The 266032-nt window shown below is 42.6% G+C and overlaps 1 protein-coding gene across 2 annotated transcripts; it reads right to left on the reverse strand.

The window, feature by feature from the left end:
• Window positions 1-6091: 6091 nt before the first annotated feature.
• On the reverse strand, window positions 6092-215314 carry kif26ab (kinesin family member 26Ab). 2 transcript variants are annotated; one of them, XM_028821276.2, is made up of 16 exons: window positions 214433-215314; window positions 199921-200172; window positions 110736-111206; window positions 95270-95430; window positions 47296-47479; window positions 37498-37707; window positions 32264-32357; window positions 31904-32166; window positions 27634-27817; window positions 21046-21205; window positions 19832-19994; window positions 16199-19478; window positions 10939-11132; window positions 10588-10608; window positions 8414-8564; window positions 6092-6464 (listed from the first exon to the last, which is right to left on the reverse strand). In XM_028821276.2, the coding sequence occupies exons 1-16, from the start codon at window positions 214565-214567 to the stop codon at window positions 6286-6288; spliced, it is 6102 nt and encodes a 2033-aa protein (XP_028677109.2). In that variant the 5' UTR covers window positions 214568-215314; the 3' UTR covers window positions 6092-6285. The 2 variants fall into 2 exon arrangements, with proteins under 2 accessions (XP_028677109.2, XP_051775718.1); XM_051919758.1 differs by lacking the exon at window positions 214433-215314 and adding an exon at window positions 207316-207549.
• Window positions 215315-266032: the final 50718 nt, after the last annotated feature.

The raw sequence follows: 266032 nt of genomic DNA on the forward strand, positions 1-266032 counted from the left end.
CAATGTGCCGCACATATTATAGACATTATGGAAGTACAGGAATTACAAACTACGTATATATATATATATATATATATATATATATATATATATATATATATATATATATATATATATATTCGTGTCCTCTTTTTGGCTCATGAAATGGAGCACAGTAACCCTTGTGACGGGAGCGCTTTGGGTCCTTCAACTAATCAGGCAACTCATGGGCGACTAAATCTCACACTATGTACGGCGGTAGAGCGGCTCCGGCGGTTTGCCAGTTCAGGTCAGTAGACGTTCACACGAAAGGAAACTGAAAGCTTTACAATAATCAAACATCTCAACCGCACGATTAACAGACACAGAAGGGGACCGATAAGCTTTAGAATAAATGGCTCGTTTGTTAGTGCCTGAGGGGGCTGGCTATGAGGATTGTCTCGGTCCCCGTGGGTCTGGTGACTGTGGTGAAAGTGGCTCCATGTTCCTTGACTTTGTAAATCAAGGAACATGACATGATTCCTTGACTGTGAATCGCTTGATTCTGGTTCCAGCGCCCTGAGCCCATCATTGGACTCCAATATTGGTGATGCGGTGAAGGAGATCGATCACATCCTTGTGGGCAGACGCTGGAGGCTTCTACAAAACTGCAGGGTCTATAGACGTGCCCAGTTTCAAATTCTGAGCACAGACTTGTTTTTGTTACTCTGAAGCTCCAGCGTAGGTCCAGTAGGCTACCACCTACTAGGAAAATGAGGCTGGAGCTGGGCAGACCCCAAGATCAGGCTGTTTCTAACAAGTTTGCATGCAGTGGGTGTGAGGAGCTTATGGACTTGAGTGCAACTGCCGATCCAAATATGATGTGGGAGACCTTTGGTGACAAGACCCCGAAGGGTGCCGAGGGTTGTGTTGGTGTTACCAGTGTCCCCAGAAGGAGGTGTTGTATCTCTCTTCATCTGTTTCATCTCGCAGGGCTCTGTGGATATCATCGAGAGGCGTTGCAGCGCACGGCTCCATGGCAACTCCGGTCTGTACCGGGAACTGAGAAGGACGGCTGGAAGAGCTCTGAGGGCAGATTAGGAGGCGTTTGATCGAGGAGTCTGTGAGCAAGTGACCACCATCTATGGTCTGGTGATCCACGTCCTGCTTACAGAGAAATCGAAGCATATCTGAATCTGTTCCTCAGAGAGTCGCTGTCAGGGCACCGTCCTTACAGGTTGTGACCCGCTGGTCTGGCTACTTTGAGCAGCTGTTTATGGCTGATCCTCCAGCTAGGACGTTGGCCATCTCTGAGACCACGGTTCTTGAGGCTGATCCTCCAATTAGCTGTGAACCACCCAGTCTCACCAGCTGAGGGTAGTCGAAATTATACAACAAATGACTTCATAAAACTAAGAATATGAAAAGAAAAAAAATGTATATATCAGACTGTTGAAAAAGGAAATGAAGAGAGCCGAGCTGAACCCCCACCCAAATACATATTACCTGAGAAATCGTTCGAGAGCTCCGCGCCTTACAAAACTGAACTAACTGGATTGAGGTAAAAATCCACCCCCTTTTTTCCCATTCCCAGAACCCCCCCCCCCCCCCCCCCCCCCCATCAACACTAACCGCTGCGCCACCAGATCCCACTGTTTGCCTACAGCAAATAATTGGATTAAAACTAAACGGACTCTTCGTTGACAGTCTTCTGTCCCAGGTTTGCACACAGTGGCATCGTTTCACGTTGGCGGTCACGTGAGTCCTGCGCAGGACTGCTGTGCCACCTGCCCAGTGGTGCTAGGATAGCCACTGGCCCCCTGTGACCCTATTCAATGTACCCCTCCTCACAGGCGAGATTTGATGTCCGTTTCATTCTTGTCACTTGACTGCACGCTATGCCTGTGTTTAATCTCGGCCTCCATAGCTGTGGCCAGCAGTGTGTCAGCAAAATGATTACTGGGGAATAATGCAGTAATGTACAAGGAGATTCACTCGAAAGAGCCCCCCGAATATTCTGTAATAACGAAGCAATCTGAACAAAACAATGTGCTCCTCATTATATGGAGCTTCGAACAAGCTGGGATGCCCCTGCGTCAGAGCAACGAGGTAGGCGACGGACAGTCGCTTGCAACTTCTGGGTGCCTACTGCCCGTACCTCTTCATCATCATCAGGATGGTGGTGTACAGTATTGAGCAGAGCGTCTTCATGGTGCGAACCTATCGGGTCACCAATCCATTTAAGCGATGTCAGAATCAACTGGATGATCGTGAGTTAACGGAAGGTTACTTCCTGCAAGATGGAGCAACGTGTCACACATCGGCAAGGAGCATGGCAGAAACCGAGTCCATCTTCGGCAACAGGGTCATTTCAAAGGGGTTTTTGCTACCACGGTTGTCAGATCCGACACCACCAGACTTCTTCCTTTGGGGTCTGCTCAAAAGGAAAAGTCTATCGGAACAAGCCTCGCACTGTGGAAGATTTGAAGGAAAATATCCAACGTGAAATTCCTGCTATTCTCTCCGAGATGTTTGTCGATATCCTAAGGAACATGGGGCGCCGCGTCGAAATGTATCTGTCAGAAAATGGAAACCATTTCCAGCATCGTATGTAATGCAATCGATTACACACACGTCAAGGTATAGAGCGTGTGTTTGGTTCAGACGGCTTCATCCTAACGGGCGTTACAACAGAATATTCGGGGCATCTTTCGTGTTAATCTCTCCATATTTATTTATTTATATTTTTGAGCTCCTGTAGTCACGTATGCCGAGTCCAGTGAATTTTTACTTGCTTGTGCCAAACAACACACAAGACGCAGCCGCCACTCTGTGAGTGTAAATGTCTTGTAAAGCCGCGGCCCCCATGTAGCACAGAATCAGAAGAGTCCTCTGGTCTCGAGGGTCTCTGTGTTCGAATGCTGTGTACCGACACAAACGGCATGATTTTCGGTTTCAAGTCCCAGTGATATTTGGCCCCCGTGGCCTCCTCTCTCTTCAGAGGCCTTTAGCTCTCGCTGCCCTTTGCAGGTTTGTTTTGTTTTTTTGATTTTAAAGAGCTATTTGTCTCTGCAACTTTATTTTTAATCGGGAAGTCTTTAAGCCCCCTTTGATGGCTCCCACAGCTGTATTTGAAATGCAATGCGAATCCGCAGGATCCTTCAGTGCCGCTCGGCATTGTCCTTGAAATGTAATTCCTCACGTATTTCCGAGCTGTGGCATTCAGCGCGACATGTGGCTGCTTATCTGTCACTGGTCTTGTCAATGATATTGTCACTTCAGGCCTTGTCACCTCACCTTTGTTTTAGGAGAAGCACATCTCTATAGTGTGACGCCGTGACACAGCCCGGGGTCATTCGTTTCTTACGTCTTTTATCGTGCCGTTGGTGTTGGGCTCCACTGAAGCCAGTTCATGGTCATGAGTGGGTGGGGTTTGGGCCTGGAGCCTGTTCTAGGGGGATCTGGGGCACAGCAAGTGCCCACCCTGACACTACAGGGCCTTACAAAATAAGATGGTAAGAAATGAACCAAATGAGAAGAATGAGCTAAGTTTTACTAGATGTGTAAAAAAAAAAAAAAAAATCACACAGCAAGTCTCCGAAGTGGAATTCATTCTCCACCACGATACACGACCCATCGTGCGGCAGATACTGCTGATCGTTTATAGCGCCTTTCACATCAGGCACTGCCAGAGCCACTTCATTGAATTCAGGGTCATGTGTGGAATGGAGCCCATCCTGGCACTTTGTCCCTACTGCATAGGAGACTACGAGGCCCAGTTCAATGAACAATAAGAAATAACTCCAGATATGCAAAGCATTCAGTTATTCAACTTAATATTTTTTATTGAGCACATCTCTCTCGTGTAAAATTTTCCAAAATGTTTTCAGGGCCGAGATCCAACCTGCGAACGTTGCAGTCGAGCTCCAGCCTCACTAGGTCACATGTTTTGGGCCTGCACCAAATTAACATCATTCTGGATCAAAATCTTTAAATGCCTTTCAGAGGGCCTGGGCGTCACAATCCCTCCTAACCCATTAACAGCTGTGTTTGGTGGGCTCACAGAGGGGCTTAAAGTGGAGAAGGACAAACTTCACTACTACCACGTAGACTTATCTTGCTCTACTGGAAGAATCCTAACTCTCCCATTTTAAGTCAGTGGGTAACTGATGTTATATACTATTTGAAACTGGAAAAAAACAAATTCACACTTAGAGGATCTGAAGAAAACGTTTTGAAAACCTGGCAGGATCTAATCAATAATATTTTAGATTGAGCACTTACTGTATATTGGGGAGAACGACTCCTTTCCCTCTGTACTGCTCTCAGAAGTTTTACTCTGGCTGTTGGCCTTCCTCTCTTTCTCATGGGTGTGGGTTGTTGAATTGAATTTAGTTTTGTTAAGTTTGACTTGATTGTATGGAATGTTACACACTTTAAATAAATTCAATAGAAAAAAAAAGATAGGTAGATAAAACAATAATACACTATATAATAGATAGATAGGAAAGGCACTATATAATAAATAGATGGATAGATAGGAAAGGCACTATGTAATAGATAGATAGGAAAGGCACTATATAATAGATAGGAAAGGCACTATATAATAGATAGATAGGAAAGGCACTATATAATACATAGATAGATAGGAAAGGCACTATGTGATAGATAGATAGATAGATAGATAGATAGATGTGAAAGGCATTATATAATAGATAGATAGATAGATAGATAGATAGATAGATAGATAGATAGATAGATAGATAGATAGATAGATAGATAGATAGATAGGAAAGACCGTAGGTGTTAGATGGCCAGACAGGGCAGCAGCCCCAGCGTGGATGTCCTTAATAACATTTTCACAGGCACAGATTTAAGAAGAAACATTTTTTTTATTCATCTTATTATTCACAAGGAAAAGCTGATGCAAGCTGCCTTACTATACATTTTTACAAAGGATCTCCAAAATCCCATACAAAAGAATGATCGTAGAAAATATGATCTGATATGAAATGCAATATTACATCCATTGGTAGTGTAAAGTCATCCATTCGGCCGTCACCCCGATGAAGGCAGTGGGCCATTGGCGAGTCCGTTGTTTTAGTTAAAACAAAACTGTTTGGCAAATCGCTTGTCAGAATAATCGTTCACCACACAATATCAAAAAAAAAAGAATAAAAATAAAAACCGCAAATCAAAGAGAATCGCCAAATACCATGCAGCATCTCCAGTAGGGCCTGAGAGTGAATCGTCCAGCGTGTGGCTCTCTCGTTTGCGTTGTGCTCTCCAAATGCCTTGAGGTCACCTCACATCAGGCGGACACTCCAACGCTGACCGATGTGCTGACTGATCTTTCAGTCAGATGGGTAAAAACTGCTTGAAAATTCTTCCCTTGTTTCCAAAATGTTAAGAATAAAGTGATGAAGGCGTTGGTCACCTGCAGATTTGGTTTTGGGTCACTGCACCCCTGACATCGCCTGAAACCCCCCCACCCCACCCACCAACCCTGGCCGGGGCGGGACGTGCATAGTGCAAGGCTGAGCACCTTAGGATACTGGGCTGCCATTCACCACCCAACCCCCATTCAGGGACTCTGCACTGGCAGCAATCACAAGGCAAAAACTAAAAAGAAGGTGGACAGCTGTGCCAAAGTCATTGGAGGTGCTGTTAGGGTGCCCACCACCCCGGCCGAGAGGAAGCCCCCCCACCAGAGGGTCCAATGTCACCAGAAGGAAAAAAAAAAAAAAAGAGGAGAACTTTTAAAGGCTTTATGACCCATTGTATAACTTCTGAGGTTTGACATGAAAAGGCAAAGTCTGTGATGCAATAATCATAAACTTATTGCTTTTTTTGCTACTTTTTTGTTGTCCATACTGTATACTCATATAAATACACTATACAATCCCATATAAAATACTTCTTTAAATACGCTCTCGGTTTGCTTAGGTATGCTGGTTTTTAATACTAGCACCAATACAAAATAGCAGGTACTCAAAATCACCCAAAAATTCCAAGGCACTTGCAGGTTTCGTGTCCACCGTCTGTCTCTCGACTCGGTGCGAGTGGCTTTGTGGCACCTTTCAGTACATCTTCACTTCAGCCCTCCTTGTCCCGTCTCTGCTCCTCCGGTCCCCCGTCACATTCATGTCCCGTCACCTGCTGTTCACTCACCTCGACACTCTGTCTGTCAGTTTGTGTGTCTGTAGGTAATACTGTCTTCTCTACCCTCAAAAAAATGGCTTTGCATTACGCTTCTCAACGTCTTCTGCTCGCAGTCCTTCCTTGTGTTCCTCCATTTTTTTTTCTCATTCACTTGCATTCTGCTCTTCACACCTCAACCTCCCGTAGCCCCTCTGGGCCGTCGGAGACCATACCGATGTCAAAACAGGTTACCATCATGACGTGCGACTTGCATAGGTTGACGCAATACTCTAAGTCCTCTGTGGCCTGCTCCAGGGCCTCTAGGTACTCCTGTGACTCCTTGTCCAGACTCGGATCAACTTCGACTGTTGAGGATACGTGAGAGGGGAAGAAGAAGGAAAGAAACAATAGGAAAAGGATCATTCGAGATGAAAGGTGCAACATAACGAAAACAAAGGGAAGAAGAAACCACTGATGTTAAATCAATCTGACATTCATCAGAATAAAAGGTGCTATGTAATGCAAAGAAACCGTGAAAAACTAGGGGTGCTATATCATGCAAAGAAAGAAAAAAATAATGTTCAGTCATGTTGCTATATAAGGGAAATAAAGTAAAAAAAAAAAAACTAATATTGAATCAGTTTTGACATTCAATATTACGTTTATGTTAATTATCAATACTTCAGTTTGTGGCATGCATCATAAGGGGAAGTACTAAATATAAAGAAATAAAGAAAGAAGGCGGTAATGTTAAACCACTTTATAACATGCCATAAAATGAAAGGTACTATGTAATACAAATAAAGAAAGAAACCAATAATGTTAAGTAAACAAAAAAACACAAACACTTAAAAGAATAATAAAGAAAAAACAATCCAGTTATATTAAATCACTGTGTGGCATACAGTTAAATGAAAAAATGCTATATTATGCAAAGAAAGAAAGAAGTCAGTAATGTTATATCAATTTGTGGCAGTCATTAAAATCTCTCTCATTCATAGATAGATAGATAGATGGATAGACATGAAAGGCACTATACACTAGAGAGATAGATGGATAGGGTTGATGTATATGACATGTTAATGATAGGCAGACCCCTTATAAATGTTACAGAGACATGATAAGGTTCAACACCAAAGAGGGAGGGAGCCAAGACTCTTCCATGAAGAGCAGGTGGTCAGCCAGCTTCTAGCAGTTGTCTGGTACTCCTACACTGAGAGGGGCTGCGGACCCAAGAGGGGCCACTTCTCTACTTGTAAATAGTAGACAAGGAGTAAATGTATATTTAGTCAGATTAGTCTATGATTTTCTACAAAACATACTTTTATTTGAAATTTAGAAATAGGTTATTGTCCCAAAAGTATAAAATAGGAACACAACAGTGTGAAGCTCAGAGCTGGCTTAAGGCCTGGGACATTCCTTCTGCTCTTGCTCAAGAAGAAAGCCCCCTAGTTCCCTCAAAAGAGCAGTTATGACTGGCTGGAGTAGAAGATGTGCTGATCCACGGGTTCCCTCGGTACATTTCATTTGAGACTATGTTGAGCATTTAAAAGCAAGCTAGGCACAGGCTTTGTCTTGTGCTCCACTCTTGCCCTAAATCTTCACTGCTAGATCGGTGTATTTTCAGCATGACTAGAGTTTATTGGTCATGACCGTTACTTGACAATTTTTGGAATAGGTCTTCATGGTGGCTTGTCATGGTCACCATGATTTCCTTTTATGGCTTCACTAAGCTTCCCTGTCCAACCTAAAAGACTGGCAATCATGGACTACCATGGGTTCCTAAGGGAATGGGCACCCTTTGCTGGACACTCGCAGCATATCTTACCAGTTAATTACCATACTGGTGAAAGACACTGGCTGGCAAACCGTTAGCTATGCAGTGCATCAGCCAAAAAGCTCTCATTATGGGTTGTAAAGTGTCTTCAAATGCCTGTGTCCCATACTTTTCATAAAATGTACTTTGATTTCCCTTAAGATCTGCTTGACTATTCAGGACAAGCAACCTGCACTCCTGTTAAAGTATTCTGCAAAGACATGCAGGAGATATGCAGACGGAGAGTAGCGCCTCCGTGAAAGGTGCCAAAGTAGCTTTTGTCAACTCATTTACTCCAAAAAGCTGCATTACAGAAACACCCTCTCCTGTCTACAAACAGCAAGAGGATGTTAGGCCTCAGTAACAGAATAGGCAAACTCCAGACAACTGCGAGGCAGATATGAGGAGCTGCCATTCTGAGCATGCAACTCACATTCCCACCATCATTGGTTCACACCCCTCCCCCAACAGAGAAGGACTCAGAAAGCCGATACTCACACTCTCCTAGCCACTTGCCGGGATCCATCATCAGCCTCTGCTTTGTACCCTCCAGCTCCTCCTTCAGTATTTCATGCTTCTTCTTCAGCTCCTTAATCTGTTGTTGCCGTCGCTCTAGCAGCTTCAGTTTTGCATTGAAGTACAGCAGGCCCTGTAGAAAAGACGTGAAGTGGATATGAAATCGAGCCACAGCAGACTCTGGGAAGGATTAAGCAACTGATGAAATGGACTCAATTGATTCTTGACTTTTATCAAGGTGCACATATTGTTGTGCTCCCCTATTTCATAGCATATCCTGTATATATATCCTGCCAGGGATTGAGACCACTAGGCCAACAGTGACAAGGACAATACAGGGATTAAAATAGTAATCTATTTTTGAACCAGTGTTCTCCATTACAGGGTCAAGAGAAGTATTAAAATATGTGTTTGACTGATGTAACAACTACCACTTTAAGCCTTGTCCCGTCTGAATTCCTGCCCTTGCCATGAGGCAAACAGTTTCACCATTTGAGACTGTGGCACTGCCATCATGAAATTTAATTTCAAAAGTGTAAAAAAGGATGCTGGTTTTAAAGACGGAAAACCACCACAGCTGTGAACCTGGCTGGCTGCTATCCATGGTCCTGAACAGAGGATCAGCATAATGATGGCAAAAGTCTTTATGTGGCGTGATTCCTAAGAAGTATTTTTAGATGAACATTTTTCAGTAGCTAAGATAGATAGATAGATAGATAGATAGATAGATAGATAGATAGATAGATAGATAGATAGATAGATAGATAGATAGATAGATAGATAGATAGATAGTACCTTTCATTTCTATCTATCTATCTATGTAATAGTTTTGATGTGACTATAGAATATAGATAGATATGTTGTGCAAGTTGCTTGAGTTCATGTAGATTGTATGTTGTGTTGCACTATGCTGCATTACATTATGTTATGTTATCATAGGTTATGTTAAGTTATATTTTGCTATGTTATGTTATGTGTTGTATGTTGTGCTGCATTAGATAGATAGATAGATAGATAGATAGATAGATAGATAGATAGATAGATAGATAGATAGATAGATAGAATGCAAAATTATACACTACCAATCAACAGTCACACTCAGATATTGATACCTTTTATTAAAAATATAACATTCAATTGATTTAAGCTAAGACATTCCTTGTGTTGCTAATGGTCATTACTGCTTGAAATGACTGGTTTTTAATTTATTATTCATGTTTATTAATTTATTATTCATGTGTGACTGCAAAGCCCCATTTTCAACAGCCATTCCTTCAGTATCCTAATGGTCAACTCCCTTAGCTTATTATCGTTAGTTTGTTATGTTTAAACGGGTTATTAGAGAAATCTTTGTGATTGCATTAGCACTGCTGAAACCTGTTACTCTGTTCACTTGGGTTGCAAGGACTGGCATTCTTAAAGTTCATTGTGGGGTTCAACAATGGCCAAAATTAAACTTTATCAAGAAACAAGCAAACAAATAAATAAATAAATATTTTTTTTTCAGAATGAAGACTATTGTTCAATGTGACAGTTGCCAAGTGACTGAAGACTTCATGCAGGGGTGTCTTGAGAGAACAGGACAAACTGGATTGCAGCAGGATAGATAAAAAAGGTCCAGATGCACAACTTATATAAGATATACTGTACTCTGTTACAGTCACATGAAAAAAAATGTTTTTTTTTTCTTTTTTTTTTTTAACAAAGATAGTCAATGAAATCAGGTCCTCCCTGCATGGAGTTTGCATGTTCTCCCCGTGTCTGCGTGGGTTTCCACTGTGTGCTCCGGTTTCCTCCCACAGTCCAAAGACATGCAGGTTAGGTGCATTGGCGATCCTAAATTGTCCCTAGTGTGTGCTTGGTGTGTGTGTGTGTGTGTGTGCCCTGCGGTGGGCTGGTGCCCTGCCCTGGATTTATTCCTGCCTTGCGCCCTGTGTTGGCTGGGATTGGCTCCAGCAGACCCCCGTGACCCTGTAGTTAGGATATAGCGGGTTGGATAATGGATGGATGGATGGTCACTGAAATGAAATATAACCACACCAAAATGGTGGCAGCATGCCAAAAAAAGGCAATCATAGACTCAAGGAATCATAGACTCCAAATTACCCAAAGAATTGATACAAAACCAAGAAGTAATAAAGATTCACAACACTTACCTTTTCAACATCCTCGAATGGCTGTAAATAAAGAGAAGAGAACAGCATTAAGGGGACATTCTATATTTGACTTTTATCATTTGAATCTCATATTTGGTCCACCCCGTGCACTGGGTCAGAATTCTGTTAAGATCTCACTCCAACTATGCCAACATGAAAACCTCACATCAGCAATACAATGGCTGATCTTACTTTGCTATTTTATTTCAGATTTTTCATTCTTTTGTTCTGCATCTTTGCCAGCATAAGAAAGATATCAGCTTATTCAGCGTTAGAGGCACAAGCATTGTTTCCTGCCCTTTTGTTAACATAAGGCAGCCATACACAAGCAGTCTTGTCAGTGAAGCTCACCTCGGCACTCTCCTCCAGGCGATGTCTCTGGAGCCGCTCCACATCATCAATCTCATAGACTTTGATTTCAAAGGGCTCTTTCAGGGTCCCAGCCAGAGGTGGCAAGTCAACCCACTGGCCTGTCGTGCTTGGCTTCCTCCCCAGGGATGACGTGTCAGGCATGGGGGCAGGAATGAGGCGCCGCCGCTGGAGGCCTGAAAGAGGGTGACAAAAGTGACAACTGAATCCCTTAAAAATGCCCAAGCCATAATATCATCAAACATACACTATGTGCCTTTTTTAATGCATATTAGCTTAAGTATGCAGTGTTGCCCAGGTATTTTTGTATAAGGTGTTAAAGTAAGAAAGCAAATATTGATGTTTTTAATAAGAATACTCTACCCAAAAATGATATTTTTATATGTTACCCCATGTACTTTGTAGCGGTGGTAGAGAAAAAAATTTATTTGCATGTATTCTTGGAGAAAATTTCTAAATAAAGAGATTCTCATAAAATGGGATCCAATGGTGACCAATGCTGGACAATGGAAAATGTTGCAAAAAACATCCATGAAAGAATAAACAACAAATAGGAAACTCAAAGACTCATGGGAGGGACTTTTTGGCTTGAAGATTCACCTCTCCCCATCATTCATTGGTCAAGTGTCCTGTTTTCAGTTCCAAAGGTTTATATACCTGATGATAATTCAGGAAGTAAGCAACGTTTCAGCAAACTTTTTTGCTTTGCATGTCTTGAGCTACCAACAAGTAACGTGAGTTTTTTTTTTTGATTTTCCATGGATATTTTTCGCAGCATTTTTCATCATTGGTCAAATTTGGATCCCATTCTATAAGAATTTTCTTATGTACTTTCTCCAAGAAAACAAGAGATTAAAAAATTCTTGACCAGCACTACAAAGTACATGTTGTAAGTAACAGAAAAAATATCATTTTTGGTGGAGTATACCTTTAAATGTTGGTTCGTTTGTCATTGCTAGCTGTTCCGTCCATCATCTGCATTACCTCTCTATCAGTGTGTCTGCCCTCGTTAATCTAGAATTTTTTCCTTTTGTGTCTAATTGGATTCCATTGCTTTAGTAGCCCCTTGCTGTGTTGGCACCATAAACACTACTTCTTTGTACTTCATGGTTTCATTATTAAATATTTATTAAACGGGATGGCTTTTTGAATAACTGAACCATTGATATGGCAGGTGAGCTGAAACTCGTAAACCAGCTTAACTTTAATATGTACACAAAATGTCATGAACATCCATTTAGCTGTTTTTGGAGGTCTTTGTGGTGTTGGTTCTCCCATTACGACCCCTAATGGAATCCTTGAAACTCCATGAAGGTGATGTTTTAAATTGCATAAACAATAATATAAATACAGCATTTTGTGACAAAAACAGTCATTTTGGAGTTATGTGTGATTTTTGTGTTGATCCCCGTCACACCACATTAAGCGTCATCCTTTCTGTTGCATCACTGACATGCAATGTCACCTTCACTGTAGATAGGGCCAAACCTAAACAATATGCCAAATTCATTACCTGAGCTGATAACGCAGTTTTGGTTTTGCACCAAATAACAACCCCGTTTCTCAACTGAACTTTTAAAAGACCTTAAAGTCTTTTCAAAATGTCATGAACGTCCACTTCGCTGTTTTGCAGTGATGCATTTATCACACAACCCATTGCAACCACCCTTCCTGATTACATTTTTAAAACATCATGTAGCCTGAATTTTAAGCTGGTTTAGTTTTATTATACATGCAAAATTTCTGAGTGATCACACACTGCTGGGTCTTCTTTTTAAAACGGCTGGATCTAATAATATTGGTGTGTTTTTTTTGTTCAAAAATGACATGTATAAACTATTTTACAATGTGTGTAATCGAAAGATGCAGATCAATACTTTACAGCTCTCTTGGCTTAAAAAATGTTACGTATTTGGTAAGTTTGATGGCTTTTGATTACCGGCTATACCCTGCCTCATTATCTCCAATGTAAAATGCCAGTGCAAGCAAGATACCTTTTAAAAATTAATAAGAATCTCTGGGGGCGGCACGGTGGCGCAGTGGGTAGCGCTGCTGCCTCGCAGTTGGGAGACCTGGGGACCTGGGTTCGCTTCCCGGGTCCTCCCTGCGTGGAGTTTGCATGTTCTCCCCGTGTCTGCGTGGGTTTCCTCCGGGCGCTCCGGTTTCCTCCCACAGTCCTAAGACATGCAGGTTAGGTGGATTGGCGATTCTAAATTGGCCCTAGTGTGTGCTTGGTGTGTGGGTGTGTTTGTGTGTGTCCTGCGGTGGGTTGGCACCCTGCCCGGGATTGGTTCCTGCCTTGTGCCCTGTGTTGGCTGGGATTGGCTCCAGCAAACCCCCGTGACCCTGTGTTCGGATTCAGCGGGTTGGAAAATGGATGGATGGATGGAAGAATCTCTGGACTTTGGAACACAATTTCACTTGGCAGATGCTACTGTATATACCATATTTGTGAAGAAATAACTTTGACTTGCAAAATACTGATTTTATCCTTTAAACCCCCAATGAACCTATTATTAAATTTGGACCAATGGCAACCTACATACAAAGTTTTATGAAAGCTGGTTGACCCGAAGGTTGAAATGAGGTCCTTAGTGTAAAAAAATGGACAAATAACATCAAACTAAGTCAGAAATCTCAAAAGACAGACAGAGTGTCTTACAATTTAGTTTACAGAGATAGCTCGATTCCTGGGAGCCAAACCTCTAGTTATTTTACAAACCCGCTTCTTCTGTGTGAACAGCCATTCGTTTTGTAAACTCTGAGCAAACCCACGTGGATATGAGAAAAACATGGAAAATCCACTTAAAACAGGAGCAGGCTACCCTCTGAATCCAGGCCACTGGTGCTATGAGCCAATTGTGCCGACCCCACTCTGCCATATAGCATTCCATAATGTATTAAAACAACTGCTTTAAACTTTATTTCATGTTCGTGCAGGTGCTTAGTTGTAACTCCTTCATGTTTACATATCATGTCATATCATACTTGAGCTCATTTCAATTAGGGGTCAGGAGCCTATACCAGTAGCGCTGGGCACAGACCAGGAAACTGCCCTGGACTGGGTGCCTGTCTTATCATAATAATAATGAATTTACATAACACTGAATTTGCAAAAAAAAATAAAATAGCAAGAACCTTAAAATATATAATTCAGTTTAAATGGCTTGACTGGTAAGTTCAGATCCTGCACCTGCTCTGTCAAAGAGCCGTGTGCTGCTCTAGTTAGACACGTCACAAAGAGGAGGCCGGAGGTCTTAAATGGTAGTGTTGCACACATGCATTTTCTGTTGATTCAGCATATCTACACAACTGGGAAAGAAATTAAAGCAAAGTGTAAAAGTAGAAGCATGACGCACACCACAAAAATGCTGAGTAGAAAGTAATGAGCAGGACACTGTAACAGCAGGTAACCTAGACCAAAGCAATGGCAACACTGCATACAGGGCAAGTATAAGGAAGAGACCACCATGTCAGGATCAAGAGGGATCTGGGCTCAAGTGCAAGGGTGACATTTGCAAAGTATGTGACATGTGATTTACGTCTAATGCCGTTTTCTCAACCATAAATAGTAATCATTTTGAAATGTATGTCACTAAAATAACCTAAGGACTGGCAGCAGAAACAGGAGTGTAGGGTGATGTGCTGTCAGTGTGTTGTGGTTAACAGCGCACTTCCCAAACCAGACAAGCTGATTTTTTGACAGGTGATATCTCTGCACAATACAGTCCATAATGTGAGGTTTATACAGTTTATAAGCCGGTCACTGTATGAACAGATGGTTTTGGGAGGTTTCATGCACTGATCAGCATGGCACCCTTACAGCCCCAAGAGGACGGTTTCAATGGCCGCCAGCCTGGCAGTATGTGGTGGCTGTGAGTATTGCTTGTGAAGTGGGAGAATTCTGCAGCTGGAGTCCTTCTTTGTGAAGTTCAATCGTCATGTCATGCGTTTAGGTCATGGCCAAAGAGAACAGTATTGAACATTGATCCATTACTTTTGTCCTACAACAGTAGTCTCATGACAAGAACAGTGACAGTGGCAGCCTGTACCATGTTGGTCAAGTGTATAGTTAAGAATTTCTTTGCACTGTGTATTTGTGACAATAACTCTGACATTAACAGATGGAGACCAACTGTGCGACTACAAGTTCTGATTAGCTTAACGTTTCAAATTTGCTTAGAGAGTGGTTATTTCAACTTGTGTGTTTTTCTCTTTTACTTGTCTATACAGAATTTGTTTCTGTGTTAAGAAGAATGAGAATGCAAATTCACCAGTGCATTTAAATGGGAGATTTTGAAATTTCTAAACTTTGTACAGTGTGCTCAATTCGTGGTATATCGCAAGGAAAATTGAACCACCTCAACAAAATTCATTGAACAATAATAAAAGTCAAGTGTGCCAAATTTCAATAAAATCAATCCACTGGGATCTGCGTTGTATCATGTGTACAGACAGACATGGTGCCTATCGCATTATATGCAAACGTACCTAAAAAGGACTCCTAGGTGCACTTCTCTAATAAAGTGCAGGTGCCCTCACTAAATGAAGTTCCCCAGTGGGGAAAAAAGATAAAGCATGGTCTGTGGTCTTCCCCTGTACAAATGGGAAATCTGCGCAGATTTTGACAGAGAGAGGTTCAAACATGTAGAATGGCACACATTCATATTTACATCATAGAGACAGGAGGGCTGCTGGACCTAATGAGTGGGTCAGTCAGTGCAGAGAACTTCTACTTGAAACAGAAAGTGCAACTTCATTAGGTCATCAGGTGTTCTTGTCTGTTTAGGACTTGAGGGGGTGGCAGAGGGACACTGTAGTGGACCCACATGAAACATCTTGAGGGCAAGCTGAGTCCTGCGATACAGAGGCTTCCACAATGCCAAAAAGGTAAATAAGACATCAACTAACATGTCAGACATGTGCCATGTGCTATCATGGTGATGATGGTTCATGTAAATACATGATATTTAATGGTGGTGCAGTGCAGTGCAGTGCCTCACGTGTCTGTGTGGGTTCTTCTCTTTGTGAGGGTGTGTTTGAGATGGCTCTGTCAGCTAGTCCAGGCTTGGTTGCTGCCTTGCTTCTGTCCTCCAGTAAACCTAACCGAGATTAAGCAGGTTAGAGAATTTTCTATCGTATTTCACTGATGGCTCAGATAATCCCAGCCAGGAGAAGGAGAATGCCGATTTGGGATGATTAACGAACGATTCATTTTACAAACCTGAAGAGCCCCACTTACCATTCGATCTCTTCTTTGGCGACTTGGATGTTCTTGTACGGCCTGAGGACGACATGCCACTCTCACTCATGGAGTCGTGGGCTGATGAGGCACTGCCTGTGGCCTCACTGTCACGGATCATGCTTTCATAGCCACTGCTGCCCCCACTATGGTAGAACAGGGCAGTCCGACCCATGGCGGGGGGCAGCTCACCACTGAGAATGCTACTGTTGTCACTTCCATGGCCGCTGCTGTACCGCTGTGGCCGCCTAGGGGCAGTGATTTTGCTGTATGGAGAAGGCAATATTGGAATGGGTGACTGGTCATCTCCCAGGTTCACTCCGCTGTCATTCCCGCTGTCTGAATCTCCAGACCCTCTAAATGATCCTACTTTTCCAGAGCTTCCAGAAGCCAGTTCAGTCACTCGGCTATTGGCTGCACGGATGGCTTGCTTTGTGCCCATGATAGTTCCCCTGCCAGGCTTTCCATTAACCCCAGGAACTGATCGAGCTGGAGCTTTACCACTAGGAGGTAAGTTGGCACCTCGTGCTGTTGGTGAGGTCAGGGACTTAGTGGAAGAACTCAGAGGTTTGGAACTACTGGCTGACAAGCTACGGGCTTTGCTTCCATTACCATTGACCACCTTGGGGTTCACATTGCCTTTCACTTGACCTGCTCTGACCAGTGGTCCGGGGGCAATACAGGAAGGTGGAGAGGTAGGAGCTGGTGGCACTCCAAGTCTTGGCACAGATCGACCTGCTTTGCCATTATGCCCCAGACTGGCACCACTATTCTCTCTAGAAAGGCTAACTTTGGACCCAACGGATGTCAAGCTGTCACACCTCTCAAGTGACATCTGGCTGCCGTAACACTGGCCTGACTCGGACCTGGTAGCTCGAGCCTTCAGGCTGCCACTCATTTTTGTTGACCCGTGGTCAATCTTCAAGCTTGAGTATTTGTGGTAGCTCAGCTCGGCCTTTGACCGCACGTCTAGCTCATCTTCAGACACAGCTACTGGTCTGGGCATGGAGGACTTTCCTGCATCTGGACCCGCAGATTTTAAGGCACTGGGAGGCAGCAAAACCCGGTTCTTTTGATCCAGGCTGGATTTACGGATTGGTGGTGCCGGAGGGGAGATGCCACCGGGCTTTGGGATCAAAGTAGCTTTCTGCACAGTTGCCTTTTTTCCCAAGGAAGAGTATCTGAGATTCCCATTCGGCCCATCCTGGCATCCCTTGAAGTCAGTGGATGATGGATTGGGAATAACAGGAACGGTGCCAAGTGTGGTAGCGCCTCTCTTCAGCTGTGGCATTTTGCTTGGCACCTCAGATTTTTTATTACTTGATTTCTCACAGCCATCCACAACCCTTTGTGACGAGGAACACAGCTGCATCTTAGAAGTGGCACGTGGCACAGCACCACCACCGTTGTTGTTTACAGCCGTTTTTTTTGCAGGCAGGCTTGTTCCACTTCTGTAGAGCTTGCCAGCTGTGGCAGAGTCAAAGCTTTTGGCTTCTGGGTTCTGATCCATACGCATTAACCAGGGATCATCTTGCAGGTCATGGCAGTTCTGAGTGCTGCTGCTGTTATGAGGGGAAACTGAGGTAGATTTCATTTTCCTGGGAAGACTGGAATGAACAGCTTGATGGAGCGGGCTGGTCTGGGACAAGCCAAGGGTGGTGGCTTTGTCTAAGGAACAGGCAGAGGCTTTACCTGACCTAGCAGCCACTTTGGTAGATTCCGGAGTTGATGGGCACTTGGTGACATTCAGGGAGAGCTTGCTGGAAGTGGCACTGTCACCGTCAAGTTCGGAGAAGGAAAACCCACTGTCGTCCATGGAACATTTCACAATTTGAGGAGACAACACATCCCCGTGCAGCATGCCAAGAGCGTCCAAACAGAAGGCACCTTCCGGTTCCATGCCACCTGATTGTGTGGCCATAGTGTTGCATGACTGGGCACTGCTACCGTCCATGGAGCACACGCTCACTTCACTCAGCCAGGAGCTAATGGAAGAGCGCCTGCTGCAGGAAGAGATCAGAGCTTCTTGGGGAAACGAGGACACCATATCTACGTTGGCACCACATTTCTCCATTTGTGAGGTATAAGCATCAAACTCGTCGTTAATGCTACTGATGATGCTGACAGGCCGGGAGCCAGATGCCAGGGCCTGCAGCGAGCAGTCACTGTTGAAGCTGATTATGCTGGACGGCCGACCTCTGTTCAGCACCCCTCCAATGGACAGCTCCTCCACTACAGTGAACACCAGCTCGTCCTCACCATTCAGCTCCACAGGCTGCTGCAGGGTCACGGTAGTCGTCAAGATGTCTGGATTGAAACATTTATTCCTTAAGGTGGACCGCAGGTGGCTTATTTCCACAGGACTCCTGCTCATGGGATGCCTGCTGCTGAGGACTGGGCTGCACCGCGGTTCAGGTATTTTTCCACTCTGGTGACTCATCCCCACCGGTGGAGTCCTGGTGATGCTGACCCCATCAAACTCTAGACCATCCTTTAGCTGAGGAGGTGGTGGGGCTGGTTTGGGAAGGGGTCTCCTGCTGTAGGCCTTCTCTCTAACGACAGGCTCGCATGTGTGATCCACAGTTTTATATGCTGTGCCTTTTGGCAGACCACCACAAACGGGCAACTTCTCCCCATCAGCGTGCGTCCGTGTGTTCTGCTCGAACGACCCCCTGTCTCCTACAGATTGGGCCGCCAAGCAGCTGGAATGTTCAGGCTTGGGCTTGATAGGAGAGTTGCTGGCTGGAGAGTGGGAGAGCCTCTTCGGGGAAAGACCTTCCTGCACACTAGTCTGTAAATAGGGGTCAGCCCCTTCCTTTGACGATTTGAAAGGCACGCCATCAGTCCTAGGATAACTCGAGCTTCCCTCGGCCGTGAAGGAGGAAGGCTCCTCACTGCCATCAATGCAATCCAGCCGTTCCTGTAACTCGGCAAAAGTGTTACATTTGAAATGATCTCGGTCAAAACTCCTGGGGGCTCCAGCAGGGCTGTCCTTGACCCGCTTTCGGTTGAGTGAGGGGATGATGGGGACAAATTCTGGTGGGCCTTCATTGTCAGTGAGCTCTCGGTCAGACAGGGCTGCTCCCCCAGGCCCAACGTATATCACGGTGTCACAGGACTGCTCACTGCTCGAGGAGTAGTCAGGGTCACTTGAAATGCTCAGGACAGGCATGTCGGGATCCAGGGCAACAGTGCGGGGATGGAACGGTCGCAAATGGGATGGACGGCGAGATCGACCTTCTTCACAGGAACTCTCTCCGCCTGAGGAACTGGAGGCATACTAGAGAAAATAAAAAAATAAAAGAGGTTAGAATTGGCCAGGATACAGAGTGAAAATGAAAGACTGAGAGATGGGAAGTGAGGGGAATGCTCTGGGGCAATGGATAAACAATTATGGAGTTAGACCTAAGGGGGCAGTGGGGCTGTTGCTTGTATTTTATGTTGTGTATTTATGGTGCTCTCTCTTTGTGCATCCTTTCTCTTGTACTTTTTTAAATAATGGGACAACTTTTGATGTTTTTGGCATTCTTGCCATCAGTCTGGGTTTGGAGGGTCACTACAGTCACCCCTCCCCATTACAGTAGACTGCAAGAATGCAACCCCAAATGGCAAAGAGCTAGCTATGTCACTCACCTTAGATTTTTTCTTTCTCATTCGGTGGATTCGAGATGCAAGCTGGATGGTGGTGAGGGTCTCTGCATAGTTGACTGGTAAGTCAGAGATGTGGGCGATCATGGTCGTCCTACAGTTGATGTTCCCCAGGGATTCTCTCAGAAGCATCGTCAGCTTGCTGTCCCTAAAAGGTGTATGGTTCGAAGAACAGACCAATAAAAATTTGTCCCATTACAGAATAAATGTGACTAAAACTAATGGGAGAAAAATGTGAGCTGTGTGGAAGGAGGACTTTAAAGTGGAGATGTGTGCAACACCACCAAACTTACAAAGTCCTTTCTTAATGAGGCCTGCCACCTTGTGCTTTAATAATGAAGTTCTTGAGCACTAAATGATTCCCTTCAATGAACTCTTTACATTTTATGTGTAATTTGTATGGTTGGGCTGTAGTTTGTTGTTATGTATTTCTGTTTTGTTATATTTCATGTTGTTTTGTGCTATGATATTTGATGTTATGCTGTGTTATGACGTCATTTTAGGTCACATTGTGTTATGTTGTTATGTTACAATATGCTATTTTAAGTTATGTTACAGTATCATATGTGCTGTTATGATATATTTTGTTATGGTGTTATGTATGTGTTCTGTTATGATATTTCATGTTGTGTTGTGTGGTTATGTTGTGATGCGTTATATTTGTTATGCTATGATATTTCATGTTATGCTGTGTTATGCCACATTGTGCTGTGTTGTTGCTATGATGAATTTATATAACTTTATGTTACATTGTGTTATACTGTTATGACTTATGTTACCTTGCAATATGTTGCTATGTTGTTATGTAATGTTATGTGATGTTGCATGATATGTTACATTATGTTATAATATTTTATGTTTCATTATTATATGTTATATTGTTATGTTTTGTTATGACTTCCTGATGTATGTTACCTTCTATTATATTGTAATGTTGTGCTATACTGTTCAATGTTGTTATGTTATATTGCATTACAATATGTTACAATATGTTGCGTTAAGTTGTGATGTTGTGTAAAATTGTGCTATGTCGTTATGTTATGTTTTATTATGTCACTGAACTGCCATGAAGAAACCATTTACAAAACTAAAACTAACACAAATTCCAGGAGCAATCAATCTCCTGGCTGTCTTCTAGAACTTTTATGGAAAGGCAGTTCCACAGCCTCATGAAGCCAGTCAGGTGAATAATGACTTACTTGTATGGGACGTGCTTGGCACCGTTGGCCAGAGCAAGTACCACATTCCCAAGGGCAGTCAAGGACAGACACAGGCCTCCTCCTCCGTCTCTACTCTTGCTCAGGACTTTCTCGCAGCTTCCCAGATCAATTAGGTGCAAACGGCTCCGCCCACCCGACACTGCAGAAACACACAAAAGAGCATTTGATGAGAGCTCTGACTCTCGTGTCACAGCTGAGATGTGAAGCCAGTGATGTGCCCTGGTGTATCAGGAGTAGGATAGCAGGACAAGCTTGCTCATTATATGCAGACACCTTAGAAAATGGAGCTCAGCGCTTTCAGTAGAGAATAACATCCCAACACACTTTACAAACACCAATGTTGTAAAGACGAGTACAAGATGTCAGTACAGTGGATTAAATATATTTTTACAATGGTGTTTTAACAGGTTAAGGGTTTTCCTCAGAGTCGCTGTATAAGTGAGTGCAGGCATTGAGTTGCCAAATTCTGATTAATATATAGCCTTTCTATACCATACACTTTGGAAGTACCATACCATACTTAAACACTTTCCAAGTACAGAGCTATAATGCAATGGATTAAATGTGTTGATTTACAAACTTAGCTCAGGCAAGTACATTTTCTTAATCAGTCATACAATGAAAACGTGAGACCCCATTTTGGTTTGCCACAACGTCTTCCAATAGTTAATAGTTTCCACGTATAGTGCTAAAGTGGAAAGGACATTGTTTTAAACTTGGGAGTCAGGCAGCTTGGTGACTTATTTACAATGAATTTGAGTGGGGAATTTAACTGCCATTTTTGCTGTCTAATATAGTATCTTTCAGTAGTGAAGTGCATTCCAAGACATGCCACAAATGCAAGGTGACAGTACAATGGATTACATAACTTTTTTTTTTAGACTGTTGGACTGTAGGATGAAGCTGGAGCACCCAGAGGAAACCCACACAGACACAAGGAGAACATGCAGACTCCACACAGGGAGCACCCAGGACTTATATAACCCGGCCCCCTTGCTGTGATACCACTGTGCCACCATGCCATGTGTTATATGCTTCATAAATCGACTTCAGACAGGTTAGGTGATTTCTTCAGAGTCACACTGTGAGTTAGTCACTGAACCAGCATCTTTGGGATTTCAAATCCAGTGCCCTATTCACTGTACCACACTGTCTGCCTGTCTAATCTTGCATTGGCATGAATATGTATTTAAAAGACAAAATAATCTTTGCCTGATGCTTCTGAACTGCCACGCAAGTCCTAACCTCAGAATCTGAACATTCATTAGATAGGAAGGCAGGAGGAAGTGCACTCTCATTACAGAGAGAGGGTGTTGCCAGGGCTAATGGCACATGAAACACTATTCCTGTTCTCCCATCTGCATCCAGAAAAAAATGGAACATCTGACATCTAAACCTATTCAGAAGAGAAAGCAGGCAGAAAGCGTGAGGTTATATTCCAAAAGGGAGGTCTCGCCCTCAAATTCAGTCAAGCTGACAGACCTTCCAAGTAAGTGGGCTCCAGACTTATTAGTCATTGGCGTTTATTCAGTTGACAAATGCAGGAAGGGATGCTGTGGGAGTTTAATATTAATGCTGGGCTAAGTGTACCGATTTCTCAAATTGCGAGTGACAGCAGTGTCTTATTAATGCTTGTTGTATTAAATGGTGGGGGTGGAGGGAAGTTGCCATGAAAAATGGTTGTAATTTGGACAAATGATGAATGTCTCAAAAGAAAGACAACCATGGTGGGCAACCTATGCCAAGAAACATCGTCAGAGGAAGTAACTTCCTGAATGGTGTCTTAATAAGGGCCCTGCTTTTTTAACATTATAGCCAGACTGGGAGATGGAGGGGCTGACTATCCCCACTGAAACATGGGGAAGTATACCTGGGGACCTTCACTCTGACTCCTGCTGGATCCATTATTGTACAGTAGTCCGCTAGAAAGCTCATCTGAAAGCCACTCACATGCACAACTCAAATTTTGACAAAAATTCTAAACACAGGTCACATCTTCAAAACAAAAGCAATTATAATGTCACACTCAGGACAAAATAAAGCTGAGAAGACTTGTCATAAATGAAGCACCACATAGTATTATATAAATCAGTGAGATTTTTCTGGGTTAGGTACGTGTATGATTGTTATTAATTCATCCATTATTTTTAATAATGTAACTGGAGGCCAGACAGGTCAAGTGACTTGCTCAACATTACACAGACTGATTGTGGTTAAGACTTTGGACCTCAGACCCAGAGGTTCAAATCCCACTACTGGCACCATGTGCCCATAAGAATGTCACTTTGCCTGACAGTGCTCCAATTGGAAAAACAAAAGAAATGTAACCAATTATATTTCAAATGTTGTAAGTTACCTTGGATAAAGCCAAATAATAAATAAGTTGGGCAATAAAGCCCACAGCCTTACCCATTACGCCACACTGCCCTCCAAACAGAAAATTAAAAATTTGGTAATCAGCAAGTGGTGATGATCTAGTGTTGTGCAACCTACAACCAGTTCCCCCTGTCCGTACCCCCAGGGCACATTTGCTAAACACCACATAAAACACACAACTGATGAATACAAATGCTTTTAAGTGTTCTGGCAGGACTCCCAGACTGAGCCATCGTTAAGTCATCTAGAATGCAGCGGCCCGACTGGATTGCAACCTTCCATCACGTTCGTATGTTCCACTCCACTGCATAACAGCTGCAGCCTGCTTTTGATGTCTAAACCCTTTAATTAGTTTAGTAGGCCAGGCAGCAAATTCAACTCTTATATATCGCCTTTACAAATATATCTAGCGGTTTTCTAAACAACTCATTTTTCTACAAGGTCAGAGGGAGTCAGTGCCTACCCAAAATAACTAGCTCTTGATGGGATGTCTGTCCAAAGCAGGGCACACTCATGTGCATGCCCACCCTCACTCATCCATTTAGAGTCACAGTAAAGCTGGGATGTGAAAAGAAAAAGTATCCCAAAGAAAAGATCAGAAACATACAAGGAGAACTTGCAACCTCCACATGGATGGTAATCAGGCCGATTTTTGAATTCCGGTCCCTGGAGCTGTGGGGCAATAATGTTTTGAATGTGTTTCATTTTAAAATGTTTTCTTGTTTTTCCAACATTTAATGGAAAGTCAATATGTGTAATACAGGTTTTTGAAGGAGCAGTTATTTTTAGGTAGGAAATTATTTTGAGAGGGTTGCATTTTTTATGCAATTGTTGCTTTTCCTGCAGGCACTGTGCATTTCCTAGTCATTTGGATATACTGTACCATTACTTCTGAATTGATGTGTGCTCTGCGATTTTGATTGCCTGTTTCAATTTCAGGCACAACTACTAACTAAAACCAACATCACATTACATGATTTCTAGTTGGAAGGCATGTCAAATCTCGGCACCTGATGTTAATTTATATTACTAGTAATCACTGGGGATGTTAAATTACTAGACTGCGTAAAGACTTTCCAGCACTTTTTCACACTTCCAAAGTATCACTAGCTTGCTCCTTTTTCAGATAGCCACTAATGTGCTGTATGATGCATTCCAGATACGGTGAATTCAGGCACAGTCTCTGCCCTTTTGTCTTTTTTCCATTCTATCATGGTACATAAAACACACAACATCATATATATGAGCTTCTCTTCTGTTGGTGAGTTTCAAAAAACCTTCATTCCTTATTCCTGTTTACTGCATTATATGCATACTTCTGGTAGAGCACTCACTGGTTATCAACTCTCGTGCACTCTCTTTATGACTTATATTTGATTTTGTTCGGTCGAGCTGTGGACTGAGTCACAGAGCATGTCACTTTACAGGACCAGCTTCACGGGAGTATACTGTCAACTGTCTCTGACTCCCTCTGATTATGACTACGACTAAAAATCTCTGGAAAAGTTGTGTTACATGACAGGGGCTTAAGATGCAGCACACATTTCCACCTTGGAGAGTAGAGGTGAAATCACTAGGACACTAATGGTGCATAGTTAGTTTACTTTATCAGTAACACATATGCCTCCCACCCCCCCAAATTCCAAATTCTAAAATGATCATGCTTTTCTTGGCTTTCTTCACCACCCCCACCTCATGTCTCAGCAGTTAAGCCTATGCCCAGTTTACCTCCACACTCAATACTGGCAGAGGATAGTCTTTAAAACCGACTCCCTGTAATCCTCGGATTACTTTCAGCACCATGGAGAGATGCTGTGGCAAGAGAGATGCTCCTGCACAGCCAGTGTCATTAAGTAACAGGACTATAGATGGAAGGATAAATGGATTACAGAGACATTAAAATGGCTATTTGACTACTAAATCACAGGAGAATAAATGGATGGACAGAAGGATTGTGGGAAAAGGGACTAAAGTAAAAGATTAGGGTACAGTGGGAATTTAAATGCAACTGTGTAACTGTGGAAATGTTAATGTGGGTAACTGATTGTGGTATTGTGGGTATATATAACTGAACAGTGGATGGATGGATGGATGGATAGACTGAAGAGCTATGGGAGCACATAAGTGACTATATCACAAAGTACTGTAATAATTTTAATGTAATTATAATGGGTAAATTGAGGAGGGATGGATGCCAGAACTGGAGAAACATTAAAGTGGCTATTTGATCATAAATACAACTAAACAACAGGAGGATGGATTGATGGAGAGGACAATTGTAGGGAGAAAAGGATCAACTAAATTCCTGGGACATTATGGGAATTTAAATGCAACTGTATAACTAGAGAATTTCTGAATGGATAGATGAACTGTGAAAATGTAATTGATTAGGACAATATGGGAATATTAATGCAATATATGACTGATGAATGGATGTAAACAAGGATGGAAGAATATGGGAATGTCATGCAACTGTATAACTAGACAGGATTTTTCAAGTTCTGCTGCTGTAGATTTTTCATCTCAACTAATATTGCAGTCATTGAGCCATTTGTACCTTCAATTAATCTCATTGTTAGTTTGGCAACCTGTTTTCCTTCTCTTATGTTGTATTCAGAAAAATGTAGTAGTGTGAAATTCACCATTTGCCATAGTGTTAAATGCTTAACTTTTCTTTTTAATTTACTATTTTTCTCTGTGGAGATGGCTGTCTTAATTGTATATGAATTTTGGCAATTAATGATTAGATGCAAATAACTACAGGACAGCAGCTACTTCAGTGTTAGCCACTAGTGTACTTATGAGCAAATAAGGGCTTAAATAATGTGAACAATAACAAAGAAAATATTAAACAGCAAGATAAAAAAAAACAAATTCATCCCAGTCTAACACATAAATAGCTATTTAATCCAGTTATCATATACCACTATCAATTTAAATATAATAACTGGGAAATAACAGCCTGCTTAAAGAAATAATTTCGAATGAAAACCTGCAGCCACAAGGGGTTCCAGGACTGAACTTGAAATTCTCTGAATTACAGAATGAATGGTTGGATGGAAAGACAGAAGGACTGTAGGAAGACAGGATCTACCAAATGACTAGGGCACTGTGGAAACTATAATGCAACTGTATGGCTAGACAATGGATGGAGGAACGCACTGTGGAAATGTTCAGGTAACTATCTGCTTGGGGCATTGTTGGAATCATAAGGCAACAGGCAACTGATGGATGAATGTACAAAAAGATGGGCAGAATAACATTAATACAATATACAACTCATTGGTGAATGTACAGATAGATGGGTGGAAGAAAACTGATGCAATTTATTGCTGAAGGATGGATGTACAGATGTATCGACAGAATAATGCTAATGCAATATAAAACTGATGGATGGACAGATGTACGGATGGCCACAAAGATTTCATTGCAGTTTACCCTGCTGCATTAAAAGGAGACTCTCAGCTGGTCTGCATGTGGTTGTGCGCATTAATATGCCCTGTGGTGATCTGGCATCCTGCCTTGGGGTGGCTCCTGTATTCCATTCATAGCTCCCTTAGTCAATCACATTAGCCGAGATGCTGCGATGATTTCATTCCATAAAGTAACTTTCCAAAAGCATGGATTTCTTTTGCAGCAGGGCTCCAAAAAGCTGGGCCCAGTGCTACAGTTCTGTAATTCTGTTCAGTTGAACAACTTCCCTTTCACAGCCAATGTTGTATTCATTTACTCCTGTGTTAGGCAGTGCCACCCACCTTAAGTTAAATACACCTGTGGGTAAAGCCACAGTTGTTTTATTCAGCCTGCTATATCTCTCCACTTGCTGCCCCGCTGGCATCGCCCATAGCATTGCCACCTTATAGAACCTTCAAGTTCAATTGCAGGTTTCACTGCATTCAGAGCAGCAGCTCATTCAAACATGAAAGACATGTAAAGTTGCAGCTGCCATGGAATGTCCTGACATCTCTATTTGAGGTGGTCTTACATTGTCATCTGTGACCACAGAAAGCGAATGATAGATCTAAGCTCAGGTGCCTTTACATTAATTTACCAGTAAAGGTGGAAGTGCTGCCTTCATAATTGAAAACCACCATCACTGGAGAGCACCTGAGGTCAAAAGTGGAAGTCACTCATAGTGAGGAACCTGAAATAAACAAAACACAAACAAAAAACCCAAAGTGATGCACTCACTTCCTCCCTTTCCACTCTTCTCCATGCGATACTGGTAGATGTGCAGGGTGAAGAGCATGTGTGAATTCCTCCTGTCCTCCTCTTCACAGTCAACCCTGCTGGTGCTCCTGGCAGCGACCGCGGCATCCAGGAAGAGGGCAGCCTTCTCGGCGGTGGGGGCCCTCAGCTCGCTTTGATTCTGAAGCTAAGTGTGGATAGATAGATAGATAGAGAGAGAGAGAGAGAGAGAGAGAGAGAGAGACAGGGGAAGAGTCATTTTGCTAATTGGGCCCAGGCACACATTTCCTGCCCATTAGATTAGGTCTCCTGGGCAATCTGAGAAACAAATATGCACACAGAGGGAGAGGGATTAACAAAGGTAATGGAAAAGCGCGGGCACAGAGAGACATCTTGAGCTGTTAAAATGCAAGAGGAATATACAGCAGCTTGAAAGACTCCCACCCTCTCCATCCCGCTCACCTCTCTGCACCCTAGGACCAGTGGTGGGGGGGGGGGCCCATTGTAATGTTAGCACGCGTATAATTACTCATACTACAAAGCCAGGGATCTGCTGGAAACAAGCAAAACACTCCAACTTCTTTGTGTGCACAAGGACACACATCTTGCATCTCAATAAGGGCTTTGCACACAGTGGGGTGCAGCTCAGTGTCAAAGGGGAAGGCAGGCCGGGGGATGGGGAGATAATGGGGGGAGTGGTCGGCTGAAGGCAAAAAACAAAGCTGCTTGTCCTTGAAAATGAGAAAAAATGAGCAAAACTTAAAACACTGTCAACACCAGAAAATGGGCATCCCTGGTATAAAATTATGAGTCATTACAGGCGGCGTGATCAGGTGTGTCACACACAAGGCCAAATGGGCTAATATCACCCACTCCATTCCTGAAGTCCTGAGTCATTCCTGAAGGATTTCCATTTAGGCATTGAGGCTTAGTGGTTAGGAAACTTGACTGGGCTTGACGAGGTTGTGGGTTCAATTCCCATATGCAGCTCATGTAATCTGCCTGTGATTACACTGGGAAAAAAAACAGTGGTGTCCAACAAAAAGGTTTCTCCCACATGAAATTGTGATTCTAGTCTAGAAAATACTGAAGGGAAATGCATGTATAAAATACATAATCATCATCTCTGTTGAGCAAAACCTGCTGAAACGATTTTAATAAAAGTCAAAAGGCCTTCAAGCATTTAACAAGAATAATAACTGCCAAGTTTCATCAGGTTCGAACAATTCATTTTTGAATTGATGCATCGACGGACTCTCAAGTAGACACACAGACAGAAAGACACCAACTGAAAACTTTGAGGGATACCTAAAACAAGGCAATCCCTCAAAAGATTAAAGCTAAATTTTGACCCCTGTCACTTTATATACAGTATGTATGTATATATTGTGGCGAGCGGCTGGGGGCAGTACCCAGCCGGGACACCCGGAAGGACCAAAGGAGGGAGTATGCCTCCTCCAGACGACGTGGGGGCGACCGCCCTGGTGGCTATGGGGACCGTGGGAAAGCAGCATGGAAGTTCAACCCTATAGGCGCCCGTGATCACCACCGGAGGCGCCCAAATGCCAGGAGACCCCTGGTCCTCAGCACTTCCGCCACACCCGGAAGTGCTGGGGGGACAAAGACCAGGGACACTAGGAGTGCTTCCGGGTGTACGGCCAGCTTATTAGAGTCACTAACTTGCCTTTGATTTCTACCATTTGACTAAAGAAGGACAACATGAAGACAAAGTGACAGCACTTCCTCTTGAAGCCATGCTATTCTGGGACAATTCTTGCAGCCCTGCCTCTGAAAGTTGTTGTTCACTTGGGAACAATGTTCTTTTTGAAAAGTACCCTTAAGAGCACAACTTTAGAAGCCAACCCTATTAAAGGCAGAATGCTTTTTCCCTAGAATATTTGTTGATCAACACCCAAACTTGCTTTATACACACACACACACACACACACACACAAACACACCCTGTGATGAACTGGTGCCCTGTCCAGTGATTGTCCTGCCTTGCATTCATTGCTTGCTGGATATGCTCCAGCTTCTCTATGATCCTGCAGATTTGGAATATGGATGAACAGGAGAGTATTTATATGTTTATTAGGGGGGTCAAAACAAAAAGTGACAGATTTGAGTTCTCTACAAAGCTAGTTTTATTCTTTATGGTATTTATAACTAACACATCCATCCATCCGTTGTCCACCCCGCTGAATCTGAACACAGGGTCACGGGGGTCTGCTGGAGCCAATCCCAGCCAACACAGGGCGCAAGGCAGGAACCAATCCCGGGCAGGGCGCCAACCCACCGCAGTAACTAACACATTGTAATGAAAATAAAAAACATTTAGAAGTCACTCCACTTGGCTATTTTTATATCATCTGAACTGAGGAGCAGACATCTGTTCCACATTTGTAGGTGTGCGTCATTCACTACTATCATGTGTGCACTGATTTTGGTGGTTTCTTAAGAAACGAGTGAGACCTTTCTTTACCTTTTTCCGTAAGGATATCTATTACCAGATCCTCCTACTTCAGCTGTTCAGATTCATTTGTGAGCTTAAGATGTCAAGGAATGTCTAGTAATGGTGGCCACTGCAGGCTTTACACCAATCATTTTCTTTACATCTGCTGAGACTTTGTCATCAAAAATGGCTAAAATTGAGACTCTTACTTACTGCTAGAATGTTCTTGAAATTCTTAATACTAAAATTTCCTGTAAAGTTCCACTTATTACTAGAATGTACTGAGAACTCTACCTTAGATTCAGAATGTTGACTGTTTCATTTTTTTCATTGTTTATTAATCACTTAGCCAGTTTAGAATCCCATAGGAGATTACATGACCATACAAATAAAATGTTCAGAATGGAGCGACCTCTAAATGTGTTTCACAATCAGGCTGAAAGTTCACAGGTAAGCAAGCTATTCCTAATGGGCAAAAATAAGCCTTGTGGAGAAAACATACATCAACTCTTTGTATTGGTGTATGGATCACCATAATATATAAGCCTTTAAAAGAGTTGGCTATACACACATACACAGTACATATACACATACAGTATACGGTGAATCTGTTACTGTTCTCTTTTCTTTTCTCCAATTAGCATTAAGCACAGCCTCTGAGATGACATCATAAACCAGAAAGAACATCAACAAACTCAAAACTTCCCATTTGTAAAAAGAGAAAAGACCTTTCCTTTCTGATTCACAATCCTTTGAAGTTGGAAGAAAAAAAATCTCATTTAAGCTATGTAAGAAAACAGTTATTTTTAAATATGTTATTACAAATGTGACCTATGTGCTTCAGAGTAGTAAATTGCTGCTTGAAAAACAATTAATGTGAAACTGATCGGTTAAGGTGAATGACTGTCCAGTAACAACAACTCGATGTGCTTCTGACCACAAATACATATACTGTCCCTTCAGGGGTCTGAGTGTGGGGATTCATGAGAGAAGGAGTTCAAGGTGACACAGAAGGCTAACAGCATGCTGTTCTTATCTGCAGGAGAGGAGACATTGGCCAATCAGAATAGCCATAAAGCCTTCAAGCCCTGCCTCTCCCCATCGCAGTGATATTTAAATGGCAACCCAACAAACTACCATTGTCATTTGGACCACCCAGAAAAGCAGACGCATGTCGTTCCAGTGAACTGCCGAGAAGAAACGTCACAAGACAAAGGGTTCTTTTTCCTCCCCTTTTCTTTTCATTTTCAGAACGAATAATTGCTGCTTCTTGTAGCATCCCACGCCTTTAAGCAAATTAGTTGTCTTTTATTTTACGAGCTACCAGTAAATTATATTTAGGACTATATCATACAGACATATTTTCAATAGCAGTGGTCCATGGGGCACCATCTGAGAAAATACAGCTAGCTAATAAACAGATGTGGGTGCCTGAAGTTTAAACAGGACTGTTGTGAATTTGGGAAGCAGTGAGCCTAGATGCCACTATGGGATAGCATAATGTAGAGGATATAATGTGAGGTATGAGTTGAGACATCAGCCAGTGGTGCCGGAGATTCGACTTGGGAATTCGGAAAAAAAGGGGCTATAGCGTGGGTTGACTGACTAGTAAGTCAGCTACATTTAATACCCATAAACCAGTACTCAGGGCAGGCACACCTAATGATAACATTTCCGGTCATTTTTTCCAGTTCTTAGTTCCCATCCTGCAATTCCTTTTTCTTATAATTAAATTATTATTACCTGTGCTGGTTCATAAGAGTGAGAGAGAGAGAGAGAGAGAGAGAGAGAGAGTTTCACTTTCATTATACTTCTGCTTACCTGAGTTCCACAAATTGGGTCCTCTCGGAGGTACACCCCTGGAGACTGGCCATCCTGGAGACTCCCGCTGGCCACATCTGACAACAGGTCCTTGAGGGTCTCGTCCTTTCCACAGATCTCCACTGCTGATACCCGGATTGAGAAGCGAGTGCCTGTTTTCTCCTTGCGCTCGTTAATCAGTTTGAAAAGCCAAGAAATTGCACAAGGGATAATGCCTAGGTTCTGGGTGGAGTTGTCCTTCCCAATCATGGTGAAAGTTTTACCTGATGGAGTGAAAAAAAAATAGAATGGAGAGCAGAATTAGTGGATGAAAAGCCAAGAAGCCAAGTTAGCAAGGTGATAAAGCATCAAAAGGCTCACCAAGCCTGACGTGGCCGAAGCAGAATACGCAGCCATCAGCACCATTCACAACTGACTGGATTACTTCAGCCACCGTTCCTGAGCACACCTCAGCCTGAGAAGTGAACAGAGAGACCTTAACAATCAAAGTGACCAAAAACTGGGTGCATATTCATTTTATCTGATACATGGCAGGGTCAAAATATCGAGAATATAAAAAGTCAAATATTATGTCTTTAAATAAATGAGACACCTGGACTAAAGTCCTATATGTCATCCAAACTCTCTCAACTTGTGCTCAGTGTCGCCCTGTGTAAATAAAGGAATGGTCTTAACCATCAATATCATTGTAATAACCATCAGATTTCATTAGTGGGAGGGGCCTGCTTATGACTGCCCATCACAAGCATGTGTTGAAACTAATCACTTTATTGGATCACATAGTCAGAAAATGCTGTGTGGGTGTTAGCTGAAATCTAACAATATGAAATTTGAACAGTATGACCCTAAAGGAAGAGTGGCAACATAATGAATACTGATTAACGAATACAAGTAAGAATTTCACCACACTCTGTTGGTATGAAACGTAATATATTTCAGTTGAATGAATGATTTAACAAACTCCACAAAAAATGGGGCCTTAAATGAAATTATAAGATTTACCATTCAAATAAACACATGTAAAATAAATGCTCTTAAGAAGTACTTAGCATGAAAGGCACTATAATCACTACATTGTAACTGAATAAACGGCTTAAATTCCACAAATAATGTGGTCTTTAATGAAATGATAAGAATTATGGACTTAATAAACACATAGAGTATAAAGATAACAGGCTCCAAGCATCATTTGGAATAAAAGGCACTGTATTAAAATGGAATAAATAATTTAACAAGCTATGCAAACAATGTAGCCCTCTGGACTAGTGCATGATATAATGACCCAATAAATAAATGTTCAAATCAGTCAAGCATGTAGTAATTTCCAAAACAGACGCTATATGAAAACAAGAAAATGATTTAACACACTACACAAAACAATGCTGCCTTCAAGGAAAGGCTAAAATGAACAGTAAGTATACTAAAAGGGAATTCCACAATGCAAGGCACTAACTTAAAAACAGGCAAATGTTCATTGACTAGATTAAATGTGTTAAACTAATAAATAAAAAAGAGCTTTAAGCAGAATACCTGCTATGACAGGCAATATATAAAAGGTAAGCAAAGAACAGGAAGCAAAGTCTCCTTCATGGCCAGATTAACAGGCTACGACTAAAGTCAATGTTGTAGTGGGAGTACAAGTCAAATTTGACGACTGCAGTTGCCGACCTCTTAACCGGAGTATGTCAATTTACACAACTAGTGATCACTGTGGATATCAAATTACACAACTGTATGATGACTTTCCAGCAGTTTCATATTTTCAAAGCAATGTGAGCTTGCCCCTTTTGCTTGGTTCCTGACAAAGCTCATGACCGTACAAAGGTTTTACATGTTTACCTGCATTCTCTGCAATTTTGTTCTTTTCTCCCATTCTATTTAGGCATGTAAGACATAAAGTATTAGACATATGAGGTCCAAAACACCCACATTCCTTATTCCTACATTATACATCCTGGTGCGCACTCATTGGATGTGAGTTTTCATGCACACACAGCTTGTCTATGTGACTTAAACCAAACAGGTTTAATTTCATTGGGGTGAGTTGCAGACGGGTTGGACCGAGTCACTGCCAGTCAAGGAAGTGTGCTGCAGCTACCCAGACTCACTAGGACTATGCAAAGGAACTCAACAAATGAAAACTGCTGGTAAAAATCGTATGATGTGATATGACCATATAGTGGACATGCTGATTATGAAAGGCACTGAGAAAGTAACAAAGACAGAGGTGTTCTGAGACTGGCTCATGGAACAGGATGCTTGTTTGCGGCTCTTTTTTAAGACCAGCATTTGACTGCCTAGCTGGGCAGATAAATGGACTCTGACCACATTGAAAAAAGCCAAAGAATTACAGCCCTTTTATACTCACAGCCACAGGGTGAGGGACTGGTTCTGGTCCTATCTGTCTAGCGATCTCTGTGTTGTATAGTCACTGTTCAATTTCCTGTTAAACACTGCGACTGCCCAAGGCTTGTCTTTGGGGTCAGAAGTGTGACTTTGAGTTTTGCTCTGTCGTCCAGCCTGCACCTCTGAGCGCTGGACCTGCCAAACCCCAAGCTCCATTAATGCTATTTACAGAGTTGATTGTTGGCAATGCTTTACGTGTGTGCATGTTTGTGTATATTGCTATCTAAATGCGTGTGTGTGTGTGTGTGCATATTTATACTTCTATCATCCTTATATATAAAGCTGTTAATCCTTACCAATTTGAAGGATGTGAGGCCCAATGTATCTTCTCGGTCCCTACGGACAAGTGGAGACGCCAGCTTGGCTTTCTGTTGCTGCATACTAACATTTTTCAAATAAAGCAAAGATCCTTGGGGAAAACCAAGAATCACACGGAAGAGGCAGCTTTAACAAGTTGTTCTACCTTTTTATTTATTTATTTTGATTTTTTTTTTGTTTTTTTTTTTTTAGCAGGCAGGCGGAGTAGCATTCCAATTATCCACCGCTCCGCTAAGCATATTCATGAGCATGCCTGTGTACACACGGCCACGCGCATTTAATTAACTGCGTTTTATCCTTTTGAAACTCCAATTTAAGAAAAAAAGAGACTTTAAAGCCTTTTCTTAGGAAAAAGATTATATGGAACGTGTCTCTTTCTTATTTTTTTTTTCTAATTCTGAAAGGAAAAAATATCCATAAGAAAAAATCATATCTTCAAAATGGTATATAAAATTAAAGAAACTGAAAGAATGACAGTTATATATTTGGACATTCTTTTAGCAATACTACTGTTCCAAAAAAAAAAGTTTTTATGCAAAATATAATGCCCTTCTCTGCTGTCTGGCACTGGAAATCATAACATCATTGCACCAAACAATTGTTTAGTAAATTATTTAATACAAACTGAAATGAAAGTGTTATGGGCACTAATGACCTACACTCAGTTTAACCCCCAAATGATCGGTGACCTCCATTGATCAGATTTATATACCCAACAGCTAAACACTAAATGTGTGCAAGACACCAATCAGCCACACAGTCAGACAAAATGTCATCCCCTCAGAACTGGTCCGGGCCTGGCATCAAGACACAGACCACACATGTCAGCAAAATCAGGAGCCTGAAAACTAGATCTGAGTAAGGAACAAGCACAGCAGCAAAACAAGTGCCAGCATAAGGTGGTATCAATAGCATGTGCCATCCTGAGCTGAGATATTCACTGAAATTGCTTCTCAGAGGACAGATAGACAGATAGGTAAAACAATATATGATAGATAGATAGATAGATAGATAGATAGATAGATAGATAGATAGATAGATAGATAGATAGATAGATAGATAGATAGATAGATAGATAGATAGATAGATAGATAGATAGATAGATAGATAGATAGATAGATCATGAAAGGCACTCTATAGAATAGATACTTATCTATCTATCTACATTTATATGAAAGGGGCTATATAAAAGAGATGTGAAATGTATTATATAACAGGTAGATAGATAAGAAAGCCAATATATGTCTGTCAGTCACTCTCTGTTATATAATACATCTCTGTTATATAATACCTTTCAAATCCACATGTTATATAGTGCCCTTCCTATCTACCTATGTCATATAATGCCTTTCATATCTATATGTTATATAGTGCCTTTCCAATCTATCTGTCTAGATATGAAATACTCTATGTACCAGGTCGGAAATGCCCTAAATAACACAGATAAATAGGAAAGGCACTGTGTATCTATCTTTCTCTCCATCTGTTATATACCACTTCAAATCTGTTACGTAGTACCTTTCCTATCTATATATCTATGTTATGTGATGCCTATCCTATCTTTCTATAATTTCAAATCTGTTATGTATGGTCTTTCATATCTGTCTATATGTTATATAGTTCCTTTCCTGTCTATCTAGATATGAAAGGCATTATATAACATATATACACAGTACATTTCCCCTCTATCTATGCTATTCAGTATAGTACTTTTCAGATTATGTTATCTAGTACCTTTCATATCTGTTAGCTATGAAACGTACTATATAAGACACAAATAGATAATGGTAGACACTGAAGCAGTTTGAGCTTCTCCCGTGAAGTAGAAAGCATATGAATATTAGAGTTGTGGTCCATATGCTGCAGCTGTGCCAAGAAATGTGTACCCTATGTGCAAAACTGGACACAAAGCAGAAGCCAATCTGTCAGTGCGTTGCACCATTCATGTGCACACATCTACATTCACTTACTCACATTTAGATTTGCCATAGAATCTAGCATGCAAGTTTTTAAGACATGGTGTTCCTCAGAGAACATGCAAGTCAACATGGGGAGAAAATGTGCCAAACTCCCACAGGCAATGACAGGGTTTCACATTCAAATCTAAGTAACCAGAGCTATATGGCTGTAGCCTTAACCAATGTGCCACTGTGCAACCTATCACCAGTGTGAACAGTCTTTAATTTTGATATTAAATACAAATGGGTGAAAAAAAATCACACCATTGTTAAAAGATGGACTCATTAAAGATTTAAAATGTACAAAAATACACAATGCTACTAAGTTCAGTAAAGTTAAAAAAAGTTCATCAGATAAAAAGCAGTGACATGGTCACCTGTCTTATACTATTTCAGGTGATATCAGCACATGGATGTACAGCAGAGTGCCAGGACCCACACAGCGCACATCACACAATGATGTTGCCCCTCTGCATAATCACTTTGAAGACAAAATGAAATACCTAAGGAGCTTTGAGCTGGAAGGCAATTGACAAAGCCACTCTGGCAGCAAGGAAGGTTAACTAGAATCAGGAAGGTGAGGAAAAGTTGGCCTCTACCTGTTACTAACTGGCACACAGAGATCTTGCTCATTTTCACACACCAGTGGGTGCCTGTCATTTGGAGTCTGTTCTGTGTACCCCTGCTGTTACCGCCTCAACTCAACTAAATAGCTTCTGTCCAAAAGAAGGGGTGGAGTGTATCACAAATCAATTAGATATTCAAATTAACATGTCAGTTCCGGGTACCTTTAGCTGATTATTTAAATGAGCAATTATGCACTGGCCCACAATTCAATTCTAAAACACACCCAGCTGAAAAACACCAAAACTGATCTGAGCTGACTTCTCACCCTGGTGCACACTCACTTACCTGTGAGGCATCCTGGGTGAAAACTGCATCAAAGGCGAACATCTTTGGCACTGCGATGACTGCCCTCCTGTGTCCTGAGTTGAGGTTCCCGCTAGCCGCAGGATCGTACAAGGTTAGCTGTTTCTTGCGGGGGTCCACCTTCAGGAAGGACATGGATTCTGATGTGTGATGCCCTCCTTGAGAGGGGCAGATGCGGACCATCACCTTGACCTGTAAACCACAAATTAAGACAGATCACTGGTAAGAAATCCATAGGATGGACTGATCTGTAAAACAGTTTAAGTAAGCACCATGTCCTTGTGGCTCAAGCCGTGGACTGGAAAGCACAAGTCTGCTGGATTAATCCTTGCAGATGGCCCACCTGGGCAAGTGGCTTAACCTGCTTCCACTGTCCAGACTGTAAGGACAGAAACCAACTGACTGAATCTTGACGTGGAGTCAGATTTATAAAACTTGGTAATGCAAAAAAAGAGGCTCGAAATGTGCACACACGACTTTCCACACAAAAATCGGGATGTTTAAAACGGTACCTGATGGGAAAACTTAAGTATAATTATAACAACTCTGACTCATCCACACACATTTCAGAGAAAGTGGGAAATGATGACACCCTTGAACAAGTAGGGAAATTCAGCTAAATCAGCAAAATGATGGCTCACACATACAGTATAATAACTCTCATAACCGAGCTATTATTATAATGTGCACTGATATGGCAAACATATTAAACCTTAAAAGTGATGAATGTGACGTATACACTCTGTTGTAGTTGCTGTGTATTTGCACTGAAGAACTTTTTTGTTTCTTCATCAGTTTATATAGCCTACTTGTTGTCACTTCTCAGGATCAGAAACCAAAACACAAGCATGATTCACTTCCTGTGTACAGAAAACTCTAAACTTCATGCCCTACAGCATACCCATAGCCTGATGGTTTGGCTCAACGTAGCTTGTTTTGCATGGCTTGAAAACTACACACATGGCCATATAAGAAAAGAATGAGCTTTTAGGGACCAATAGGATTTTTTTTCTGTCCATAATGATGACTGGCACATAAGCCAATTTAGACAAACGTTGTAGCTCAGTGGCCTGGGTCAACCCATGATTTTTTTTATTTTGAGGCAAAGTAGCTTTGATCAGACGACTTGCTTATGATACTGTACATGGTGGTGGCTGGCTTGTTGGTAAGATAACTGTTTGAACCCTTAGTTTATCATATGGCCTGTACTACTATTCACTGTAACAGCAATTATGTCATTACACGTGCCTGATGATAGTTGCTCAGACACTGGTGCCTTATACCTTTACCTGACCCTGCACTTCAGTGCTGTGTGGACCACACCATAGGAAATGCAGGTCGCAGTGCGTGAATGCATCAGCTCGGAAGCTGCTCTAATAATTAATAATAATAATTCTTTAATAATAATTCTTTGCATTTATATAGCACTTTTCTCACTACACAGAGCGCTCAGCAATTGCAGGTTAAGGGCCTTGCTCAAGGGCCCAACAGAGCAGAGTCCCTATTGGCATTTACGGGATTCGAACCAGCAACCTTCCGATTGCCAGTGCAGATCCCTAGCCTCAGAGCCACTATGAATATTATGAGGTTGATCAGAAGGCTCCATATATGGTTGTTTCAGGGTGGGAACTATATATGTACATTTACAAGATGACTGTGATTAATAAAGGTAAATTGAATACAAATGTGCATATGGCAGGTTTTATTTTTGCTTTTTAGGTGTATGCATTTTCCTGCTTTTGGCATATACATACTTTCATATTTGAATTCATGCAAAGTGTTATAAATGAGGACCCTGAGCACAAAATGTGTAGAGATTGCATGTTCTCCTGTGTGAGTAGCCCTCTGGATACTCCATTTTTCCTCCCACATCTCAAAGATGTACAGATTAATTGAATGTGTGAGATAGGGAGAAAATGGGGAAATGGAGAGAAAGAGGGAGGAAGAGCAATCTCCTTGACTGCTGCAGGTTTATTCAACTTGCTGAATTCCAAAGGGGTTTTCACAGCACAGCCCGGTGTGGATTGTTCACTGAAAGATCCTTTAATACATGGTAAATATTAAATTATTATTTGTGTCATGTTGACTTGCTTTTATTGTTGTTTTTCCACCATTGTGGCTGTGAGTCGCACTTTAAATAGTCATGTGCTGTCTTAACTATGGTGCATTTCCCAACATTTATCTATTCATGGAGCTTGTGCTCCCTGCTAAACATAACCTGTAAGCAAGGCCTAGAAAGGAAGCAGTGCTGATTTTAATTTGTTTTTCTTTACATGTAACTACTTCTCTGACATCTTGTAAAGCACTTTGAGCTACATACTTTGTATGAAAACGTGCTATAGAATACATCTTCTTGTTGTTTATTTTGCATTGTGTTCACTCCATGTGATCATCCCTCCCTTTCAGCATTTTGGCTAACTTGGGTGTGATGCTAGTTCAAGGGTGGAAGCATCACAGCATGCCAGTGATGAAGCAAGGCTTTTAAACTAATAGGGACAAGCTCATTAGTGCCACCACCATCATATCAATGCATGCCCAGCACACAATGCACATGAATTCTAAGGATTTACCATATAATTGATAAGAGCTGCCTACATGGTAGACAGAAGGGATCCACTTTTAAGAGAGTAATGGAAATCTCTACATCTTCAAAGACCAAGAACAAGCGCTGGCGCTGCATAATGGTGAGCACTGGCCACATCCCAACACTGTCGATACACAGAGAAAAACATCCATTACTCCAAACAGCAAAACATAGACATGCTGGTATGTAGTACCAGTGAGTACCAGCCCACTTCAAGCACTGGATATACCAAAATGTTTAAAATAAACTAGTTCTTTCCTTTTTTTTTTGCATTTGTGGGCCTCTCGTTAGAGTGGAGACCAGGCCAGCCCCTCTGCTGGCTCCAGCACTGCAGCATGCCCTTTTGGATAGGGTGGACTTCACAGCCAGTCTACTGCAGGGCACACAGACACACACCTACATACGCATGAAAATTTAGGATCAAAATTTAATTCAAATCACTTGTGTTTGGGGCAAATGGGAGTATCCGGAAAAAAACCCATACAGGCACAGGAAGAGCCTGCCAACTCCATATAGATAATGATTAGGATGAGTATTGAACTCAGGAGCTGTGAAGCAGCAGTTGCAGCACGGCCCACTGAGCTTCTCAATTAATTAATAATGACAACTGCAATTAAATGCCACCCTGCTTGTCGTTAGCTGCTGAAGCAGATGTCACCATCCTTGAAAAGCCTAATGACCCCACGTTCAGGTAAAGGTCTATCCAAGTCCCAGGGTCATTCATTTAACTAAACTGAGTCTGCTCTCTGAAAAAAGAAATCATTTATCAGCCACCTTTTATCAATCCCCAGAAGACCAACCTCAAGTACGCCCACCTAAGCAGGCGCCACCAGACTGGATTGAGATCATTGTTCTGTGTTGATAAAAATTGCTGAGCTACGTGACTCATTTGCCATGCCAACAAGAACAAGCAGATCCTTCATGAATCCGTCACCCTGTCTGTTTTTGTTGGAGGTGAAATTCCCTGTAGAATACGAGGAGAGTGACGCCACAAGCACTTCATGGATCGTGCACAAGCTCTGCAGCCCTTGGACGAAAGCAGAATGGCACGTATGGTGAAGTAGAAATCACAGACTGGGCCCAGCGCTTTCAATCAGAATTCATTGAAAAGCATTCATTGAGGTTAATATGGCTGAACCTTCCATCAAATGAAGTCTCGGTCACCACCACAAACTTGTTCTTTCATTGTGGTTCTACTAAGCAGCCCATAGGGCATCAGCTACATCACACAGAAAGTGGCACACAGAGTAATGGATGTAGAGAGGCGGAAATTCAGTGACCACTGTGGCTTTCTAATTTACTTTTTTCATAATTTCCCCCCACACCCTAGTTACATTTTTATATTACAGTACATGCAGTAAGTAATATGATGAAAGAATTGTGGTGTCACCACTTCATCTTACTATTGTGTTATTCCCATGTATTCTTGTTTATTTAAGTATTTTTCAGATTTTTATGTTAATGTTGTTATGTATATTTATTGTTAAATATTAATGTACTGTTAAATGTGCAGCCATTTCTTGTACTTTGCAGGTGAAGCCTCAGGAGGCAGGGCCACCCTGACGTCACTGCTGCTGTATCCTCCCTCTGCCTTTATACTGAGGCTAGTGAGAAGGTCCCAGCAGAGGTTCACTGAGTTTGCTGGAGATTTAGAAAGTATTGTTTACTTTATTTTTGTTTCTGTTCCCGGATTTTGCTCCTGTATCTCATATCGGGTCTTGTTTTTGATTTTTGCCTTATTTTTGCCATGTACCCATTTCTTGTTCTTTTTATTGTATACAAAATAAAATCTTCATTTCATAAAGATTTGTTGTTTATTTTCATTCCATGTAGTCATTGAATGTTTAAAAGTATATTTTTGAACTTTTAAACCATTTCCCTTTTTTTAGGCCTGTACAGGCCAAAGCCTGACTGTGAGGGTTGATCACTGGCTGTCTTGGTTGAGGTCATACCTGGGCAGGTTGGTAAGGTCTTGGCCCACTTTGTTGAATTAGTAGCAAGCCTCACGTTCTTTCATCGTGTTTGTGTCTCACTTATACAACTCTTAAAACACAACAATAGCACCCCAACCCTTCCAGTGCAAATAACAACTAAAGTTCCGGTTTACATTTTAATAATGCAATGTAGCAAAAAAAAAAAAATCAGTGCCATCCAAAAATTTGTAAGCTATGATGGCTCCTCTCTTACACTTCTGTGTCATCACACCTATTGTGTTGATTCACAGCTCCAAGAGACTTGGTGTAAATCCTAGCACGCACAGTCTCAGTGTGGAGTCTGCATATTTTCTCCTTTATGTCTGTGAGGGTTTTCCTCAAAGACATGCAGGTTTAGTTAATGGGTGACTATAAATCAACTGTGGTGAGGTGCATGTTGTGCACTAGTACCCACTCCAGTGTGGGCTCCTGCCATGAATCTAAAACTGCCAGAACAGGTTGTCTCTGAATTGAATAAAGCAGGTACAGAACTGGTTGGATGGATAGTGAACAGTGTGTTGAGCCTCCACCTTGAGTGTTGTTGAAACAATAAAGCAAATGCTGTGTTATTATGAATGACCCAGACTGCTAACCACCTACAATTCAATTCACATTATTTTTTGTACAGAACTATTCATTAAATACTGGCTGATTTTGTTAATACAATGCATTCTAATACAATAGAACAGTGTTTTTTAAACTAAGGGTTGAGACCCATATCATGAGCATATCTGCGATGATTCACCACATTATTGTGTAGTATAAATACCCAGAGTTCATTCAAGCAGGAATTCCATTTAGCATACCATTTATTGCGGTAGTATGCAAAACAACACAATCTACACATCACAGTTAGCTTTCATGTCTGTGGCATGAAAATACAAAAAATATTCCCAAGAAACCACCTACCCTACGCTCACCCTCAAAACCATTGAAAAAAGTCAAACCAAGATGACTAACAAGCAAAGGGGCAGAGAGGCAGGAACAACAGACGAGCTTGTGAAGTGACCACAGCACTAGATTGAAATGTTGAAATGAAAATAATGCGGCACAACAATGTGGTTGATTTTCGGGGTGTTATGAAGGGTGAGTAAATTGTGTTTGGGTATACAGTACATGTTGTATACTAAAAGCAGTTTCAGTGACCATGGAGAAATAGTGCTTCATTGCATGTTTACTTTTATGGCTTAAAATGGATCTAAATCTGCAGCAGAGGTGCAAATAACATTTGGCATTAAGGTTTTTAATGTGCTTCAGCAAGGAAGGAGTCATTCTTGTAACAGTGTTTTAAAGTGGATCAATAAAGTTTAATCTACTATTAGTGTGAACGACATTTTTGTTGGACCACTGAGAACCGTAAGAATACCAGAAAATATCAAAAGGGTCAGAGAAGCAGCAGCACAATGTCAGTCAGTATCATTAAACGTTTCAAACTAGACAGCTCATCAAATTCGGCATCAACATTTATTCTATCACTGTATAAAATACAAATGGTCATCATGTCATTCTCTAACCCACTTAATCCAGACCAGGGTTGCAGGTGCGCTGGAGCCTATCCCATGTAGCATAAAGCACAAGCCAACAACAAATCATGGACCATCAATCACAGGGCAAACACACACACACACACATACAGTACTAAACACACACTGTGGCCAATTTAGCATTGCCAATTCACCAAACCTTAATGTCTTTGGACAGTGTGAGGAAGCTAGGGCACCCAGAGGAAACTCATGCAGACACAAGGAGAACATGCAAACACCACACGAGAAGGACCCAAGATATGAACTCTGGTCTCCTTACTGAGAGGCAGCAGGACTACCCCCGCGACAACAAATGTAAGTAGTGCATACATTTTTAGGAATAATGTAGCTACTTTTTTACTCAGTTTTATAGAACTGATAAACTAAATCCGTGATACGTTGAATTATCTGCACAATCATTTGTTAAAGGTGGAGCTTATTGAGAAACATTACTGTTATTTAAGACAAGGTAAAATACTGCATTGATTAATTAACTTTTTGACTACTTTATTCCTTATTCGATGCCAAAGTCTGGAGCACTCTGGTCCAGAGTACAAATGTGTAGCCCAGTTTTCTGTTCGCATTCCCCTAGTTTTATGAGGCTAGCAGTTGGCCACAAAACCACTCGTCTGATGCTTTTCCAGCTCACAGCACTTGGTCTGTTAAACTTTATTTGTGAATGAGGAATCCACATCATGAAGTCTGAGCTCATTGTGAAAACATTTCAGCCTCACGTGCAATTGAACTGGAACTGCATCTTGAGGTTTGTCACCGCAAAGAACAAAGAGAGAAAAAGAAACAGCTGCATTTTGGCTTCCACAGAAAAGATGAACTACAGTGTACTGACTGGGTAATAGGCTTTGGGAGACCAAGGAAAACGAAGATGAGGGAGCAGTCTGACATATTGGTAACAGCTGAGCGATGGCACTGTGTGCTCCAGTCTGCTAGTCTCACCCACATAGATGTTAAATCAGACTGTGAGGCTGCCCACACTAAGGTCACCTAGTGTTGAATGAGCCCAGCACATACATTTTTTGGCTGTCTTGTTTACTCCATTACTGGTTATGCCATTTCTGCCCTCATAATATGGCAGATATGTTGTTGAGGGCAGGATCAAAATGATGGAGATGAGGGGCAGCATGTGGAGCATTCCCCGCTGTCACACAAACCTATTCTGCAAAGAATCCAACTGCACATTTTGAAGTGCTGAAGGGGATTAATGAAGTGGCTGTCTTAGACCCGTAAACAATGTTGCTCCAATTTGTGTCTCACTGGCACATACAGTACTGCTAAAACCCATCTAATCCAAATCAGGGTCATGAGGAGGTGGTCAGTGCCTATCTACAATGAAAAACTGCTTTTAATGTTAAACTGTTTTCTCCAAAATCCCCCCCAATGATTCAAAAGCTGAAAAATAATGCACAAGTTCCCAAATACTGAACATGGTCTGTAAAGCCTATGTGGGAAAGCACAGCATCTACAATATCAGGGGACTGTCCCTAGCTCAGGTTGGAACTGCTTCGGTTAAGGAGTCTCTGCTCCTTGGTAAGCTGCCATTCTTTTCAGAACTGATGTATTTTTGCTTAAACAGGGTCATCGTGTTGGTGGTGTTTTGCAGTTTTTAGATGCAGGACAACAGCAAGTGGATGACCTCCTCCTGAATGAGATAATGGATCCTGAAAAGTGCTGTGGCATTTGCTCATATGAAGAGCAGACAAGCGGAGACTGAGCTATGCTGGTGCATGCATCCTGTCCAGGGATCTTATATAAACCCATTCAATCCGAAAGAGGGTCACGGGGGAGTAATTCATGAACTGTATTAAGCAGGCTAGTGAATGATACATTGATACTGTATGTATGCCATGTTATGGAGTGGCATTCTGTCCAAGGATAGTTCCAATGTTCATGGGACAAGCAGAAAGCCCTATTACCCCAAAAACAGATTACTCAAGATCAGTAATAAAGGAGTAATGACTTACTGTATATACACATATACTGATGCAAAGTGCTTTCGAGTTGGGTTTGCATTTAATGTAATCTGGCATATTTATTCTTCAAGGGAATTTGAAGTTCTGTTTTCATTGAAATACCTCAAATACAGAGCACTGTACAAAGTTTGGAAATTTCAAGATGTCCCAGTGAAAAGCATTGCTAAATTTGCAAACTTGTTTGTCCTAATAGAGAGAAAGATTCTGTGCGACTTTAGATATGAATTAGTTTACATCAGCTTGTATATTTCATCACATCAACTTGTACAGTATACAGTATTTTATATCTTTTCCTCTTTTACTAGTCAAGCTGCCATTCCTCACAATAAAATGGATACCCAATACAAGTTTAATTACAAGATTTTTCCAGAGATTTTCAGTCTCAGACTTCACTTACATAATATTAGCTATTCTAGGACTGTTGTGGCATGCTCCTGTGACCGCCAGTCATGTAATTTGACTTCCCCAAATACTCAGTACAACCAGTTTGTGACTCGCCCCGACCAGATCAAACAGATTCTGTCTTAAATTGCAGGGGCGGGTTCTGCGAGTGTGAAAGCTGACAACCAATGAGCTCAGCTGGAAGTACAATGCAGGTAAACCAGCCACACGTAAACCAGGGAAATGTGTGTTTGGAATCAGAAGTGCAGATGGAAAGCTTTTCCTTTCGGCTTGTAAAACCTCCCACTGCCTCTAATTAAAAAAAAAAACATTTTGGAATCAAAGATCAAGTGGGACGACCTTACTTCTAGAATGAAGACCCAAGGTTGATCAAATGTACACAATCTGTTTCATAAAATTGCACCTTCTTATCTGACACCTGTCAATGGTATGTCCCTTTTTTGAAACATTGTGTCTACTTTTTCACATGATTTTATGTGGGCATGGACAGATGACTGATTGTTGGGATGGATGGATGGATGGATTGACATATTAAATAAGTGTATTAATAGGCAAGAGATGGGCAAGCCAAGCAAAAGTATTCAAGTGGATGTGGTCCTTCAGAGGAGAGCATCCCGCACATCTCAGTCTGTGCCATTTTCGCCCACAAAGCTCATCCAGTCCAAACGTTTAAGGCTGACCCCCGACCCAGGGCTCACATCCCCACCAAGTCAGCATTTTCATGCAGAATGAGCTGAAGAGCTTTTTGCACATCATGCAATCAATGGCCTACGTCTAATTGGTGTCATTATACTGTGTGAATACCTGCTGTTCGCTAACAGTGCACGGATTAGTAAGTAGGTGGGCTCAATGGCCTCAGAGCAACTGAGCATAATTGGGACTATCAGGAGAATTGAAAAAAATATTTAAATAAAGAGAAAAAAAAATAGTAAGAGCAGCTTTCTTCTTTTTTTCTTGTTTTAGTCAATCAGTGCTGAAGGTCTCCTTTGAAAGCCAGGGATTTGGGGTCATCATGAGGCTGCCAAGGCTCCATAAATTAGCCTCAGCCTGACTGCATGCTAACTAAAAGAAATGGTATGTTTGATCCCGGCTTAGCCGCATGAGCAGCCACAGGTAAGCGGTTTCATATCTCGACACTGACTCCTTAACTCTCCGGCATGTCAGGTACAATTTCAATGCTACAGAGATGAAGGTGGTAAATGAAGAGATTACGAGAGCCATGATCACCCCTTACTAAACGGCCATCTTTCAGTTGCCCACCTGGGACCAAGCCCCTTCCTTCCCCCTTTCCAAAATGTTCGCAATCGTACCTTTCCAATTCCTGGGTTGTCCTTGACTTTTGACACAGCTCTCAGAAGGCATGGTGGCGCAGGGGGTGGGTACAGCTGCAGGATGGCGCTGAAGTTGGTAGGGTAGAGTGAGGACTCCTGGGGGGCAGGCAATGGTGGGTGGTGCTTCTTACGCTTAGAGGAGAGGTTCAGCTTCTGTGCTGCCCTGTACAAGGAAAAACAAAGGAAAACCATGAGGAGATGTGGAGCTGATATTGGTGCAATGCAAGGCTGCAGCAAGTGGCCGAGTCGGGACAAGGCACGCACCGATGCACGGAGGATATGTACCCACCAACACTAACTTAAAAAGGGACAACCCAGAGTAAGCAATGGCGACACTGATGAGGCTCATGGTTTGAATGAGCATTGACTTAACATCTCTGTGCAATTTCTCATTAAATTTTAACCATTGTAGATAGAAAAGGTAAATATGAGTACACCCATGTCATATGCATTAGAGGTGCCAACACCTCTCAGTACTCATCCCTAATTCCATTTACACTAAATGGGTGAGACACAAACAGAAATTGACAAACAAACAGGATGGATATATAACATAAAATGAAGACACAAAATTCAAAAAGACTGATGGTTTTATATTTTTTTTCCATATACATACATAGTGTGTGTGTGTGTGTGTTTGTGTAGCTGTAAATAGCAGCCGAGTAAATATGCAGGCTAGGTGAGCTCATTTCAAAAGCTTTCCTATTGTCCATGCATTTTCAAGCCTTCTCTTAAAACATTTTTGGTTACACATGTGTGTGCCCAGACTGGAGGCTTCCTGGGCACAAACAGACAAAAGCTATAAAAGGCATCATGCTAAAAAGAGGACTCACATTGGTAAGAAAACTGCTCTTCTGCAAGCAACAGTGGATAACAAAAGCTTTCTAGGGGTCCCACTTTCGTTACCATAAGCAGACTCAGTCCTCCCACTGACTCTCTGTCCGATCCCCGGAAAGTCACTTAACCTGCTTGTAGCTCCTATACATCTGTACTCCTAATGCCCCTTGAGAAGGAAATGTTTACAACTACTGTACATAATTAAGTCAAAACTATAGTACAACACATTATGCAAAATGAATCTTGTTTGTTTACAGGTACTATGCAATACGTCCCCTGGGAGCACTGAGAGGAGTAACCTTGATAGCTATTATGGGATCAGCCCAAAACCCTATTTTCTTCTGAATATCACAGGGCATAAGTTAAGACTCCCACTCAAGGTTTAGAAATGAAATCTAGTCAGAATAATAATCATTGCCACATAAGGATGCGTGCAATGACTCTGAAGAGGCTAACTAACACTGAAAAAAATGAAGAGGTCAACAGTGAACATGAGGGCAAGCCACCCTGCTCAGAAGCAAGTTGTGTGTCTTACAACCCGCGCTTCTCCTTCCCTGGTGCTTATATGGAAAAAAAAATTCATAATTGTATTGCATTACTCAGACTTATCCATTACTCAACTTAAATAATTCAGTTCAGAGTCACAGGGTCCTAAATCCACCCTGACAACACTAAGCATAAGGTAGGAACCAGTCCTAGGCTGGCCTCCAGTCCATTACAGAAAGCCCACACTCAGTCAGGCAGGGCTGGCCTAGAGATGCCAATTCACCTAACATTTGAGATGTTGCAGAAGAATGTGTAAACATCACATGGGCAGAGAGCAGTCTGGGATACTGCATACAGAACATATGTATATAATGATGTTATGTATATGCATGTAGGTATATACGGTACATGTATAGATAGATAGATAGATAGATAGATAGATAGATAGATAGATAGATAGATAGATAGATAGATAGATAGATAGATACTTTATTAATCCCAATGGGAAATTCACACTGTACGATATTCATTCTCAGGGGCATGATTATCCATTTATGCCCACTAAGACTAAGACAAGGGGAACACAGAAGAGAGTCCTATCAGCTTCCTTTACAGTTCCATTGCCTCTAGGGCCTTTGAGGCAACCAGGTCTCATTTCTCATGACTGAAAAGAGGAAGACTATTCAAACATCTCGTACCATGCAAAAGACAACACTGGAGGGAAACTTGCAACTATCCGTCTGACAATAAATATAGTATTGTTGTTTAGGACTGCGGCTCTTCATTTCTTGTGTTTACTTATTTATATGTACCGTGTTTATATTATGCAGGATACACATGAATTGGCTGTATATTAGGTAGTCAAATGGCACACACACACACACACACACACACATTCATTTAGAGTTGGCAATTAGCCTAACACACACATTTGGGATGTAGAGAGGTTTCAAATTTTGCTCAACTACAGTGGAATAACAGGTTTGATCAGGATAGATAGATAGATAGATAGATAGATAGATAGATAGATAGATAGATAGATAGATAGATAGATAGATAGATAGATAGATAGATAGATAGATAGATAGATAGATAGATAGATAGATAGATAGATAGATAGATAGATAGATAGATAGATAGATAGATAGATAGATAGATAATAACACATTCCTGCACATACCCATATTAATTTAGCATCTGCAGGAAGCCTCACAAACACACGCACACACATTTAGGATGTGGATAGAAACCCAACATGAACATTGGGAGAACTTGCCAGATTCATACAAACCTAAGCTGCCAACAAATCAAGCCCACATTCTCTTGAACTGCAACACCATGCTGCGTACATCTGTATATAACCATATGCATAAACAGAGGGCTAGCTACAGGTAACTGACAGAATACAGGGGAAAAAAAGCATCCTACTGAAGGCAGGCAGTGTGAAGCAGACGTGGTCATCAACATCCCATTGTGCATCAGGTTATGAATATGATTCCTGAGCAGAGTCAGGTGCTCAAAATGTTGCAGATGAGATGAGATCTCTGTGACTTTTGCAGTTAGGTAGCCCTATCTCATCAGCTTTCTGAACCCACATAATAAAATCTGGCAGCACTGTGCAAAGGTCAGAAGCCATAGACCTAGATGGGCAACTAACCTGCGTAGCTTTGAGATGTGATAGGAACATCCAGCTAAATACAAGGACAATGTTGGGTCCACACAGACAAGCTTGGATTTGAAAGTACAGTAGATCCATGAAGTGCCGCTATGCTGCCCACAGCTCCTCCCTTAAATACGTGACCTTTTACATGAATAATCCAATCCAAAATGTTCCATCTACAAATTCTGACATCTTTCTATATATTCTAAGACCCCTACCCAGTAGAACACGCATGTTTGCTTTTGTAGTTCCACTTAATATGTTTTCCCAGTCAAACTCCTTCTCTTTTTGTGGCCAAGAACTTCCCAATTATCCTTTCAGCTTTATGGGACCTGGGTCTGTCTCCCTAGGTCATAACGTCAGACTTATGAATGTGTTAGCCTTTGATGGACAACATCTGTGACAGCTATTAGTTTTGGAAGTACCTGTTATTTTTATTAAATATCTTAAAAACCAATAGAACAGCGGGTATTGCAGCTGCCAGGTGGTTGATACAAGATTAATTATTATGGCCTTTTGGTTAAAGCTTTGTGGGGTAAAGCAAAAGGTTTCAGTTTCAATCCGATTCCGGCCTGGCTAGGGTTAGGGTGATGGTTATATGTGTAGTCACTTAACCTTTGAAGGCTAACTATATAAAAACATGGAGACAGTTACACTGTAATAAGCAATACTATAGAAAGGCAAAATATAAAATCCCAGTATTACTGGTTCAATCCCCCTACTCCCAAATCATTTGTGACTCTGAGGAAATCATTAGGTCTGCGGACATTCACATCACACATACAGTAGTTACACTAAAATAAGTGTGTACAGTCCCTTTGAGTGGTATACTCTGTAGAACGGCACTGGTTTAATCACCCATTTTTACTTACAGTACCTGGGACCTTGGGAAAGTCACTAAGCCTAAGAAGACCTAAAAGGTACAACTATCATTATCATACCATAACTGTTTACAATGGAAAAGCACTGTGTAAAACCTCATGATCACAGGTTCAATGGCTTTCATTAAATTATTGTGTGATCCAGAGTGAATGATATAGGCTCCTGATGCTTGCACTGTAGAAATATCAAAACAGTTATACCATAATGGACATAAGATGTGATGCTCATGGTAGTAAAGCACTACTCCTGATGTATGTGTCACCTCATTAATGTCACTTAAGTGAGGTGGACTCAAAATTCATAAACATGGGTACATAACATGAAAGCATCCTAGAAAGTCACTATATAAAACATCACGACCATGACTCTAATGGAAGTTAAATAATCTGCCAAGGCTCGAAATGAAGGAATATTTAAAAAGTTCTACTATAACCACAAATCACTGTATAATGGTGTTCCCAGTGAACTGGCACTATATGAAACCTCAGGTTCAGTGAATCAGTCCCTCCCATTGTGAAATCCAGAGCATGTCACATAATCTACCAGTGCTTGCATTATTGAAATATGTTACAGGCTTCTATAATGGAGATAGGATCAGTGCCTTGGAGAAGTGGCCAGTGTGGAAAGGCTCCATCTATTGGCTCAGTGTGAGTTCCAGAGTGAGTCGCACAACCCTAGCACTGCTTGCATTATAGAAATATTCTATAGGCTTCTATAATGAGTATACAAGCAGTGTCTTAGAAGGGTGTTCAGAGTGGAAAGGCACTATATAAAACCACAAAATTACTGGTTTAATCGGCCCTACTGACTCATACATGACACAAATGAAGTCACTATACCTTTCTGGGTTTATAGTGTAGAAATAAGAACATATTTAGAATAAGCTGGCTCTGAATATTCATCAAAGGATGCGCTATACTATAAAGTGCCTTGTGAGAGTGCTTTTTAGCTGTCAACAAACCCATTAGGTCACTGACTCACTAAATATCACTGCCTTAATGTCTGATTTCATGTGAGTCACTCAGCCCCACTGTGCTTGAATGTAGAAATATGGAAGCAAAAATACCGCAGTGATTTGTAATTTCCTTGGGATAAAACCGAAGGCTGAAAACATGAAATTTAACAATCCACACTTACGGATCATTTTTCATTTTGGATTCAAATCCTTTATTATTATAATAAAAATAAATAAATATAAATTATAAATCATCTATAATACCCCCCAAAACCATTCACACAGTAGCATGGTGGGTCAGTGGTTAGTTGTGCTGCTTTAAATGTCCTGGATTTGAATCCCACACCCGATTATCAAGTTTGTGGAGTCTGCAAGTTCTCCCAGTGTCTGCAGGCCTTGTTTTCTGACTACTCTAGTTATCCTCCATCATCACCAGAGATGTGTTCTGTGTGTACCGAAGAGCGCGAGTGAGTCCTTTAATGAAATGGCGTCCCGTCTAGTACTGGTCTTTGCCTTGAGCCCAGGCCGGTTGTCTGGCCCCGTATTGTATGTTATCAGCATTAGACCGCCACCTACAGGTGACTCTGAATTTCAAACCTATGCGCGGACAAGAAGCCGCTAGTAACCCAAACGCTCAGCGAACAAGAGTGCCATCAGCTGGTTTGCATCCTAACAGGCATTCATTCATTCCGGGGCCGCCTCCACGTGCACACTTGCCAGCAGCTGCAGCTGCTCTCACACTCGACATCTTTTTTTCATTCACACAACAAAGCGACACGCGTATGCTAATAAAACTTAACGCTTGCGCTACAACTGCCGGCTGGCTTTGCTCCCAAGACGTCTATTGTCCTTTTCATTGTATTGAGTGTCACATCCTTCCCTCAAAAGTGTCAGCTCCGATCTCAGGGTGTGCCCATTAGACTTGACAATGTGGTTAACGGAGGGAAACATTTCAGAATTTGGGATATTCAGAAATACAGATTGAGACGGTTCTGGAGTGCCTGTTGTCTCGCGCGTCGGATCGCAGCATAAGGTAAATGTGCCTGTCTGTGTGTACAGAGGACATTTGAAAAACTCGTCTCTTTCAAATGAGAGTCCGGCGCGTTCGCTGCCACTTGGACAACACAGATCTGTTAGCAAGTCGCTCTCCACCCCTGAGAAGCCATTCGCAGCATAATCAAGGAATACATGAGAGGCTGATGAAATAATTATTACTTCCATAAAGCGTGCAGGAGGACTCTCCCAAGGGGGTGGTCTCTGAGTGTGTGTGTGTGTGTGTGTGTATGTGTGTGTGTGAGAGAGAGAGAGAGAGAGAGAGAGAGGCTGGCTCACTCGAGTGCAAAAAGCACCCCTTCGCCCACCCCCATGCGTCAGCAGCACTCACATGCCCCTCAAACACAAAGCCACACAGGCTGCACGGCGAGTCCCAGGGCCTCGATGACCGGAGTTTCTTAACGTCTCAGCCTTTTCTAGGGCCGCTGCGGGCCAATAAACTCAAGTACTGCGTGCTAACTCGAGAAATAAGGCCGCGCTGGCACACTCAGCGACTTGCTGCGAGTCTTTGAAACTGGCAAATCACGACAGACAGAGAGAGCGAGCAGGAGAACAAGGAGGCCTCCGAATGGGAAAGAGCAACACTCTGGTCTCCATGAAAGGAACATGTGTTTAAAATGCCAAGCTAGTGCCAGAAATATTTCTGAGCCATTTTACTTTAATGAGAACAGACACATTAATCGTCTTTGTATTCTCATCATTGTTAACCTTCTCCAACTAACCAACACTGACTCTTAAAGAAAGAAGACAAGCCAAAAGTTAGCCTGCTATCAACTTTGACAGCTGAAACACAGCAACGTTCACCCATTTGCAGTCCCGCAGCCACTGACGAGACTAGCTCCAAAGAACACAACAGCAAAACTCAGAATATTAAATGCAGCACTAGATAGATAGATAGATAGATAGATAGATAGATAGATAGATAGATAGATAGATAGATAGATAGATAGATAGATAGATCGATCAAAAAAGGCACTATATAGCATAGATACTAATCTAAACAGATATGAAAGGCACTATATAACATATTTAAAGACACTGTATAATGTAGATAGGTAAATAAGAAATACATTTTTATCTTTCCTTTCTCTAGATGAAACTATTTGAATTAGAAGAGGCCTTTCAGACCAACAATATCACTAATCCTATTTACCTAAATTCTCCATATTAAATACTAAAATGTATAGATCATTTTATTGATCCCTGCATGGAAATTTGCTTGGCTGTTTCTTTTGTTAATTAGACTGGAAATGTTATTAATGCAGAAAGTAGACACAGAGTAAGCTACCTGATCATGGGTCAAAAACACATTCTTGTGAGTAAGTTCGCCCATCTTTAACTTTAAACTTCCCCACTGTTGGCTACCTTGTATGGGATTGTAAGTTTACATTCATTACTTAAGATTAAATGCATCAGAAAAATCATTTAAAAAACACTGGAGGGTGAGTGGTAGATACAGTAGGTAGCAAAAAAGGCACTATATAGGGTTTTTAATAGATAGATAGATAGATAGATAGATAGATAGATAGATAGATAGATAGATAGATAGATAGATAGATAGGCAGACATTATACAGGATTGTTAAATGGAAATACATTTTTATACACACACACATACACATACTACAACATAACATTCTCAGTGTTGTGAGGGGCAAGAGCCAATCCAGATAGCATCGGGCCAAGGCAGGAAACAGCCCTGACTAGCGCACATGCAAACATGCAGAGGGCAGCAATCAAACAGGGACAATTTGAAGTTGACAATTTGAACTGTTTGGGGATGATTATGGCAAATCAGATTAGTCAAAGGAAAGGCAACTATTGATTTTAAATACCTTCTGCGGTGTATTGAATCTTTTGAATATTATGAGATATTGATTACTCAAGCACACATAAACACATCTGTCAATCAATCTTTATTTAATATAGCACCAGGCATAGACCTCAACCTCAAACGACACTTAAATAAGATGAGACATGTGAGACATGCAATATCTGTATATTTTTCATCATATGTCAGAAGTAAGGATATTGTTGCTCACTTATTAGTTATGAGAGATATGAGAAACTGATTCTAGGAAATACACGTGCTCACACATGAATATATTTCTATTCATGCACAAACATAGAGCGGGTAAAGGAATATATAAATATGTTCGTGTACACGCACATGTACCTGTCGGTGGCTCTAACTCACTCTTGGACAGTTGATAACTCCGCACACCCACACTTGCGCATATTATTTCCTAGCAGTGCCCAAGGAGTGTATGTTTATATAACTATATATCAGTATGCCTGGTTATACAGACAAAGACAGAAGCGTACAATTGACATTATTGTATACCACTCTATATGCTGCAAAGCAATATGGTTTATAAAAAAAAAAAACAGTTTAAAAATGAGGGATGGAGAACATGATGATGTTTTACAGAGCCAATTGCTTGGAATCAATAACGGGTATAAACCATAAAGAAAGAAAGGAAAGCAGGAGAAGGGGGAGTGCTAGAAAGTGTAATGTAGAGATTTACTTACAGTTCTCTCCAATCCATCATCTAGTTAGGGTTTGTAACCAGCCCATGAAACCAATAAACCTTAACTTTCCCATCCATTTGGTTGCGGCACTCCATTATCCGGCTCAGAACGGCGGCTGCGAGGGGGGAGTGGGGGGGGCGGCAAGCTGAAAGGGTGGGGGTTCCCTCTTTCCTCCGCTTGCAATCATTGAGGTTTCCACATGATTACACGGTGACTTCTGACAAACCGCTGAGCTTGACAAAGAAACACAGCCGGCATTGCGACAGTGGCTTGTGCGAGGTGTCACCAACAAGAGTCAGCGAGCGGGTGAGTGAGTGAGATAAATCGGAGCGGAAGGGGGGGCGGATACGGCGAGGTGGGGGGGGGGGGGGGGGGTATAAGGGATACACACAGGCTATGAATGAACTCTGCTAAAGTTAATCACGCGGCAGATCGAGGGTCCACATGGTGGTATTTCAAAGCCGCCGCTTGGCATATTCGTTCCCCGAGTATATGGGGAAAGTTGCCAGCCACTCTTCAACCAATTTTCTTTTTTTTTTATAGAGCAAGCTTCAGAGTCCCTCCTGCATCCAGGTAACATTTGAGGCTACAAATTCCTCTCTCCGAACTCCATCGCATATTAACAACACGCTACCATTTCCAGTCTCGTGCTATATCCTTCTAAAGCGTGCTGTCGTCTGAAAAGTGCGAAGAAACTGACTTAAGGAGTTTGCACGCTGATGCTGTTATCGCGCACAGGTTCCAGTTAAATATAAAGTCAATCAAGAAAGAGAAAATGTCCTGCTCTGTGCTGCTGAAAACGCTGCCAGCTGTCCTTGCCTCTCCCAAGCTCCCGTCCGCCCCCTCCTCTCTCTCTCTCTCTCTCTCTCTTCCTCTCTCACACACCAGCTGCTGTATCAATACACTGCAAATATGCAATCACCGCATCGCACTCTCCAGTGTCTTCTTACACGAGGAACGAGTATCACACATACTTTATACAGATTCTCACACTTCAAAGGGATGTCTGCCATGCCTTTTAGGCAACCTAACCCTTCCCCTAACAGAATATAAAGTGTAATTGGTAAATTAAGAGATGGAACCGTACACTAGACGAGGAGCAGTGACAGGGGGGTTTGTAAGACAGAAAAAATGAAAATCCCATAAATAATGAAACAAAACAAAAAATGCCTTGTTACCAGATATGAAACACGCTTGCATGCAAAGTACACTTCAAAGCAGTAATGACAATACGTATGAGAGACAGTGACTCCAGAAACAAAGTTTATAAGAAACTGTTGAGTCAAAAAATATATACAGTATGCCCAATAAAAAGGAGCGGCACTATGTCGTAATGGTCAGTACTGCTGCCTACCGAATCCACAATCATAGGCTTAACTCCAGCGCCCAATCGCTTTCAAGTCTTCCTCTGCTTATCCCATTCATTCACCAAAATTGGTAAAAACCGGCATGCCAGGTTAATAGTGGATTCTGAATTGGTGAGTAAGCCCACCAAAGGGTTGGCGCCCTGACCAGGTTTGGTTATTGCCTCAAACTCGATGCCCTGGTCGGCTCCGGTACCTCCAGATACGTGAGCGAAACCTTTTCTTTTTCTTTGTTGTGATGTACCTTTCAGCATGCAATTTTATCTTGTAACGTTTCCTTCTTTTTTCTTTTCTTTTTTATTACAAACTGAAATGTAACAGTGGACTTTGTGTTGCAAATTGTAATCTTAATAGAGAAGAGTTTAAAAAAAGGTGTGATTGCATACATTTAATAGTGGCTCTCTAGCTGAGATAGATAGATAGATAGATAGATAGATAGATAGATAGATAGATAGATAGATAGATAGATAGATAGATAGATAGATAGATAGATAGATAGATAGATAGATAGATAGATAGATAGATAGATAGATAGATAGATAGATAGATAGATAGATAGACTGACTGGCCACTTTATCAGGTACACCTGTTCAACTGCTTGTTAACACAAATATCTAATCAGCCAATTACATGGAACAGGCAACTAAGGCTACAGTTCGCACATGCTCACCAAAACTGGACAACAGAAGACTGGAAAAATGTTACCAAGTCTGATAAGTCCCCATTCCTGCTGCGACATTCAGATGGTAGGGCCAGAATTTGGCATCAACAACATGAAAGCCTGGATCCATCCTGCCTTGTATCAAATGTTCAGGCTGGTGGTGGTGATGTAATGGTGTGAGGGATATTTTTTGGCACTCTTTGGGCCCCTTAGTACCAACTGAGCATCAGTTAAATTCCGTGGAATACCTAAGTATTGTTGCTGACCATGTCCATCCCTTTAGGATCGCAGTTTATAAGGTCAATTTATAATAGATAAGGAACTATATAACATAAGATACAAAAAGCATTATATAACAGATATACTGTATGAAGGGTACAGTATAATAGATATGAAAGGTACTATATAACACGTAGTGTGATAGATAGTGCCTTGTATATCTATTCATCTAACAGATCAATATATGGATAGAAAGACAGATTATTATTTTTAAAATACTCTATTCAATCAAATAATAATAACAATAATATAACATTATATTCAATTAACAAACAGTATACATTATAAAAGGAAACTACACTTCCATCATTATTATCTTAAATTCCTTCAAAAGAATTCCATAATCCATTTCCTTAGAACACTTACCTAGCACATATATCATCCAGTACAGAATGTAAGACATCAAAAACAACTAAATGTTTGAACTGGCAATCTGCCTTTCACCCACATTCATTGGTGGCTTCAATTCAAAAGCTAAGTCCCACATGAATGTGATTCCCCCTTTAATACCCTATGCTAATTTTGCTGGAAGTGTTTTGCACATTGTAAGCATATGACTGAATAAGTGACGTGTGGACCATGCGGTATGAGTAAAATCATATTTTTTTACATTAACATTTTTGATATCATTTGCCATTGTCCAGTGTTGATCACCACAGACACCTACTCTGTCAGAAACTTTTTCTTATCTCCATTCTTCATAAAGACTTATCATTAAAATTTTTTCTTAGTTTTCACTACAGAAATACACAGGGTATGTAGCACACAAAAACATATACATGCATTTTTGGGTGAAGTATTTCTTTAAAAAACAGACTGAACATTTTAACAAATCCATTATAAATCCACTATAAAGGAACTCTTATGCAGGGTAGTTACATGGGAGACAAAGCACAGTCTAAAGGGGGGGTTTGCACTTCTTGAGGCATGTAATGCCTCAGTCTACCTAAGGTTTCATATATTGATAGATTTTCATCCTAAGACCAATTAAGGTCATATACATCTGATTAAATTAGGTCAATGATACCAATTGCCTACATTGAACATCTTCCCAGATCTAATTACCATTGGTATTTAACAAATATGTATATCTGCAAGATTGGCGTTCATGTCTGGGATGCACCTGCATAGAGTTTGCATGTTCTCCCCATGTCCATGTGGGTTCCCTTACTTTTATATAGTGCTTTTCTCACTACTCAAAGGTCTTTACTTATTGAGTGGAGAGCCACTTCAACCACCACTAATCTGTTGAATCCACCTGGATGATGCAATGGCAACCATTTTTGCGCCAGTACACCCACCACACATGAGCTGTTAGGTGGCGAAGTGGTGAGAGAGGGGATAATTAGGGGGTCAAAATGACCAAGCCATGGTGGGCGATTTATCCTGGACATCAGGATACACCCTGCTCTTTACAAAGGATGCCCAGGGATCTCTTATGACAACAGTGTCAAGACCTCAGTTTTACGTGTCATCCAAAGGACAGCGGCAATTTTAACCGCATAGTGTCCCCCATCACTGCACTGGAACATTGGGATCCAAACACAGACCACGGGATAAAAGCCCCCTGCTGGCCTCACCAGTAACCCAGTTCTTTCGCCTAAAATCAAATAAGTATGGAAAGCTAAAAAATATAGGTATTTGTCAACTAAGCAGGAAGGCTCTTGCTGCAAAAGACACACAAGTGACAAACATGTATAGTCTTTTGCAAAATCCAGGTAACCAACACTACTAGCAGTAGCACTAAATCCTCATCTTACCAGCTGTGAATTGGCATTTTTTGGATATATAGCAATAGCCATAGGCTTATCTTCATGTTGGGATTACAAACAATTGTAGAAATTTCAACATTTCAGCACTTAAAAACTAAGCTGTAAATGGGGAGAACCATTAGCAATGTCCATCTCAGAGATATTCCATGCCATCATGTTTCAGAAGCACGCTGCTTCTTTGGGACCTGATGGTCAAAGCAAAGGGTTTAAATAATTATAATATAACTGATGAAGTGAGCTTGTATAAAGTAAGCTGCTGTTTCTATTTGTTATCAATTTAGTATATTGTAGTATTTTTTTTGATGAGATGGTTTGTTGTACCTGATCACACCTGCAATGTATTCCACCTGGACAGAGCCAGGTATCCCTGTTTGTGTTTGTCTCGTATGCAAATGCACACATTTGAACCTCTCTCTACAAGATTTCGCACAGATTCCCCATTTGTACACCATGTTTCTGTTATTTAGTTGATGACCCACTCTGGATAGTGTGGGGTACCCGTACTATCCCCCCAAAAATGTCTTATGATCGTATATTACAAATTAACAGACCAACACAAATCTCACCTGACAACCTTTTGGATGAGACATAAAAACGTAGGTCCTGACTTTCTGTGGTTATAAAAGATTCCTGGGCAGATTTTGAAAAGAGTTGAGAGTTTACCAATGTCCTGGCTAAACTGCCCACCATGGCCTGGCCATTCTGGACCCCTAATCATCCCTTTGTCCCTTATTGTTCTACATTCTCTCTTAACTCTTCAACATCTAATAGCTAATGTGTGGTAAATATACTGGCACAAGAATGGCTGCTGTCACATCGTCCAAGTGGATGCTATACTGTGGTGTGGTTGAAGTGGTTCATCACTGTCACTGTAAAGCACTTTAAGTAGGTTAGAAAATCGCAATATAAATGTAATTATTATTATTATTATTATTATTATCTTTACTCACAAATGCATGGCATTATCAAGCACAGTCCAAAAAAAATCCCACTTCTCCCACCAAAAGAAACAAATGACCTGATGTGAAATTCAATTCAACTCCTATGCTTCACATGAATGAACACAAGTGTTATAAATAGCAACCAAGAAGAATGCCTGCATGGCACAAAACAGATGCAGTCAGTGTGCATTTAAAAATTTCCAACTAATATTCGTTGCACGTGGTACTCAAAGCCAGCATCTAGCAGATGTTAAAAGGAACTGATGCATCTGTCAGTGTGCAGCTCTAATTATTCAGTAACAAATGAGTGCGTTACTGGCCAACAGGTTACTTATTCAGACATGCATCACTTCAACCCTTTAGCAATTGTTATAAAATGAAACACAATTTTTTTTTTCAATTTTTAATCAAATAATTAATTGACCCACTAATTAATGAATGCAGTTAACAAATGCATTCAGGGGAATAAAGCTTTTAAAAGGCAATAACTCAGAGAAGCCCAGTGTCTTTATGGCATGTTGAAAAGGCACAACCGTCAAGCCAAATATTCTAAAGATAAAAAGACAAATGCTCAGTCGCACAATTACGCAGCGTGCTGATCTTCATACTCTGATTCCTTTCCGTAGCCTTGGGATGCTCCTACAGGTTTTGAATTTTTTTTAAACTGTGTTCTCGCCGAGCACAGCACAAAGGGAGAATGAAATGCAAAAATGAGTTCCTGAGCACGATGACATCTTCATTAAAGAAAGCCTTTATTATCTGCAGCTAGACACAATGCCCAAAATGAAAAAGAAAGATGTCTGGCTGGGGGGGGGGGTTGGCTTTGCCATTGGTTTTATGTCAATAATCTTTCAGAGGTTCTTTTCAGGGTTTGTCAAATTAGTAAGAAAAATTCCAGTGCCCAGACAGTCATTAGTGAGTGAGTCCTATTAGCGTGTTTGCGAAAATTTGTCTTGCCTTTAACAATCAAGTGAGCTGTCCTGAGGCTAATTACCATTTTGGCCCCATTTACTATCCTTGACATTCCTTTTCTCTCCGTTTTTACCACGGTGGACAAGATAACATTGGGCTAGTTAGTCAGGCAGTGCTGATTGCCAGGGTTGATAATACCTTGTACTCTAAAAATCAGCCTCAGATAAATAACCGTCACTTGCTCATTTGTCTGGAAAGAAAAGAAATCTGTATGCTAATGATGGGCGATTTGACCGCTTTGGCTGAATTAAAAATAAAAAGGAATTGCCAGGAACTGCCTGCAGATTTCATTGGGCTCCCTGGCGCAGAGGAGGGTTTAAGGGGCTTTAGAAAGCTTAAGCTCTTAACTTAAATGCTGTGGAAATATTTCAAGAGTACATTTGAAGGCCAATGGTAGGAGCTGACAGCCTGGTGTAAAAGACAAAAGGATTATAGACTGTATCTGAAGTGCCGAATGGATACAGTGGGCAGCGGTGACAGTGCCAATCAATCGTGTTCAGAGCAAGAGATGCCAAAAAGATTCAAGATTTGTTCTGAATGGTTTGAGCGCTAATAAACAGGCAGACAGCACCACCTTAAATGTACAATGAAGACTGGCACAAAATCAAATGGTAGTTGTATGGTAATATTGCAACCCGGAGGGTGCACTCATGAGCAGACCTCCCCCTAAACCCCCCCCCATAAAAACTAACAAAACCAAAAATATATACAAGAGAGGGATTTATTAACAGTGGAATACCAAATGCTGCAGTAAGGATTATTGCAAGAATCAGAAAGTCTGACCACACAACTCCAGTTCTCAAGTTATTACACTCAACATAAGAACAAAAGAAATATGACAAACAAGAGGAAACCATTCAGTCAATCAAGCTCATTTGTTTAGCTAATAGCTAAGATGTCTCAATATCTCATCCAGATACGTCCTAAAGATTATCAAGGGTTCTGATTCTACTGCATCTCTCTGTAGTTTGTTCCAGATTCCCACAACTCCTTGAGTAAATAAGTTCTTCTTGGCCACAGTCCTAAGTGTTCTTCCCTTATTTTTTCACTGGTGTCCTTGAGTACGTGATTCATTATTAAGTTAAAAAAATTCTGTTTGGTATATTTTATCAATGCGTTTGAGAATTTGGAAGATCTGGATTGGGTCCCCATGCAGTCTCCTCTGCTCAAGACTAAACAGGTTTAATTCTCTTGAATCTGTCACAGTAGGACATGCCCTTTATTCCTAGGATGTTCATGGTTGCTTTCCTCTGCACAGCTCCAAGTGCTGCTCTGTCTTTCTTATAGTATGGTGACGAGAACTGCATACAGTACACCAGATACAGACACACTGTAGTCTGAGCATAATGTCCCTCAATTTACATTTAATATTTTTTACAGCATAACCTAACATTTTACTTGTCTTTTTAATTGTTTCAGTCCATTGCTTAAATTGTAAAAATGCTGTGTCAACATAAACCTCTAAATCTTTTTCAGAGGTTGCTTTCTCTAGGGCAGTTTCCTCTCATCTTGTATTTAAAACTAGTGTTCTTTATGCCCACTCTTCTACCCTAAACTGCATTTTCCAAGTGTTTACCCAGTTCTGAAGTTTGTCCAGGTCTTTTCAGTTATTTATGCTTCCTCCTTAGTGTATGCCAGTCCTCCAATTCCAGTATCATCTGTGAATTTCTCAAGTTTAATAACTATATCGAAATCAATGTCATTAATGTAAATCAGAAAAAGTAACGGTCCAAGGTTAGACCCCTGAGGGACTCCACTGATGACCTCACTCCATTCTTCTCTTATCTGTACTCTTTGTCTTCTGTCAGTTAACCAACTTGAGATCCTGTTCTGCAGGATTCCAATTTCCAAATCCAGTTTCCAAACTAACCTAATCTGTGTGGGACTAAGTCAAGTAAAAAAAGTAAAACTGGCTCCCAGTTAGGCTTAGGACTGATTTCAAAATCCTCCTTCTTACATATAAAGCCTTAAACGGCCAAGGCCCTGCTTATCTATCTGAATACAAACCAGAGAAAACATTAAGATCTCAAGATGCCTGCCGACTAAAGATTCTAAGGATTAATGAAATAACAGTGGGAGGTCAAGCTTTTAGTGACAGGGCCCCAAAGCTGTGGAATGATCTGCCTGCTTATATAAGAGAAGCCCCTCCATTCTCAGCTTCTAAATCCAGGCTGAAGCCTCTCAACTTCAGTGTGGCAGCCCCTGATTGGAGTACTGAACCATGTTGATTTAAACAACTGAAAACTGCTGCTCATGTCACATTTATTGACTGGGTACCTGCCTCACCTCTACATCTGGTAGCCAATGGCATGCTTCCTGAAGGAGCCAGTGATGTACAAAGGATTAACAGCTTTGTTGAGTTCAGCTTCAATCTCTGCCCTTTGTTTTCTTTTTTTCTATTTTGATGTGGTACAGAAAGCACCACTCACCAGACAGATAAGCTTCACTTCTGTTTGTGAGCTCCAGAACACCTTGTGCTCCTTATTCTTTGTTGGTAAATTCTACGCAATGTCCTTCTGGTTGAGATTTCATTGGTTGTCAGCTCTGATTCACAAAGAGCCCACCTCTGAGACTAAAGACAAAAATCAGACCTGTTTGAGGGGAGAGTCGTGGACTAGTTGGAATGAATAACTGAGTATGTTAGACTATGCCACGGACAGTCATGGGCAAGCACTGCCAACTGCTTCAGGCTCACTGAGATTATGTTAATGAAGGCTGCAGCTAAAAATCCCTAGAAAAGTAATCTTGACATTAGAGAATCAGAAATTAATATAGAAATAAGGACATTTTCTACTGTATTACCTGCATGTTCATGTTATGTAAGTGCATATTGATTTATTGTCATCTAATATTTTTGGTTTGTTATTTATTCATTCTTATTCTTATCTATTTCTAATTTGTTCTGTTTTTTTGTGCATTTTTTTCTTTGACATCATATAAATCACTTTGAGTGATATCCTTTCTATGAAAATGTGATAAAGATATAAGTGAATTTGTTGTGGTATGATTGGTAATAGAAAATCTAAATTTCTAAAATATTCTTGAAACTGAAAAAAAAAATATTTGTCCCACTATTTATATGAGAATCAAATGTCAAATGAATCCCAGGCTCCTGACTTCTGAAGAAGTAAGGTGAGATAGGACAGCCTTTAATATCAATACTAAAGTCTCCCAACAGATTTAAAAAGAGTCTCCAAACCTGTTTATAAAACCTCAGTCTTATATCCATTCACCTTTAAATAGCCGAGACACAAACAAGAGTTAAAGTGACCCACATAATCAACCAGTCTGGTGAAAAGTCAGAGGTAGGCTTAGTGTGAACATAAATCTGTATATCATCAGCATATAAATGCAACCTCAATCCACACCATCTAATAATGTCACCCAAAGGGAGAAGATAAATAATAAATAAGGGTGGGCCAAGTACCAAGCCCAGAGAAGCACCTTATTTAACAGGGACAGGAGAGGATTTGCAGCTGCCAATGGACACAAATTGCTGTCTGCCAGTTAGATAGGACTGAAACCATGCCAAAGGCCTAAATAAGACTCAATATGTTGAATGAGCAAATAATGGCACACTGAGTACAAAGCCGCTGAAAGAGTCAGCAGACAATTGCTGTTATCAGCAACTACAAGAAGATCATTCACAACATTTATGAGGGCAGTCTCACAGCTATGGTTAACCCTTAAAGCTGACTGATCAGGTTCAAACAGTTTCTGCTTTTCTATATAAGAATCTCATATTGGTTTTACATGGAATCCCATACTCTAATGGCACAAGACGTATGATACCAAAACTTCTTTCAACTCCACAAAGCCCATGTGGACAGGGCTGACAAACTCTATGATCACTAAATTATCCATGCTAGGACAAACACTTGGTCCACTGCTCTACGGACAGGACGGACTCTTCATTGTTTCTTGTGAATCTGAGATTAACTAATCAGCTTCTAAACCCACTTTCTCCAAATTATACATAAAAAGATTTGAACAATGGTTATACAAGTGGATGAAAAGAAAAATGACACCACAGGTAAACAGGAACGTTCACTCATGTACCCACTGCTCTGATACACTTACACCAATTGACAGAAAACCTGGGCAAAAAGAGCATGAAAACAAGGAATGACACTAATGACAAGCAGAAGCATTTATTGACTCATTGACTAACTTGATTATTCCAAATTACACAAGACAGTGGTCCAAAAGAGGAATGATACCAGGGACAAACAGAAATATTAGCCCATCTATTCATTTCTTCATTCATTCTTTTACTAATCTGCTTTTTTCAAATTATAGAAAGCAGTGGTGAAAAAGAGGATGAAAATAGGAATGAGACAAGGAACAAGTACATTCATGTAGTCCTGCATTCTTTTATCCACTGTTCAAACACACTTATTCCAAATTATAGAAAAGTAGTGAAAAACAGCATGAAAAGAGGAATGATGCACGGGATTAACAGGGACATTTATTCATTCATTTATTTACACATTTGTTTTTTCAAACCAGCTTATTGTAAATGTAAATCCAAGATTCTTTAATAAATAAAGGAAATAAATGTCATAAAATAAATGTCATAAACCAGTGGTAAAAAAGGGGAATGATACAGAGCACGGGGTATTCATCCATTTATTTCTATATAGATTCATTTCTTGTGCAAGCCTGCTAATTTCATATATAAAATGTATTACTGTTAGGTTGATGCCTTTATCCAAGGCGACTTACAACATCTAAGATACAGCTGGCTACATTTCTTTTGCTTTTTTCAAGTGGAGGTGAAGGGACCTGCTCCTGGTCACACAGTGTCAGTAGCAGGATTTGAATCCAACATTTCAGGGTCTGAAGTCTTAACCACTCACTATTTTTTTTTTGTTGTTCTTTATTTTTGCCTTATACAATTTGTTGTATTAGGAATTTGTTAGTTTTTGCATACCCCTTGGGGTCAGAGCACAGGGCCAGCCATTGTACAGCGCCTCTGGAGCAATTACAGGTTAAGAGTGTTGCTCAAGGGCCCAGCAGAGTAGGATCTCTTTTTTGGCAGTGATGGGGATTTGAACTGGCAACCTTCTGGATACCAGCACAGATCCTTAGCCTCAGAGCCTATGCCACACAGCTTGCAGTTACAAGAATTACAAACACGGTGTCACTCTCCATTTGCTGGACATCTCATAATTTTAAGGTCCTCACTCGCTAATTCCCTACAGTTTTAGCTAAGAGGCTTCCCCTGAACCACTGCTCATTACTGCTAGCCTGGTGAACATTATTGACAGTTGATTTGCTCCTCAGTGTGCTGACCATAATGGAAAAAAAAATCCTGCCTCTAAAAAAATAAAACTTGTCAAATGGTTTATAGTGTTTAGTGTTGTAGCTTTAGACAAAGTGAATGATTAATCAAAGATGACATCATATTATGGAGCTTAACGGTGATGACATCATTAGGGCGAGAGACTCGGAGTGCATTCAGCACGCGGGGTCAAGAAAAAGACATTCTAGCACATACTACAATAAGACTGGTGGTAACAAATTGGCTTTCCCCATCTTCTCAGTGGTGTTTCAAGAAGGCCTAACAGCTGACATATTGATTTTTTCTTTTCTATGAATATTTCATTAAACTGTGGTCTTTTTATTTTTAACTGTTGACATTTCAAGCTGATGCAATCCTGTTTTTTGCAGGTTAAAATATGTGTCTGTTTTTTTTCTTCAAGCACATTTTGAGAGTGCATTTAGATATTTCAAAAGCATTGTGTATGTGTATGTTTATGTACTGGAGAATATTCTGCGTAGCATGCTTCTGAATATCTCATTGTACCGTATGTGTAAATGTGTTGTGAGTTTCAATTTTCAGGTATGCAAGGCTACATTTGAACATCAGTGTGAGCATGAATGTGTGATTCTGAGCATATGTTTAGGAACTTGGGGTCATGTTTTTATCAGTGGGAGGAAAACAGAGTATTCAGTCATGAGGAGAACAGGCAGACTCCACACAGATAGTGACTTGAATTCTAGATCTCTGGGATAACGCCATGTTTGGCAGTTCTACACTGACCCCGAATGAGTGTTTGTGCCTTGAGAGAGACTGGCATCCCTTTCAAGACTAATTCGTGCCTTGTGTCCAATTCTGCTGGGATAGACTGAAACGGAACAAGCAGGGAATAAGAGAGCTGATTTGCTGTTCTCTTAATCCGGGTGCACTGAAGAATGCTTCAGGGGTGGTGAGACTTAACTTCTATTAAAAATTCAAGTTTGTTATCATGTGTCCACAGTACACTTGGATTCTTACTTGCACGTCTTCCACAGACTAGTGACAGGAGAGTAATACCAACAACAGATGAGGAATATGCATCAGACGATAGACATTACAAAGACTCATGCAACTGTCAACATGAGTGACTACTAAGGAGCCTTAGGACCAGAAGATAAAAATCAAAGTGAGCTTATAGTCCTGAAGGGCAGAGAGAGAAAAGGGCATATCAAATGTGCCCATTGAGATCTGGACTCTGACTAGGACACTCCAGGATACTCACATTGTTTTGAAGCCATTTCTGTGTAGATTTGATTTTTTCTTTGGGGTCGTTGTCTTGCTGCAAAACAAATCTTCTCCCAAGGCACAGGATTCTTGCAGGACCAAGTTGTCCTCTGGGACTTCTCTGTGTTTTGCTTCACTCATTTCACCCTCCATCCTCACAAGCCTTCTTCACAGTGGGGATGGTTTGTTTATGCATTATTCAAACAAGGTGTTTAGTCTAATGATGAAAAAGCTGAATTCTGATCTCATCAGACCATAGTACATTCTTCCAGCTGACTTCAGAGTCTCCCAGGTGCCTTCTGTAGAGATGTCCTGTGTGTTTTTAATCTTTGTTGCTGTCTCATAAAGCTGCAATTAGTGAAGCACCCGTGCATGGCTGTTGTAGGCACAGTTTCTCCAATCTGAGCCACTGTAGCTTGAGTCTCCTTCAGAGTTTTCAGAGGTCTTTTGGTGTCCTCCCTCACTCGTCTTATTTTTGCACAATCACTCAATTTTTGTGGATGGTCAGGACGATGTAGATTAACTGCTCTTCACTACTCTTTCCATTTCTTCATGATTGATTTAACTAGGTATTCAGTGACTTTGATATTTTCTTGCCTTCATACCCTGACTTGTGCAAACATCATGGAGTTGCCTGTTGTGTTTTTGTGTCTTTATTGTGTAGCCCACCGTACTGTCTCACCACAAGTTGTTCCTTCCATTTTCATGTACATTTAGATGACAAACAACTGAAACCCCAGACAGATGACCTTCATTGCACACATTCTGGGAGTTCTAAAACCAATTGGCTGCACCAGTGATGATTTAGGGGTGTCATATTAAAGGGGGTGAATAGTTATGAGATGACTTATTTTGTGTTTTATATTTGTAATTCATTTAGACCACTTTGCAGAGATCTGTTATCACTTTGACATTAAACAGTCTTTTTTTCTGTTGATTAGTGTCAAAAAAGCCAACTTATCTTCACTGTAATTCAATGCTGTAAAACAATAAAATAAGAAAACGTACAAGGGGTCGAAAACTTTTTATAAGCACTGATTAAATCCTCATAGGTGAAAACCCCAAAATACACAAAAACATACATATAAAAATGTTTACTACTTCAGGTTCAATTTGGAATAACCTTCCCTGCATGTCTTTGGGGATCCAAAACAAAAACTGCCACCTGGTCCCAGGTGAGACTTCACCCTCTTCCCTCTTCTTTTTCATTCTCTTCATCTTGCTGATTTAATGCAATCTTGACAAGAACGTTTGATTTATCCTTTAAGTCTCTTAACAAGAAGACATGCCAGCCACTAAGCCTCTGGCAGTGCTGGAGACGTTTCACTCTTCCCCAATGAGGACCCAGGAGGGCGAAACACAAACAAGCATTCTGTTAGTTTTAAGACAGCCAAAACCCCCTCAGCCGCACCAATCTGCTTCTCACTTAAACCAGTCCTCCTCTGCGAGATACCGCCTTTAGGGGACTTTGTCAGGTACGCTTCACTAGACCCGATCAGCCCCAATATGCATTACTTTCGGCTCGTCTGCAGTGAAATTGAAGGGAAAGTCAAGTAATTGTGTGTGCGGGGGAGGGGGTAAGCTTAGGTACAGTGGCGCCCAGTTGGCGTAGCATCTTCAGAATTTTTTATGCCCCAGTTCTACACTCTGCATTCTGTTCTTCTTTTTAATGTCCATGCAATTTAGATACAAGGGCTACTAGTGCCAAATAAGGTTACCGGGCACACATTTGAGAACATGGGCAGGGAAGGGTTGGCTGTTCTCTCTAAAACAGCAGATAACTGAACAAAAATTTTCACATAAAAGTGCCAGTGGACCTGACTTGAGTGAAAGCTGGAATCACACAGCACCATGCTTACCACAAAGAGCTGAGCATATAGAGGGGCTAAAGGGCTATTAGTTCAAGAGCAGGCTCAGTATGGTACTTTGAATATAGAATACATACAGTTAGGTTCATAAATATTTGGACAGAGACAACTTTTTTCTAATTTTGGTTCTGTACATTACCACAATGAATTTTAAATGAAACAACTCAGATGCAGTTGAAGTGCAGACTTTCAGCTTTAATTCAGTGGGGTGAACAAAACGATTGCATAAAAATGTGAGGCAACTAAAGCATTTTTTAAACACAATCCCTTCATTTCAGGGGCTCAAAAGTAATTGGACAATTGACTCAAAGGCTATTTCATGGGCAGGTGTGGGCAAGTCCGTCGTTATGTCATTATCAATTAAGCAGATAAAAGGCCTGGAGTTGATTTGAGGTGTGCTGCTTGCATGTGGAAGATTTTGCTGTGAACAGACAACATGCGGTCAAAGGAGCTCTCCATGCAGGTGAAAGAAGCCATCCTTAAGCTGTGAAAACAGAAAAAACCCATCAGAGAAACTGCTACAATATTACGAGTGGCAAAATCTCCAGTTTGGTACATCCTGAGAAAGAAAGCAAGCACTGGTGAACTCAGCAACGCAAAAAGACCTGGACGTCCACGGAAGACAACAGTGGTGGTGATCGCAGAATCATTTCCATGGTGAAGAGAAACCCCTTCACAACAGCCAACCAAGTGAACAACACTCTCCAGGGGGTAGGCGTATCGATATCCACGTCTACCATAAAGAGAAGACTGCATGAAAGTAAATACAGAGGGTGCACTGCAAGGTGCAAGCCACTCATAAGCCTCAAGAATAGAAAGGCTAGATTGGACTTTGCTAAAGAACATCTAAAAAAGCCAGCACAGTTCTGGAAAAACATTCTTTGGACAGATGAAACCAAGATCAACCTCTACCAGAATGATGGCAAGAAAAAAGTATGGAGAAGGCGTGGAACAGCTCATTATCCAAAGCATAGCACGCCATCTGTAAAACACGGTGGAGGCAATGTGATGGCTTGGGCGTGCATGGCTGCCAGTGGCACTGGGACACTAGTGTTTATTGATGATGTGACACAGGATAGAAGAAGCCGAATGAATTCTGAGGTGTTCAGAGACATACTGTCTGCTCAAATCCAGCTAAAAGCAGTCAAATTGATTGGGCAGCGTTTCATGATACAGATGGACAATGACCCAAAACATACAGCCAAAGCAACCCAGGAGTTTATTAAAGCAAAGAAGTGGAAAAATCTTGAATGGCCAAGTCAGTCACCTGATCTTAAGTCAACTGAGCATGCATTTCACTTGTTGAAGACTAAACTTCAGACAGAAAGGCCCACAAACAAACAGCAACTGAAAGCCGCTGCAGTAAAGGCCTGGCAGAGCATTAAAAAGGAGGAAACCCAACATCTGGTGATGTCCAGGAGTTCAAGACTTCAGGCTGTCATTGCCAGCAAAGGGTTTTCAACCAAGTATTAGAAATGAACATTTTATTTCCAGTTATTTAATTTGTCCAATTACTTTTGAGCCCCTGAAACGAAGGGATTGTGTTTAAAAAATGCTTTAGTTGCCTCACATTTTTATGCAGTTGTTTTGTTCACCCCACTGAATTAAAGGTGAAAGTCTGCGCTTCAACCGCATCAGAGTTGTTTCATTTAAAATTCATTGTGGTGATGTACAGAACCAAAATTAGAAAAAAGTTGTCTCTGTCCAAATATTTATGGACCTAACTGTAAATAAATACAATGACAGACACTATATAGAATCAGATCTTATAACAGGTGCCAGTCCAGCTTGAAAATCTTCTCAAGTGAGCAGGAGCCACAGTGGCTAATGTGGGAAGCACGCTCAACACATCGATTCTCAGTTAAAGGATACAAATAGTCTCTGCTGATGAGGAGCCACCTGGGTTATTCTGGGTAACACTCTCAGCACGGTGCCCATCAGTTACTGGGCTTAACTGAGCACAGGCCATAGTGGTTAACACTGTCAACACTGTGCCAGTATGTTACGGTGTTAAAACTGTCTCAACTGTGCAATGCTGACAGTGGCTATTCTGGGTAACACTCTCAGCAGGGTGCTCAGTTAGTGGGCTCAAAGTATCTTAGTGATCATAGTGGCTAGCATACTCAACACAGTGCCAGCTGTTAGTGGGCAAACCATCTCAGCTTAACAGGATCCATATAGTCTATTGGGTGGTAACACTCCCAACATGCTGCCAGTAAGTTACTGTGCCCACCCTGCCTCAACTAAGCAATGCTGACAGTGGCTATTGTGGGTAACACCTTGACATGGTGCCAGTCTGTTAATGGATCCAAATCCTTCCAGCTGATGAGGATCCATAGTATTTATTCTGGGCAACAGCCTTAGCATTATTCCAGGCAGTTACTGGGTCCAAACCCTCTTATCTAAGCAGAAGATATATATAGTCTGTGGTGGGAAATATCCTGAATACAGTACCAGTCTTACTTTACAGTGAGAGCACACAGTCAGTAATTAGCTATCAATGCGCAAGACTGGAGGACTAAATGGTTCTTCACCGTTCTTGCTATTGTTATTCATGAAGTTTCTCAGTTTCTAGTATTATCCGTGTATAGACCTCCTAAATACAATGCGTCTTTCTTTGAGGAATTCTCAGACTTGGTGTCAATTGTAATTACGAACTATGACACACTCCTAATATTCGGTGACTTTAACTTTCATATCGAAAATCAGTGTGACCTGAAAGTAAAAGTGTTCATGAACCTCCTGGACTCTTTTGATTTGAGCCAGCACATTAGTCAGCCTACACATAAAGCAGGTCATACGTTAGACTTAGTAATTACCAAAGGACTAAAAGTTGATGTGAAGCAGATCATTGATATTGGTCTATCAGACCATTTTCTGTTACTATTTAATATAGAAATAATGACAGAAAATATTCACGAGAAGCATATTGTTAAAAAACGCTTCTTTGATTCATCAGCAACTTCAAAATTTACAAACATTTTAAGCAACCAGTCCATTAGTAGTGCTTACTACAATAGTGAGAATAATGTAAATAGTAAGTTTGGAAAACTTTAATATTAAGGTGAGAGCTGCTACTGACATAATCGCACCTGAAAAGATAGTTAAAAAATCTTCTAGTACTGTTATACCGTGGAAGACCCAAAGAGTGTCTGATCTTAAGAGAACATGCCGGAGAGCTGAGTGTAAATGAAGAAAAACTAAACTGGCTGTCCATTATGAAATATTGAAGGTTAAAATAACAGAATACAACAACATAGTCCATCTTGAGAGGCACTGTTATTTCTCTAGAATTATAAATAACAATGCTAGTAATCCCAGAGTCTTATTCTCTATGATTGATCATCTGCTAAATCCAGGTCACTCAATGGAATGCCTCCAACATACTTCCAGTGAAACTTGTGAGACTTTTGCTGTATTTTTAATCAAAAAATTAATGATATTAGAAATAATATAGTACATCTCCCCAATACTGAACCACTTAAACCCCAGTACTCCATTTTAAACAAATTCAATTCTTTCACCAGGATAGATTTACCTGATTTATATAAAATAATTTCTCAACTGAGACCCTCCACCTGTGTCCTCGACCCAATACCAACAAGTTTTTTCAAAGAAGTATTGGGCATGCATTAGATACAGAGGTCTTCCCAGACTGTCTTAAGACTGCTGTAGTTAAACCCCTGCTCAAGAAAAATAATCCTGACTCTTCTGCTTTTGAAAATTTTAGACCTATCTCTAACCTGCCTTTCTTAAGTAAAATTCTACAGAAGGCAGTCATTATGCAGCTTAATGACCACCTCAATAAACATGCTAGTCTTGATAAGTTTCAGTCGGGTTTCAGAACAAATCACAGTACAGAAACTGCACTCGTTAAAGTAGTAAATGACTTGCGGGTAAATGCCAACAGAGGCCGTGTATCTGTTCTCATCCTCTTAGATCTGACCATTGATCAAAATATTCTTAGAAATCACCTTAGTCAATGGGTGGCCCTCTCTGGCAGTGTCTTAAATTGGTTTGAATCCTACCTGGCAGGTAGAAAATTCATTGTAAGTTGTGGTAATTATACTTCAAAGACACATGATATTCTAAATGGTGTACCACAAGGCTCTATCCTGGGTCCGCTGCTCTTTTCGATTTACATGCTTCCGTTAGGTCAGATTATCTCGGGGCATAACGTGAGCTACCACAGCTATGCTGATGACACACAACTGTACTTATCAATAGTGCCTGACGACCCCGACTCTCTTGATTCACTGACACAATGTCTTACTTGTGTTTCTGAATGGATGAGTAGTAATTTTCTCAAACTAAATAAAGAGAAAACAGAAATTTTAGTGATTGGCAATAGAGTCAATAGTTACCCCTAAATTCCTTACCTCCATTTTGACTTTTAATCCTAATGAATCAAGTTTATTTCTAATAACCTCATTATATCCATACAACCCAGTGTAACCAACATTGCAATGGGCTGGCAACCCATTGTCACAACCTATAGTTTAAGAAACTGTGCTGTAATGGATTGGCACCCTTCTCCAGGCACTGTTCCTGCCTTGCATCCTGCCTGGAATCAGCTCCAGGTAGCCCATAATAAATTGGAAAAGTCAGTTAGTACGATGGATAAATGGACGGATGGATTAATTTAGATTAAGTTTGGAATCATCTAGAAACTTAACCAATTTTTTTATTTATATTTTTACTCAGCTCACAGATAGATAGATAGATAGATAGATAGATAGATAGATAGATAGATAGATAGATAGATAGATAGATAGATAGATAGATAGATAGATAGATAGATAGATAGATAGATACTGCACAATTCTTACTTGAATGTCCAGGCAACACATCACCACTAACCAATGCCATGATAAACAAGACTATTAAAATAGTGGGACTTGCAGCAAGGCCCCTATATACTATATATAAATAATCATGTGTTACATTAGAAGCGCATCTCAACTCAATATACAAAATACGCAACTCTAGCACGCATATCACAATAACATAACAACTTTCCCAGACATTTTCAGTCATAGCCTTCATTAACATAATCTTGGCAAGTTGGAAGCCATGGCAGTACGCTCCCGTGACTGGCTGTTGTTGTAGTCTGACATCCCCAGCAACTCGATCCAAACAGTCTGCGACTCATGATGATAAAAAGCACACAGGTCTGATTATATCTTAAGCTGTAGTGTGGGCTTGTGTGCATGAGAGCTGATAACCAAACAGTGCCCAGCTAGAAGTAAAATGCATCCAAATGCAGCAAGGAGGAATAAGGAAGGTGGTGGTTTCTTCTATACAGTATGATGTCCTATGTTTTACATACCACAACAGAATGAAGGGGTTGAGACAGCAGCTGAACTCTTCATACCTAGAAAGCCTTCATATAGGCAGCATATTATTAGCTGACAGAATAAGCGAAGAGCTCACAATACTTTGGAAATGTGAAACGGTGCTGGAAAATCATAAGACAGTCGCGTAATTTATCATGCCCTGAGATTCCTGGCCATGTAATTTCATATCTTGGGGTGATGAAATCAGCAACTTCAGGCATTAAGTTTGACATCCCCTCTGACTAAAGTCATGTAATGTGACATCATTTTAAGATACACTTTTTTTTTTATATAGTATTTTCATAAAATCTGAAATTTTAAACTCCTTCCCCAGCACAACACATCTTCTCCATCTCTAGACAGATAGATAGATGTAATAATATAAAAAGTGTACCCCTGCATAGCTAAGGCCAACTTGCTTTTTATTTTTTCTTATGGTTTCCATACGACACTGAAAGAAGAAAAAGTGCACCGCTCAGCCGATTCCTCATGCGACACATGAGACGCTGATTACAGGATATAATCCACTCTGTGGCAGACGATCAGGATAAATTGGGTGCCAGCACAATAAATCACGGTAACATTTTTATTTTTATTTTCTTCCCATACCTGGAAAGCAATCACCCCCCATATGTCCATGTTATCATAAACACAATGCCCAATTGCTTCCCACTCTGTGTTGTATGGAATACATCCATGTATAATTGGACTTGCTGCCGTTTGGGCTGCATGCTAAGCCAAGCAGAACCAAATTAATCTGCCTGAGTCCCCAGATGAAGGTAAAGACAACTTTCCTTGCCTGCCTGCCTGCCTGCCTGTCTGCTTGCCTGCTCACCTACCTCCTTGCGTCAACCCCCACACTCCACCCCCAGGTCCCCCTTTTCCAAAACCAATTCAAAAAGCCACTTTCAGCTTCATTGAAATTCTAACAAGCTCAGCGCCTGGGCCTCCTCCATGGCTAAGTCATAAAGCAGAAATAAATGGGAGAAAAATTCATTTACACAGCGATTAGGTAAACACTTAACAGGCTGTCTTGACAGTCTGAACGGCCCGCTGCTAAATTGCTTTGTGTCTCATGAACAGCACACCCGGCTTCAGACTCCACTTTAGGTGTTTTTTAATTACGTCTCCTTCCGATGTGTGACAAGTAGTGTGTCTGCAGGGGCTTCATGAGTCTGTCTTGGTGTAAAGTGACACAATGTGCCATGTGGTCACTCACCACATTCATAAGTAACTATGACTATCAACCCCAAAAGAAGACGTAGATGCCAACTGGCTAGAAATCAAAGTAGATCCAGAGAGTTAAGGCCACTCTGTAGGCAGGGATCAAAGTTGAGACCTAAGAGTCAGGAGGTGGCAGCCCTAACAAATAACCTTCGTATTTATAGCACCTTCCCTTAGAAAACAGTGTGGTAGACAGCAAGCTATCCTTATAGACCTGGAAAGCCTGGGTATAAATCTCTACGTACATTTTTACACAATCTCCCAGTGTCTGTGAGATTTTCTCCAGTTACACTGGTTCACGTCTCGCACCACAAAGACATATATGATGGTTGTAAATTGGCCCACTGTGAGTGAGCATGGGTGTTTGGACATGAGTGGCACCCATGCCACATTGGTTCTCAATGCTGTCAGGATGGGCATTAGCACCCTGTGACCCTTAACTAGACAAGTAGCTTAGAAAATGTATAAAAATGCACACTAGTATGGGGCACCACCCAATAGTTACATCTGACACCACCCCGAGAGTTTTAAGATGAAATTCCTTTGGATATTACCATCCATGAAGATGGGGCAAATACCGTCACTATTTGATGCGTGACGGAAACAAACCCAGGATTGGGTACCCATCCAGGACTGGATGACACCCACTTTTTATCAAGTCACCAACCAAAGTTACACAGGGGCACAGGAAGAACATGCAAATTCCATGCAGACAATGAGCAGGCCAGGATTTTAACCCAGGTTTCTGGGTGTATGAGAATTTCTGTGGACAGATCTTTCTTTCCCTTTCGATGCCTGTGTTGTTGGTTTGACTGTTCATCTGACCTCCTTCTGTAATGGCTTGACTTGCCCTGAGGTTTACTGATATTTTCTGAATGCACTGTCTATGAATATGATTACTCTGTAAATGTGGATATCAAATAAAGGTGACATGAGCTAACCGGGCATTTCCTATTTTAATACACAGAGGATCAAATCAGTACAGAAATAGGTACAGATGCAAAGAGAGTGCCAATGAGGGACAGAACCTCGATGTTCTTGGTGTCAGTTGGGAAAGAGGCACCTTAGCAAAATTTGGTCAGAACTGGCTGGAGGGGGGAAATGGACACATCAGGCTTGTGACTGTTTCCAGTCCAAATGGCTCATTCACTCCATCTGCCTCACTGTCGGGTGGGATTCTGGCAAGCAGCAGGACTGCGTGATGGAGAACTCCCAACTCGCAGCAACCGCCTCCCATTGTCATCCAATTCCTGTCTGCTATCACTTGACATTTCCAGTTCAATGCAGCCACCCCATGCCACATTTGTACTTATTTCAATATGAATTGGCATCCCACTGCTTGAGAAGAATGAGGGAGGCAATTACATGGCTGTTAGTTGAGAAAGTCACGCTCTTACTGAAGGAGACTTGTCGCCAGCTAATGCACATTCATTCATTTTCAAACTCGTCTTATTTCAGAGTTATGGTGGGGATCAGAGTCTATGCCAGGCCCTTTGGGTGCAAGGTCGGAATCATCCCTATAAAGGGTGCCAATTGACAGCCCCAGCCCCAGCCCCCTTAAAATTTTACAGAGCCATTTTAAAGTCACCAAATCTGTATGTGTTGGAAATGTAGGAAGAAAATCCACACTAACACAGGGAGAGCATGCAAAACTCACATAGTGACGAGACATGGGATTCAAACTTAGAATTTATAAAAGAGCAACACTACTCACTGAAGCATATATATTATATTATATTATATTATATTATATTATATTATATTATATTATATTATATTATCCATCCATCCATCCATTTTCCAACCCGCTGAATCCGAACACAGGGTCACGGGGGTCTGCTGGAGCCAATCCCAGCCAACACAGGGCACAAGGCAGGAACCAATCCCGGGCAGGGTGCCAACCCACCGCAGGACACACACAAACACACCCACACACCAAGCACACACTAGGGCCAATTTAGAATCGCCAATCCACCTAACCTGCATGTCTTTGGACTGTGGGAGGAAACCAGAGCGCCCGGAGGAAACCCACGCAGACACGGGGAGAACATGCAAACTCCACACAGGGTGGACCCGGGAGGCGAACCCAGGTCCACAGGTCTCCCAACTGCGAGGCAGCAGCGCTACCCACTGCGCCACCGTGCCGCCCTATATTATATTATATTATATTATATTATATTATATTATATTATATTATATTATATTATATTATATCTGCGGTGGGTTGGCACCCTGCCCAGGATTGGTTCCCTGCCTTGTGCCCTGTGTTGGCTGGGATTGGCTCCAGCAGACCCCCGTGACCCTGTGTTCGGATTCAGCGGGTTGGAAAATGGATGGATGGATGGATGGATTATATTATATTATATTATATTATATTATATTATATTATATTATATTATAGTATAATAATTGTCAGGAATTTGTGTAAGGGAAGATGGAGCAAAGAGAAAGGGCTGCACACTAATTAATGTGCCTTACTTTTAAATCCATAGACTGAAAGAGAACAAACCTTAAATCAACTGCTGTCACCTCCATCCTCACCCCTTTCCAGGACTACTAAATATAAGGAAGACTGCCACCCGAAGCAGACAATCACTGCTGGAACTGTCAATGGACTGAGCAGCCCTTTCTAAGAAGACCTGGAATTTAGGACGCTCTTCTTGGCTACTTATACAACTTTAAGTCAAATTAAATGGGGTTTATTGTGGCTGGGACCCCACAATTTTAATGTTTATATGGGGTTTTTGTTGTAAATTCAACATAAAATAATATAATAGTGGCAGGAATGGACCCAGAGTAAGAACTAGCACTGGATGGCATGCTACTCACACACTCACAAACGCATACTCACTCTCACGGTGGGCCAGATAAGACCTGCTACTGAGGTGAACTGCATGTGTTCAGACCACAGGAGTGAACAAGATATCTAGAGAGAAAACATTTTTAAATTCTTTTCATTACACTTATTAGCAGTGCGGTGAGTTTGTTCCTGCTTGGTGCCCAATGCTTGGTGGGTGTAGATGCCAGCTTCCCCATGACCCTGTTCTGGATAAGCAGGTTTAGAAAATGGAAGGATAGATGGATTGTATTGTGTTACATCATAGGATATCATAATATATGATATATTATAACAATTATATATCATATCATGTGGTATATAAATATATCATATTGTAGCACATTACATATATTACCATGCTACATTATCGTACCATATTTTCTCTTATCATCTCATGACATATTATCACATCCTATTATATTCTATTGCATTATTCAAAACTAGACAAAGAGCCTGTTTCGACAATGTAAGATGAAACGAGCACGAGTTTGTGTCAGCAGTGTGTGAAGAACAAATGATAAGTAATGAAGAAGTTGTTTTGTAATGATTGTAGTCCGCTTTAATCATTACTGTACAGGCTTGTACTGTTAGTTGATGAATTTTCCAGGCCTATTGTATAATATTGAATGATGAATGTTCCAGTACAATATGGAATAGTAATAAGTATAAGCACCACAAACCTGATATAGGTGTATTGAATGAATGCGTAATTGAATCAGCATGCGTAATTAGGCCTTGAGCTGTAGTCGAAATCGCCTTTCAGGCCTCTACAGCTTTAATCGAAGTCGCCTTTCTCTTTGAATTTTTGCGGCCGTAAATCCGCCGCCTGCTGCAATGTTGGGGTTGGATGTCGGTCTCATAAGGTTTTTCGGGCAGCTACGCAGAAGGCGACTGCGCATTCGGCTTCAGACGGACGTGAGTGAGTGAGTGAGGAGGCAGGCGAATTATGTAGTAAGATGATATTGTTTCATATTCTATAACACTATCATATTGTACCACATTATATGATATATTCTCAAATCATAAAATATCATTTGTATTGTATATGTCATGTGGTATATTAACATGTCAAATCTAATCATCTCACATTGTATCATATTACATTATATAATATACAGTATCATCAAATCACACCATATCATGTGGTATAATATCATATGGTAGGTATATTGTAATAACATGTCATATTAAATCATATTATCTAACATCATAATGCAACATGTCATATCATACTGTCTTTTATCATATCATATGATATATAGTACATTAAGATGTCACACTATATCATATCATCTCATATTGTGTTATATTATTTTATATGCTATATAAAATCATACCATATCATATTGTATTACATCATATGGTATACTGAAAAGTCCTATAACATCAAATATCTTACTAATTGCATTATATTATGTCATATTGTACCCTGTCCTATCTATTACTTACCATATTTCTCAATGGTAATATTTATCGCCAACTATAACAAAAAAATATTCTTGCAATTTTGATTAATTCTGGGCGGCACGGTGGCGCAGTGGGTAGCGCTGCTGCCTCGCAGTTGGGAGATCTGGGGACCTGGGTTCGATTCCCGGGTCCTCCCTGCGTGGAGTTTGCATGTTCTCCCCGTGTCTGCGTGGGTTTCCTCCGGGCACTCCGGTTTCCTCCCACATTCCAAAGACATGCAGGTTAGGTGGTTTGGCGATTCTAAATTGGCCCTAGTGTGTGCTTGGTGTGTGGGTGTGTTTGTGTGTGTCCTGCGGTGGGTTGGCACCCTGCCCAGGATTGTTTCCTGCCTTGTGCCCTGTGTTGGCTGGGATTGGCTCCAGCAGACCCCCGTGACCCTGTGTTCGGATTCAGCGGGTTGGAAAATGGATGGATGGATGGATTAATTCTGTTAGTTCCAATTTTCATATTTCAAGAAAATATTGTGTTCTAGTCTGTATGATCAAAACTGGTGAATAGCATGTGGGAGTTCAGGCAAGCTCTACACAACACAGGGGACAGGACATATACCACTTAGGTGTGGGCAAAAGGTGGGCATAATCACAGGGAAGTGCTACTTGGATCATAAACAGAACCAGTGGCCCTCGCCTCAGCAGTCCGGGCTGAGGCTGTCACACAACACAATAAATAGGAATAACTTCACTAAGAACTTCTTTGCAGACATCTTAAGCCCAGTTGTCACCCAGTGGGGGGCAGTGGGGGATGTGACTTGTTTACTATCTACAGCACCACACACACAAATTGAAAGTGCCGTAAATGTCACAACAACCAACATCAAACATTCATCCCGGGAAGACCTTGAGCTACCCACATGTCACATGCTTAAAGCTCTTGGTCAATCCTCTGCACTCATTCAAGACTGATTTTGACAAAATGGGTGCAAGGCTCCCAAAAAAAAAAACATGCTCTTCAGTGCCACATTATTTGAAATAAATATAGCATTGGGTACAAGACTTAATAAAAAAGTAAAAAAAGAGTCAAAGGGATTAGGTGCAGCTGAACTGTGTCACTGCCACCATAGAAGAATGCAGGAGGTATGGCTCCTAAAAAAGGCTTAGAAAAGAAGGGTCTTTTTTGGGTCCCATGGAATAGACTTGTAACAGTACTGGACCAGCAGCTTCCTAAAAAGTCTCAAAGGTCTTCTGTTGAAAGGTGAGCCTCAGTTCTACAGGGTTCTGTGCGTCACCAGCACTATTCACACACTACTGATGGCAGTGCCAATTGTACCAAGGGAAAAATGATACTCAATTTCTATTAAAGCACATTAAAGTTATGTCAGCAGGCAACAAAACTCCTTGTATCTCACTGCCACTCGAACGTTATTGGCACAGTCACGTCTTTACAATCGCCATCTCCTCATTGCTCCAAACTACCAGTTTCATGGGTTCCACTCAACTTGTGGTCAATGTCAGCTAAATCACATTAGAGCTCCTGGCACCTCTGCAAAATTAATATAATAAAATCCAGATGGAAATGTGCTTCGCGGCATTGCATTGGACTGCTTTATTTTAATGGACTGCATTTATGAAATTGCACCAAAAAGAAAATTCACTGACTTGCCCTTCTTCTTGTGTCATCTGCATCCATCTAATATTTGTGGCCAGCTTCTGCCACTGAGCCAGTTAACCTTCATGCACTGGATTTGCTGCCGGACCTCAGAATGGTCTGTAATCTCCTGCTCTCCTTTATTGGCGCCGCTTAATCTGTTCTGCCAATTTGTTACTGACAAAGATTAAGGCCATGACTCAAGGTGCGTCTGCCAAGTAGATTGGCTTTCTGTTTGTCTAGTGAAGGGAGTCAACAGTGGGCCTTCCAGCTTCTCTCTCTTTCTTTGTTAATATTATATAATGCATTTCATAATGATCACACTTGCAAGGTGATTTAAACTTTCCAGTTTGTTTGTTTGTTTGTTTGTTTGTTTCTCTTTCTTTCTTTCTTTCTTTCTTTCTTTCTTTCTTTCTTTCTTTCTTTCTTTCTTTCTTTCTTTTCCCAAGTTAGCCTACATTATATAATGCCTTTAATATTCTGATCACACTTATAAAGTATTCTAATCTTTTATACTTTTTTTCTCTCTCTCTTTGTTCCAGTTAGTTAACACTTTATAGTGACTTTCATAGTATCACACTGACAATGTGTTTTAAACCCTCCTATTTCTTTCCTTTCTTGGTTTGCAGTATACATAATGCCTTTTAAATTGTTCTAAAATTTGCTATTTTTTCCTTTCTTTCCTTGATCCATTTAGTTAACATTATAGTGTCTTTCACAGCCATCAAACTGACAATGTTTTTTTTTTGTTTTTTTAAACCTGCTGCTTCTTTCTTCCTTTCTTCGCCGCAGTTAGAACACATTATATAGTACATTTTTTATGAACACATACTGATCACACTAACAAAGTATTCTGATTTTTTATTTCATTGCTCCACGAAGTTAAAATTATACGGTGCCTTCCATAGTAATCACACTTCTAAAGTATTCTAGGCATTCTTTCTCTCTTTCTTTGCTCCAATTAGAAAACAATATATAGTGCGTTTAATAGTAATCTTATTTTGAAAGTATTCTATACATTCTTCTCTCTCTCTCTCTCTCTCTCTCTTTCTTTCTTTCCTCCCCCGTTAGAACAAATGATATAGTGCCTTTTATATCAGTCACATACTGATCACTCTAACAAAGTATACTCTGTCTCCCTTTTAATTACTTTCTTTCCTCCAGTTAGAACGCAGTATATGGTGCCTTTTATTGTAACCACATTTTCAAAGTATTCAAAACCTTTTACTTTCATTCTTTGTTTATTTCTTCAGATGTCTTGCACTAATGTGACTAAACAACAGTGCACCGATGCTCAGGATCTCGCACCTCCAAGAAGAAAGCGGCGGCAAAGTGCGATCTCTCGAGGCCGCACCTCCAACAGTGCGCGATTAGAGGTGTGCCAGACGGCGGCTCATTTGCATATTGAGACGTCTCACGCCTGCCGCATATTTTTGACGCCCGTGTTCGCTCTGCGCTCCAGAGCCGTGACACGATGTAGACCGAACGCTGCGATTTTAAATGTCTAAATTGCGGATAGTATACACATGAAAACCCGCCTCATCTGGTTTTCACTCTGTAATCAGAACCAAGTAACCAAAGGATGCCTAACGAGTCAGTGTTGTAAATGAGGTGGGTTGGTGCTGCCACTACAGGGAGCCCTCAACATACGTGCAGTAACGTACAGTACAATGACCTCTGCATGACGATGTAATGAAGGAAAAAATACTTTTGGAAAATGAATGGATCCTTCAGCACCATCAGCTCCCAACCCAGTCCCTCCACACTGTACTCACAGCCAACATGCTGCCAGGTAGGTGTCCATTCATGAGCATTAAGGTCTCAGTCTAACTGGGGGGACTAAAGTGAAAGGGCCACGTTTTTAAATCTTAAGTGTAGATCATATGAGTGACTGTGGAGCAATTAAGCCAAACAAACATGAACAAGATGAGCAAGTGAGGGTCTGTCAACATTTGATACAGAGGAGGGCAAAAAGGACAAAAGGGCAGAAAGCAATAGTCAAAAGGCTACACAAGCAGGAAAACGATAGGCCTGAGTTTAGATGTTAAAGAACAACCAGCACAGACAGCAGCACTCAGGACAGGACGGATCTGTTAAATGTTTTAACAAGACTGGAATGTTGGCCATAGATAGAGTTGACTTTGGCAATATTTAACAGCAGAGTGGCAAGTTCAGCATCCATAGCACTTGGCAGAAAAACTCAGCTTCACAAACTGATAAGGCAAAGGACAAATGAGACGACACTAATCGGCTACCAGCCTGCACTTTGTGTTTGCTTAGCTCCATAGAGAGCAAACATTTATTTCTGGATGGTACACAGGGCTTGTTGTCTGATGAATATCATAGCTTTTAACACATTAATACACACAACCTAAAAAAGAGCTCCATAAAGAATATGGGATGGAAGATATTGCATCATTGGGGGAATGGCTGCAAAGGCCTACAGTAGAGACACAGGAGACCAAAGAGGTTAATTTCATAGACAGATGGATAGTGGTGGTTTTATCACGTGTGCAAAGTACAGTGAAATTCTTACTTGCATGTCCAACCAACATGCAACACATGGCCACTCTCTGGGACCATGATAAACAAAAATGCAGTGTAGCTCCCTTGTGACTAATGCTTTCAAATTTAAACTACATAACTGCTGGTTCAATCCTCAACACTGACTCAACATCAGACCCTGTGCATGTCACCCAACCTGCCTCAGTGCCCACTGCACAACATACAGAAACAATTGAACTGGTTTTGTGCTTATACCACATCCAGGCATGGTGGTCACTGCTAATCAATAATGTTGGCTTTCTGACAGTGAGACATGGAGCAGGGAATCAAACTAATAGGGTGGCAGTGTGACAGACAGAGGGGACTCTAGAGGCTAAGACACAGAACAGCAGATATGACTGGTGCAAGTCACTTATCCTGTATTGGCTCTAGCTTTAAAGAATACAGTACAGTACAGTATATAGAAAAAAAGCTGTTAGACTGTACACATGGAGAACACCTTGACCTGATCTGATGTGGTAGTTTAGTAGTGCAGTCACATTTAAGTACAGCGGATAGATAGATAGATAGATAGATAGATAGATAGATAGATAGATAGATAGATAGATAGATAGATAGATAGATAGATAGATAGAGATACTGTAGATCCCATAACTAGACACACAAAATATAAAAAATGATATAATAATATAAAGAAATATAATTCCCTATGCCAATGTTGATGTTTAACTGGCTAGTGTGAAAGCTGGCATGAAAACGGTCTTGATGGCTGGGGGTAAAACCAAGCTCCTGTGGCACCTCTTAGCCTGCTGTGGTGTAATGTGCTGGAGAATGAAGTTGCCCCAGAACAACACTCCGGGAAAAGGGCTTTTTGAAAGTACTCATTATGAAAGACACTATATAAAGCATTACTATATAATTAATATTATTGAACAATTGATTGAGTACTTTGTTCATTTTTCATCATTTAATTAATTATTTGATTCACTGATCAAATCTGTAATTTATTCATTGTTTCATTCATTCATTTGGTTAACTGAGCCACCATATGCATGAATGCAGTGAAGTGAATTACCACCCGTTTTTCTAGCACCTTTACCAGCTACCTTTGAACATAAGAAGATGCAGCAACATGCAGAATAACAAGGGTCTATCTGTAAAAAAAAAATTACTTGGCAAACATCGGTCTGTTATCTGTAAAGGTGAAAAGCCCCACATCAGCACTGTCAGCTGTATTTCTAATATTGTTTGCACCACAGGTTTTCTGTCACTCTCCCCAGCTTGCCATCGCTCTTTATTCTCTTTTCTTTATTCCTGCATTCGTGTCTCTATGGTTACTCCCAAGGTCCCATCTCAGAGCTGTTCCACCTCCAACACAAAGCCCTGGTCTCACTGCTCAATGGGATTTACACTTTTCCAATTAAAAGAAGGCCTGCAAACAACCTTGATCAAAAGAATTTGGACAACGACTCATGACCAGCCTCTCCCAAGAAAGTTTCTCAGGTAAACTGAACAGCTGTCACTGCAGCCTCAGAAAAGTCTCCTGATACAAGCCTGGTCCCCAGTCAAACTGCATTACTCACTACTGCCATTATTATTATATAGACTCTGTACTAGCACGTGTCCATATTAATAAATCATTTTGCATGTATATATTCACACATCATACACACAAACATTATATATATTTATACACACACACACACACACACGCACACACACACACACACACACTAAAATGGACTGTTACTCCCTTCAGAGTAGGTTCCTGCTTTTCCTGACATGCTCCAGGGATACACTTCAGTTCCCCATGAGCCTGAACTAGACTAAGCAGTTCTGAGAATGCATGTCTACAAGGAAGTGTCAAGGTGAGTAAGCACTACCAACGGGCATCTTTTCATCCATGTTTAGAAGATGGCAAGAAAGATATCAGAGAAGTATACTAAAAGAGAACAGGTGGATGAGCAAATAGAAATTAGTGCTCCTGCTAAACACCGGGGGGGAGCACAACCTCGGTTGAGGATGTCTGATGTTACAAGTAGGAATCGTAGCAGATGATGGATTACACTTGACTTCTCAGCACAGTTTCATATTTTCTAATGAACCATGACACATTTTTATGGCTCATCAACACAGAACATGTTCTCTTCTCTCATGATATGTTAAAGGCAAGATACTAAATACAGTACACATTTGTGTTGGCCCCAGATTTCCAAGAGCCTCTCCTCTGTCTGTAGGGTCCGTGACACCTGAGTATCTGTAATTCTTGAACCCAACTTTGTACTTCACTCTTCTTCTTGCTTCTTTCTTCGTGGCTAGTTGAAGAGCTCCATCCCTGAGTCACTGGGGATGTCTCACTGCACGACTGGCAGTCAAGGGAATGTGCCATGGCTGTCCAGAACATTTTAAATTTATCTAATTGAAACCTTTCACTGAACATTGCTGGAAAAGTTGTGTAGTGTGATGGGGCTTCACAAGTATTGGCAAGGGGATAGATATTGGAGACACCAACACCTAAAAGGAACACGACTGGGTGGTGGCCACACTCTTTCAAGCTTTAGTGTTTAAATTTTACCCAAGGGTGTAGGAACATCAGTAGTCACTAGGGGGTGCTGTAGTCTGATGTTCCTGTTATGGATACGGTGCTGCTTCAGACCTGACAGTGATACACACAGTCAAATTTGGGGAGGTGTTGTAATATTCAACCTTCAAGAGTGAAATAAATCTTTGAAAATTTGGAAAATTAATTTAAAACTAAATACTTCAAGAGGAGTATGCAATAATATTACATCTATCCATCCACATATTATTAAACCTGCTTAATTCAGTTCACTGATGGGTGAAGGTTGTCCCAGCAGCATTGGGTCTAAGGCAGGAAGCACCCCTTGACTGCATACCAATATTAGAAAAAGTAACATAACATAACATAACATTGTCAAACTTGCTAAATCTAGTTCAGGTTTAGGCTCCTGGAGTGTATCCTGGCAGCACAAGCTATTGGAAAGGAACCAGTCCTGGACTGGGAGCCAACCATAACAGAGCCCACTCACCCAAATGAGATCATTTCTAATTAACCAAACAAAGACCCATGCAGACAGGGAGAACATGCAATGTGCATATGGACAGCAATTGGGCCGGGGATTTAAATTCTGAATGCTCGGTCTATGAGGCAGCAGTGCAAATCACGTCACCACTATGTCACTGTATAATATAATATAATTCAATACCATTTTGAGTTTGGTTGTGTGTTAGCGGGTCATAAGACAGACTGGCTCCCTGTCCAAGTTTGTTACGCCCAGTGTACCATCCTGGATTGTGGGCACTGTAACCTTAAATAGGATTAAGTGGGTTTGATAATGTTAACAGATCCCGACTTCATCATAGCTTGCCATGAAATTATGTTTAGGTAGAGGTGACTCTTTAGTCTTTCTACATTACAGATGAGGGCCTCATGAATTTTACTTGGTTCCTTCAGTCTTGCTCACATTCACCTGTTTTCAAAAGTACTAGTGGTGGCCAATGCCTGTCAAATCTTTCGTGTGGCTCAACATTTCACACTTTACCACAAATGTTACAAGCAGAGTGCTTTAAATCTGCCTTTCTGCATTCCCATAGGGGAATAACTGGTTAGAAAAATGGCTGCATGGATCAAAAATTAACTTTTGTAATAACTTAAATTGCAAGAGCAGTAGACCCTAATATATATATATATATTATGGTTGCGCAGTATTCCAGTACTGAAAAAGTACCAATATAATCAATTTTACTTTATCAATTGGAAGACTATTTCATTTTCTCTCTGTTTTTGTGTGAATTTTCCACCATTTGCTCTGGTTTTCCTGGCACATCTGTAAAGAAGTGCCTGTTAGGATAAATGGCAACTCTTAAATTGTCCACAATGTATTTATAAGTGTGTGTATGTGTGTGTGAGAGAGTGGATTCTGATGCCACAATTTCCAGGGTTGTTTACAGACCCCCAGGACTCCAAAATGGATTAAGTGGGTTTGGGACTGTAATAATATAATATAATATAATATAATATAATATAATATAATATAATATAATATAATATAATATAATATAATATGCAAAGTTAACTGACTGACTGACTCACTCACTCACTCACTCATTCATCAACAAAAACACTATTTCCCTTTTAGTTGCAATTAAATTAATTAGTAGTAATTCTGAAGGACGGTACATCTAGGCCAATAGATATCCACTAAAAAAGGACATTTTGATATATCAGTATTTAGGGGTAGCCCTCCCCGCCATTATCCAAAAGACAATTGTTCCCCTTTAACTTATACCAGATATTTCAGCCAGTTTGAATATAAAACAATATAAAATTAGTTCTGGAAAATGTTCAGAATATTAGTAATGAACACAGATCATAACACAATTTGCTCCAGTTTTCCTTTCACATCCCCTAAGAAGTGCTGGTTAAGAGAAATGGCAATTCCCAGCTTTGCTCAGTATATGTAAGTGTCGCTGTGTGTACACGTTGCTCCTGAAACAGAAATTGCCCTGTCCATGGTTGGTCCATGATTTGCACTCAGTTCTGTTGTAATAAACTTCAATCCCCCATGACTCCAAAACAGATTATGTGAAATCGAGACTGTAATTTTTAATATCCATCCATCCATCCATTGTCTCCCGCTTATCCGAGGTCGGGTCGCGGGGGCAGCAGCTTGAGCAGAGATGCCCAGACTTCTCTCTCCCCGGCCACTTCTTCTAGCTCTTCCGGGAGAATCCCAAGGCGTTCCCAGGCCAGTCGAGAGACATAGTCCCTCCAGCATGTCCTGGGTCTTCCCCGGGGCCTCCTCCCGGTTGGACGTGCCCGGAACACCTCACCAGGGAGGCGTCCAGGAGGCATCCTGATCAGATGCCCGAGCCACCTCATCTGACTCCTCTCGATGCGGAGGAGCAGCGGCTCTACTCTGAGCCCCTCCCGGATGACTGAGCTTCTCACCCTATCTTTAAGGGAAAGCCCAGACACCCTGCGGAGGAAACTCATTTCAGCCGCTTGTATTCGCGATCTCGTTCTTTCGGTCACTATTAGAATAGAATCCATCTACACCAATCAGTCACAACATTAAAACAACATGCCTAATATTGTGTAGATCCTCTTTGTGCTGCCAAAACAGCTCTTGCCATGAGTGGCATGGACTCCACAAGACCTCTGAAGGTGTCCTGTGGTATCTGCACCAAGGCATTAGCAGCAGATCTTATAAGTCCTGTAAGTTGTGAGAACTCCATGGATCAGACTTGTTTTCCCAGCACATCCCTTGATCGGATTGAAATCTGGAGAATTTGGAGGCCAAATCAATACCTTGAACTATTTGTCATGTTCTTCAAACCATTCCTGAAAAATCTTGGCAGTGTGGCAAGGTGCATTACTCTGCTGAATGAGGCCACTACCGTCAGGTAATACTGTTGCCATGAAGGGGTGTACGTGGTCATCAATAATCTTTAGGTAGGTGGTACATGTCAAGAAGTATACAAATGAATTCCAGGACCCAGGGTCTCCCAATAGAACATTGCCTAGAGCAGCGTTTCTCAACCTTTAAGTATTTGCGACCCAAGTTTTCATAACAGTTTTAATCGTGCCCCCCTAACGTTTTTTTGAAAGGAGCCCACTAATACCAATTTGTTCTTTTTTAATTAATGATATATCATAAATGATTTTTTTATTATACCTACTTAACTTTTATTGACATTTATCTAACTCTATATTTATTTTTCTAGTATCAGAATGTAGTTTATGTTAATTTGTTTTGGTTTCAATAGATGCATTTTTCATATGTTCGATTTTTGTTTTCTTTTTTTCACATCTTTGCCCCCCCCCTTTTTGTTACTTCGCACCCCCCTAGGGGGGCCTGCCCTACATTTTGAGAACCACTGCCTCCACAGGCTTTCCTCCTTCCTACAGTGCACCCTGCTGCCATCTCCTCACCAGGTAAACAACTCACTTGTACCTATCCGTCCACATAATCTAAAAGAAAACATGATGCATCAGACCAGGCCAGCTTCTTCTATTGCTCCATGGTCCACTTCTGACACTCACGTGCCCAGTGCAGGCGCATTCAGCAGTGGACAGGGGTACTGTAACCAGTCTGTGGCTACGCAGCAAGTTTCAATGCACTGAGTGTTCTGACACTTTTCTCTCATAACCAGCATTAAGTTATTCACTGATTTGTTCCAGTAGCTCTTCTGAGGGATCGGACCAGATGGACTAGCCTTTGCTCCCCATGAATATCAATAAGCCTTGGGCGCCCATGAACCATGTTGCTAGTTCACTGCTTGTCCTTCCTTGGACCACTTTTGGTTCATACTAAAGACTGCATATTGGGAACACCAACTAAGACCTGCCGTTTTGGAGATGCTCTGACCCAGTCATGTGGCCATCGCAATTCGGCCCTTGTCAAAGCCGCTGACATCTTTACATTTGCTAATTTCTCCTTATTCCAACACATCATCTTCAAAAACTGACTGTTCACTTGCTGCTTGATATATCTCACCGCTTAACAGGTGCCACTGTAACAAGATAATCAATGTTATTCACATCACCTGTCAGTGGTTTGAATGTTGGGGCTAAGCGGTGAATATACCCAAGTGTATGTCATTATACAAATACGCTCACAAACAGCACACAGACCTTCTCACACCTTTTCACTTTAATGACACAAACAGAGAAAAGAATGCCGGAAATCATGGGCTCCCCCGTCTTTGTCTTGTCATCTGTTTAAAATAAATGAATACCCCCTGTGCAATATGCAGGTACTAATTGAGCAGTGGGATGCGCAGCACAAACACGCATTAGTCATTTAGCGGCCGTGCCGTCATGGCTCTGTTTGTTCGCTCGTTTCATTAGGTGCCGCCCGTCAATACGCTAATCATATGCTCAGTCACAACACAATCAGAGCGCCAATCCTCGGCAAGCTGGCCTTCCAAACGCAAGAGCATGCACACACATTTAAAGCTGATAAGGTCCCTGGCCTTTTACTAACCTCAATTTTCGGCAGGCCACTTCCACGGTTGGCGTAATGGGCAGTTGATCATAGCTGACTCGCTCAACTGGCAGCAGACTCCGTGGGCTAATTGGGTGTCAGCCTACACTACCTGCAAACTGTGGCCTCCCACATATCCACATTTATATCTTAGAAACAAGGAAGACTTGTAGAAGAAAAAGTCCAGGAATTGTATGGAGTAAAGTGCTACTAGAATTGTTAAAGCAAATAAATCACCTGGACCAGGCAATATTTACCCGAGACGCTTGTGATTAGGATGCATTTTCCAAAATTACTAAATACTGTTGAACTTCCTGTAGTGTGGAAACAAAAAAAAAACAATTTACCATTGTTAAAACTGATAATCGGCCAGACTTCTGTGACTATCACCCACCTAGCTTAACGTGCATCACAGATAAATTACCACAAGATTGGGAATCAGTCTAAGAGTGCCAGTGGATACTCAATGGGGCTATAGAAGGGGTGACACATTTGATTACAATGATAGCCCTTAATTTTCAAAAAAACTCTTGATACGACACTTGGGAGACCGGTGGTTTAACGATAAAAGACAGGAATTCAGGGCACAGGAGGGTGGGCCAAAAATGGAAATTTAAAGGGGTCAGTGCTTTTTAAAACTTTAAATAGATATACAGAGGGAGTCTTGTGGTGCAGGCATTAGCTATGGCTGTCTCATAGGGCCCAATAACCCTAAGCCTTACAGACTTCAAGTCACTTAGCACCAGCTTACCAGTGGCACTAAAGGACACCTCCTTTGGCCCCAGTGAGTGAGCAGGAGTTTGACTGCTGGAATGCAGTTGTGAATGGGTGGATGCCAGTTGTCACTTGGAGTTGATAGGATGTCTATCTTTTATTACATGGAGTTAGAAGAGAGGATGCCAGTTTTCACATAAGGGCTAAATTCAATGGAGTTGCAGTGTAATTAAGATGATTCTGTCCCCGACGGTACACTCATAAAGACAACAGGCCACAAGCTTCCCAGTCGTCACTCCCATAAAACGTGCAGCTGTATGCACCTGCTGTTATTTGAACACAAGCCGTAAAGGGAAGCGTCCTGCCGTTAACGCTGGAGGTGAACATCTGTGTCGATGAAGACCCCAGCCAGTCTTTTAGCCCTTCAATTTCCTGCTTTAAACTTTATGGAGGCTGACAAGGACAGCCATTCCCGGCTCCTCATTAAACTTCCTGCTCCATTTTCTTTTTTATTCCTATTGCACTTTGTGGGCACACTGTGTAACAAATCCTCCAAAATGGTTTTATTTTTTCTTGACAATTTCCATGACGAGTGCCTTTCTTCAGCAGGTTGGTGCGCTGCAGATTCTAATTAGTGGACATTACTGTAGGCTGCTGCCACCACAAGCCAGGTCTCTTATTTGTGGCCTTGGAGAGTCACTGCAACCGTCACTTTAAAGGTTGAAAGAAAAGAAGAATGTCTGCCACTGCCTTGATGTTTTAAGCTCAGAGTCAGAAAGCTTCCTTTCATTTTAATACACAGTAGCTACAGCTGCATGTGTGCCGCTGACACTGTCAGACACCTTTTAATAAGAGTGGGATGAAGTAGTAGTAGTAAGATAACACAGGACCTGCGCTCAAATGTGAGCCATCAAGCAGGAGCTGAAATTAATGTGCCCTCCTAGTAATACCTACACATCCAAGTCATCAGAATGGGGGTAGTGGGGGAGCCTTGTATATGTAGATCTCTAGATGTCCTGTACAGTAGGCTGGCAGAAGTACCCCTGCCAAAGTGATGTGCTCTAGATCTGTGTAATGTAAGAAACTCAAGAGTAAAACAAAAAATACAGGTTTAAATTTCTTTTTTGGGGTCTAGTGCAGAGGTGTAGAGGAATATTATGAAATATATTGAGAAATGTGACAATAGATAAAAAAATAAAATGATATGTGTGTATTAATAATTAAATGTTGCTGAAAACATGTATCTTTATTATTATTTCTTGTATGTATTTATTCATTACAGAGACACCGCATGCAATACAAAATACACCTCAAAGACATGCAAGTTACATGGATAGGTGATACTAAATTGGCCTGTGCGTGTGTCTGTGTGTTCACTAAACATGAATTGGCAGCATCTCTGGAGATTGTTCTGCCTTGCGCCCAGTGATTGCTGGGATAGGCTCCAGGTTCCCTGCTTCCCTGCCCTGGATAAGCAGATTAAGAAAACAGCTGTCAATGATTTTACCTCTCAAAGTTGAGAGGGCGGGTTCTAGTGAATAATGTGCTTTGATTGGTGATTTGCCTGTAGATTGCATGTTAGTCTTCGGCCATCACATTTACAACATGCACAGTTCAGAAGCAGACTACAGAATGAGCTTCACAAATTAAAGCAGTCACTTCACGCATGAATTCTGGACGATTTGTTCTTGTACTCACACCCACTACAGATGTGCAGTTTTGCTTGCCTTGGGAATCCTGTGGCTTATAAGCATCTCTTATTCTGTCTACGGATGATTCACCAATCAAAACACAGTATTCTCTAGAGCCCGCACTCTTAACTTTGTCAGGAGAAAAGGACAGTTTTCATTTCATTGTGTATTTAATGTTCTGCGCAGTGTCAAAGAAATAAATTAATGAACAAATACTTAAATACTTAAAGAATAAAGAACAGAATACATATTTCATGACACATATAATTATCTTTGCTCACACATAATTTTGTCATTATTTATTGTATATTTTATAAAACATTCATTTATTTGCATATTTATTCCTTAATTTATTATTTTATTTGATTGATTTTTATACAGGGTGACTGACATTTGAGATATAATTGGTTAAATATCTTTTGATTTTCTAACTGGAGCACAGGCAGGTCAATTGACTTGCTCATGGTCAAACAGTGTCAGTAACGGGATTGAACCCATAACCTCAGGGTTTGAAGTCCAAATTCCAAAGTCGCAAATGTTTTTGTTTGTTTACTTGTTTATTCTTATCCCAAATGTTCCTCCATATGGAAGAGGGAAGAGGGCAGAGTGTTAGTAAGGTGCCTGGCAGTATGGGTGTAAACCATGTCAACGAGACCTTCAGGATGCATGCCTCTTCCTGGGCCAAGGACTAATTTTCTTCAATATTACTCTTTATTTCTCATTTGGTTCAAAAAATGTTTTGAACAAAGAAACATCCACCAAAAATAAATAAGGACATAAACAGTAAGGATCTTACCTAATGAAGAAGGAAGCAGCAGCAGATGTGCTGGCGCTTACCCCAGATGCAGCCAGAAAACCAGAAACCTCTGGTCCGGCATGCCCACTGGCTGCAGGAGTGGCACGGCTGGTCTCCAACCCATAGCTTTCCTTTCCAGTCTCTGCCACAGAAGCCTGCACCTAAAGAATACAAACAAACAGGAGATGTCAGAAGGTCCAGTCAAGAGTATGGTACCACCCAGGACTTATAAAGGAGCACAAATTATAAATATTAGAATTGACAATAAACTGTAATGCAGTCCTGACATTTAAAATTTTTAAAAGCAAAATTATTTTATGCCCCCTTTCATAGAAATTATTTTGTTGCGTGAGCATATAAAATCCTATAATTCATTGATGCTATTACACTAAGTATTATATAATGTCTTACAATGGAAAAGCAATCCCAAAGCACTTTGGGTGGACAGAAGAGAAAAGTGATGCATCTTCTCTGTGCCAGTCGGAGTCCTGGAAGCACTGAGGTAAAGCTTACAGCAGGGATATATAATTGGCACGATGCCAGTGCCATGCAGGACAGGAAACCACTTGCACAATTTAGGGCTCAATGAAATAATGGGAAATTCCCCAAAGAAGCCAAATATCCAACCAGCCCTCCCTCAGCTTATCTTGGTCAAGTTCATGGAAACCCAGGGCCCATGTGACGCCATTCATCTGTTTGCTTAAATCTGAAAAGCCGGCAGCCTGAATGACGACTCGAGTGCCAAAGCAGTTTCATATAATGGGATTTTGATCTGCACTCTCCTAAATTCAAATCAGCCACAGCAGCATGTTTGTAATTTTTTTTTTTTATTATTACTACTACTGAAACACGCAGGCCTACAGTCCTAAAATAAACCATTATACTGTATTAATTTTTTTTTTGAATTTCCAGGACATATCAGGTCATAAGCTTTTGATTAAGACCAAGATCACAAGTTGCTAACCCCACTAATTTGCCAGCAATTGCAGGACAGATGGACAGACATTAGCATTTTATTTTTATTATTATTATTATTTATTCTGGGTCTGCCTCACTGGCCATCAATATGCCGTGTTCATTTAAGCTGCTTTGCTGTTTCTAATGAGTAGATTTGTCTTCACATACACAATTTCACTGGAAGTTCATATTTTCTCCTATGAAAGACCCTTGTGACAGTGAATGAATTTTTCAGCATTTAGTTCTGCTTCATTTATTGAGAGATTTTTACAGCACGTTTCAAAGCATCACTACACTTCTGCTCATTTATTTAGAGTGCCATGCATCGCTCTGAGACTGACCAGGAGACTGTATTTGTGTACTGGTGTTAGGCTCACAACAACCACCTGCTCAGAATCAAGTATCAACAGAGCAATGGAAGGAAAGATATGGAAAAATCGGTGAATGTGTCGGCATCCTGTTATTTGTGCTCACTCTACTTGTTCCCCACAATTCAAAACACAGGAGGTTGTCCATTTCACATTTTGGTTTGTGTCATTAAAGTCAAGGGACAGACACACAAGAAATCCTGCAGTAACAGGCCTGGAACACAGTGATGAGATAAGCGGGCACCCACTGCTGGCAGACCTGGTATTACTGTTGATTGAAGCTGCCTTCACATGGTAAACAGTTTGCCCACAGGCCCTGTGCTTACACACATTCCTCCCAGGTAATGGCGCGTATGCCAGACATCTTTCAGCTGAAATTTATCTACAAAGCCAGCAGCTGGGCATGGAATGCCTGGGTGCTGTGAGGCCCTGGCACACTCAGGGCAAGTAATCAAGCAAAGCCCTGTGTTTTAAATAACGGAATAATAAAAAAAAAACAGATAAATTGAATTGAAACCTTTGGAACATTACAGCAGACACATGCAGTAGGTTAAGGGGAGTGGGGGGGCGACTCTAATTGGCTCTTTCTGAAAGGTAATTTGCATAGTAGAAAACTATCAAATGCCTATTAACTCACCACATTACAATATGCTCTCACATAGCTCCACCCCTGGCCACACCCACTCCATTTCTCCCTACTTGTTCCACATTAGTTATTGAACAATTATGTTGTGTTCATGTGCTAGCAAACAGAGGATAAATAGGAGTTTCTGACTCAGAAATACCACAAGAAAGCCATATGAACAAGTTGGATAACCTGGAGAAAATCTACCCAAATCCTTTCACCTTACACAACTGTGTAGAATAAAAAATACAATCTGGTCAGATAGAAGTGCAACTTTGTGCGGTTGAATTGCATTTGGAGCAAAGTAATACACATTTAATTAATTTAATTTGTTCTTTATTTTCAGGAAAAAATACAGTTCATCTTTGATTGCTATTTTTTGCAGACCAATTGGAGATTCTTGTGAACTTACTAAAGTGGGAAAGTCACAAGTCGGAGAGAGCGAGTGAATGTCACAAAATTTCAAAGTGATGAGTGGACATCTTATTTTGTTCATACTGACCACGTGGAGCCTAAGTGCACACCGCAATGCAAAGCACATGTGTAGTCAGTGAACAAAGCATGTTCACACTTGTTGTAGCCTGTTCACTCGCTGTATTGGTAATGATCCATGGTCACTCAACTCTAGTCCTGGAGGTCCGCCATGTGTGCAGGATTTCAAACCAACCAGTTTCGTAATTAGAAGCCAGGCCTAAGGAATAATGAAACTTGATGTTTAATTCTATGGCTTGTTAATGCTTTCATTCTTACAAGATAAAAAAATGGTATATTTTTTGTTTTCTGCAAACATTATCCATATATGTTGTGGTCCAGAACAAGTTTGTACCTTTTGGTCTTTTCTGCTCTCTCATTTATTTCAAAATAAAAAATCTTTAACACAGAGGGAGCTGCTGGTTCCTTTGTCATTTGCACCTCTTTATTAACTGATGGCTGGTTAAAAAAAAAAAAAAACAGGCAACAATAAAAACCTAAACGTGGCTGTTAAAAACTAAAATAGACAATTAAAGGTTCTCAGTCGTAACAAACAAGTTAACTTAAAGTAAGCCCAAAAGAACATATTGCTTTAGTAGTAAATAAATGTGTTTTAAATAAAAATTTATCTAAAGCAAAAACCTACAGTCACTGCAGACCTCCAAGACCAGAATTGAGTATCCCTGGTAGGTTGACAGTGTTTGGTCAATGTCGCATACCTAACATTTTCATGGCAGGGAAAGTGAGACACTACTGATGGATGAAGAGTTCTGCCTGCTATTACTGACTTAAGAGTTGGAAAAAGACAACAGAGTGTAATTGCAGCCAGCAATGCCTATGAGGTCAGTCACGTAACACCCCAGCATCACAAAATGCCCACAATGTCAGTCACGAAACACCCATCACCTGCCCGGTTACACTATGGTTTAGATTAGGGTTGCATGATGGTTATCTAACACAAAGGGCATTTAGAGATTGACGTGACTTATGTCAGGTATTATGGGCTACAGTTAGACCCATCTCTAAAAAGGAGAAGGTGGAAACCTAGTGACCAAAGGCGGTGAAGGCTGGATGAGTATAAAATTCCAGTGAGTGGGGTGACGTACAGTACATGCTGAACTGAAGCACTTGACATATTTTCGCATGTCTGACTTGCAATTTGATGACCTGTCACGTCACATTCAGCTCTTTGTTCATCATTCTGCCATCCATGTAACCGGCCTCTCCTCGAAATTCACCGTTCTGGACAGACGGCGTCGCATCCGCATTACCACTCATTCAGGAAACATTCCATGCATGATGTGCATAAGGGGGTACGTCATCACATCTGACGTCATTTTCGTCGTGTGGCCCTCACAAATAGTGCAGACGTGTCAAGTATAAACCTTTTGACCAGCAATGGATGGCGTTGAATTCACATCTCTACTTTCACTTCACTTCCAAAAATCGATTTTTGCAATGAAAAAAAGGATTGTTGAAAAGCACTAGAAAATGAAAGTATCAAAGAAAAAAAAGGCAAAGGCAATACAATTTTTGTGAAGGGATTACCTAAGTTTGTTAACTTTCAATTGTCATTATGGTGACAGGTTCAGCTCTCCCAGTTGTTCCCAAACTTGATCCCGGGGACCCACTGTGGCTGCAGGTTTTTGTTCCAATCATCTTCTGTTTTCAGTTAGGCGGAGTGGTGGCTATCTGGCTAAAGGATCTGGGCTGGTAACTTGGAAGGTTGCCAGTTTGAATCCCGGCAGTGACAGAAGAAATGCTACTCCGCTGGGCCCTTAACCTGCCATTGTTCCAGGTGTGCTGTACAAATAGCTGACCCTGCGCTCAGACCCCAAAACTCACTGGACAGTAAGTTGGGGTACATGTAAAATGACAAACTCCTAGTACAAGAAATTGTATATGGTGAATAAAGGATTTTAAAAAAATCACTTCAAGACTAATTAAGTGAGCAGTTATGTCCCAGTTTCTGTATTTTGGAGCCAATGAAGAAATTACAGAACTATGTTTGGCAAATTATTATTAAAATGTACTGAGTTATATTTGTAAAGGGATGGTAGGATTTATTAAATAATATTTTCATCCTGATTTCCATTCCACTTTTCCAGGTGTTCTGGTTATGTAATCAGTTATTTACTAATTAGTGGGTCTGACACTGAAGTACTTGCAGGCTTTCATCATTCAGTGGTGTCTACTCGGCTTGTTTTTAATTGTCATTATTAGGATACAATGAAGAGAGCAAACTACTGTACACAGAAAAAGGGTGAAGTAATGGAAAAAGGAAAAAGAGGGTTAAACCTTTTCAGCTATAGCAAAAACTGAAAAATCTCTTAACTGTCTTATAGATGTAAAAATCATACTGTTGCGCTTTACTGAATGCCTAATAAGAGATGAGCTTATGAAATGAGATCAATTATTATCACTGATTGTGAACAAAAACCTGCAGCCATATAGTGGGCTCCCTGGACTGAGCTTGGGAACGGCTATGCTATATTTAACACCATACTGCGCTCCGTTTTCATATTGGGGTCTTGTTCAGAAAGCGGACCCCACTTGAGACGGCCTTCCCCTCACCCAAACACTAACCTTTAGGTCAATAAAGTAGGTCCCTGATGTTAAGTCACTATTTTAGGGCTAAAATGATAACAGAAATGTGAAACCTACTTATATACCTAATCTTGATTATTGTGAAACAACCAAGTGGCGTCCGCTTTCTGTACAAGAGCCTCATATTGTCATATGAAAAAAACATGGCAGGTTACCTGTAATTTTATACATTAATTTGATCCATGTCTAATTTGCCACCATTTATTTTCATTTTGTTTCAAAAGGTTTTTCATGTTTGTTGTGTATTAGTTATGAAGATCCTGCCATGAAACGTACACACGGACACATGGCATTAGATTTGGTTTTAAACTTAATTTTGATCAGAAGGAAAATTAGCCTCATTACAGCTGTACATACCAGCCGGGAGCAGGTGCCGTTGCATAGTCGTGTTCCTTTGAGAAGGCGACCGTTGCGCTGTTTTCCATCAGTGCAGGCTCACACGCATTAAAGCCGAGACGACCTTTTCCCCTTTCAAACGCCGATTCCCGCATCAGTAGTCACCAGAGTTCTTCCCGCTTAAAAGTGTCATCACATCCTCAGCAAGGTGGCACGTAATTGTCACTTAAACTCCCCGGATGTGAAGCTCCAACTACAAACATACTCGCTACCACAGCGTGCAAGAGAACGTGGTCGTCCCTCTCTGGTGAAATGCTCCAACATTTAAAAAGCTGTTGAAAGTCACGCAAGGATATTTTTGTTCAGAATCTGAACACAAAGAGACACTTTGGAAGCTGTCGTTTTGAAATTTTGCCATTGTTCTTCACTGTGTCGGGAGATTCCACAACCTCGCCGATAGTGTAACGTTCCACTGATCAATCAGAATAGTTCTCAAGTTATGAATTTATTTCACACTGTACTGGAACAACAGGTGCTGCACATAATGAATTACTCAAGCCCTGAGTCGACTTGACTTCCTCTTGAGCGCCACACCGCTAGGAACCCTGCTGCCTTAATTGCCTCCATAGCCGCCTGATTAATATTCCAACAGCTCTGGATAACCGTAAGTGTTCACACGTTGGGAGTGTGAAAAGAGCAAGTTGTATGGACTAGCTAAACCATAACCAACCCTTCCAATAATGTGACCCAGTCTGGGAAAGAAGCATGTTATATTCAGTTTAGTTTTGTATGAAACTCTTCACAAAGTGCAGGCTTAGGGCACAGGGATAAATAAGCTCACGGGTAAAATACAATTATAGACTTTGCATATCTGTGATCTTCATATTTCCCTGGTATGCTTTCATATTTTAGCATTTAATGACTTTGAATTGACGAAAACTTGTGCAGGTGATGAACTGATGGATAGATGGTTTACTGTTTGTACTTCTGTCTATACACCTGCACCTCCATTCGCTCCGAATTGAGAGATATGGTGAATGAGAAGATGTTAAATAGGATTTCACTCTGGTGATAAAGTCAAACGTGTCCCCTGTTTATATCCAATGTCTTTCGTGAGGACTCCTACCTGTGAATTAATCAATGGGGTGGCATGGTGGTGCGGTGGTAGCACGGCAGCCTCGCAATAACAAGACCAGAGTTCATGACTCTGTTTGCTCAACTTCCACCAAATCCATCTGGACTTCTATTCCTTCCCAAATGAGGATTATGGTGGATCAGCAGATACTAAATAGATATGTCGCCTTGTTGATGAGGCCAGTCACTTCAAGCATGTCCCTTCACCAGTCTTTTGTTTCTGTTTCATGAACACCTTCAGAAGGACTACTTCCTATGACTTAATCAATAAGGTGGTAGTGCTGCTGCCTCGCAATAAGGAGATCAAGGTTTGCTTCCCGGGTACTCCATGTGTGGAGTCTGCATGTTCTCCCTGTATCTGTATTGGTTTCCTTCAAGTGCTCCATTTTCATCCCACAGTCAAAAAAATGCAAGTAAGGTAATTTGGCAATGCTAAATTGCCACTGATGTGTGTGATGTGTTCACCCTGCGATGAGCTGGTGTCTAATCAGGTATTGCTCCTGTCTTTTGCCCAATGATTACTTCAGTCAGCTCCAGCTGCACTCCAGCCCTACCCTGGATAAGCAACAAAAGGAAATTGAATTGCATGGATGGATGGAATTAATCAATCACCCAATCCATCAATCAGTAATACTGTATACTGCCTTGGTGTATGTGTACCCACTTGTGACAGACTGGCAACCTAATCAAGGTGAAAACTGGCCTTATACCTGGCATTCACTGGAAAAGCTGCACTTTGACATTACAGCCCACCTTTGTATTGTGCTGGTATTACTGTCAAACTTTCCAGGTGACACACTGACACCCTAAGATGGGTAATTACTTAACTTTTCCCTGGCAATTATTGAGGTGGCACCACTTCTCTCCTGCTATCCATCCTTATGTCTGTAAAAGAATACTTACTACTGCAAAGGTATATGTGTATCTACTTGCCCTGTGATAGACTGGCAACAGAACCTTGGTGAATCACACCTTTTACTTTGCATTTACTAGTAAAGTTCCATTCTGCCCCTGTAATTCATACCCATACTCTGTAGGAACGGTAAGGACTTTATGCCAACTTGGTGTCTGTTGGACCATTAGCTATTTGGCACACTAACTCTAAATTGGGTGTTACTGTACCTTTTACCTGGCATTTACCGAACTGGTACCACTTCTCTCCTACAGTCCTCATTGTTATCAAGCTCTGCAAGTGCTGTCAAGACTTTATACTGTACCAGTTTATTACCCTCTTACCTAGTGGCACACTGAAATGTTATATTGGGAATTGGCAAGTCTTGTACCTGTCATTTTCTGGGGTGGCACAATTCCTTACTTGTAATTCTTGCAAGAAAACTCTGAAAGTGCAATGAAGACTTTACGCTGCCCTGGCGTAACTGTACCCATTTGACTTGTGACAGACTGGCAACTTAACCCAAGTGAAGAAATACCTTGTGCCTAGCATTTACTAGGGCAACTCTACTTCTCTCACAAATTAGCAGGATATCACAGATTTGCATCCCAACCTAGGTGAAGCAAAAAGCCTCTCTCTACCTCTACAATCGATGCCAATACTCTAAATAGGTCCAGTGAGAATTTTATACCATCCTAATTCCTGGCCTTCTGGGTGCCATTTTGAAACACTAACCCAGATATTAACACTCCTTACTGGAGTGGCACCCAGCCTCTCCTACAATTCTTACAAAAGCTCTGTAAATACAGTGAAGACTTTATACTGCCTTGGTGTAAGTGTGTCCACTTGCCTTTGTGATAGACTGGCAACCTAACCCAAGTGACAAAATGCTTTGTGTCTGACATTTATTAAGGTAGTTCCACTTCTCTCACACCCACCCAGCCCCTCCCATGATGTCTGGGACTGCAATGACTTTAAATTGACTTGGTGAGAGCTTGTATCCACGCTCACTCTGTGGTCAGCTGGCACCAGGAGTATGGCTATTGGTGGGCAGTGCCCTACTATGAAAAAATAATCAGTAAAGCTAATGTTTTACCTTATTATGGCATTCAGTTGTCCTACCAATATATCCAAATGATCACTCCAGAATGGCATGCTAGTAATGCCACTGGCTGGCATCCCACAGAGGGTGCTCACATCCAGGGTTAACTGGGGTTGGCTCGTGGTTTGCAGCTTCTTCATGCCAGAATGAACTACACAAAAGTAGCTGGCCAACTAAAATCACGCAGCTAGAAACTGAACTGTTTTAGAACCATCTTTAAGCTCACACCTTGGCGGCGGACATAGCTCAGCTATTGTGCGCTGAGAGTTTGTAATTGATAGTTGTAGCGCGATTATTTGCATAACTCAAATTACCCACAGTGCTTCGGTGTGTTGGGGCACCTGGTGCGATTCCTTCTGTGGATCTTAGAGCTTCAGGTGTCTGGATGGGGGTTGGGTTGGTCCAGTGGGTAGAAAATTCATTTAAATAAAGGACAGTCAGAGGACGAAATCCTTGAATCATGTTTATACCGCAGTACTAAATACCAAGTACGTTTAGGTGAATAACTCGGCCCCACCCTGAAGGGGGCGCTCGCGTAACAGCGCCACTTAACTCCGATGCTTTTACACTCTGTCCGTTCACGTGATCACGCTCCCCCTGGCCGACCTCAGCACCTCATTAATGCACTTTCTCCCCGGATCATTTTCTATCCCGACATTTTTACTCCTCATCTTTTACATTAGCGGAGATGTAACCAGATTACCAGTAAGTCGATTAGTCTGCAAATTGGTTATGTTTCTGTGCAGAAGCAAACAGGATTACTGCTATGGATCTCATCAACATGGCTGTAAAATAAAATTAAAGAAAAGATGACAACGACACGACACTTGGCGCCTTCTGCCAAGTCTCTTCATAATGGGAGGAATATGTTTCTGCATATAATTTTACGATCAATTCATTGCCACTGTTTCTCCCCCTCCTTTTATTGTATAAGACTACAGCAAATAAAAGGCAAACGTGACATTTCTACCTCATTAATAAATAAAAAAGAAGCGAAAAAAAACGAAGCCGGAGTAGAATGGACTTCATTTCTCCGCTGGAATATATGACAGCAAAATCTCTGTGTAAATATACAGTTGTAATAAAAACGGAAAACGAAAAAGAGTGGTTGTAACAATAGATACTGCGTCCGAAAACATTATTCTACTTCTTCTTCTTTTTTTTTCAGGTGCCGCAGGGAGCCATATGTAACTAAGGCGCTGAATGATAGCGCATTTTATTATTTGCTGCAAAATAACTGTCTTATTAACATAATCTTCAAGTCGAGCAAAGCAAATTGATTACGGAAAGAATATAATAACTAAAGCAAATGCATATCCTCTCATTAACCAACGGAATATTAAATGGGGTTTCAAGAACCTAAAAGATAAAAGCCAGGTTTTTTCCCCCATTTATTGGCTGATTAGCAAAACAAATGACACAGCTTTTGTCCTTACTTTATATTATTATTATTATGATTATTATTATTATCGGTACTAGAACGATGACGCAGGCCTCGCAGATCCAGCGTTCTCCTGCTCCTCGCTCTCCGTGTGTGGTGCTGTAGTGTTTAAGCTTTGGACTTCAGACCCTAAGGTTTTGGGTTTGAATCCCGCTACTGATATTGTGTGACCATGAGCAAGTCACTTCGACAGCCAGGGCTCAAATCAGAATATAACAAGAGCGATGTAACCAACTGTATCTTAAATGTTGTATGTTGCCAAATAAGTAAATAATAATTTTCTTTTAAATGCTCCACTTTTCCTTCCTTATCCCCAAAGACGTGCGTGACTGATTATCTGGTGAATCCAAACTGAGCGAGCTAGTGAATGTGAATGTGTGAGAGTTTTACCCAGAACGTGTTATTTTGTGTCCAATGCTCCTAGGATAGGCTCCACACCACTTATTTAATTAGATAAAGCAGTTTTGTGATTATTATCATTAATAATTTTGTTAATCCTTTTTAAAATGTAATTTCACATTTATTTTCAATAATACTGCATTTGCCTTTTATTTGACTGATACTATCCCTATGCTATTGCACCATTTCTGACCTCTAGGGGGCAATGTAACCAGGTTAGAGAGAACCTTTTAACTTTTGAGCAGCGATGATTTTGAATTCTCCTGTGGTGCACTTGCTTATTCCAAACACTGCATATTAGCATTTGTGTAAGAGTAGCCTGGTGGCGCAGTCGTTAAGCAGACTTGAATTTGAATCCTGCAGTGTGGTGACTGTTGGTGAAAGGCTGGCACATTCTTCTTGTGTGTGTGTGTGTGTGTGTGTGCGTGTGTTTGTCAGTGTTTCCAGATATTCCTTCAACATTTTTACAAGATGCATGTTTGATTAAATTACAGTTCTAAAATGGCCCAGAATGAGTGAGTGTGCCCTTTTCAAAGACTGGTGTCCCCCATCCCAAGATGATTCATGAACAGATACTGTGGGCAGTGTGGTTTAGTGGTTAAGGCTTTGGACCTCATACCCTAAATTTGTGTGTTCAATTCCAACCACTAACACTAGAAGAGCAGGAGTAAGTCACTTCATCTGCATGCGCTCCAACTAAGAACAAAAGAAATGGATCTCAAATACTGTAGGTCTCCAAGGATAAAGGTGTCAGCCTATTAATGACCCCATAATGTATGGTTAGATGCATGAATTAAGGCCATGTCATACTACATGATGAACACTTCATTTACATAATCTTGGGGTGTGCTCCTCTGGCAGACGGTCGTGTAGTTTGACATCACCAGCAACTCGATCCAACTAGTCTGCAACTCATTCCGACTAAACGGGTTGGGTTATGTCTTAATTGCTGGGGCGGGCTCTGTGTCCATGTGAGAGCTGACAGCCAATGAGCTCCTACTCAGAGACAAATGAGCAGGAGCGGTGCATGCTTTGGACCAGACAAACAGAAGAGAAGCTGGTCTGTCTGGTGTCCTGTGTGGAAGTGGGTTTCATAGTTGTGGCTGAACTCGCCATGCCTGTAAGCCTCTCAAGCAGACACCAGTTCTGCCCGGTAGCTCACTATTGGTTATCAGAATGTGGTAAATGGAATATTTTGGAAGTGTTAAACTGTGCCAGGAAGTCATCACAGATTCCCATCATTTCTCAACTGGATTAATCAAGTCTGACATCCCCTTTGACTAGAAGTCACACAATGTGACATCCCTTGGAAAATTAAATTGCAAAGATAAAATTCTGTTCTGTAACCTAATAAACACAAAGGTGATGTCGCAGGCTGGTTTCCTTAGTGACCCCTCTGCTACACTGTGGTGCCATATCCCACCTCCAGGGGTCAAACTGACAGAGTTAGACATTAACAGTTTTTCATGCAATCCATTGTGCAATCAGTCACAGACTATAAAGGTGGCACAGTACCCAGTAATGCCTGCTCTGGAATGGCAGTTGATCACTGTGTGAGATGACAATTTACTATTGATGCCATGTAGTTAAAATGGCAGTTTAGAATATCAGCTTACTTTTGAATAAGTTGGCACACTACCCTGTAATGCCCACTTAGTGCATGAAACCAGGATGAGACTCTGCAATAGAGGTTTATCATCATTTTACACTCTAGGATGCTAGTTTACTGTAGAATAGTTGGCACAATTCCCTGCAATGTCCATCTAGGGCAGAACAGCAGGGCAAGACTCTGGAATGGCAGTTTACTGTTAAGTGAGATACCAGTTAGTTTATCACTGTGTCACGCTCTTGGATGCCAGCTTACTGCTGAATAAGTTGACACAACAATTGTAATGCCAGCCTTGTGCAAAGCACCAGGGTGAGTCTCTGGAGTGGCTGTTTATCACTGTGTGAGACTCTGGCATGCCAGTTTACTGTTGAGTGAGATGCCAGTTAGAATAGCTGTTTATTATTGTGTGACACTGTGGGATGCCTGGTTACTGCTAGCTAACTTGGCACAGTACCTTGAAATGCCCACCTAGCGTAGAACATCAGAATGAAACTCTGGAATGGCAGTTTATCAGTACATAAGACTCCATGATACCAGTTTATTGTTGAATAAGTTGGCACAGTACCCTGCAACGTCTGGCTAGTGCAGAGAGCCAGGATGAGACTCTGGAATGGCAATTTATCATTGTGTCACATCCTATGATGCCATCTTACTGTTAAATATATTGGCATAGTACCTGGCAATGCCCACCTAGTGCAGAGCACCAGGATGAAGCTCTGGAATTGCGGTTTACTGATGAGTGGGATACCAGTTAGTTATAATGCCAGTTTATGATTGGCTGATGTTGGGATGCCAGCTTACTGCTGAATAAGTTGGCAATGCCCATCTATCCCAGGACACAAGTGTGAGTCTCTGAAATAGCAATTTATCCCTGTTTGTTTGAGACTCGGGGATGGCAGTTTCCTGTTGAGTGAGATGCCATTTAGTTATTGTGTGGCATTTTGCAGAGAACAAGGTGGGTTTACATGCTGCATGGTGAATGGCACTCCTTTGTTTGTGACAAAATAATACCATTCACATTTATATTTTCCAATTAGTTTCATATAATTCAGGTTCATAGGAGACTGTTGTCTATTGTATACCAGCAGCAGCACCAGGCACAAGGTTTGAAACAGGGCACCAGTCCATCAGAGTGTCCACTCGTGCCCAAACTGGGGTCGGTTTAGTGTCACCAATTAATCTAATATGTACATCTGTTTTTGGGGTGGAAAACTAGGGTAGCCAGGCACAGGAAGAACATGCAAACTTCATGAAGTCAACAGCTGGGTGTGGGATTTGAAACCCAAAATCTGAAAGGCAACAGCATCAACCACTGTGCCAGCCAGTCTATCAAAAGACATGAAAGTAAAAATTATTACAACAAAGAAGAATGCCAATCCAGTAGTATGCATTAGATGTGATGATGGAAGAATTTCATCCTAGAATGCCAGGCTGTCACGGGAAATGCATTTGCACAACACCCTGAAATTGAAAATCTGTGCACTGCACGATGACACCTTTGAATTTCAGACAATTTCCAGGTGGCACCCTGCAATGCCAGTTTATTGCTGACAGAGTCTTATATTTTTCTGGACCCTTCCACCTACAGTATATAGTGCCCTAAATCGTGTGCGCCCGAGGTGGGTGAGCCCCTTCAGCTCTGCAGCATTTTCCTTTCACTTGTGTTTCCCTTTCTCTTCTGCCGTCTCATCGATTTTGCCTCAGCGCTCGAGCGTAATGGACATCTAATGAGTGGCGCAGGAGAGAAATCAATGTGCAGATTATTGGATATGTAAATGTGCGCTGAGGTCACTTTCCACAATAAATCGTCTGTATTGATCGGCAGGAGGACGTGTGACGGTTTGTGTGTGAGGGTGAGGTAATTGTGTATTCCCCCCTGCCATGTAAATATTTAGCACACCTGCTCAGGGGGCCCTGGCAGTCACTCGCTAGGAGGTCATTGTGTTCTGCCAAACATCTGAATAACCATCGCGGTGGCTTGTCGCATTCCACACCTTGCAGCTAAGGACGCCAGCGACACGCTGACTGACTGGATGTGAAGGGCAGCAGGGTGCCCATGCCCACCTTCTCCAAAGCAAACACACATATTAATGCGCCCAGAATAATGGGCCTAGCCCAGCCTTCAAGATGCTTGGACACACAGTCGCGTCATACTGGGACCAGTAGGACAGTCAGTCCTGCAGCACTGTGCCAAATAAGCCACACATGCTAGTCACCCTCAGTCATTATACTGGACATCAGAAAGACACTCGGCCCCCATTGAAGATGGTCCAGTTTTGTGCTGAATAAACTGCTTGTTCTTGTCACCCACAGTCATTGTATTGGACATTAGTAAGACACTGCGGAGGGTCGAGTGTTGCGATGAATAAGTCATTTTTACCAAGTCACCCTCAGTCATTATTTTATACATAAGAGGGACACGCCATCCCCACTGAGGATGGACCAATGCCGTGCTGAATAAGCCATTCATGCTAGTCACTCTTAGTCATTATACTGGACATCACAGGGACATTCAGTACACATTGTGTGTGGTCCAGTGCCATGCTGAACAGAGCACTCATGCTAAAGTTGTCCTTGTGCATTATATTGGGACCAGAAAGGTATCAAGTATTCAATTACGTAGGAACCAGTAGAAAGTAAAATGTGCCTTTGTGTATTTCCTGGACATTTCTATAAATATTCTTTACTGGCTGCTTCCCAGTGGGGGGTGGACTGGGGTAAACTTGACTAGGATGGGATGAAATGTAGCAGACAGGATTGGAACAGATTAGTGTGGCATCCACTGGAGCGGACGAGGTAAACTGGAGTAGGATGGACTAAAACAAAGTAAAGGGAACATAAGTAGGTGGGCAGAAGTGGACCAGAAGGTGGAATGGGGTGGCATTATATAGGATGGCTTAAATGGAGGAGACTGGATTTGAATGGAATAAGGTAAAGTCCACTGGAATGGACAGGGTGAACTGGGTTAGGGTGGCATTAAGTGAGGTGAAGTAGACAATAAATTATCGGGATCAGGGTGTACTAGGGTGAAGTCCATTAGCATATGCACTCACCGAACATGACAGTAATGATGGTATGAAACAAGGAGAAATGGGATGGAGTCTAATGGAGTTAATGAGGTAAACTGGGATAGGAAGGAGGATTCACGTGGACAGGGTGGACTCCCCAGGGGCAGACTCGGGTAAACTAAGGTAGGATGAACTGCAATGGAGTGTAATGTTCTAGGGTGGTCTGGGGTGGACTAGAGTAGGATAGACTGAACTAAGGAGGGGTGGATAAGCATCTCAACAGCAGGAGTCCACTGGGATAGTAAAATGAAGTGGACTAGGATAAGGTGGAACCAACTGAGCAAGAATGAACAGGGTGGAGTGAACTGGACCAGACTGTGAACTGAAGGCTGAGTGGATTGTCTTTCACTAGAGCAGAATCTCATAACATGGCATTCAGCAGGGTGGACCCCAAAAACCCAGAAGCTCAACTTTCATCCCTAGACATTTCAAGTTCAGAGAGATGCCAGCTGCTTACCAGGCAGGTCTGAGGCAGGAAGCTGTTGACCCGTGAAATGCTCCACATGCCCTCGAGGTACTGCTGTGCTTGAATGGTGACTGAGTTGAGTGTGCTGCTCAGGGCACCCGCTCCCACCGTCACCTGGACGCTTGGCTTGGGCACACCGGGGGCAGTCTCCAACCAGGCTTTCTTCCTCTGTGTCTCTGCTAAGGGGCCGACAGGCTTACCCACCTGCCGGCTAGATTGCAGGGCCCAATCCTTACAGGAGGGTAAGGCCAGCAAGCTTGTGTCGCTGGCCTTGTGGGATGGCACAGGGAAGATGGCCTCTCTGCATTCAGCCTGAGCGAAGGCCTGTGCCATCTGGAGCGCTTCATGTCTCAGCTGGCTGAAGTGGGTGGCACAGATGTCACAGCGGCCCTCATGCCAGCCTTTCTGCGGTGAGTCAGGCACTTGTAGTTTGTCAAAGAGAAAAGCAGCAAAGCCGGGGTCCTAAAAGGAGAAAAGAAAGGAACAGTCAATAAAATGAAAAAAACAGAAAAGAAAAGAACCGAGCAGGCAGGCAAGTGGTGGGAGGGACCAGACTCACAAAGAAGGTGGGGCCTAACAGCACTGGCCGAGACACAGTTTTGGGGGTGGTTGGGGTCTAACATATTATTGCCTTTTTTTTTAGAGCTCACTTGATCAGGTGTCAGGGCTCATCACTGCATTATATGCATTGTACTTCCAGGTGGGTGTTTATTGGTTGTTGTCTCTTAAGCACGCACAGCCCACCACTATGACTTGACATAACACCAAACCTGTTTGATTTCATCCAGGCGAGTTGCAGACTGCTCGGACCTACTATGTCAGACTTTATGTGACTGGCAGTCATGGCATCACACCAACAACTGCCTCCGACTGTTATGTAAATGAAGGTTACGACTGAAAATCGCTCAGAAAGTTGTCTGATGTGGCATAGCCCTAAGGAAAAAATCAATTAGTCTTGAGCTCAGTACATCACTCCAACTTTCCACCAACCAGCCAACAAGTCCTTCAATTACTCTAACGCTGAATCAAACATCCAGGCAATCAGAAACCAAATGTAATCAGTCTTCACGTAAATGAATAAAGCAATTCGTTTAAATCGTAAATCAGCTTCACATAACCAATCGCTAGTTCAATGAATAAATATGTCCACCGATCGACCAGTCAATGCCAATTATAACAAATTGAGCTTTAGTCCTGAGGAGTATAAGGCAGAGATCAATCAGTCATCAGGTCAATCAATCATTCCATCCTGCCACCAAGCCATTCAACAAACCAAGTAGCCAATCAATAACTCAACCACTGAATCAAACATCTAATCAATCCATTATTAAACATACGCTCAATGGCCAAAGGTTCGTGGACACCTGGCCATCGTACCTTATTTGAAATTGTTCAATGTGCCATTCCAAAAAAAACACGGACATTAACATGGAGTTGCTCTCCATTTTGTTGCTATAACCACCTCCACTTGTCTTTCCAGAAGATTCCAGAGTGTGCTTACACTTGTGAGGTCAGGTGCTGATGTTGGCCGAGAAGACCTGGCTCACAATCAGCACTCCAGTTCATCCCAAAGGTGTTCAGTATGTTTGAGGTCAGGGCTCTGTGCAGGCCACCCGAGTTTCCACATGTCTTTATGAACCTGGCTTTGTGCTCAGGCATGCTGGAACAGAAAATGGTCGTTTGTAGTACTTCTGGCGCAAAGTTGGAAGCCCACCCATTGTCTAAAATGTCTTTGTATGCTGTAGCATTGACAGGACCACAGGACCCTTCACTGGAACCAAGGTGCTGAGCCCAAAGCCTGCCACTATCCCTCCTCCTTCAAACAAATGCATTCTGGAAGGCAACATTAGACAATCATATAGACAATGAATCAATGACTCCAGCAGACTCTTAGCCCAGGAACCAAACAAGAATCGGTTAAAACAAAAGAATCATTAAATCCACCAACCAATCAACAAATCAAATACATCGTTTAACTGATCACTCTATGAACCAAGCAGTTAAAACAGCAAACCATCAATTAGCCTCCAGTGGCCTGCAGAGCAGCCATTCAGATGACTGGTGAGTCAATCAATAAATCAACAAATGTGTCAATCAAATCACATACAGTACAAGTCAATAGAAAAATCAACCTCCTAACTTATCTATCAATCTACTGTACCAATGGACTAATTAGTTAGCTAACAAAGTAATCAATTGCAAAAGATACCATTTAATAAACCACACAAGGCAATGTCAAAGGCCCTGTTAATTCAACTTACCAATAAATCAATCATTTGATCTGTCAGAAGCCTGCAAGCTACTAAGAAACAAATAGTCAAAAAACAAATGGATATAGATCAGTTCTCAATCAATCAATCATTCATTCAATCAACCAATCAGTCAACCAGTAAACCAATCAGTAGATGTCAGTCTATCTGTTAATCATTCAGTAAAAAAAAAAATCAATCAACCAATCTGTCAATAAACCAATGAGTAAGCCACTGATCAATCAAAACAGTAACCGTCCCTCCCAAGCAGACCACTAATTAACCCTGAACTGGCATTCTATGTTTATTTAATGAAGCGCCTTTCACAGTGCACTTTCCTCCCTTTTTGTGACCCAGAAAGTTTCCTAATGGCTGGCTAATGGAATCACCACCCCTGCCTCCATCCACCCAGGTTACTTTTCTGCAGCGGGCACCAGTTCTATTAGTGCGGAAGTGCCCATCACTGTCTTCATCTAAACCGAAGATGGCAGGGTTGGCAGCCAGATCATGGCTTATTTATGAGTGCTAATTATTCAGATGTGATAAGATGCTCCACGTGACAGTAATCCTGAGCAGAACACCTGACGACGGCATGTCATCTCCGTCTCTCACATGGCGCGCTGTCTCTTCTGATGCTCAGAATATGGGCCGCTGTTCAGACGAGGGCCCTGCCAAGTCTCACAGTCACAGATGTCCCTGGAGAGACACAAAAGCTAAGCTTGCCAACCATCACTCTGTCCCCAGCATTTATGAGGCCTCCAATCATTCAAGGAGGTCCAATGTGGCCTTCAATGGATAGAATGGCACATAGGGCAGGGTGGCACTGTTAAGGTCTTCAAGATCGTTATAAGTGCTTTGTCAGCTTATTGTGAAGGTCAGTTAGTGAATGTCCCCTCTGGGACAACTAAGTAGCTTGAACTCAAGTTTCATGGCAAGATAGACAAGATAAAATTGATCAGAGACACAGTAGGTGAGTTATCTGATTGGCAAAACAAATCACTTGATATCCTGCAGCATGCCACCTGACAGCTGGCAAAAAAAAAAACGAAATAGAAAGGGGCACACCCACTTGGCAGCACTTGGGCATTACTGTAATAGAAAAAGAAGCCTCTGGGCACCTCACTATAAGGACACTCACGGCCCAGGTGGAGTCCTTATTAAATATCACAGAACTTTTAGGCAGACAAGTGCAGCTGGCAGACCAAATCCACAGAGATGCCACCGTGGGCTTTGACTCGCACTTTTTTCTGTACGACAGAGACCAAGTCAATTCCAAAGCCCCAGAGGGAGCAAAACTGTGAAGAAGGAGGAGGTCCATCAGTGTAAGTGTAAACAAGAAAAGGTTCATGGGCAATGCCAGGCTCTTTAAAGGGGAAAATGGACACCAGTGTTGGGCACCTGCTTAATCAGGCAGGCTTTAATCCATGTCAGATATGAAGCCTGCCTGTCTTACTCTCTGGAATATTCCTCATACAATACACAGCCTTTCCGAGTACAAAGAGTGGCCACTTTGTTATGTCCACCCATCCTTGACACATAATTGACGTTTCTGTTAATGTAGTCAGTGATGTTCAGCTAGTGCCAGTGTGCCAGCAATTCAGAGGGAGAATAGGCAAGACTAAAGGTTTAAAGTGGTCTTGAGAGTGGCATGGCAGGGGGGCACCAGACATGCCAAAATGAGTGGATCAGGAAAGTGCAGCTCTGCTGGGAAAATTGTGCCTCGTTTTTTTGACAGTGGACCACCACCCAAACCACCTTCCTATATCTTAACAAGTTAATCATCATCATTGTCATCATCACTGGTTTATCTGCCATTTTTCATGAGTGGATCAAGAAGAGCAGCTAATGCCTACAAAAGTATGACTCGTTTTTTGAGAGTGGGCCACCACCTAAACCACCACACCACCTTCATATATTCTTCATCATCATCATCACCAGATTAGTGGCTATTTACTATAGAGAAATCAGGAAGAACAGGTCTGCTGGCAAAAATGTGATTCACTTATTGAAACTGGGCCACCACCAAAATCACCATGCCACCTTCATATATCCTTCATTTTAATCCTCATCAATGGTTTATCCGCCATTTTCCAGGAGTGGATCAAGAAGTGTTCCCATGGGCTCACCACCTATGGGAGGGGCCAAGGAGGTCGGGTGCAGTGTGAGTTGGGTGGTGGCCGAAGGCGGGGACCTTGGCGGTCCGAACCTCGGCTACAGAAACTGGCTCTTGGGACGTGGAATGTCACCTCTCTGAAGGGGAAGGAGCCTGAGCTAGTGCGCGAAGTTGAGAGGTTCCGGCTAGATATAGTCGGACTCACCTCGACGCACAGCTTGGACTCTGGAACCAATCTCCTTGAGAGGGGCTGGACTCTCTACCACTCTGGAGTTGCCCCCGGTGAGAGGCGCCGAGCAGGTGTGGGTATACTTATTGCCCCCCAACTTGGAGCCTGTACATTGGGGTTTACCCCGGTGGACGAGAGGGTAGCCTCCCTTCGCCTTCGGGTGGGGGGACGGGTCCTAACTGTTGTTTGTGCGTATGCACCGAACAGCAGTTCGGAGTACCCACCCTTTTTGGAGTCCCTGGAGGGGGTGCTAGAGGGCATACCTTCTGGGGACTCCCTCGTTCTGCTGGGAGACTTCAATGCTCACGTGGGCAATGACAGTGAGACCTGGAAGGGCGTGATTGGGAGGAATGGCCCCCCTGATCTGAACCCGAGCGGTGTTTTGTTATTGGACTTCTGTGCTCGTCACGGATTGTCCATAACGAACACCATGTTCAAGCATAGGGGTGTTCATATATGCACTTGGCACCAGGACACCCTAGGCCTCAGTTCGATGATCGACTTTGTGGTCGTGTCGTCGGACTTGCGGCCACATGTCCTGGACACTCGGGTGAAGAGAGGGGCGGAGCTGTCAACTGATCACCACCTGGTGGTGAGTTGGCTTCGATGGTGGGGGAGGATGCCGGTCAGGCGTGGTAGGCCCAAACGTGTTGTGAGGGTCTGCTGGGAACGTCTGGCAGAGCCCCCTGTCAGAAGTAGCTTCAACTCCCACCTCCGGCAGAACTTCGACCACATCCCGAGGGAGGTGGGGGACATTGAGTCCGAATGGGCCATGTTCCGTGCCTCTATTGTTGAGGCAGCTGACCGGAGCTGTGGCCGTAAGGTGGTCGGTGCCTGTCGTGGCGGCAATCCCCGAACCCGCTGGTGGACACCGGCGGTGAAGGATGCCGTCAAGCTGAAGAAGGAGTCCTACAGGACCCTTTTGTCCTGTGGGACCCCGGAGGCAGCTGATAGGTACCGGCAGGCCAAGCGGAATGCGGCTTTGGTGGTTGCTGAGGCAAAAACTCGGGCGTGGGAGGAGTTTGGGGAGGCCATGGAGAATGACTTTCGGACGGCTTCGAGGAGATTCTGGTCCACCATCCGGCGTCTCAGGAAGGGGAAGCAGTGCAGTGTCAACACTGTATATGGTGGGGATGGTGCGCTGCTGACCTCGACTCGGGATGTTGTGGGTCGGTGGGGGGGAATACTTCGAAGACCTCCTCAATCCCATTAACATGCCTTCCAATGAGGAAGCAGAGCCTGGGGACTCAGAGGTGGGCTCCCCCATCTCTGGGACTGAGGTCACCGAGGTGGTCAAAAAACTCCTTGGTGGTAGGGCCCCGGGGGTGGATGAGATACGCCCGGAGTTCCTCAAGGCTCTGGATGTTGTAGGACTGTCTTGGCTGACACGCCTCTGCAACATCGCATGGACATCAGGGACAGTGCCTCTGGATTGGCAGACCGGGGTGGTGGTCCCCCTCTTTAAGAAGGGGGATCGGAGGGTGTGTTCCAACTACAGAGGGATCACACTCCTCAGCCTCCCTGGAAAAGTCTATTCAGGGGTCCTGGAGAGGAGGGTCCGTCGGATAGTCGAGCCTCAGATTCAGGAGGAACAGTGTGGTTTTCGTCCTAGTCGCGGAAGAGTGGACCAGCTCTACACCCTTAGCAGAGTCCTGGAGGGTGCATGGGAGTTTGCCCAACCAGTCTACATGTGTTTTGTGGACTTAGAAAAGGCATTCGACCGTGTCCCTCGGGGAATCCTGTGGGGGGTACTCCGAGAGTATGGGGTACCGGCCCCCCTGATAAGGGCTGTTCAGTCCCTGTACGATCGGTGCCAGAGCTTGGTCCGCATTGCCGGCAGTAAGTCGAACCCGTTTCCAGTGAGAGTTGGACTCCGCCAGGGCTGCCCTTTGTCACCGATTCTGTTCATATCTTTTATGGACAGAATTTCTAGGCGCAGCCAGGGTGTTGAGGAGGTCCAGTTTGGTGGGCTCAGGATTGGGTCACTGCTTTTTGCAGATGATGTTGTCCTGTTTGCTTCATCAGGCCGTGATCTTCAGCTCTCTCTGGATCGGTTCGCAGCCGAGTGTGAAGCAGCTGGGATGAGAAGCAGCACCTCCAAATCCGAGACCATGGTCCTCAGCCGGAAAAGGGTGGAGTGCCCTCTCAGGGTTGGTAGCGAGATCCTGCCCCAAGTGGAGGAGTTCAAGTATCTCGGGGTCTTGTTCACGAGTGAGGGAAGAATGGAGCGTGAGATCGACAGGCAGATCGGTGCGGCATCCGCAGTAATGCGGGCATTGCATCGGTCTGTCGTGGTGAAAAAGGAGCTGAGCCGCAAGGCGAAGCTCTCAATTTACCAGTCGATCTATGTTCCTACCCTCACCTATGGTCATGAGCTATGGGTAGTGACCGAAAGAACGAGATCGCGAATACAAGCAGCTGAAATGAGTTTCCTCCGCAGGGTGTCTGGGCTTTCCCTTAAAGATAGGGTGAGAAGCTCAGTCATCCGGGAGGGGCTCAGAGTAGAGCCGCTGCTCCTCCGCATCGAGAGGAGTCAGATGAGGTGGCTCGGGCATCTGATCAGGATGCCTCCTGGACGCCTCCCTGGTGAGGTGTTCCGGGCACGTCCAACCGGGAGGAGGCCCCGGGGAAGACCCAGGACACGCTGGAGGGACTATGTCTCTCGACTGGCCTGGGAACGCCTTGGGATTCTCCCGGAAGAGCTAGAAGAAGTGGCCGGGGAGAGGGAAGTCTGGGCATCTCTGCTCAAGCTGCTGCCCCCGCGACCCGACCTCGGATAAGCGGGAGACAATGGATGGATGGATGGATGGATGGATCAAGAAGTGTGACACACTTCTTAGGAGCAGGCCACCACCCAAACCACCATGGAACCTCCTTGCAGCTTACACTTTCATCATCATCATCACCTTGTTAACATCCATTTTCTGAGTTTAGCCAGGTTATTTATTGTCCCCCAAATCTTTTTCTTCTGTTTTCCTCAGTCCTGGGCAAGCTTTAGGATGATACCCATTAGACACTACCATAGCCACATCTTCAGCCATTCCTGTTGGTGTTCCTCCACACCCAATCATCCCTTGTCATTCGCTCTACATGCCAATGTCACTCTAGTCTGCTTCCCAACAGTACAATACAGACTGGCTCCATTCCAAGTCTTTCTCTGAACTCGGCACTCATCCTCCTCTTACTCCATGACAGTCCACACATCATTCTCTGTTTTTTCCAGCTTTGCTTCATATTCCATTCTCATTGACCATGTCTCATATGTACAGTAAATATACAGTATAATAATATGTAGTATCCAGTATGAACCCCTAGGGAGCATCTACAGGGCTCTCACAAGGTAAGCAGTACCACTCCGATTCAACAGGGGGTGCTGCTGCTAACCCATTTTCCTCTTTTTTCCACAGTTCTGAGGGATGTCAGTCTATATAACTGAGACGGCTACCAGAAGTGGGTCTTCAATTTGCACCAAAGTCTGATGGAGACGAGCTCCTGCTCAAAATCAAGTAATTAAGACCCTTTGTTATATGGCGGATGTCCCTGATCTTGCACTTTTATTTTGTGCTGCTTTGGCACTCTATTATGAAACAGAAGCCTTGACAACCTTTAGGAAGTATCAGGATGAGATATGCGATACAGAGTTATTCAGGTACAGAACAAGAGGGCAGCTTTTCTAAAAGAGAAGGGTGACACAGTGGTTAGCACTGCTGCTGCTTCATTGATCCACAATCTTGGGTTTAAATCTCCCAGTGATCTTGCAGATTACATCCCCAAAGTTATGCTTATCAGATTGGGTGGGGATTCTTTTTCTTCCATGTTTAATTTCCATGGCCTTGGCTATATCCTGATGCTAGTGGCTTCTAAGAAGTCCGCTTAGGGGTCCCTAGGTAAACTGGCCAAAAGTGGTTTCTCATTGCCTGCACAAGAGGGCAGGGTTCTGTTCCCCCGAGCGACACTCACCCTTTACCAAATCTCTCAGATTCAGCCACTTGAGGTGTTTATTGAGACAACAGTTCCAAATTCCAAGATGGGCACTGGTCTGACTCCCCCGGCTTAGCTTATTGAGGTGGTCCTGTTGTGGGTCATATCCAGTTTTTAACTCTTTGCTTCATCGTTTGAGATGGAGATCCAAGACTGGGAAAGCTTTGGCCAGTTGGTCTGCTTCTTCATTGCCAGCAATTCTAGCATTGGCTGGTATCCACTGAAGTACACCCTGAGGCTGTAGAGGAGTTACTCGGTAGATAGGTGTCACACATGCGCTCACGGGAGCCAGTCAATCAGCTTAAAAAAATGTACTGATACGCTGAACCAGGGGGTGACAACGTACACTAATACCTTCTGCCTTTCTCCTACAGACCCTCAGAAGGAAAACCTGTCTGATCTCACTTCCGGTTAAGGCCCCGAAACACATCCCTTCCTGTCAACCCACTATACAGTTGGCACATCATCCCACTTCATGTAGTTCTACTGTGGACTCAGTCTGTTTTGCCCTTTTTCAGCTCTATGGATCCCCAAAACTTTATCTTGGTCTTGTTGTTTCTTCTTACATAGGTCAGTGGGGCTGGACATCAGGGATTGGAGGGCTGGCATGGAGTCAGTGAGGAGTGCGATGCTCTGTTGGTTTCAGCTTTTGTCTCTCTGGTGCTGCGCTGCAGTTTTTTGGGCAGGTGGTTCCACTCTGTAGTTGGAACTCAGGCCACCAGCAGAGAGTGGGAGAGATGGAGATGATGGTTATGTGGATGACACTGACACCATTCCTGATGGCATCTTCAGCTAAACTGTCTGTTAAATGTGCATCCAGGTTCTGTTGGGATGATGCGCCTTTGGGAGTGCTGTCTGCTTGTGCCCTTTTGGCCCCAAGTTTTGGAACATCAGTGCAGACTTGTGGAAAGTTCTTGCTAGCTGATTAACTGCTTGGTGTTAACTCCTCACGTTTGTTGCGGTCAGGTTCTAGGAAGCCTCAGTGTTTGCTTTGGAGGAATTTCAGCTGGTGTTTTAGGCTTGCTCATTAAAGGTGGTTCCATCTGATTGTGCTGGGTGGGAGGTCAATCTCTTCACCTTTTTACTTTGTATTCACATCTGGTCTCCAGTGGTGGAAGGTCCACAGTATTTTCCATTTGGTGGTGATTTTAAATTGGCCCCATGGAGTTATATGTATGATTTGACCCAGTAATGGATGGGTGCCCTGTCTAGGCCTGTGTGGTGCTATGATCCCGCATTGGATCATTCAGGTTGGAGACATGAAGGTGTAAACATTGGAGGTGGTAAGACTGTGGTCATCCTCAAGGTGCTGGAGATTTAGCACTTCTGGTTCCCATCTACTGACGGATGTGGGAGTTTCTTATGGGGTGAATGTTACAAATGAAAAGGGCTTGGCCAGCTGCAGTGCCACTCTTCAGTGCAGAGGAGCATGTACCCCAACACCAGTCAGAGGTGTGCTGTGACATTGCTGTAGTGCACTGCCTGTCGCGCAAGGTTTTATTAAACTCTGGAGGGAAATCAGAACAGCTTGTGAAGCCGAGTTGTATCAGCCTTCACATTAGAAGCATAAACAATGACACTGGGGGGTAGTATGGGGGTCCAGATGTGCAGCCTCCACCACTGGTGCTGTGCAGCTTCATTTCAGCTCAAGAGTGCCATAAATTAGGGCTGAGTGGGAAGAGGCGGATGCCGAGAATGGAATAACAACAACGCACTCTGGCGCCCAAATGTTTAGGTAACCTTCTACTTAAAAAGCATCAAGGGACTTGAAATCTGAATACAAGCCGCAGCCTCACTAGGAAACACCTGCGGGATGAGACTCGGCAGAATCGAAATATTAAACAACAGGTAGCTTCTATTAAAGAGCCAGGAGTTCAGATTCCTGGAAACAGACCAATCTGTCATTATAACATAGCAGGGCGTTTGTACGCCTAGCTCATCTACAACAAAGTCATGTTGGTGGCAAAGTGTATTCTGGCAGCAACTGGCTCAAGACAAGAACCAATCTTGGGTGGGGGGATTAGTCAAAGATATTATGATGATAATGAAGATGATGATCAGTCAGACATCCACTTTCCTACTTGCCTAATCCAGTTAAGTGTCAGGGGAAATATCTGGCACAAGGCAGCAGCCAAACCTGGATGTAGTACTAGTCCATCACAGGGTCCATTATCTGAATGATGATGATGATAGCTAATAATACATTCACTTTCCTTTCTACTCAACCCATTTAAAGGTCATGGGGTCTGGACCCTATCCCAGAAACTTCTAGCTAAAGACAGGAAATGACCCTGATTGGGACACCATTCCATCACAGGGTGAACACAGACCTTCCAGGGACAACCTAACATCACCAGTCCTCCGAAATTTCATGTCTTTGGACTGTTGGAGCAAACCAAAGCACCTGATGGGAATCCATTCAGACATGGTGAGAACATGCAAACTGCACAGAAGGAGCATTCAGGATAGAAACTCTGGTCTCTTTGTTGTGAGGCAGCAGCACAACCATTGCACCACTGTGTCTATCTAACTATTATATAGTGCCTTTCATATCTATCTATCTATCTATCTATCTATCTATCTATCTATCTATCTATCTATCTATCTATCTATCTATCTATTATATAGTGCCTTTCACATCTATTAATTATATAGTGCCTTTCATATCTATCTATCTATCATGTAGTGCCCTTTATAACTACAGTATATCACGGGTTCCATTATTAGATACTGTAAATACAGGGTGTTGTTTATTGTGGTTATACAGTATTATAATAACATAACATGCCATTGTCAAACCCACTTCATCCAACTTATTGTTATGGTAGGCAAAGTCTATCCCAGCAGCTTCAGGTGAAAGGCAGAAGTCAACCCTGGATGGAGTGCCACTATTATTATTATTATTGTTATTATTATTATTGTAGCTGCTGGTGAGTGAGGTAGGATCAAGCACGGGTCGAAAGAAATCTCTCAGTCCAAAAGTTTGTTTTAAAAAGTTTAGTGAAAATTCAAAGCAAACAGTCCACACAAGAATAAAGAAAAGGGTTGTTACACACGTAGAATAAAAGGCAAAACAAAATTGAAAAAAATGTCTCTTCTCTAAACTTAGCTTTTCTTGTCAAACTTCAGTCATTTCTATACTTAAAGATGCTTTACTTCGCCTTCAGTGCGCTCTATGTTCAATAGAGCACATTGCATTACATTCTATTAGGCACGTTAAGACACAGTTTAAAACCGTGTGCCCTCCACGTCTTACTCATGGCAGGGCAAGTCACTGACTAAGACTAATCTGTAGTCAGAGGGACAAGAAATAGAGTATACCAATTTAATTCTGTTTGCAGGGGTCATAAGGACCTCCTATAGACTATGCACTAATATATAGGCAAACATATAATATAACTTAAATAACTAGCAAATGGCTCTTACAATTATTATCATTATTTCTTGTCTTACACAATTACAGTTAAGGCTCATGACAGCTGAAGTCTATCCTGGCAAGATCTGATACAAGAAAGGAACTGACCATTAATGGGATGCCAGTCCATCTAGCAATCGGGGAACCTGCTGAACTGTGAATTATTATCCTGTGTTAAAGGTAATTATTCTTATTTGTTTTAAATTGGAGGTGTATGTGCATGTGCTCACTATAATAATGACTGTTTTATGTTGTGTATTGGCGTATCATCTTGTATTTGTGTAGAAGTGTCCTGAGTTTTTGTACCTTCCTTCTGAAAACAAATTTCCCCCTGGGATAAGAAAGTCTGCCTAACCGGTGTCCATTATTATTATTATTATTATTATTTAGTTTAAGCAGTGTTGAGTGCAAAGCCCATCAACCAGAATCCCATTTAAGACATGAACCAAACATGGATGGGACGCTGGGCCATTGTGGGTCACAGGCCAGCACACAGTCACCAGTAAATTGCTCCAGGGGTGCTGTACAACGGCTGACCCTGCACTCTGACCTTCAAAGGTCATGCGAAAAGACAATGTCCCCTGGGGGATAAATACAGTGTACCAAAAAAAAATCATTTTGGACTGTGGGAGTAAAACCAGAGCGCAGTACATGGTGGACACTAAGAGAACATGCCGACTCCACACAAACTCAGCAGCCGGATTGCGGAACTCCAACCCCGTCTTTAGCCCTTCAGTACTGTGGCACTCCCACTCCTGGTTTTGCTAAGTCACAAAACACTTGCTTAGTCTCGGTACAAAATCAGGCAGTCAAATTCAGCAGAACTAGTTGTGTGCCCATCATGTTTCTTTTATCCTTCTCATTTATTTGTTGCCACCTTCAGCACTGGCAAACAGCCTGTGTCCTGCAGTGGCATTGGTAATGGCCTTTGAACCCCAAGCCTGCTGGCTCATTTCCCATTGTGTGATCCTGAGTGAGTCACTTGACACGCCTGTGCTCCAGCAGTAAATAACCTGAGCATCATAAATTTGTAAGTCACCTTGGATAAAGGAGTCTGCCAGATGTATTAAACAGTATAGCATTAAAAAAACTCCCAAGACGAGTTGATAGGTCCTTAGATGGGGAAGAAGACATAAAGACCTCCACGTAGTGAGCTAATGTTTTCAATCCAAGTGACTTGCAAATCACAAGCGTGTCATAAAAGGGCTGGCAGCCGTGTGGTTTACAGGCCTGGGGGGACATCATTATATCAGCTCAATTAATGGGCCTCTCAAACGTCCAGCCTGTTTTGACATAACATTTTTAAATCATGCACAGTAGGGAGGGGGGGGGTTTGGTTTCGTCTGTCTCAGGACCATCTCATGCAGGGCAGGAACCGGCCCTGGACAGAGTGCCACTCCACTCCACTCACTCCAGCACACACACGCATGTCTGCGTGGGGGCAAATTGGAAATGGGATGTGGACATTAATAACATTATTTAAAAAACTTTACATCAACATTTTCTTAGTTTATTAGTCATTTGCACAAAAACATAATCTTGACACTAAGTATAATGTTGTCTCTTCTTGCTACACCTGCTGTGGCACTTAAAAGACACCAGCGGAGATGCTAGGAGTCAGAGAATCCAAACATAAAGGACTTTGTTTTCCTATTAAACTGCCTGTTGTCAGCAAGAGTGAAAGGGAAGGTCTACAAGACGGTAGTGAGACCAGCTATGTTATATGGGCTGGAGATGGTGGCACTGACCAGAAAGCAGGAGACAGAGCTGAAGGTGACAGAGTTAAAGATGCTAAGATTTGCATTGGGTGTGACGAGGATGGACAGGATTAGAAATGAGGACATTAGAGAGTCAGCTCAGGTTGGACGGTTGGGAGACAGAGAGGTGAGATTTTGTTGGTTTGGACATGTGCAGAGGAGAACGTTTATGAATGTGGTGAGAGAGAACATGCGGGTGATGGGTGTAACAGAGCAAGATGGACAGGACAGGAAGATATGGAAGAAGATGATCCGCTGTGGCAACCCCTAACAGGAGCAGCCGAAAGAAGAGGAAGAAGAAGAATTAAACTGCCCAATACAGACTTGTGTCTCATATTTTAAGCACCAAAACAGAATGGAAAAAAGACAATTAAAGGGCAGAAATGGCTGCTGAACCCACTTTAGCACTTTGTAAAGCGGCTCTCCATCACGCAACAACACTACTGGCTGTCAGTAAAAGGGGTCGGGCACAACTGCACTAAGACATCAGCACTCAGTTGGTAAATGTGACACATGGGCTGTGATTTGCAGTCATGTAACTCGACATGGTGCGGCAACAAGATCAACAACTGAGATTGGCAAATCTGACATACCCCATGACAAAAAGTCACGTAATGTGACATCGGCTTTGTGAAATCCTGTGATTTTGTTCCAGCACTCTGAGACTGCACTTAATGAAGAGCAGTACACAAAATAAATTGCCTTGACTTGACTATTTCAGAATAAACTCAAACATACTCAATATAACTCCTTTCACTCAGCACCTCAAACAAAGACATCCAGTTCAAAGTGACGCTGGCTTTGCCTGCCGTGTGTTTCCTGCTTGCTTTGCCACTTTGGATGTGGAGTTTCTGCCTGATGCCAGCAGACAGGTGTGCAGGAGAAGCACCGATGGCCTCACACGCAGACACACAGGAGTCACAACGTGGAGGTTTAAACGCTGATTGTTAGTAAAGACCCTGCAGGAAGCGCTGGGCTGTGGGCCCATAAGTCAAGTGGTGGCGGAGTCCCAATTCATGTCCTTCCTCTCCATTTCACACCCGTTGCCTAACGACCTGCCACTTCTTTCCACGGCTGACTTGCACCATCTCTCTTCGAGTTCATAACAAATGAAGGAAGCGGCTGTTTGTCGGCACTTTAGTGGGGATTAAGCAAATGATTTCTAAGCACTGATTAGATCTCATTGTCCCCAGTTGCCCGGTACAAACAAAGCTAATCATCATTTAAATGGATTGAAAACAGCCCCCCACCCCCCAAAAAAAATATTTTAGAAAGCATAGTGATGAATTACTGAGGGACCTCATTGCACCTGACAGAGCTTCAGCAATTTTGCAAAAGCAGAACGGAGGTACGGTAGAATAGCAGATATAAAAAGCTGATTGAGAGCGAGAGCGGAGAGACCTGAGCACAAAGACTCAAGGCTGTCATGACCGCTGAAGGGAGCATCTACTGAACATTGACTTAGGGTTGGACTTGTGCAATCAGTTGTAGTGCTCCTGCCTCGCCAAAAGGAGACCTAGGGTTCACATCCTGGGTGTTCCTTGCATGGAGTTTTGCATGCTCTCCCCATGTCCTGGTGGATTTCTCTTTAAAATGAAGATGCCAGAGTGGTTGCAGAAAGACCCATCCATATAAAAGTTCCAGATAATCTTATATCTGCTACAGACTTGATTAAGGTTTAAGGTTTCTTTATTTAAGGTTAAACCTTAGATGATAACAGGTTTGAGAAATACTAATGGGTCATAATTCTAAAAGGACTCTCACTGCAAACAATACCTCAGGCTAAGTGCAGGTTTTCATATTTTTTTTGTTAGGGTCCTGCTAGGTCGCCTGCCATACATTAGAGATTTCAGGTTTTTTCCGCATATAAGAACACTTTTCAAACCACACAGAACTAACTTTACATGCAAAGAACCCTTTTCCAGAATGAAATGGTGCTTTGTCACACAAAGGTTCTATGAGGAACCACACAACCACGTAAGGAAACATAAAATGCCATTAAAGAACCCGGATTTTTAAAAGTGCACATTCCATAGACTTGCAGGTTATGTGGACTGGTGATGTTAAATTGGCCCTAGAGGACATGAGTGAGAGAAAGTGTGTGTGTGTGTTTGGGGGGGGGGGGGGGGGGTTCACCCTGTGATGGTTTGGCACCCTTTCACTGGGATAGCCTCTAGATTTCCCACAACCCTGCTCGCGATCAACAGCATTAGAAAATGGATGGGTGTTATGTTTAAACAGAATGGTGAGCTCATACAAGTGTGCCAGTGTTACACACGGTTGAATTTCTCCTTATTTTGTTGTTAATGACTGCTTTAATAGGCTCCAGCTCCTGTGACCCTGAACCTAATTTGATTAGTTTGAAAATTTGATGAAAGGCAGTATATAACAGATAGATAGATAGATAGATAGATAGATAGATAGATAGATAGATAGATAGATAGATAGATAGATAGATAGATAGATAGATAGATAGATAGATAGATAGATAGATAGATAGATAGATAGATAGATAGATACAACTTTTTGTGTCCCCAGGGGGAAATATGATGTTTTACAGAAGCTCTTTAAATGAATAAATTAACACATAAACAGATAGATTAATAAATATATTTACACACACACTATTGAATGACTGAAAAGGAAGAAAATTTAAAAGAGAAAGAAAATGTCTGATTTGGCAGTCCCAGTCACAATGTGGCAGCATACAGTATCACACATGCGCATCTGAGGATCTCTTCATGGGCTCGCTCGAGGTTTGTGACAACCCGCCACTGTCACTAATTTTCTCCTTCTCCTTCTGAAGCACCAACAAACCGTGCAGTGAGGGCACTTAGCCCCGCCCCTTCTGGTCTGCATAATATAAGAAGCCCAGCACCTGAAAAAAGGTGTCATTTACTATGAGAGCAGACCGCCAGACAGAGCTCCAGGGATTGAACCCGACATTCCACTCCAAAGAGCCAGATTTCTTTTGCTGTTTATTTTGCCCAAGCAAGCTGTTTATTGAAGCTAAAGGGAATGATTTCTATTGGATTTCCTTATTAATCAGGACAACCCACTTCCATGGTCTGTCATTCTTGCACCTGGACGCAACAGGCATATTACTTTTAGTCAATATGGAGCCCCAGTAGCTTTTCTTCTGCTGAATAATTTGTTGGCTGAAAGTCCTGTGTTGGTGTGTCACAGAGAGAGGATGTGCGACTTTGTTCATAATGGCACTCAGTTTTGTTTTCATTCTCTCCTTTCTTACTACCTCCAGGGGGTCCAGTGTGCATCCTGCAACTGAGCTTGCCCTTTTAATGAGCTTGTTGATTCAGTGAGCCTCTCTTGCAGTGATGTGAAGAGCCCAGCACACCACACTGGTTATCAAAGAGTTGCAGAAGATGTTGTGCTGGGTAATGTATTTCTGTCTATTTACACAGAGCAGCATCTTCATAGAGATGCCCACATGTTGCGTGATATTATTCTTCCTGTTATCACATTATTATTATTGACTCGGCCTCTTTCAAGGTTGTTTCCTGCTTTGTGCCTGATGCTGCCAGAATAAGCTCCCAGTCCCCTTGACCCTGAAGTGGGCTTGGTAGGCTTGAGAATGTTGTTTTATGTGCTTTTTTGAGCTTTTATACAAATGTGGAAATATTGGTTGGTATTGGGAGGCAACAAGGAGACTGGTGTTCATGTCCTGGCTGTTCCGTGCATAGAAGTTGCATATTCTCAGCAAGTCTAAAAGAGTTTCCTCCCACAGTTCAAAGACATGCAGGTTAGGTGGACTGATGATGCTAAATTGTCCTGTGTGTGTGTTCACCATGAGATGGACTGGCACCTCTGTCCATATCTTGTTCCTGCCTTGAGCCCATTGCTTTCTGGGATAGGCTCCAGATTCCCTGTGACGCCTTTTGGATGAGGGAGTTTAGAAGATGGATGGGTGGGTATGGTATTTCTTGTCAACATTTTATCACTAACTGGCATTCCATCAAGGGCTGGATCCTGACTTGCTCTAAAATCTGCCAGGAGAGGCTCCACATCTTGAGACTTTAATTCGGATTAAATAGGTTTGAAAAGGTTGCTGTGCTATTTAAACAGATCAGTGTTACTATACAAGTATGACATCATTACATGGTGCTATATTTCATATTATTATATTTGTACTGACTGGCTGAACAGTCATGGCTGCATCCTGCCTTACACCTCATGCTGCTGGGATAGGCTCTGACCCTTGCAAATCTGAACTGAATATCACTACTTTCTAATTTTTGATCATCTCTATGTGCTGTAATTTTGCTTTTCAATAAAAATGTAAACACAAAACATTGTAGATGTGTCCATACAGGGGTTACCGAACCCAAGTCCAGGACATTAAGCCAAATACAGACCCCTCCCCCCACCTCATGGCGCCTCACTCCCCTTCCTTTGGACCCCTGATTTGTAGCTGTGTCTATTGATCACGTCTACATCTGCATGTGAAGGCAGTCAAAGCCTTTGAAGAAACTGATGACCTCCTCCTCCTCCTTCACTTCCCGGCCCACACTTGCCAACTTGAAAGTCTGCATGCTATAATTACGGGCCAATGGGTGGCCTCAGGAATGAGCAGGAAATGCGTCCAGCTGCTTTCAGCCTCTAACATATAAATTAATAAAAAAAGAGGAGTTCTCACCCTAGGGCATTAAAGACCATCCTGTGTGAGAATCCCACCAAAAAAATGCACAATGGCTAACTCGGTGGGCAAAAGGCTAAAAAACAGACAACTTGACATTCTGTTTTCTGCTTCCCTGCCTAGTAATGTGAAGGCAAAATGTATTTTGTATTAAGCCGGTTTATCTCTATTTTTATACAGTGCCTCTCAGGCTAATGAATGTTACCATGAATGGAAAGACCACAGATTTATAAGTGGATGACTGCTTCATGACATGCGTGTCTCACTCAGTGTCCCATTTAAATCAGACACTCAGCAGAAAACCAAGATGAAAAGGAGCCAAGTGATTCAAGGTTCTGCTAACCAAGGTACTGGTCAAAGGCACAAGGGGCACGAGGACGAGGGCACCAACTCAGTTTCAGATTTATTATTAGTCTTGTGCTGACACCTTAATCCAAGGCAATTTACAACATTTTAAATACAATTGGAGCCATTTCTTTTGTTTTTACTTTTGGAGTACAGGCAGGTGAAGTGACTTGCTTAAGGACACATACTGTAGTGTCAGCGGTGGGATTTGAATCGTCATCCTCAGAGTATGAAGTGCACTACGCAACACTACTTCCTTAAATGCGCACACACAAAGTCTATGGTGTTCCCCTGTACAAATGGGGAAAATGATGAAAAATTTGATCAACTTAACTTTCAACAGTGCGGATTTGCAAATTGAACGTGCAAACACAAGCAGTGATCCCTGGGGCGGCCCAGATTATGGGGTATCAACTACATTTTGGAGTGAAACATAGCCTATAAGTGTTCTCTTATTTTAATTCTTTTTGTCTTTTTTTCTCTCTTTCTTCATCATGTAAAGCACTTTGAGCTACATTATTTGTATGAAAATGTGCTATATAAATAAATGTTGTTTTTATTGTACTGTCTTTCCCTGTAAAAATGAGGAATCTGTGGAAAATTTGGCACATATGTGTTCAACAGTATGGATACACATACTGGAGAAACACACATACGAAGCTTTTTAACTGCAGGGACTGCACCCAGGCTTGTTTTTTGCACAGTAAAGGTTGAATTGGAATTTGTGAATGTAACTGCGGGCAGCATGGTGGCACAGTGGTAGTGCTGCTGCCTCGCAGTTAGGAGACCCGGGTTCGCTTCCCGGGTCCCCCTTGCGTGGAGTTTGCATGTTCTCCTCGTGTCTGCGTGGGCCCCCTCCGGGCGCTCCGGTTTCCTCCCACAGTCCAAAGACATGCAGGTTAGGTGGATTGGCGATTCTAAATTGGCCCTAGTGTGTGCTGGGTGTGTTTGTGTGTATCCTGTGGTGGGTTGGCACCCTGCCTGGGATTGTTTCCTGCCTTGTGCCCTGTGATGGCTGGGATTGGCTCCAGCAGACCCCTGTGACCCTGTGTTCGGATTCAGCGGATTGGAAGATGGATGGATGGATGAATGTAACTGCAGGCCTGAAATGCAGGAATGGATTGTAAATTAACAAATTAAATGAAGTTGAGCAGACAACACATGGAATATCTTGGGTTCATACTGTCTGCAAAGAAATAAAAGTAAATTTATGAATCACTGTGTTTTTTTGTTTTTTTCATACCATACCAGCTTTTTCTGAAGTGGGGCTGAAGATAGTGACCCCCAAGACAGGGTCTATCATAAAGCTGAAGCCAGCTGTGTGGCACCTTCAAGCCGACCCCCTATGAAGATGATCCCCACCCTAGTCCCCATCAATCACTTGGCAACTTCCTGGTAGTGTTAAGATGAACTACCAGTGTTTCAGATGTATGACACGTCTTCATTTAAGTAATGCTCCATCTTCCAAAGTCTTATCCACAGCAGGGTCGCAGGGTAGCTGGAGCCAATCTAAGACCAACACAATCACAGGGTGCAAGGCAGCAACAACTCCAGAATTACAGGGTGAACATACAACAGACACAAACACAAACAGAAATATATGGACCAATTTAGCAATTGCAGTCCACCTAACCTGCATGTGTTTGGTCGGCGGGAGGAGACTGGAATACCCAGAGGAAACCCACACAGACACTGGGAGAAGAGGCAAACTCCACACATGGAGCATCTGGGACGTGAACCCTGGTCTCCTTACTGCAAGGCAGCAACATTACCACTGCACCAAAGGAACTATAAAATAGATATAAAAGCTACTATATGATAGATAGATAGATAGATAGATAGATAGATAGATAGATAGATAGATAGATAGATAGATAGATAGATAGATAGATAGATAGATAGATAGATAGATAGATAGATAGATAGATAGAAAGGCACTATATGATAGATAGATAGATAGATAGATAGATAGATAGATAGATAGATAGATAGATAGATAGATAGATAGATAGATAGATAGATAGATAGATAGATAGAAAGGCACTATATAATAGATAGATAGATAGATAGATAGATAGATAGATAGATAGATAGATAGATAGATAGATAGATAGATAGATAGATAGATAGATAGAAAAGGCACTATATGATAGATAGATAGATAGATAGATAGATAGATAGATAGATAGATAGATAGATAGATAGATAGATAGATAGATAGATAGATAGATAGATAGATAGATAGATAGATAGATCTGTCTATCTATATAATAGATCAGGGGTACTCATCTCTGCTCTTGGAGGTTCACAGTGGATGCAGTTTTCTATTCCAACCAGTTTCATAATTAGAAACCAGCAGATAATGCAACTTGGTATTTAATTCTATGGCTTGTTTTCATTCTTCCAAGACAAATCTTTATCCCATTGTAGATTTTACATTTTCTCAGGACATCATCCATATGGTTTGTGGTCTGGGACAGATTTATACCTGATGGTCTTTCCCTTCCCTCTCATTGTATTAATGCAGATACATCATGACGCCTGTACTCAGCTGCTGGTTCCTTTGCCGTTTGCGCCTCATTATTAACTGATGGCTGATTACGAAAACCGGAAAACAGTTAAAACCTTAATGTGTTTAAAACTAAAATAGGTGATTAAGGGTACTGAATTGTAACAAGCAAGTTAACTAAAACTGAGCCCAAAAGAACACACTGCTTCAGATTGTTTAAAGCAAAAACCTGCAGCCACTGTGGACCTCCAGGATCGGAGTTGAGTACCCCGTAATACAGCAAAGACAGATGCTTTAAATGTTTCTTTCTTGTTAAGAGGAAGCCAGAAGTGACTGCCCTAAGGGGGTTCCCGTAGAGGTTTGTGAGGAGCGGAGACCCCCGTGTTCATGCCCGTGTGTTGATTGCTCATTCTCCTGTGCTAACACACAATTGCTCTTCTTTGCCGCCTGTCACTTTGGCACACGTTTTAGACAAAAAAGAACAAAGTTCAGCCAATGAAAATCACTAGTGACCAGTAGCAGACTTTGAGCTTTGCGTCTGTTTATAAAATAATAAAATAAAAAAATAACAACACTTCCTCCTGCCCTCTGAGTTAACCCTTTCTTAACATGAACTTGTAGAGCCTCAGGATGAAGATCATTCATTTTTTACACCATGGTAGTCTGTGCTGCTCCATGTTCTCAGCTCCATGTTTCAGCCAGCCACTAACTGTATGAGGTTTGCATGTTCTCCCTTTGTCCTCTGGCTTTTCCTCCTGCACTCTAAATGCCTGCTTCAGCCCAGTGTGAGTGACTGAGTGTGCCATATGATGCACCGTTTGATTTGTGCCTTGCACCCAATGATGCCAATGTTGGCTCCTTCTTTCTGCAATTCTCTACTAGACATCGACAGACAGATGCAGTATGTTGTACCCCCAGGCACATCACACTTGGCTGCCACTTCGGTTTTCACCCTTTGATCCTCCTTACTACCACTTCCCCTTCTTTCCTTACTTGTGTTTCTTCCCTTTCCCTTCTCCTAATTTGGCCCTCCAACCATATGTAGACGTTTGAAGTAAAATAAGCCTGGTGACTCTGATTCCTGTAAAGTGTGTGTAAGCTGGGCCCAGCAGACCAAAGGCAGCCTCATGCTGGGCTCTTGCATTTCCCATGCCCCGAGTTGGCGTTTCTAGTTTTTCTTTCACTGCCTTGTCCTCCCTCCCGTGTTATTTTTTTTTTTTGTCTCTTTGACCTCTCATGTACCTTGCTACATATGTCATGCATACACGTCTGTGGATCACCTAATCGGCTCAGATCAGGTGTGTGATACCACTCCAGGACGATAGATGTCCCATGAGGATGACTGACCCCGCCCTCATCACTCCAATACGCCCCACCCCTTCCATTCCAAACTACATAGAGTAAAAGCAGCCGTTCCCAAAAGGAGGCATCTCAGGCCACAGGATGGAGGTCTACAGACAGACCCTTAGCACAGAGCCATCAGAGGCTAAAGTTCTTTTGTATGCATTTCTCTTTTTTGCATCATCACATGCCAGTTTATTTTGTTACTGAATCCTTTTTGTTGTTTGTTTTGCAACAGGGTGGCCAGGTTGGAACCCCAACTTTTTTTGGGCTTGATCAGTCACTTGTACCCGAGACATGTCAATATCAAGCTGCTCTCTCAAGTACTTAACAAATGAGCCAAACTGCAACACCAGTAATCTTTACTTCTATATAGTGCCTTTTTAGAGTGCGTTACACCCTCATGTATTCAATATGTAAAGGGCATTTTAAAAAAACAAAATGCATGGATGTTTTAAAGGCATGCACGTAGTCGGGAGAAAGTGCAGGGCATTTCTTAACAGTGCAGTGCTTTAGCCACTAGGGGGCGACACTGCCTACATCCACACTGCTACAGTGGACCCTTCACTTTTTCATATTTTGTTGTGTTGCAGCCTTGTGTGAATGTCATCTCAATTCATTGTTTCCCCCATCAAAGAACACTCAATACCCACACGTGACAAAGTGATAACTGGTGTTTAGGAATTTTTGCAAATTTATTAAAAATAGGAAGCTAAAATCTCACACTGGCACAAGTATTCAGAGCCTTTTGCTATGACACTTGAAATTCAGCTCAGGTGCATTCCATTCAATTGATTATCCTTGAGATGTTCCTACACCTTGTTTGGATTCACTTGTGGTCAACTGAATTGACTGAACTGATTACGAAAGCTCCACAACCGTCTATAGAAGATCCATAATTGAACACAAAACCAAGCCATGAGGTCCAAAGAATCGCTTGCAGAGCTTAGAAACAGGATTGTGTGGAGGAACAGGTCTAGAAAGGGATATACAAAATGGCTGTTGCATTGATGGTTCTTGAGTGCACAGTGGCCTTCACAAGTAATAAATGGAAGAGGTTTGGAACAACCATGACTCTTTCTAGAGCTGGCTGCCCGGCCAAAGTGAGTAATTTGGGCAGAAGGTTTTTTGGTAAAACAGGTGACCAAGAACCTGATGATCACTCCGGCATAGCTCCAGAGAACCTATGTGAAGGTGGGAGAAAATTCCAGAATGACAATCACAACTACGACACTCCACTGATCTGGAATTTATGGCAGAATGAATAAACAGAAGTCTCTCTCCAGTAAAAGAGACATGGAAGCACACTTGGATTTGGCAAACAGGCATCTAAAAGGCTCCCAGACTGTGAGAAATGGGATTCTATGGTCTGATGAAGTCAAGATTGAACTGTTTGGCTTCAATTGTTTAACATCATCACTGAGTGCTCGAGAGTTTGACTATGGAGCACATAAAACAACTCCTCCCTGCATCATGCAACCCCCTGAAGTTTGCCTACCACTGCCACTGGTCCACCAAAGATACCATTAACATCTGCTCTACACCTGTCACGTCTCTCATGTGGACAACAAAGACTCCTGCATCAGAATGCTGTTGATTGACTTCAGTTTATCATTCAATCCATCATCCCTCACAAACTGATAGGAAAGCTGAGATGGCTGGGCTTCAGTTCTTCGTGTTGTAACTGGATTTTGGACTTCCTGGTGGAAAAACTTCAGACAGTTTGCCTCTGCAATAACATCTCCAGCACTATAACACTAAGCATTGGAGCCCTAGAGGGTCATTTCTGGAGGGTGGGACTGGACCGCGTGTTTGCCTGGAGGGTTGAAAAACGGGATGCTGAATTGTTTCGTCATGTAGCGGGTGTGGCAATGCACTGTACCAGTGCATGCTCCCCCACTTGACTTGATTGGAGCCCCCTGCCAAGGAATGCTTTCTCTGCCCACTTTTTCTCACCTTGCTACCTCATGACTGTACTGCAATGTAAAGCTCCAAAAGCATTATCAAGTTTATTGATGAATCAACAGCAGCAGGTCTCATCAGCAAAGACAATGAGACACAGAACAAATTGGAAGTGGAACAGCTGGTAGATTGGTGCAAGTACAACAACCTGTCTCTCAATGTTGATGAAACAAAACAAATGATCATGGATTTCAGGATGTCCCCTGCATGAAGCATGATGAAGTTACAGCCAGATAAATAAAAGTAGCAGAAAATGGACAAAAATGTGTCTGAGTTTAAAGGGTTAAACAGGGTAGCCCGGCTGGGGTCCCAACATTTTTTTTCTTTTGTTTCCCTCAGTCTGTTCCTCAGTCACAACAGGCTCTCTCAAAAGGGCCACCATTTGGGTGTTTTCTGGTACTTTAGAGGTTGGAGTTCACATGCCACTAAACTCACTCTGCCATTCCACTGATGAAGTTGATCCAGCAGAATTCTTTCAACTTTATGGTAAATCACGTACCCAGGGTGGAAATTACAGGGAAATACATTTAGGACTGAAGCCAGGAAGCACCACTTCTTTATGCAAAGAATCTGAAGAAACTGGTGAAACATGAAGTTGAAGCAGAAATCTTGTGAACTTTTAAGACGTATCTGGATGAGATATTAGGACAGCTTTGTTATTCGCTAATCAGAGAGGCTTGATGGACTGAATTCATACCACCTGCTCTTAAAAAGAGATCACCCACCTGAAGCCAATCATGTTTAGGACCGGCCACTACTAGGAAGTGAGATCATCTAGGAAAGGCTTGGGTTGCTGCTGGAAGAAGTGTTGGTGAGGTCAGCAGAGGGTGCTTACTCTGTGGTCTGAATGTGGATCCCAATGCCCCAGTTTAGTGACGGGACACTGTGCTGTCAAAATGGCGCCATCCTTTGGATGAGACGTAAAATCAAGGTCCTGACTCTCTGTGGTCATAAAAGATCCCTTCATAAAGAGTAAGGTGTATCCTGATGTCCTGGCTAAACTGCCCACCACGGCCTGGTCATTATGCCCCCCTAATCAGCCCCTGTCTCTAATTGGCTAACTCTCTCACCACTTCACCACCTAAGAGTGTGTGGTGAGAGTACTGGCTGCCGTCACATCATCCAGGTGGATCACTAAAGTGTTTTGAGTAGTGAGAAAAGCGCTATATAAATGTAAAGGATTACTATTATTATTTATTATTTGTTATTTTCTTATGTACCGAAGTCGCCACACATTGTTAAAGGGTGTGGGTTTTTATGTCTGTTCCCTTTGCTCATCCCTCATTTATGCTAATGAAAAAACACTCCTTATTTTTTTCATACAGCAGTCTGATGTTATTTCATATAAGGACCCAGGAGGTAGAATAATCTTGAGCAAATAATTATACCTTAGAAGTAATCTTCACCTGCCTCGTACATTTTTAAAAGCACTTGCCTTTTTTCTTTTTTTTTTTTGGATCCTAAAAGCATGGAGTCTAATTGCATTCAGTATGCTGACAAATTTACCGCCGACACCTTGTTAGTCTAACATTTCAACAGAATTTCAAGCGTTTTAGCGTGCGACGTGTCAGTTACGTGTGATTTCCACAGAAACTGAATTAATGCATTCAGATGACGACTCTTCAGAATTAGGCAGCCTGTTATTAGCCACACGATTATTTGCCTTTGCTTTTTGATTTAATTACAGCTCTCACTGGACTAAAGGTTAAAGCGCTCTCTGTTGTTTTTTCTTTTATTGTTATTTTTTGAACAACACAAAAATTAATATTCAAAATGCAAAGCTTAATATTTCTGAGGCTGTGTAGAATAAAAGCGTTTCAGCACGAAGTCGGCCCGCATTATAGGGGACAGTGCGGCTCAGGCTCCATTATATAGCCGGGCTGCCTCCATGCTGGCACTCACATTCCACTTCTCCACTGCCACCAAGTCTTAGGCACATGCTACAGATTTAGAAATGAACATGTGTTTGTGTGTGATTGATTTGGCAAGTTCTGGTTAGAGCTTTGGACATTAAGTATAATTCAAGGGACACTATATTGGGCATTATGATTAGGCGGTGTGGCATATTGGCTAGGGAACTGGACAAGACTGTCAGTTCAGATTCTTCCTGGCACTCACTGGGCAGGCCACTTAACCTGTCTGGGCTGTCGATGTAAATTCGTGAACAGCTGTAATGGAACCGGACCAAGGGTGTCACCTTGTGTTAAAGCAGCAGCTTTGTATAAAGGGGTCTGTCATGTAAGATGAGTTTTTCAATTCACTATTCTCAGTTTATATTTACTTACTTGACAGATGCTGTTATCCAAAGCGACTTTCAAATGAGGTCACCATAATCAATTAAACAACAGTCTTGGGGGGCTGTTAGGGAACAAGTGTTATAGGACATGGTGGCAACAGTAATCACCTCAAGTGTCAAGCTCAGAACAAAATACAAGTAAGTTCCACTTCCTAGGTTACAAAAACCTAACAGCTAAAATCAGTGAGATAGAAATTTGTCAAACAAGAGGGTCTTCAGACGCTTCTTAAACACATCGAGGGAGTCAGAATTTCAAATGGAGGTGGGCAGCTCAGCTCATTCCACCAGCTAGGAACTATACATGAAAAGAATTTGGCTTGATATCTAATACCATTCATCAGTAGACCCGAGTGGTCATGAAGGAGCAGAGGACCTCACAAGTGTCTCCATATATACGGGGTCTGACCCACTGACTACTCTATAGGCAAGCATCAAGGATTCAAGCTTAATATATGGGGCTGCAGGGAGACAATGTAGTGATCTGAAGAGAGAAGTGACATGTGCCCGCCTCAGCTGGTTGAACACCAGATGTGCTGCTGCATTCTGAATCATCTTGGTGACACATGCCGATACTCCTGCCAGCATTCCAGATGTGACAAGATCAAAGCCTGGACCAGTGGTTGTGTTGCATACTCTGACACATATGGTCTGATCTTGCAGATGTTGCATAAAGTGAATCTGCAAGACCAACAGACCATAGCAGCATGGTCCCTGCGGGACAACTGATCATCGATCGCCACCCCAAAGTTATGTACTCACATGGTGGGTGTTAGCGACAATGAACCAAGTTGAACAGAGATGGGGTAATGAATAGATGGGATAACAAGAAGGCCCATCTTTGCCTGGTTGAGCTGGAGATGGTGTTCCGTCATCCAGTTTGCAATATCAGTGAGACATGCAGACATTCTAGCTGATACAGTGGTCACACTACGAAGGTTTGAGACTAAGCAGCAATTCTCACAGATCATCTAACTTACACATTTATTGTAATTTGACCAACTGCAAGTCATGCAAATGATCTGTTTCTAGACAACAGGACACAATATGTTCAACTTCATGTTTTATTCAAAAGGTTCTTAATTCCCTGGTCTGCTTTTATTAACTAAGTACCACTGATGACTGTAACACAAGAGTGACTCTGGATTCACTTGATATCAATCAAGTCACTATCTGAATTAGGGTGTTTATTCACCAAAACACACTTCTGTCACTCCTCCTCATAACAATTAGAACACAATATAACCAAGAAATTTGGCAAAATCAGCCTCTGCTAGTGTTCTCCTTTCTCACTTCTTGTCTTTCTCTCATTCCTCCCTTACTTCCGCCCAACTGAATGCTGAAGGACTTTGAATGGCAAGTATACAAGACACAAATCCAGCTGACCGATCTCTGGGATGCAACCCTCATCCCTCATGGAATAAGCTTACAGTTTGAGCAGATCACAAGGGTCTCTCATCACCTTCTCTCTGTCTCTTTTATAGGGACAGGAGTTCTCAGCACAAGCTATGTCATCTGCTCTCTAGTGTCCTGAGGGTGTATTACAGTCAGAAAGCAAATCCCCAGTATGTTTTTTTGACTCAAAGTGGAATTCACAGAAAAACAGTGGAAGGATTTGTTGAGAACACATTTTTTTATAATAATCACTGAAATGGGATATTATTACCACTGTGTGATGGACTTGTGCCCTCTGCCTAGGGATTGTTCCTGCTTTGAAATGCTTTGCTTCTGGGATAGACTCCTGCGTCCTATGACCCTGCTCAAGACAAAGCAGGATTGGAAGGTAGATGGATGGATGAATGGAATATGCACAAGAAGATTTGTTCTTGATGAACACATTTTTACTTATAAGCCTGACATGCTCTGCACGATTACATGAATTTCTGTCCATTACTGTGCTCACTTAATACAGTTCCAGGTTATGGGGGGCATGAGCCTACCTGAGCAGCATCAGACACAAAGCAGAAGCCAACCCTGACAGGACGCCAGTGAATAGCAGGGCCTGTTCATGCACACACACAGCCAATATGGAAGTGGCTCTTCAGTTAAGTTTGTTTTTGTATAGTGCCTTTACTGAGTGCAGGCTCAGAGCGCTATAAGAAGTTTAAAAATAAAAACAGAAGAGCATAATATACACATAAAAATATACAGTAGATTAGGTTAAACATGCAGCAAAACAACACAATTTCAAACAGAGGTTAGAAGCATGCGCTGATACAGCACATTGCCGCACCCACTGCACAACAAACCAGCTCAGGATCCAGATTTGGACCTGAGTGCAGCCATGCAACGGGTGACCCCTCGGCACCACACTAGTTCAGATGGAGTGGAACAGTGTGAGGGTTTTTATGGTGGCTAGAGTGCCAATTCTACCACCAACCCCCAAGTTTTTTCCTGCAGGTTAACTTCAAATTTCAAACAGATTGACACAAAACAGTATATTCCCTATTGGATATTATCAATGAGCTGTGGCCAACATTTTGGTTAGCAGCATCTCTGGAGAAGACAAAACTATGGTGGTCCACACTCAGTACCCACTCAGAGACCTGGAGACCTCAGCAGACTGGCCAAGCACCCAGTCCTGGGCATTGTAAAGTAAAAGCCATGTTGGACCATCTAAAAGAAGACAGAATTTTTGCAGTCAGTCTAATACATAAGTCTTTAGGAGTGTGAAAGGAGAACCCAAGTAGACCTGGGGAGAACATGCAGACCCCACATAAACAACAACCAGGCATGGCATTTAATCAGTCAATCTAATGCATAAATGTTTAAGGATGTGAGAGGAAGACCAGAATACCTGGAGGAAAACCTTTACAGGAATGAGCAGAATGTGTAAACTCCACATAGACAACAACCAGGCATGGAATCTAATCAGTCAGTTAGTCTAATGTATTAATATTTAAGGATGTCGGGGAAAAAGCAGAACAATGGAGGAAACCCCTTACTGGCAAGGGAAAATGTACACACTTCACATAGACAAGCAGGCATGGCATCTGATCAATAAATCCAATGCACAAGTTTTTAGGGATGTAACAGGAAAACCCATACAGACACAGGGAGAACATGAAAACTTCACATGATAATCAGGCATGGCATTAATCAGTCCAGTTGTCAGTTGATCCAATGCATAAATCTTTAAGGACATGAGAGCAAAACTGGAGTAATTGGAGGAAAATTCATAGGGATATAGGAGAACATGCAAACTCCACATGGACAACAACCAGGAATTGCATTTAATCAGACAAATGAATGCATACGCCTTTAAAGATGTGAGAGGAGAACCCATACTGACAAGAGGAGAACATGCATACACCACATAGACAACAGTGATTTTTTTTTTGTGATTTTTAATCCTTTATTCAGCACATAGAATTTCTTGTATTAGGAATTTGTCATTTTTCATATACAACAACTTAATCTCCAGAGAGTTTTGGAATCAGAGCGCAGGGTCAACTATTTGTACAGCACCCCTAGTGCAATTGCAGGTTAAGGGCCTTGCTCAAGGGTCCAACTGAGTAGCATTCCTGTCACTGCCAGGATTTGAACCGGCAACCTTGAGTTACAAGCCCAGATCCTTTAGGCAGAAAGCCAACACTCCGCCCTATGAGAGCCCAGGAGCCTGGATCTGTCAGGCAGCAGTGCTAATTACTGTGCCACCATGCTGGCTGACAGCCATCCTTTCATGCAGGGCCTGGCCGAAGAGATGGGTGGAGTGGCTACCCCGATGGATGGCCGAACAAAGCAGTCTAGACGGCTTTCTTGTCATTTTCTTTTGGTGACTTTTTCTTTTTTTTTTTCAAAGCCTGTGAGAGATAAGAATCTTACACACAGAAAAAAGCTTCTGATGACTGAGAGAACATGGACTGTTAATCCACCTAATGATGGTGGAGCTCTTTGTTCCTAAATTGCCTACTTATCAAGGGGCAAACAATGGCCATTTAGCTACTTTGTCTACAGGAACAATTGGGTGGTGGGGGTTAGAAGTTGAAGTTTTGTGTGAAGACGTCTCACTTCCTTTCTGCTGTTTGAAATGCTAATGACACGGAGTGTCGCCTTGGGGGTGCTTGGGGGTGGGGTGTTGAAGGGTACTGGAGCCTCGTGCCACCTATGGTGGACCTTGTGCAGTAGTGTTGGCCAAGCTGCCCAGTGGCAGACTCTCTGAAACTTTAGTGTATTTTGTCGCTTTTGAGATCCTTGACTGTTGTGACCATTGCAGTGTGCCTTCAGACTGTTTGTCTCTCCTTTACACCTCTTATTAGGTGGAGCTGTTGTGCTCTGGTCTACAGTTGTTGGTGGCCATTGTAGTATCTGCCATTGACTTTATATCAGATATGGATGTAGAGAAAAGCCAAGCAAAATGACACCTTTTATTGGCTAACTAGAAAGATTACAATATGCAAGCTTTTGAGGCAACTCAGGCCCCTTCTTCAGGCCCTGATTACATCTTGCCTGAAGAAGGGGCCTGAGTTGCCTCGAAAGCTTGCATATTGTAATCTTTCTAGTTAGCCAATAAAAGGTGTCATTTTGCTTGGCTTTTTCTCTACATTCATAATGGCTAACACGGTACAACACCCTAGTACTATCAGATATGGAATACGGGTCTATGTAGCTCCAAGTGTAAGATTTTAATTTGTAGAAGCTGGCTTTGCTGTTTTTTTAATTTTGATTAACAATACCAGTGCTATAATTGAACCTCAGTTATAAAGATAGCCACATTCACTCTTGTACTTCTCCATGCCATCACCAGGCACAGTGGAAACTGCTGTTGTCTTGCATATAAAGCATCCTAGGTTCAAGTAATTTTATTTTTATTATTATTATTATTATCACTTATTAACATTTGAGATACAGTTGGTTACAGGTAGGTGAAGTGACTTTTTCATGCTCACTTCAAAGCCTTAACTGCTACGCTGCACTTCTTGCCAGCAATGTCTTGCCAGTGTGGAGTTTGAATGTCCTTCCTTTGTTTCCAACATTCCCAAAGACACGCAGGTTAGATGTATTGGTAACTCTAAAGTGACTCCAGGGTAGGTGTCCAAGGCTGTGCCCATTACTAGGGGATAGGCTCCAGGAGACACACCCCCGCCCCACCACCTGCCACGAGCAGGCTTAAGAATATCATCTTATGTCATAAATGGCTTCTAATAATAGCAGTGGGTTACCCGGCAGCTTGGCTTGGTTAGAAGGCAGTGCTAAAGTCTATGTGATATAGCGCCTCATACTGTGCAAACTTAAATCAAATTGCACCTTTGAATCCCAATGAAAAAACAAACAAACAAATACATAAACAACAGCTGGTAGACTGCCAAGCCCAACGGTCACCTCAAACAATTATAGTGCTGTCAATCAGTTTATCTCGGGGAGTCCTGTCAGTGAGCTGGCACTTTAATTCACATCCCACTTCCAGACGTTAAACATTTACACCAGGTCAACACCACACTCAACAGGGACTCAACATGTGAGACAGTCCGAACAGGAATTATTTTTCCTAAAAATCGGATACTGATGGGGGTTTGAGGGTGCTACACTACGCTGCGTTAGGTTAAGTTCTGTGAAGTTACATTATGTTAAGCTGCATTACGTCATGTTATGCTCTCGTGCATTGTGTCATGTTGGATTATGTCACATTTGTATGCTGGGTAATGTTACATGTAGTTTCGTTATGTTGTGTTGTGCTGTTCTGAATTGTGTCACGTTACATTAAGTTAAGTTATGTTGTTACATTAAACTGTGTTATGTTATGTTGTATTACTGAATGATTTTCTGCATTGTGTTGTGTTACATTGTGTTACATTATGTTATGTTACAATATGTTGTTACATTACGCTGTGCTATGTTATGTTGTATTACTAAATGCTTTTCTGCATTGTGCCATGTTGAATTACATCACGTTATGTTGCATTATCTATATATATAATTCACTAAGTCCATGGCAAGCAAGACGCACGCAAGACAGCCATGCCCGCCAACCAACAATTCACAATTTAGGTTCGAAGAAGATCACATACCATCGTAGTTCCGGCCATACACGATGCCGACTGACGATCCGGCGGTGTTATTCCCATGACCCGCCAGGCAGCCAACCGGGTAACCAAAGTCTTTGGGTTCCGGGGGGAGTATGGTGGCAAAGCTGAAACTGAAAGGAATTGACGGAAGGGCACCACCAGGTGTGGAGCCTGTGGCTTAATTGGACTCAACACGGGAAACCTCACCTGGCCCGAACATGGCTCACAGGTGCATGCGACTGAGGCGGTGTGTGGAAAATGAACAGTCAACGTGACTCACAAGTGCATGTGGACTGTACACAGACGAAAGCAATTCAGGTGAGGAGTTGGGGGCGGACACATGAGCAGGCAGTGCGTACTGAACGATGACTAAGAGATGACTTAAAAAAACGGCAGACTAGAATGGTGGGGGCGGAATGGGCATCAGATGATCGAACTTGCCTATCTAGAGGATGTAAATGTCCTAACACAGGTTCCGTAAGTGAACCTGCGGAAGGATCGTTACCGGTTGTACCAACCCGTCGTTGGACGGTTAGGACCCGAAACCTCTCGGGCCCGCTTCCCTGCCCTCTCTCCAGAGTTCTATCTTTGCATTCACTTACAGTCGTATCCTCAAACCCACCCCATCTGGACAACTGTGTCTTTCAGGAAGTGTTCACCCATCAATACATAATTATGCCTAGTGTTATTATGTTACATTAAGTTACATTCTGTTACATTAAATTGTGCTTTGCGTGTTATGCTGTTCTGCATTGTGTCGTATTCTGTTATGTGATTTTGTTACATTTTGTTACATTGTGTCATGCTCTTCTACATTTTGTTGTGTTGCATTACATTAAGTTATGTTGTTAAGTTACACTTTGTTGGGTTTCATAATTCTTTTCTGCATTGTGCTGTATTATGTTACGTCATTTTTTATGTTATATTGTGTTACTTTATGTTATTATATTATATTGTTACATTATGTTGTGCTTTGTTGTGTTATGTTGTTCTGCATTGTGTCTTATTATGTTATGTTATTTTGCTGCATTTTTTACGTTGTGTTATGCTCTTCTACATTCTGTCGTGTTGCATGTTGGGTTTCTTAATTTTTTTCTGCACTTTGTCATGTAATATTACGTTATGTTGTTATGTTACGTTGTGTTATGTTGTGTTCTGTTACATTAAGTTGTGTGATGCTTTCTGCACTGTGTCATGTTACATGGAGTTACACTATGATATGTTATGCTGTTCTGCATTGTGTCATGTAACAATACTTTATATTATTTTGCTATGTTATGTTATCTTGTGTTATATGGCATTAAGGTACATTGTGTTATGCTCTTTTGCATTGTGTCATTTTATGTTACGGTATGTTGTGTTATGTTATGTTAAGTTACACTATGGTGTGTTATGCTGTTTTGCTTTGTGTTTTATTACATTACACTAAGTTATTTAGTTATGTTACATTATGCTGTATTAAATTATTTTGTGTTATACTGTTCTGCACTGTGTTGTGTTACATTATGTTATGTTGTTATGTGCTGTTGTGTTATCTTACAATAAGTTATATTAATAATAATAATTCTTTACATTTATATAGCACCTTTCTCACTACTCAAAGCACTCTCCATGTAGGGAACTTGTGTTGTGCTGTTCTGCATTGTGTCACGTTATGTTACACTGTTTTGTGTTACCATATGCTCTTCTGCATTGTGTTGAGTTGCATTATGTTATGTTAAGTTGTGTTATGTTGTGTTATCCTGTGTTATGCTCTTTTGCATTGTGTCGTGTTACGTTAAGTTACATGACATTATATCATGTTGTGTCGTGTTGCGTTACGTTATCTTGTTACGCTACGCTGTGTGATGTCACGCTACTTTATGTTTGCTATGTTATGCTCTTCTGCATTGGGTAGTATTATGTGACACCAGGGTATGTTAGGATATTTTGTTACCGTGTGTTTTCTGATGTTATGTTAGTTACATTATGTTACGCTCATTATGTTATGTTACGTTAATCTGTGATATGTTATGTTACATTTTGCCATTTTTGCGTTCTGCTTTGTTCATTTCTGATCCATCTGTTCCTCGCTTTAATATTGATTGTTACAAGCTCTTACTAAAAGTTGAAAAGGTCAGAAATGATTTGCCTTGACTTGGCAATTTATAATGACCAAAGCTGAAATTCCAGTAAGAGTGTGTGTTGTTTTTCTTAATTCCTTCTAACAGAACACAACTCAATCAAACAACTGCAGATAACAAAGCATGTACAACAGTTTTCCTCACAAGCCATCCATGAAACTCACCAACCAGTGCATGGTCTTTTAAAAGCTACTGTATTATGATGATGATGATGATGATGATGATGATGATTACATAGAAATTCTGGGGCACCCAGCCTGTTTAGCCCCATAGTGGTCCCTGGCTGTATTGCAGCTCTTCAGCCTACCTACCCTAGGTGGTCCATCACTAGGTGGCCCTCTAATCTCTGCTTTCTGCATCGCTTATGGATATCAAAGGTGAAGGAGATAACTGTCACCCCTGAAAATCAACCCGAAGTGCATGTTCTGTACCATACATGTATAGCACAGCTTTATCAAACTTTCAGAATGCAGTTCTGGGTGTCTGGGGCCAGAAGCCTATCCCAGCGGCATCAGCCATAAGGCATACATAAACCTTTATTTTCAGGACTGCTCACTCTATGAGTGTCCACCAAACTCAGTAAGCATGAGTGACAAATCCCAAGTGAATGGAGGGCATTCCTCTTCAGCGCCCCATCCCCACTTTCCCACATCTCCTGCATCTGTGAGGCACACATGCGGGCACTTTTAGGCCGGCTGACAGACACCCGCATTCTTGTCATGCCAATCCCTGTGACAGCTCAGCGCCAGTTTATCTCTACCTGTTGACATTCACTCCGGGGTGGGGGGGGATTGGGGGCTTGGTGAGAGATAGTCTTCCATCAGCACGTCAGGTCTGAGCGTGCTGAGTGCTGGACGGGTCCTGCTTCACAGTTGCCCAGGTGGCACGGTGTGTTTTTTTTCACCCTTTTTCTATTTTTACACAGAGCTTACCGTTGCCGCCACTGCTGCTGCTCTGATTTAGTCTTTTTATTTTTATAGCCACCCCCTTCCCCCAGCCCCACTAGGGCACCATTTTGGAACTGTCCAGGACTTTATTTAAAAAGAGTACAAGTATCCAAAAATCAGCCCTCTTAACCCAAGGGCACATTAAAAACTGGGCTGTCATACGGGACAAGCTGCGCGGTGATTTCTTCAGATAGCAGCTGCTGTGGAGACTCACCATCTGTTTTTGACAAACTTTTAGCAAACACAGGAATGCCATCCTTCTGTTCAGTCAGGGTTTGGGGAGGGGGGCTTTGTGTTTAATGCGTCTGAGCATTTCCAAACCCTTCTGTCCCTCATTCTCTATCTCTCTCTCTCTCTCCTCTGTCTCTCACCATGCCAGAACTTGGGTTCAAGTCGGTAACCTGCCAGCTTACTCAAATGGCACATCCTTTGTGGCGTTTTTATGAACACGCTGTAATAAACTTTGCCTTGCTGTGGCTGCCAACATGTGGCACTGCCATAACTCCTCTGTCATCTGGCATGGCAGGGATAAAACTGACTGTTGCCTTCTGATACTCATTTGCAGGCAGATGCTCATTCACTCGTTAATGCAAGAAGTTTTCAAGATAACAGAAGGAAAAGACAAGGACACTAGAAATGTCTGAGTTTTGGATGAAGGGGGGTGTGGAGGCCAATATCTCATCTAGGTTGTCAAGGTGTTAACTTAAAATCCATGGCTCGGACCCACAACCTAGTTTCTGAAAAAATGCTTGTTCATTTCCCCTTTCTCTACAGTAGATGTATTCACATTTACAATCCACTGTCCTATTGGATCAGCTTTATCAGTGCCTTCGATACATTTGTAGACATCTAGTGGGTTTACAGGTTTTCTAGTCAAGACTAAAGAGTTTTAATTCCTTTAGTCCATCAGAGTAGGAGTGACTGCTTTCAGTGCTCTTATGTCCTTTTTTGTTATGTGCTAGCCAGATGTCATCTCACTAGGCACACTAAACTATAAAATTACAATATCCCATTGGCACAAGTATTTAGACCCTTTGCTTTGGCTCAGGTGCATCCCATTCTATTGATCATCATTGAGATGTTGCTACATCTTGTTTGGAGTCCATTTATGGTCAATTCAGTTTCTGGATCAGGAAAGGAACACACCTATCCAAAGAACGGTCCACAGTTGAACAGAAACCAAGCCATGAAGTGGAAGGAATTGTCTGCAGAGGGGAAGTTTTCAAAAAATGCAGCCTTAAAGGTTTCCAAGAGCACAGTGGAAGATGTTTGAAACATCCACAGTTCTTCCTAGTGTTGGCCACTAAGCCAAACTGAGCACAGGGGAAGGGCCTTGGTAAGACAGGTGGCCAAGAACCTGATGGTCACTCTGACTAAGCTCCAAAGAATCTGTATGGAGATGAGAGGAACTTCCAGAAGAAAGACAACCATCACTACAGGATTCCACCGATCTGGGCTTTAGGACAAAGTGGCCATAAGACACATGAAATACTACTTGGAGTTTTCAAAAAAGGCACCTAATGGACTCTCAGTCTATGAGAAACAAGATTCTCTGGCCTGATGAAACCAACATTGCTGTTTGGCCTCAATTCTAAGTGTTATGTCTGGAAGGAAACAAGGCGCAACTCATCTCCTGCACAATACTGTTCCAGTGGTGAACAATGGTGGTGGCTGCATCAGGGAGTGGGAGACAAGTCAGGAAAAAGTTAAAGAAGACCTGCTGCAGAGCATCCTGGACCTCATGCTGAGCCAAAGGGTCAGCTTTGAACAGAACAAAGAAAAGACAATACAATAGGTATCGTAGTATACTAACAACGCAATTGTCCTTCATTCACTCAGAATATGGAACCAATGTAGGAAGCACTTCCAAGTCAGAGAATATTTTATCAGTGGCACCTCTACATGATAACCACCTTTTTCCACCCTCTCAAACTTATACAGTTTTTAATGCAGTTTTTAATGTTTGAAAAACATATAGGATTATATCATTTACAGAATTGTATATAATGTCTTTGCATCCTATGAACACTTACACTCTAAATTTAGTTTCCCATCAACACAAGTTGTCCACGATCTCCAAATTAGGAACTTTGCTAAACAAAATCTGCCCAATTTTCCTCACCTCCCACCTATTCTTTCTATTCCACAAGAGATATTGATCAGTCTTGAAGACTCAGACAGCATTTCTATAATATATAAAACCATTTTAAAGTCCCTTCCTTTTAAAGATCCCAAAGTACAGTGGGAAATCAGAAAAGGAGTGGAAGCCAAATTAACCAAATTAACATCATTCTCGGCCAAAATTTTTAAATGCCTATCAGACAGCCTTGGTATCACAACCCCACCTAATCCATTAACAGCTGTGTCTGGTGGACTCCCAGATGAGGTCGGGTGCAGTGTGAGTTGGGTGGTGGCCGAAGGCGGGGACCTTGGCGGTCCGATCCTCGGCTACAGAAGCTGGCTCTTGGGACGTGGAATGTCACCTCTCTGAAGGGGAAGGAGCCTGAGCTAGTGCGCGAAGTTGAGAGGTTCCGGCTAGATATAGTCGGACTCACCTCGACGCACAGCTTGGACTCTGGAACCAATCTCCTTGAGAGGGGCTGGACTCTCTACCACTCTGGAGTTGCCCCCGGTGAGAGGCGCCGAGCGGGTGTGGGTATACTTATTGCCCCCCGACTTGGAGCCTGTACATTGGGGTTTACCCCGGTGGACGAGAGGGTAGCCTCCCTTCGCCTTCGGGTGGGGGGACGGGTCCTAACTGTTGTTTGTGCGTATGCACCGAACAGCAGTTCGGAGTACCCACCCTTTTTGGAGTCCCTGGAGGGGGTGCTAGAGGGCATACCTTCTGGGGACTCCCTCGTTCTGCTGGGAGACTTCAATGCTCACGTGGGCAATGACAGTGAGACCTGGAAGGGCGTGATTGGGAGGAATGGCCCCCCCAATCTGAACCCGAGCGGTGTTTTGTTATTGGACTTCTGTGCTCGTCACGGATTGTCCATAACGAACACCATGTTCAAGCATAGGGGTGTTCATATGTGCACTTGGCACCAGGACACCCTAGGCCTGAGTTCGATGATCGACTTTGTGGTCGTGTCGTCTGACTTGCGGCCACATGTCTTGGACACTCGGGTGAAGAGTGGGGCGGAGCTGTCAACTGATCACCACCTGGTGGTGAGTTGGCTTCGATGGTGGGGGAGGATGCCGGTCAGGCGTGGTAGGCCCAAACGTGTTGTGAGGGTCTGCTGGGAACGTCTGGCAGAGCCCCCTGTTAGAAGTAGCTTCAACTCCCACCTCCAGCAGAACTTCGACCATGTCCCGAGGGAGGTGGGGGACATCGAGTCCGAATGGGCCATGTTCCGTGCCTCTATTGTTGAGGCGGCTGACCGGAGCTGTGGCCATAAGGTGGTCGGTGCCTGTCATGGCGGCAATCCCCGAACCCGTTGGTGGACACCGGTGGTGAAGGATGCCGTCAAGCTGAAGAAGGAGTCATACAGGACCCTTTTGTCCTGTGGGACCCTGGAGGCAGCTGATAGGTACCGGCAGGCCAAGCGGAATGCGGCTTTGGTGGTTGCTGAGGCAAAAACTCGGGCGTGGGAGGAGTTTGGGGAGGCCATGGAGAACGACTTTTGGACGGCTTCGAGGAGATTCTGGTCCACCATCCGGCGTCTCAGGAAGGGGAAGCAGTGCAATGTCAACACTGTATATGGTGGGGATGGTGCGCTGCTGACCTCGACTCGGGACGTTGTGGGTCGGTGGGGGGAGTACTTCGAAGACCTCCTCAATCCCATTAACATGCCTTCCAATGAGGAAGCAGAGCCTGGGGACTCAGAGGTGGGCTCCCCCATCTCTGGGACTGAGGTCACCGAGGTGGTCAAAAAACTCCTTGGTGGCAGGGCCCCCGGGGGTGGATGAGATACGCCCGGAGTTCCTCAAGGCTCTGGATGTTGTAGGACTGTCTTGGTTGACACGCCTCTGCAACATCGCATGGACATCAGGGACAGTGCCTCTGGATTGGCAGACTGGGGTGGTGGTCCCCCTCTTTAAGAAGGGGGACCGGAGGGTGTGTTCCAACTACAGAGGGATCACACTCCTCAGCCTCCCTGGAAAAGTTTATTCAGGGGTCCTGGAGAGGAGGGTCCGTCGGATAGTCGAGCCTCGGATTCAGGAGGAACAGTGTGGTTTTCGTCCTGGTCGCGGAACAGTGGACCAGCTCTATACCCTTAGCAGGGTCCTGGAGGGTGCATGGGAGTTTGCCCAACCAGTCTACATGTGTTTTGTGGACTTGGAAAAGGCATTCGACCGTGTCCCTCGGGGAATCCTGTGGGGGGTACTCCGAGAGTATGGGGTACCGGCCCCCCTGATAAGGGCTGTTCGGTCCCTGTACGATCGGTGCCAGAGCTTGGTCCGCATTGCCGGCAGTAAGTCGAACCCGTTTCCAGTGAGAGTTGGACTCCGCCAGGGCTGCCCTTTGTCACCGATTCTGTTCATAACTTTTATGGACAGAATTTCTAGGCGCAGCCAGGGCGTTGAGGGGGTCCGGTTTGGTGGGCTCAGGATTGGGTCACTGCTTTTTGCAGATGATGTTGTCCTGTTTGCTTCATCAGGCCGTGATCTTCAGCTCTCTCTGGATCGGTTCGCATCTGAGTGTGAAGCGGCTGGAATGAGAATCAGCACCTCCAAATCCGAGACCATGGTCCTCAGCCGGAAAAGGGTGGAGTGCCCTCTCAGGGTTGGTAGCGAGATCCTGCTTCAAGTGGAGGAGTTCAAGTATCTCGGGATCTTGTTCACGAGTGAGGAAAGAATGGAGCGTGAGATCGACAGGCGGATCGGTGCGGCATCCGCAGTAATGCGGGCGCTGCATCGGTCTGTTGTGGTGAAAAAGGAGCTGAGCCGCAAGGCGAAGCTCTCAATTTACCAGTCAATCTATGTTCCTACCCTCACCTATGGTCATGAGCTATGGGTAGTGACCGAAAGAACGAGATCGCGAATACAAGCGGCTGAAATGAGTTTCCTCCGCAGGGTGTCTGGGCTTTCCCTTAAAGATAGGGTGAGAAGCTCAGTCATCCGGGAGGGGCTCAGAGTAGAGCCGCTGCTCCTCCGCATCGAGAGGAGTCAGATGAGGTGGCTCGGGCATCTGATCAGGATGCCTCCTGGACGCCTCCCTGGTGAGGTGTTCCGGGCACGTCCAACCGGGAGGAGGCCCCGGGGAAGACCCAGGACACGCTGGAGGGACTATGTCTCTCGACTGGCCTGGGAACGCCTTGGGATTCTCCCGGAAGAGCTAGAAGAAGTGGCCGGGGAGAGGGAAGTCTGGGCATCTCTGCTCAAGCTGCTGCCCCCGCGACCCGACCTCGGATAAGCGGGAGACAATGGATGGATGGATGGATATATCACTTTGCATTTGTTTACACTGATCTGCATTTTCCAAGCCCAGATTTGAAGATCGTCCCGTTCTTTCAGGTTTGTTCTCAGAACTCAAGATGTCTTCATCAAGGTGTATGGATGTGGGTGGGGGTTGGAGGGAGTCACACTGAGGAGATCGTTCCTCCCCCACACTATATTGTTCTTTATCAGTATGCTGCTACTGGAGTATGTGATTTACCCCTTGGGATTAATAAAGTATTTATCTGTCTATCTATCTACAGTACATGTATATGAGAACATATGTGCTCACCATCTCTGAATCTCTGATGGAGTCTGTGTGGGGTTCAATTCAGTCAGGCCTGACACAGCAGGGGATAAAAGTGAACATCACCCTTCAACTGAACTGTTCCAGTCTCTGGCCTTTGGACAATGGGGATTTTTGAATGCTTTTTCTTTTTCAGTGGTTACATTAACCACTAATCCCCACCAAACATGACACCCATCAGTGCTCATCTGTCCAATTCACACTCACTCTGACTTTGTTCCATATTTAAACTGTAATACCTGTTGATTTTTAAACATGTGTCTTTGACAGTTTTGGGTTTTTTATAGGCTGTTATGCTAAGATCAAAAGATGAGAAAGTAATCAGGAGAAGAGATGCAGTCAAGAGGGAAAAAAGGGTCGATACTGGGAACTCAAAAAATATGAGCGACTAAAACTTCAAACAAGAAGCAAAACTTGTAGCCACAAAGACAAGACAAAACTTCTTTAAGCAAAGTACAAAGAAAACTTTTAAAGAACCATAAAAAACAAAGGTGTTATCTGCAATCTCGGATGGAGATGTGACCCAAGCAACAACCTGTTATGTTTTAGGAAACATATGCACAAAATGTAACAACCTTAAATAAACAAAAATGGTGATAAAATGATAAAATAAAAATATAAGAGGGCGACAGAAAACCAAGGTAACAAATCAAATCCTGTCACACATGCATGTCAGAGGGTCACCTTCCAGACTCGTTAGAGGTAAGCACTACCACTCGATGGACGACATTATCTCTTTTCCAACCCACAGCTTCAAGAAGTCACCCAATGAGATCAACTAACTGCGCTCCTTCAGGTCAGAGGACTATTGCTACATTCCAAGAGGGACTGAACACTTTTGCAAGGCACTGTGTCTTGTTCCTAATAATCATCAATTTCTAATAAAAAGTCATGAAGCATTTCCAGAATTATTCAGCAAGACAACAATGGCGGTACCCACAAAGGTCCCATGGGATCCATGACAGGTGGCCAAGTCCCCTGCTTCACACCACAAGTTTTCTACTGTTAAGATGTTCATATATTCTTACTCCATGGAAATACTCAAAACAACAAATAGGACTTACTTACTAATCCTGAAATGGGAAGTCCTAATTTCCATGTTCCCAGTCGGAATTTTCAAATGGAAAAAGTCACATTTCCAACTTGGAAACTCTGGGCTGGTCTGTTAAGTCCAAAGTTTGTTCAACTTCAGATCGTGATATCAATCCAAAATGCCAAAGTACACTGCAAACTTTTGAGAAAGTTGTTGTATTATACCGTTTATTAGCACTTCTGTCAATTTGTGTCTCATTAAATCAGTTGTCCACACAGTTCTGTCCAACTTCTATCCGTGGACATGTTGATACGGTGTCTGGATACACAAAATAATACATTATGCGTTGTTATCAAGTGCTATTTATTCCGAAGTAACAAGCACAACAAAGGCTTACCTAAAAGCATTCATATTGGTTTTCTGAATGTTTTATTGGAACACATTCAACTCAGGTGTGACATCATTCCCAGCTCCGACATCCGAGGTAAACGGAACGCAGCATAAGACTCTCAGAAAGCAAAACTGCACGTTGCTCCTCTCATGCTCAGTGACAAGACATTTCTGATTCTCTAGACACACTTGGAGGGGCAAGCCAACTCGTTTCCCCTGAAGGTATACACACACAGCAGGGAGCCCTGCACCATTCCTCTTGTGATCCTGAGTACAGGACATTAAAGAGAAAGTGACTTATGGCTCCATGACAATCCCAAAATATTCCCAGGAATGCCTGGGCAGTGATCTGTGCCTTCAGAATTAAACTAGGAGGAAAGTGCTCCACTACAACACAGTACAGTCATAAAGAAGCCATCACAGTTGACAGGAGACTCACCGCTCGACAGGACAGCCTTGGATCCTGGGCACTGCCCTCCAAATGTTAACGAGAAAGAGACGCGGTGGTGTTGAGCTCTTACATGTGTTCTGGCAGATCGCGTGTTGGCATGCTCTTGTGAGTCAACACCACGCTGCCAAGCCTAACACTGGCTTTATTTGCTGGGTTTCAAATCTGGATTTGTGAGCCGAGTGTACACACTGTTGTATTAACACAGATTTCCAAGAAAGAGGATTTGTGGGTATTTTTCAAGCGCTGTAGGAGAAACGCGGGCCGCCTTAGGCTAAGCGATTAATTCCGCCACAGGAGTCGGTGCACTTTACAAATAGCTGCTTACTGCACGGCTGGGTGGGAGTGCAGCCCATTCTGAAAAGCTAATATTTGAACATGTAATTTGCTACACAGGCAGATGCTGGCAGCAGATATTAAAGAATCCAACAAGAGAAACTGGTCAGAGACGACGTGAAAAAGGGAAAGACCTTCACCAACTGAAACGCTTCCTGTGAGGATCGCTATGGGGGTCATCATTTCGGTGAGGGTTGAATTAACAGCTGCACTGCCCTGGCGTTCCCCAAATAATCCCCTGAAAGCATCCATCTGTCTCTGTGTTTGTTCCGTGAGCCGATATACGTGTGTGTGAGTGTGTGTGCATGTTAGCATATAGAGGGGCCACGTGATGCATGTTGGTCAAACACTGGAGGAAGAGTTTCATGAGACTCAGTGAACACGACAGCAGTAATACAACTACAGTACTGCAGAGATGTGCATGTAAATAAATAAGAAATCACATACAGTATACCGTATATAGCGCCCTCACAAAGCATTCAGACCGCTTCTTTTCACATTTGTTATGTTGCAGCTTTATGTTACAATCATTTACATTCATTTTTTACACATCAGGCAGCCAACACCACCCAGACTGACAAATATTTTTGAAGTTTTGAAATAAACTAAAATAAGAAAATTTAGACCCTTTGCTTTGGCTCATGTGCATCCCATTCTATTGATTATCGCTGCGATGTTTCTATACCGTGTTTCAGTCCACCTGTGGCCAATTCAACTGAATGGGTATGATTTGGAAAGGCACACACCTGTCCGTAGAAGGTCCCACAGTTCAGCAAAATACTGAGCCATGAGGTTCACAGAGACAGGATTGTGTCGAGGCACAGATCTGAGGAAGGCTACAGAAATGTTTCTACAGCATTGCAGGTTTCCTAGTAGACAGTGGCCTCCATAATTCTTAAATGGAAACCACAACTTTTATTAGAGCTGGCCAACCAGAAAAACTGAGCAATTGGCGGAGAAGGGCCTTAGTAAGAGAGGTGACCAGAAAATCAATTGTCACTCTGTCTGAGCACTGTGTGGAGATGGGAGAGACGTCCAAAATGAGAATCCTTACTGCAACACATCAGAGAGTTGCCAGAATGAAGTCCCTCCTCTGTCAAGGTATGTAATGACCCTCCCGGTCCATGAGGGGCACATTTTCTCCTTGTATCCCCGCAGCACCAGGAGGTCACCTAGCCCCACACCAAAGATTGACAGAAAAATTGCAACTTTTACATTGTTGATTTTCTTTAAGCCCGAAAAGTTAGGGCAGAGCAGTGCCACACGGGCATCATCTTCAGTTTTGTTCTTTCATTAAATAGGATGACCCACTTTGCGCCCCAAATTATCCTGAGTTCCTCTGTTACTCCTGTACCCAGTCACAATATATTATATATATATATATATATATATATATATATATATATATATATCTATATATATATATATATATATATATATATATATATATATTGGTATTAATAAAGTATCTATCTATCTATCTATCTATCTATCTATCTATCTATCTATCTATCTATATATATATATATACACACACACAGTATATATGCGATATAGTAACTGCCAGATAATACATTGGGGCTCATCCGGTGTATTCACCTTTGCTTCCCTTGTGGGAATCAAACCTGAGATGTCTGCACCTGAGGCAAAGCCTCCAGACACACTATCTGGTAGGTAACCATCCAAATAATCAGATTGTGATTCAGACCTATGGAGATAGATAGATAGATAGATAGATAGATAGATAGATAGATAGATAGATAGATAGATAGATAGATAGATAGATAGATGTGAAAGGCACTATATAATAGATAGATAGATAGATAGATAGATAGATAGATAGATAGATAGATAGATAGATAGATAGATAGATAGAGGGTGGCATGGTGGCACAGTGTTTAGCGGTAGTGGTGCTGCCTCATTGATTGATTCTTGATCCCCTTGTGCTTCTCACAGTCTCCCATGCCTTTGCCATGCACAATCCAGGTTTGCCCCCCATCCCAAAGACATGCAGGTTAGGTCAAATGATAACCATAAAATATGTGAGTGTGGATGTTGGTGAAATTTAAAGTATCTCACACTTCTTTTTTCTTCTTTCATCTTTCAGATGTTTTCATGCTTTCCCAGCTCAGCATTCACAGAGTTATTTGGCACCAGCCAGAAGGTGTACAGTAAATCAATTAACAAGGCTGCCATTGGAAAAAAAAAAAGAAAAAGCATAGCTCATCTTGATAGCGTGTTTCTCTTTATTTCTGGCAATGAGTTGTGATGGGCTTCTGGACCCCCCAGCCAGTAGCCCGCCTCCTTTAAATGCTTTCAAGATCTTATCAGGCTAAACAGAAGCTTGACTTTTTCCAGCTGTAAAATACAAAAGACCCCAGCATTTTGCGTGAAATTCTTTTTAAGATAAGAAACATCACTGGAGTCCTCAGGTTACAGAGTGTGATGACCTGAAAACAGACCTATTATTATTATTATTATTATTATTATTATTATTATTTTCCCTACCCTCCTCTCAGCACACTATGATATGCCGGCGCGTTCACCAGAGGCTTTGAACTCCGCTTGTTAATTCAGCTGAGGACTCGTCTAAGAATGCAGGCAATGCCGAGGAGTGCAATCTTCTGGATCTCTTTTTCAGTCTGTCCAGCTGCTCTTGGAACCCGGTGTTGATGGCTGCCAGTGCACCTATGACAAATGGAGCCACTCTTGACCTTGTGTTCCACATGCATCTGACTTTGATCTCAAGGTCTTTATACTTGATGATCTTCTTCTCTACATCATTGCTCAGGATGTTGTTCTCATCTGGGATTGTCACATCGATGAAGATGCATGGCTTGCTCTTCTTGTTGTGGTACATGTGTTGATGGTAATGATATGCTCTGTGGGAACGGTCTTGTCCCACATGACAAACACGGTCTCAGGCGACAACAACTGCATCTGGTGTATGCTCGTACCACTTGTCTGCCATTGGAAAATCTGGCTGTTGGCATAGTGCCCACTGCAGGTACATATCGACCTTGTTGTGTTGTTGTCATTATTATTACTGTATATTTGTTTATTAGGGCAATTTTCCAGCAGCTACTGAGGTGTCCATATCTTGACCAGGGACCTAAGGTTTAACTCTGCAGTTTGCAAGGAATGTGCACGGTTCCCATCACTTCAATCCTCTGTACTTCTTGATCTGTATGGTGTCCTGGCAACTCCTGCAGGTTCTTGTCAAATTCATTCTTGATGGTACCAAGAGCCCCGACTATCACAGGCTCAACTCTAGTCACGGTGCTCCATATCCTGCTGATCTTGATCTCCAGATCTTTATATTTGCTGTATTTTTTAGCTTCTTTGATCATGATGTTGTTATCTTGTGATGGACCACTATATTGGGAAGGTTAGCAAAATGGTATAATTGGTTTTCACTGCTATGTCCCACATAGATGTTGACAACAGCCTGCAGCATGTACTGGTACCATGTCTGTAACCTCTGTCATCCTAACCTTCTGCTACTTGACTACTGCAGATAGTTGTCAACCTCCAGTAGTTATGCCGGTTTATGTATTCTGTAGAAAGCAGCACTGTGCACTCAGCGATGATATGGCTGATAATATCCTCAGCCCTGCTGCACGTTCTATATTTTCTCTCTTCTTGCTGCTTAAAGATGTTCTGTTGGTGGTACCTGGTGTCGAGTGTCTGGTCCTGAGCTGCAATGACTTGACTTTTAGTCTATCACTTGTGTCTGGGTCTATTCAGGTATGCCATCTTGCACTTCTGTCCACAAATGGGTGGTCAATGCTACAGTATGGTAGTACCAGCCATATATTATCTTTTTGTTCAGCAGCTCGACCTTCTGAGTTTCAGTGCTGGTCTTTCATCGAAGATCGATCAAGCTGCTGTTGATTTCCTTTGCTGTTGCAATGAGGGCAGTATTTTGCTCTGCTCCCTCATGGATCTTCAAAAGTTTGGTAAGCTTATCTTTGCCGAACTCAATGTACTCACTCAACCCAGCGTTGGCACTGTTGTATGTAGACATGAATTTGATGAGTCCACAGCCACCATTCCTGCTCTTTATATGGAGTCATTTGACATCTACTTTTGGATGGTGAGGTTCATGCATGGTCAGGAGCATCTTGGGTTTGGTGTCCATTCTCTCAATCGCAGTTCTTTACATGGGGACTGGACACTCTATAGGCAAGTCTTTGACTGAGATCTTGTTCTTCAAGTTGAGCTTAGACTTGAGAACCAGGCAGAGCCATCAACAGTATTCCTCTGCTATCTTCGACTTCATCTGAATTTGCAAATTAATATAATTTTGGTTGATACCAACGTATTCATAGAAGTCTTCCTGGTTGAAGATCTTCCTTCCTTATTATCCATCTTAAGGACAAATGTCTGTGTGTGTATTGGTGTGTCTGTCCAGCTGCAATGTCACCGTTATATGCCATTTGCTATGGGATTTGTAAACTCAGCACTAATGTTTGTGATGCGCCATCTGTTGGAATGAAAAATGCATTGCAGTTTATTACTACATGCATTACACACAACATTGTACTAGATGGTGCAGTGCCAACGTTAACACTGAATACACTGAGGCCTACATTGATTACTTAGATTTCCAATTATCCACTTTCTCTCTCATTTGGTAAGGGATTTGTAAAAGCAGTGCTTATGCTTGTGAGGTGCCATATTGGAATGAAAAATGCAATGAATTGTATTACTACATGCATCACAAAATACATTCCAACAGATGGTGCATACAGTAACACTGAATATGCTAAGATCTAAGTTGATTGTTTAAATTTAGCTGGATAGCACAGCTAGTCTATATACAGTATATAACTTAAATGCTGCCAGTGACAGAAGGAATGCTACTCTGTTGGGTCTTTGAGCAAGGCCCTTAACCTGCATTTGCTTCAGGGGTGCTGTACAAATAGCTGACCCCAAACAACTCTGTGTGTGTCTCAAAAGAGTAAATTGGGGTATGCAAAAATTACATATTCCTAATACAAGAAACTGTATATGGTGATTAAAGGATTCAAAATCAAATCAAAATTAAAATGCCAAGGGTTTTGTCCATGATTACTCGCAAATCACTGTGGCTAGAGCCTCAATCTGTGGCCTAATTGAAAGTTTATGATGTGGTACACGCTGGTGAAGTAAAAACAGGTGGGAAGTGGCAGCTTCTGCAAAGTTATCTGTGTTTGCATCTGTCTTACAGCTAACTGCAAAGACAAACTGATCAAGTAGGTGATATGGCAGAAAGAAAAAGAAGAGTAGTGACATCTGCTGAATGTGAGGCACATTGCAGAACCTGATTATTATGATGGGAAGAAGAAGAATGACAGCTCCAGCATCCACTGAGCATCAAGTGCATGTGAAGCGGAAACCTGTTGGTACTCGCAAATTACTGGGGCTGGAAACTCAAACTTGGGAGTGCCAAAGGGCCACACCTAACTGAGTAGTTATGATTATTATTATTATTATTGTCTGTAGTACTAGGGTGTTGTACCATGTTAGCCATTATGAAAGTAAAAAGAATAAAATGAATAAAAAGTGTCATTTTGCTTGCCTTCTCACTACATTATTATTATTAAAACTTTATTTTGCTCCATGTTGCGTGTCGCTGTATCTGTATATACATATCTGTTTGTACCTTGAATGTTCTCGCCCTGTCCACATGGCAGTGCACAAGTTTTCATTCCACATCTGTTGAGATGTATCCATAAAGATTTACACTTTAATAATTTAAAAAAAAGATAAAATGTATATTTCAAAAAGTATAGCTATATGTGCAGGCATATATTATAATTGTATTCTGCTTGAGGCTCTTTGTGTCCTAATGCCCCTGTTTTAACTCTGCCCTATTTTAAAAAACAGCAACATGCAAATTCAAGATGGGAAAAAAAGACATCTTGGAATCAGAAGCCCCCCCTTGTTAATGAAAGCGCGTTTCCAGGGTATTAACCTCTTGCCTCGAACAGGCGTGATAATAATGACAAGATCTATTCCCCCTAGTTACCTGAGCAGAGCGCGGTGCCTCACTGCTCCGGATTAAATCGTTTTCAAGAGAAGCCAAAGCCCCCAGAGGACCCGGCTGATCTATTTTTTTTTTTTTTTTTAGAAAAAGGGGGGAATTCTCCAACCAACAGACCAGTCAAGCTGAGCCTGGGCATAATTATCTGATAACAAATGCTCTCACCCAGGCCGCTCCCTCGGCTATCCATGTCCGCACACATATTTTCTGATAGCCTCAGTAGCCTTGGGACACAGATATTGCAATTGCTTTTTTTTTCCTCTCTTTTTTCTTTTCTTTTGACCCCCTAAAGCTAATACCCTGTCAGGCTATTCAAAGAAAAAGCACTAATTGAAAACTCTTTTGGATGTGACAGCGCGTGCAACTCGTAACGAGGCCTTGCTTATAGGGGCCAAAAGGTCAAAAGACTAATTGTGTGGCTGATGAAAAGTTTAAATTTGCGCCACCAATGTGGAAACGACCGCAGTGCCTCACTTCCTTATATTTTTTTTGTTTTTTAGGGGCACATTTGTAAGGATTTGCTGCTTGGACAAAACCAGGACCTGTTCATATCAGAGGGCCGAGGGTGAATTTCTTGAGGCAGGAACTTTATTGACAGGCTGTTAGCCAAGGGCCAAATAACTAGACAGAAAATGCCCATGAGCGCGAAGATTATTATTTTATTTATTTGACTGATGCCTTTATCCAAGGGCCCTTACAACATTTAAGATACAATTGGTTACATTTATTTTGTTTTTCTAGTTGAAGCACAGGCAGCTTAAGTGAGTTGCTTACGGTTACTTGGTGTTAGCAGTGGGATATAAAGCTACAATCTCAGGGCTTTAAGTGCAAAGTTTAAACCATCCTGCCACACAGGCTACACTACCTGATAAAGTCACTGAGGACAGTTAGGCCACAGCTTTAGAAAGAGGAGTTCCAGTAGGGGGTTGCACATTCTGTAGTGTTTTGGGGCATTTTACATGTATCTTTTTTTCTGCAACAGGGATTTTGTTTTTGTCGTTTCGTTTTTAGAATATCAGAACAATCTAGACAAGAACAGGCCAGTCATTCCAACAAAGCTCGCCAGTCCTATCCGCTTAATTCCTCCAAAATAGCATGAAGTCGAGATCTGAAGGTCCCTAAAGTCATATTGTCTACTTGATAGCTTTTTATTTAGGGTTGAATGGACAAAAGTTCATTTTTACTAACATATTGCTTTTGTCGTCTCCACAACGCTCCGAGGGGCATAAAATGACCAAGCCAGTTATGCTGCTGACATCACGGGATATGACGCTATCAATATGGCAACATTCATATCACTCATTCTTGATGAGGTGTGCCCCTGTCCATGGCATGTCTGACTAGGTGCAGGTATTTTAAGAGAATAGTGAAGCTCAGGCTACAGGAGTGTAGGTAGGTGGGAGGAAAGTCATGAGATCGCAGAGAACTTAATGAGAGTTGTCTAATTGCACATTTACTCTCATGAGCGCAGTTGGCACAGCCTTCCTTCATTGAGGCTCCATGAATGGTTTAGTGTACCTGCACACACAGGGTTCTAAAAAAATCTGCATAGGTCAAAACGAGAGGGAAAAAAAATAGAGATCAAGGATGTAATCAAGGGGGCAGAGCAAGGAAACAGTGCATAATCGGATTGGTGCCAGTGCAGAGGAAGAAGGTGAGCGGTCATGGAAACCCTGCAAAGAAGCTCAGACAGGGGTGTTCCAGGGGCAGATCAACCACTGCTGGTCTTTGTGGAACAGGGATGCTCCAAGGGTCCTGCTGGACCGAAGGAAAATGGCAGAACGAAGGAGTCGGGCTTTGAGCATCCCAGTAGGTTACTGACAGAGGTGGCTGGAATGGGAGACAGGCTCATGGACCACATGTGCTGGTGTCTCAGCCCTGCTGAGTGAGTCTGCCAGGTGAGCAAGGAGAGTGCACTGGGGAACGCAATTAAAGGAAATGATTCAGACTCATGTTATCCTTGATTTTTACTATTTATTCGATTTACTTAGTGAATTTTAGCTTCCTCACTGCATCCATTTTGATTGTATTGATTGTTTATTGAAGAAGTTTTGCACTGCACTTTGTTTGGGTCACTGTTTGGATTGTTTTAATAAAAAGCACTTTGCACCATACTCGTTGTGCATGCCATCATTCACCCTCTTCCATCTCCGTTATGATTATCAATGTCTAGGGAGATGGAAGTGACCCATGGCTGCTGGCATCACATTGCTGTCCCTAGGTGGGTACACTTAAAGAATCTCTCAAAGAACTTAGCTACAGTATAGTTGGCTGTAATTCAAGTAAGTCCTAATGTCGGGCTTCTGAAATCCTTTTTGAACTTTGATTTTGATTTTTGCCCTTTGGCTATAATATCTTGACCTCCATGTTCTTACAGTTTTCACTTCTGCCTGTTTTTTGACCATTTTTACATCTCCTGGTCCGCGTTCTCTTCGCACAATAATTAGGTAGTAACACATTCACCCATTTAATGGACCTCCTTAACTTTATCTGGCCCTGAGGGGAACTGGACCCTAAAAAGTGCATCACACACTCAGCTACGATAGATAGATAGATAGATAGATAGATAGATAGATAGATAGATAGATAGATAGATAGATAGATAGATAGATAGATAGATAGATAGATAGATAGATAGATAGATAGATAGATAGATAAAATAAACTCACATAATATGATATAATACTTTTAAATAAATTATGGACAAGTTTAGATAACATAGTACAATAGCAGAAATAAACAACCTGATTGGAGGATGTTTTGTGAAGTCTCGTGGCACCTGGTAAAAAAGACCACACATAACAGCCTCCTGTAGCCCTATGGCTGAAGTGCTCTTGTGCTGAAGGCACTCCATTGGTTGCTTGTAGTAATCATGAGACAGCCCAACAGATAAGGATTTCCATGTTTGCTTGTATATTATATATATATATATATATATATATATATAGATATATATATAGATATTTACTGTTCATATACATACATACAGTATTTGTAGTATATAGTGGGGGCAGCACAAGCGCTCAGTGGTAGTGCTGTTGTCTCACAGTGAGGAGACCAGGGTTCACATCTCGGGTCCTCCCAGCTTGGACCTTGCATGTGTTCCCTGTGTCTGTGTGGCATTCTTCCGGGTGCTCTGGTTTCCTCCCACAGTTCAAATACATGCGGGTTGGGTGGGTTGGCATTGTTAAATTAGCCCTGTGTGTGTGTTTTGATCCTGCGATGGACTATCACCCCATCCAGGTTTTGTTCCTGCCTTGAGCTTGATGCTTGCTGGTATAGGCTTCCTTACAACCCTGCTCAGGATAAGCAGGTTTGCAGATGGATGGACAGATGGATGACATCGTGCCCTTCCTATCGTGTGCTCTATCTCTCTGTGTGATACAGTGCCTTACTCGTCTATCTATCAAGTATACAGTGCCTTTCCGGCCTATCTGTAATGCTGGCTCAGTCCCCCTCTCTGATTCATTGTCTCTCACCATGCCTCTTACCTGTAAACCTCCAGAAGATGGTTGTGTGCTGGTGTTCCTTCTGTGTTTGTTGAGCTGGTCTGTATATGCTTTAGGGTCAATGATGCTAGTGGCTGGGTTGCAGTTTTTCTGTATATTTTACTTAATGGTTTTGTCTGCTATGTTTCACACTACAGTACAACAAGAAGTAATAAAAATGAGATGGGCATGAAACCATTGTTAGCTAGAGCCTGCAGTCCAACTTGGTGCCCAGTCAGACTGTGGGCAGCCTTCACCTGGAGCCCCACAGAGGAGAGGGCTTTGTAGTGGTGGGATGTACACATGTAGTGACTGTAAGCATGGAAGCCGGTATTTTTGTGTCTTCTTGATTTGTGTTTTCCACTACTTACAATGATGTTCTGTATTGTAAAACATTGTTGTTTGTCATGGTGGTGGATGGTGCCGCCGTGTTTCATGTTGGCTGGACATGTGAATACCAGTTTCACCAGACTCTGTACCTGTGACAATACAACTACTACAACCCCTCACCTCATCCATAAAAGTGCCCTACAAGCCCCGCAATGCTTTATTTTTCACCCTCTGATGGAGCAGCAGTAATAATCATATTAACGCACTGGCAGGGAGGGACGCACTTCGATTCCGACTGGTTTTCCTGAGCTAACAACACATGCAGCCAGGAAAAGGTATCTTCTGTGACCCAGCGCGGCACACAGTTTCCCCCAGCGCGCATATCGCACTAAATAGGAAATTCCATTCTTTCAAAGCAATTAAGTGCACAACACGTTTTGTGCTGCTCAGCTCCCAAGCCTCACTGGAAACAGGAATTTCCTGCAGAGCCTATTTTCTCATGACAAAATGGCCACAGACGAAAGCTGGCTCCTTGGCACAGAGGCTTTCATGTGTTCTGCACCAAGTGGGCACTGAATGCAGACCATTGTCAAGGCCATGCCGGGGACAGCGGCTGTGGATAGCATCAGCCCGGCTCACAATACATGTGTGTCTGGGGGGTGTGCGGGGGTGAGTGATGAGGCCGGGCCAAGGGCCCTTTGAGCACAATGACGTCCATTTAGCCATCCAGCAACATGCTTGAGATTAGCACCTTTGGGGCCTCCTGATCTTAAAAGGCCAGAACATATGAGCTAAATGGCTTGATCTCGCCAAACCTGCTTCTAATATTCTTAGAGTGTCTGTTGCTCCCAGATAGGTAAAATGTCCAGACCTATCAATTTATCCATACAAATCGTCCAATTTAGATGGTAACCCCTGCCCCCTTCTCTCTGGAGGTGCTCCTCACTCTACTCTGTTGTAGCCATTCACACGTCCCATGCCTGTGCTGATTACGGATCTGAATACCTGAAGGCTAATGAAACAGAACTGCTCTGTGTAGCTTGGCGCTTTGACGTTAATTATCATATATGTCATCTTCTCCCATGGTTCACCATGACTAGTCTTAAGGTTGACTTTCACACCAAATTCCACCTGTTTAGTCTGAGATCTAAGTTCCAGCTAAAACTGTCTTCTATGATCAGCTCTGTGCCTCTTCTTATGGTGCAGCCTTGTACTAAAATCGTTTGAATTTAGTTTTCCTCCATCAGCAACACTCAACAACCCAGAATGAAAAAATGAAAACAGGACTTTAGTGTTGTTTGTAAACTTTTTAAAAATAAAAAATGTAACTATTCCATTGGCACAAGTGTTCAGACTCTCCCCTCGGTACTTTAGTTGAAGCCCCCCTTGTAGTCTTCTGTGTTGGACACGACAAGCTTTGCACCACTGGATTTGGGGATTTTCTACTATTCCTCTCTGCAGGTCCTGTCAAGCTCTGTCAGGTTGGATGGAGATTGTTGGTGGACAGCTATTGTCAGGTCTTTCCAGAGATGTTCAATTGAATTTAAGTATGGGTCTTGTTACCTCCAAACATGATGCTAACCTTGGTTTCAACAGACCAGAGAATCTAATTTCTAACAGTCTGTAAGTCCTTTAGGTGTCTCTTTGCAAACTCCAAACAACTTTCCACGTGTTTTTTACTCAGGGGACACATCTGTCTGGACATTCTGCCATAAAGCCCAGAGCAGTGGAGTGTAGCAGTGGTGGTTGTCCTTCTAACAGTTTTTTCACATTTCCATACAGGTTCTCTGGAGCTCAGCCAGAGTGAAGATTAGGTATTTGATCATATCTCTTACCAAGTGCCTTCTCTTCTGATTGCTCACGTTGGCGGGGTGGCCAGCTCTAGGAAGAGTCGTGATTGTTTCAAACCAATTCCAGAATTACAGAGGCCACTGAACTCTTGGGAACCTTCAATATTCCAGATGTTTTTGTAAACTTCCCCAGGTATGTGACTCAACACAATCCTGTCTCTAAGCTTCACAGGCAGTTTCTTCAACCTCACAACTTGGTGTGTGCTCAACTGTGGGACCTTCTAGAGTCAGGTGTGTATGCCTTACCTAATCATGTCCAGTCAATTGAATTGACCACAAATGGATTAAATTAAGGTATAGAAACATCTCAACGATGAGAAACAGAATGGGATACACCTATTCCAAAGCAAAGGTGTCAAGGTGATATTTCATTTCTTTTAATTAATCTGCAAGTATGTCTAAAACTCTGTCATTCTGGGGTGTTGAGTGTTGTTTGATGAGGAAAAAAATTAAATGAAATGATTTTAGCATGACGCTGCAATGTAACAACACATAAAAAAGTGAAGGGATCTGAAGAGTTTGTGAAAACACTATAGACATTTTATTTATATATATATTTATTTTTCCATCCATTATCCAACCCGCTATATCCTAACTACAGGGTCACGGGGGTCTGCTGGAGCCAATCCCAGCCAACACAGGGCACAAGGCAGGAAACAAACCCTGAGCAGGGCGCCAGCCCATCGCAGGGCGCGCACACACACACACCAAACACACTTTAGAATCACCAATGCACCTAACCTGTCTGACTGTGGGAGGAAACCGGAGTACCCAGGGGAAACCCACGTAGACACGGGGAAGAACATACAAACTCCACGCAGGGAGGAACCGAGAAGTGAATATGGGTCTCCTAACTGCGAGGCAGTAACCTGTGTTACCCAATGCGCCACCGTGCTGCCCCTATATATATATATATATATTTATATATATATATATATATATATATTTCTATAGATAATATGTATATATAGTTTTTATATAGATAATACTATAGAGAATACTATAGCTCTAATAAGGTAAGACAGTCAGTGAGAAAGCCAGGCAACAGCAATCACAATCTGCAGACCAGATGACAAGCCCCAGGATGGACCAGTATGATCTTGGAGGTTCCACCCATGGAGCCACTTAAACCATGGAAGGTGCCACCTACTATATATGCTCATTTAGTGTTAAAAACACCACAGAAGCCCTTTAATGACTCAGGAACTAGGAAGGACTTAAGATGTTTATATTGTTACTTTATTCTCAATCTTTATAACACACTGGTGAGGCCTCTTGTGGAGTACTGTGTGCAGTTTAGTGTCCGGGCTACAAAAAGGACAAAACAACACTGGAAAAAGTCCAGAGAAGAGCGACCAGGTTGAATCCAGGGCTACATGGGAGGAGTTATGAGGAAGGACTAAAAGAGCTGTGCATTTAAAGTTTAAGCAAAAGCAGATTAAGAGGAGACCTGACTGAAGTGCTTAAAATTATGAAGTGAATTAGTCCAGTGGATCAAGAGGGTGACTTTAAAATGAGTTCAACAAGAACACAGGGACACAGTTGGAAACTTGTTAAGGGTAAATTTCAAACAAACATTCGGATGTTTTTCTTCCCACAGAGAATCAGACGCTTGGAATAAGTAACCAAATAGTGTGGTAGACAGGAGGACTTTAGGGAATCTCACTTTTACTTGGGAAGAATTAAGTGGATAGGACTGGCGAGCTTTGATGGTCTCAGTAGCCTGTTCAAATGTAATGTTCTAATGTTAGATTTTCCCTTATTTGAACAGAATCACTATATTTTATATTATACAAATATATATTATACACACACACATATACAATGGTTTACAAAAGTATTCAATCCCCTTGAAAGTCATAATAGTTTTCTACATGACAAAAGATTTGTACATATATTTATCCATTTGGTATTTTGAATTTGAACTCTTTTGCTTCAACAATACATTTTCAAAGTTAAAATAAACTATTTTCTGTAGTTATTTAACTGAAGAAGACAAACTCTAAAGTTAGTGTTTGCATAAGAATTTAAACCTCTGTGCTTTGGAAGCTCTGGGTTTACACAAATTGACAAATGAATCACAAAGGTGAAAGTCATAATTAAACATAATGAGGTACAACTTGTGAGTCCTTTATATCTCTCTGGATATAAAAAAAACCCTTTAAAGACAAAGCAGCATTCAGCTGATGTGAGAAATAAAGTCATGGAAATGAACAAGACAGCAGGAAATGGCTACAAAAAACATTAAATAGTTTGAGTGTCCCGTTGCACTCTGTTGAATCCATCATCAGACAGTGGAAGGCTCTTCACAGCACCCTGACTCCTGTCCCTCCAAACTAAACATCAGAGTCAGACATTGACTAAAAATCTGTCACTCTCAGAAGTCTGCAGTGCTCTTTGGCTGAAACTGAAGTGAAACTACAGGGGTCCATGATGCCAAGACCACTCCATAAAACAGGCCTCTATGGGAAGAGAGCCATTCCTTAAGATGGTCTACATAAAAGCACGTATGGCATTTACTACAAGGCATGAGAAAGACCCAGTTAAGATGTGGAAGAAGGTTCTATGGTCAGATGAGACCAAAATAGAACTTTTTGGGCATACTTCAAAGAGGTAAGTGTGGTGTAAAACTAACACTGCCCGAGCCTCAAGAACACATCATACCTATGGCGAAATATGGTGGTGGCAGCATCACGCTATGGGGATGCTTTTCATGTGCTGGGACTGGGGATCTTGTCAGAGTTGAAGATGAAGAGCTGAGGACAAATAAAGTTGTAGCTACCTTACACACACACACAGAGATATTAACCAAGGGTCAGTGCTGACTCCAGCGTGCCACACACATGTCCCCCCTGTGTCTCTATGGGTTTTCATGTTCTTCAGTCTAACTGACTACGTGTGTCTGTATAGTTATGACACCCAGGCAGGACAAACAGAAGCTCAGCTTTTCCAAATGGGTCCACCCTGCACGCTAATACGTCCCAAATGGCTGCTCAAACAGTGATCTAAATAAATAAGATATGAGCTCGGTCATCACTATGGGTGGAGCACCTCATTAGAAGGATGAAGCCAGCCCACTGAAAACATTCACACCAGCAGTCAACAGCTGGAAAAATCATTGATTTGACTGAAGGTTTCAGTCTCTTTATGGAAAGGGATAAATATAATGCCATCAGGTGTCCCACTGTGGTTCCTGTCATTTATGGGCTTGTTTTGAGCCAGCGCTGCCCTTGGCCACTTGGGCTGGGCCTTCGGTAAACACACAGATTAAAAACTCGGCCTCCCTATCTTCCCTTTTGATACGCTCATTTCCCATTTGGAAAGGAAGTGCACCAGAAAGCAGCCCACTCCATCACCTCCACACACACACACACGCACACACACACGCACACACACATACACACACTTCTAACCTTTTCACCACTATGATCAGCAACCTCGACACCTCACTTAAAAACAGGAAAAAAGAAATTGTGTTTAGGAAATGAAAAAAGCACCTCTGAGAAGCAGGCAAGACCTTAGCAAAGCAAAACTAGGGCCTGCTACTACAGTATATAGCACCTTACAAAGTCTGCTTCAACATTCTAGCACAGCAAAGTGGAGTAACAACTAAAAATCAACTTTGGTAAAGTCAACTCCAGTCAGAATAGGGAATCCTGTGAAACTGTAATAAATAAGCACAGTATGTGCAATTTAATCACTTCACACTTACTTAATGCATGCAGTTCATTTATTTATAGATAATTCTTATTTTATGGACATCTGTGCTTTTTTTGTCTGGTGGTGTAACCCTGCAATTTCTTTGGGATTAATAAAGTACAGTGTCTATCTATCTATCTATCTATCTATCTATCTATCTATCTATCTATCTATCTATCTATCTATCTATCTATCTATCTATCTATCTATCTATCTATCTATCTATCTATTACATAGTGCCTTTTGTATCTGTCTATCTTTCTATAGTTTGGTGGTTCTACTGACTTTAATGTAACACTATAAGCCATCTGCCAGGCAGCAAACACCAAAATAACCACACGTGGAGTGGCTGGCATTTTGCCTTTTTGTCAACACACACATGTTTTCAGTCATTGTCACTAAACAATTCACAAGTCAGGACCACCGAGGTACCATTGCGCATTTCTGCCACCTCCTCTGCTCAAATCAACTTTAATTTTTTTTTAATAAATTTTCTGGCCATGCTCTAGTGACACAAGTTAATTGCTTTTTGCTGTCAATTCCCAAGCAATGCCAGGCTTCCTTTTGTTTCCTATGCATTTCATATACCTTATAAAGAATTAAGAGGCCTCCACAAGATTCACCCTCCACACGCATTTCAAATTGGTGGTCTAAAGCAAAAAATGAAAGCTGAATGAGGCATATCACGGAGAAACCATCACCACCATTCTAGGAAGACATAGGACATCATTTGGGGGGCATCTGAGAGATCTACAGTTTTACATGAGCAAAAATAAAAAGCACAGGAAATGATGAGATATCTGAGAGAACAGTACATAAATAGATAGATAGTTATGAAAAGATAGATGTGAAACACTATATAGCAAACAGACATAGATAGATAGATAGATAGATAGATAGATAGATAGATAGATAGATAGATAGATAGATAGATAGATAGATAGATAGATAGATAGATAGATAGATAGATAGATAGATAGATAGATAGAAAAGGCACTATATCATAGCTTTTAAGGATACTATTAAATGAAGACACTATATAATAGACAAGCCATGTTACCCGCTGAAGACACATAATAGAATAATTAAAAAATATTTATTATCTATTGACCTGCATGTATTTTCAGCGTCCATGGTATCCATGTGTGTCTGAACATCTCTTTACTGGCACTCTATTTCCCGAGCACATTCCTGCAAGCCTGTTTTTTTGGACTCTTTAGTTATTGGTATTGTTCTTTGTCAGTATGCTGCTGCTGGAGTATGTGAATTTCCCCTTGGGATTAATAAAGCATGTATCTACAGTATCTATCTATCTATCTATCTATCTATCTATCTATCTATCTATCTATCTATCTATCTATCTATCTATCTATCTATCTATCTATCTATCTATCTATCTATTTCCAAGGCACCTTTCTTGCCTCCTGTCCACTCTTATACCTGCTGTCTTTGAAGGCAACTCTCAGTGTCCCTTCTACACCTTTACTCCTCCTCATACGTCTTACACTCAGACTTCTATTTTTGTTGTATCACCAAAGCCAAACTGACCAATCACACAAAAGCCAAACTGACCAATCAGATTGCTCAGAAGGACTGGAAACACACAGACTTTAGTGTTTCATTGTATAGCTGATAAGTAGATAAATACACACATAGATAGATTTGATAAGCATTATATAATGCATAGATAGATAACATAGGACAGAATGCTTTTTCCCATTCTGTTTTGCTTAGGCTCACAAGTCCTATGCTTAAGAAGCAGTTAACAGACCCGCTTAACTTCAGCTCAGGTGTCAGTTCTCTCCTCACTGTGGCCCCTCTTTGGAATGCAGTTTCTGGGTCCCATCTGATAAGACTCATCAATCACAGTCAAAGAGATGCCCTGAGATGTCTCTGTGATGCACCATTTAAAACACTTGGTCAGTGAACAAAGAGCTATAGCTCAACAACAGGCAAATTTAATGGACAAAACTCAACCAATGGACAATTGTCAACCAAATGTTGATGCTTAAGAGTAGCCAACAATAAAGGCCAAAAAAAAAAAAAACAAACAAACCAATGAAAAAATGTCCACTCTTTCCTTTATAACCCATTACAAGCACCAGATCTGTGCTTTATACTGTATATGCTCTAGGTCCAGACATAACTCTGCTCCATATAGGACCCCTGCTGCCTAGGGCATGAATGTAACAATGGCTCGAATGGCCCCTTTTACTATAAAAGGCAACCTACTGCTGGACTGTAAGAGTGGAAGGCCATCTGTAATGGCATTAAACTAGGGCACCATTAGTCCAGACTTTGCTAAAGAACATAAGGGTACAAAAGCAAAAGAGAGAATACATAAAGCAATGCGTTCATCTTTCAGAAGAACTTTGTTCATAAATTGTACAGATCTCTCCATAGTTCTGACATCTGAGATAGAAGGTGAACAAGCAACCCATCACTCATATGACAGATATGCAAGGCACTATATGATAGATAGATAGATAGATAGATAGATAGATAGATAGATAGATAGATAGATAGATAGATAGATAGATAGATAGATAGATAGATAGATAGATAGATAGATAGATAGATAGATAGATAGATAGATAGATAGAATGGTAAGGCATTATATAATAAATAGACAGATTCACCTTAAATCTCTAGTAATAGCTTAGAAGCTACCCTAAAATGGCCCATGCAAGCCATTAAAACAAGCGGGCCTAATTTAAATCTTCATGGCGCCAAGCGGGCACACCAGCTATCATCATCACCTCTCGAAACTGTGAAAGTAAAAGTCAAGCAGGGCTATGACAAGCTGTAAAGATAAGAGTGCGAATGAACAGGGCAACAGATAAGAGGGAGCCTGATGAGTGATGGCGAGCTTAGTAAATACAGAAATAAATCAGTCAACATATGCAGAGAAAGCTGTGTATCTGTTTGAGAAGATCCCCTCAAGCAGGAATCAGGGCACTGCCAGCATGTACAAGGTGCCCAGTGTGGTTTTGATGTCAGATTTGAAATAACGTCCCCCCAAACTAGAACTCATAAATAAAATCATGGGGGTGGCGGGACTGGAAAGCATGGCTTCAGCATAGGAGCCGATGTGGTAGGGGGCACTTGAAGCACTCCTGCCAATATACCAGTCACAACAAATCACTAACATTCCAGAGTAAATGTCAGCCCCACTAGAATGCAGAAAGCAGTCAATGGTGGTGCTGAATTCTAAAGAAATGATGAAGACAGTGGGCGGCACGGTGTGTAGCGCTGCTGCCTCGCAGTTAGGAGACTCAGGATCGCTTCCCGGGTCCTCCATGCATGGAGTTTCTATGTTCTCCCCGTGTCTGCATGGGTTTCCTCCGGGTGCTCCGGTTTCCTCCCACAGTCCAAAGACAGGTTAGGTGCATTGGCGATTCTAAATTGTGCTTGGTGTGTGGGTGTGTGTGTGTGTGCCCTGCGGTGGGCTGGCGCCCTGCCCAGGGTTTGTTTCCTGCCTTGCGCCCTGTGTTGGCAGGGATTGGCTCCAGCAGAACCCGTGACCCTGTAGTTAGGATATAGTGGGTTGGATGATGGGTGGATGGATGGATGATGAAAGCAGCTAAACTGCTGGGGTCTTTTTTGAATGGGTGGAGGGCTGATTCATTATAAATGCAAATGCTCAGAATCGCATAGGGCGCATGACCCCTTGGCTGTGACTTTATGGACGTCTCTGTTAGATTCTGAGATGTTAGATGGCACTGTGTGCTTATGTTGGCTAGACTTTGAGAAGGTGGGCAGCCCAGTCTGTGGTCAGCGCAGGCTGGTTAGAATCAGAATCTTGTGTGTTCAGAGCAGTGCCTCTCAGACTATATTCTTCCAAGGGTCTGTGGTGTAGCGGGTCCACAGCTCAAGTCAAAAAGGCCACTTTTTAAATAAATAGTCGCCGTACTTGCAGCTTAGAGAGGGGGCAAAGTAGTGTGGCATGAGCGGTTCCCGGGTAATTCATGATGCGGACAGTCCTCACTTAAGTGCACAGGTGAGGAGTCATCCGCATCCGTAATTGATGGCGGGAGCTGCTAATTGCCACACCTGATCCATGTCCCCATGATAAATAAAAGAAGTGCGAGGTGGCTAGGGGGGAAAGAAACAGAAAAAGATGAATGGAGGTTACAGGAGTAGAAGATGAAGAAGGCAGGAAGCAGGGAGGAGAAAGCCAGTGCGTGAACGAGCGAAGGTGCAGCTGAGCAGTGAGCCTGGGTGTTTGGCCGGCACCCTGGGAGCAGTCGGTAGTGGTCGCTCCCGCTGAGCATTAGTGAGGAATGGGAGTGACCGAAAGGAGGATGGCTTGCCGCATAAGGCCGAGAAGGAAGCGGGAGTCAGGACTTGGGTCGTGAAAGCCCCAGCGTGAGTGCCCTGGTTAGTGGGGAGCCCAAGTCACGGTTTGGTGAAGCCTACCGGAGCCAGGGATCGGCGAGGTGAACAGACCAGCAGAAAGAAGGTCAGCTGCAGGTAGGGTGGCTCCCCTGGTGCATAGCCTGGATGGGAGAAGCAGGTCAGTCACCAGTAGAAAGGCACCGGGATCTGTTTTTAAAAGGACGGCTTCCAGCAATTATTTTAACCTTGGGTTTTTAAAGGATTTTTTTCTATTGGATTTTAACTTCCACCTTTCACTTGTTTTTATTGGATTATTTATTTGAAGATTTTTAAAGCACTGCGCTTATTTATTTGAACGCTGTTTTGTTGTTGCTGTTTTAATAAAAGCACTTTGCACATTTTGAACCATCCCCTTGCTTCATTATTGTGCCTCACTGTCTAGCTCATCGGTGACATTACTGACGTTGTCGGGTTCAGAGCTCCCAGAAGCAAGATGGGAGCATGGAGCGGAACCCACATCGTCACAGGGTCCCCAAGCCAAAACACAGACCCCCACATCCCCTTCTCTTCCCAATAATTTAAAACATAAAGGAAAACAATATTTAATAAAAAAAAATTGAACACATCCTGGTGAAAAATTAACCCTGTCCAAACAGGACTTCAAACACGTAGCTTAACTTTTGCTTTTGGTGAACTAAAAAAGAAAAACTAAGGGAGGGAACCACAGAGAATAGAATGGGGGACCCTACAGGGAAAGAAGGCTCAAGCATAACTTGTTTTAGCCTCCTAGGACCTCAAAGTCCTCATCTCCTTCAAGACTATCACATTCAGCTCCTAGAATGTTCAAATCAGACAATTTACTCTGTGGTCCCCTATGGAGTCGCGGGCCCACTGTTTGAGAAGCATTGTTTTAATGTGTGGATGTCCATCCATGCCCCACTTTTAAGACACAAGTTGGCCAGTCATTTATCAGCCTCCTGAACAACCTGTCACCCCCTATAGGCTTCCACAGGAACCTACTGATTTGAGGGGCATGTGAGAAGTTGTTGAAGTTGCTGCAGCATTTGGGCCCTGTTGGACTGACACAGAAACAAGCAAGTTATGATATTCAAAATGCCGTGATATCTGGACCTTGGCACTATATGACATTGCTCAACCATCCATCCATCCAACCATTTGTTCATTCATCTTTCCATTCACCTGGCCATTCTTCTGTCCATCCATCTATCATTCCATCTAGCTATCCATCCATTAATTTACTGAATCTACCTGATTCAGGGTCTTCAGGAGCTGGAGTCTACATCATCATGTCTAAAGCAGATTTTATTCTTAGATGAAACTCCAGTTCATCACGGTGCTCACACACCCACTCATACCGGGCCGGTTTAAAGCCCCTAATTAACTTGACCCACACATCTTTGGGACTTTCAAGGAGTATGAGGTCAGCAGGCCCCCATTATAACAGCCCCACTATTATGTGCCGCTACTCCCCACTGCTCTTGACTTCCTCAGAACATGTGATCATGTTTGGGTTGGGGGGGGGGGGGGGGTGGAAAGGTGAAACCAACAGCTTCAGAATGTTCCTCAAGTCAAGACCTGTCAAAATGGCAGTCACCCCACACCCATGCTGCCGCTTGACATCATGGGGGCTGTCATGTAGGCTGAGTCACATATCTCAAGTGCTTTTTCCTGATGCTTCTTCCTTAGGTCGTCCCTGCCAATCTGTCTCATTCCAGACTTATCTTCTCCTTGCCATCCCCACCCAAATGCAGCGATAAGCGTGTCGGGACGCTGTCTCCATGATTTTATGACACCAGGGTGGAAAGCTCTGGTGCGTCACTGACTGCATACTTCTGTGGCATTCCTGACTCCTTTGGAGTCAAGTGACCTGCGGGCCCCCTAGTCCATAGACCTGCTCACATAACACACAGACAGTGGTCCCATAGTCTGAACTGTCAATGTCTGTAGGTGATTCAGTGTCCACACAAACAGCTTCTACTATGGAGGCACTTATGCCCAAATGAAGAAGAACAAGAGACGAGTGCCAGTTCAGCTGGGACAAGCCCACCAGCTCATAGTTTATGAAGAAACTTGAGAAGAGGGGTTAGAAGATGGGCCCTGGTGGTCTCAGGCCCCAACTGTCTGGCTTATAACTGGAAAACTGAAGCAAGGACACCTCCCAGTCACAAGGCAAAAAGACTGGCCAATTCATCTCTATGAGAAAACAACACAGAGGGTTAGAGTGGACATCTCAGGTACCAAAGGAAACTAAAGTGGAGTCGACTCCTGATGTTCATTGTAGGGGCCGCTCAGTGAAGCATGAGGCCCACATATTCTTTCTCAGCCAGACTGGACAGGTCAGCCAGCAGCCCTACCACAAGCACTTCAGAACTGGTAATCAATCCACCTGAAACTCAGCATGTTCAGGCCTGGCCAGTATTGGGATAGGAGACCCTCTAGGAGAAATTTGGGTGGCTGCTGGAAGAGGTGTTGGTGAAGCCAGCAGGGGGCTCTTACACTGTAGTCTGTGTGTGGATCTCACTGCCCCAGTGCAGTGATGGAGACACTGTGCTGTAAAAATGGTGCTGTCCTTCAGGGTTACAAATTCTAAAATACCTAAAACACTTGAGGAAACCAGGAACGTCACTGAAGTTGTGGCCAGAAGCATCAGAAAATATATTTACTCAGTGATCACATGACCGGCAACAGCCATAGTAACCATAAACAATACGGCACACTCACTTGAGTCACCAAGTATACTAACTCTTTCAGGGCTGATGTCGACTTTTGTCAAAATTCAGTGGTAGAGGACAGTAATCAGCTGTAAACTGCGACAAAACTCGCCCTTACATTTTAGTTCGACTGTCTTTGCTAGAAGGACAGTTACGTAGCTTTGTTGATTCAACCTCGATTCCCTACGCGTGTATGAGTAGCGAAGAGCAAACAACCTTTAAAATGGCATCAACATCTGGCAGGAGACCGAAGCGAATGTGCAAAGCAAAATACTCCATGGACGTTTTACACAATTTTGTTGAATAGTACTCTTACTTGTCGCACTCCGAGTTTGATGCAAGTGATCTGGAGATGGAGATCGAAAACGAAAGTGAGGTACCAGCATCATCTGATCGGTGTCAAGCTGATCATGGTGCTCAACACTTTCATGTAGCTGATGCGCCTACAAAAGTATTCGCCTGGGAGGACCACCACTTATGATGACAAAAGGTACAAACCCCCGACACCAGCACCCCCCTGCTGTGCGAAGACAGCCAGGCAGCCGGCCCACCGTGGTGCAAAGTTCTGCTCAGTCAGTGCTGCCAGAGATACTGAACATGCAACAACAGGAGCCACAGCACATAGCAACAGACATTTTATGTTGACTTATGTGTGAAACCATTGCTTTGTGTGCTTTTCAGAAAACTGAGTTTTTTGGAAAAAATATTCAGCCCTGAAAGAGTTAAGCTGCATGTAAATAGGAGCACATTGGAACACTTGGGGTCACTCCACTCAGATAGTGCCAGAGCCACAGTTTAAACCCAGGGCTTCAGTGCTATAGGGCTGCAGCAGTCCTACTGGAGTAACTTTCATAGTTCTGTTGCTGGAGTCCAAGCTGAATATGTGAGACTGAACTGGCAGCTCCATTGCCCCCAGTCCAGTAGCTCACCCACTAAGCCCCACACTCCCTTCCCTTTTCCATGTTGTTTTATTCCAGACTTGATTTTCTCAAACAAAAGGTGCGGTCTGCGGATCTCGCCTAATTAATCAAGTTCAAGTAAGGGAAGTCAACCCCACAGGGACACAAGAGAGCAAGACGGAGACTTGCCAATAAAAGCAAAGATTAGAAAGGAGCCCAAGGGGGACAATAACAAGTTAGGAGAAGAAAAGGAAACAAATGACAGCTAAACAAATAAGAGTTCTCCTCCTCCTCCTCCTCCCTATCTTTACACTTCTCGGTGTGGACTGGAAACGCATGCTGCACGTGTTCAGTCAGAAGCCGTCTTAATTATTTATTCATACTCTTCATCTGCCTGTGTGTCACTCTGAGATTCTTTACTTCTAACAAACGCTCAATGTACATTATGAGGTCAGAATACAGGTGTCTACTTTACATAGCGCCTTTCATGGTCTACGTGTCACTCTGAGATTCTTTACTTCTAACAAACACTCAATGTACAATTATGGGGTTAAACTGCAGGTGTCAGCTTTATATAGTGCTGTTCATGGTTGAACTGTCACTCTGAGATTCCTTATTTCCAACAAACCCTCTTCTCCTTCCTCAGTTATCTCTACACATTACTCTTGAAAATGCCACCTTTTCACCATCAGTCATAGACAAGAATCTCAGTGTGACTCTGGACTCCTCACTTTCTTTCATTGAATGTATTTCTTCAATGACACAATCCTGTCATTTCTGTCTTCATAATATTCAGAGGATATGACTCTTCCTCACAATTTATCCCACACAACTCCTTGTTCGGCCTCTGGTTCTCTCTCAGCTGGACTATTGCAACTTTCTCCTGGCGGGGCTTCCTTCAACTGCTATCTATCCCCTCCAGATGCTCCAGAGTGCAGCGTCTTGACTGGGTCAAGACTGGCTCTATTCCTTGTTTCACTCCAGCTACTTATGCTCTGCTTCAGTCTCATCACTGGCTTCCTGTTGCTCCAAGGCTCCAGTTCAAAACTCTTGTCTTGACCTATGATTCTCTGAATGGTTCTGCTCCTCAATATCTCCAGTGTTTGGTCCCTCCAGGAAGTCTCCGTTCTGCCTCTGCCTGTCTGTTGACTGCCCCTTCTTTTTACAGATGTGCCAAGACTGGACTGACTATGCTTCTCTGTTCTTGCTCCAGAGCTGTGCAGTGATCTCCCTGTCTATTTGAACTGCACCCAACTTACTCCTGTTTAGGCATCTATTGAAGATGCACCTTCTCATTAACTATTTTGGACCTGCTCAGCCTCTTCTGCAGGACAGCAGCTGTTGTGGTCACAAAGAAATTTGGATACTGATGTGGGTCTTCATCAGGCTGCAGGTTTAATGATATGGTAGTAGTAGCAGGACTTCCTGTTGTTGTCTGTTGCTTTGATGTTCGCACCTTCTCATCCTTCTTGTATGTATCATAACTTTTTTTGAATGAAAGCATTTGCTAAATAAATTAATAATAATAATAATAAGTTGACTGCATATGAGTAGGTGAGAGTGTGTGCCTGAGTGTGCCCTGTGATGCATGCTTCCTGCCTTGTGCTCAGTGCTGCTAATGTAGGTATCATCTCCCCATGTCTCTGATCAAGCACAGGCAAAGGCAGAACATACAAGCTCCACACATATATGAGGAAGCAGCATTAACCATTGAGTCCTCCACCTGCTGTCTCCTAATCATATGCACACTTTCAGCCATTTATCCCATCAGTGAAGGACACTATATAAGTCAAACAATGGCTGACTCTGTTACACAGAGCAGCTTCAGCTGTCTCACATCAGAAGAATGTCCCGACTAAACAGCCTGAAATGGACCGCCTCATTTACAAAAAGCCCACCATCTCCATCTGCATTAACACAAGGCCCCTTTACATGGCCCAAATTGCATCAGAGCAGGCGAGAGAAAGCCGTAACAACCTCAAGTGTCACAACCCCATCAGCCTAATGGATGTGCTTCTGCACTTCGACTGGCTCTGATCCGAGGACTCGCTAGCAATGACTTCAGAGCCCGGCCCGCCGATTACTTCATCGCAGCTGCAGAAGCCTCGACTCTGATCTGATTACATGTCGTATAATTCGATTGAGAGCGGGCAAATGGCCCTTTTGGGTTAATGGGCACCCGCCCTGTTTCCCCCCCTCCCCTTCTGGATTTTGTACTTTTGCCCTCAAATCAGTCACTTCAGGGGAAGTGGGCAGTTAGGTGGCATCAGTTGTCTTTAAACTTCATTTATCAAGGGACAAATATACAATGGCTCAGGTCAGTGATGGGATTCAACCAGTGCTTGGTATTCCTTAATGGAGATGACAGCAGGGCTATTGGTCATCTATGATCACCTGAGGAGTACTGAACTTATGTAGCAATGAAGGATGCTGACCGACTGACCAACTGATGAATAATTGTAGGCCTGGAACTAATGCTCAGCACCTGGAAAGTGATGGACATCTCTATGGATAAGGAATTGAAAACAGCAGTCAACATCTGTATGTATATGAGGACTGAACTGGTGCTCATCATCTGCAGTAATAATTAAAGATGAACAATTGTCCAGCATCATAAGTAGGATGAAACTGGACAAGGACTAAAGATATGCAATGGTGCTATGGATGGCTGCAAGCCAAGGAATTAGGACCAGCAGTCAGCATTCGAAAATCTGTAGAGAATGAACTGGAGCTCAGCATCTGTAATAGCAAATAAATTGGTAAATGGGATGAAACTAGGCTAAGGCCAAAAATCTACAATGGTGCTAAGGATTTCTGTAAGCCAGGGATTTGGGACCATTGGTCAGGTCAGGTCAGGTTGAGGAGCATGCACTGGTACAGTGCGTTGACGCACCCACCACATGAAGAAACAGCTCGGGATCCTGGCTGGCAACTGTCCAGGCAGACACGCAGTCCAGTCCCACACTCCGGAAATGACCATCTAAATGACCAATGGTCAACATCCATAAATCTGTACAGACTGAACTGGTTCTCAACATCAATAACAGTGATCAAAGATGGACAAGTATCCAGTATTTTTAAGTGGGATGAAATCTGACAATGACTAAAGATCTGCAATGGTGCTATGGATATCTGCAAGCTGCGGAATTGGGACCAGCAGAGAACATCTGGAGGTCTGAGAGGACTGAACTGGTGCTCAGCATCTGTAATAGTGGTGAAAGAAGGACAAGTGCCCAGCATCGGTAACTGGGATGAAACTAGAGTAAGGCTAAAGATCTCTGATTGTGCTATGCATATCTGCAAGATGAGGAAATCGGACCAGCTGTGAACATTTGTGGGTCTGTTAGGACTGAATTGGTTCTCAAAATGAATAATATCAATTAAAGATGGACAAGTGTCCAGCATTTGTAAGTGGGATGGAACCTGACAAGGACTAGAGATCTGCAGTGGTGCTACGGATATCTGCAAGATGGGGAATTGAGACTAGCAGTTAACATCTATAAATCTTAACCAGATTTCAGCATCTGTAATAGTGATGAAAAATGGACAAACTGTACAGCATCCATAAGTGGGATAATACTGGGCTAATGCTAAGGATCTGCAGTGGCACTAAGGTCAAATGTAAGGCAAGAAGTTGGCATGAGTGATCAATATCTCTAAATCTGTAGAGACTGAGTTTGTAGTCAACATCTGCAATAGTAATGAAAGTTGGGCATGTGCCCAGCATTCATAAGTGGGATGAAACTAGACAAGGAATAAATTGCTACAATGGTGCTGTGGATATCTCCAAGCTGGAGAACTGGTTCCAGTGGTCACCATCTGTATGTCTGTGAGAACTGAACTGAAGCTCAGCATCAGTAATAGTGATGAAAGAAAGATAAGCATCCAGCATGTGTAAGTGGGATGAAACCTGACAAGGACGGAAGATCTGCAATGGTGCTAAAGATATCTACAAGTTGAGGAATTGGGGCCATTGGTCAACATCTGTAAATCTGTAGAGACTGAACTGGAGCTCAGCATCTGGAATAGTGATGAAAGACAGACATGTGTCCAGCATTGGTATCGGTAAGTGGGGTGAAACTCGACTAAGGCTAAAGATCAGCAATGGTGCTAATGATTTCTGCAAACCAGCAAGTTGGGACCATCTGTGGATCTGAACGGACTGAACTGGTTGTCAACATTAGCATTAGTGATGTATTAGTGATGAGTGAAGGACAAATGTCCAGCATTTATAAATGTGATGAAAACTGGACTAGCGCTAATGATCTGCAATGTTGCTAAGAATATCTACAAGCTGGGGAATTGAGACCAGCAGTCAACATTTGTAAATCTGTAGGGACTGAACTGGTGTAAGAGTGATGAAAGATAGGCAAGTATCTAGCATCTGTTGGTGGAATGCAAACTGGGCTAAGGCTAGAGATCTGCAGTGACACTAAGGACACCCGTAAGGCAGGAAGTTGGCACCAGTGGTCAATGTCTTCAAGTCTGTGAAGACTGAACTCGTGCTCATGTTTAAAATGGAATAGAGCTAAACGTTGTTAATGATGGTCTACCAAAATTTTAGCTGTTCTCCCATCAGGATAGATGACATAGAACTACTGGAATTTGACTAGTAGGACTTGCTGATCGTGGTGGTCAGACATGCAAGTAACAGCTGACATGTGACAACACTTGAGCTAGAACATGATGAGAGCTGCAGTCACCTGGAGGCACCCAGCCATGGACAAGGCCAAGCACTGATCCACTGAGCTGCAGCCGTAAATGTCCACTAAGCACACTTTAAGAGATGCACACCACAGTGTGCTGCACACCTGGAGACCTGAAGGCATGCAACTTGAGTTCCCGTCTGGTCACATTCTTCTAAACATCTGTCTGCAGTCATCATCAGCTGCTGGCCTCTGCAGAAAAATTTATAGCACTCAGAAGTTAAGGACTAAAGTTGAGCTCTTATGATATACAATAACTGATGTAGCTGTCAGCTGGTGGGCAGCAGGACTGTGTCTAACATGGACTTTTCCATAAATTGATAGCTAATATTGTGAGAACTGCTTGATGAATAAAGAATTTTGCACTAGATGATGAATTGGGCAAGCAAGCTGAGATAAACCTGAAAAGCCACCTGATGATTGCAGTCACTCCATATTTTTTCCTGTATAGTGGTTCTCCATGAGTTGACTCAAGAGACCCAGGTTCAAGTACCAGCCTGTTTGCTATCTGTGTAGAGTTTGCATTTTCTCTTGTGGGTTTTTCTCGCACATCCCAAAGTTGTGTAGGTTTGGTTGAACGGTGACTCTAAGTTGGCATAGTGTGGCTGAGTGTGCCCTGCAATGGACTGGCAGCCCACTCAGGGTCAGACCCTGTGTTGCACCTGATGCTTCAGCCCCTGCAGCTCTAAATTGGTTTAAACGAGTTCAGTGATGGAGGTCTGAATGGGTTCCAAAGGCACATTAGCCCACCTGGCCAAATGAACATAGGAACACAAGCAGCGCCTTCTGGCTAATCAATGTGACACTGTGTCATCTACATCACACTTACTAAACAGGCTCCTGGAATAAACAGTCCTCCATTCCAGCCATATCAGCTGCTCGGAGTCGACTGTCCTGTTTAAAGCTGGGCTGGGCTCTGCTGTGCTCCTGTTATCTTTCTGTAATCCATAGCAACTCAAAAGCCCTCCACCAACGTGAAACAGGTGCTGCATTCCAGGTGGCACTCACATGGAGGTTTGCCAGCTGCCATTCTCACACACAGTCATCTACCATGACTTTACCATGAGCCAAGGCACAAAGAGCAAAGGTTAGCATAGGACTGCTGCCAGCACTTCTTACCTGCAGGGTCTTGCGAGGAGTCGTGTTATGAAATCACTCAGCTCAAAAACAACATGGGAGTCGTCTTTACAGCCTGAAGTCCTCAACTGGACAGCCTGATGCACAGAAGATGGCCGCAGAGAATCAGGCTGGTGTGAAATGTGAGAGGACATATGAAATAAATGAGACAAAGTGGCAAACGGCGCTCTGGTGGGCACTGAATCCTTGTCAGCATGTGAGGACCTTTGCTCTATGGAGCAGGTTTTCATAAAATGTACACCTGCAGACGAGTCCCCTGTGTGCACACCTTCCCTTTTCTCTGCTCAGTTTGATATCTCATGTCTTGAGAAATGACCTCTCCCAGTCCCAGAGCTGGCCAAGTCACCTCGCTGATGAGTGTCGACCTTCATCGTCACCATCTGCCAAAACGGCTTTTCTGCTCCACAGCTCTCTGACACTTTAGGCCAAAAATCCACAGGGGCTTGTGTCAGGAAGATAATAGAGGGGGGAAGTGGGGGTGGGCAGTGTGCACTAAACTGGTCAGTCAAACACACAGGATATAGCTAACCCACACCAAATCAAGTGCCACCCCAGAGACCCTCTCATAAACTGATTGGAAATGAATACTGGGATTTCAAATGTAGCATGGCATCATGTGATAGGCGCACGGTGACAAGGCCTGACACCTGGGGGAAGGAATTATGGAGGAAGGCAAGAGAATATACACAAAGGCACTAGATAGATAGATAGATAGATAGATAGATAGATAGATAGATAGATAGATAGATAGATAGATAGATAGATAGATAGATAGATAGATAGATAGATAGATAGATAGATAGATAGATAGATACTTTATTAATCCCAATGGGAAATTCACATTCTCCAGCAGCAGCATACTGATACAATAAATAATATTAAATTAAAGAATGATAATAATGCAGGTGAAAAACAGACAATAACTTTGTATAATGTTAAATGTTAACGTTTCCCCCCCCCCCCCCAGTGGAATTGAAGAGTCGCATAGTTTGGGGGAAGAACGATCTCCTCAATCTGTCAGTGGAACAGGACGGTGACAGCAGTCTGTCGCTGAAGCTGCTCTTCTGTCTGGAGATGATACTATTTAGTGGATGCAGTGGATTCTCCATAATTGATAGGAGCCTGCTGAGTGTGAGATTTAAATTAAAAAAATACATTTTGCTCTTAAAACTTGGGTTTTGGTTGCCGCTAAGGAACCGAGTGGGAATTTTTAAAGCTTTTTTCCCTTTAGAAGGGTTTTTTTTGCTTTTTTTTCGCCCACACAAGAGCAAAAGTAGCTGGGTGTTTGGAGGTGCACTTGGAAAAGTTACTTGTACCTGTTTTTGTTTTTGTTATCTGTATTGGAATTAGCATGGAGGAGGTAGGGTAGAAAGCAGCAGTAACTGATATGGCATTTGTAAACAAATAACCATGTCCTCGTAACAGCGATTCCTTAGTTTAAAGGAAAAGAAAAAAAGGCCGCAGCTGACTTCAAAGCAGTAAAAGGCTCAGCAGTGCGCAGGTAAATGGCCAGCGTTAAGGTTAAGGCGCCGAGCAGGCACAAGCGGCTGTAGGAGCAAACAAGGTAGTAAAGTTTTATTTATTTTGTTTATTTTAGATTATACAGTCCTTAGCAGTCCAGAGATAGAACAGTAAGAGGTCGACAGCGTAAGGGTTCATTAATACGAGGGAATACAAACAGTACGAGTGGAGAGCTTATAAGAAAGAGGAGCGCAAAGGTAGGAGAAGAGACAGAGAAAAGTAAAGTTAACCTCATAGAATGACAAATAGCAGGCAGCTGAGAGGGAGAACAGTACAGGAGCTTAAGGGGAAAAGGTGTAAAATATCTGTAGCAGATCGTAGTTATACCATTTAAGTTAAGGAGCAGCCGAAAGAAGGAGAAATTTAATTACAAAAAAAAAAAACTTAAGGCAGTTTACTAATCCCAAATCAAATTTTAATAATGAGGCCCGTACAATGCAAGTCCTGTTGGATGTTGGACTTTTTAGATGATGGTTTAGAAAAGCCAGTTGTCTATGAGGGCTACATCTGCAAGAGATGTCAGCTGATCCAGCACCTCGAGTTCAGGGTCGCTGAACTGGAGGAGGAGTTGGCTGACCTGCATTGTAATAGAGAATTGGCGGACTTGGCCTTTAGAGAGATAGTGTGCACCCCCAAGGTGGAGCTGGAGGAGATTCCAGACCAGACAGGTAGAAACAGGTGGGTCACGGTCACAAGGCGTAAGGCAAAGGGTGCACACTGTCCGGGAGCATCAACCCCAGAATTAGAAGTAGCAAACCGTTATCATGTCCTTGCGGAGCTGGACGGTGTCTCTGATAATTCTGAGGTGGTAGGCAGGGATGAGGAGCCCCAACGGGCCACCTCAGAACCAGTTCCCAAAAAGAGAGAGGTAGTGATAGTTGGGGACTCAATCATTAGGGGGATTGAAGCACAGGTGTGCTCCAGAGAGAGAGACAGAGAGAGTCTCGCACGGTGTGTTGCCTTCCGGGAGAACAGGTGGGGGACCTCCCTGGAAGGGTGGATAGGCTCTTGGCCAGAGCGTGGGTGGATCCAGTTGTCATTGTCCATGTTGGAACAAATGACATACATAAGGGTAGTCTGTCAGTTCTGCGATCCAAATTCAAAGAGTTAGGTGCTAAGCTGAGGAGCAGAACTGACAAGGTAGTCTTCTCCGAAGTTCTGCCTGTGCCAAGCGCCAGTCCAGGTAAGATTGAGGAGATTAGAAGGCTTAACGCGTGGCTCAAATCTTGGTGCAGGGTAGAAGGGTATAGGTTTATGGGGCATTGGGACTCCTTTTGGAACAGATGGGACCTGTTACATCTGAACTGGAGGGGCACCAACATATTGGGGAGGCGTATGTGTAGGCTAGTCGAGGATTGTTTAAACTAGGGAATGGAGGGCAGAGAGTTTAGGACAGGCCAGGTTTAGATCTATACATGGAAGAACAAACAATGGTGTAGAAACAAGAATGCATATTAATGTAAATTCTAAGTAAACATTTAAATGTAGAAGGAGTAATACATTAAAAATAGTTTGCCTTAATGCTAGAAGTATCAAAAATAAGGTAAGTGAGTTGGAGCTATATGTAGCAGAGCATAATTATGATATTATAGCAATAACGGAAACCTGGCTAAATAACAAAGATGGGGATGAGTGTAACATAGAGGGATACACATTTTTTAGGAAGGATAGACAGAACAGAAAAGGAGGTGGGGTTGCTGTTTATGCCAAGCAGGATTTAAATGTAAGTCTTCTTCAGTTGGATGATGAGCCCCATCGTAGTGAGGACATGTGGCTTCGCCTGGAAAATATTAGGGAAAGAGGTCTTATTTTAGGAGTGTTATAGACCACCCAATTCAGACGATAATTTCAACACACATCTTTCTAGTAATATCAAAAAGGCAAGTTTACAGGGAGATATTATAGTCATGGGGGACTTTCATTATCCAAATATTAACTGGGATAACCTTACAGATGGCGGAGTACAAGAGCAGGAGTTTTTAGAAGTAATCAATGACTGTTTTTTAACAGAGCATGTTAAAGCACCAACACGGGGTGGATTTAGTATTTTGTAATAATCAGGATAGAATTGAGGGTGTAGAGGTGATTGAACCAGTAGGGTCAAGTGACCATAATGTAATACAATTCTCAGTATTTTGTAAGAGTGCAGATGCAAAGACTAAAATTGTTAAGTTGAACTTTGGTAGGGCTAGTTTTGAGCAGATGCGACAAAGTCTAAGTAGGATACACTGGGATAAGCTTTTAAGTGTGGAGACAATCGAGGAGCAGTGGAACAGGTTTAAAAATGTTTTACATGTAATGCAGGACAGATACATCCCTAAATTTGGAATTAATAGGAAACTAAAAAAAACTCCACGGTGGATTAATAAAGATTTAAAAAAGAAGTTGCAAAGGAAAAAACTGCTTTATAAGGTATATAAGACTAATGACTGCAAAGTGAATTGTAGAGCGTATGAGAACATGAGGGCAACCATTAAGAAGGATATCAGGAAGGCTAAAAGACAGTTGGAGAGGAATATAGCAGATAAGGTGAAGGACGACCCTAAGAGATTCTTTCAGTATTTTAGTAGTAAAAGAACAGTCAAGGAGGAGGTCAAGTGCATCAGGAATAGTAAAGGGGAATTAAAAGATACAGACAGTGAAATAGCGGATGCCTTAAACTTACATTTTTCTGAGGTGTTTACAAGTGAGCAAGTGGATAACCTCCCAGAGGTAAACGTGACTACTAAGGAGGTACTGAGGGATTTGGAAATTGTAGAAGGAGAAGTGCTGCTCAGAATAAATAAGCTGAAATCGAACAAATCACCAAGACCAGATAATATTTATCCTCGTGTTCTTAAGGAGGCTAGTGAGTACATATAGAAACCCTTGACGCATATTTTTAGGAAGTCACTGCGCACTGGAGAGATTCCGAAGGACTGGAAAATGGCAAATATCATCCCATTATATAAAAAGGGTGACAGGGCAGATCCAAGCAACTATAGGCCAGTAAGTTTAACATGCATAACAGGAAAATTAATGGAAGGAATTATTAAGGATAAGATCGAGCAACACCTGGCAAGGACAGGAGTTATTCTAAGCAGTCAGCATGGGTTCAGAAGAGGGAGGTTGTGTTTTACTAACATACTGGAATTCTATGAGGAGGCAACAAAAGGATACGATCAAAGTGGAGCTTATGATATTATTTATCTGGACTTTCAGAAAGCATTTCATAAGGTGCCACATAAAAGGTTGGGCATCAAATTAAAAGAGGTGGGAGTTCAGGGTGATGTTTGTAGATGGGTGCAGAATTGGCTCAGACAAAGAAAGCAGAGGGTGATGGTGCGAGGAACCTCATCAGAACTGGCCGATGTTAAGAGTTGTGTTCTACAGGGTCAGTGCTAGGGCCGCTGCTATTTTTAACATATATAAATGATTTAGATAGGAATATAAGTAACAAGCTGGTTAAGTTTGCAGATGATTACATCTTGCCTGAAGAAGGGGCCTGAGTTGCCTCGAAAGCTTGCATATTGTAATCTTTTTAGTTAGCCAATAAAAGGTGTCATTTTGCTTGGCTTTTCTCTACATTCATAATGGCTAACACGATACAACACCCTAGTACTACAGATGATACCAAGATAGGTGGATTAGCAGATAATTTGGAATCCGTTATATCACTACAGAAGGACTTGGATAGCATACAAGCTTGGGCAGATTTGTGGAAGATGAAATTTAATGTCAGTAAATGTAAAGTATTACACATTGGAAGTAAAAATGTTAGGTTTGAATATACAATGGGCGTTCGGAAAATCGACAGTACACCTTATGAGAAGGATTTAGGAGTCATAGTGGACTCTAAGCTATCGACTTCCCGACAGTGTTCAGAAGCCATTAAGAAGGCTAACAGAATGTTAGGATATATAGCATGATGTTTGGAGTACAAGTCCAAGGAGGTTCTGCTCAACCTTTATAATGCACTGGTGAGGCCTCATCTGGAGTACTGTGTGCAGTTTTGGTCTCCAGGCTACAAAAAGGACATAGCAGCGCTAGAAAAGGTCCAGAGAAGAGCGACTAGGCTGATTCCAGGGCTACAGGGGTTGAATTATGAGGAAAGATTAAAAGAGCTGAGCCTTTACAGTTTAAGGAAAAGAAGATTAAGAGGTGACATGATTGAAATGTTTAAAATTATGAAGGGAATTAGTGCAGTGGATCGAGACTTTTATTTTAAAATGAGTTCATCAAGAACACGGGGACACAGTTGGAAACTTGTTAAGAGTAAATTTCGCACAAACATTAGGAAGTTTTTCATTACACAAAGAACGATAGAAACTTGGAATAAGCTACCAAGTAGTGTGGTAGACAGTAAGACGTTAGGGTCTTTCAAAACTTGACTTGATGTTTTCTTGGAAGGAATAAGTGGATAGGACTGGCGAGCTTTGTTGGGCTGAATGGCCTGTTCTCGTCTAGAGTGTTCTAATGTTCTAATAATAATAAAATGCATTGCGTCTGTCATTTCAACAGACGGCACATCAGAAACATTTTTTGCAATAAAATACGATACTACAAATGTTTGTGATGTGCCATCTGTTGGAATGACTGAGACATAGCAACCAGATGGACACAAAGACACTTTTATTAAGGTGGATTACAAATATCTAAACTGCTTTGAAACAACTTTATAACGCTTTACAGCTTTATGTCAATCAACAATTCATGATCACAGACCTTCTGAGATCTCTTTTAGTGAGGCCTACTTGACATCAACAGATGGTTCTTGGGAGTAGCAAACTCGAAATGTTTCAGTCTTTTTTTTATTGGTCAAAGTGTCTCTAAACCACGGTTCAAATCTTGTGTCTTGGTTGGACCTCAGATTTGCTGACTCCTGACTCCAGTTAGCTTTTGATGTTTAGGACTTCACTGAGTTTCTTCAACCAACACTGTGAATGTCTGAATGAAGTATTCAATAGGAACAATAGAATACTTTGTGCATTATCAGTTAAAAAGACTTTGTTCATTATTGTAACTTGTATGAAGATCACACCATATTTTAAGACACATTTCACATGCTTTTTCTTTCCGCGGTAGCGAGCAAGTTGTCTAGCTTTCTATAATGTAGCGTCTTTCATATATGTTTGTCTGTCTGTGAGAAACACGTGCTGGGTGGTAGAATGCCACTCTAAGTCACGTGTTGCCATTTCTAAACGTAACCTGTCCCCGCGTTTTATTTTGGCAGCCCCTCTTCGTGTTCGGTCGATTTCGTGTTTCAAGTACCCTAACGCAGCGCAGAAACTCACTTTGACTTCAGAACAAAATCCATTGGTACGGATAAAGAATAAAAATACATGAAAAAGGTGCCAGTAGTGCCGGTTTATAATAATAATAATAATATATCGCCTTTCCCATGCTCAAGTTCGCGTGCGTGTTCGTGTTATATTAATAGTTGTATTTCTTTGTACATATTTATTTGTCCATGTCACTACATATTCTTCCACAGACGCACAGAAACACACACACATTGCACCATGTCATCCTTCTTCTGAAGCTCCTTGCACATGTTCTTCCACTTTGGCCAGGTGCCACAGTCCCGCAAATTTCTCCCTCATTTTATGTTTTTATTGGGCCGTCTGCCTGTCCGTAATCTGATTCCACCTTATCGCAGCGCAGCCCTGTTGCTCAAGCTTTTTTAACATCAAGGACGCGCCTCGATAGGAATCTGCTTTCCAGGCAGCTCACATCTGAGAGCCCCCCCCCCCGGTCCGCTTGACAGATCTCCCCCGGTCGCTCCGAGACATTCTTATTAGCGTGCAGCAGCAACTGGCTAGGTTTGATCGACTCGACCATCCACGCGCACGCGCTTTCCCAGGCACGGGCGCGCTACCCCAGCAGTCGCCTGCTCGATCCTTGGACAGCGGACTCCGGAGGTCTAATCAGCGCGGCACATCTTATCTCTGTTTGTCATCGGTCAGCTCCATTACACCCAGGGAGCTCTCCACACGGGCTACTGAGCTCACAGCCTGAGGGAAAGAGCAGCTGGAGCTGATCAGATATCGCGGGGTCTTATTATGGTGGGCTTGTGTGCAGCTACAATAATAGCCCCCTGACAGTCACTGTTTTAACACCTACATGCAAAAAAACCAGTTGAAGGAAATGGAGTCATGTACATTTGAAAATGAAGGCTGTTTGTGTTGTGAAATAATCCAAAATTCAAATTCAATGAGCCTCTGTTCTCTGCAGTCTTCCATTGTCAAGTACCAGAGACCTGACCTGTGACTTATTGGACCCCCATATTATTACCCTAAATACTTCCTCTGTCCCACTCAGCCTGTGACTCAACATCAACATGTCCAACTGTCACAGTTATTGACGTCAAAGGCTACTACGCAGAAGGTATAAGTGGATATTAGTGTCCATATTGAAGAAGCAATCACTTTATCACAGTGGATACTCTTAAGTAGGTGCTTCTATATTCTAATTAAAGTCAGGTGTAACTGAATAAGGGAGAAAGGACAGGGGGGCAACTCAGAAATATCAGGGGCTGGATACCAGAGATCAGGGGCTAAAGCCCCAGACGTTACTCCCTAACGACGCTTCTGAGGTGGACTAGGCAGCTGCTACATTAGTAGTGAAGGAGAACTTCTAATAGAAGGTACTCACTCTGCTGGCCGAATGATGGCCTACTCTGTCTTACCTGAGGCAGACATCAATGATTACAGACTGCAGACTCAAGAGGCATAGGAGCAGGAGCAGTAGGAGGAGGAGGAATAGTGGTAATAGAAGTAGTAGGAAGAGAAGGAGGAGGAGGAGTAGGGTTAAGAGGAAGAACAGCAGTAGAATGAGAAACTGTAGGAAAAATAGGAAGAGGAGGAGCAACAGTAGTAATAGTAGTAGGAATAGTAGAAGAGGCACTAGTGGCAATAGTAGTAATAGTAGTACAGCAGCAGAAGTAGTAGTAGAAGAAGGAGGATGAGTAGCAGTAGAAAGAAGAAGAATAGTTGGAGTAGCAGTATGAACAGTACCAGTGGAAGCAGTAGTAGTAGAAGGAGGAACTGGGTAAGCAGTAGGAACTGTAGTCGTAAAAGTAATAGGAGTAAGAAGAGGAATAGCAGGAGTAGTAGCAGTAACAGGGGGAACAGCAGTAGTGGAGGAGGAGGAGGAGGAGGAGGAACAGTAATAGTAGGAGTAATAGGAAGAGGACAAGGAGGAGCAGTGAGAACAGCAGTCGTGGGAGTAATAGTTGTAGGAGAAGGAGGATGAGTAGGTATAGAAGTAGTATTAGGAGGAGGTAGGGGAGGAGGAGGACTAAAGGAAGGACAAGGAGGAATAGTAGTAGTAGGACTGGTACTAGTGGCAGTAGTAGTACAGTGGCAGTGTGGTCAGACACACAAGTAAGAGTTGTTTCCTGCACATGCGACCATAATGCTATTACTACTATAATAAGATCCAATGGCATCTCCAATTTCCTGCCTTTCTATTCAGCGCAATGATCATCACACATCAATTTGTCAAGTCATGTCGTCCCTCAGTTGTTCACTTTCTTACACAGCAGGTCACATCACCTATGTGGAAGTAAAGATGTCAGGTCTAAAACTTTCAGATTCTATCCTAGCTCTCAGGCTGCCCTTGGTGACCCAGGGGTGTGGGTCATATACCCCGATCTTTCTGTAGCTAGCGGCTATGTGGGCTTCTACCATCCCACCTGATACAGAGATTCAGAATTGTCCCCGTCACTCATATCCATTGGGGAGATGATGTCCCCTCTGTGACAACTGATACCTTATGCCAGCCCTCACACAAACAATCCCTCAGTTTCTTTGTTGAGTGGAAATAAAAAAAGGCCAAAAGTTCTTTATGATAAAGACCACACATGATTCTCTACTGAGACCTCCAAGCACCTGTGCCAAGCTTGAGTGAAAAGAGACCCCCGCCGCCTGCCAGCAGCACATAAAGCTTCAATTCTAAATCATGAGAAGCAGCCATTGTACACCGCTATAGAGCCTCGCTCTGCGCTGCCGACAGATTTCAACAAAGAAAACAGAAGGGCACCTGAATTAACTGACATGGACAGAGAGGGTCAGGGGGTCCAGGAGTGGTAATCCTAGCCAGGCGGTCCAGCAACAGCTCCAAACCCGATCCCAGATAGGGCCGCGACAACAATGAGGGTCTGAAGGCTATATTTAAAGGGCTCTGGGAACGGCCTACTGGAGCACTTTGAATGAGGACTCAAGGTCAGCGGGCTTGAACTTCCTCTGTAGACACCGACGTTTGCAAAGGGACTTTTTTTTTGTTTTGTTTCATTTTTTTTTTTTTTTTGCAACACATTAAGATAAGCATTGTTTGTAAAAACAATGTGCGGCTTCAAAAGCTAAAAAAATATGAAGAAAAAAACAGATACTGTGCTCTTTGTCACTTGCATTACTGCTGTGTAAGAGAAAAAAAATACTCAATTAAAAGGAAGACCCTTCAGGGGAAATTTTCAATATGTACTATTTCTGCATCTGTAGCTCTTATCCAAAGTGACTTCCAAATGACAAGCGTAATGTCCATTCAGGTTAAGGCCAAGCATATATACATCTAAGGTCCCATAAACCTATAATGGAGTTCAGAAATCCCTGCATGAGAAGAGGACATGGCAGGACGCAGCAAATGCAACAGCTTCCCGCACGCATCATGTGTATCTCATGTCGCTTGTATGCAAAGCGATTGCGCTGTACTGTACTTCTATATTTATTTTAATATATATATTTATTTGAACTTTCCATACTTACTAATTAAAAGCTTTACCATATAACAGTGTTATAAGCGTTATAACTGGGAATCACAAAGCACTTCCCAAAATGCTAACTAGAGGGGGAAATCCCATCAAAAAACCCAGGCTAGACACTAAAAGGGCCACATAGAATCTTTATAAAACCACGCTTATTCTTCTCAAAAATGTTCTGTATGTACATGAAGCTCCATAGTACACACAAGGCAAAAAAGGAGTTTCCAGCAAGTGCAATCCAAAGAGAACAAGTCCCAAAACACAATCCAAGATGGAGTCAAAAAACAGAGCCAAATGTTTGGAAATCCAACCAAAATCACAAAGTACAGCAGAGCATGAGAAAACTCACCAACTCCCCAGCACATCTGAAATGAACCGCTAGGAACTGTGGGAGACCCTGAAGATTTATAGGGTGGAGGGCAGTTCTTGGTGTCAATTGGAGATTGGTCTTAAAGGAGCACCCACAAAACAGATGGGACATAACACAGGCTTGGGCATGTATATATAAAATGGAAAGAAAACTGCAAATCATAAGCAAAAGAAACAGTAACATATACAAATAAATCCAAAATGTACAATAAAGACACAACATAAGCATTTGAACCCCACCTAGATAGAGGAACCCTGGCTGACAGTACCATGTCTCACATGGCGTCTCTGGAACGTTGTGCCGTTATCTCTCGGTGTACACTACAACAGTGTTTCTCTACCTTTTTGGTGTTGTGACCCACTTTTTCCCCTATAGTTTTCTTTGCAACCCATCAAGAATCGAATGTGATTGGCAAAGCTCTCCCCCATGGTGAACAGAGCACACACAACAGAGAGGTGGTGGTCGGGAGAATCAAGTCAAAGTGGTGACCCACCATGACATCTTTGTATCCTTCTATCACCCACTACCATTATAAACAATTACAACTTGTGACCCACCAGCGGCAGCCTACGACCCAGCAGTTGATAAACACTGCACTACAGTGTCCCACATAGACATTACGCTCAACATCCAAATCACGTAACGTCCTGTTTCACAGACCAAATCATGGATGTCATGAGGAGCATACCTGCAGTACAACTGTCACGCGTATTAAAGCGGGCATAGGAGTACGCAAAAGAGACAGCAAGCAACTCACAGGCGGGGCAGTGTGGCAGGGCACCTGTGGCATTGACCGCTAAACCCTGAGGTAACCCACTGTAAGTGCATCGTTTAATGAGCTTAGCTGCTCACTTTATTGTGTTGCAGATTTCATTTTAAATGGAACCAAGTGCCATTTTTGCCCATCAGTCAATAACCCATAATGACAAAGTGACAACATGTTTTTGGAAAGGTTTGAAAAGTTATTAAAAAAAAATCAAGAACTGAAACCTCTGATTCTTATAAGTCCCTCAATTCAGTACTTTGTAGCAGTCACTCTGGCAGCAATTCCAGCAATTCTGTCTTCTTGGGTAAGTCTCTACAAGCTTTGCACATCCCATCCATGCATAAAAGAAGATCCAAACAAAAATGAAACAATCAATCAACAAGCCCCCAGAGCACCATTAAAGCACATGAGATATGTTAACATCTTCAGCTGGGGGAGCTGCTGGCTTTGCTGGCACCAACAGGCACACAGCAGAACTGAGATGTTGACAGAACGCCACTCACTCAGTCACTCACTCACCCTGTTAGAACCTGAACATTAAGGCGTCGAAGACACCCACACCTGTGCCAACCTCAGATTAGCCATCAATCCACCCTTCCATTGTTTTTTTTTTAAACTCGCTGGTTTCATTTTTGGACCTCCAGGTGCTAGAGCTTATCCCAGCAACACAAACTGTATACAAGATTCCAGTTCCTTTCATAGCATAAATCAGGGGTGGGCAGTGTCGGTCCTGGAGAGCCGCAGTGGCTACAGGTTTTCATTCCAACCCAATTGCTTCATTAGAAACCAATTCTTGTCAATCTCAGGCCTTATTTAATTTGAGGGCTTGTTAGTCTGCAATGTAAGGTTCTTATATCATAGATTTTTTCCTTTCCATGGATGTCATCCAAATGAGCTGAAGCATAAAACGTATCATTTTCAGTTTGTCACATTTTTCTATTAAGTTTTTTTACTAAATCAAACAGTGCATGATGAACACACACAGATGTAAATGGAAACAAGGTAGATGGAGAACTGCTGTCTGCTTTGTCATTTACATCTTATTACTAAATAAGCAGCCATTAGAACAGTGGACGCAGCTGTTTAAGATTGAAATAAGCAATTAAGGGTGGGGAACCTTATCAAGCGAGACCACTAAAATGAAGCATCAAAATGTCACTTAAGCAATAAGGGCTTCATCAGCAATAATTGACTTCTCATTAAGAAACTGGGTTGGAACAAAAACCTGCAGCCACTGCGGCTCTCCAGGACCGACACTGCCCACCCCTGGAATAAATGGAGGAAGGTCACTTTCACTCATCCTTCCACTTACTTTTGGGGGGCTTAGCCAGAGCCTTCTCCAGCAGCTAAGTATACAACCACCAACTGTAGCATCAACTTGTTAAGAGCACGTGCCAGAGCTGGAATACTAAAGGCTTCAATGGGTAGCCCACAGACCAGAGGTGTTGTAGTTATCCCACCCCCTGTTCCAAACTTTCCTTTGTTGTTCTCCAAAAATAAGATATGGCTGATCTTTCTTGTGCTTAGCTGATCAAAAGAAAGCCTTCAATATTTGAATCCTGGCAGCCACCAATGTGGCTCCTGGACTGTTGCTGTGTGTCAAAGTCAGTGCCAGCACAGGATGAAACGACCAGCACGGGAAACTGAGTCTAAAACATGAATAAACGGTGTCAATGGATGGTATAAGAGACACAACAAAAAAAAAACACACTGGAGAAGCCCACCAGAAACCATGAGAAGAGGGTCCAACAAGCCCCGGTTACGTTAAGAGATGTGAACTCCTTGGTCAGGTCAGGTAAGTGAAGATGAGTGAGTGACTGACATAGACATGAAAGGGTTAAAAAAGAAGCAGGTGGTAAAGGCAGAGCAGGGCAACACCATGCGTCCCCCCTTGTTATTGGGCTTAAGCATTTCCACCTTTGATCAGACTAAACGATATCCCAGACGCCTGGGCATCAAAGCACGAGTCTTTAAAATGCTGTGTTAAACTGAGATGGTGGGCAGCCTGTCAGTGTGCAAGTGGCTGTATGCGCAGAGTCAGCATTCAATATGGGGGTGGCGGCTGTCATTAACAGAGCCCTGAAGCTGCTTTGACTTGGTGGTGGGGGGGGGGGGGGGTGTCAACTTTACTACGCCAGGGGACTTCCTAAGCGCTGCTGACGAGGAAAGAAGAAGGAAATGGCAGAAGGGCAAAGAGACAAGAAACGGAAAAACCTCCATGGGCCTATAAGCTCTGATGCAAGGTCTTTAAACAAACATCATCGTCTTCTTCATCCAAGTGGAGTAGCCTATGGGGTCTTGACCATCAAGCTAAAGAACTGCATGCTGGATAGCAGAGAACGTGGAGGGTAGCTGGTGCCCACTTTATCCCAATACTATAAAAAGTAAAGTCTGGCGGTTAATGCCACACTCACTGGTCACTTGTTTCTGCTCAAAGTGGAAGAGAGCTGAATTGTGAACAGGGAATAACAGGCACAAGTTAGGAATCAGCTCTGCAGGGGATGGCAGCCCACTGAGGGGCGCAGACACCCATCCACTGGCACTCACATCATGCCAGTTCAGAACTGACAGTGTGGTTCTTTAAGGAACCTCAAAGTGCCAAATCCGCACAGAAGACTTGCCAGTCAACAACTGAAGATGGGTGCCAATATGGTGTTGAACATTTGAGTGTGCGGGACCAGTTCTAGCACCCTCACTAACACTATATTTGGCATTAGGAACAACTACACCAGCATTTTAAAGGGGCCTTATTGCCACATGCCTAGTGGAGAGCAGAATTTTTACAAAAATGAGCCAATGTCTATACAATGTGTCCCCACTCTCAGTGCCATGATTGCTGATAGAACAGCCTTAAGATAACGTAATGGGAAAAACATTTATGGTAAGAAAAGTAAAAATGCTTCAAACTTCCCAAACTGTGCCTGTCTTGTTGTATGCCATAGTTTAAATACCATATTTTAAAAATGGGCACTTTCTATTGGTCAAGATATTTTGCCCCATCACAAACTGTTGCTTAATCACAAACGACTCCCTTCTCCCTAATGCTGTGAGGACATAGACAGCCTCAATTGTAAAAACCCTTAGAAACAACAAGCTGGCATCCATTGTGTGGTGTGCATACTGCGCTGTCTGCACAGGCAAACTAATGAGGGTCTCGTGCTTGGTATCACTTAGTATCAAAGAAAAAAAAAACACAATTGTTACTAATTGTTATGTAAACATGGCGGTCTCATTGTACTTATCTCTCTGAACAGAAGGTGCAACTGCATGGAGAAACAAAGCAGACCTTCACCATTAATGAGGGGCATGTGAGCCATGAAGGAAGGTTTCATTTACGGAGACTTTCAAATATGAAATTATAACAAAATTCTGAAGCTGTAAGCAGTCCCATCAGACTATGAAGGCCTAAGCCTTGTTCAGCTTACATGACACTCACTCATGTGGGCCATTTTTGATGGGAGGAGCAGAAGGCCAAACATTCAGAGAAAAGATGGGAAGAGCCTGAGAAGGACACACAGGGGACTATGGCTAGTAAATGACCCCAGGACCCTAAATGCGTGAGGCAGCAACTCTAGCCCATACACCGAAGCCAAGTGGATCCGCCATACAAATTTCAAATAAACATCTGCCCATCAGAATTCTACCATCTCCAATATGGTGGACTTCCTCCATAAAAAAGTAAAGTGATACACATCAATCAATAATCCTCTTTCTATGTGGGGGCAAACCACCAATACCCTGAAACCAAGCAGATCCAACATACAAAATAAAGAGAAATCCACTTTCTCCAACATGGTGAACTAAAGTGATATAAATACACGACTTTCAATGAAACGGTAGGCGACTCCATCAGCTACACAAATCCGAGTTGTGACCTATGGCAGACACCTCGCTCACTTTTCACTCCTCAGAGATCCTTTGCAAACTTGTCATCTTCCCACACAGGAATGAAGGACAAACGCCACGTGGACTCACTCACCTAAGTGTCATGAGGAGACCCCTTAGGGACACCTAGAGTCCATGAAATTAAATTTGTGACCGTTGTTTTAATTGATGAAGTTATCAATGAACTGAGCAAATCAGAAGGTTTCTTATTCAGTGGAATCACATGCACAACTGATCACAATTCGTTCTTCCTCCAATGATTTAGAAATCTCACCGGTGCAGTGCCCGAGAGACAAATATTCAACAGCAGGATCGTTAGCAGGATCAACTTTGTTGGTAGCAAACACGTGACATCCATCAATAGAAAGGGGAAACTGCAACAAAAGCTTTTTAAAACTTGTCACATGAATGTCATAAATTAGCATACAATAAAGCCACACCCACTGTCATTGAAATCTTCAAAGAGAATCTCCTCTCCACCACCTAAGGTGTTGGTGGTTCCTGCTAGTAAACACTGTGATTAGCATAAAGCCAGACATGACACATCACTTTGTCCTCTGAAAGTTCTTCTCCACAGTGCAATGCCATCTCCACTAGGATCACACTGTCTACTTGTACAAGTCACAACTGGAAACAAGCTCCACATGTCACTCTTATCAAACCTGGAGCTGATTGTGCACCTAGGGGATTTTTTGGGTTGAACCCGATGCACAAGCTCATCAACACAATCTCTTAGAACAGTCAGCACTGATCAGGACCTCAAGGCTCACCAACTCAGCCACGATGGACCTTTAGCATTCATAATCCACAAAGACAATTTATAAAATGTAAGGCAACCTGAGGGACAGAATCAACGAAACCCACCGACCTTAAAGGAACCCGGGACTGCCAGCGCCAGCGCCTGCTTCTTCAGCTCACACAGTCGGAATTGACACTTCTTGCACCAGTTGCCCTTTTCTTCCATCCTGTCAAGGGGGCTGGACTCGGTGACACTGACTGACCCAGCTCCCTCTGGGGGTGGCCGGCTGCCACATTGATCCTCCTCGGCAGACTGAAGCCTCTTACGTGGACCAAGTGGCAGGGGCACAGGAGCCTCTTTGGTGGAGCAGCCTTCCACAACCTAAGGAAAAGACAAGAGTAGAGTTTAGAACGATAAGGGGGAGTCAAATCAAGGAAAAAAAGTGGCAATGGTAAAAAGAACCATTTTGTACAATGTGCGATTATCTGTTTAGTATTGTCACACACATGCGCTTAGGGGTCAACCAAAGGGTCCAAATCCGGGTGGCCAAACGATGGAAAAGGGTTGGTAATGAGCACAAGTGCCTTTCTCTTCTTCCCACATAAGATTAACTCATTTCTTTCAACACTTCCATCCCATCCAGATGACCTCACTTCCAGCTTCCTGTCACTATAATATAAAAACTCATTAACTGTATTAACTCATTTCTTCGTCTTTGTTGTTTTACAGTAAAAAGACCAGTTTCAGTCTCTTACGATTACTCATTATATGTTATCAAATCTTTTTCGTGTTTATTGTGCCTTATTATATATATATATATATATATATATATATATAGCGTTACCTGGTAGGTAACCACCCACACTAACAGATTGTGACACAGACTTCGAATGCCGTGAATGTAATTACCCCGATCTACATGCTGTCAAATAAACGAATCACACGCCGTGGCCCAACGTTAGGGGCATCGCCTCTGGCGCTGACGTCCGAGGTTCGATTCCCGAGAGGGAGTGCAGCGGAGTGTGTACACCTGATGAGCCCAGAATGAGGGCGAAACACGTGTCGTGTACTCTTTGCATTTATTTGACAGTAAACTATTTCAACCATATATATATATATATATATATATATTATATATATATATATATATATATATATATATACAGTAGGTATACATGAACAATGAAAGCACGATGGAGCAGCAGCACTATTTTACATCTATGCCATTTTCAGTCATAGCTTTAATTTACGTAAACTTAGCATGTTGTGGACAGACACGGTATGTCCCGTGACCACCATTTGTGTAGTGTGACTCAGTCATAGCACTCTGTGATGAGCCACGACTGGTCAGATTTTGTCTTTTGACTTAGTGCCGGCCTGTTGTGCATGTGGGTTTTGGCAGCCAATGAAAAATTCAGATGGAAGTAGAATGAATACATTGGCAGAAACAGAGAAGAGCTCAAATTAGATGTTCAAGCAGAAGAACATGTGTCCAATTTTATGTCCATGTTGTCCATTTTTGATTCTTTTGTTTATGTTAATATTGATTGCGATTATTATTTCCATTATTCTTTGTGCCTTGTGGGTGGTTCCCCTAGAGGCAGGACCACTTGCCCATCACTACAAGCACTGTCCTCTGTCTGATAAAGGTGAGGGTTTCCCACAGGTGAGTGTTTGTTGTGTCTCTGCTTATGCTTATTGTGTTTTCTGACTTTTTTGACCTTGTCTTGGATTACAGTATTGAGACTTTTTTCTCCTTGGGTTACCTTTTTGTGCTCCATGAAGCTTCATGTAATTTCAGAACTTTTTCATTAAGAACAATTCTTTCATGTTATAAAGATTCTATGTGGCCCTCTGTGTTTACTAGCCGGATTTTTTTGATGGGGTTTCCTCCCCTGGTGGGCTTTTTTGAAACTGTTCCAGACTTAATGTGCTGTAGGTCTCTTGAGTACACAATAAAATGGTGGCCTCAAGAAATGAAGAAGATGGGCTTTCTGGACCGCAAGGACAGAGGACAGACTCATGGAAGTCTGGAGCCTGCACAATTGTTTATGTGAGGTCTTGTTTTTATTCTAGTGTGTTCCAAAATGCGTTGACCAATAGGAAACAACAGGAGGTTTGAAATTGCGCAACACTTTGTGATGGAGACATGTAAGCCATCATCCCCTGAGATCAGGCATGCGCAACCTTTCCGCTATTGACGGCCGCACTACAGACTTTTTACTTTAATAACGGCCGCACTACAGACTTTTTACTTTAATAACGGCCGCCAGTAAGTCCAAGTAAACTTAATAATGTTTTATGATTTATGTAAAAATTTACAGATTACACATTAAAACAGAGTATGATATATCTGACAATATTCAATTTACTGGTCTACATATGTACAAAAATGTCTACGAAACGTCATATAGGACAAAAAACCTTTATAGCAATTGTTTCAGGAAGTTTGGAAAACATCGCCATTAATGGCTTCCTTGCTCTTGCATGTTTGCAGACAGACTTGCAAAGTCAGGGGACTCGCTGGAGACCATTAGCCGTATTCCAGACTCTAGATTGCTGTCTACCAATCGGGTTCGGTACTTGTTTTTCAGATATTTCATTCTGGAAAACGCTGCTTCGCACAAATAAGTGCTTCCGAAAAGAACGAGAATGTTCCTGGCTAGTTCTCGTAGTTGTGGGTATTCTACTGCTGATTTCCACGATGAATATATAAAGGGCAACATTTTGGTCAACATACCGACCCGGCTAAGGAAGGTTCTGCGGTGTTTGAGATTCTACACTTGCAGGAGTCTAGAGACCCCAGAGTCCAAATCGGCTTTCGGCGTCACCATACCGACCCGGCCGACAAAGATTCCGCGGCGTTGAGACCCCTTACTTGCTGGAGTCCAGAGACCCTACACCTGCACGGCCGCCATTACGTACACTTTAATATACACGTCCACGGCCGCCAAAGTCCTTGCCCACGGCCGCATGCGGCCGTACGGCCGCAGGTTGCGCACAGCTGCCTGAGATGTTTAGTCGTGTAGCCTGACACCCTCAATTTGAGGAGATCTGGCAAATGCAGTCATTAAAGGAATACTCCACCCAAAAAGGACATCTTTTATATGTTACTTATTGGACTTTGGAGTTGAAGACAGGACTCTTGACCAGTAAATGAATGTGAGAGGCAGGTCTTTAATTTTAAAGGAGCTTCTTGTTTGTGGACTAATTTCATTATACAGACTCATTTATTTAACAATATTGTAGCAAAAATTCCAAGCATTTTGCATATTGTGGGCATACGACTGGATGACTTGACATGTGGACCATGCAACACAAGTAATGCAAGATTTTTTCATGGACATATTTTTGTTGGCTGCTGTCCAGCATTGGTCTCCATTGGATCACCTTCTTTATTTTGTCCTTTCTCCACAAACACATGAGATTACATTTTTTTCCTCAATCACAACTACAACCTATATGTGGTAATTAATGTCAGTCACTCATTGTCCAACACGCTACATCCTAACACAGGGTCACGGGGGTCTGCTGGAGTCAATCCCAGCCAACACAGGGCGCAAGGCAGGGTAATTAATGTTTAAAAAAAATATTTTTGGCTGGAGTATTACTTTACATGTGATGTAGTCGTGTTGTGTGACACCATCCTTACAGAGCTTGGAACTGTGCTGTGGATTCTGCATGTTCTTCTTGTAAGGGTTTCCTCCAGCTCTCTGTGTTTTGTCTGATATTGATGTGCACGAACTTCCCATGTCCACTTGACCCCTGGCCTTGTACCCTCTACTGGGAGAGACAATGTCATATCACAGCCCTTGACCACAGCTTTTACACTAATCAGATGGTGTGTCATCTAAAAATTGCCATTGTTTTATAAAAATACTACCTGTGCTGTCCATTTAACGGCTGACATCTAAGTAATCAACGTAGACCTCCACGTTAACATTTGCACTACGCCACCATTTAAGGAAGGGCATTGGAATGTATTTTGTAATGCATGTAGTAATAAAAGGGCGGCACGGTGGCGCAGTGGGTAGCGCTGCTGCCTCGCAGTTGGGAGATCTGGGGACCTGGGTTCGATTCCCGGGTCCTCCCTGCGTGGAGTTTGCATGTTCTCCCCGTGTCTGCGTGGGTTTCCTCCGGGCGCTCCGGTTTCCTCCCACATTCCAAAGACATGCAGGTTAGGTGGATTGGCGATTCTAAATTGGCCTTAGTGTGTGCTTGGTGTGTGGGTGTGTTTGTGTGTGTCCTGCGGTGGGTTGGCACCCTGCCCAGGATTGGTTCCCTGCCTTGTGCCCTGTGTTGGCTGGGATTGGCTCCAGCAGACCCCCGTGACCCTGTGTTCGGATTCAGCGGGTTGGAAAATGGATGGATGGATGGATGTAGTAATAAAGTGCATTGCATTTTTCATTACAGCAGATGGCAAATCCCAAGCGTTTCTCATAATAAAATGCATTTCTATAAATGTCTGTGATGTGTGGAGGAAGAAGAGCAACGCATCTTTTGCCTTTCTTGTAGTTTGATATTAACAGCTAAAGATATGTCAAGAATCAAGTTGTATTAAGAAATGCAAAGCATTATAGGATTGTGTATTCTTTCATAAATGTTTGTTACAAGAATTGTAAAACCACTTAGGTTACCGTTAGGCCAGAATGTTCTGGTAACAGGTTTCATATTTCCATAGGACTAAGAATGAAGGAATGTATTTAGATCTTTCAAATTAATTAGGGGAAGCTCATTTTTAAAATCTTTAGTGCATGGCATGATAGAAAGTCTGATGTTCAAATAATCAATCAGAATTGTTATCATGACTTCCATGGGGTCTGATGCCCTTGTCTGGGAAAACTATTGATTCATAGGCTTGGCTTTGACTTTGCCTTTTTGCATCCACATATGTGCCATCTGTTGGAATGACAAATGTAATGCACATGTCTTAGTTATATGCCATTGGGTTGTGATGAACCATCTGTTGGAATGATAAATGCAATGCATAGTCTTTGTTATCTGCAGTTTGCTATGGAGTTTGTAAAGCAGTGTTAATGTTTGTGATGTGCCATCTGTTGTCCGTTATATTTCATTTGGTACTGGATTTGTAAAAGTGATGTTGATGTTTGTGATGTGCCATCTGTTGGAAGACACATGCAATGCATTTTACTACTACAAATGTTTGTAACTCACTATTTTTTGCAATAATAGAGACATAGCAACCGGACGAGCACACATATACACAGACATCCATCCATCTTCCATTATCCAACTCGCTATATCCTAACTACAGGGTCACGGGGGACTGCTGGAGCCAATCCCAGCCAACACCGGGTGCAAGGCAGGAAACAAACCCCGGGCAGGGCACCAGCCCACCGCAGGGCACACACACACCCACCCACCCACACACTAGGGACAATTTAGGATCATCAATGCACCTAACCTGCATGTCTTTGGACTGTGGGAGGAAACCGGAGTACCCGGAGGAAACCCACGCAGACACAGGGAGAACATGCAAACTCCACACAGGGAGGACCCGGGAAGCGAACCCAGGTCTCCTAACTGCGAGGCAGCAGCGCTACCCACTGCGCCACCGTGCTGCCCTATACACAGGCACGTGCCCTTTTATTAAGGTGGAAATTTATATTATTTAATGATTCTTGCTGGGCCACACATTTTTCAAATATACATTTGTAAACCTCTTAATCCAGTATAGTGTTGCAGTATCCCAGACTGGAATAAACCCCAAACGAGATGGCACTCCATGGCAGGACACACTCACTTAGTAATACTGGGTTCATTTGGAGTCACCAATCAATCGAACACACGTCTTTGGAATGCTGGGCAGTTATGGGAGTCAGACCACCTGCACACTTTGAGAAAGCATGAAGATTCCATACAGACAGAACCAGGACTGGGAAGCAGCAGCGCTAACCGCTGAGCCATGCAACTACTGTAGATTACATGCAACAGCAAATAAAGACCCCCACAGAACACATCCCACATTGAATACACATAATACAATGTTTGCTTGATCCAATATAATCTGATACAGTTGTGCTTGTGTATCCAGCCTTTACAATGACCACGATTTTGTTAGGGGTAGGGTTTAGCCCACCCCTCTGCCACTAGGTCGAAGAGTAAGGGTGGGAGTCATTCCATGGGGTTTCTTGTAAATCATACATGCAAGTCAGGATGAAGTACTGGGGGGGCTCTCAAATATCAAGGGCTAAGCCCTGAAGCCCACAAATGATGCCACTGGACAAATGTCCATAACTTGTCAAATTTAGCATTTGGGTTTTGTGACCCTGACCCGGAGCTCCTCTAAACACATTATAAGAGTAGCTTCTTTAAATCCTAAGCGAGGCCATTCATACAAGTCACTAACGGGCATGGGGTGGACACCCAGCCATTTTACCCACTGAATGATCCAGCATGGCCCACCAGAGTCAGCTATGTTACACACACACACACTCCTTGGGTGCACACAGGACCCGGAGACTGATCCTCTCAGATATTATTTTGTGTTCGTAACATGAGCTTATATATCCTAATTAAATGCATGCCGACTGGCTAATCTGGACATATAGATCACTGGGTTGTGCCAAAGGACTTGATGCCATGCCCTTCTGCTTCCAATATGCAAATGAGGAGACCCACATTCAGCATGAGCGCCCAGAGGCACCCACATCCTGACCTAGTGTGGTATGTTCACAGTCGCCAAGGAAGTCCCCGCTCGCTGTCACATACACACACCTGGGCCAGCCATCGCCTGTGCCTACTGATACATTGTTGCATAGTAACCACCAGCGACACAGACACAGGCTATTCATGGAATGGCTTGGGTATTTCCACGCCCAGGCTGGATACAAACATAAAAGCAGGACAGTCCTCCCTGATGCATGCAGCTCTTACTTAGCTATGAAGGTACTTTCACAAATTTACATATGCAATGAAAAAACTTAATTTTATATAGTGTCTTTTTGTAAAGATGACTCTAAAGTGCCATTACAAGAACAATATTGTATAATTGTTGCAATTTATGTCCTGGTAGGTGAAATAATGCAGCATAAATCGTCCACTGCCTTGGCTACTGAGACAGACACATGCAGACTGACCACTTCAGAAACACTCCATCTTTGACTATGCCTACATTTGGAAGTCATTTCTGGGTGCTGATGCCTTCGGATATCAGCTCTTCACTGTCAGACATCCATACAGATCACAGAACCCACAACCACCAACAACTGGTGAACTCAAACCAAAAAACACAGACCCCATACTCTGAAAGCCCCAGAGGTACATATAGACTGAATGCGCAGATTTCAGACCCTAGCTCGCTGATCTTAATGTGGATGTCTGCACACCCTGGTTGACCCTTAAATTGGTTAACTCGCACGTATCATTACACACCGACCCTCCCAGCCTGTACAGACACCACCCTCAACAACACAAACTAATCCATCGGATTTCCGTTTAGAGCTTAAACCGACACCAAATGAAAAACAAAAGGGGGCAGTCCACTGAAATCCGAACTCTCACCGTCCTCCGGCGACTGTCGACCTCTGTCCCCCAGACACTCATCTTCTGACAGGGCGGACGGTTCCGTGCACGGGGCTTCGGAATTGCGATCTCCTCCAATGCAGGTCAACGCGCATATTTCTCCGAGCTGACCGGGACGGCACCCTGTCGCTGTCCCATAGCGAGGGCAGCAAGCGAGAGCTCCAGCGGCGTCACTGCGTACAAGTTTTGAGCTCAAAAGTTTGCAGAGCGCTTTTGAGCGGAGGAGGCGGGGCCGCGCGCACCCGTGAATGAGACCTGGGCGCGCTCACGTGCGGCTCTGCCGTACTACGTCGCATGGGGACGAATTGGACAACATGGCACTGCGCTAAACAGGCTGGTGGATGTCGTGTTCTGAAGGGGCGGGAGGAAGGGGGGTGCAAAGCATTTTTAATGAAAAACAAAGAGCTGTCATTTCACTGGGATCAATTTCGAAATGTTTGCATTTATACTGATCGTTTTAGGAGATGCCTCCCTTTGGGTTTATACTGCATAACTTTACTCCAAACAAAAAGGATAACGCAATCGTAACATAACATACTCGACTAGGTAGTGAAGTGTTACCTGGCTACTTTGAGTGGTTGGCAGAGCGTTCGGTTCCGTTCGGTACCTGAATTGGGCTTGTAATCACTACTGTCCCGTGCCGGCAATTGCAGTTTGGAGTACCGGGAAAACACCTACCAGCATTTTCTCACAACTGTATGCGGTCTCCTAGGATTTAGTGGGGGGGGGGGGGGGGGGGGGGGGTGCAGACTAACACCCTCCTCACCCCGGGTCTTTAAGCATAAAATCTTCCTGAAGTAAACATTTATATTTACGAGATGGCACTCCCCCTTTACCCACACGGATCTTTAAAGTTAAAATCTGTCCATCTCGAAACAATTATCTATATGAGCTGAGGAAATCGAAACACATGAAGTACAACCATCACCCCCACCATAACGCCCAGTACTGGCTATGTTATGTTGTATTGTGTTGTGCTATGGCAGAGACGGTCAATCTATTAGGCTGCATAGGCGGCCGCCTACGCTCTTAAAAGTAACACATTTGTGAAATACCAACGGGTCCCTGATTTTAAAACATCTCTTGCTGTATAGAATAACACATAAGTTTGGGTTTTCGTGACCTGTTAGTATCCTGATAGTCTATCCATCCGTCCATTTTCCAACCCGCTGAATCCGAACACAGGGTCACGGGGGTCTGCTGGAGCCAATCCCAGCCAACACAGGGCACAAGTCTACTCTGCATCAAATATTTCTGTTTTGTCCGCCTATTATGACCCATCTTAAAGCTCAGAGAACCAGCTTCCTTTGTAAAGAACCCACCTCAGATTTGAATGGTTCTTTATCAAACAATGGTTCTACGAGGAACTACACAGCTCAGTAAAAAGCCATTAAGGAACTAGGATTTTTAAGAGTGTAGGGTGCAGACAACTGAGGGGCGCATGCCCACGACAGCGAGAGGTGCAGTTTATTTAACTCCAGCGGCGCGCGCTCTGTACCTCTCCTTTGATAACTCGGGGGACACTGAGAAGGGGACTCATTCCAAATCGCACCCACCCCACCCTCCAAGTACTCGAAGTGTACTGAAATCGCGCCTCTTAGTCTGGTAATACTGAAAGGGCCCAATGGACTCGGAGGGGTGCGGTTTATGTACCTAAAGAGGCTCCCAACCAACGGACTTCAAATGGGCTCTGACCGGCACTGTGCTGTGTTGTGTTGTGCTGTGCTACGTTACGTTACGTTCTGCGGCGCAACACGTCGTTTTAAAGTATGGGTACGCAAGGTATGTTTTAACCCCTTAGCGATGTACCCCATTCAGCGTTGTACTCCATCCTCCCCGAAGACTGAGCGATATATCTGTATCCACTACCATAGGGTGAAGGGGGTCCCTTGAAGACAGCTCTATAGCTAATTAATTAGTGAGGCTCTTTATGGGCCCCCACTGCTACTACTCAACCCTCGACCACAAATGCAACGCATCTTATGCGTCGCGCATTTTGTGCTCCTGGATATGTCATGTTATGCTCAGTACTTGAAATATGCTGGCAATCTCCAGGACACCTGCCGCCATTCGTTGTCTGGGGTAACGCGCGTATTTCGTATTTTGTTTTTAAGGAGATGCTGTTCCTTGAGAATTTTAGCGAGGGGGGCCAGACTAACGCCACTATTGTCTTCAAACTTTTAAGTCTATTTATCTGTAAAAGTTGATACGGAACGGGGGCATAACTTAACCCCACCATTCTTTAAACTTAAAACCTAACCATCTTTCAACTTCTTGATCGGCATGAAGAGGCAAGCAGAAACACATGTCTGTCGCCCTTTACTCACATGTTAAGTGACGACACGTCACTCACTCACTGACACACATACAAGCCATTTGAGAACCGCCAGACAAACGAACCGACATGTCTGAATGAGGAGGGCCGGAATCACTGCGGAAACGGATAATGGGCGCTGGTGCATTTATAAACCGTTCACTCCTAAAAATGAAGGTGCCAGAGCGGTTCTTCAGAGCGATGTCATTCCGGGACCATTTTCGCATTCCAAAAAGAAACATCCAGCTGAAGGTTTCAGAAAGAACCGTTTATTTATTTGGACCCCAAATAAATACTAAGGGTTACAATTCTAAAAGGACTGTCACTGAAGACAGTAATACCACAGGGCAAGTGCAGGTTTTCTTAATCTGTTTTGGGTTCTGCGGCCTACCATACATTAAAGATTTTAGTCTATTTCTGCATATTAGGACATTTTTCAAAGCACAAACAACTACCTTAATATGCAAAGAATCCTTCCCAGAATGACATGGTGCTTTGTCAAGCAAGGGTTCAACGAGGAACCACACAACACAGTAAAGAACCATAAAGCGTCAATAAAGAAAGAGTGTTTTTAAGAGTGTGTGTGTGGAGGGGGGAGCAGGGCCTTCTAATTTAGACGAAACAATCAACCTGATCGTCCGTGCATTAATAATAATAATGTGGGAACGACAGGCACGCGGTTACACACGGCAGGCAGAATTTTATTAAAGGGTTATTTTTAGGATCGATTAGGATAAGAAAACGGATATACGCGTATTTTAAAAAATTCCGGTGTTAGCTTTTCAAGTTAAGCTTAATATACTGGTGCCCTGTACATGGATTGTTCCTGCCTTGCGCCCGCTGTTGCTGTAGTAGGCTTCAGCATCTCCATCCCCACCCCCACCCCCAATTCTGTTCAGGATAAGGGGGTTTAGAAGATGGGCGGATGGATGGTCAGATGCATTTTGAGGCATTTTAAAATGTCGAACTCGTATGTGAGGAAGCCAAATAACAGACGGCGGAAGCGCTGTTTCTGAAAACTGGACGAACTTCAACAAGAAAAGTTTCATTACAGCTTTCCCTTCCTCCCCCGTTTCTGAACTCCGGTTGTAGCCGTCTGGCATTCGCTTTGCTTTGTTCGAGCGCCTCCTAACGGTAGTCACCAGTCATGTAATAATTTCCTAATAGAACGCGACACAACTTAAAAATTCCGAAAATAATTCATCATCTTTAACTTTGATTCAATGACAAAATACAATACTTACTGACTTCATCATTATGTTATTTTTAGGCATATCAAAATAATAAGGAACTGAAAGATCTTTTTTAGTTACTTAATATTAATGAGCCTTATTCGTCGTTTTCATGCATCGGCTCTTCGTTGAACTGGAGTCCAACATTGAGCTCAAATAAACGGACCTTATCGGTTAGGGGCCTTCCAAACTTTTTTTTGTCTTCAGCAGAAAATCGTATACCCGGGCACGGGAGAAGGTGCAACCCGCCCTGATATGAACAGCAAAAACTAAGCACTGCGCCATCACGGCCAGCAAGTGAGACATTATAGGTATACTCAAACGCCCCAAAGATGACGAGATAATGTGATGTGTTGTTGTGGGGATGATACACTCGAAGCAGTCTCGCAAACTGACCGGTGTTTGATAGCCATTAAACTACATGAGCATTTCCAGTCAGGGAGTTTCTTAGAGACGGCGAGTCCAATGGAGCCGGAAAGTGTCAGGCGGATTTGAATTGCACGGACCGCAGGGACTTTATGTGGGGAGTAGAGTTCTGAAAGCAGGCGATTCTCTAATGGACAAGGTAATGTCTTTTCAGAGGAACACATTTTCTAACTTCCCCCTTCGCACAAAATGATCTGATGAGCAGTAATTTAGATTTAATCTACCCAAGCAGTGGGGCGCATCCATGCGCACTGAGCTGCGCGCACGAGTTGAAATGGTCGCTCTCGTGCTGGCGACATCACTTGTAGATGCGATTTGTAAAGCTCAGTCACCCGAGAGGTCTCTGACAATCTCCTCGGATGATTGTCTTCCTTTTTCAATACAGGAACACATGAAATTGCAACGCGCGGAAAGCTTTTTCTGCTGAAAATTACACATAAAGAATTGTCAAAAAACGTTTGACAAACATATAATGACATTGTCATAAAAAAAACGAAGTTGTATTACTGGTCGACTAATCTGTTGCCTATTTAGGTAACATGAGAAGACTGCAGTTGTTTATATACTAGATGTATATTTTTAAGAATTCCTAATGATCTCAATTTTAGTGCCCAAATTGTCTTACGAGCGCCAACGAAGAAAACCTCGACTAACCGTAGGGAGGGCTCGTTTGCCGTTCTTGTTCCTTTGGCGCCACCACTTGGTCATTTTTAGAATTTCACTTTGTTTTACTGTCGAAGAAAGTAGGGTAAGTTGTAAATATTTCATGCGTTGTCTTTAAATACTTCATGAAGATGATTTTAAAAGACAAGGGCGTATTTACATTTTGAATGTGTTTTTTTTTTTACATTTTGCTAATATAGTATTTTTTATTTCATTTTTTGGTTTGTTTAATGTACTCTGTCCAAAAAAGTATAGTTACCAATTATTTCAAACAGTCATGTGCATGAATAAAGTGTAAAATTCACAGCATGACTGGAAATTGATTCTGTAAAGACACAAATTTAACAGAAGGGTAGAAAATGGGATTAAAATATGATATATGAAATAATAATCATATACACATTATTTGTGTTTAAATACGGGTGCACTCTTAACGGTTGTGTGATGGCACTTTATAGGTTTGTGTGCCTAATCATAGAAACATTACTTAACCAAGAACCATTTCATTCTGAGAAGGGTTATTTGCATATGAAGTTGGCTCTTTGGGCTTTAAAAAAAGGTTCCTAATATGTGGACCAAACAGAAATCTCTACAGTAATGCGTAGTGGGCTATATACCTTGCATGGATGCGAACTGATCAAGAAAGCCTGAAATTTGATTGTGTGCAGCACGAGCCTTTTTAAAATCACAAGCCCACTGCTACATCGCAAATCTGTTATCGACTATCTGTGGATCTGCATGGAGCCTGTTAAGGATCTAAATTAATAAAAAGGTTCTTACTAGAGACTTCATATGGACGGTTGTTTTGAGAACCCAAAATGATCCCCTATACGACACTTCAACGCCTTTATGTTTAAGAGTGCAGAAAACACACGCAATTTGAGAAATGCGTGTTCAATGAAACTGAGGCACTCAAGCGGCCCTTTGGGGCGTCTTCTCCGTCCTGGGGTGGTCCCTGTCTGGCCCCAGATCCTGAACTGCACAAATCGGTTCAGAAAATAAATGAAGGTTGGACACCAGAATTCATCCTCACATTGCAAAATGAAGTGGTGTGGGGAGGGGGAATAAAATTAAAAAAAAAAAAAAGCGGGTACGCTTAAGATGGCAGCTTCAGCAATTCCATTTCTAAATGGATTGGGCGGGGAGCAGTATAACTTTTTATTGGTTCGCATGCAAGAAAGCAATTGTGTGAACATCCCATTTGACTGTGACATAAACTGTGACGGTCCTATGAAAGCTGACAAAAGAATCTCGCAAGTCTCACTAAAGCAGTTTCAATCAACCCACTAGCCATCTGGCTAAAACCTGCGTGCGGCCATCGCGGAACAAACGGAACCGAGGGAGCGTCCGTAGGTTTGATGGAACAGCTTTCCGTTTCCAAAATAAGAAAGTCAAATCGATAGTCTGCGGGGTTAGACTGCTGGCACCCAGATGTCGGGCACAGACCCGCGTTTGGGCATGCGCCCAGGCTCAGACTCGGGGTCGTTCACGACCGGCCAGATTAGAGTCGGCAGCAGTCCGTAAATCGAACCGATTGGGGCTGTAAAAGAGCAATACTTTACATTGAAGTTAATAATAATAATAATAATAATAATAATAATGATGATGATGATGATGATGAAAGATAGGTGAATGTTATTCCCAGGGTGCAAAAATTAGGAGCGCAGCAGCATTTCAGCAGCCTTTATCATATTAACCCATCCATCCACTTTCTAAACCCGTTTATCCCGAGCAGCGTTACTGTGAACCTGCAAGCATAAGCTCGCAAAGCAGGAACAAGCCCATGTTTCAATATTTCAGAATACTCATAATTTGAGGATGTCTCTTTTTGATATGTACATAATTTTAGGTCCGAATATGCGATGAAAGTCTGTTGATTCTCTCCTCATAGCCTCCCTTCTTCTTAGAACACACCAATATTTTAATTAACTTCACCAACCAGAAGTTGGAATGTGTCGCCGAAACTCTGGTAGTTCGTCCGTGGGCTCGGCGCGTGCTTGCGTGTGAGGGACAGGTGCTGTGTGCGGGTCGCTCTCTTTCGTCCTCATATTGGCAGAAGTTTTTTTTTTGGTGACGAGTGCTCAGGTTAACCTGCAAGTGAAGGGACATTTCCTACGACGACACTACAGCCGCATAACGCCGAGCGAGTCGATGCCACGGAGGACTTTGTCAAAGGGAGGACCACTGCCCTTTATGAAAATACTTAAGAGGGCGAGTGTTTAATCCGCCCTTTGCAAATGCATACTTACAAGTCGCCTATAATAGTGTTTATTCTCTTTTTTTATAAATCACTCAGTTCCGTAAAGAAACAGACATTTACTGCACCCTGTCGGTAGAAGTTAATAGAATAAAATGATGATTAATTACCGTAGGCTGCATTTTCCCAGAGTTAAACTGTCTTCGTCTTATTGAAATGTTATTGCGATTAACCCTAACGCCAGAAACTGCGAGTGACACCTACCTTGGTTTTCCTTCTTAAAAGATGACTCGTAAATCCAAAAATGATGTCCGAGTCCACATAGAAAGTTCCCAAATCTATAAGGCCGGGGTTTTTCTTATTTGCCCTGGAAGTGTCGGATGTGTTTTGTAAAGCCATGACACGTGAATGTTAAATAGAAACGGGTTAGAAATATATTCCAGTGCCCCTGAGCGTCAGGGTGGGGATTCATGTATTCCTTATGACAGCCATTGCCGGTCCGATGTCTCTGTATCCACCCAACATCGCAGAAGCCCGGCAGCCTCTGTCTTCCTTTCGACTTCCTCCCTGCCTCCCTCCTATTCGTCCCACCAAGGCAGTCTGTTCCCGTAGAGAGCTGCTCCACGTCCGCTGGTCCAAAGGCGCAATAAGGCGGCACAATCCATCAGCAGATTCCCCGTTCCGAGCGTGTGCCACACTGGCCGCTCCGCAGTGCGTGCGCGAGTCTATGTATGTCGGAGTCGAGGCAGGCGCGCTCGATTTCCCTCGGCACACCACGTCTCAGACGAGGGTGCAATCAGAACAGAGAGCAGCAGAATCACTCCCTCTTCGTGTACTGCCTGGCTCCACTCTCCGCTTTTTAAAAATTACATCGACAGAGTCCTGAAGAGCGTGGCAGATCCGGCGATTGTGTTCACCTTTAGACGGAGCATCTCAACAAGTCAAGCGGAATAAGGCGCTGCTCAAGTAGGGTGTCCAGTGGCACGAGTCTTTCAAAAACTAATCTTGCCTACATGTTTGGCATCCCCGATTCTACTTTAAATTGAAAAAAAAATCTTACTTTTTGTCTCTTTCTATCTTTGTGATCTATGAGTTAAAATAAAGCTGCGCTCAATCCCGATATCAAGTCCGACTCTGTTCTGAGCGACAGGATAGTCCAACATGGGGGGGTCGGGTCAATATAGTGTAGCTAGCCACAAAGTGACACGTCTTCGTAGTGTGGGAGGAAACCTGTGATGTGACTACGAGGAGAATCTGAATGTGACACTTTCACGCCGAGTAGATGGAAGCTGCATTTCAATTGGAGACCCATCGGGCAGTCCACTCTTCAAAATGACGATTTTGTGATGGCACTTTACAGGGCTGTGTGGTTCCTGGTGGAACCATTGCTTGTCAAAGAACCATTCCATATAGGGAAAGATTTGCATACGAAGTTGGTTCTTTGGGTTTTGAAAAGGGCCCTGAAATGTGGACAGAGTCAGAACAGTTGATTGTACAGTAAGCGGATACGACACATCAAGACAATCTGAAGTTAGCCTTTGTGGTTGTATGGAGCAAAATCCTCTAAAATCCATGAAACCATTGATCTTTCATTAATACGCTATCTATTCACGGGTATTTATGTTACTGATTCTTTCTGGAACCTTCTTTTTGGGTGGGTGGGGGGTTTAAAATGTTTTCCCTTTGCCATCGCTCTGAAGAACTTGGCACTTTTATGTTTAAGAAGGAACTTAACGGTCACATTTTAGCAATATCAAGGACCGACACCGGATGGAGTTCTCATCAAAGCGCACCCCTCACAAAATCAGACCAGCATGGAAGATGAGTTAGGAAAGCCCACGCGTGCCAAATATACACACAAAGAGGACCAGGCTTGGATTAGAATGTGTGGTGTCCTGGTGATCTGATGGCCATTGTGGCATTCCTCCTGCCCCACCATCGTCTTCTGATGGCTTATTCAAGGTTTTCGGTGTCAGGGTCGTCGGGAGCCGATGATAATTCCTGCAGCATTTCGCTGGGCACATTTAAACTGGCCTGTTAACTTAATGGGTACCTATCCGGGATGAGGGTGCAAGACTTGTACAGACACCGAGAACAGGTGCCTACTATACACGCAGCTTTTGAGAGTGATGTCATTTTGGTTCTCAAAAGATCCACCCACAGAAGGGCCCAAAAAGAACCTTTATTTATTTAGATCCGTGACACCTTCCATGATTAAAAAGAATCTCCCTGTACACAGTAACACGGGGTAAGTTCAGGTTATCTTGTTCTGTTGTATCCTGCTATGTACCCTATAGGCATTAAAAATGTTTGTTTTGTCCATATATTAGAAGCATTTTGAAAGTCCAATGAGCCAACGTCATATGGAAAGACCCCTTCCCTGAATTAAATAGTACTTTGTCAAGCAAAGGTTCAACAAGGAAGTACATGGAAGTGCCATTACAGAACTATTTTAGGTGAATGGCAGCTCTACACAATTCACTGCGCCATCCGGTCCTCACCCTTTTAGTTCAGAGCGCGCCGAAATCCTTTTGGATAGCCCTAGGCAGAGACTGGGGGGACGGACGCCGTCCTTTGGTGTCTATTGCGGATAGTATTAGACTTCGACGACTTTGTGTCCCCCTTGGTACCCGGACAACGCGACCCTTCGGCTCCCATCAGGTGTAATCATGAGGACTTTACCTGATGCGCGAGCCCCTTAACTTTCATAAGCGCCGCCCCTCATGGATCGACTGTCTGTATCGGCTGTCAACAAGTCTGTCTGCCGCTCCCAGCAAGATGCCGTCAATGTCACCCATACCTTCTAAAATACAATCCGGGACGCAACTCCTTTTATTTCGTGAAGTGCCATACGCCACATATTATTAAGCGAACCCCATGGAAAGACGGCACGGGGTAGCACAAAATTTAGACAGAGATTCCTCCATTCATGTGACTCAAATCCGAATTATTGTTCCGTGTGCTGACTGAAAATTCCCTAACACGAATAAATGAACCACGTATAGAACAGACTGACAACACCACCCAGCGATGAACCTGAGAACTCGCGAATGCAGATATCAACAAGTAGATTCAAGTGTTCTGTATTGCCCATTTTGTAAGGTGGTTTGATAAATGCCCACTGAAACACTTCAGTATTCTAAAGCTAAGGTGACCAAATTTTCAAAGACTCAAACTGGGTCACACCTTATTAATCAAGTGATCAGACAGTGCTCACCTTTGAGTTCCGTGCGATAAAAACGAGACATTTTCTTATGCTGTATTTTAATAATAATAATAATAATTCATTACATTTATATAGTCTCGAAACGAAGAGAACTGACTGAACGGGAGTCTCTCGGAAGAAAAAAAAATGTACGACTGGTCCCATTAAACAGCCAAAGAGCACGTATGTGCCAAAAGGACTGAGAATGGGACATATCAAAGAACAAGCGTGCTCCTTCTTCAGGATTCCACCCTTGCTTTGTGTCGCGTTTCCATTGCTGGTCGAGGACCACATGTAGCCCTAGGCAATTGGGGGGTACGGCCCCCAGTGTCTATAGTGCGCTCTGTAGTTGTCGGGGGCCAGTGAGGTGGTTCCCCTCGGTCTCCGGAGCGCGCGCCCCTTAATGGCGCCCCTGTTGACCAGAACGCGGTCGTGGCAGAAAGGTACGAAGCGCGACACCCCTCACCAAAGCTAGAGTTACATAAACGACGCCCTCGCTGTCCGGAACGCGCACCCCTTTACATAAACGGCGTTAAAGACAACCGCGTTTGTCGCCTGATGAATTGACAGGCTCTTCGTGTTTCTGTGCTTTTGGCTCCTTGCATGTCAGCTACGCGAACCCCTGGTGGCCCTCAATGGCAAATAGTCCATTAGAGACCACCGATATCATCCATGTGCAGAGCCGCAGCACCACTTGTTACTGTAGGGAGGTCCGGATAACACTATCGGAAGGGGGTAAGACAGAAACCCATATGACTATCTAGAAAACTTTGGTTCGGTGTCTCGGGCTGAAATCACCAATGGCGACTGCCCTCGCGTCCTCACACCTAACTCGATGAAATGATCGATGGAATGATCGAGTGTTCCCTCACCATTAATAGTGGGATTAAATGGCCGGTGTCCGTGCGCTGCATTGTTTATCTGCTCTCAAGTCACTCAGGGGTATGTGGGGGGTCTCAGTCCACCCTTGGTTATCATACTGGGTGACGCGATTCCTGTTGACGACACTGGTCGTCCAGTTTCTTGATGGATATTCGGAGTTTTTCGGCAGTTGGTGAGGAACATTGCCTTTGATAAAGGTATCGGTCAAATAATAAGTAATATTAATAACGTGCATAAAACCTAAATCTTTAATGTATAGTGCAGGATACTAACAGACAAAGAAAACCTGAACTTAGCCGGTGTTATTCTCCTTGTAAGATCAGGAGGCGATTTTAATTTTATAAACCTGTTATCATCTATTCATAATTATTTATGGACCCTGCTAAATGTTCTTTCTGGAATCCTCATTTGGGTTGTTCTTTTGGGAACCACAACTGGTTCCTCTATGGCATCGCTCTGAAGAACCACTCTGGCACCTTCATTTCTAAGAGTGTGGGGCTATGAACGCTCTGAATGTTATATGTGTCATAAAAAGTAATTTAACCGATTTGCAGCGCTCGTGTTACCAATAGCAATAAATGAATACATAAATAAATATATTATATATATATATATTGGGAATGGTCTGAAAAAGCAATTAAATAATTTCATTCCATTAATCCATCCATTTTCCAAACCCGGGTAGCGGGGCAGTGGAACAATACATGGACAGGACACCTATCTATGGATTAAAAAAAACAGCAGTAATAATACAAACAACAAAACACTGTGGATAAAGAGGAAATGCCGAATGTTCTTGAAAAACCAAACAGATCCTGTAATTGATAGGCTCTGATTGCTGTGAGACATTTCCGTTTATCGGTCTGTTGGAGAGACATGCATAATTAAAGAAGAATAAAGATTGATGGATGGATCGATTGATTGTCAATTCGTCTATTAATCACGCGGACGACGCTCAGTCCCACAAACAGCATTATAGCAGTCAATGGAGCAAACAAGGCACAAATCATTACTCAATTCATTTTCGGAGGTCACGATCAAATGATAATTATGTTGTGAAGGTTTTAAATGTTCAAAAGAGAAGAGTGCGTGACATTGGGCATGGCTGAGAGAACAAAGCACATACAGAGAGGCAATCTGCCTTTTCATCCCATCCTTCGTCCACACGATCTTCTGCTTTCTTAAACATCCCGAAAATAAAGCCGTCAACTGTCTGCGACGCCAAATCTTCAAGCGCTCCGATAAAATATAAGAAGAATCCGCGAACGCGTCTACTGTGGCATCTGCACTGAGTCAGCATTTGTAGAATTCGCAAGCATAGCGTGTTTATGAGTTAAAGTGTTAACCCTTTATGCCGTGGAATTGAACAATCTGGTGAAAGAAAGAAAGAAAGAAAGAAAGAAAGAAAGAAAGAAAGAAAGAAAGAAAGAAAGAAGTTGCTTTGATTTTAGGTCTGGACCCTTTCAACAATGGACCATTTCATGGTGTTATTTGAGGGCTTAAATAAATTAGATTAGACAACCTTTATTAATCCCATGGGGAAATTCAAATGCTTACAGCAGCAGAAACATAAAACAAAGAATTTAGACTCACATGACATATAATACAGCCAATCAATCATGCAATCAATCAATAAACTTAACAAGTATATCGGGTGGAAGCATTGAATTGCCTGATAACAGTGGGCAGAAAAGACCCTCCTAGAGGTACATCTTAGCACTGGTGGAATGAGCCTGTGGCTAAAAGTGCTCCAAGAAAGCGCCTCATTGAGGGGATTTTTCATGATGGCATCCAATTTACCACTATCTTCTTTTCCACAACAGCTTCCAGTGTGTCCAGGGTGGGTTCACCTTGTGACAGAGCAGGCTTTCCTGATGAGTTTCTTCAGGCTTTGTGCTTCTTTTGTGCTCAGTTTGCTTCCCCAGGAGACCACAGTGCAGAACACCACACTGGCTACTATGGACTGGTAGAACATTTCCAGTAGCTTGCAGCACACATCAAAAGACTTGAATCTCCTTAGGGAGTCCAGTCTGCTCTGGACCTTCTTGTGTTGTCAGACCAGTCCAGTTTGTTGTTCATGTGGACCCCCAGGTACTTGTAGCTCTGCACCACTTCCACATCACTCCCCCTGAATGGTGACTGGTCTCAGGGACTTCTTGGCACATCGGATGTCCACTACCAGCAGCTCTTTTGTCTTGCTGATGTTGAGTTACAGGTTGTTGCACCTCCACCACAAGACAAAGTCCTCCACAACCTTCCTGTAGTCTGACTCACTTCCATTAGTAAGGCAGACTATGATGGACAAGTCCTCTGAAAATGTCTGTAAATGGCAAGAGCTGGTATTGTGCTGGAAATGTGTTGTGTAGAGGGGGTCAACAGGACAAATGTGGCTACAAAACACAAGTTTCTTTCTTTCTTTCTTTCTTTCTTTCTTTCTTTCTTTCTTTCTTTCTTTCTTTCTTTCTTTCTCTCTGTGAGTTTGCCCTATGTATGATGGTGAGCACTCAGGGTTAGATTTTTCCTTACAACTGTCACATATTCTAATCAGTCCCGCTCTTAAGCTTGTTTCATTGCTAAGTGAAATCCCATTAAATCATAATTTTAATAGGACTCTTGCTGCATACAATAACATAGGCTAAGTGCAGGTTTTCTTAAACATTTAGTTTCCTGCTAGGTAGCCTGCCATATATTAAACATTTCAGTTTTCTTTTTCTTCTATGTATTAGGAATTTTTTTTTTCAAAGCACAAAGAACCAACTACATAAGCAAAGATCCCTTCCCAGAAAAAAAATGGTGATTTGCTAAGCAATAGTTCTATGAGAAGCCACACAATCCATTAAAAAAACCATAATGTGCCATTAAAGAACAATTATTTTTAAGAGTGTAGATGAAACTTTATTTGTCCTCAGGGGGAAATTTGGCTTTTTACTAAAGCTCTTTAATTAAATACATAAATACAGTATGTATATAAATAAATGTGTATTATACACACACTCACACACGCACAGGGATCTTAACACATACCAGAATGATAAAAAAGAATGAAAAGAAAACTTCTGCCTTGTCAGTCCCAGTCCCAGTCCCAGTGAGGCACCATACAGGTGTTTCTGTTGATGTAATGGAGCCCCAGGCTCATTTTTTGTCACACACTTCTGCTGAATATCATTGGCTGAAAGTCCTCAGTGTTAGTGTGTCAGAGAGAGGATGTGCAGCATTGTTCATAATGGAACTCAGTTTTTGGGATATTCGTAGAAAAAGTGGTGCTTTATTTGTGATGCACCATCTGTTGGAAAGACAAATGCATACTACGTCTTCCAAAATGCATTCCAATAGATGCTGCAAAGCAAATGTTAACACTGAATACATTCAACAGAGAGCAACTGCTGGAACTTCAAACATAAGTATGTGGAGATATCGTTTTTGATTATTTGAAGTTGACTGATGTTATTTTTGATCCCTTACTAGGAGTCTAGCCCTCAATGGACCCCAATCAGAGGCGTGGAAATGTAAAATTTCTATTACAGAAATTTAAAAAAATTAAACTGAAGGACACATTTGAAAATATCTGACATAACTATTCTTGTTTATTATATAGGTCTATGTCATGAAGTCATCACATTTCTTATGCACACCCTGAATTAGGACTGTTTATGCTGATTCTGACTTTTTAAATAAATTTGCAAACATGTCTAAAATCCTGTTTTCGCTTTGTCATTCTGGGGTATTGAGTGCTGCTTAAAGAGGAAAAGAATTTCTAAGATTTTAACACAAGTGCAGGCGCATTTACAAACGACATTCCTCCATGCATTTTAACATGATGAATTTGTTACAGGTGCAAAGATGTATTTTCTTAGACAATAACATATAATAGTTGATGTTTTGATAACAGAGTATAAGCTCCCTTTGTATAAATAAAGTCTTACCATAAAAGATAATTCGGGGTGAAGTGCCTGTAGTTATAATGCAAACTACAAAGTCTGTCCAAAACATGGCTACGCCAGATGAGAGGTCTTTATTGGGAAACTACTGAGATTTTATTAAATTTACCAAACAAGCTATTAACACCAGAAGTTAAACATGCATCACTAAATCACGGCAGAAGTAATATTTTTGTTTTAAGTGGCATGCAAACGGACATTAAGGGCGAGACCATCAACTTGCATTTCACTTTAGGCTGTTCAGAAGATAAGCTACAGGTGAAATGTGCTGAACGGATTCAATGGGTCACATTAAACGTTTATTTAAAAAAAAAACAAATGTAATCACAACAGCACATATTTTTTATTGACAAATTTCATAGACAATGTGCTAACAGCATAGAAGGTCGAGCTTATGCAGAGGCTTGCAGATCCTGCTTGATTGTGTGGGCGGAGTTAAAATGTTAACCCCGCCCATGTCTGCAGAGGCTCTGTTCCGATGGCTGCACTAAGGAGTGCTTGAGACAGTTCCCTTTAGGCAAGGATAGGCAGTGTCAGTCCTGGAGGGTCGCAGTGGCTGCAGGTTTCCTTTCCAAACAAATTGCTTAATTAGAAACCAATCCTTGCCAATCTTAGACCTTATTTAATTTTATGGCTTATTCTGCAATATTAGGTTTTTATCATAGATTTTTTTTCCTTTCCAATGGTATCAACTAAATGATTTGAAGCCTAAAACAGATCATTTTCAGTCTGTCATATTTTCCTCTTAAGTGTTTTATCTACCAAATAGTGTATGATGAATCCATGCAGGTGTAAACGGAAACAGGTTAGATGAAGAACTGCTGGCTCCTTTGTCATTTGCATCTTATTGCTAATAAGAAACCATTAAAATGGTGAATGCAGTTGTTTAAGACTGAAATAAGCAATTGGGGGGGGGGGGGACCTTAATAAGCAAGACCTCTAAAATGAAGCATCTAAATGTCACTTGAGCAATAAGTGCTTCATCAGCAATAACTGACTTCTCATTAAGAAACAGGGTTGGAGCAAAAACCTGGAGCCACTGCAGCCCTCCAGCACCGACATTGCCTACCCTTGCCTTAAATAGATGTGTAGGAGTAAGAGGTGCAGGGACACCAGCAGCCACTGGGAGAGCTGTAGCAGGGTATGTGAGTGACCATTTAAAGAGGACTCTTTCATGAAAAAAACGAATCCAGCAATTAGAAGAATGTGACTGTGAAGGGGGTTTAAAGTAACTTCAAGCCAGAAGATGTAACTGGAGCCTGGAGGTGGGATCTTCCTGCTGACAGCTGTCAGGGACTAGGAGTCTCAAAGTTCCCAAAGCCACTTCCAAAATTTCCCACAAGAACAGGATATCCCTGTCAAACCCCAGCTAGTAACAGGACAAACACATCATCTTAATAAAGAAAACGATTTATTCTTCACAAAACTGCTTGTAACAAGGATGAAACTCTGTAGCAGCACAAAAGTCAAAAAAGTAGCTACCTCTAACACCAAAGGCAATCCAAAGCAAACAGGTTCTAATACAGATAATCAAGAACCATCAAAATACAAACCAGGGGGTTGAAAATCTTGAAATCCAATAAGTAAAATAAACACTGTCATGAATGGGTGCCTGAGGACCGTCCTTGAGGTGTTTCTACAACTTGATTGGCATCCACCTGTGGCAAATTGAATTGAATGAACATCATTTAGAAAGGCACATGTGTAGCTGTTTCTAGAAGGTCCCACAATTCACACTGCACATCAGGACTAAAACTAAGCCATGAACTCCAAGGAACTCTCAAATTGTGGGGAGGCAAAAATCAGGGCAAGGGGATCACACCGTTTCTAAAGCACTGAGTGTCCCCAGGAGAACACTGGCCTTAAGAATTGTGAAATGGAAGAAGTTTGGAACCACAAGAACTCTTCCTAGTTCTGGCCAGCTGGCAAAACTGAGTAACCAGGAAATAAGGGCCTTGGCTAGGGAGGTGACCAAAAACCAAATGGCAACTCTAACAGAGTTTCAGAAGTCCTCTGCTGAGATGGGGCAACCATCCCAGCAGCATTACCTCAAATAGGTGTTGATGGTAGGGTGACCAGATGGAAGTTACCCTTGAGTAAAATGCATGACATTTTAAGGTACTCTGAGATCAGGAGAAGAAAGATTCTCTGGTCTGACGAGACAAAAACTGAACTCTGGACAGAGTCTGGTAAAGACCAGGCACTGCTCACCACCTGCCTGATACCATCCCTATAGTGAAGTATGGTGGTTGCAGCATCATGCTATGGGGGTGCTTCTCACTGGCATGGAAAGAGAGACTGGTCAAAATTGATTGAATGTATCCAAATACAAAGAGGTCTTTGAAGAAAACCTGCTCCAGAGTGCACACTATCCGAGAATGGGGCGACGGTTCTCCTTTCAGTAAGACAATGACCCAAACCATGCAGCCCTGACAACACTGGAGTGGCTTTGGGACTTTAAGTGGCCCACCCAAAGTCTAGACTTAAACTTCATGGAAAATCTGTGGAGAAACCTGACGACGTCAGCTTACAGGCACTTCATATCCAATCAAATGGAGCTGGAGAAGATCTGCCTGGAAAAATGGGATAAACTACCCAAATCCAGGTGTGTAAAGCTTGCAGAGGCACACCAAGAAGACTCAGAGCTGGAATTGCTACCAAAAGGGCTTCTTGAATGAACGGTTTGAATACCAATATGAAGAAGAGATTTCAGTTTTTGATTTTTAATAAATTTGCAAACCTTTCTTAAACATGGTAACAAGTAGATAGGACTGGCACGCTTTGTTGGGGTGAAAGGCCTGTTTTCATCTAGGTTGTTGTAATGTTTTCTCTTTGTCATCTTGGGTTATAGAACATAGATTGATTGGCAAAAATGAAAAAGTATCAATTTAAAATTAAATGTCCAACACAATAAATTGTGCACAAGTGAAGGGGCCTGAATAGTTTCTGAATCCACTGTAAATAAAGGTTCTTTCTGGAATCTTCATGTGGATGGTTCTTTTGGTTTTCTATGGCACCACTTTGAAGAACCACTTTGACATCTTTATTTTTTAAGAATGTATTCCTGTAGTCGTTATCAAATTTTCCTCTTCCTTATTCAGTTCTCTCGTGGTTTTACTGTTTCGTCTAACATTACTCTTGGTTATAATTATGTGAACTCCAATATTTGCATTTCTTGTTGCTACTGTCATTTTTTTTTGTACTATTTTTAAGTAAAGCGATCGATTGTGTTGTCAAGTACAAGAGCACCCGCTCGCCATTGAGCAAATCGGCTTCTTCTCACAGCCCGTGTTATGTCCTGTAGGTGAAGCAGCAGTCAGTCGATGCCTTACAAAGCCTAATAGAGAAGATAAAGTCCATTATTCTCCTGCCTTTGAAAGTGAAACCCCAGCATTAACGCAACTCTCTTAATAAATATCTTATCGCTCGGACACAGAGGACCCTGCTGCAGATAAGCAGACCGCCGTTATCCCCGTAATAAACTCATTTCTGTCAAACAGTCTTTAAAGGGTCTCTTTCGGAGCGGACGTCCCGGGTGCTGCCCTCTGATGCTTTACAGGCTTATGATTGAACGCGCGATTCTCTCCAGTATAATGCGCTTGATGAAGTCCAAATCTGTTTTAGGGGAGCGCCATTCTGGGTGGAAATGAGGAGGGGGCCAGCGTTCGGTCATAAAAGCCGCTTAGGACAAGCGATGGCATACACTTAACGGGGCATCGGACGGGAATTTATTTAGCACAGGCGGTGGTAGAGCGCTTGGGTTTTCAGTTTAACGTATGTCGCTGTGTTTTAGAAGATCTGAAGAGGGAGCGTCATTTGGCATTTGGAGCAGCGGGCAAAACTTCGGCATTGTAGGACGGTTAGGTGAATTAGCGTTCTTAAATCAACCTCAGCGTGTGTGTGTGTTTGCGCATGCGCGTGTGTGTGTTTGCCCTGCCTTCTTAAAAATGTTGGTTCTTTAACTGCACCTGCACTTTATCGTGGTTCCCTATTGAACTATTACTTGGCAGATCCACATTCTTGGACAGGTGCTTTGTATATGAAACTACCTATTTGGGCATTGAGAGGGTTATAATATGTGGACGAAAATGGAATTTAAAAATCTGCGATCATTCATTAATGATTACTAAAGGAGCCTGTGTTAGTAATGTCAGATAGTCTGGTGCCATGTTCGGAGATTGTTTCTATCTTGTGTCCGATCAATGTTGGCATCGGCTCCAGCTGCCTGAGTGTGGGAGTTAAGAAAATGAATGACTAGATGGATGGTATTAGAAAAAATAAAGTTTAATTGCAAAGTTCAGAAACCTGCATCCCCTGATTAGCTTGCATCAGCTGAGGTGGAAACCCTTTACAAAACTAGCTCCTTTAATATTTGAGCACCATCAGTAAAGTATATAATAACGTGAACGGGTTGAAAGGATGCGTTCAAGGGGCGATTGCTGTCTTTACTGATCTGGTTTCACCCGGACTAAGTTAGAGGACACTTCAGTCGCGCAGATTTAAGAATTTTTCTGCTGTCGAAGGGAAACTGAACATTCATTCGAACTTAACAGCAAATTCAGAAACTGCGTAGCAAAAAAGTGTGGAAGCTAACAATGCAAATTAATGATGAGCTCCGGCGCGAGACTGAAATAACTCAACTTAAATAAGCGTATCTTTAAAGCTTCGTCAATATTCAATTAGACTTTCAGAGATTATTCATCTATGGAAACTGTACGGCGCTAAACGGATCGGGTTAGTTAGGCTGATGATCACTTCGAAATGGGTTCGGCGTGAGTGGCAGAGTGTGGACGTGTGCGCAGGATGTCGGGCGTCGGTTTCCGCCTTGCATAAGGAGCTGAGAATTAGGCTCCAGGGCCTGGACTTCACGCAGCATCGGCTTCCTGCAGTACTGAACAGAATAAAAGTGTTATAAAACAGACATGAACGAAAAAACGGGGTAACAGTTCATGTACATGTACTGATGTTATCAATACAGACAGTAACGACTGATTCAGTACAGTGCGTCTTACAGGAGTGGACTCTTGCAGTAAACGTTTTAAAAAGAAATGCACGATGGCACGTATAGGCTCTAGAAATAAATTAAAGATGCGTGCGAGTGTCAGGAATCTTCCTGCCATATGCCTGGTTGATAGGCTGCAACCTAAAGCCAGTTTGGGAAGGGTGGGTGAAAGACTTAAATAATGGGTTTGATAACAACCCAGATCAGACATATGGGTGGGAGACTACATATGAAAGGCGCTATACAATACATAGCAGGAGATAAAGAGAGAGAGAAAAGAGACGTAGTTTTGAAAGGCACTAAATAATAGAGTGAGCGAGATGGATTATTAAGAAAGACACTGTATACATAGAGAAAGAGACAGATATCATAGGAACTATAAGATAGACTGAAAGAGAGATTAATAGATTTGAAAGACACTATAAAACAGAGAGAGAGAGAGAGATATGAAAGGCACTATAAAATATACAGAGGGCGACACAGAAAGAGACAGAAAGATATGGAAGGCTCTATATATGTGAAATGCACAATATAATAAATACGGAGACAATATGAAAGATACAATATAATAGAGACAGAGAGAGGTGGATAGCTTTGAACTGCACTAAATAAATGAGCGAGATGGGTTAGAATGAAAGGCCCTGTATAACTGAGACAGATGAAAAGTATTGAAGGAGAGATGAACAGATGTGAAAGGCACTATAAAGCAGAGAGAGAGAGAAGGCTTGATTTGAAATGCAAAATACATCGATATAGAGACAAAATGACAGAGAGATATATGAAAGACACTCAATATAAGGCAATATAGAATAGTGAGAGAGAGAGAGAGAGACAAAGATATGAAAGAGAGGCTGATAGATATAAAAGGCACTATATAATAGATTAAAAAGATGTCTGAAACTAACGTTTCTGTTTGCCAGTTAACATGTGATTCTATTTCTTGTACATATGGATTATTAGTTGCTGTATACTTTGTAAATCTCGAATCCACCCTTTATACATTAATCGATTGTCGAACATACCAGTTCACGGTTGTAGACGTGCGCCTCGTCAGTATTAGGCGAAAGAGAAGAATCGAGCAGCACTGGAATGCACCAGGATTATGAAGCCGTGAGGCGGCAGCAGAAAATGGCCGAGTTCAGTTAACTCTTCTAGTAAAAGTGACCCTCAACAATGTACTATATACTGTGTACTGTGTATTGAAAGAGTGTTTTCATATGCGCCTTTCACGTTTTTTTAAAATGGATGAATGGACTGAAATTGTCATTTCTCATATATTCAGGAAACCTTTTTTTCGTTCAACATTTCTACCCATTCTCAAATTTGATGATAATACATTAATGCAGATTGTTATAATCAATCAACAACGAAAATTTTAAAATACAGAGCTTCTTATAGATGATATGGCTATAGGAAAATCTCAAGAAGCATGGACCGTTCACAGGGGTGTGTGTAGGCGTTCATTTATAAAATCGATGTTTGGAGCTTTTGATGCAAGCAATTATCATAAAGTTAAACATGCGCAGGACTGCTTAATCCAAATAATCTAACAAATGGGGGGTGAAGGCTTCCGTATTCAAGGAAGGAACCAAACCTGGACGGGTCACTACAGCATCGCGGGACAGTTTGTATACAGCGACGAGTACATACGGTGAAGTGAGCTTTACATATTAAAAATGGAAATGATAGATAGATAGATAGATAGATAGATAGATAGATAGATAGATAGATAGATAGATAGATAGATAGATAGATAGATATTTTAATATCCCCTTATCAATAGTATCAGTGTAAGATAAAAAGATGACTGTTTGGAAGGAAAAGTGAAAGAATGAGTATAGCTTTGAGTACTGAGAAAAAGCGCTATATAAATGTAATGAATTATTATTATTATTTAATGAACCACGAATTTACTGTAAAATAACGTTTTTCCTCCCTGAAAGAAAGAAAGAAAGAAAGAAAGAAAGAAAGAAAGACTATTCTGTGGCGTTCTGTTTGGAACCGATGAACTACTTTGCGAAAATGTGCCGGAAAAAACTATAAATACTAATTGCAGAAAAATAATGAATATTAAAGGTTACGATGATTGCTTTATTCCGACTTGAGTCTTCTAATGCAAATATATTTTCTTCGGCAAAAAAAAAAAGATAATAAAAAATTTTACATTTAATTTACAAAGAATACAATGGTTTATGTTGTAGGGGTCCCTAGGGAAATCTAGAAGACGTGAACTCAAGAATCCATTAAATTCAAAGCAACGCACTAATCAAGAAGGCATTACGGCATTAATTGTTCTAATGTTGTATTCCTAATCCCATCACAGCTAACCGAACTCAGTTTATTTGGTGCTGAATTAGATTTGGCCAAATCTCGCCAATCGCCTAACTCAATCGCGTGTTTCTTTAAGCTCTAAAATAAAGATCGATTTGAAGGGGAGTGCGCTTCGTATATTCCCAGTCCTGTTTATTCATACCGAAGACCCCGTGGATGAGCCGCGGGACCACTCAGACGCACGCGACTATCAAACATCACACACAATAAAGTGCAAGTCCGAGTTTAAACGAAACGTAAGAATTTCACTTATCCAGGTAAACTGGAGCTCCATAAATGATAATTAGAATCCGTTGTAAAGATGATTTATCATGTCTATCATCCTGCTTGAAAAGGCAGGGTCACCCATGAATGCTGATGAAATTCCGAAGATCTGCTCCCTGGGGATGCGCCGCATCTGCTGCCCTCAGACACGCTGGGAATTGCCGGGGGCGAGAATCTCATTAACACCCCCTGAAATATTTTGTCAGTCCTAACATTTGCCACCGGAACATTAGATGTAAAGTTAACAAATACAACGAATTTGAATCAAGTCAACTTTAAAGCGCAAAGATGGAAAGGAAAACGAAAATCTCCTTCTCACTCCTTCGTGTGCGAGTCACAGCACCTTGCCTTGTGTTTAATGAATAATTTAGTGACCGATAACAGAGCTGCTGTTATTCAAACGAAAATGTTAAAAGCGCTTTTTGATGTTTGCCCGAAAATCCCATTCGCCTCCGGGTGCTATAGTAACAAATAAATAAGTACGGAGTATACGTGAAGATGCAATCATTAAAGTGAGATGTTGTCGACTGTTAAGAGTCCGTTCAATAGATATTACAAATATCTTAATTTCGTTCAGTTCTGACATTAAGTGTTACGTTATTGTGCAGGCATTACACATCTACATGACAGGACGGAAGCTGATCAAGCCCATACACAAAAGCCGCAATTTGTCTTTCTTAAAAACAGTAATTAAACAAAAAAAATACAGTTCGAGTGCTTCTGACAAGCCAGTCGGAATGCGATGAAACACGAGTCCGCTATGGCTGGCTAGATTGGCGGATTGATTGACTGACTGATTGATTGACTGATTGATTGATTGATGCGCGTTTTATTTGCCCGTCTGTTTGCTTAATCAGTTGCTTACTTAAAAACGCCGAGGACTTAACAGATGGAACTGTCACAACAGGTTTCATACCAAACAAAGAGATCATTCTGGACGCCTCCAGATCAGGTTCACTCTACTGGAGTCCCATTCAAGTATGTGATTAGGCGAAGGATAATCCAGGTTTGAGTCCCAGGTTGTTGTTATTCTGTAGTAGTGAGCTCAAGACTTACACAAAAACGAAAAATTTAAACAACTTTTTTCTTGTTTAAGAACAGGGGGACACAGTTAAAAACGTAAGGGGGAATTTCAAAAAAACAAAGTTTTTCTTTAGGCAAAGAACCACAGACACATGGAATAAATCAGCATGTAGTGTTGGTAGAGAGTAGGTGACCTTCAAACACCTGGCTTGAAGTTATTTTGAACAATTTGGATGAATACACTTTTAAAAATGAACAATGCCATAGGGAAACCACTTTTGGTTCCCAAAATACCCATCTACATGAAGGCTGCAGAAAGAACCTTACAGTGCATCCGGAAAAGTATTCACAGCGCATCACTGTTTCCACATTTTGTTATGTTACAGCCTTATTCCAAAATGGATTAAAATCATTTTTTTCCTCAGAATTCTACACACAACACCCCATAATGACAACGTGGAAAAAGTTTACTTGAGATTTTTGCAAATTTATTAAAAATAAAAAAACTGAGAAATCCCATGTACATAAGTATTCACAGCCTTTGCTCAATACTTTGTCGATGCACCTTTGGCAGCAATTCCAGCCTCAAGTCTTGTTGAATATGATGCCACAAGCTTGGCACACCTATCCTTGGCCAGTTTCGCCCATTCCTCTTTGCAGCACCTCTCAAGCTCCATCAGGTTGGATGGGAAGCGCCGGTGCACAGCCATTTTAAGATCTCTCCAGAGATGTTCAATCGGATTCAAGTCTGGGCTCTGGCTGGGCCACTCAAGGACATTCACAGAGTTGTCCTGAAGCCACTCCTTTGATATCTTGGCTGTGTGCTTAGGGTCGTTGTCCTGCTGAAAGATGAACCGTCGCCCCAGTCTGAGGTCAAGAGCGCTCTGGAGCAGGTTTTCATCCAGGATGTCTCTGTACATTGCTGCAGTCATCTTTCCCTTTATCCTGACTAGTCTCCCAGTCCCTGCCGCTGAAAAACATCCCCACAGCATGATACTGCCACCACCATGCTTCACTGTAGGGATGGTATTGGCCTGGTGATGAGCGGTGCCTGGTTTCCTCCAAACGTGACACCTGGCATTCACACCAAAGAGTTCAATCTTTGTCTCATCAGACCAGAGAATTTTCTTTCTCGTGGTCTGAGAGTCCTACAGGTGCCTTTGGGTAAACTCCAGGCGGACTACCATGTGCCTTTTACTAAGGAGTGGCTTCCGTCTGGCAACTCTAACATACAGGCCTGATTGGTGGATTGCTGCAGAGATGGTTGTCCTTCTGGAAGGTTCTCCTCTCTCCACAGAGAACCTCTGGAGCTCTGACAGAGTGACCATCGGGTTCTTGGTCACCTCCCTGACTAAGGCCCTTCTCCCCCGATCGCTCAGTTTAGATGGCCGGCCAGCTCTAGGAAGATTCCTGGTGATTTCGAACTTCTTCCACTTACGGATGATGGAGGCCACTGTGCTCATTGGGACCTTCAAAGCAGCAGAAATTTTTCTGTAACCTTCCGCAGATTTGTGCCTCGAGACAATCCTGTCTCAGAGGTCTACAGACAATTCCTTTGACTTCATGCTTGGTTTGTGCTCTGATATGAACTGTCAACAGTGGGACCTTATATAGACAGGTGTGTGCCTTTCCACATCATGTCCAGTCAACTGAATTTACCACAGGTGGACTCCAATGAAGCTGCAGAAACATCTCAAGGATGATCAGGGGAAACTGCACCTGAGCTCAAGTTTGAGCTTCATGGCAAAAGCTGTGAATACTTATGTACATGTGCTTTCTCAATTTTTTTTATTTTTAATAAATTTGCAAAAATCTTAAGTAAATTTTTTTCACGTTGTCATTATGGGGTGTTGTGTGTAGAATTCTGAGGAAAAAAAATGAATTTAATCCATTTTGGAATAAGGCTGTAACATAACAAAATGTGGAAAAAGTGATGCGCTGTGAATACTTTCTGGATGCACCGTAATTCTGTACCAGGCTCCATACAGCAAATAACCGTGACTAGATAGCAACAAGTTTGTGAAATATGGGTCATAATTCTAAAAGGGCTCTCACTGCAGACAATACCACAGGCTCAGTGTAACTTTTGTCCTGCTAAGCCACATACCATACATTAGAGATCTCAGCTTTTATTGTACATATTGAGACATTTTCCAAATCACAAAAAACTAACTTCATATGCAAAGAACCCTTCCCAGAATGAAATGGTGCTTTGTTAAGCACTGTACAGCTTCCATAAATACACCAATACACACTATCTATCTATCTATCTATCTATCTATCTATCTATCTATCTATCTATCTATCTATCTATCTATCTCTCTCTCTCTATATATATATATATATATATACATACATACATACATACATACAATATATCTTGTATATGTTTTGTTTTTCTTTGAATGAACTTGACTCAATTAAAAGTCAGATGTTACTCCTTTTTTCAGTGAAAGAGGATGGTTCTTCAGGAAACAGTGATTTCTTTCTAACCTTTCTTACTAATTTTTACAAGAGTTGCCAATAATAATGGAGGGCACTGTATATACCAGTAAATAAATACACAAAAAAATATATACAAGTTGATAAAGCTAAGGCAAAAAGATAAAAACTTTCAGGTGGGATTTAAAAGTGACCAAAGTTGGTGCTGAATATAAAAAGGTGGACTATTCTAAAGATTAGGGGCAGCTACTGAAAAAGAACAGTCCACTCTGAGCTTAAGTCTACATCTCAGCAGAACCAATAATTCTGGTCAGAGGACCTCAGTGGCTGTGAAGGAGAGTAAGGGTGTAAGTAGTGAGTAAGATAAGAGGGGGCTAAACCATTCAGGGACTTACAAACAGTAAAATTTTAGCCTCAATCCTGTAGCAAACAGGAAACCAGTGAGCAGAAGCTAAGACCCGTGTGATGTGATTCTGTTTTCATAAGCCTGGCAGCAGCATTCTGGATGAGCTGAAGACAAGCAAGGGACGGCTGATTAACTGCAATGTATAATGAGTTGCAATAGTCAAACGGAGAAGAGACAAACACATGCATAAGTGTTTCAAAATCATGTACAGAAAGAAAGGGCTTCACCTTAGCTAATACGCTCAAGCTGATAGAAACAGGCATTCAGAGTGGAGTTAATCTGTTTATCAAATTTAAGGGCAGTATCAAAAAAATTACACCAAGATTTTTTGCAATTGCTTTACAGTAGATTGTCAAAGGACCAAGATTATTTACAGGAGCACAAGAGGTCCAAAACACACTCTGTTCTTTTTTGTTTTATTTTCTTAAAGCCCCATTAAAGAATCAGTATTTTAAAGAGTGTAGGCCAGATAAGCCTGTTGGGCTTAATGATCTGTTCTTGTCAAATCTATTCCAAAGGCTCACACCTTAAGCTAACCGTTCAAACTGCAGTGACAAAACATGGCAAAAATATTTGTCAATACAGGTGACAGAATCAAATGTTGTGTGTTTTATTTAGTTGGACCAACCCAGTTACACGCAAATTTAGCAGAACCCTGTCCTAAAAAGGAAGGTGGCTGGTAAAAAGGATTTGGCTACAGAAGGTTACACAAATTGGATTCAGAAGGTCTTTGTCCATCCTGTGTTGTGACGCACAACATGAAAGTGTACCCATCAGTCTAATTTAAATGTGTTAGGAGACTGGAAGGGAAACCTAAGGAATCTGCAGTAAGCAGAATGGCTTCCACTATAGAATGTATGATCCCTCTCTTTTTTAATTCCATGGCTGACGCCTTTATCCAAGGCAATTTACAACATTTCAGGTACAATTTCTTTTGTCACTTCCAATTGGAGTACAGGCAGGTGAAGTGACTTGCTCACGGTCACACAGGGTCAGTAGCGGGATTTGACCACAAAACCTCAAAGTCTGAAGTCTAAAACCTTAACCACTATACCACAGCTCACAGTGGATTCAGAAAGTATTCAGACCCCTTCACTTTCTGCACATTTTATGGTGTTGCAAATTTAAGTTAAAATGGTTAATTTTGTCATTTTTGCCCATCAATCTACACTCAATAAACCATAATGACAAAGTGAAAACATGTTTGCAGAAATGTTCACAAATTTATTAAAAATCAAATCTGAAATCTCTCCCTCATATCCAGATATCCATATCCATATCCTTATCCTGGATATGGTCTCATATCCAGACCCTTAATTCGGTTCCTTTGGCAATAATCTGAGCTCTGGATCTCTACAAGCTTTGCACACCTGGATTTGGGCAATTCATCTCATTCTTCCTGGCAGATCCTTTCATGCTCTGCTAGATTGCAAGGGAAGAACGTATACAAGCTGAGGGTTTATGCTTACCCCTACCCTTGTAGGGCTCTTACAAATTTCCTGAGATATTTATATCATGTTTCCAGCACTCCCTGTTCCAGCCTAAGCCTGCAGAAAGAATCAAGAAATGATTGGACGGAGGTGGACTGTTGCTGGATTCTGGCCTGCTTCCTCACCTGTTTTGGAGATGCAACCTTATTTTGCTTCAGAAGAAACTCACAGTCACAACCTGAAACCTGTTCTGGTCACACTGGGTGCAAGGCTGTAACCAATCCGGGACAGGGTACCTGCATTGCGGGACCAATATGGAAACGCTAATCAACCCAACATGTGCATCTTTGGAGATTTAGGAGACAAACCCTCATTCAAGCAGAGGCAGAACATGCAGACTCCATACTGACAGTAATCTGTGTGATTGAACTACGTGTTAGCAAAGTCTATGATGCAGGAGCTTTAACCTCTGTGCAGTTTAAACTTCTTTTAAATTAGAGACAACAAGGGAAACAGTACAATGAATCACTTTGTATGCATTCTTACTGACAAAGGGTAACAAAGTCTCAGTGAGCAGAGTTCCTACTAGAGAGGGAGGGCAGAGGCACTGATTTACTACATACGTAAAAATTAAGGTGCCAAAGTGAGCTGTTCATGGCAGTGCCATAGGGGAACCATTTGTGGTTCCCAAAAAAAACACAGAGAGGAAGGTTCCAGAAAGTTCCGTTATTTACTTAGTTCTGTAACAGGCTCCTTAAGTAGACTGAGTAAAGCCCAGATGTCCCCCATCAACCCTGTGCAGATTCTACAGGTGTACTGTGGAATCCATCCTGACAGGACGCATCACATCCTGGTACAGCAACTGCTCAGTTCAGGACTGCCAGAGCTCTGCAGCGGGTGGTGAATATGGCACAGCAGATCATGGGCACACAGCTCCCTGTGATCCATGACATCCACACTACACACTTTCACAGGAAAGTGAACCGTATCAGGCAGGAACCCAGCCACCCTGCACTGCCACTTTTCACCCTCCTCCCATCTGGGAAGTGACTAAAGTCCATTCGGATGCACACCTCCAGGTTCATGAACAGTTTCTACCCAACTGCAATCAGACTCATGAACAATCAGTAACCTTGTGTCAACTCCATTGCTACCTGCACATATACTTCTGCCACTGATTCTATTTATTCCTAGGATTCTGGTTTTATTTATTTACTTATTTATATTCATTTATTTATTGTGTTTTTTTGTCTATGTTCACTGTCTGCAGGGGCACATGCAAGCAAGCATTTCATTGTACATGGTATTTGTACACATGACAATAAAGAATTGAATGAATGAATGAATGAATGAATGAATGAATTGAATTGAAAAGTAGCCATGAACAGAAAATAACAGATTTGTGAAATAACAATGGGTTTCTGATTTTAAAAGGACTCTCACTTTATACAGTAACACAAGCTAAGTTCAGGTTTTCTTGATCTCTTACCCTGCTAGGCACCCTATAGACATTAAATAATTCTGTTTTGTCCACATATTAGGAACCTTGTCAAAGCCTAAAGAACTAATCTGATACGCATAGAACCCTTCCCAAAATGAGATCATCGTTCGTCAAGCAGTGGTTCAATAAGGAACCACACAACCAGTAAAGCGCCACTAAAGAACCAGCATTTAAGAGTGCTAAGTCCTACAATGAAAACACTTGCATTATGGTTTAATAACAATATGGAAACACTAATGCAAGCAGTACGTTTCCATTATGACAGTTTTACGTAAAGCTATAATTAACTATTAGCAATAATAATTGTAATAATGTAATAAATTTAATAAATAACATTTATTAATAATATCCTTAACCATGTGTGTTTAGTAAAATAAAAACGAATAGATTTTCAGAAGTAGAAAGGAAACTGCGTATAGCGTCATATCACTTCAAATCTTTTTATCAAAAGCACCCCTCAGTGTTATCGACAAATATCTGACTTTGTTACTTTAATGCTAACCCCTGTAGATTGCCAACTTCCGTGACACCACAGGACTGAAGGTCCGTGTCACACTCGCTCCACCTTATCTCGTCTAGTGTTGCGTGTCTTCATCTCCCCACCGGTGATCCACCGCGGAGGACAAATGCATTTTAGTGTTAGTGAGAAATCGCGGAAGGTATACGTGATTCATTTAGTAATGAAAGACAGCAACGCGCCATTGTCTGCTCAGTTGCCCGTGTCCGTGAGGTGCTCGGTCCTCTGCATTTGAGGTTTTCACTTGCCATTCACATTTGCAATTCATGAGCACGTGAGCTCGTATCCCCCAAAACACAATTGAATTCCATGTCGCAGTAATTTCCCTCTATTAACTCTTGGTTGCGCTTTTTAAACGTAGGTAGCCTGATTGATTCTCCGTCGGTACTGATACTTTGCTGTTCTTCTGAAGATGACTTTTATATTTACTTAATTGGATGATGCCTTTAACCAAAACGACTTATGAGATATCTATGGTTACATTTATTTAGTTTTTGCAATTGGAGCAGATGCAGGTGAAGTGACTTGCTCATGGTTATACAGTGTCAGTGGCGAGATTTGAACCCACAACCACAGGGTTTGATGTCCAAAGACTTAAACATAATACGTATAAAAGGAGACGCACATATGAGAAAAAGTATCTGACTAGTCTTGATTTGATATTTTCCATATAAGCTGTGCAGTGCGTATGGACTCCTCTGTCTCGAGCATGCCGTTGTCTTAATGTTGAAATGTCTTACAAAATGAACGTCTCATTTCATGGAAGTTAACGATGCGTTACAATAAAACTTTAGACCGCTCATTGTTTTGTGCGTCTTCTTCAACATGTCATCATTTGTCCGTGCTTTCTAAATGCATTTAACCATAAAGAAGTCATGGCGATGTCTTTGTGTGTACTCAAGTGACCAGCTACGTGATAATAACACAAGAATATTACTGCACGCAATCTAGTCGCATCGCTCCATCTCCAGAGCATCGTTAACGGAATTCACATTTTACGTTCTTATATCTTTTAATTATTTTTGCAAATAAATCAAATAAGATATCTAATTATTAAAATATACAATCAAAAAAGATCAGAGCAACAACACAACTGTAAAAGGTCGTACATTAGCTTCTAACTATACACGTTTCAGGACCCTGGACAGCGCCTCGGTGGGCTTTAAAGGACCACCACAGCACTCCTCGCTTAGGTACAACACAAACACCCCGACGTTTAACTCAACTTTAAACCACATTAGCGATGTTAAATTGCCCTGGCTGTGCGTGTGTGTGTGTTCCCCGAAACAGACTGGCGCCCAGTCCAGGGATTGGTCCTGCTCTGCACCCTTTTCTTCCTGGAACAGGCTCCAGAACAAAAAAAAAAAAAAAAGGTTTGGAAAATGGATCAATGGATAGATGATTTGATTGATTTCAATGCCATTACTTTACTTATGCTGCGGGTATTAAATGTTGTCAGAGCAGTCCAAGCGTTCATGTTTAAGATCTGTGAGGCCTTCAGAAGATAGATAGATAGATAGATAGATAGATAGATAGATAGATAGATAGATAGATAGATAGATAGATAGATAGATAGATAGATAGATAGATAGATAGATAGATAGAATTTCAACGTTTCCATTTCTTCACATTTTGCCAATAAATAAATTTACTTGCAGTTGGAAGGTGAACATTGAACCAGTCTGAGGTCCAGAGTGCTCTGCAGTAGGTTTTCATTAAGGAAGCCTCTGCACTTTACTTTGTTCAGGTTTCCCTCAATCCTGTCTAATCTCCCTTTCCCTGATGCTGCCACCACTATGTTTCACATGAGCAGTGCCAGGTTTCCTCCAATTGTGACCCTCAAGCCAAACAGTTCATTGTATGTTACAGTGAATTTTATTTCTCACATTCTGGGAGTCCTTTATGTGCCTTTTTACAAATCCAAGAGGGTTTCCACATGTTATTTACTGAGAAGAGGCTTCTGCTGCCAATTAAGTCAGAGAGAAGCTCAGATCAGTGGAGTGCTGCAGTGATGGTTGTCCTTCTGGAAGTTTCTCCCATTTCCACTCTGTTCCATTGGAGCTCAGCCAGAGTAACCATTGGGTTCTTGGTCACCGTTCTTACCAAGGCTCTTCTCCCACAACTGCTCAGTTTAGCCTAGTGACCAGCTCTAGCAAGAGTTGTGGTTGTTCCAAACTTCTCCCATTTAAAAATGATGGCGGCCACTGAGCTCTTGGGAATCTTCAAAGTTGCAGACATTTTTGTAGCCTTCCTCAGACCTGTACCTCAACACAATCCTGTCTCCAAGCTCTACAAGCAGCTCCTTTGACCTCATGGCTTGATGTTTATCAACTTTGGAACCTTCTATAGACAGGCGGGTGGCTTTCCTAATCATGACCAGGCAATTGAATTGAACAAATATGGACTCCAAACATTTCAATAATGAGCAATAAAATGTGATGCACCTGAGCCAAAGTTAAAGGTATGAACACTTGTGTTAAGGTGATATTTCAGTTTTTTATTTTTAATAAATTTGCAAATATTTCTAAGATCTAGTGTTTGCTTTGTCATTCTGGGTTATTAAGTGTTGCTTGTTGAGGGTAAAAATGAATTAAAATAACTCTAGCACAAAGCTGCAACATAACAAAATGTGACAAAGTGAAGGGGTCTGAGTGCTTTCTAAATCCTCTCTATCTATATATTTATGATACAGTAAATTATATGCCTTTCATATCTATTATATAGTGCCTTTAATATGTCTATCTAGCATAGTATCACATGCTGCTGCCGAATTACTTTATCCATATCTAGTAACTTGTACATCTTGTCATTAACCCTATGGTTTAATATGTAGGTAGATTTTTACTGGATGCTACAGTTTAATTTCATGTATGGGCATTTTAGTTTAACATGCAGTTCTACATTGGCCTAATGCTCAAATACTGCATGTCTTATCAAACTGAATAGATGGACACAACAACCACAATCATCCATATAACTGTAAATTGTTCACTCAGTCTCCATTAATACAAGTATTATGATGTCAATTTTCCATTTAAAAAACACGTTAATTTGAAAAACCTTTCGCTTTTTTATTGTATGCTGCGGAGACACCCTCTTCCGTGCGGACCCAGTGTAAAAAAAATCTAATTGTTACTGATCTGTGTTTAAAAACATCCTTCTCTCAGCGAACCTTGTTTAGAATGATCTAAGCGCGCGCTATCTGAGGGGTTCAGAATGTTGAGTGTTCATCCGGCAGGGGGCAGCATAAACATGCCAATAAAAAGACGTTGCGCGCAAACTGAATGTCTTGAGACAACAGAAAACGACATCACAGCGTAAAACAAATGGGCAGGATGTGTTTAATGATTGCAGGGAGTCGGACATTCAAAACAGCAGACGACAGCGTCCGTTTTGCTTAAAAGTTTCTTTGCATGAACTCTTGGATAAGCCTCACTGATAATCTGACGTTAAATCAATTTCCCAGCTTCCCCACAAAATCCAACAGAAACATAATCAAAATCCAAAGTAATTAATGCAACTGACGCAAATGTGTTACGCTTCAATTCCACACCATGCTATAGAGCTCTTTATAGTGAGCATCGTAATAAGGGGTCGCAAGACAGATAAGGGGGTCAACAGTGTAGCCCCGCGGATCAGTGTCATGGGTAAAAAAAAATGATGCGCCAATTTGTTGTCTACATTCTTAAAATTAATGGTTCTGCAATGGCACTTTACTTAGATGTGTAGTTCCTTGACAATTGCTTGATAAATAATTATTTCATTATGTGTAGGCTTCTTTGATATGGCATTGGTATTTCGAGCTTTGAAAAGGTTCCTAAAATGTGAACAAAACAGAAATCTTTAATGTCTTAAACCTATAGGGCGACCTAGCAAAAAATAATTTAACCCGTGTTATCTTAGGCAGTAAGAAGCCGTTTGCTGTTGCTTTGTTTTCCTATCGCTGCTAGCCATTGTTCTTTTCTGCAAGGAACCCGCGTCACGTTTTCAGCTGATTTATAGATTTTTGTCTAGCAGGTTACATTGATTTACCTATAGTTGAAGTTTCATTTTCTTTGTTTTGCGCTTTTTTACTTGTTTTACTTGATTTCTTTATTTCCCCCCCCCCCCCCCCCCCTTTACATTTGCACATGCTGGTGTGACAGTATCTGACCGCTGAATGCGTGAGATCGATGTCCCTGTTATTGACGGTCTGTGCTTTTCTAACATGGACACTGGGGAGAAGCCCAATAAAGAAGTAGTTTAAACTCGTTCATTAAAGGTCTGATAACGAGGACGTCGGGAAACACAAAACTCACTCGTTCTTTAACGGCGTCGTTTGTTATCTTGTTTAGTACTCCTTAAGATCGATCATTTCGGGAAAGGCACCCCAGATTGGGAAAGAACCGCATACCTCTATGTAGTCCTAACGCAGAAAGCTCATACTTATGAGGGAGGGGGCCCTGGGCTTGAACTATTGCTTGGGCCCACCTGTATTAGGTGTTCTTGGGGAACCACGACATAACGAATGTAATGTCAAAAGCTTAGGCCAGCGTTTCTCAGCCTTTAAGTATTTGCGATCCGAGTTAACATAACAGTTTTAATCGCCGCCCCCCTAACGTTTTTTTGAAAGGAGCCCACTAATACCAATTTGTTCTTTTTTAATTAATGATATATCATAGATGCATATTTTATTATACCTACTTAACTTTTATCGACATTTATCTACATATATTTATTTTTCTAGTATCAGAATGTAGTTTAAGTTAATTTGTTTTGGTTTCAATAGATGTTTCATATTTTCGATTCTTGTTTTCTTTTTTTCACATCTTCGGGCTCCCCTTTTTGTTACTTTGCGCCCCAACTCCCCCTCCCCCCCCCCCCCCCCAGGGGGGCCTGCCCCACAGTTTGAGAACCACTGGCTTAGGGGGTGCCTAAAGTAGAGAACAGCAAGTGCAGTCTGAAAAATGAAGGCGCCAGAGCGGTTCTTCAGAGCGATGGCATAGGGGAGCCAATTTCTGATTCCCAGAAGACTCATCACATGAAAGTTCCAGAGCACAATAAGCCATGTCAAATAACAAAAATAAGAGTCTAATCCATTTCAGCTATCTATTTTGAGTAGGCAAGAGAAAAAGAGAGATACACTGAGTGAGGAAAAATATTAAAAGGCATTAGTGGTATTTAGTTATTTTCAGATTATCGAGTATTTCCTGAGAAAAAATAAAAACAAAAAAAAAGCATAAAAATTTAAATAAAACATCAGCAGCTTTAGTATTTTACAGTTTGCAGACTCTTTTCTATAGGCACTATTGATCAGCTACCAAAAACTTTACGGGTTGTTCAGTAGAAACACAGACAACTGAGTTCAAATGGTAAATTTGTGTCACTTCATTGCCAAATGACTTTTCCAAACCACATGATTTGTCAACAGCAGCATTCTGTTCAGATGTGTGAAGTTTAGAGAACATGTTTTTTTTTTTTTCAAAAAGGATTTGTCACTACTATCTGAAGTGACAGGCAATAAAATGAAAACACCTGACAAGGAAGTGGAAACGTTTTTCACTCTTGATCCATAGTACTAGGGTGTTGTGCCATGTTAGCCATTATGGATGTAGTGAGAAATTAAACAAAATGAACTCTTTTATTGGCTAACTAGAAAGATTACAATATGAAAGCATTCAAGGCAACTCAGGCCCCATATAAAAAATGATTCATAAAGCATTTCAAATTAAGGTTTGTTGAGCGGTACATTTCAACACCAGACTTTTGAATTATTATATAGAATAATAAGTGCAAAGGACACCAAAAAGGCATAACAACTAACTTCAAACCACAGGAGCACCCTGCTGGCTGACTTTCTGTGCTCCTGTTGTAAGTGTTAGCTCTCCTGTTGCCACAAATGGTGCTCACCAGCCACATGCCATCTGCAGTTGACTAGAGAGGTGAAAACTCAAGGATGACAGTGTTTCTGAGATTAAAAATTATTGAGGCACACCTCTTAATTATTGAATTCAGGTGTTTTAAATCAGACCCGTTGCCATAGGTGTATAGAATCAACCACCTCACCATGAAGTCTCCATTTACAAACATTTGTGAAACAAAATGGGTCATTCTGAAGAGCTCAGTGACTCCAAGCATGGTACTGTGATAGGATGCCACCTTTGCAATAAGACGGTTCATGAAATTTCATCCCTGCTGGATATTCCACAGTCAGCTGTAAGTGGTAAGCATTTAGGAACAACAGCAACTCAGGCACAAAGTGGAAGACCACATAAAGTCACAGAGTGGGGTCAGCGACTGCTAAGGTTCATGGAGCGTAAAAGTCACCAATGCTCTGCTGATTCAATAGCTGAACAGTTCCAAACTTCCACTGGCATTAACGGTGCGGCGGGAGCTTCATGGAGTGGGATTCCATGACCGAGCAGCTGCCTGCAAGCCTCACATCACCAAGTCCAATGCCAAGCGTCGGATGGAGTGGTGTACACGTGTTATATGGAGTGATGAATCACGCTTCTCTGTTTTGCAGTCAGATGGGTGAGTCTGGGTTTGGCGGATGCTGGGAGAACGTTACCTGCCTGGCTGCACTGTGCCAACTATGAAGTTTGGTAGTGGAGAGATAGTGGTGTGGGGCTGTTTCTCAGGGTTTGGGCTGAGCCCCTTACTTCCAGTGATGGCCAATCTTAACACTTTAGCATACCAAGACATTTTGGACAATGCTGTGCTTCCAACTTTGTGGAAACAGTTTAAGGAAGGCCCTTTTTTTAATTCCAGCATGTCTGTGACCCAATGCACAAAGCAGGTCCATAAAGACATGGTGGGATGAGTTTGGTGTGGAAGACCTTGACTGACCCACACAGAGCCCTGACCTCAACCCCATTGAACACCTTGAGGATGAACTGAACTGGAGACTGCGAGCCAGGCCTTCTCGTCCAACATCAGCGCCTGACCTCAAAAATACTCTACAGAATGAATGGGCACAAATTCCAACAGAAACACTCCAAAGTCTTGTGGAAAGCCTTCCAAGAAGAGTAGAAGCTGTTGTAGCTGTAAAGGGGGGATCAAGTGCAAATTAAAGTCAATGTATTTGAATGTAATGTCATTAAAGTCCCTGTTGGAGTAATGGTCAGGCGTCCCAATACCTTGTCCATATGGTGTATCTCAGGGAGGACGGTGAAGGGCTTAAAGATGACCAGATTTCCCAGATGAAAGGCAGATATATTTCTTTGAATAATAAAGAACAAATATTTTTTTCATACATCTTGACTAATTTTGGGGGCAGTCCAAGTTAGTCCATACAGAAGTCTGGCTATGGACTTTGAGATGGCAGTCAATTTCACACACATTTTAAAGCTCACTTATATAATAAAGCTGCACAGTTGTCACAGGTGAACATCCTTTTCAGGCTTATCTGACTGCTGCCACCATCCTGCATGATTATTTTTGTTTTTTCCACTTACTTGATTGTTGCATGTGGAAAGAAAATGCATTTGCATTTCCATTTACCGTATGTTAAATGTGGCTGATGGAAACACTCCAGTGCTGAATCAAGAATGTAGCAAAGTATCTGTGATAAAGTTCAATTAAGTCAGCATTTTAAAAATTATTTAATTTTTTTGATTTTTAGAAATCCTTAACCATGTCATGCCTAATTAAAACAGAAATATTTAGGGTTTTGTTTTTGTAGTAAAGTAATATTTGTGGGACGATCAGATTATCCCTGAAAGAATACAAAGATAGCTCCTTTGGGGAAGTGGGTGCTATTAGGGGCTGAAGACTGGGAATATTGCAATTTTAAATTGCTGTATACAAAAATGTTTACACTGCTCATGCACATAACAACTCTAAAAAAATAAAACAAAACAAACCCAGCATTCAAAACTACTCATACTATAAGGTACTGTGATGTGTCTTAATAAAATAATAATAATTCATTACATTTATATAGCGCTTTTCTCAGTACTCAAAGCGCTATCCACACAGGGAGGAACCGGGAAGCGAACCCACAATCTTCCACAGTCTCCTTACTGCAAAGCAGCAGCACTACCACTGTGCCACCTGTGAGGAACCTTGCCACTGCAAGAGCTGTAGGAAATGGAATCAGTGTTGGGGTGGAGTCGTTGGGGAACACACTTTGTAAGGGCTCGGGGCACCTCCCTAGACAGAGAGCTGAGTGACAGGGATCAGGCTGAATTAACGCTGCGCGGAGAAAACGGGAGAGGCTGGTCGGAAGTAGTATTTGTTTCTGGAGCGAAAGGAAGACAAAGTCAGGTAGTGATGGGAAAATGAAGCTTTGAGGCTTTCTTTCTATTTGTGCCGAAAAAGATTCGAAGCTTTGAAGCCTCAGCCCCAGTATGAATAGCGACATCTGCTGGTTAACTGAGGTCAAGGCAAGCTCTCAAGAGGGCAAGTGAAGCAGCACTCACTGCTTCAGTCTCACGTCACCAGTAAAAGGTCAGAAATGTCTGTGTTCATTTTATTCTGATATGGTCCTTGTCCATTTATACTATTTAACTTTTGAACCCCGTTTTCCGCTCTTAGTCGCCATCTGTCACCAAAGCGCTCCAAATATCTCTCTCCTCACAACACAACATTGTTGAATGAGTATATGATGAATTTTACATAGGCTACCTGTTCATTTGGCGCCAAAGCTGTCAAACCAATAAAGCGCGCTGTGACGCACTGATGACGTTTGAAGCTGCAAACGTCACAGGTCACGTGACAGCGGTGTTTGGCCACAATGGCTCAACTCACTACGTTTCAGATTGACTGACACAAACTTCGACGCTTCCGTATCATTTTCCCATCTCTAGCGTCAGGTTGAGAAGGGAGCGAACAGTTACAGAGCAGGCAAAGGTGAATTATGTTGGAGGTGTCCCCGTGACCCAGACAACGGGCGGCTGTAGGGCACAGTTTATATCGCGGCATATCCAATAAAGCCAGTCGGGATTTGGAGGACTCCTCCGGATAAGCGGCGTTTTATTAGAGGGAACGTCACAGTACTTTATTACTTGTGTCATTTACCCACACTTTAGGCACTAGCTGGGGAGTATTCCTGTTACAATTATATCTATAGACATTTTACAGTCACTGCACATCCAGAAATCCTATCCATCCACACAGCTCCTATTTTATTTATGCTGCTTAATAATGCGCGAACCATGCTTCAAATGCTGGCCTACCTTGGCACATTCTTTTTGGCGTTTTTCTTGTTTTCTGGTATTGAAATCCTGAGAAATATTTCTGCGGACTCCTCAGGGGAAAAGAACATCTACCTCCTTTTAACGAATCAGCTTTTTTTGCTCTCGGAACCAAAAACATCTTTTTTTTTTACAAATACTTCCATTCTCTCTTCGTTCAACTTCCATAAAAGCACAATCATACTGCAGCCGGGTTAAGCGCGCGTGGCTACGCAAGCAGTCTCAGAACTACGCGCCTTTATGTCGCGCTTGCGCAGTACCGATTCAGTTAAAGCTTTACAAACCACCAATCAGAGAGCTTCTATTCAAAACATGCAATATCAGACCAATCAGATATTCCGTATTTAGGACACGAAGCTGTTGAGTTGAGTACTGCGCAAGCGCGACATAAAGGCGCGTAGTTCTGAGACTGCTTGCGTAGCCACGCGCGTTTAACCCGGCTGCAGTATGATTGATTGTGCTTTTATGGAAGTTGAACGAAGAAAGAATGGAAGTATTTTGTGAAAAAAAGATGTTTTTGGTTCCGAGAGCAAAAAAAGCTGATTCGTTAAAAGGAGGTAGATGTTCTTTTCCCCTGAGGAGTCCGCAGAAATATTTCTCAGGATTTCAATACCAGAAAACAAGAAAAACGCCAAAAAGAATGTGCCAAGGTAGGCCAGCGAATCGCGCTCCAATCTTCTGTTTATACGGCGACTTGCATGCCCTCTGAGAAGAGAGTCGTGTTTAAAATCCGAGAGAAATGAGGATTAAACAATAATAAATAAATCAGGACACCAAAATTGGCCAAGAAATACAAGACTGATCCGGGAAACACTAGTAACCCTAATAGTGGGCAGCTTTTGTTATTAATTGGAAAGTATCTGCAGTGACAAACTCTGCATGTTGGTAACTAATGCTTACTCGTTTAATGTTACGAATAAGGAATTCAGGCCAAAAATAATAATAATGGAAACATATAGGCTGTTCTTGCAAAATCTTATTAATTTTTTATTGTTTTAAAAACATACAGGCAGTTTAATATCGTTCGCAGATAATGTGCTTTTATTATTAAATGTAAATTCAAAAACAACGGGGACTGCAGTAAAAGGTTAAAAATCATATCCTGGCTTACATATTTTCAAGGTATACTGGGGGACCAGAGGAGTAAAGGTTAAGAACCAGTACCTTAATGGGCGTCCAGGCTCCTGGACGGCATTAAGAAATGGAGTGGCTCAGGGAGCTTCTTCTCATAGTTGCTGCTGAGCTGTTATAGTATCTGAGTGACCATCTTGGTGGTAAGACGATGAGATACGTGACATGAGTCAAGAAGGAATCGATTAATCGCAGGACACGCATTTACGACGGCGGGACTAGTCAGATGAAGGCAGATAATGGAGAGTCATAAAGCCAGGGCTGTGTTGAGGCCGTAACAGCGGGAGGGTGTATACAATTTGGAAATTGTGTGAGTTTCTATATTAGTAAAGATCGAGATTTTTTTTCTTGGTTTTTCTAATTCTGTGTTCCTTTCCAATGCACACTCCAATACAGTATTGTCTGACCAATTTAAGAAGCCCAGATTTAAATCATGATGAAAGATAAACAATGTTGGCAAAACTTGGGACAACAGTGCTAAGCAAAGAAAGGTATGTGTCTGACCAACATAAGGGACAACGGTGTCACATAAAGGGCATAGGGAGTCTGGAACAAAACTACTTATAGTGCTGAAACAAAGACCGTTAGTTAAGGTTAAAAGAAACTGAGCAACAATCTGAGGCCTCAAGCCAACAAAGTAACATGGAGTGATGGACTGCTCCTCCTGTTTAAATTAAATACATTGATCTATAAATAACTGCTCATTGTAGATGAATTATATTGGCAGTTGATATATTCAGATCTGGATTGACCTGGTGACCTGGGGCCTCATGTATAAATGGTGCGTACGCACAGAAATGTTGCGTATGAACGTTTCCACGCTCAAATCACGATGTATAAAACCTAAACTTGGCGTAAAGCCACACACATTTCCACGGTAACTCATACCCTGGCGTACACAATTTCTCCGCTCGGTTTTGCAGACTGGCGGCACCCAGCGTCAAAGCAGTGCTACTGTTCCTGTGTGGTCACCCTTTCTTTCTTAGACCCACATTCCTGACGCAGCTTTATAAATACACTGAAATTAACTGCATATTGTTTATTAGTTGTGGTGTGTGGCCAGCTAAATATTCCGGCCCTCACCCCCAGGCCGCCAGATGGAGCTCTCCCAACAGCGTGGACGTTCCCCGAATTCCAGCAGGGCCTCATGGACTTTGTAGTTTATATGCACAGCCCTGCTGGATAACTTGGGGACCACCAGGAGTCGCTGTGGGGAGGCTGCCGGACTCTTACTTGCCCTATAACCCGGAGGTGCATCAGGATCACGTGACAAGAGGAAACAACGTGCTTCCGGGTTGAAGAAAGGAGCTTTTTATCCGACCCGGAAGTGTTCATGATCACATGGACAGAAGGGAGAAACACTTCCGGGTCAGGGACTATATAAAGGACTCTGGGAAACCAGTACGCTGAGCTGAGCTGGGAGGAAGGGTGGCGAAGTGTCTGGGAGTGTGGAGGATTGATTATTGTGTTTATTAGTGGTTAGTTATATGAGTATTGTGGAGTGGAGGGTGCTTTGTGCACTGTACATTGTCCAAATAAATATTACTATTGGACTTTTACCTGGTGTCTGGAGTGGTCGAAGGGTTCAAGAGGATGGCAAGGGTCTCAATCTGCGACATAGTGTAATGCATCTGATTGTAATTAACCTGTAGCAATATAATGGTCCAGGGAATAGCCATAGTATTCCAAATACCATAACTGCTTTAGCATTGTTACGCTCACTGCATCTTCTTCTTCTTTCAGCTGCTCCCGTTAAGGGTTGCCACAGCAGATCATCCTTTTCCATATTACTCGCACTGCACCACTCGGAGTATTTATATCACTGTATCTGAGTGGGGAATCACAGCTCTACAGCAGCTGAACAGAAAGAGAATTATCGGTATACAGCATCAAGCACACGCTGCCTCAGCCATGCTGTCTATTTGAACTGCTCTCATACGACAAACGCTTCAGAGCCTTTCCTGTACAGACCTTGCGGTTCACAAACAGTTTTATCCCAAGAACTCTAAACGCATTCAATCAGTCCATCAAGTGCTCCTTGTAGAACTGTTTGTACTTATAAGTACAATTACCCCACTGTAAACTTGCACTACAGTTATAATATTGCACAACCTGCGCCACTTTATAAAGCGCGTATGATGACGATATCATTTTTAAGATGAAATACAGCAAAATATGTTGCTTATAGTATACAGATAAAACTTTAACTTCATTTAAATAATCTGCATTGTTAATAATTAAACATGTGAGGACACGGTGCCGCAGCGCTAGCTAGTTCACGGATAGCTCCTGCCTTGTGCTGTATTATTGCTGGTGCTGACGCGACACTGGAAGGATAGACTGATAGAATAATTAAACACGTACTACGAAGATATTTCAATGTTCCTTAAAAGTTTTGAAGAATCGGCGTTCTAAGTTTATAGATGGCTTAACGTCTATTACAGAGCTGATTGTGTGGCGATTGGGTATTTGGAGAAAGAAAAGTAAGGACAAGAATTGGAGGTTAGTACGTTTGAAAGAGACAGGACTTCTGTAATAAATTATTTCATCGAAGGTCGCGCATGGCGCAGCAAGCCTCTTGCGTGAGATATGAACAATCACTACGCCACCGTGTTCCCATGTTTAATAACATGCTTTCATTCCTGTCATCATGAAAAAGATATCACGTATACATCTCAGTATTTTAATTATTCAGAGAGCTGTAATGTCACAAATGTAATGGATTCTGTGTCCTGTCAGAGAAAGAGAAAGAACGGAAGCACGTAGTGATTCACACACATAGAGCACATAGAAGATCAAACACAGAACAAAGCATTTAACGTGCTACTTGAGAAACTAGTAAAATAAACGATTTTAAGATGAAGTTTATGATGTTCTACTTTAATGACAAAATAAACTACGTGATTAAAGTGGAAATTTTGAGATTAAAGTTGACATTTCGTGCTTTTTTCCCACTGTGTGCCTATTTTTTTCTCTGTACTCTAATAAGCTTTCATATGACACTCAGACTGTCCGCTGCGAGTCGCCTTTTCACGCCGACTTTGATATGTGACAACTTCTTTTTTATTTTGGGCACTGTGCGACTTTGTGAACTTGATCTTTCGAGTTTCTCCGACAGTCTGTCACTCGATCAACTTCCTTTTGTTGTTTATATCACTGTTTAAACCAACAAATAGTACGTTTTTCCTTTGCCTCCACTTGGTATTCGCTGAAATTCTTATATTTTCCCCTGTGCTTTTCCCATTGTCTTTTCACAGAAGGCTATTTATATCGATTTGCATATTCAAAGAGGTATAATTCTGGGAGGAGTTGGGGCGGGACAGAAGGCGCGTGCACGTGCGTTACTTTTCACGCTGATCGGGATTTATGTAGTGGAAGAACGTGAAAGTTTGCGTGCGCTGCGCACAGATTCCTGCATCTGGATTCTTCTGTGCGTACGCACATTCCCGCTTTTGTGCTTACGCCATGTAAAAGTGTGAGTTCAACACACGGCGTTATACATGAGGCCCCTGGCGTTTAATGTTGCTGCCTCACACATTCACCATCCTGGGCTTGAAACCTGTGCCTGGCCACTGTCTCTGTGGAGTCAATGAGTTCTTCACAGGTCTGTGTGACCTTTTCTGTCAGCACTCTGGACGTCTTTCATGCGTCCTTAAAGACATGGAGGTCAGGCTAGCTGGCAACTATAAACTGGACCAGCGTGAGTCTGAGGGGCTGGTCACCCATCCAAGCACACACCCCACTGCCATTACTCTCACTATGTGGGTTTAGACTGTATGTGTAAATATGCAGTGTTTTTATAAGGCTTATAGCACCTTAAATAATACACATCTATTGGGTTGAGTGTCATAGGTCATCTTCTATATGTCTGTATATTGCAGGGGCCCTTCACATCTGTCTATCTGTCTATCATATAGTGCCTTTCCTATCTATCATATAGTGCCTTTCACATTTATCTATTATATATTGCCTTTCAGATCTATCATATAGTGCCTTTCACATCTATCTATTATATAGTGCCTTTCCTATCTATCTGTCTACCATATAGTGCCTTTCACATCTATCTATCTATTATATAGTGCCTTTCCTATCTATCATATAGTGCCTTTCACATCTATCATATGGTGCCTTTTACATCTATCATATAGTGCCTTTCATTTCTATCTATCTATCTATCTATCTATCAGACCAGGATTGAAGGGAGCTGAAGTCTCTCCCCACAAGACAGGAACACAATACCTTCATTCCTATTAATTATACAGATGAGCAGTACATATAATGTGTTTGTGAGTATCAGGTACAGTCTGAGGGGCTCTATAACATTGTAATCAATTTCATTCTCTCTGTATTTCAGCCACTAAGTGCCCCATTTGGGGACATATGCAATTCCTCTGTTTTTATACCCTCCTGTGTGTCTCAGTGTGTATAGACATAATACAGTATGTAATGGAACTTTGTAATCTCACCAACTCCAGTCCTTTTAGCATAAAACAAGAATCAGCCCTGGACTGGGTGTCACTCACACACACACACCATCACCATGGAGCCAATTTAGAAATGCAGAGTCCCCATATTTAACAAGCACATGTTGGGGGATGTGGAAGAAAAAAGCAGAGGATCTGCAGGGAACACCAACTCAAACAGCAATGGCCATGAAGAGCGTAAGTGAGAGAGCATAAATGGCTTGTGACAAAGAGATGACATGTGGGCAGGCTATGCACCTTGAGCATGGAAAAGGTGTTATATAAATAAAATGTTTTATTATTATTATCATTCAGGTGAGAGATATTTGTGGGCCATCAAGTGTGCAGGCGTGTCAGTGACAGAGGACAACATGAATGAGGAAATCAGTGAGCACATGGAAGAGGCCGAGACAAGACAGCAACCATGCGGAAATCACAGTAGTGCAGGAGCTTTAGGAGCGGCTTACCCTGAGCGAGAAAGGAAGGGAGACTGCAAGAAAGAAACAAAGTGGAGCTCTATGTCACTTTGCTAGAGTAATCATAGTGAAAGGCACTATATAACGTGGTGTCACTGAAAGAAAGAAAGTGGAGCTCTAAATCACTTTGTAAAAATAATTATTATGAAGGGCACTATATAAGATGTGGTGTCACTGAAAGAACAAAGGAAGAAAGTGGAGGTGTAAATCACTTTATAGAAGTGACCGTGATGAAAGGCACTATATAAGATGCAGAGTCACAGAAAGAAAGTGAAGGTGTTATCACTTTGTAGAAGTGACCACGATGAAAGGCACTATATAATGTGTGGTGTCACAGAAAGAAAAGAAGTTGAAGGAGTAATCATTATAAGGCACACTGTATAAGACATGGTGTCACTGAAAGGAACAGGGAGAAAACTGGAGGTGTAAATCACTTTGTAGGAGTCATCATGATAAAGGGCACAGTATAAGATGTAGAGAAAGAAAGAAAGAAAGGTAGGTAGGTGTGCGGCAGCCCTGGTCCCTGAAGTGTTCAACTGAGTCCCAGCATGGCTGTGGTCGGCCCCCTGCGCTGCGTCACTGACCACCAGCCCTTCAGCAGCTCATTTCCACCTTAAGCTTATTTGGACAGAGGTGTGCGGCCTTCATGGAGAGGCTCAGTGATGTCGGTGTATAAATTTTCTCCGTTGCACAATTCATTTGCTAAGCGGTGGAATCACACATTTCATTTCTGTGCCGTATTAAAGGAGCAGAGCACAGGAAGTGTAGGTGTAAGAAACTTAAAAATCAAACTGAAACACTTTTACAATGCTGTACTACACAAAAATAAACCAAACTGAATGTACAATATATGCTTTCTGAATTTCTGTATATACTTTATGTACTGTATATACAGTATAAGTAAGATTATGTTTGTATATATACAGTATATATATAGTTTATATTATATACATGCAAGTAAGAATTTCATTTTCATAACAAAGAATTGACAAAACAAAAGACCCTCTGACCAAGTCGCCCATTTTCTGGTTGCATTAATGGCTGGCAATGCCCACCCCATCTCTGTTTTGATGTCTGACTGCACACTTAGCTGATCAGGATGCCCAGAATGTGGCAGTGCCAGCGTTTGCATGAGTGTGTCCTTTGATGGCGTGGTACCCCCCCCCCCCCCCCCCCCAGGCCGTTTTCCCCACATTGCCCCTGCTACTCCTTTCCTTATACTTTGGTGACAGGAGATCAAGAGAGCACCTGAACATTTAAGGCCTCGGTAGTGCAGACGTTTTGCTTTCTCTCGTTTACTGAGATGAAGAATCCCAAACACTTTTCTCATTTTTCTTGACTCAGTGACAATCGAAGAGGGATATGCAGTAGGAGATCAGAACATACAAGAGGCTGCAATGCTCAAGAGCATCATGGTGTGCCCTCCTTGTCTGCTCCTCTGTTTTAATTTGCTTTCACATGCAGAATTACAATACATAAAGATCTATGAAATGCAAACGACAATATGGACGTCACATCCCAATGCACCTCCTTCTAAAGTTTTGTTCTGAGTCCCACACTGGGACTAGTCTAATGGTAGACCCTTCGGCCCCCCTTTGCCCAGTTCTTGCTCACTCAGTGGTGATTTCAAAGCAGCGCCCTTGAGGTGATCCCGCCGAGAAGCTCATCCCTGAGTCAAAGCCGCCGGCTAAGTGGCACGTCTCCCACCACATCGGGCAGCTCCGGCTGTCTGTCTGCCCGCCTCGCCCTTGCGCTCCGCCGTGACGGGTAGCTGTCATCCTGATCAAGTGGTCCTAAACATTTCACAATTTTGGAAAAGAACTGTTGAACTGTCTAGAACCACTGCACCAGAGAGACCATACTGGAGTCCACATGGCACGCCATGCCACACTTGCCAGGAGATTTCATGCAACACTAGAAAAAAAGAAAAGAAAACAGAGAATTGAATGAATATGTGGGGTCATGAGGACAAAACGAGCAGAAACAGAAACACGAGGGCTCAGCAGATGGGAGCCTGTAAAGCAGCGGGCAGACACAGCGTCATGTCTGGTCCGGTGTCTCATTTGTCAGAATCAGGTGGTCTGCCCTTTCATCCACAGACCAGCAGTGAGCCTGAGGGTCTAAGAATCAGTCATCAGGTCTCCGTGTCCAGCAAACAGCAGGCTCTGGACATCTGGGTGGGCAGCACACTCAACGTGGGTCACCCAGACCTCCTAAGCTCAGCCGGGGCCCGTGATTTGCAGCCTCACTCGATGGGCACGGAGCCCAAGGGAAATCTGAATACTGAAAGCCGTGTCACCCAGCAGGGGCAGGCTGGTGCCACTCAGAACTCCCATCGGTGCTCTCCAGTCTCCTGCTGGCTCGCCTCGTAGGTCACGTACCTCTCACAGAGTCTGGGTGTCCCCTTCCAGCACTCCGTCCCCCGTCTGAATGCTCACCCTGGCCGCTCTCAGGTTCTTTATATGCGGCGACCGTGTCGGTAGGCAGAGCAGCTCAGGGCCTAATCAGATAAGGAATGAGGTTCTCGCCTGGTGCGACCAGTTTTTCCAGGCTCGACTCTCTATTCAGGATGGCAGTGAGAAGCAGAGAGATGGAGACGTCAGCAAGCGAAACCAAGCTGGGACTGGAAAAAACAGTCAGACAGGTTTGGGTAGGGTGGGCCCAGTAGGGTAAGACAAGCGAGGCTCCGCCCCCTGCCAAGGGTGGCATCCCTGGAGAGGCTCGACAGCGAAGGACGGAATAAAGAGGGGCCACCCGTGTTAGTGCCCTGCTCAGGCCAAAGGGGGCACTGTGTGGGTTCTCATTTGTAGTATGATGGTGGGGGGGGGGGTCCACTCTCAAGGTTATGCCCAGTCCCACTCCCAAGTCCTGACTGTTGCAGGGTGTCAGAGAAGCTGAACAGTGGCGCCAGGTGCACGCTTGGCAGGCCACCATTTTCAAACTTTTCACATTTTTATGTTTAAATTGGTTTCCTCCCACAGTCCAAAGACATGCAGGTTAGGTGGACTGGCGATTCTAAATTGGCCCTAGAGTGTGCTTGGTGTGTGGGTGTGTTTGTGTGTGCCCTGCGGTGGGTTGGCACCCTGCCCAGGATTGGTTCCCTGCCTTGTGCCTTGTATTGGCTGGGATTGGCTCCAGCAGACCCCCGTGACCCTGTGTTCGGATTCAGCGGGTTGGAAAATGGATGGATGGATGTTTAAATTGAATACCTGAGCAGATTCTGACAATCCATCCATCTGTTTTTCTAATCTGCTTAACCAGGGCAGGGTCAGAGGGCAGCTGGAGCCATCCCAGCAAGCATCAGGCACAGGGCAGGAGCAGTCCATCACAGGGTGAACACACACATCAGGGGGGCATCGCCAGTCCACCCAACCTGCATGTCTTTGGACTGTGAGAGGAAACTGGAGGACCTCGGGAAGAACATGCAAACTCCACACAGGGAGCCCCAAGGTCTTTACCCCCAGCAAAATTCAACCATCTCAAACCGGCTCAATCGAGTTTGGGGGTGCAGGAGGGGACAAGCCTGTCCAGCAGGAATCAACCCTGCATGGGGTGCCAGGCCCAAAAATAGCAAAAAAAACTATGAGCAGTGCCATGGCTGACTGGCACCGGGTGGGCGTGAAAGTTGGTGTTATTGTTGGGTCGATGGTTTGTGTAAAGCTGACACTAATGGGCTCCATGACAGACCCCTCACCCCTAAACTGTGCTGTACCTGACCGTCTCAAAGGGGATACAAGAAGGGAAGCGGACCACCCATCCACTTTCTGACCTGCTTGATCCAAAGCTGAGCCAAAGTGGGTGGAGCCTAAGTGAACAGCAAGGGGCTAGAAGGCGGGGACAACTGAGGATGAGGCACCAGTGCTGTTATTATTGGGTCAAAGGTTTGTGTAAAGCAGACACTAATGGACCCCACGTCAGAAGCCTCACCTCCATCCTAACCCCTAAGGTGGGCTCTTTCAAGCAGGAGATCCAAGAACAAAAGCAGATCAGGGTCACACCATCCATCCACTTTCTGAGCTGCTTGATCCAAAGCTGAGCCAAAGTAGGTGGAGCCTAAGTGAACAGCAAGGGGCTAGAAGGCGGGGACAACTGAGGATGAGGCACCAGTGCTGTTATTATTGGGTTAGTGGTTTGTGTAAAGCAGACACTAATGGACCCCACGTGAGGCGCCTCTCCTCCATCCTAACCCCATGGTAGGCTCTCTCAAGCAGGATCAAAGGGCAAAAGCAGATCAGGGTCACACCATCCATCCATTTTCTAACCTGGCTGATCGAAAGGTGAGCTAAAGTGGGTGGAGCCTAAGTGAACAGTAAGGGGGTAGAAGGTGGCGAGAACCGAAAATGGGGCATCAATCTAATAAAAGACCCACTCATAATAAAATTAAGGAAGCACCAAACTAGGAGCAGTGCTGGGGTTCATAGGACATTACTGGGGAGTCGATGGTTTGCATGAAGCAGACGCTGACCGCATCAGAAGCCCCACCTGCTCCTCAACCCTACACCTTAAAGTATCTGACGGTCTCGAGCCGGATCTAGGAATGAAAACAGATCATTCATCTATTTAGCCCCCCCAATGCAATCTCAGAACTCAAAGTGGGTGGAGCCTAAGTGAACAGTAAGGCGGGGACAACTGAGAATGAGGCACCAGCACCTTAATTATTGGCTCAATGGTTTGTGTAAAGCTGACGCTAATGGGCTCCATGACAGACGCCTCACCGCCATCCCCACCCTAAACTGTACTGTACCTGACCATCTCAAAGGGGATACAAGAAGGGAAGCGGACCACCCATCCACTTTCTGACCTGCTTGAGCCAAAGTGGGTGGAGCCTAAGTGAACAGCATGGAGTTGAAGGCGGGGACAACTGAGAATGAGGCACCAGTGCTGTTATTATTGGGTCAAAGGTTTGTGTAAAGCAGACACTAATGGACCCCACGTGAGGCGCCTCTCCTCCATCCTAACCCCTAAGGTGGGCTCTTTCAAGCAGGAGATCCAAGAACACAAGCAGATCAGGGTCACACCATCCATCCATTTTCTGAGCTGCTTGATCCAAAGGAGAGCCACAGTGGGCGGAGCCTTCATTTACATTTGAATGTATTTGTGTAGCAGATGCTTTAATCCAAAGTGACTGACAAAGGAGGTCGACATAACTGAGTAAACCTCAGTCCGAGGGGACTGTCCAGGAGCAAGTGTGACAGGACACGGTGACACAACTGATCGCCAAATACAAGTGACTATAAAAACCAAACAGCTAAGAGCAGTTAGACAGAAGTTCACCACAGTAAGGAGTCTTCAGGCGCTTCTTCAGCACATTGAGGGAGTCAGAACATCAGGAAGGGGTGGGCAGCTCGGACCACCAGTGAAGAGCCACACATGAGAAGAATCTGAGTTGAGATTTGACACCATGAGGTCACCAGACGCTGTCCATCAGCAGACCCGAGTGGTCGAGGGGTTGGCAGAGGACCTCACGAGTGACACACTGACTATGCCGGAGGCAAAGCAACAAGGACTTGAATTTCATTTGTGCTGCAACTAGAAGCCAATTCAGCGATCTGAAGAGAGGACCACCTCAGATGGTGGAACCCAAGACATGCTGATCAGGAGACCACTGAATTATGGACCCTGAAGTTAACAGCATGGGGGAGATAGGGGAAGACCACCCTGATAGGAGGCACCAGCCTAATGAAAGGCCTGCTCATCATTAAGGTGGGACACAGAGTAGCACAGCGGGGGGATTGTGAGATGTTATTATTGGGCCAGTGGTTTGTATGAAGAAGATGTTGATGGGCTCCACGTGAGAAGCCTCACGTTCATCCTGACCCCAAGGTGGGCTCTCTCAAGAACAAAAGCAACGCATCCATCCATTTTCTGACCTGCCTGATCCAAAGGGAAGCCAACATCAGCTGAGGTCGTCTGCACAGCATGGGGTAAAATGCGGGGACCACCCTGCATAATGAAAGTCCCACTCACAATGAGAGTCGTGCATAGTAGATTATGAGCAGCGCCTTGATTGGGGGGGGGAATCAGTAATGGGGTCTGCATCAGAAGCCTCACTTCCAACCGTCAATCTTATTGTATGTGAGAGCCGCAAAGGGGGGGGTGGGGGGGAATCAAAGACCAACTGCAGGTCAGGGTCACACCAGGGGGTGGAGCTTACCCAAGCAGCATGGGTCATGTGGTCCAGTCCATCACAGTTAAAATTAGCATAAAACCACACCCACTTTCTCTCAAGAATTTTGGAAGGGGTTTCCAGTCCAGCACCCCATCCCCATCACATGTCACATTCACACGCCTCCACATGGAAGACCCCCAGAAATACAAACGGCCCACACAGTGCTTGCACATCTTCTTATCTCTTTTCCTGATCTAACCGTCGGGCATCACGGCACTTTGTTTTAAAGGGCGCTTTTCTTACTGGGCAAACAAGTCCTCTTCGTTTTATTTAGTGCCATTCAAATCAGAGAGATGACACGGCCTTCAGTTTATATAGCGCCTTGGTGATCGGACTACCGAGGAAACCGTTCATTATATAGCGCCTTTCTTATGGAGCGGACAAGCAGCCTTCGTTTTACACAATGTGTCTCTAATCAGTCAAAAAAAGCGAGCCTTTTTATATAGCGCCTTTCTCATCAAACACAAATCAAAGTTTATTTTATATAGCGCCTTGATTATTAGACCAACAGGACACTTTTAATTCACACAGCGCCTTTCTAATCAAACGTGCAACTTTCACAAAGGGCCTTTGACATCAGACAAAAGGCAAACACATTTATATAGCGCCTTTCATATTAGACATCAAAGCTTCTTTTACTGAGCTGCTTTATTAGACAAACATTAACTTTTATTGAATACGGCGCTTCAACTAGCAACCTTTATTTTATATAGCGCCTTTCCAATCACGTGAGAATGCCACCGTTATTTGACATCGTGTCTTTCTAATCAAACAGGCAGCTTTTCTAAAACCCCTTTCTCATCAGACAAAAAGCACACCCTTCTATATTGCGCCTTTCTTATCAAATGAAAATCAAAGTTTATTTTATATAGCGCCTTGATTATTAGACAAAGTGGACATTTTTACTTAACAGGGCGCCTTTCTAATCAAACGGGCAACTTCCATAAAGGGGCCTTTATCATCAGACAAAAGGCAACCAAATCTATACAGCGCCTTTCTAATCAGATAGACAAGTAACTTTAATTATATCTATTTATTTTTTTATTTAGTGCAGTCTCTTATCAGACGCCAGAGTTTATTTTATAGAGTGCCTTTATTATTAGGCAAAAATCAGCTTTCATTTGTTACACTGCTTCTGATCAGAAACTTTTATTTTATTTAGTGTCTTCCAAATCAGTCAAACGAGACATTTCTATAGAGCGTCCCTCTTATCACACAAACTGCAACAGCTTATATGATATAGCGCCTTTCTCATAAAACAGATACGCACATTTTATTTTATGCGGTGCCTTTCTCGTCAGACAAAACGCGAACTACTTGTTTCTGATCAAAGAAGCCTCCTTTATTTCATATAGCGCCTTTCTACTCAGTCAAACGAGTAACTGTCATTGTATGTGGTGTCGTTCTTGTCAGACAGCAAAGTTTATTTAAATAGAGCGCCTTTATTATGAGGCAAGCATCAGCTTTATTTCATACGGCGCTTCTTATCAGCCAAATTAGAAACTTTTACTTTATATAGCGCCTTTCTAATCAGACAAACAGGTAACTTTTATTTTATATAGCGCCTTTCTACTCAGACAAACAGGTAACTTTTATTTTATATAGCGCCTTTCTAATTAAACAGGTAACTTATTGTATATAGCGCCTTTCTAATCAGATAAACACGCAGCTTTTATTTTATATAGCACCTTTCTAATCAGACAAACAGGTAACTTTTATTTTATATAGCGCCTTTCTAATCAGACAGGTAACTTTCATTTTATATAGCACCTTTCTAATCAGACAAACAGGTAACTTTCATTTTATATAGCGCCTTTCTAATTAAACAGGTAACTTATTGTATATAGCGCCTTTCTAATCAGACAAACAGGTAACTTTTATTTTATATAGCGTCTTTCTAATCAGACAAACACGCAGCTTTTATTTTATATAGCACCTTTCTAATCAGACAAACAGGTAACTTTTATTTTATATAGCGCCTTTCTAATCAGACATGTAACTTTTATTTTATATAGCGCCTTTCTAATCAGACAAACAGGTAACTTTTATTTTATATAGCGCCTTTCTAATCAGACATGTAACTTTTATTTTATATAGCGCCTTTCTAATCAGACAGACATGTAACTTTTATTTTATATAACGCCTTTCTAATCAGACAAACACGCAGCTTTTATTTTATATAGCGCCTTTGTAATCAGACAGACATGCAACTTTTATTTTATATAGCGCCTTTGTAATCAGACAAACAGGTAACTTTTATTTTATATAGCGCCTTTCTAATCAGACATGTAACTTTTATTTTATATAGCGCCTTTCTAATCAGACAGACATGTAACTTTTATTTTATATAACGCCTTTCTAATCAGACAGACATGTAACTTTTATTTTATATAACGCCTTTCTAATCAGACAAACACGCAGCTTTTATTTTATATAGCTCCTTTGTAATCAGACAGACATGTAACTTTTATTTTATATAGCGCCTTTGTAATCAGACAAACAGGTAACTTTTATTTTATATAGCGCCTTTCTAATCAGACAGACATGTAACTTTTATTTTATATAGCGCCTTTGTAATCAGACAAACAGGTAACTTTTATTTTATATAGCGTCTTTTTATTGAACAAACGCACAATTTTTATTTTCGACAACTCTTCTAATCGGCCAAATTGTCACCTTTTATTGTTTATAGCACCTCTCTACACTAAATAGCACCCCCAGGACGGGGTTCCAGTACAGTTGTCACACGCAGAAGTTTAGTGACTGGTCCTGAGAGACCCCGTTAGCCCCAAGCAGGACCTGAGCGGCTCACAGCGGGCTTTAAAATCCAGTGGCCACCGGGCTGCACCGCCTAATGCTGGTCGGCTAATTCGAAGGAGCTGCCCGCTTTTGAGACGGTCTGGTGTGCTGGAAGCCATTGGGCTACTGGGGAGTGGGCAGGAGAGAAGAGGGGGGGTGGGGGGTCGCCCTCTCCTTCTCCCTCCTGTGTGTTATGGCGCCTTCATCCACGATGCGCTCCTAAGGTCTCTTTAATTGTGTGGCGAGTCACAGCCGCGAGGACTGAACTGACATCGCTGTGGTTTGAGGCTACTACTCCCGAGTGTGGCTCGACCGACTGAGGATGACGGTGATGTTAATTCGGGGTCAGCCGTGCGCTGTCGGGACAGCACGGAGTGCCCGCTGCTTCTTGACGCGTCTGGGCCTTCGGGCACGCGCACGCGCATGCGCACACGTGACAGCCCCAGAGCCGCCCGAATCTCCGTCCGCCCTCACTCGGCGGGTTTGACTTCATGCCAGCAGGCGTTGGCCAAGCCGAGTTATTTTTAGCTCCATTGTTAGCTGCCACCCGCCTGCTAGACGATGCTGATGATGATGATGACGGACGCGCGGCTGCCGGGGTCCTAGGGGGCGTTTCGGGGGCTTCTTATGAAGAGCCTTTCCGTGAAGGGCTGTCTAACATGGGTGGACATTTTATTTTCATTTTTTAACGTCTCCTCTTTATGTCACACAGACATTTATTTTGGGGCGTCCTTTTGTGAAGCGTGGGGAGGGCAAGCTGGCAAATGTGTCGGACGTTGGCATTTCGCTGCTAGTTTGTACAGTTGGCATCACGGGTGGGGCTGTCATGCCATTGTATGAAAACGTGGCATTATGAAACATCAACATGCTCAACTTAAATGGCAGTGGGGGTACAGAGGATGTAACTGGGTACGGATATAAATTGTGCCCCCAGCTAAAATGAAAAAATGGCACAACAACTTGAAGTGCGTTCTACATGTCCGTCAGTCTGTGTGTGAAAAGATGGCAAAGAGAAAGTCTGAAGCGAGTGCCACAAGTCAACAGCCTTGATGTGCCAAGGTGTAAATAAAGGGCAGTTGGGGGGTAGAGTGGGCACAGTGTTGGAAACTGAGTGTGAGCCAAAAATGGCATTCATTGCCAAACTAGGGGAAAAAAGTGCCATAGCAGTTTAAATTGGGCACTGCATGACCTCCTGTGCCAATGTGGAAAAAGTGGCATTACAGTTTGAATTGCATGGCACAAGTCAATTGGCCCCTCATGCCAACATCTAAATGGAGGGGGTTATGGCAGGCATTCCCTGGCAGTGTGTGTACAGAGGGCAGAGGTGGAGAGTAAATGGCACCCATTGCCAAAGTGGAAATACAGGGGGGGGGGGGGGGGGGGGGGCATGACATTTCAAACTCGCAACATACCAATAGGCTTGTTGTGCCAATGTGGAAATGAAAGGCTATGTGGGCAGAGGGCATAATAATGAGAACTGGGTGTGGAGCAAAAATGGCAAGTCAGTTTAAAAGGGTGGCATTCGGTGCCAATGGGTAACAATGTGGAATAACATTTGAACAGGGTGGCACTAGTCAATTGACCTCTAATGCCAACATGTAAGTAGAAGACTTTATGAGGTATTAGTAGGCTTTCCTTGGCAGTGGCATGAGTTTGACAGAGGGCATAATGAACAGACTGGGGGTTGGGGAATAAATGGCACCCACTGCCAAAGTGGAAAAAGTGGCATGTCAGTTTAACATGGGTATTGTGTGGCCTTCAGTGCCAATGTGTCTAAATGTGGCATGATGACTTGAACTGGGTAGTGCATGCTGATTGGATTCTTCTGCCAACATAAAGGTGCTTTATGGGGCATTAGCAGGCTTGCCTTGCCAGTGTGAGTACAGAGGGCATCATGACTAGATTGGGGTTTGGAGAATAAATGGCACTCATTGCCAAAGTAAAAATACTGTGGGTGGCATGACTCTCTACTCTTGGGTGTAACAAGTCCATAGACATCTGCACACAGTCACCTCTGATGATCACGGGGTCCATGAGGGGTCTGGTCCTCCTAAAATCCACCACCGGCTCTTTGGTTTTGCTGGTGTTCAGGTGTAGGTGGTTTGAGTCGCACCATTTAACAAAGTCCTTGATTAGGTCCCTATACTCCTCCTCCTGCCCACTCCTGATACAGCCCACGATAGCAGTGTCATCAGTGAACTTTTGCACATGGCAGGACTCCGAGTTGTATTGGAAGTCCGATGTATATTGGCTGAACAGGACCGGAGAAAGTACAGTCCCCTGTGGCGCTCCTGTGCTGCTGACCACAATGTCAGACCTGCAGTTCCCAAGACACACATACTGAGGTCTGTCTGTAAGATAGTCCACGATCCATGCCACCAGGTATGAATCTACTCCCATCTCTGTCAGCTTGTCCCTAAGGAGCAGAGGTTGGATGGTGTTGAAGGTGCTAGAGAAGTCTAGAAACATAATTCTTACAGCACCACTGCCTCTGTCCAAGTGGGAGAGGGATCTGTGTATCATGTAGATGATGGCATCCTCCGCTCCCACCTTCTCCTGGTATACAAACTGCAGAGGGTCGAGGGCGTGTTGGACCTGTGGCCTCAGGTGATGAAGCAGCAGCCGCTCCATGGTCTTCATCACATGTGACGTCAGGGCGACAGGCCGGAAGTCATTCAGCTCACGTGATACCTTTGGGACTGGGGTGGTGCAAGATGTTCTCCAAAGCCTCGGGACTCTCCCCTGTTCCAGGCTCAGGTTGAAGATGTGCTGTAGAGGACTCCCCAGCTCCAACGCACAGGCCTTCAGCAGTCGTGGTGATACTCCATCTGGACCCGCTGCTTTGCTGGCACGAAGTCTCCTCCGCTCTCTGCTATTTATTTATTTTTTGTTTTACCGGCCGTGAGATGATACGTCTTAAAAGTGCATTACAGAGGGGGAAATGAAGCAGATAAACACTAAAGTTAGAATACAAGACTGACGATGGAGGACCAAGGCGTCATCACAATGAATTATACCACATGAGATATTTAATTAAGGATAAAAACATGAAACTGAAACAAAAACATTACATGAATTCAGACCGCACAAAAATTACAGGAACAGTACGGAAAAAAGAGAAACAGCAAAAATATGAAAGAGCAATGGGACAAGAAAAAAAACAAACCCTGATTTGTACGAATGGCAGCCTGTATATGACGTGAACTGTGAACACTCACAGCAACATACATGACGTTACAGTGCTGTGTGCTCAGGAGGGTCAAGAGCCGACACTGATGAAGGTGAGGAAGGAAAGGAGAGTCACGTCAACAACGAAAGGAACGGACATCAGCGTTACCTGCGACAGAACATGAAATACACAGCCGTCCAGAATGTTTGGGACAAAGACACATTCATTCCTCGATTTCCTCCTCAGCCATCGTGAGCACACTGCAGACTTTCATATGAGGGGATTTGCGGACATTTCGGTCTCACAACACTTTTCACTTTCAGGGCACCATAATGTTTGGCGTCACAGGTGTTTGTGATTCCTCAGGTGGGTTCCATGGCTTCATAATGGAGTCTGTAGCTGCCATTGTTTCAACATGAGGACAAGAGCTGTGCCAATGAAAGTCAAAGAAGCCACCATGAGGCTGAAGAACAAGAATAAAACCACTAGAGTCAATCAGTAAGACCTTAGGATGACCGAAATCAACTTTCTGGAATATCATGAAGAAGAAAGAACACACTGGTGAGCTCAGTAATCACAAAGGGGCTGGTGGGCCAAGGAAGACCACCACTGCTGATGACAGGAGAATCCTCACTATGGTCAAGAAAAAGCCCCCAAACACCTGTCTGACAGATCATACACAGTCTTCAGGGGGCCGATGTGAACGTGTCAGAGACGACTATCAGCAGAGAACTTCATGAACAGAAACACAGAGGACACACTGCAAGGTGCAGACCACTAAAACAGGAGGGCCAGATGACAGTTTATGAGCAAGCAGAACTCTGGGAAAAGGGCTTGTGGACAGATGAGACAAAGATGAACCTCATCAGAGTGATGACAAGAGCACAGTGTGGAGGCTAAAAGGAACTGAACAAGATCCAAAGCAGACCACCTCATCTGTTAAACATGGCGGTGCTGGGGGTGTTATGGCTGCCACAGGTCCTGGCACTTCACTTCATTGATGATGGAACTGCTGACACAAGTGGCACAGTGAATTTGGAGGTGTGTAGAAACATCTCATCTGCTCAAGTTCCAGTAAATGCCTCCAAACTCACTGGACGGCACTTCATCCTACAAGACAATGAGCCAAACAAACTGCTGAGGCAACACAGGAGTTTGTCAGAGATAAAAAATGGAAAATTCTTGAATGGCCAAGCCAGTCACCCAATTACAGTCCAATTGAGCAGACCCTCCATATGTTGAAGAGAAACCGTATGTGGACAAGCCCCCCCAAAACAAGCAGGGGCTGAAGATGGCTGCATCAGAGGTTTGGCAGAACATCACCAGAGAAGACCCTCAGCACCTGCTGATGTTGGTGAATCGCAGACGTCAAGCAGTCATTGCATGTGAGGGATACGCGACAAAGTCCTAAATCTGACAACAGACCTGGGGGGAGACCCTGTGGAAAAAGTGTCGTGTGACCAAAATGTGGGCAAATCCCCTTCAATGAAAGTCTGCAGTGTGCACTTTAATCACAATGTCTGAAGTGTTTGATTGTAAT

Source organism: Erpetoichthys calabaricus, chromosome 16 (genome assembly GCF_900747795.2).
Source record: "Erpetoichthys calabaricus chromosome 16, fErpCal1.3, whole genome shotgun sequence".
Lineage (NCBI taxonomy): Eukaryota > Metazoa > Chordata > Cladistia > Polypteriformes > Polypteridae > Erpetoichthys > Erpetoichthys calabaricus.

Excerpts from the sequence above, each read along its gene's own strand:
- kif26ab (XM_028821276.2), bottom strand. The coding sequence starts at position 214,567 with ATGGCTTTACAAAACACATCCGACACTTCCAGGGCAAATAAGAAAAAC. Across the intron at positions 27,818-31,903 it reads ACCCAATTTGTGGAACTCAG|CTTCAGAATCAAAGCGAGCT; the intron begins GTAAGCAGAAGT and ends ATCCACACTTAG. Across the intron at positions 10,609-10,938 it reads GCCTGGAGGAGAGTGCCGAG|CCATTCGAGGATGTTGAAAA; the intron begins GTGAGCTTCACT and ends CTTTATTTACAG.